Genomic DNA, 288,358 nt, shown 5'->3' on the forward strand with positions numbered 1-288,358 from the left:
TGAGGCTATGGAGTGAGAATGGATACTGGGCTTGGGTAATGTATTGGGTAGGGTCCTGTAATTGGATGATGATGGGGGAATGGTGTCTAGTAAAAGGAGTTCTGGGTGTCCCAGACTTGGGGGTCCACCTGGGAGGCTAGCAGAGGAAATGATATGTGGGAACCAGTAGGGTGGGTGGCTCGGAGGAGGAGAGGGGCTGCTGGAGACTATGGGGGAGCAAAAGAAATAGAAGCTCCCACTTTGACTAAAAGATCCCTTGCCAGTTATGGTGCAGGACAAGTTGGCACAACCAAAAATGAATGGGTGAGAGGAATGCTCCTGAAAATGCAATTGAGTGGTGGGGTCCGGTGAGGTGGGTAAAGCTGTCCTCCTACCCTGATAATAGGGAGAAGAGGAGAGGTGTGTCCCTAAAACTCCCTCAGGATTGAGTAAGTGGCCCCAGTGTCCAAGAGGAAGGAGATGGACTGCTGTGATACCGTGATGACTACCCGGCGCTCCCTGTCAGAGATGACAGTGGTCAGGTCAAGGGAGCCCAGATCCCTTCAGTTGTCCATAGCCAAGCCTAAAAGGTTTGCTTGAGGGTGGTCTGCGTCTGATGTCACCATGCCACGGGGGGTGTGGGGGCAGTCAACAGCCCAATGTCCCTTCTGGTGGCACTTTGGACATCACCTGGCTGGCTTGCAGGGATTAGGTGAAGCCTGGGTCCAGTGACCCTCCTGACTACATTTGAAGCAGGGACCCAGTGGTCCTCAAGCCCCAGGGGCAAGGGAGCCCTGGAAGTTGCCAAGGCCAGTAGGATGGCCTTGACCAGCATCTGGTATTTCTGTTTATAGGCTTTTTCATCTCTCCTGTGCTGCACCTTAAAGGCCAGTGCTAAGACTTCTGCCCGTGGGGTTAGGGGTCCTCTCTCCAGATGCTTAAGCTTGTCCCTAATGTCAGGGAAGCTCAGGGAAAAGAAATAGGTCATAAGGGGTTGTCTACACTCTGGGTTTTTGGGGTCTAGTTTAGTCTACTGTAAGAGGGCCTTTGTGAGGCGTTCTACAAACTGAGACGGGTTTTCCTGTTTGTCCTGGATGATTTCTTGGAGTTTTTCATAGTTAACTGGTTTAAGGGCAGCCTCATGAACCAGCTAGGAGTCAGATTGTAAACTGATCCCTAGCTAGAATGCCCCCTGGGGTATTATAGTCCCATCAGTGATCCTGGTCGGGAACCACCTCAGCCAGGTGTGCTGTGTTAGTTTGGTAAATTTCTTTTCCATGTGCTCTAGCCTGCCCCCAAACTCACCTGCATTCCTCAGGAAGTAGGCTGTTAGAATCATATATATATATGTGTGTGTGTGTGTGTGTGTGTGTGTGTGTGTGTGTGTGTGTGTGTATCATGGAAGGTGAGACTATAGGACTGGGTGATATATTTAAATTCTTTAATGAAAGAGGTAGAGTTAGACGTATCAGACCCTGTTTTTTTTTTCCATTTGAGAGAGTTCACTTAATAAGAAGGGGAAATGTACCTTAACCAGTCCGCCCACCCCGGCAACCTCTTGCAAATGGAGAACTGTGGCCGAGTTGGGTTGCATGGTGGTGTGCGAGTGAGTAACAGGAGTGAAAGCAGGTGAGAGAGCTGGACAATTAGAACAGCTGGAGAGGAGAAAGAGGCTAGAGGAACTGAAGGGGCAGTTGTGTGGTGAGGTAGAAAGAGTGGGGGTTCCTTAGCAAGGTCCAGAGTAGTGAAGGGTTCCTCTAGCTCAGACTGCATAGCTAGGAGGATGTGAGTGGGTGAACAGGAAGAACAGAGAGAAGGTTTGGAACTAAGGTAAGAAAAGGCTTGAACATAGGGTACCTCCTTCCACTTACCCGACTGCTGGCAGAAATTGGACTCCTATAATATGTAGTCTAAGCTGCTGTTAGGCAGTCATTTTGACTGGTTATCTAAGGGGTATTTGGGCCAGGTCTGACTGCAAAGGTGGATATATTTAGAGGCCCTTAAGTTGGGCACTAAGTGTTGAGGTTTGAGGTTTTCTAAAAGGCATCCCAGAGGGGAGATTGGGCTTATGCTGCTAGGCACAGTTCCCATGAGTGAGGCAGATAAAACAAGATCCAAAGGCCTGGAATTTCTAGCTTTCCAGAAATTCAGGGTGGATCGATTTTAGGAGGCACAGGCTGGTCAGTGGGTCCTCGCCCAAAGGACAGGGGCTGAGTGGCTCTGAGCTCTGAGAGAGAACAAGTGGTTGCCTTGTACTAGGGCTTGTCCGGTCAAGGGATAAAGCCTCACTCGTGGGGAATGGCCAGAGGTGATTGTCAGTGAAGGGGGCCAGCCGTAGCCTTGAAGGCCATGCCTTGGGATTTCCCAACCTCCAAGGGTGCGAGACACTCAAAGGTCAGTCCCACAGGTACAGGGAGCGTTTAAGTTGACTGGGATAAGGGGAACTGACCAATCTTGCTGATGTTGGATGGAGGGCCCAGTGGTCGCCTAATTGGAACTGTGAGGCTGTCACAGGTGGACTAGGTCCAGGGTCCCAGCATGCCTCAGACTGCTGTGGGCAGGAGAAGTACCAGAAGGGCCTGCTGAGTCTCGTGACACAAAATGCTTTGGTTTCGTGGTGGTGAGAAGGAATCACACCAAACCACAAACTCACATGAGAGGTTTATTGGGAAGAGGGAAGAGAGAGGTGCAGAGGCCTTTGGGGAGATGTGGTGGGAAAGAGAGAGACGGGAGCTAATGTGCCCAAGGACTACGTGGCAACCTGGCGGTTGTAAGACCCTGAGCGGCCAGTGTACCTGCCTAGATGTTAGCAAGCACATGCATGCAGGGGGTGCTCTTACTTGTGGCTGCAAGTGAGGACATAGTGCCTGAATGCTAACATCCACACTCCTAAATTCATTTAATCACAGTTACTCTCTTATGAAAGTAATCAATTTTAGAGTCTTGTTTTGTTTTGTTTTGTTTTTTGAGACAGGGTTTCTCTGTGTAGTTTTGGTGCCTTTCCTGGATCTCGCTCTGTAGACCAGACTGGCCTTGAACTCACTGATATCTGCCTGGCTCTGCCTCCTGAGTGCTGGGATAAAAGGCTCGTGCCACTATTGCCTGGCTAAGATCTATAACATCTTTAAATGAATAATATAATGAAAAGCTCTTCAGCTCTAATTATATTTTCCAAATGGATGGGGGCCACTGTCTATATGTCACACTTTTCTTTGTTCACATAAACATGGGACCATACTATATGTATTTTTCTATTTTTTTTACTTATAATGAAATTCCTTTTTATTACTAGATATCTTCCATACCAATAAACAAAAGCCCCAAATTCTAAAGTTTCACAGTATTCTTTTGTAACAGTTATACTAATCGAATAGTTCTTAGTATAAGATATATAACTAGCTTTTTTGTTTTTTGTTTTTCGAGACAGAGTTTCTCTGTGTAGCTTTGCGCCTTTCCTGGATCTCACTCTGTAGACCAGGCTGGCCTCGAACTCACAAAGATCTGCCTGGCTCTGCCTCCCGAGTGCTGGGATTAAAGGCGTGTGCCACCACTGCCCGGCTTATAACTGTTTTTTTTTTTTTATTTTAGACAGTGTTACAAAATTTCTTTATGCATATTTTCTTTTTGTACATTTTTATTGGCTTAATAATTTTTCATGCAATGCATTTTGAGCATATTCCCTCATTCCAAATCCTCCAAGATCCTCCTCTCCTTCTTACCCATCTTACGTTCTTTTCTCTCTCCCCCCTGAAAAAAGCCCCCAAAATGAAATAAACAAGAGACTAAAATGGCCGAATAGAACAAACAAAAACAAATAAAAACATTTAATCATAGTATAAATGGTTTAAAACATAAACACACAAAATTAGGAATTTGTTTGGCTACAGACTCCTGAGTGTGGAGTGTATTTGATATACTCAATGTCAGTACATTAGAGAAAACGGATGTTCCCTTTCCGGCAGGTATCAACTGCAAAACCCTTCTAGGTTAAGTACCCACTTCTGCATCTCTGGGCTGGGGTTTCTGTTTAGCTTGTGGAGGCTTTTGTGTTTGCCGTCACAGTCTCTGTGACTGCACATGTGCATCAGCCTTGTTGTGTCTGGAAGACACTGTTTCCTTGGAGTCATTTATTACCTCCGGCTTTTATAATGTTTCTACTTTCTTTTCGACATAGATCCCTGAGCCTTGAGGGGATGGGTTAAAACAGACATTGCATTTAGGAACGAGCACTCCAAAGTCCTTTACCCTCTCTAGATATGGCTCTCTGTGTTAATCATCACATACTGCAAGAAGTTGTTTCTCTGGTGAGGGTGGTGCAATTCTCAGCTCACCGATATATGGGATATAGAAATATGTTATAAGAGTAGTTTTATTACTATTTTATTTAGCAGAATAATAATAGTAGTTTTTTCCCCTTAGGGCCAATGACCCATCGAGTCTCAGGCCCTTAACCACTTTAGCAGTGTCAGGAATGGGTTCCATCTTATGGGGTGAGCCTTAAATTCAATTTTTAAAAAAGTGGTTGGTTACTCCCATAACATTTGTGCCTTGGTTGCACCAGTATATCTTACAGGCAGGTGGCAAGTGTAGGTCACAGGGTTCCTATCTTGGTAATAGTGATGAATAGTTTTCTCTTCTGCTAGTGGGCGTAGTAATGATAGTCAGTAGGGGGCTTTTGGTTGATCACCAGCTCAAATTCTTCATATTTAATGACATAATCAGGCTTACTGTTAGGTTATGAAGAGTAAGCAATAACATTGGCAATAGCCTGTAATGTTTGGGGGGATGTCTATGGGACCCCTTTAGCTAATGACTCAACAAGATGTAACCAATACCTAATTTCCATAGTGACTGTACCCACACTGGCAGTATGTAAGTATTCCCTTTCTCAGCACACTCTCCAGCATCTGCTGTCATTTGTTTTATTAATCTTGGCCATTCTGACTGGTTTCATATGAAATCTCAAAGTAGCTTTAATTTGCATTTCCCTGATGGCTAAGGATGTTGAACATTTTAAATGTGTTTCTGTTGAGAACTCTCTGTTTAGTTCCATAATCTATATTTTGATGGGGTTATTGTTTTCTTGTTGTTCAGCTTTTTAGTTCTTCAAGTATTATAGGTAAAAACACTTTCCCTTTCTGTAGGATGCTACTTTGCTTGAATGATAGAACCCTTGGTGGTAGAGGTTTTTATCTTCATAGATCCCATTTATGAATAGTTGGTCTTTGCTGGGTGGTGACAGCACTCGGGAGGCAGAGGCAGGCACTGGGAGGCAGAGGCAGGCGGATCTCTGTGAGTTTGAGGCCAGCCTGGGCTACAGAGTGAGATCCAGGAAAGGCGCAAAGCTACATAGAGAAATCCTGTCTCAAAAAAAAAAAAAAAAAAAAAAAAGAATAGTTGGTCTTAATACCTGGACAATTGGAGCCCTATTCAAATAATTCTCATTTGTGCCAATGAGGTTAGATGAATTTCCCACTTTCTCTTCTATCAGATTCCGAGTATCTTCTCTGATGTTGACCTATTTGGAGTTGGGTTTTGTGCAGGGTGATAGATATGGGCCTGTTTTCATTCCTTTACATGCAGCTATCCAGTTTGACCAGCAAAACATGTTGAAGATATTGTCTTTTCTCCAATATGTATTTTTGGCTTCTTTGTTAAAAAAAAAATCAGGCATCTGTGGGTGTGTGGGGTTATATTAAGGTCTTCAATTCTTTTTTTTTTTTTTAAAGAAAAAATAGTCTCTTTTATTTAAGTTTTTCTCAGGAAGTATCCTCCCCCCCGCCTGCATCTCCAATATGGCAGCCAGAAGCTAAAGAGCAGTCATGCCAAGACTTTATGACCAATGCTAACTACATTTTGGCCTCAATTTTCACTTCTGACATAATTTTCAATGACTCAAACCAAAGTCAAAATGAGTTCTCTTTTTCTTTTTTATATTATTATTAAGAGATTTTTCTATTCATTTTACATACCAACCACAGATTTCCCTGTCCTTCCTCCTCCTGCCCCCAAGCCTTCCTCCTCAACCCACCCCCATTCCCACCTCCTCCAAGGCAAGATCTCCCATGGGGAGTCAGCAGAGCCAGGCACATTCAGTTGAGGCAGATCCAAGCCCCTCCTCCCTGCACCAAGGCTGCTCAAAGTGACTCACCATAGGCACTAGGCTCCAAAAAGCCGACTCATGCACTAGGGACGGGTTCCGGTCCCTCTGCCTGGAGACCCCCTAAACAGTTTAAGCTAAACAACTGTCTCGCCTATCCAGAGGGCCTAGTCCAGTACCATGGGAGCTCCTCAGCTATTGGTCCACAGTTCATATGTTTCCATTAGTTTGGCTAGTTGTCTCTGTACTTTTCCCCATTATGGTTTCAATGTCCCTTGCTCATAGTATCCCTCCTCTCTCTTGTCTATTGGACTCTGGGAGCTTGGCCTGGCACCGGGCCGCAGATCTCTGAATCTGCTTCCATCAGTCACTGAATGAGTGCATTATGATGACGGGGTATTCAGCCATCTGATCACCAGTGTAGGCAAATTCAGGCACCCTCTCAACTATTGCTAGTAGTCTATGGTGGGGCCATCCTTGGGGATTCCTGGGAACTTCCGTAGCACTCTGTATCTCCCTATTCTCATGATGTCTTAATTTATCATGGTATCTCTTTCCTTGCTCTCCCACTCTGTCCCTGTTCCAGCTCAAACCTCCTGTTCCCCTATGTTCTCATCCCCCATCCCTGGCCCTCCATTACCCTTCACCCCCAGTTTGCTCATGTAGATCTCATCTATTTCTCCTTCACTGGGCAATCCATGTGTCCTTCCTAGGGTTCTCCCTGCTAGCTAGCCTCCCTGGAGCTGTGGGTTGCAGTCTGGTTATCCTTTGCTTTACATCTAGTATCCACTTGTGAGTGAGAATATACCATGTTTGTCCTTCTGAGTCTGGGTTACCTCACTCAGGATGATATTTTCTAGTTCCAACCATTTGCCTGCAAATTTCATGATGTCATTGTTTTTCTCTGCTGAGTAGTACTCCACTGTATGTATGTATGTATGTATGTGTATATATATATATATATATATATATATATATATATATATATATATATATCACATTTTCTTAATCCATTCTTTAGTTGAGGGGCATCTAGGTTGTTTCCAAGTTCTGGCTTGCCCCGGCCAGTGGGGTGTCAACGGGGGAGACCCACCTGTGGGAGAGAATGAAAGGGATGGGGAGACACGAGAGAAGACAGCAAGACAGTGTGTTCTGATCAAGCTGCAAATTTTATTCTCCTCAGCAAGGCTTATATAGCATGAGAGGGGGCAGGAAGGAGGGAAGGGGTGCACGACGTGCCGTACATGCAGGTGAAGGGGGATGTGCAGGTGAAGGACTACGTGCAAGTCGTGAGGCTGCTAGGTGGTAAGGTCACTGGTCAGGGCCCATTGTTCTGTTGCTATGCTACCTGACCTGCCTGACCTGTTCTTTATCTTTGGGGGCATCTGGTTTAGGGTAGAGGCTTATTCTCTGGCCTAGCTAGTACTTTTCCATGGTCCATGTTTGGTCTCTGACATGGCTATTATGAATATAATGCTGCTATGAATATAGTTGAGCATGTATCTTTGTGGTATGATTGAGCATTCCTTGGGTATATGCCCAAGAGTGGTATGACTGGTTCTTGAGGAAGATTGATTCCCAGTTTTCTGAGAAACTGCCATATTGATTTTCACAGTGGTTGTACAAGTTTGCACTCCCACCAACAGTGGAGGAGTGTTCCCCTTGCTCCACATCCTCTCCAACATAAGCTGTCTTCAGTGCTTTTGATCTTAGCCATTCTGACAGGTGTAAGATGGTGTCTCAGAGTCGTTTTGATTTGCATTTCCCTGATGACTAAGGATGTTGAGCATTTCCTTAAATGTCTTTCAGCAATTTGAGATTCTTCTGTTGAGAAGTCTCTGTTTAGCTCTGTAGCCCATTTTTTAATTGAATTGTTAGGTATTTTGATGTCTAGTTTCTTGAGTTCTTTATATATTCTGGAGATCAACCCTCTGTCAGATGTGAGTTTGGTGAAGATATTTTCTTATTCTGTAGGCTGTCATTTTGTCTTACTCTCTGTGTCCTTTGCCTTACAAAAGCTTCTCAGTTTCAAGAGGTCCCATTGGTTGATTGTTGCTCTCAGTGTCTGTGCTATTGGTGTTATATTTAGGAAGTGATCTCCAGTGCCAATGCGTTCAAGACTACTTCCTACTTTCTTTTCCATCAGGTTCAGTGTAACAGGATTTATGTTGAGGTCCTTGATCCACTTGCACTTGAGTTTTGTGCATGGTGACAGATATGGATCAATTTACAGGCTTCTACATGATGACATCCAGTTAGGCCAGCACCATTTGTTGAAGATGTTTTCTGTTTTCCATGGTACATTTTTGGCTTCTTTGTCAAAAAGATCAGGTGTTCATAGGTGTGTGGATTAATGTCAGGGTCTTCAGTTCGATTCCATTGGTCCATATGTTGGTTCTTATGCCAGTATCAAGCTGTTTTTATTACTGTAGCTCTATAGTAGAACTTGAAGTCAGTGATGATGATGCCTCCAGAGGTGGCTTTGTTGTACAGGTTTCTTTTAGCTATCCTTGTTTTTCGATTTTTCCATATGAAGTTGAGTATTGTTCTTTCCAGGTCTGTGAAAAATTGTGTTGGGATTTTGATGGGCATTGCATTGAATCTGTAGATTGCTTTTGGTAAGATTGACATTTTGCTATGTTAATCCTACTTATCTATGAGCATGGGAGATCTTTCCATTTTCTGATACCTTCTTCAATTTCTTTCTTCAGAGACTTAAAGTTCTTGTCATACAGGTCCTTAACTTGCTTAGTTAGAGTTACCCCAAGGTATTTTATATTATTGTGGCTATTGTAAAGTGTGATGTTTCTCTGATTTCTTTCTCAGCCCTTTTATCATTTGTATATAGAAGGGCTACTAATTTTTTTGAGTTAATCTTGTATCCTTCCACCTTACTGAGTTTATCATCTGTAGAAGTTCTCTGGTAGAATTTTGGGGGTCACTTATGTACACTATCATATTGTCTGTAAATAGTGAAAGTTTGACTTCTTCCTTTCCAATTTCTATTGCTTTGATCTCCTTTTGTTGTCTTGCTCTATCTAGAAATTCAAGTACTATATTGAATAAATATTGGGAGAGTGGACAGCCTTGTCTTGTTCCTGATTTTAGTGGAATCACTTTGAGTTTCTCTCCATTTACTTTGATGTTTGCTGTTGGCTTGCTGTAAATTGCCTTTATTATGTTTAGGTATGTACCTTGTATTCTTGATCTCTCTAGGACCTTTATCATGAAGGGGTGTTGAATTGTGTCAAAGGCTTTTTCAGCATCTAATGAGATGATCATGTGTTTTTTTTCTTTTAGTTTGTTTATATGTTGTATTACATTGACAGATTTTCATATGTTGAACCATCCTTGCATCCCTGGGATGAAGCCTACATGATCATGGTGGATAATTTTTTTTGATGTGTGCTTGGATTCATTCGGTTTGCCAATATTTTATTGAGTATTTTTGCATCAATGTTCATGAGGGAGATTGGTCTGTAATTCTCTTTCTTTGTTGTATCTTTGTGTGGTTTGGGTATCAGGGTAACTGTAGCCTCATAAAAGGAGTTTGGTAATGTTCCTTCTGTTTCTATTGTGTGGAACAACTTGAAGAGTATTGAAATTAGGTGTTCTTTGAAAATCTGGTAGAATTCTGCACTCAAACAATCTGGACCTGGGCTTTTTTTGGTTGGGAGACTTTTAATGTCTGTTTCTATTTCTTTAGGGGTTATTGGTCTACTTAAATAGTTTATCTCATCTTTATTTAACTTTGGTATGTGGTACCTATTTAGAAAATGTCCATTTCCTTAATATTTTCCAATTTTGTGGAGTATAGGTTTTTGAAGTATGACTTGATGATTCTCTGGATTTCCTCATTGTCTGTTGTTATGCCTCCCTTTTCATTTCTGATTTTGGTGATTTGGATGCTCTCTCTCTGCCTTTTGGTTAATTTGGATAAAGGCTTGTCTATCTTGTTGATTTTTTCAAAGAACCAACTCTTTGTTTCATTGATTCTTTGTATTGTTCTCTTTGTTTCTATTTCATTGATTTCAGCCCTCAATTTGGTTATTTCCTGGCGTCGATTTGTCCTGGGTGAATTTGCTTCTTTTTGTTCTAGAGCTTTCAGGTGTGCTGTTAAGTCACTAGTGTGAGATTTCTCCATCTTCTTTATGTGGGCATTTAGTGCTAGGAATTTTCCTCTTAGCACTGCTTTCATAGTGTCCCTTAAGTTTGGATATGTTGCACTTTCATTTTCATTGAATTCTAAGAAATCTTTAATTTCTTTCTTTATTTCTTCCTTGACCCATTGGTGATTCATTTGGGCATTATTCAGATTCCATGAGATTGTAGGCTTTCTGTAATTTTTGTGGCTATTGAAATGTAACTTTAAGCCATGGTAGTCTGATAGAATACAGGAGGTTATTCTAATTTTTTTTTTATCTATTGAGATTTGCTTTATGACTGAGCATGTGGTCAATTTTAGAGAAGGTTCCATGGGGTGCGGAGAAGAAGGTACATTTTTTTTGTTAGGGTAAAATATTCTGTAGATATCTATTAAGTCCATTTGATTCATAGCTTCTGTTCGGTACCTTATTTCTCTGTTAAGTTTCAGTCTGGCAAATTTATCCAGTGCTGAGAGTGGGGTGTTGAAATCTCCTACTACTAGTGTGTGGGGTTTGATGTGCAATTTAAGCTTTAGTAATGTTTCTTTTACAAATGTGGGTGCCCTTGTATTTGGAGCATAAATGTTCAGAATTGAGATTACATCTTGGTGGATTTTCCCTGTGATAATTATGTAATGTCCTTTCCAATCTCTTTCAATTGATTTTAGTTTGAAATCTGTTTTACTAGATATTAGCATAGCTACACCAGCCTGCTTCTTAAGTCCATTTGACTGGGAAGTCTTTTCCCTGCCTTTTATTCTGAGTTAGTGTCTGTCTTTGAAGTTGAGGTATGTTTCTTGTATGCAGCAGAAGGATGGATCCTGTTTTTGTATGCATTGTGTTAGCCTTGTCGTTTTATAGGCAATTTGAGACCATTGATATTAATGAATATTAATGACCAGTGATTGTTAATTCCTGTTATTTTTTTGTTGGTAGTGTTGTGTTTCCCTTCTTTGGTATTTGTTGGTGTGGGATTATCTATTGCCTGTGTTTTCATGGGTGTATCTAGCTTCCTTAGGTTGGATTTTTCCTTCTAGTGCTTTCTGTAGGGCTGGATTTGTGGAAAGATATTGTTTAAATCTGGTTTTATCATGGAATATTCTGTTTACTCCATCAATGACAGTTCAGAGTTTTGCTGGATATAATAGTCTGGGTTGTCATCCATGGTCTGTCCAGGACCTTCTGATTTTCAGAGTCTCCATTGAGAAGTCAGGTGCTCTTCTGATGGTTCTGCCTTTATATATCACTTGGCCTTTTTCCTTTGCAGCTCTTAATATTTTTTCTTTATTCTGTATGTTTAGTAGTTTGATTATTATGTGGCAAGGGGACATTTTTTTGGATCCAGTCTATTTGGTGTTCTGTAACCTTCTTGTATCTTTATAGGCATTTCCTTCTTTAAGTTGTGAAAGTTTTCTTCTATGACTTTGTTGAATACATTTTCTGTGCCTTTGAGTTGGTATTCTTCTCCTTCTTCTATCCCTATTATTCTTAGGCTTGGTCTTTTCATGGTGTCCCAAATTTCCTGGATGTTTTGTGTTATGACTTTTTTGGCTTTAGCGTTTTCTTTGACCGATGAATCTATTTCCCCTATTGTATCTTCAACACCAGAGATTATCTCTTCCATCTCTTGCATTCTGTTGGTTATGCTTGCATCTGTAGTTCCTGTTCCTTTATTCAGATTTTCTGTCTCCAGCATTTCCTCAGTTTGTTTTTCTTTATTGCCTCTATTTCAGTTTTCAAATCTAGGACTGTTTCATTCACCTGTTTAATTGCTTTTTCTTGGCTTTCTTTAAAGGATTTATTGATTTCTTCCAATTTTTTGTCTTTTCTGCGAATTTTTTATGGGAAATTTTCATTTCCTCTTTAAAGGCCTGTATCATCTTCTTAAAGTCATTTTAAAGGTCAATTTCTTCTGCTTCTTCTGCTTTGGGATGTTCAGGTCTTGCTGGTGTAGCACCACTAGGTTCTGATGGTACCATGTTGGTCTTTATGTTGTTGACTGTATTTTTACACTGGCATCTACCCATCTCTTCCTCCACTCTGTGCAAGTGGTGTCTGTGTCTGAAGGAGCCTTTTTTGGTCCAGTTGATATTCTAGGTCTAATAGGAGCTCTTGGTCTAATCTGGGCTCTTGGTCCAATTGGTGCTGGTGGATTCTATGTCTCAGGGAGCAGATTTTAGTCCAATGGGCACTAGTGGGCTCTGTCTCAGGGAGCAGCTATTCCTAATCCATGTAGGGTGGGACCTGTTTTCTTAGCAAAGGAGCAAGGTAAGAGGCAGCTGGCTGGTTCCTGGGGCTCCAATGGCTTGGGGGAGGGGCACGGAATGTGTCCCTGGGCCTAGGGGCTAGGGACCTGGTCTGCTCAGTCCAGAGATGGGGCCTTACCTGTTTCCAGGTGGTGCAGGCTGGGCTTATGACTCTGGTTTTTATTGGTGTCTCAGGAAGCTGTTTTCTTGGCGAGGGAGTGAGGGAAGAGGCAGCTGGAGGGTCCCTGGGGCTCCAATGGCTTTGGGGGAGGGGCACAGAATGTGCCCCCAGGGCCAAGGGGTAGGCTTATGACTCTGCTGGTCACTGGTATCAGAGGGGGCTGTTTTCTTGATGAGGGGGCAGGGGGGGAAGGCCTTCAATTCTATTCCATTAATTAACTTGTCTGTTTTTTTTCTTTTTGCCAAAACAATGTTTTTTTTAAAAAATTACTATTGGTCTGTAATATAACTTGAAATCTGGGATAGTAATATATCTAGCTGTTATTTTATAGTTTTAGCTATCCTGCCTTTTTGTGTATGTGTGTTTTCATATTAAGATTTTTTTCAATTTATGTAAAGAATTGTGTTGTAATTTTGATGAGGATTGCATTGAATCTGTAAATTGCTTTTGGTAGGATGACCATTTTTACCATATTAATCCTACTGACTCCTAAGCATGGGAGATCTTTCCATCTTCTAATGTTTTCTTCAGTGTCTTAATATATAATATAATTATATAATCTTGCACTTGTTTGGGTTGAGTTATTCCAAGAGGAATATATATATACACATACATATTCCTTGTGTCATCTTGAGTGTAACTAACTTTCTCTTCAGAGTGAGGTCTTCCTATTAGTGCCTTCTGTAGAGATGGATTGATGGACAGAAATTTACATTTGTTTTTTTTATTACAAAATGTTTTTCCTTCTTTGTTGATTCTGATAGACAGTTTTGCTTTGTATATGTTTTGGGCTGGCATCTGTGGTCTTTCAGAGATTGTAAAACATCCACTAGGCCCTTCTGGCTTTAAAAATCTCTATTGAAAAGCCAGGTGTTATTCTAATGGACCTACTTTTATACGTGATTTGGTCTTTTCCCCTTGCAGATCTTACTATTCTTTGTTCAGTACACTTAGTGTTTTGATTATTATGTTATGGAGAATTTTTTTGGTCCTGTTTATTTGGTGTTCTGTATGCCTCTTGAACCTTAGTAGGCATCTCTTCCTTTAGAGAGGATTCTTCTATAATTGTGTTAAAAATATTTTCTGTGCTTTTGACTTGATTTTCTTCTTCATCTACACCTGTCATCCATAGGTTTTTTTGTTTGTTTTTGTTTTTATTAGTGTCTAAGAATTCCTAGATGCTTTTACCTGGGTTTTATTTTTAGATTTATTATTTTCTTTGACCAAGCTATCCATTTCTTCTACCTTATCTTCAATACTTTTAAGATTCTCTTCCATGCCTCTTAACTTGTTGGTGAGGCTTATTTATGAGACTTTTGTTTGACTTCTGAGTTGTTCAAGTGTTATTCCACTTTGGCTTTTTTTTTTCTATTTCTTTGTTAAGTTCTGCTTTCATATCTGAGTTATTTTCCTTATTTCATTCAACTGTTTGTGCTTCCACAGTCTTCATTGAGGTGTTTAAATCCTCTTTAAGGCCTTTGAACATATTCATAATTGTTATTTTGGAGTCCCTGTTTTATACTTCAGCCAAATTGCTTTTCTTAGGACATCTTAAAATAGGGTTACTTATTTCTGGGGGAATCACATTGCCATAGTTGTCCCTTTTTTTGTGCAGGAATCTAAACATCTGGAGTTTTAGCATTTTTGATGTTTGTTGGAGTAGATGTCTGGTCTTGCCTTTGTTGGGTGGGAGCTTGGTCCTTGGTTGCTGTTGCCCTAATCTGACAGGTTGTGGATCAGAAGAATAACACTCAGTTTTCCTTCTTGGAGTCACTCTCTATCCCGGTTTCAGACTCCAGCTCATCTCAGATCTGAATTAGAATTTTCTTAAACAGGACTTGGAGTCTGGCTCCACAAAGGGCAGCAGAGGCAGAACCAGGGTTACCCAGGCTCTAGCCACAGATGACAGAGAGTGCAAAGAGGTTGGAGGTAGGTTAGGAGGAGAGACTGAGGTGATCAGGCAGTGTCATTCTAAGAGTGCTCTGCGGAGTCCAGAATAGTAGATGAAAAGGGCACAGGCAACCTGCCCGACAGTCAAGTGTGGCAGCTGTTGGATCTCCATTAGAGAGGGGTTCTGTGGGTCAGTGGGGATTCACTATGGCATAAAGATGGGATGAGTGGAATGGCTGAGGAGGTCTGTGTGGAAGAACTAGAGGTTCCCTGAGTCTCCACTCTGAGACTAAGTCCAAAGGGGAAGGAGTGGACTGGGAGGAGTTTCCCAGGGTTGTGCAGGAGGTGTGGGGCATAGCAGGTTTATGAGTACTCTGGAGAATTCAGAATGAAGGAGAGGAAGGAGAGCACAGTGAGACTCCCTGAAATCCAAGTGGGGTCCCTGGTGGAGAATGGTTCTGTGGATCTTTAGGGAGACACAAAGGAATGGAGATGAGGAGAAGGAATGGCTGAAGGGTTGGTGAAGAAAGGAAGAACTAGCAGGATGCTAGAATAAGTTCCTACAAGTAGAACTGTGAAGCCAAAGGTAGGATTCTTTAAAATATGAGTACTCTTTCTAAATTGCCACCACAAACAAAGAGCATTTTATATACTATAGTAAGCATGGCAGGAATGTTCTCTGTCATAACTCCCTGGGGGGTATCACTTTTTTCCATGCTGAGGATTAGAGTTAGGACATCTTATATTAAACTGTAGGAAATACTTGACTACTGATCTATTCCGCAATGAATATTTTAAGTTTTATTAACTAGAAGCCTATACTAACTATAACTTATAAGTCATAAGCTATAACACAGTGGCATGAACCTATTGTTTTAGCCTCAGCTACTTGGGAGGCTGACATATGAGAATTACTTGAAGCCAGGTGTTAGGAGCAACATAGAGAAATCAGAGTTCTTCTTAAAAATTTTTTTTAAAAAGCAGATTTGAAAAACAATTTTAAATGAAAAAAATCTATTTTCAATGAAAATAAAGAAAATCAATTTTAAAAAGTAATGATTGTTTATTTGTATAGTACATTATTTGTATGTTTTTAATATATTTCAATATTTCTTCTCCTATTAGTTATCCTATATAGAGTCTTTCCCAATTTTCCCATTACACAAGTTGTTTATTATTTATGTATTTTGCTGTGCAGCAGATGACCAGATGCTTCTACATGGTAGACAGTCAGTCCCTTTATCAGAGCTACATTCCTACTATGTGATGATATTTTAAGATGTTCACTTTGTATGTATCTGGTGCCCAAGCACATAATTTGAAAGCTGGTGGGGCCAAACTGAAGTCAACTTCAAGCCCCTGGAAGCAGCATGTCCATGCTTCACCTTGAGTTCCGACACCTTGCTTCCTTATTCCTAGACTTCTGTGACTTTGGCTTCTGTGACTCAAGGCTGCTGTCCTGCTCACCTCCAGATGCCGGAAAAGCTACTTTCCTGGCTTTGCTTTCACCCACTTTGCTACATGTACAATACAGACTTCATATCTCATTTTCCAAATCTCATGATAAAAACATTAGCATGTTTACAATTCAATTACTAAAGACCTAAATGATAATATGTCATCAAGCATCAAGATAAGAGCTTTTCTGAAACTTGTTAAATCTTTTCTTTCTTAACCTTAAAGGAAGGGTAAGAATTAGTTAAAAGTTGTAATGAGCCGGGCGGTGGTGGCACACGCCTTTAATCCCAGCACTCGGGAGGCAGAGGCAGGCGGATCTCTGTGAGTTCGAGGCCAGCCTGGGCTACCAAGTGAGTCCCAGGAAAGGCGCAAAACTACACAGAGAAACCCTGTCTCGAAAAACAAAAACAAAAACAAAACAAAAAAAAAAAGTTGTAATGAACTCTCTCTCTCTCTCTCTCTCTCTCTCTCTCTCTCTCTCTCTCTCTCTGGTTTGTTGAGACAGGGTTTCTCTGTGTAACAGCCTTGGCTATCCTGGATGGAACTTATGTTGTAGACCAGGCTGGCCTCAAACTCACAGAGATCTGCCTGCCTCTGCCTCCCAAGTGCTGGAATTAAAGGAATGCATTACCATCGCCCAGTGACACCTGAACTCTTATTGGGAATTTCAAATATGCATGTAGTGTTTTGAATAAATCCAACCTTCCTTATTGCCTTACCACCACTTTCTCCTCACAAGTGTATGTTGTTTTAAACACTCTGAGTGCACTTAGAGCTGCCAGCATGTGCGTGGATGTAGCACCACCCATCAGAAGATGTGTAGCCTAGCAGGGGTTGCAACCCTGAAGAAAATGAACACTTTCCCTCCCCTAGCAGCCATTAATTGCCAATAGCTTCTCAGCTAGTGGTGAGACTTCATGACCTTCTTCCCCTACCCATGCTGGGATTGTGACTGGTTTTATCTTGTACAAGTTCTGTATATACATGGCTGCTGTGAGCTCATGCATGCAATAACCATGTCAAGAAAATAGTTCCATATATACAGTCATGGCTGCTGTGAGGCTCCTGTGTGCAATGACCCCTTCATGTAAAGAAAACACTGTTTTACAGCTGTCTTCCACAAGGTTGTTTTTAAGGCTTGTTTCATAAGATGAAACTCATCCCCAGTACTGTAAACTGGGCAAGAACATGAGGTGGGTAGGTAATAGGCCCAAGGGCAGAACCTACTGCTGTTATTCTATTAAATAGTATTAAACTGTCTCCTAAGCACTTACTTTTATACCCAGAGATTGGTGCCTGTTTCAGCCCTCATCAGAGAAGGTGGTGATTACTATAGAGTCAGAATCAGTCACTGTGCAGAGAATGAGGAACTGTAGAGAGAGTAACAGTAGACTGTGATAAAGAAGTAGTGGGGACATTTTTTAAGTCCTTATATATTCTGAACATTATTCTCTCATCAGGTGAATATTTGGCAAAGACTTTGTTCCCTTTTAGGTTGCCTAATCATTCCAATGTTCTCGTCTGTGTAGAGGGTTATAGACAGCATACAATTCCACTTGTCATTTCTTGCTACTGGAGTGTTATTCAGAAAATCCCCAATTATCTTGAAATATTTTCCCACATAAGGAATTTTTAAGCCACTGCTATCCAGAGCCTAACCCAAGAGCTTAGGAATTTGAAGGTGGATCAAAGGCATTAGCCTGTTTAAATGGTGTCTAGGTGATCATATCATACTGTCACACAGGTCTGCAAACTTTTGCCTTAACTAAATGATTTCTAATGTTAGCAATGAGGAGCCAGTACCTCATATGGAGCAGGTAATACATTTGTGTCATCTATGGCACACCATTCTTCAAGAAAGAGTTTATGCTGGGCGGTGGTGGCGCACGCCTTTAATCCCAGCACTCGGGAGGCAGAGGCAGATGGATCTCTGTGAGTTCGAGGCCAGCCTGGGCTACAGAGTGAGTTCCAGGACAGGAGAAAAACGACACAGAGAAACCCTGTCTCAAAAAACCAAAAAAAAAAAAAAAAAAAAAAGACTTTATCTCTGAAGTCACAACAATAAATGACACAACCAGGGGTTTCCAGTTAGCTCTCCCTGACGAAGCCTTTCCTACTCTTGATATTCTTCTGAGGAGCAGCAGCCTGATCAAGGACAGTTAAGACTGTGCTGTGGGCCTGCTAAGTCACATTCTTCATTTTAACACTATGCCCTGAACAAAGTTTGAGAAGCCCTTAATTATCACACACTGGTGCTCTCTACATATTCCACCCAGAAAAACCATGAATCCAAACAAGTAATGTTGAAGAGCCAAGAGCAGTGTTCATTGTAAGCAATCCTTTAGCTGAGGCCAATTGCTTTTATATAGTGTTTGGTAAATTGTAAATTAGTTCTTTATCGCCTAAAAAAGCTGATAAACTTATAAAAAATGTGATCTCTGGAAAGTTTTACTTGTGACATCACATTTGAAAGTTTCTTAGGATTTTCTTTAGGGTTTTTGATGACTAGAATCTAGAAGTATCAATATCCTGTTGGAATAACCTTTTATCTGATCAGAAAATCAAAATCATGAATACTGAATACACATAGTCCTAGTCCAGAACCAATTTAAGGATCTTTATTTACAAGATACAAATGTTTCATATTTAACAAGAATTGAAGGGTTTAATTTTACAATGTTTTCAATTACCTGACTTTATGATCAAATATACAGATGTTACACTATATATACACTATGTCCAAGTATTTTACATTCATACCACTGGAAAATTGGGTGTTTATTTTTTCACATTAGAGTCAACTATAATATTCTGATATGCCCTTTCAAACTCAGTCAACATGTCAAAAGAAAAATCAAGATAATACTTATTTTTAAATAACAGTTAATTGTCTCTTAAAAGATGAAATACCAGTTTGGTTTTATATGTGAATGATTATATGCTAATGGTACCTATGATACATTTGAGTTTTCATAAACCATAATACACAATGCAATTCTGTCATCACAATGGGCTCTATGGCCTGTTTGTCCCCAAACATGTCTTTACTTTGTATTTAGCATTCACTTATTAAAATATATTAAAATATGACTTAATATTTTATTAAATTGACCAAAATGAATTTCAGGACAAAGGAAAACCTTCTTGCAACTTTCAGGGATGCTCCCCCAACAAATTAACTGTCTTGTAGAAGCCATGTTTTATTTTATCTTGAAATACATAAAAGACACAGCATTTGGCCATGCCCTTAGCTTAGAGAGTTGAATTTAGAGCCAAAACCAGCAGAAAATCATTTATAGAATGAAATTATTTTTTAAAAGCTTAAAGGAAAAAGAAAGTAATAATAAGATAGTGTCATCTACAATTTAGAGGCTAAGGCCAAAGCCTGGGTACAAGGATTCCATCAACAACCAAGTACATGGATAGCTTCTACTTGATTTCCAGTGCGCAGCTCAGTGTTTTGCTGTGTTGCTCTTCCCTGGAGACCAGCAGCCCGTTTACCCATATCTATTCATTTCTGTTGTTTCTGCTGCTAACCACATTCTTCTCTCTACACCTGCAACAAAAGCAACATTGTCTCTTCCTGTAACCTGGGAAGATTGAAGGGCATGTGTAAAGAAGAATTATAACATTGAATACCTGTGAATAATTTTTGTTAAAACACTTAAATTAAAATTTACATAACATTTTGTTCCTTTGGTGAGAATTGAAGAGTAATATTTTTTACATTTATACATATAAAGTCACAGATAGGTCTTTTAGATAGATCAAGTGGTCTAATACTCATTTTTTTTTAAATCTAGGGAACCTATAGCTTAGTAGTTATATTAAAATAAAAAGTAATTTGATTCTAATGGAACTAAGAGTGAAGAAGTTACAGAATCCACTATCGATATCAACATAATTCTAACAAGAGGAACTCTTTAGCCATAGTTCATACATTCATACACTTGAAGAACACAACATTAAAGAAAATACAAAGATTTTCTTGTTTTTCAGATTTTAGATTATAAATACCATGTGCTTATCTTCGATCTATTAACAGGAATATCATGTGATGTAAGAAAGTAAAGTTACTTTCTACTCTGTATAAACACCAGAGATAACTGCCGGAACAAGACCTGTGTTTCCTAGACAGTTATTTGCTCTTATTTCTGCCCATTTGCTATGACAACACCTGCAGAGAGCTCCTGATTAACAATGCATTGCAGACAAAAAGCTCTGAATAACTTAAGGCTTTGGAGATAAACAAATGATAATTGAAAATAATTGAAGGAGAAAAACCATTTCTATCTCAACAAGGAGGAGAAGGAAAAACAGAATCATGAACCCCAGAAGTATTTTTGGGAAAAGGCTTTTAGAAGGATCAATGACTCTTCAATAACCCTGAAGTACCGCAGAATTTACAGTTTTTTTTTAAACAGTTGTGACTGCAACAAATACTCTGTTTAGAAAATTCCACAGGAAACATTTACAAGGTTAATTTTTATAATTAAAAATAATTGGTGTAGTTTACCCAATGAAAATAGTACATATTCTTTGCAAAACTAAGACACAGTTGATAGTATCTGAAACCATGGAACAATGGCTTCCGCTCCCTTCTTTCCCCGTGCTCAGCAATTTCAATTACCATGTCACTGCTAGGAAGCTGATTCTCTATATGCTGTGGCTTAGGGCCTTACACTTTCAGCATAAACTCATACCTGGAGAGTTTTATTGCTTGCCATTATTACAAAAGTGGCTAGTGGTATTTTTCATTATTGAATTCCATTAAAAAAAACTCAAGATAAAGTATGCACCACATCTCACTTTTACCAAATGGTAGACTTCCAACAAAAGCAGTGTTTAAGTTAAAAAGTGGAATGCTTTGAATGAGTAATGGTTTTACTAAATAAATACTTTCTTAAGTTTGCAAGGACACTTCTCTTGAAGATGACTTTTGAAAGCATTGAATTAGAAAAAACAACAAATTAAGAACCACATAGAACATTTATTTGAATAGGAAAGTAACTTACATTTTCAGGTTCAATTTATCATGAAACCTCAGTTATCTCAGAAGAGGTTAACTATTCTAATTACCTCTTGGATTAGAGTTTATTTAAATTAATTTTTGAATATGTGTATAAGCACACGTTATCCATGCATATGTTCACATATACTTAGGTAGTTGAGCATATGTGTAGAGATCTGAGTTTCATGTCAAGTGACTTCCTTGGTACCTCTCTACCTCACTGAGGCAAGGTGACTTGCTGCACCTGTACTCGCTGCTTTGGCTCATCTGGCTAGCGAACCTGCACCAGGGTCTCCTGTCCTTGCCTCTGCTGTGCTGAGCCATGCTCATCTGGCCTTTGTGTGGGTTCTGGAGATCTGACTGAACTCTGTTTCTCATCCTTGCATAGAAGTCTCCTTAGCCCCAGAGCTGAGTTTTTAATAAGTAACTAATATTACTATTCTATTACTTTTCTTAATTCTCCTACTGAAAATATTAGTGATTCTTTTGAGAGTGAGATGGGGACAGCTGCTCACTGTGCTTGGCTAAGAGTATGGTGAGGGTGGTAAAGGTGGCAACCGGAATGGCCACAGATCCTCTTCTGGCACTAACATTCCTTATTTAATGAACAATAAGAGCATGCTAACATCCTTTTTATGAGTATTCTTTCAATAATCTAAGTTAAACAACACTGAATATCTATCCACATTACTTCTATTCAAGAATTTGCTGGTAGGCAAACATGTAGTCTTCTTGCTGATCAAATATTTTTTAATAATCTGACATAAATCTTCTAAGTGGAATATCTCATTCATTATTCTATTTATATTTACAAAATATTTATCTTTATTTTGATAGTCATTCTACATTTTACTGCTTCTCTTTTCTTGAGATATGAAAAGTAAAGTAACAAGTCTAGCTACTGTTTAATTTTGTCCACAGGTACCCTGCACACCTATCTCTCCCACCCAAACGCAGCATCAATGCAGACAACTAGAAAAGAAAAACAATGTACAATTTCTTTCTTTTTTCTTTTTTTTCGGCCCTCATTTAGTAGGGAATAAGACGTTGGCTTTTTGTTTCTCCCACTGGTGGCTCTGAGTAGATGATTTAATGTTAGTGATCATGTCTGGGATTTCATGGACAAAGGGAACCTGGTTGGTTCCTTTGCTCCTTTGAAGTAGGAAAAACAAGAGACATTACTTATGCAGCATGAGCTGTATAAACAAACGTGTGGTGGTCTCAAATTCTGAGTAACCATACTTACATCTCAAGTGTAGCCCTTAAAGACTGTGTGTAGTGGAGACATTCTTATCGATTCCTAGTAAACAGTACCGTAAAAGTGGTAATGCTTGGAGTATGGGAAAGTGAGAAAAAACCCTCTGAGAAAAGTATTAAAAGTTAAATAGTCAATTCAACATGACATTTTAGTTACAAACTAATGAAGAGCAGACTTTATATTTATAATAGACAGCCATAGTTCATCTGAGATTCCATGTGGGATAAAAAAAGGAGAATAATTCTGTACTTTCTTCAATGTTTTGCATCTCCTGGAAACCTGCCATTATTGATTCTGCAATACTGATTTCGGCTTTCTTTTCTAGTGCATGATTAAGCATAAATTTCCTCTACTATATATCTAGTAACTCCTTTTCCCAAGTAAGTTGGAACATGTATAAGCTTTTGTAGCTGATAAAAGGAAAGCTCACACAGTTATCTTAAGTGTTCATTATTACCATTCACAATAGTCTTATGGAAAGGAAAACATTAAACATTAAACAAATGTTTCCCACATATCCCAGGTCTGTATAAAGTTAGATGTCTTATATAGTTCAAGTTTTAGTGAAAGTTTTTGTATACACTGACATTAAATTACTAAGACAATTATGTTATTGTAAAATGTAAAATAATCCATACAATTTTTTATCTCAGTGACCAAAGTGCACTTAAGTTGAGAATAATCAGAGTAGGTAAAATAATAATGTTTAGTTAACATTAACTAAACCCTCATCTTTTATCTAAATAAGTATTAATAGCACCTTCTAAGAGAGGCACTGTTTTAAATAGGTATAGAACAAAAAAAAAATAGCACTCTAAAAATACTGTTGGAATTCAAACTATATCCTACACCACATAAATTACTGCTTTTTTTACTATAAAAATATGAATACATTTAGATTCCAATCAGTTAAACATAAATTACCCAAAATTTTTATTAAGTTTAGAACAGTGCTGAGTTCAGAGATAAAATAGGTTTTATATTTAAAAAATGAACCAGAGTAAAAACAAAACTAAAGCTGAAGAGAGAAGCTCACATGTTCATACTTATTTCAATACTATATACAAGTACATTGATTGATATTTTAGATATTTTATTATTAGGAGTAATTCTACAAAAACAAGTATTATCTTAAGTCGAAAAGTATGAACACCAGCAACCTATATTTCTTTGTGTTGTACAAGAACAGAAACCATGAATGTAGTATGAGACTAGACAAGTTCAGACAATACTCTCTAAACTGTCCCTGTACTTTTTTTTTTAATCATAGATCTATTTTGGTTACATGGAGGTATATCTTTCACACTGTTACAAGTGAACAAGACATTGAAGGATTTCTTAAATGAAAGGCCCATTATAACCAGGTAGTGATACAATCAATTGACATGGTTACCCACCCCGTCAAGGCCAACGTACATAGTTAAGGAATAGCTTATCAAAAATGTTTCACTTTCCACATTATTTCAGAACTTCAACAGAAGAATGGCTCTGCACATTGATTTTACTAAGAGTATAAAACATATTTAAAAAGTCCCCAAAAGATGTATTTATGAAACCATATTTCTCAATGTAAAGTGCTAAGAGACGAGGAAGGAGAGTTGGGGATGTCTTGAGCTATTGGTCTTACTTGAGACTCCACACTGGCAGCTGCTGCAGTTTAGCATTCTGACTTTTTCTTGGGTCCAGGGAGATTGTTCAAGCTGGCTAGATGCTCCCTTGGGCCATCTGGCGTCTCACCTGTGACAGCTAGAAGGATGATTTTCAGCCATTTCTGTTTCAGTTCCTCGTTGTCTGCAGCAAAGCTGTGCACAGACTTGGACTGGGTCAGTTTGAAACTGTGTGGCAGATCTGCACTCTTTGGCATGTCATCCACAATGTAGCCCAGGAGTGGTATGGTCGCCTGGGCTTTGACATCCTAAGCAAAGGACATTGTGCATATGAGTGTAAGACATACTGTTACAGAGTTACATGTGGCCCTTGCCACTGCAAAACTCTCTTCTGACTACTGTCCCCCAGATCCTCACTCTAAGAACTCTCTTTGGACAGAGAGTAGATTTTAGTGTCTATGGGGTCAATGATAATGTTGACAAGATAAAATGAATAAAGTAGAGCTGACAGCCAGAGGAGCTAGGAAGGCAGCTCCCGGAGAAAGCAGCTCCCATGGGGAGCTCATTCAGAGCCTGTGCAGTTCTCCACTTAGAAGATGAAGAGGGAAGATGGAGGTAAATAACAGCGTCTTAATGTTTAAAGCCAGCACACATTACTAAGAATTAATAATGATATTATCTTTAATGATTCATTCAAGTTATCTATAGACAGGAAAAACAGAAAAGGAGAATAAAATCTAAACCTTGGCATTTTTAGGGACTTTCTAAAAAGAGAAATTTACTAGTTCTTGCTGTAGGATGAAGCTAAAATCTAATAAATTTAATTTTTTATGTTTTTAAAGTGAATGAATGTATAATTGCTTTATGTGTTGTTCACTTTCAAAGGAAAATAATCTACCAGGTTCTGTCTTGTGCTGGAAGCTAACCTGGCATTTGAGTTGACCCTAGGTGTCCAGCTTAGCTGTACACGATTCACAAAAACTTGTTACTGAGTTTAGTATTAATTTAATATTAACACACGATTTATGTAAACTCCCTCCCCCTTTCAAACTACTTTGTCCTTAGGTCTCTATCACTATCAACAAATAAAACCAACCACAGACCGTCTCCCGTTTCCTGTCATTACAAACAGCTTCCTCCCTTTCTTTATTTCCCTTTGCTTCATTTCCTGCTTACTCACTCCCATGTCCCTTAATCAGCTGACCTTTTCTCACACCTACTAAATAAGAGATGAAAAGGGACTAATGATTTATCAAGTGAATAATAAGCAACTATGAAAAGAACTGTCAGTTTAAATCAATAAAATTGATTTTACTTTTCATTATTTTTAAAATTGATGGGACACAGTGATATGCTGAGCTCTTTTGTTTTCCTGAGGATCAGTGTCCACATGCCTCCCTCTGTCCTGGCCATGCCATTCAAACATGCATGGCGTAGTTACCTGAGGAGCGCCATACATGTACAGCACAAGGGGGTCTTGCTTGGGGATCACACACCATATTTTCTGCCAAGGTTTTGACTTCTCCATGTACTGGAGAAAACTGCACACCTCACTATTTCCTGATACTTCTGCAGATTCAATCTAGAAAACACAATGGAAAGAATAAACATAATAAATCAGATAGGGATGAAACATGCCTTAAGGAAATATTTATAAAGCACAGTGCATTTATATAACACATCTTGAGTCGCCCTCCAAAAAGATGTATTTGCATTTACTAGTTTTTCTCTATTGTAAGATGAAAACCTATTGAGGTCATCTTTAACTCTGTATAGCTTAGTAGACTTTGTACTTAGTCAACATTTACTGATCATTTACTATAGACTTTCTTTTTGCTTGAGATGTGTATTATTCACACCAACACTGAGAAGTTAAGTGCTTTCACTGTTTCTAAAGCTCAGAGTTTTTAATCAGATTCCCCAGGAATTACAAATTTAGAATTTGGTGTGCTCAAATTTGAGCTCAGTCAGCCTGAATCAAGACATTAAGCCTATGGCCCTAATGTTCCAATAAGGCAAGAATATAAAGTAAAAAAGACAAGATATGACCAACAACCCTCTGTCCTCACAGGTTGTAATTAGAAGCGATGACTGATAATTCTCTGCCCTCACAGGTTGTAATTAGAAGCTATGACTGATAATCCTCTGCCCTCACAGGTTGTAATTAGAAGCGATGACCAACAACCCTCTGTCCTCACGAGAAGCATCTCACTAAAACAAACCTGTGAAAAGCAACTTAGCTTTCTGCTTTGCTTACTAGTAGATTAAGTACTAGATAAATGGGAAACACAAATATTTAACTAAAATGCTTTATTAGAAGTAAACTATTTTGCTTCTATTCCTATGCAAAAACCTTAGGGTAGTGCTACTCAATTTTGTTCAGAGGACACAATGATGTAAGAGGGATAAGGGCGTGCACATATACAGGTAAATGTACTGTGGAGCCTTACTTGTGCCAACTAATACGTGCTCAGAACAGTAGTCAGTAAACTTTTCTATGAAAGGTCAGAGTTCAAATCAAGACTATAACATAGGTACTTACACAAAGAAAGCAAACAAACAAACAAACAAAAAAAACAACCAAACAGCTGCCCCCCAACCCCCACCAAAAAGAAAGCAAACAAATCCCCACTGTTTTATTTATAAAATTAAAAATAGTTTTTCATATGTAGCCTCTTATATAATATGGGTCTAGCAATAAAAGTGTAAGTCATCAAAAAACAAAACAAAACAAAAACAAAACAAAACAAAACAAAAAGTTTTGGGGAAATGTAACATTTTTCTTCTCAAGCTCTTCAAACTACAACACACAAACCAGGCATGGTGCTGCATGCTTATATCCCAGTACTTGGGAGGTAGAGGGAAAAGGATCAGAGGTTCAAGGTCACTCTTGGCTAAAATGAAGGCCAGCTTAGGCTTTGTGAGACACTGTCTCAAAACAGCAACAAAACAACAAAGGAAAAGCTATTGGTTTTTTGAGGGTACTTGTGGTAGTTAATCTTGACTGTAAACCCATGTGGACCTGGTATTAATTAACTAAGACACAAGGTCTGCTTGGGCACTTCCAGGAATGACCAGACAGAGAAGACCCTTCTCAGATGGGAAGCAGCTCAGACACTGCAAGGCCAGAGGAAAGGAGTGCTGCCCGGCTGCCTCCTTCCTGTGGGTGAAGGCATGTCTCCCATGGTTGCAGTTGTCACTTTTTGCTGACTTTGGAATCTATCTTCTTGGTTTCCAACCTGAGCTCAAGGTCAGCACCTTTCTAAGAACTGCCCAGGCCTTCAATGCCAAACCGGAACTGTCAAGGTCATGAACTGTATAGCTATCAGGTTCTCTCAGCCTCTTCATTAATGTGTCATAGACATTCATTTTACTAGTTCTGTTCCTCTAGAGCAGTGGTTCTCAACTTGTGGGTTGTAATCCCCTTGGGGGTTGAAGAATCCTTTCCTAGGGGTCACCTAAGACCATTGGAAAACACAGATATTTTCATTATGATTCATAACAGTAGCAAAATTACAGTTATGAAGTAGCAACAAAAATAACTTTATGGCTGGAGGTCATCACAACATGTGGAACTGTATTAAAGGGTCACCACATTAGGAAGGCTGAGAACCACTGCAATAGAGAACTCTGATTGAGAGTGCATGATTATTGATTTTCATGGATAAGTGATGATTTGGGATATACTCAAGGTGTGGCCTTAGGTAGTTTAAGAAGCATCAACCAAATAACAATCTGCAAGTCAGCTCTAGTCTACCACTGTGCTTTGTATGTCCCATAAGCCAATAATTTAACAGATGAATATTTATAACCAACTTGATGGAAACACCATCCAACCTCAAAAAGGTTATAAATCCAGATTATAAAAATTCATATACTAAACAATATATTTTGGAATGTTTCTTTTTTTTCCTAAAAAAATCTGAACAATGGTGTAGCAGTTTGAAAGGACAGAAAGAAGCTTACAGGGTTGGGGAGATGGCTCAGCAGGTGACTACCCTGCAAGTGTGAGGACAGGAGTCCTGGCCCCAGAAACCCACATAAATGCAGGTGACATGGTGATCTGCCTGTGCTCCAGCCTTGGAAGGCAGAGACAGGGGACTCCCAGGAGCAGGCCGGTTAGCAAGACTAGCCACATCATACTTGTGAGCTCTGGGTTTGTTTGAGAGGCCCTGTCCCCAGTGAGTAAGGTGGAAGAGCAATTGAGGATAATTCCTGATGTCATCCTTGGGCCTACAATACGCACGAACACACATGTGCACATATACCTCAAAACATGTGTCTACACACATGCAAGAACATACAGACACACAAACACAAAAGAAACATACAAAAAGTGGAAAAAGAATTTACAAATATATGGAGTTAAATATCTTAAGTTTTGTCAATAAAAAATTGTTTTCTTCCTTAAAATACCTCTGTAAATCCCTGTTTTGGCCTCTTGGCCTATAAAAAATGTTTCCTCTGAACTGCTTACAAAAAGCTTAACTATTGTTCTAGAGTATATAGTATATTAGCTGGCGCAGGATAAGGGCTCAGACATGCTCTATGTGTGCATGGGCATGCTTATTTTCTACTTCCAGACATTTTTTTGTTTGATTACATGAATTAATCCAATTGATGATTTCTCCCCAAGCATAAGATTTTCTAAAAAGCCAAAGATTTTTTATTTTATAGAAGCAACCAAAATCTTTTCTCTAAAAAACACAGTATCAGGTTCACTATACTTTGTCACACTAGTCAGTTATTCCTATTAAAGCCTTAAGGTTGTAGTCCTGTGATCCAATGAAGAATATCCTCTCCATTCCTCCTGCCCATGAAAGCCTCATCTTTATGCAATACCAGTAATAGCTATATCCTAAGAGAATTTAGAACTACAATTGTAGCTTGTGGGCTTACAATATAACCTCAAATGGACAATGAAGTTTAAGATCCTTTCTCAGCTAACAAATGACTTTTGTATATTTTCTTGTAAATGCTCAGTACATAATTACTGACTTTTCAACATTATTAAGAAACTAAGTGCCGGGCGGTGGTGGCGCACGCCTTTAATCCCAGCACTCGGGAGGCAGAGTCAGGCGGATCTCTGTGAGTTCGAGGCCAGCCTGGGCTACCAAGTGAGTTCCAGGAAAGGCGCAAAGCTACACAGAGAAACCCTGTCTCGAAAAACCAAAAAAAAAAAAAAAAAAAAGAAAAAGAAACTAAGTATATTTATGGCTTTGGATGAAAAGAAGTTTAATCCTACCTTTAGGTGATCCTGACCTTCCACCGTAAGATCTCATTATACAAATTACCCTTATTTTGCCAACACATCTTACCATGTAAACCCACTTCAGATACAGGGTACTTTAGTCTGAATTAACTCTAAAATGTGAGTCATATTTACTGGAGATGGGCTTTGACAGTGATGTAGTCATGAAACTGTTGCCCCTGGCTATTAAATCACCACAAAGAACTGGTATTTAACACAGCAAGCTGAAGGAGTGTTTTAGGTAATAAAACAGTACTTTATCCAAATTTGAAAATTTTCATGCAGTGGTTTTCAACATTAATATATGATGAAACTGAAAGCTTCCCACAAAGAAGACATACACACATCTGTCCATCTTACTTTCTATAATTAGGCAGGAGTCCAAGGCCAACAAACTAAGTAAAATCATGACTCTTGCCCACTGTTAGCCTGGGTGCTAATGCAACAAGAATAAATAAGCACATTGTCTGTGCTCCTTATGACCAGGAGAGTGTTATCTAAAGATACAAAGAATTGACTAAGTTTACCTCCAAAATCCCTTTTCTTTTCTTCTCTTCACTGTCTGTGAATCCACTTATTATTTGGTAACAGTCTTTGCAGACTTTGTTCAATCTTCCACCATCATACTCAAGCTGAGCTTTGTAGTCAGAACATTTCCAACAAACCACCTTTAATTATAAAAAAGTATATTCAAAATGAATAATTATACTTAAGACAATTAGGAAATATTCATACATACATGATAAAGTTAAATATAAAAGTTACATTTTTATTAGCCTAAGAACATTTCAAAACATGTTAAAATATTGATGTATTTTAATAATGTGTGTGGCAGAATCTGAACATCACTTTGGCCTCTAAAGTTCCCTTGCCATGGATGTACCATCCATCCATCTCCTCTCATAGTCCCACGTCTCACAGGAAACAGCACAGCCATCTAACAACCTTCAGAACATTTCCAATGACTACTCACCTATCTTCACAGATGCATCATATTGTATCCCACTGACTTTAACTTCTAAAGGTATTTCTTCAGTCTGTTTTCGAAGTACAAGTTACTAGCACTCACATTCGGACTCTTCTAGTCTGACTGGTCCTCACCACATCCTTAGGCTCCATCCTAACAGTCTACGAGAATCTGTTTTCCAAATAGTGGCTAGAAGGCTCTCTTTAGGTAGAGTTTGATACATTCCTCTTACATTGAAAAATCTTTCAGTCTAAAACCATGTATGGTGGTGCATGTTTTAAGTGCCAGCACACAAGAGGTAGAGGTAGAGGCAGGAGGATCTCTGTGAGTTCAAGACCAGCCTCGTCTACATAGAGTAGCATTCTAGGACAGTGAGAGCTAGACAATAGGCTTTGTCTTAAAAACAACAACAAAAAAAAAACAAAACAAAACAAAAAAAACCTTCAGTTTTTCCTTTGTTTCTGGTTAAAGAAAAATTATTATAATCTATGGTGTCCTGTGTGATCAGTCTGTCTTTAATGACACTGGCTCTCATATCCCCAAAGCACTATGCTCCCTTCCTCCTCCTTCTCCTACAGCCCAGAGCACCATGCCCCCTTTGTCTTCCATCTCCTACAGTCTTGGAAGTCTCAATTTCCTTCTCCCTCCTTCTGGAAGACGATTCCTTCAGTGTTTAGAACAGAGCCTGACTTGTCACTGCCACTAAAGTTCCCTTTCATTTACAGCACTGAATAGTTTTTAACTATAGATCTGTATGACTGTTTGTCCATTTCCTATAAACTCTACAGGAGATTGTTATGGGTTACTTTGCTCACCACACACAACAGTTGCAGAATGTCAATGAGTAGATTACAATAATGCAAATGCATGTGAGTGAATCAATGCTGCTTTTCAAATTATTTTAATCGTCTAAAAATTTTCTAGGTTTAAGTAATTGTTTTTTTTGTTTAGGAAATTCCCTAAACATTTCCCTCATACTTATAGTAGATAAAATCTATTTAAAAATGCATGATCTTATAAGTAAAAAATATGGAGTAGATTCATAGCAGTTGAAATATACCCAAAAATGGTCAAGGGCTAAGGGTGTGGCTCAATGGTAGAATACAGACTTAGTATTCAAAGTCTCAGGTTCAATTTCTACCCAACCTTGATAAATACCACAGTTTTTTTCATAATTATAACAAACTTACTTAGAATGTTTTGTGCTAGACATACATGTATCTGTAAACTCAATTCAAACTCAATTTTATATTCAAATCATATCATCATATTTGATAATCCAAATGCAAGCTATTTTTATCTGTTGACCAAAGTTCAAGTATGCCAGTACCGGAAATCATTTTAAGCAAACTTGAAGATCAATAGTTTATTCTGAGATAGATGTTTGCCACTGATTTAGTTTTGATTACAATCTGCCTCAATATTTTTTTTTTTTTTTTTTTTTTTTTTTTGGTTTTTCGAGACAGGGTTTCTCTGTGTAGCTTTGCGCCTTTCCTGGGACTCACTTGGTAGTCCAGGCTGGCCTCGAACTCACAGAGATCCGCCTGGCTCTGCCTCCCGAGTGCTGGGATTAAAGGCGTGCGCCACCACCGCCCGGCAATATTTTTAATATAAGTGTCAGGAAAAGAGATGAAAGAAATTTTTAGCATAAAGGAGAATAAGCTAAGAGTTATCTATCAAAATTGTTGTGTTTAACATACAAATAACATTAGATCATAACATGTTTACTCAATCTTAAGAAAAAGAGTGCAGTGCTCAACTTGGTTTATAAGGGCCCCTCTAAAGCTACTACTCTCCCCTACCCTGTTAACTTCATTTCACACATATTCCAAATGAAATTCAGTTCAGTGCTTGGCCAAATTATGCTCTAATTATGTAACATTACATAATTACAAATATACAAATACATATTTGTTTTTATATGTTAACAATGTAATTATTAAGTTACAATCAGAAACACCTCTTAGATAAATGCCTTACTCAGAAAAAAGATATGTTTATACTGCTACTACTGATAGACCATATAAAAGTCATAGATGGAGTAAATGCCATTACTAAGCATACTTTCATTCTTGCTTTTCTCTACCAGACAGACTTCATAGCTAGTTCTCTGAGAAGCTTTCTGCCATAGTAGAACTAGATTATGGATACAAAGCAAATGCAGTTTTAATGGTTCAGTTTTTTTGAATTAAAAATGGCTCTTCAAGGTACAAAAAATGAAACAGAGCTATTCAGTAAATAAATAAATTAGAGAAAAAACAGTGAATTGAAACTGTAATGTTATGCTAAAAAGGAAAACCCAGTCGGGCGGTGGTGGCGCACGCCTTTAATCCCAGCACTCGGGAGGCAGAGCCAGGCGGATCTCTGTGAGTTCGAGGCCAGCCTGGGCTACCAAGTGAGTCCCAGGAAAGGTGCAAAGCTACACAGAGAAACCCTGTCTCGAAAAACCAAAAAAAAAAAAAAAAAAAAAAAAAGGAAAACCCACATTTAATAGGTGGAGAAAGTCCTTGGAGCTTGACTGACATAGGAGAGGGGAATCTGAGACTTAGTCATTATTCTAGAATGTGCGAAAGAAGCATAATGAAGCACCAACCAAATGCTGGCATGCAGTTACAGGAGAGCTACATCGAAATGAAGCAACCAAAGCAAACAAACCAACAAAAACACCAGAAAGCACAATTGGAAACCACTGGCAAGAGGTTTCTCCTAGTCAATGCTTCTTCAGACACTGGTATTACTGAATACACGTTCTAAAATACATATTCCAAAACAAGAAATGTTTGAGCAAAACAAACTGTTAACTAACAAAAACTACTGGGTAGATTGAGAAGAAAACACAATTTAGAAATAAAAATTATTCAAAGAATAAATAAAGCAAACAAGCTACAGCTGAGGAGAATGAAGGAAAGAGCAGTGAGACACACCTCTGTTTTCCTACCACTTGTGTCACTTCTGGTTCCTTACACATCCAGTCACCAGACCCTCACGTTGAGAGCTACCCTTGGGTACTCCTTATCCTCCCCACTACTTAAACCAGTGTTTTCCCTATACTTCATGCACGTCACTTAGGTTTGCTCTTGACCTGGTCTCCAACTACCTTTCTAGCCCCAGCTCTTGCCAGTCTCCTTTCTAGTGTTTACTCCAAGGCCAAGTAATTCATGTCCACCTCAGCAAGCAACCTGTCACACTCAGTATGCTGACTGACAGGCAGCCATGCCACCAAAGGAAGTAGCTGGTACCACAGTACTAGGTTTGCTTACCCATTCTCATCTCAGAGACAAACAGAATTAACTCCATTGTGCCTCAGTTTCTGCTTAATTTCTCAGCCTCACCTCTGTAAATACTGCTCTGTTTATAGAATATACTAAGAAAGTCTCTTATTTTCTCTCTGCTTCTTAAAGTGTGAAACCATCATTCTAGGATCAAACTCTTCTTTACCTTCAAGTAGAGGGTGATTTCCTATTAGCTCACCAATTACTTCTGTGGACTTCAGCATTGAGACCTGGGCCTTTCAATCTTTGGCTCTTTTCTTGTTTTCAAAAGCCCATAGCACTTTTGAGGCTTGCCATTGGCTCTACCCATCTCTCACACTCAGCTATTATCTCATGATCTATCTAGCTCAGTCATTTGTAAATTTGTTGCCAATGTGTTATAACTTATAGGAAAGGGCAGATTCATAGAAAAGAAGCCGAGATGAAAATGTCCTTCCAAAGAGCTTGATTAGAAGAATTAAAACATCATGGCCATAGGCAGCCATGAGAGACTGAAGTAGGAGAGCACAGGGACAGTTGTAATACCATGTATAGCACAATAGGGGTCTCCAATCCCAAAGAACAAAATTGTGTGTCTTGCTCTTACAGGTTTTCTTTCATCAGGGGCAATAGGAGTAAGAGTAGGTGAGTGAGGGGAGAGGGCATGTAAGTTCCACACCATGTGATTTAACCTACATGCTGGAAGTCGCAATGCACTAATAAAATTAAATTTAGAATTCAACTTTGTCTTAGAACTCTTAGGGAGAGGACTCAACTCTTGAGAATTGCAATAGTAGCTCTCAGCAGTGAACCAAGGGGCGGGGGGAGCGCTAGAGGATCTGTGATCTAATGTGATAGAAAATACCATTATTTTACTCCACTGCCTGGTGTTTTTAGCATTCATGTGACACCTTATTGACTCAGGCTTTTTAGGTGTCTGCAGCCAGTGCCAGTTTCAGGCCGTCTACTCTAGCCTTTTGTTCTTGGGCCCCTCCACTGAACAACTGTATGTATCATCACCAGGGACTTCAGTGCCAACTTCAAACATCTGTCCTTTCTTCGCCAACGTGTCTAATATTTCTAACTTGCTCACAGCTGTTCACTACCATGTAGCTTTGAACAACATAAATCTTACTTTCCATGCACTAGCTCTCTTGTTTCTAACATTTAGTCATGACTGCCCTTATTTACCTACGGCAGACACCTACAATTCTTCCTTACTTTTTTCATTAAACTTATTCTCTGTGAACCTTGTTCTCTGCCTTCTCTGGCCTGCATTGCTAGATTCTGTTGTTAAAAAGAAAAACCAACCAACTAAACAAATACAAAAACCATTGCTGTTAAGCTGACTAGTATCTGTTTGGATTTCTAACTAGAAATTTTCAGAGGATAATGAATCCACGCGTGTCTCTGTCAGATAAGACTATTTTATACTTAATCCTCTTTCTTGACTCTCACAGACATCCTCGTCTCTTTACTTTCAGTTGATCATTCTGTCCAAGTCAATAAAAATGTAATACGGACCTCAGACGCCCTCATTTCTCACTCTAACAGGCCCCAAACAGCGAACCCACCCAGTTCGCTTCCCCCCGGACTTGCTCCTGGGTTCCTCTCTTCTGGTAAAAGAGAGGGCTTTGCCCTACACTGCAACTTTCACTTGTACTGCGGCTTTCATCACGTGCCTTTTCAACCATATTGCTTTCTTTGATTATTATCACTTTAACTACATCTGTGCCATTTTTTTTTCTTAAATTGTACCCAGCTACAGGCTTTCCTTAGCAACTTCAGGGCTGTCCTACTGCAGAGATGTAGGTACAGCTCCTTGTGTGCAAAGCACCTCTTGCTTCCGCTTTAGGATGAAGACATTCTCCCCTTTTAGGCATCTAAGCAAATATCAGTCTCTCAGCTAGGCCCTCTTTTGTCTAATTAGATCTGGTCTGAAATCTTCCATTACTAATACTTTCCAATTCAACTTTCTGGTTGCTTTCTTATACCATTCATACTAATTTGAATTCTTATCTATTTTCTTCTTCACAATGTAATCTCCATGAAGCCAGGACATTTTTGCTCACCATATTCTTTTTCTTCATGGGACAGCACAGTACTTTGCACACAATTAGCTCCAAAACAGGCTTACTGAATGATTGCTAATGATTTCTTTGTTTCACGCTGATGATTTTACTTCAGCTATATAGTCACCAGCAACCGTAAGGACCAAGAACCGCACTCACATGTCCACACGCCCGGCAGTGATGTCGTCTTCTTGTTAGTGCATTGAAGGACTCCTTGCACTTCATGCACATTGTCACTTCATTATCACGTATCCATCTTGGGGCTCTCTTTCCTAGCTCAGCAGTCTAAATGAGAGAGACAGGTTCACTTCTAATAGAAAAAAATACTATTCCTTTTAAATAGCATGTTACCAATGCTGTTCAAACCATGTTCTGATACTCAATATCTAGGAAAGGAAGTGAAACTTTCAAAGCACTTCAAGACACTTACCACTATATCCAGCTAAGAGAGAATGATATAATTTCTAAATCACCAATTCTGGTATTGCAAGGGAGAGGGTTTGTTAATAGAATGACTAGACAGTGTTTTTGAGAATACAGAGATAGAGGATCTTAAAGTTAAGAACTTACAGACACTTCTAGGTGCATGTCATTATCCTTTGCAATTGCATTTCTGAAGGTTTCATGCCTTTGTTGAAAAGCATCAATAGTCTCTTGAAGGGCCTAAAATGTAAATTAAATAAAACATACATTATAATATTGTATACACATTAATTAACATGCTTTGTCACATAAATAACTGTAATGAGAATCATCTTTAAAGTTAAATGAACTTGTTCTTATAGTATGTAATAAAAAAACCTAACTATGGCCAGGCGGTGGTTGTGCATGCCTTTAATCCCAGCACTCAGGATGCAGAGCCAGGCAGATCTCTGTGAGTTCGAGGCCAGCCTGGTCTACAAAGCGAGTTCCAGGAAAGGTACAAAGCTACACAGAGAAACCCTGTCTCGAAAAACCAAAAAATCAAAACCAAAACCAAAACCAAAAACTTAACTATGTGTATTTTTCTTTTTTAAAATTTATTCTATGGGTGTTTTGCCTGATGTATGTATTTTGTGCCACATGTATGCTTGGTGTCCACAGAGGTGAGGAGACACATTGCATCCTTGGAACTGGAGTTTGGGATGGTTGTGAGCCACCATATAAATCCTGGGAACTAAATCCATTTTCTGCAAGAGTAACAAGTGACCTTAACCACATGATATTTCTCCAGGCCCTGATGTGTACATTTCTTATGCAGAGAGGTCCAAAAAATGAAAATGAGAGTAAAAGAGTTACCTTGATCCATTCTTCTTTGTCTTGTTCAGAACTAAAAGAGAAACAAAGGAAAAAAAATGAGTGAAGAGAACATTAAGAATTACAACTTGTGAATGAAAGTATGTTTTAATGTTACTCTGGATTCCTATAAGACACAGGAATGCTTTGGAAATAATTAAAGAGACTCTAGTTTTTCTTAATACAGGACCAGACTGCGGTCTACCTTTGGTACCCACTCACTTTGATAGCAAACCATGGCATTAACAACCATGTCTAGCTGGACCTACCAGACAATTCTGTATGCTTGACATACTAGAAAATCAAAGATAATATTATAATTTTAAGAAAATATGACAACTAAAAACCACTAACATCTCAGGAAACATTATGATTATTGTTATAATCCTAAAAATGACCTGAATCTAGACCCAGATGGATTCACAGCAGAATTCTACCAGACTTTCAAAGAAGAACTACAACCAAAACTTGTTAAATTATTAAAGCAAAAAAATATCAAAATCAGGTAAACACACAAAAAAGAGAAAACTAGAGGCCAATACAGATGTAAATGAATACAGATGTAAAAATTCTCTCTTGTAAATAAAATACAGTTATATATCAAAAAGACTGCCCATCCTGATCTAGTTGGCTTCGTCTCAGAGATTTAGGTTTAGATCAATATACATGGTCAATAATGTAGTAAATCATATAAATGGACTTAAAGACAAAAATCATACGTTCAATAGACACAGAAAAAGCCTTTGACAAAATTTAACATGTCTTCATGATAAAAGTCCTAGAGAGACTAGGACTGGAGGGGACATATCTCAGTACAATATAACACTACAAACCCACTGCCCACATCCTAAGTGGAAAAAAACTCAGTGCAGGGATGAGCCTAGCTCTAGCAGAGAACCAGGTCTGTTCACTTTGCCTAGTAAGTTTCTTCTTCCTGTCCCATCCTTCACCACACCAGTCGCCATATCCACCCATAGCCTCACTGCATATCTATGGAACCCATTGTGTCCATGAATAACCTTTGACTGGTGAGACGCTGCTTTCCTCTTCCTTCTTTCCATCAACCTGCTGCCATCATTACACCACTGCCCGGCACCAGACCCATGGTTTGGGAGCCATCTTTGCTTGGTCAAGTAAACAGCTTATCCACCACCTTTATCTGGGCTAGCTCTTGTCATATAGCTCATGCACTGGCATAATCTAAGGAAGGCCAGATTCTCACATCAGACATGGAGTCCACATGTCCAGATCAAATTGCAGAAACAAACAAACAAACAAAAAATATGAATGGCCAAGGTAGCATGTCTCCTACCAAATCACTAGTCCCATAGAAGTGTTCTCTAATAAGAACTACCTAGATGAGTCCCCGGACATAGAATTTAAAGAAGATACTCCTTTGAACTCTAAGAGGATAACAATAAATACCTGTGTCATGTCCAAGGTAAACATACACACTAGAGAATAACAATACTTACCTGTGTCATGGAGTAATGCTAAATGGACTCAGGTTGTTTGTATATTTGTTCATGCACACTTGTGCTTGCACACACAAATATATTCACATATTTACATATACATATGCATCAAAGAAGAGTCCATGGTGAATTTGAGAGTATGGGACATGGGAGTAGTTTGAAAGTGGAGGGAACAGTGGGAGTGATGTAGATACAGTGCTCATGTATGAAGTTATAAAAAATAAAAACCCAAAATCTTTTGTTATTTATGATTAAATTAAAAAAAATAAAAGAAATCAAAAGATCTTTGCAAGGTCTTGAGGGAACCACTTGGCATTTCCTTTGCTAAACAATTCTGTTTGCCTCTTCCTTAAAGGCTCATGCAATGCCATACCTAACCTTACAAATGAAGGAGAGCATCAAACACTGTCAATCACGCAGGAAGGGGTTTCCCAGACTCACAGGCTAGAGAGTCTAACAATTTTCCTTGGGGGGTAAGTTTACTTCAACTTCCTTTTTGCATACTAAGGAAAAACTGCATTTCCTCTCCCTGTAGAAAGCTTATATCAAACTTGGAAAATCTCTTTGAGTGGACTCTGAATTAAGTCAGAACTTTAAACTGAGGGATTTTGAAGGATGTCAACATGTATGCACAATACTGGCAGGACGCAAAGACAGGGAATGTTAAAGTGACATGGCAGGAAAGCAAGCTTCTGACTCCAGAGACTGGTTGAAATGTTTTGCCAGCAGAGAAGCAAGGACTCCAGCAACATCAGCTGGTGAAGATCCTTTTCTCTTCCCACCTGTAAACCTACAATATTCTAAGAATCACCAGTTATAGGGAAATGTCATGTACCAAATCCCTTGTGCAGCCTAGGTGCCTGGGACTTGACTTCATCAGATTATAATTCCATTAAGGTATGTTTGAAGCCACCCTACATGTCACTTATTAGAAAACAAAGAAAGAAAAGAATAAAAGGCTTCTTACCACTTTCAAATGGCATAGAGAGTTAATGTTATGACACTCAGTTGGAAGTCTTGCTTGGGAAGCCCACACTTACATTTGGTTATGTTTTACTTTCTGTGACTTTTTTGAGAAACCCATGCCCATGCTCCTGTGTGTGTCTCCATTATTTTATCTCCATTACTTTTTAATAAAACCCAGCTCTGCTTTGTTCTGGTTAGTCTTGAATCTCTTCTGGTTGAAGCCATGAGTCCCAGTTTGGTATGAGCTGAGGTCCCTCAAACATTAGGAGGATTCCTTAGGCTACTGAGAGTGACAGTATGGGCCTGTGGCCCTGTCTTCTTATAGCTGATAGTCATCTTTCCAGCATTTATTTTTATTGAGCAGTATGACATTGCAGAAAAGGCTGGTGGGACCTCTGCCGACCAACATGGCAGACTCCACGTTATCTCCCATGGGGAGGCTTCAGTCAGCCTTGCTGTGTTTCCCAATTCCGCTGTTCTGGAAGTAAAATTATTTATCAGTCTTTAAAATGCAGACAAAGACTTTAGTGGTTTTTTTTTTTTTTTTTTTAAAGTCAGGAAAGATTTATTTACTCTTTTGCTTAATTTACTTGTTACTATATTTAAATTTTCTATTTAGCAACCAAAAATCATTGTCTAAAACCAAATGAAATAGAAACTGTCTAAAAACTAAAAAAAAAATACTTTTTATCCTTTTTGTTTGTTTATAGCTATAAGATATTACAAAGCATTAAATTAATAGATGAAGAATGCATATTCACTTTGGCTCAGTAAAGTCAATTAATTCCAGCAAGTAGTTCATTTGAAAATCCATCTCACTAAGTCTGTACTTCCCATTTCTTAGATTGGTAGGATATTTTACTACAATCAAGCTCATTTACTGTACCTTCAGTGTGCAAGCATCCTTCTTATTTACAAATATTTTGAGCCAGTTTTCATCAGTATAAAAACTCTGACTTCGCATCTCCATTGTAAAGAGAGATTTTGATTTTAATGTTTAATTCACTTGAAGTGACCATCACATGTATGACTAGTGTTTGTTTGAAGTCTATTTTGTTTGAAATTAGAACAGCTGTGCTGCTTGTCTCCTGCCTCCACTGCTTGAAACACCCCTTTCCATCCCTTTCTGAGGTCGTGTCTATCTTTGATGTGAGATATGTTTCTTAGTGGCAGCAAAAAGTTGCATCTAGCGTTTTCTAATCTATTCTGCTAGTCTGTACATATTAGGGGGAAATAGAACATTAATATTCAGAGTTATTATAGTGCATATTAGTTCTGGTTATTTTGTGCTTTATATTTTATTTGCTTAACTCTTCTAGAATTGTTTATTTTTCTCCAGTGGCATTTTAGAGGTGTTCATCCTCTTCAGTCTCAGGTGTTACTTTTAGCACATTGGGTTAAGGTCATAAATTATATTTGCCTTTTTTAAAAATATAGAACTTTTTTCATTTTATTGGAAATAGATTCTATTTTTTTTCTATTTGCCTTCTTTTAACATGGAAACTTTTTTCTTTTTCCTTCAATACATCAGACAGAGTCGGGCTTAGCAGCTGTTGTCTTTCAGAACTTGAAATACGTATTTTTAAGCCTTTTTCCTTTTAAAAATTTCTGTTGAATAATCAGCTATTGGCCTTTCTGTAAATGTGACTCCTCTTCTTTCTCTTGCAGCTTTTGTATTCCTTTCTCTGTCCTGCATATTTGGTCATCTGACTGAATATGATGTGGGGGTATCTGCAGGGGGCCATGGGAATGTACAAGTCAGTTATGTCTGGTGCCTGATACAGGTTTTTGTAGAAAATAATCAAGGAACCTGTGTAGGGGGAAGAGAGGCAGGTTTCTCTGGAGTTGTCCAGAGTGTGGCAATTTCCCTGGGGATTGTACATAAGAGAGAATCCTGTAATGGTCTCCACAAAGAGGTTCTCACTCATCTGGAGCTGCAGTCTGACCAGAGACTGTCAGAGAAATAAGGGTGAGTAATCATAGTTTTTTTTTAGAGAGGTAGTTATTATAGAGAGAGTTGTCTAGAATATGACAATTTCCCTGGGGATTGTACATAAGAAGAGACAATCCTCTAATCATAGTATTTTAGTTTCCTTATGCTCTTTCCCTCAGAATGAGTCAAACAGAGTTTAAAACAGTGCTGGTATACAGAAACAGGAAGAAAACACATGTCTCTTACAACATTTCCAGAAAGGAAAGAGTTAACTTGCAAACTGCTTGCTGCTTGGAATTCAGCTTGCAGCAGCAAGAGATATCAAGCAGCTTGGCTATCTGCCTGCATCCTAGCAAAAATCGTTATGCCAATTGGAAATTCAAAAAGAAGATTTCCTCATTTCACTTCTATCTCAACCCTCGACACCAGTTCCTGAGAAATTAGATAGAAAAAAGACAAGGAAGACATAAAAATAGGAAGGTTTAAGTAAGTCGTGAAGGTTTGAGATGTGATTTTAAGATGTAAAAATATGAAGGCTTAAGTCAGTCACGAAAGTGCTATTTTGGGTCTGGGGAAGTAGTCTGAGATATAAAAATGTGGAAATTTAAAGTTTAAGTAAGTTGTGAGGGTTTGAGTATGGGCAAAGTGAGGTCTAAGATGTAAAGATTTTAGGTATAGGGATATAAAAAGAAAGTTTTAGGAAGAAAGAAAGTAACTTAAGATACATGAAATGCAAGTTATTGGGATGTGTAAAAGCAAGTTATGAAGGTCTGGGGATGAAAAGGCTATTCTGCTGTTACATTGAGACTCCAAAGGTTGATAGTTTTAACATTAATTAATAAAATCCTTATAAACTACCAATCTGGCTCTGACAAATACCATCACTATTATAATAACCACAAACAATAATAATGCTAATTTATCTGGAATTTTTGTTTCTTCTAGAAAGTTCTCATAAACTTCAGGAGCTCTAAACCCACGGATACCTACAGATATCTGATACCTGAGATAAACTTGAGAAAAGTACTATCAAGCTATAGTTTGTTTCCCCACCAGCCTATTTCCTTAAAGGAACATTCTCTCTCTCTCTCTGAATTTTTTGGAACTCCCCTTTCTCATCTGCCAGTACCTTGCACTTAAAAATTCCGTATGTACACCTAAGAAAAAAGTTTCCCCTCTAAAATTCCGTAACTTCATGTTCTGCCATTAATATATATTTGTTCCAGCAGATTCCTAATCAATGAAAGATTACAGACATGCTCCAGGCCCCAGATTGTCCCACAGAGCCTGGACAACAAATGAAACAGCCCGCTCTTCCCAGGTTTCCACTGCATTCCAGCCTTCAGGACCCCCAGCTTCACTCCCATATCAGCAGGAAGCAACCATGAGTGATTTCTACACCCCTTTGTCACTTACCCCTCTTTCTATACTGAACTCTCCAGCCTAGGGTCTAGACTGCCCTTAAAAAATGTTCTACTATTGATTGTGTAAATTCTGTCCATGACCCTGACATGCATATTTTGTCATATAGTCTTGATATGTACTTCTAACAATTGTTCTGTTATGGAAATCTTACTATGTATGTACTGAGAGAGATTGGTACTGCCCCCTCATAGCCAAACTGGTTTATTAACTGCTTTGATTAAAAGTTTTAAGATACTTGTCAGCTTCAGCCACAGGCTTGATTCAGCAAATACACACCATTATTCAGGTAAACTCTTTATCTAAAAATATTTCATTGCCTTTAGACACTCAAAAAGAAACTGATCCAAGATAAACAGATAAAGTTAATGTTCTAGAAAAAAACTATTCTTCTATGATACTCAGATTCAAAATATTTAGACACACTCACAACATGATGTCATATTAACTTGTCCCCAGTTTGCCATCAATATAGATTACAGATTACAAATATTGATTATTGATTAGAACTATAGACTATTGAGTATAGATTATTGGTTATAAATATTGATTAAATATCAATGTAGATTATTGATTCTTATTAATTTCAAAATAATTACAATAATTGCTTGTCAGTCTTCCAATCATCTTCAGACTTTTAATTATTCATATTACTTACTACTCTAAGAGAGATTTACATGCTTCTTTTTTTAAATCAAACAGAAAAGATGGAGTATGCAGGGGTCTGTGGGGATGTACAACAGGGACAACTAGTGTTTAACAAGCCGACCAGACGCATGATTCCCTGTTGGGGGGCACTTGGCAAAGCTGCGGGGCTATTGACTGTGAATGATTGGTTGTTTTCTGTCCATAACTTTCTCAGGTGCCACTGCTATGCCTCCCTAGCCTCCCTATTAAGAATAGCTGTGGGGTTCTTTCCATAGCCCTTTGATGGTGTGCTTTATACTTGTTGGGTATACATATAGCTGTGAATGGTCAGGAAGATGATTTCTGCCTATATTTTACATTACTTAGACTGACATAGGATTCTCAGTCACAAAGGCAGCTTTTTACACAGTTAATTTTGGACTTCAGAGCAGATTCAAAGCAGGCTGGTTGCCCTGGAGACAAATATCTGGTTGTCCCTAGAGACAAATACATGCGGTCAATTTCCCAGGTGTTGTTTGTTGCTGTTTCAAGGTCAGGATAGAAACAACTTTATTAGACATAACTTTACTGGTAATTGACTTTTTGCATGTAGTCACAGTCTCAGGCTCAAGGTTCAGCCAATTGTTTACTGTCTGAGATCCTTCATCAACTTAGAGCTACGTGTATGGGTCAACGTGACATTATTAGCCTAAGAGAAACTATGTGACTTATCTTGTGTTATGAGAATTAGTAGGGCCCTGAAAATGTAACTTATAATTGTCCAGAGTTTAGTTGTGATCTGTGTAGAGCTATGTGAGAGAAGTATGTGTGTGTGCTGAGTGAGAGATGAAGAAGCATGAGAGAAGTGTGTGTGTGTGTGTGTGTGTGTGTGTGTGTGTGTGTGTGTGTGTGTGTGCTGAGTGAGAGATGAAGAAGCATGAGAAGTGTGAGGGAGTGAGTGGGTGAAAGGGTGAGTAAAGAGTGAATGAATAATCTAGAAGAAGTAAGTGTGTGTGAGAGAGCGTTGTGTGAAAGAGCCGCTGCTACATAGAGGAGCTGTGCCTAGGATCTGTGTAAAGTGCTCTATAGTGAGAGAGCTATGGAAATGAGATGTTCAGCTGTGGCTGTGTGGAGATTTGTAACTGTGTGGAGACAAGGAAGATGGAGCTGTATAAAAAAAGAGATGCAGAAGAGAAATGTATGCACAGCCATGTGAAAAGATGTATTCACATAAAGAATGTAGCTGTGTGAAAATAGAGATTGCCGAGAGAGAGAGATAAAGTTGAAGCAAAAGAGAAGGTTACCATCAGGAAAGCATGTGCTTGTTCCTTTTTCTTAGGTTACCAGTAGAAATTGTGTGTGTTTCCTTATTTTTTCCCCTCAGATAGAAAAAAGTCTAGCTCTCAGATAAGAATTTTTCCTAAGCCCTAACTGCCTTCACGGATTTTTTTTTTTTTTTTTTTTGCATACCCTGGTGGTAGCTGGAGGCTGACCCCTCAAGCTACTGATAGGTATCTTTTGGTCATTTGACTATGATGTGGGAGTATCTTTGGTCATCTGACTGTAATAGGATGTGGGGTATCTTTGGTTATCTGACTGTAATAGGATGTGGGGTACCTTTTGTCATCTGACTCTAATATGATGTGGGGTATCTTGGTCATCTGACTGTAATAGGATGTGGGGTATCTTTGGTCATCTGACTGTAATAGGATGTGGGGTATCTTTGGTCATCTGACTGTAATAGGATGTGGGGTATCTTTGGTCATTTGACTATGATGTGGGGTATCTTTGATCATCTGACTGTAATAGGATGTGGGGTATCTTTGGTCATCTGACTGTAATAGGATGTGGGGTATCTTTGGTCATCTGACTGTAATAGGATGTGGGGTACCTTTTGTCCTCTGACTCTAATATGATGTGGGGTATCTTGGTCATCTGACTGTAATAGGATGTGGGGGTATCTTTGATCATCTGACTGTAATAGGATGTGGGGTATCTTTGATCATCTGACTGTAATAGGATGTGGGGTATCTTTGATCATCTGACTGTAATAGGATGTGGGGTATCTTTGGTCATCTGACTGTAATAGGATGTGGGGTATCTTTGGTCATCTGACTCTAATATGATGTGGGGTATCTTGGTCATCTGACTGTAATATGATGTGGGGTATCTTGGTCATCTGACTGTAATAGGATGTGGGGTATCTTGATCATCTGACTAATAGGATGTGGGGTATCTTGGTCATCTGACTGTAATAGGATGTGGGGTATCTTTGGTTATCTGACTGTAATAGGATGTGGGGTATCTTTGGTCATCTGACTGTAATATGATGTGGGGTATCTTTGATCATCTGACTGTAATAGGATGTGGGGTATCTTTGGTCATCTGACTGTAATAGGATGTGGGGGTATCTTTGGTCATCTGACTGTAATAGGATGTGGGGTATCTTTGGTCATCTGACTGTAATAGGATGTGGGGTATCTTGGTCATCTGACTGTAATAGGATGTGGAGTATCTTTGATCATCTGACTGTAATAGGATGTGGGGGTATCTTGGTCATCTGACTGTAATAGGATGTGGGGGTATCTTTGATCATCTGACTGTAATAGGATGTGGGGTATCTTTGGTCATCTGACTAATAGGATGTGGGGTATCTTGGTCATCTGACTGTAATAGGATGTGGGGTATCTTTTGTCATCTGACTGTAATAGGATGTGGGGGTATCTTTGGTCATCTGACTGTAATAGGATGTGGGGTATCTTTGGTCATTTGACTATGATGTGGGGTATCTTGGTCATCTGACTGTAATAGGATGTGGAGTATCTTTGATCATCTGACTGTAATAGGATGTGGGGGTATCTTGGTCATCTGACTGTAATAGGATGTGGGGGTATCTTTGATCATCTGACTGTAATAGGATGTGGGGTATCTTTGGTCATCTGACTAATAGGATGTGGGGTATCTTGGTCATCTGACTGTAATAGGATGTGGGGTATCTTTTGTCATCTGACTGTAATAGGATGTGGGGGTATCTTTGGTCATCTGACTGTAATAGGATGTGGGGTATCTTTGGTCATCTGACTGTAATAGGATGTGGGGTATCTTGGTCATCTGACTGTAATAGGATGTGGAGTATCTTTGGTCATTTGACTATGATGTGGGGGTATCTTGGTCATCTGACTCTAATAGGATGTGGGGTATCTTTGATCATCTGACTGTAATAGGATGTGGGGTATCTTTGATCATCTGACTGTAATAGGATGTGGGGGTATCTTTGGTCATCTGACTGTAATAGGATGTGGGGTATCTTGATCATCTGACTGTAATAGGATGTGGGGGTATCTTTGATCATCTGACTGTAATAGGATGTGGGGTATCTTTTGTCATCTGACTGTAATAGGATGTGGGGTATCTTTGGTCATCTGACTGTAATAGGATGTGGGGTATCTTGGTCATCTGACTGTAATAGGATGTGGGGTATCTTGGTCATCTGACTAATAGGATGTGGGGTATCTTGATCATCTGACTGTAATAGGATGTGGGGTATCTTTGGTCATCTGACTGTAATAGGATGTGGGGTATCTTGGTCATCTGACTAATATGATGTGGGGTATCTTTGGTCATCTGACTGTAATAGGATGTGGGGTATCTTGGTCATCTGACTGTAATAGGATGTGGGGTATCTTTGGTCATCTGACTAATAGGATGTGGGGTATCTTTGGTCATCTGACTGTAATAGGATGTGGGGTATCTTGGTCATCTGACTGTAATAGGATGTGGGGTATCTTTGGTCATCTGACTGTAATAGGATGTGGGGTATCTTTGGTCATCTGACTGTAATAGGATGTGGGGGTATCTCTGTCTGTTGGTGTTTTCTATGTCTCTTGCATCTGCACTAGTTTCTCTTCCCAAGAGTTGCCTTTTCTTTATGATTTTATTGGGATCTTTTCTGTTTCAGGCATATACTTCTCTGACCATACTTCATAGAATTTTTTTTTATCTTTCATAGTGTCCCAAAGATCCAATCCTTTTCCTCGTCTTCAAGCCATGATGTGTTCTCTGCATGATCCATTCTGCTTGTTAGGTTCTCCACTGAACTTTTTTTTCTATTTGAGTTAGTGATTTTTTTTTTTTTATTTGCAGAATAAGTTTGGCTTTCCTTCAACATTTCTATCCTTGAATTCTATTTGCATATCTTGAATTGACTTCCTTATTTAATTAAACTGTTTATGTTTTCTTAGAGTATATTCATACCCTCTTTGAGCTCTTTGCTCATGCTCAATCCTCTGTCTGATGAGCTTCCATCTCAGATTGACATTCATTTGCAAAGGAAATAATAGTTTTTCTCCAGTCTCACTGGGGATATTAACCAACTTAAGGACAGACCCCATGCCCAGCAGAAGACAGCCAACACAAAGTGAACACATGGTAACTTTTACAGACCTTTTCATCTCTTATCACTTTGGGCATTTATTGTCTTTTGTATACTATAGTTTCCAATTTTGTGGGTTTTATGTGTGTGTGTGTGTGTGTGTGTGTGTGTGTGTGTGTGTGTGTGTGTGTTATCTCTGTGTGTTTCTTGTGCTTTCTCTTTTTTAGTTTTTTAATTTCTGGTTTGTTTGCCTGTTTGTTTTCTGGGGGCAGGGGAAGGAGAATGGAGTTGGTTAGGTGATGAGGCCAGAAGGATCAGAGAGGCATTGCAGTAGGGGGAACTGTGATAAGAACATATTGTATAAAAAAATTACTTAAAAAAAATTCTTTGTCTGGAAGCCATTCCAAATTGCTTTCATTATTGGTCTTTACTATAGGATTGCTAGTTTTTGGAGGAGACATGTAGGAGTTGGCTGAATTTTTATTTTATAAGTTAAAAATATTTATTTATTATTTTATGCACATGTATATGTGCCTGAATATATAAGTGATGCATCATGTGTGTGCAGGGCCAGCAGAGGCCAGTTTTGAGACTAGGATGCTAGGAGCCAAACCTAGGTCCTGGGAACCAAACTCCTCTGAAAGAGCAGCAAGTAAGTGCTCCTAGCCTTGAGCCGCCTGGCTGCTCCCTTTGTGTTTTAAATTCTGGTCCCTTTCTTCTCCCAGTGCAGTGTGGCTCAGCTTTTCCCCTGGTGGTCTGCTGCGTCTCCTCCTGCTCATGGCTTGTCTCCGCATCAGTTTATTATCAGGGCGGAGAATTTCAGCATGGGATAATAACCACTAAAAGATGCTGTGGGAGGAGGAGGTGCAGGAAAGAGTCTTTCTCTACAGGTCTCAAGACTCAGTTGCAGCAGCGCCTTGACTTAAGTGCCTTGTCACTCTGCAGTCACCCAACTGATGCCTACTGTATACACACCTCTGTCCTAGGCAATACAGGGATCAGAGGAAAGACATGATGTCTGTCTCAGTAAACCTCAATTTCCACCTACAGCTAGTCAAGATTTCCAGAGGACATCCGCTGTAGGAAAAACCCAAATGACAACAACCATCACCTCAGGGTCACTTATGACGTTTGATGTTCTCAGGAAGCCGTGGTGGGAAAGGCTCTCCTACCTGGCTTGCAGCTCCAGTGTTCTCTCTTTCCCAGACACCTGGAAAGTGTGTGGATATTCTTCATTGTGAGTCTCCACAATTTTCATTCCATCAATGCCAACTCTGGTTCGAACTGTAAATTTTGAACCTACCAAGCTGAATCTGGGCACACAATATAGTAACATGTTGTTGAACTGCAAAGAGACAGAATACAAATTAATAAACAGGAAGATAAAGAAATTAAATATGAGTAATGTAACTCTGGACAGAAATGCCACTGACTATTTTTTAGAGTATATAACTTTCCTCTCTTTCTCTCCATTGTCTTGCTATGTAACCAGGATAGGTCTTGAACTACCAATCCTGTCTTAGAGTCCCAAGTGCTGGGGACATAGGCATATATTACCACACTTGAATGTTTTCTTAGAATTCAATTAAATATTCATTGAACAAATACATAATAAATGACTAAAGAGTGACTGAACTGTGAGACAAAATAAACAACTTCAAATATTCAGATCCGTCACACAAAAAATAAACTCATTTAGCATTTTTTAATAAAGTGGAACTTAAACCAAAGGATAAATGTAAGTAACCACTAGGCTGCAGGAATCATACAAAGTATATCACATATCTGAATACTTTCTTTCTCCATATAATGTACTTTACATTTTTCCTTCTTCCCAAATGATACATGAGAACTTAAGACTTCCCATGAGCTCCATTTTCATAGTATACTTTCCATTGCGATTCAAACTATCAGGAAAAAAAGGAGCATCAACAAATGCTATCGCCGCTGCTCTTGGTTGCACATTAGAACTTATGTGGTGAGATCCTGTTGCTGAATACACCACATATTCTAGATGCAAGGTGTAGAGAAGTTGAACACTTATCTGGAAGCTTCCTCCTCAACGGCTAGCTTCTATAGTACTGGAAGGTGCTATGTGTGCTGCTGAGGACAGAAATCATCAATGCCTCATCCCCATGTGGACCATGTGAGCTACAACACCGACCTGTTAGATAAGATGTGCCTACTACGTCAACAGTGGCAGGACTGATATGGGGGTAATCAAATGCTTCCTGATTGGATTTGGATTCTATAAGAGGAAAATCTGTCAAAAAATCCATGCGGAACTTACTACTGTTGTGTTGTTAACTGGATATGTTGTAAAGGTGCTTGGTAATTATTTATGTTTATAGACATAAACAAAGGCTACTTTCAGCCCTGATTAGAGATGCTTCTCTTTGCAGTAAATGCAGAGATTCATGCTCATTCAAGGTATTGAAAACAAGTGACTGTTGAGAGGTCAAATGTAAAGAGACATCTGCATCTATCTCTTACGTCAAGGCCCTGAGAATTCAACAAAAGAGGGAGAAAAGTATATGTAAGAGACAGAGGACCGAAGAGTGTGTAAGTTCTGTAAAACCCCGTCTTCTGGACACGACCTGCCATACTCGAACTCATAGAAGCTCTGGATACCTGCATAAGACCTGCACAAAGATGGTACCTGCTAAAAACCTCATTGTCCCTGGGGAAAGGGGAGTCATTTTCTTCAGTTGTATAGTATTCTATACTCAGGTATACAACTCCCTACTCATTCATACTTATCTAAGCAATCCTAATCAAAGTCATTAGGTCACAAAAAAGAAAAAAAATGAGAGAGTGAGAATGTTGCTGAGAAGGAGGGGTTCATTTTAATAGGAGCATGTTAAGAGAGGGTAATAGGGATTGAATGCAATCAAAATATACTATCTATGTGCATGAAATATTAAGAAGCTTTTTTAAAAACCAGAAACCACTCTATTTGTTCCTGAGCTATCTTTCTGCATTCTATATTAGTGACTCTTTGGAGGACAGAAGAAAAGACAGCATATTTTCTGAAGTGTTAGTCACAGTCCCATAGGTCACACTGACCCTGGGGATAATCTTCTTTAAACTGAAGTCAGTAGTGTGGTTGGGAGTGTGGTGTGTGTAGTAGTAACCCCTCTTTTACACAAAGTAGGAGAGCTTATGTTAAAAATCACTAGGAAATATAAATTGCAGTGCTGATGGAATCCAACAGAAGTGTTAAGAAGTACAGGAGACTTGTTTTAATAACTATTCAGCATAATGTTTAAGGACATAATACAATTTTATATTATACACATTTTTAAAGTTACAAACTCAGTAAAGAACTTGGAGTTGCTTACTCCATCAGTAAATTGAAAATGAAAACTTTAAATTTGTCAGTGTACAGGATTCTGAAGTGGATCTTGAACTCAGAATGAGCTATCAGGTTTCAAGGAAAGTCACATAACTGGCCAGATTGGCTAACTGTTGCTTGCTGGGGACTGGTGGAGCTGGGGTAGGTTCTGATAGGGGAATAACCTGGTAAAGAAAACCTCCAGGGTCCTTGTCTAGCTTTATAGGCAGAACCATGGTGGAGTAGTTTGCTGTCCTTGCTCTAAGGTACCTTTTATAGCATCCTCTACTGAGAAGAGACCAGGAACACGTCAACATTCAAAATAGTCTCAAAAAATTAGGAATAAACCTAATTAAAAAGACAAAAGAAACACATACACACACACACCCCGAAACAAAACAAAACCCCTTTAATCTCTAAAGAAAGAGATTGAGAAAATACTAGAAAATGGAAAGACCTCCCATGCTCATGGACTGGTAGAATTTTGAAAATGACCGTTCACCCAAAAACAATCCACAGATTCCCCATGTCATTCTTCACAGAAACAGAAACTAAATTCTAAAATTCATATGGGACCACAAAAGACCTCATATAGCTTGAAATCCCAATTTCAAGATATGTTACAGAGCTATAGTAATAAAACCAATATAGTACTGGTAGGAAACAGGCATATAGACAAAATGAACAAAATAGAACACCCAAATTTGAGTATATATATCTACAGTCATTGGACAAAGATGTCAGAAACTCAGTGAAGAAAAGATAGCATCTTCAACAAGGGATACTGGAAAAAGTAGATGTTGACACAGAAGAATGCAATCAGACCCATACCTATCACCCTGCATAAAAATCGAAAGACCTCAATGTGAACCCGAGTCAGTGAGACTGCAGAAGAAAACAAAGACAGTCTGCACAGGACTTCTTTAGTTCAGGAATTAAGGCCAAGAGTTGACAAATGGGACCTCATCAAGCTTATAAACTTCTGTGCAGCAAAGGGCACAGTTGAGTTAAAAGGAAGCCCATAGAATGGAAGAGACTCTTTGCCAGCTACACATCTGATAAACAATTGGTATTCATACTACAGAAAGAACTCAACAATGAAGAGTAAAGAAAACAAGTGACCCAACTTAAAAATGGTTTATGGTTTTAAACAGAGCCCTGAAAAGAAGAAATACCTTAAACAGTGTTTTACTCCTTAGAATTAGGGACTCCACCTTACTCCAGGCAATATCAAGAAAACAAGTGCTGGTAAGCACGTACAGAGAGGGACCCTCCTTCATTACTGTTGGGACTACAACCTGTGCAGCCGCTATGGGTTGAAAGTCTTTTCAGTGTGAAAAGACTGACCACAGGCCCTGGCTCTCCGCTCTTTGTCATATGTCCAAAAGAATCAACATTTTATTCCATAGATAAGTTTTACTCTATCCACAATAGCTAAGCAACAACCTATCTGTCCTCCAGATGATGAAGGGATGATGAGAATATGGTACATATACATAGTGGAATTCTATTCAGCTGTAAAGAGAAAATGAAATAAAGAAATCTGCAGGTAATGAATGGAAATAGAATATATTATACTGGGTTAAGTGGCCTAGATCCAGCAAGACAGATGTCACGTTTTAACACTTGTGTGGATTCTAGATCTGAATCTTCAGATGTGAGTATATAACCTGGGGTATCCACAGAAACCAAGAAAGTAAAAGGGGCCAAGGTGGGAGGAAGGACTAAGATCCACAATCAACATGTACAGGCAGGCAGACGCTGATGCTGAGAATTCTGTCCAGCATAAGCAGTTCTTTCTGTTCCATATATTTGATGATTTGACATCTTCACACCTTACTGACACTAAAGAATCACTCAGTCCACTGCTAAATGTGAACCTGCCTTCCCATTTAGCCTACTAGACCAGAGGCAAGTTTCAAATACTGTTTATTTACCTGCGCTATCATCCCTTATCTTCATCACCCAAGGGCCAGGTACTGGACAGTGAACCCTGTGCTTCAGATCCCACTGAAATTGCTCAAACCAGAGATTCTAAGCTGTTTACTGGGTCCTTCTTCTTTCCCTTGTGAACTACTAGGGCTCTTGCCCACTTTTGATGCTTGTCCTCTCTGCCTCTTCACTGGTTCTAGGAGCTTCGCCATTGCTTCTCTCCATGGTACATGGTTCCTCCTCTTGGGATCAGTGTTTTCAATGGCAATCATATTCTCACCTGAATAATAATGAAACCTACATTTTGTAATGGACTTCTAAATAGAACTTGGAACCCTGGTATGCTTTTTTTCCCTATTTTGCTACATATAAAACTATAACCTAGGAAAAACAAAGTACTTCTGCTTAACAGAAATGAGTTTTTATAGTGAATTTGGACAATATCTAAAATTATTATTGAGTGACTGGCCCAGAAAAATATCTCCAATACTGTAATAGTGGTATTTTTATCTTGGAGGAGCCAACAACTGTCTAACTGGACTCAAGACCCACTTGATAGGAGAGAATTTATACTTGGAACTGTGAACCTAGCCAACTACTTGTAACTGGAGAGGTCATAGCCCCTAGAAGACTCTACTACTGTCATTTTCCTAAACAATATAATTTCTAAGTGCATACTAAACAATTAGCTTTATACCCACAAATAAATGTGGCTCTTGCCCCTCATCAAAGAAGTTTCTTCTTTTCAACAGATGTTGTCTATTACAGAGATCCACAACTCTTCAAAATATAGAGAATAAGGGCCTGTGGGGTGCTCAAGGCCAACGGATACATTTACACCATCACCTCTCACCCAAGCCGCAGAGAACATTGTGGAAGAGATGCAGGAAAGATTGTAAGAGGCAAAGGACCAGGAGGCCTGCTATTAGATATTATCCTTACAGGGAAGCTACACCCATGAAGTCTCAACAATATGGTTACTTAAATAAGACTTGCATAATGACAGTCAGTTTATGTGCCAATGTGGATAGGAGAAATTTTACAAGGTTCCACCCCTTGATGAAGAGCTCCTGACCATCAACGACTGCTGAGAGACAGAAAATCAGTTTTCTTTAGGGACAAGCTCCCTGATGGGTTAGCCAATCCCCAAAGGTCAATCCTAAACACATGTACATACAAGCAACCCTAAATAGATGCAATAGGTTAATTAAAGAAGTCATGAATTTATCCTTTGTTGACAGAACCATTTCATTGCTTAGAATATACCATACTTTGTGTGGATATCTGTTTTTTTAAGTTTTTGAGCTAACAATCTTAGAATACAAATAGTTGGGTGGTATGGTAACAAAATGTTCTTAAAAAAAAGAGAAAAACAAAAGCTGTGAGTCTGCTGAGATGGTTCAGCAGGTAAAGAAGCCGGACACCCTGAGCTTCAGCCCAGAACCCCCAGGGTAGAAGGAGAGAACTACTCCTGTACGCTTTCCTCTAACCTTTGCACATACCATGGTGTGGGTACACACACACAGACATGTGTGCACACTCACCCCACCCCCCTTCACCCCTACACTCACCCACATACTCACTCACCCACTCACCCCACACACTCACACACTAAGCCCCACACATTCACCCCACACAGTCACTCACCCACTCATGCCCACACACTCACTCCACACATAATCACTCACTCACCCTCATACACACTCATCCAGTTGGCCTACACACACACCCCCCATACACACCCACTCACTCCACACTCACTCACACACTCACCCCCTCTACTCTCACACTCCCACACTCACCTCCTACACACTCATCTAGACACTCAATCACTCACACACACTCACCACACACACTCACTCAGACACTCAAACACGCACACATTCACACATACTGACACACAAATATTCCTACACAAATAAATATATATATATAATAAAACATTAAAAACACTGTGGGATATTAAAAGTTCCTCCTATGAAAATTAATCCCTATAATTTTTTTTCAAAGAAAGATGGAAATAATCTAGAATTTCTCAGGTCTTGAAGACAACTCATTATACATGCTAAAATGATGCTTGGCAGCAAGAAAATGAGGCACTAGACAGGCTCATTACAAACTTATCTCAACAATAATCATAATATATAACATTTGTTGAGTTATTATTCAATGTTAGTTTATTATCTGTTAGCCATTTTTATGGTGTTTCATCTTTTTAGGTATAGAGAGAAACAGAGTTCATCTTAGTAACAAAGAATAAAGGTAATGTGGACAGAAACTGAACAAGATAATTTGTCATTGTATCTCCCCATTTGAGTAAGTCCTAGATGAACTATCCTTCTCAGAATGCTAAGGAAGGGACAGAAGCTGACTGTGCCAAGGACAGGAGCACATTCACTTCCTTCTCCAGATAGTTTAGACTGGTGACTGGAGGGTTAGGGGGACAATTATCACAGGAAATAGTTTGGCAACAAAATGGTTAAACATGATATAATAATACCCATCAGCCTATAAGAACAAAAGGAAAGATAAAACCAAAATCAAGCAAAGGAGGATTTCAGAAATGGAATCATGCCCATGTGTGCACTATGGGCTACAGTCATGGGAAGGCTACCTTGTCTCCAGTATGCATTACCTGCAGTTGATCAACTCACAAGTATAAGAGAAATACTCATCACAGTTCTTAAGATACTCTCACGGAAAATCCCACCAATGTGGACTAAAGCAGGTGTGACGTAATCACTGTGGAACTAAGCAACTATGTCACTTCACGTACAGGAATTTCAGGGAACTGTTGGTGTGCAACTGGCTGACACTATCGCACTTACTAAGAAGAGGTAGCGTTCTTGTGCTGATGTGTTCCGAGCCGCGAGTTTGAGGATTTGTCCTTCTTTTATTAGTTCATTTGAGGGATTTACAATGTCTTCTTCTTCTCCCAACATCTCATAAATCTCTAAGAGTTTCTTCAGGTTCTCCTGGGAAATTAAAACAAAACACAGCAAGGTCAAATATAAGGTAATTTAAATTTAACTAAAATCTATGTAATTTAATAGATATTGAGAGTAAGTTTACATTTTGGTATAAAATGTATTAATAAGGTGAATCCTAAAAAAAAGAGGGGAATGGATTAGAAAGTTGGTAAACATTCTTTTCTGCTCACCTTTAATCTGTTCATTTTGGTCAAAAATCTGTAACAGTCAGAGTTTGTATTGCTGACTGCTGTGTAACCAGAAGGTCCCAGGTCCTCTGAAAGCCACTTACCATTTTCCTTATTGCACTATTAGAATGGCTTGCTGCTGTAGATATAATTTCAAGTGATTCTAAATGGGAAAAAGAAAAGTAAATAAATGTTTTGTCCATCCTACTACAGAAACACAGAGATCAAAGATGATGAAACTCTCTAGTATGCGGTTTCCACAAGTTATTTGTTAGCAGTTTATCTCCAATTACAGGATATTTACTTCCAAAATGATATATGTAATTTAGTATATAATAGGCCTTAGAAATGAACTTGCATTTACAGTGTGCACGACCAGGTTCGAAGCACTTTGCCAGGAGTAATTTCATATAAACAGCAGTCCCACACCATCAATCCATTTGTTGTGGCTCAAAAATAGCAAATAGAAATTTCTAGTAAAAAAAAATTCCCAAGTTTAAATTTTATATAGCACACAGTTAAAATTATTCTATTTTATTATATAGTATTAATTTCTAATTTAAAAATTAAACTGTATCATAGATATATGTAGGAAACAATATTGCTGTATGTAAAGTTTGGTACTAGTAACAATTAAAGGAATACACAGAACATTTTGGAAAGTAGCTCCTGAGGAACTTGTCTACTAGTTGGTGAGTTCTTTCATTTCCTTTTGCCACATGATAGAAATAAGGAAGTGATGTGACTTGGTTCTAGATCATATGACTCAAACTTCTGATACTACAGTTTGCCTACTAAACATAAACAGCTTTCTTTGGAAAGCACAACAGTCTGATTTGGTTAGAGTCTGAGGGCTTTACAGCCTGACAGTGCTGGGAGGGAAAGGAAAGGGTGGAGTGTGGTGTGCCCAGGAGCACAAACCATGCCCCCATATCCCTACCATTGCAGCCCCAGTTGCAGGCCAACAGGCAAGACTCCTGCAGGCAGGCCAGAGACTACCACCCCCCCCCCCCCCCCACTGGACCCTGTAACCTACAAGCCCTACTCCACCCTGCAAGCCCAACCATTCCCTGAGACCACAGCTGCTTTCTGAGACACAGATTCCACCAGGTCCAATAAGACCAAGAGCACCAATTAGATTAAGAGCTCCCATTGGACCAAGAGTGCTGATTGGACCAAAAAAGACTCCCTCAGACAAGACATCATTTGCATGGAGTGGAAAAAGAAATAGGTAGACCAGTGCAAAAAAAAACATTCAACAACATAAAGAGCAATATGGCACCACCAGAACCTAGTGGTTCTACATCTGTAAGACCTGAACATCCCAACGCAGAAGAAACTGACTTTAAAAATGACTTTAAGAAGATGATAGAGGCCTTTAAAGGGGAAATGAAAAATTCCCCTAAAGAAATCAAGGAAAAAATAAACAAAAAATTGGAAGAAATCAATAAATCCTTTAAAGAAAGCCAAGAAAACTAAGAAAAAGCAATCAAACAAGTGAAGGAAACAATCTAAGACTTGAAAACTGAAATAGAGGCAATGAAGAAGACACAAACAGAGGGAATGCTGGAAATGAAAAATATGAGTAAATGAACAGAAACTACAAATGCAAGCATAACCAACAGAATGAAAGAGATGGAAGAGAGAATCTCTAGTGCAGAGGATACAATAGAGGAAATAGATTCATTTCAAAGAAAGTCATAAGAAAGTCAAAGAAAACATTAAAGCCAAAAAAGTCATAACACAAAATGTCCAGGAAATTTGGGACGCCATGAAAAGACCAAATCTAAGAATAATAGGGATAGAAGAAGAAGAAGAAGAAGAAGAAGAAGAAGAAGAAGAAGAAGAAGAAGAATATCTCAAAGACACAGAGAATATATTCAACAAAGTCATAGAAGAAAACTTTCTCAACCTAAAGACGAAAATGCCTATGAAGATACAAGAAGTTTACAGAACACCAAATAGAATGGACCCCCCCCAAAAGTCCCCTTGCCACATAATAATCAAACCACTAAACATATAGAACAAAGAAAAAATATTAAGAGCTGCAAAGGAAAAAGGCCACGTAACATATAAAGGCAGATCTATAAGAATAGCACCTGACTTCTCTATGGAGACTCTGAAAGCCAGAAGGTCCTAGACAGACTTTATGCAGACACTAAGAGACCATAGATGCCAACCTACACTATTATACCCAGCAAAACTCTCAACTGCCATAGATGGAGTAAACAAAATATTTCATGATAGAACGAGATTTTAAAAATACCTATCCACAAATCCAGCCCCACAGAAAGCACTAGAAGGAAAATTCCAACCTAAGGAAGTTAGATACACCAATGAAAACACAGGCAATAGATAATCCCACAGCACTACCACCAAAAACAACAGGAATTAACACTCACTGGCCATTAATATCCATTAATATCAATGTGTGGTGATATTGTGTTCCCCAATATATTGTGCACCCTAATAAACTTATCTGGGGTCAGAGACAGAACAGCCACTAGATATAGAAACAAAGTCTGCCAGGCTGGCCATAGCGTGGCTGCCCTGGAGTGAGTCTTCACTGAGGTAACCTGGTTGCAAGCGACATGCCACTACCAAGCTATGTTCCCCACTTTCCCCAGTATTTCTGTAACAATATTCTCTAACAATATCTTAGGGAGGGATAATGCCAGTATTTCAAAGGTGGAGAGTTAACAATTTTGTTTTCATTTTAAAGTGTCCCCAGCCTGTGCGGCTAGTGCTGTAAATACAGCTTCCAATCCCTTTGTGGCTTTGCTGTGTCGAGTCCTGCACTTAAAGGTAAGGAGGAGTGAGGGAGGCAATGTCCTTATGGCAGGATCTGACTTGAGGGGTTTGTCTGCATCCTGATGCTCTGAGCAGGTGATGTGTTCCATATACTGTGACCTGGCTGATTTATAGGTTGGGCTCTGAAGATCCCCTTGTCTTTCTAAATGTGATTCTTCGTAAGGCAGGGAAAGAGGATATGGTCACTTAAAAAGAAAAAGAACATTTTTACATGTTTCAGGACCATGTGAGTACAGGCAGTTCTATGTGTGACATACAAAATCCAGGATGGAGTAAAACAAAATGGCAAAGGCTGGGGCAACTGCCAAGAGAAGTGAAGGAAGAGCTGTAAGACGTACTTCCAGTTCACCAGAAGCTCGGCACTAACACCCAGCACTCATGGGGGAAAACAAGAGCGTGGCCCCGTAAGTATCAGGCCAGGAACTATCACAAGTCAAACTATACAAACTTCAGAAGGAGCAAAGAGTGAGAGATGTTTCTGTGGTCACTAAGTCATAGTGGGAAAACACACTAGAGATGGCCTGTGCTCTAGATGGGACTTGGATCCTCACCTCAGAATAACATTGGCTTAAGAAAAAAGTCAAAAACATGCAGGAGGAGCATGTTTTAAAGACTATACTGTATTATTAGCACTGGCCAAATATTGAACCATGACTATTTCTTAATTTTTACTCATTCCTTTAATTTTTTAGAGGTTTAAAAAAACCATACTAGAGGGGAGGTAAAACATGGCTTTTTGTCTGTTTGTTTGGTTTAGTTAGACAGGGCCTCATTATTTAGCCCTGGCTGGCCTGGAACTCACAGATCCACCTGCCTCTGCCTCTGCAGCACTGAGATTTAAAGCCACTACATATGGTGCACCATGTACATATGAGAATGTGATATGCAAATCTCTGAGCTCAATCTCTAATATCACAAAAATTTAAAACTGCATGAGAAGCTAAAGAATTAATGAAACTCACTAATTAGTCTTAAAAATTCTTCATTCTAATCTAGTGAAATAATTAAGATGACCAACACAATTGGAATAAAGGTTTTTTGGAGGAAAATGTTACTAGACAATAAAGCACCTCACGTCCTGTGTGTCTCAGGGAGTAAGGCTAACAGTTATATTTACACAGTAATTGTCTTCTTTGCTTTCTTGGTAGGTACCAGCAGCACCTATGAGAAGGTAACTACATCACTACTCCAAACACCTCTAAGCCTATGGTTTTAGATCTCACAGTTAGCGATTGACATGCATCCAGAATGGGAAGCACGATTGCATTTCTCTAAGCCATTGTGATCCTGACTTAGTGGCTTTCCAATGTGATGATGTAAGACACTTCATTGGAACCAAAGGGCTGTTTGGCTACATCATTCTGCTGCTGTTGACAGAGAATAAAACCATTTACTTTTCGCATCATTCCAGTCTGGGGAGTCAGGGGACAGCTTCTTCAGGTAGTCCTTAAGGAGCATCTCATAGCGAGGGATCCGCTGAATAGGCTCCAGCATGTGATGCTGCAGGGTTAAGTTTCCACAGATCTTCTGTTTCTGTAATCAGCAAGATTTTTATTTTTAAATATTTTAATTACATTTATTCATTTTTATTTATTGTATGTGCATGTGAGTATGAAGGTCAGAGGACAACCTGCAGTTCTCTCTTTGTACCACATGGGTCTGGGGAACAAAGTCAGGCCATCAGGCTTGGTGGCAAGTCACTCACTGAGCCCTATAATCAAGGCTTTTAAAGGAATATTTAAAAATTAGGTTAACCAATATAAAATCACAATGTAATAAAGAACTTTCATCAAGGGCAGTATTTTCTATCAAATATAGTACATTACACTTCTGGGGTGCTTGGGAAAGTGCAGGTTTCTGAGTGCCCACCCCCACCCCAGTCTATGAAATCCAATGCTGGGAGAAGCCAGAGACTATGCATTTAAGATATCCCATCATATCGCTGCCAATAGGACACAGAGATACCGAGCTTCCCTTCAACGTCACCTTCCATTCTGACTACTCAAAGGTTGTTTGCCAAGGACAATGACCTCTTCCTGCCCCTTTGTCTCTCTTTGGGACTAACCAGAACCTTAAGCCTGGGACCCTTTAGCCTGCCCACTTGGCACAGAGACACAGGTAGGCTACCTGCACTCAGGTTCACAGCCCCGCTCCAGTCTGATAGGCCCAGGACTGCCTGCCAGAGCTCTCATCTCCTCTGGCCTGTCTCTCTCCCTTTGGGACTTATATGTTCTCAGCCTGCTCTCCACATGGGACTCTGTAGCCAGTATATATGGCTACAAGACCCAGGCTACTTCCTCCTTTCTGCCAGCTGCCTGACTGGAACCTTCCAGTTGCCATATCCAGTCTTGAGACCCAGGAACAGTCTATATTACCAGGGGAACTTGTTACAGGATCCTTGTTCCCAAACCACTTAAGGGGCCAGACTATACCTGATAAACAGAGACCTGGGATAGAAGGATGTAGCCCTAACTACTAGACAAATAGAAGAAATTGACACCTCAACTCCGCCATAAACATTATAAATATCCCCAATGAAAGAAGAAAGGTGATTTGAACAAAAAGAAAAAAAAACTCAACCAACAAACTAACTCCAGATGTACAAATCTCAACACATAAATAAAAATAATAACCCCCCCCCCAACCAAAAAAAATCAAAAAACAAAATAAAACATCTCCTTCCCCAAATATAAATCCCATAATAATGACCCTGTTACAAAGTATGGAAGAACTCTCAAAGAATTCAAAAGAATGATTACAATTATGACCAACGACTCAAAAAAGATAAGGACAAAGAGATGAATGTAATAAAAAAGTAAATCCAAAATATGAAAGTAGTTTGAATTTTTAAAGAAAACTGAACTGAAATGATACTGAAAATGAAAAACTCTTAGAGTTTATTTTGGCTTGATTTCAGAAGTTTAAGAGCCCATCACAGCAAGGAGGCGTGGTGGCCAGAAATGAAAGTAACCAAAAGCCTGAAGCAGAGGGGACTAACTGGAAGCATGGTGAAACTACACCTCTTGTGACATACTTCTTCCAGTAAGGCTAGACCACCTAGACCATCCCCAAACAGAGCCACCAACTGGGAACCCAGTGTTGAAATACATGAAATCTGGGAGACACTCTTCATTCTAACTATCACAAACATTGAAATACTGAATGAAGAAAAGACATTGAAAGGTGGAAGAGAGAAAGATGAAGTCACTTATAAGAACAGGCGTATGAGAACAAACCTGATTATCTGGCAGAAATCTTTGAATCCAGAACACATCTGGAAAGACGTATTCCAAGTCCTAAAAGACCACAACTGCCAACTGTGGTTGTCAAAATTTAGATGAAGTGAAAACTTTCCATGATGAAAACAGATTAAAAGAACTTATGACTAGTAATATAGTAATACAGAGGCTACTAGAAGGAATATTATGACTAGTAAGAACATACTACAGAGGCCACTAGAAGGAATATATCAATCTGAAAGAAGTATGAACATGTCCAAGGGAACATGTCAGGTCAAGCAATCAAAAGAGATCCATGAAAACATTACTAAGTCAATAAAACAACAGGAATTAATACATACTATTCAACAATTACTTTGAATATTAATGGTCCAAATTCCTCAATAAAAAGACCCAGACTAAAAGATTGGATCAGAAAATGGTCCATTCTATTGCTACTTCTCAGACACATAACTCATTGTCAATGATAAGACACAACCTTAGGGTAAAGGATGGAAAAACATATATCCCAGCAGATTACACTAAGAAACAGCAGGCATAGATATTATAATATCAACAAAATAAACTTCAAAGCAAAACCAGTCAGAAGGGAGAGGGAAGAACACTTCATACTCCTAAAAAAAATACATCAGTAAGATATTACAGTGGTAAATATATACTCACCCAACACAGGGGCACCTGATTTCAAAAAGAAACACTGTTAAAATGAAAACCACAGACTGACACAACACAGTGACAGTCGTTGACTTCAACACTCCACTCTCAACAATACAACCAACATCTTGCTAAATGGAGAAAAACTCAAAGCGTTTCCACTAAAATCAGGAACAAGAAAAAGATGTCCCTTCTCCCCATCCTGTTCAATACAGTACTTGAAGTCTTAGCTAGACCAACAATACAAGTGAAGGAGATCCATTTGGAAAGGGATAAGTTAAAATATCACTATTTGCAGATGATATGATTCTATATACAAAGACCCTAAAGACTCCATCAGAAAACTCCAAACATCTGATAAACACACTCAGCAGCAGGACACAAAATCAACACACAGAAATCAGTAGCCTTCCTAAAAACAAATAATATCTTAAGGCACTGAACAAGAAACTGAAGATACCAGAAGATATAAAGACCTCCCAAGCTCATGAATTGGTAAGATTCATATTGTGAAAATGGATATCCTAAAAAGTAATCTAAAGATTGAGTATAATCAAAATTCCAAACAACTAGTTACAGAAAATGAAAAAAAAAACAATCTTGTGTTTCATATGGAAATACAAATGATAAGCCCAGTCAAAACAATCCTGAAAAATAAAATAAAATCTGCTGGAGGTATCACCATTCTAGATTTCAAGTTATACTTCAGAACTATAGTAATAAAAGGATCATGGTGTTGGCATAAAAACAAAATCATTGATCAATGGGATAGCTTGTGGACCCACAGATAAGCCCACATTCCTTCAGCCATCTGAATTTTGACAAAGAGACATAGAAGAAAAAACAGCATCTTCAAAGACTGATGTTCTTTAAAATGGCTACAGGAGACCCTCAATCTGCACAAAACTCAGCTCCATATGGATCAAAGACATCAGCATAAGACCTGAAACCTGAAAGGAGAAAATAGGGATTATGCTTGAACTCATTGGCACAGGAAAGGGCCTTCTGAACAGGTCCCGGACAGCATAGACATTAAGACCAACAATTAATAAATGGAATCTCATGAAACTAAAAGGCTTCTGTACAGCAGAGGATACAATCATTCAATTGAAGAGGCAGCCTATAGAATGGCAGAAAGCTAGATATACAAAGCTAGACTATACAAAGAACTAAAAAAAACCTAAACAACCCAACTAAAAATGGGACATGAAACTAAACAGAGATTTCTCAAAAGATGAAATACAAATGGCTGTTAGATTAATAAACAATCAAAAAGTTCTACATTCTTAGCCAATCAGAGAAATGAAAACCAAAGCTACCTTGAGATTTCCTCTTATTTTAGTCTAAATGGCTAAGATTCAAAAATAGATGATGAAATTCAAAAATACATCGTGACAAATGGTTTGCATGATGAGAGGAAAGTGGAACACTACCACTGCTGGAAGGGTGCAAACGCTGCGGTCACCATGGAAACCAGTGCGGAGGTAACCAAAGACCCAGAAACAGACCAACACATGATCCAGTATATCACTCTTGGGCATTAACCCAAAGGATTCTTATAACAGAGATAGCTGCTCATTACAGCAGACATGTCCATCAACTGATGAATAAATAGGAAAAGAGTGGTATGTTTATACAATGCAATACTATTCACCTGTTCAAGATCAAATTTACAAAACTTGTAGGTAAATGAATCTATCTATCATTCTGAGTAAGGTAATTCAAACCCAGAAAGGCAAATGATGCATGTTTTCTCTCATTTCTGGGTGTTAGCTGTGAACATTTAGCTCTCTCTCTCTCTCTGGCTTGAAAGTGTGTAGCCCTGTGAATGTTACCACAGTCCCTTTGAGCTCATATGTCAGTCCTATTGTGTCTCAGAGACACTGTTTTCTTCATGTTATCCATCCCCTCTGAATCTTACAATCTTCCTCCTCTTCTTCCACATAGGTCCCTGAACGCTGAGGGAAGAGGTGTGATGAAGACATCCCGCTTAGTACTGAGATCTCTCACTTTCTGCACACTGTCCAGTTTTGGGTCTCTGTGTTAGTTCCCATCTACAGCAAGAGGAAGTTTCTCTGGTGTTGGCTGAACAAGGCAACAATATATGTCATTAGGAGTCATTTTATTACTATGTTCCCTTAGCATAAGAATAGTATTTGGTTTTCTCCTAGGCCCATGGCCTATCTAGTCCCAGGTTCTTGGCCAGCCAATCAGTATAAGGCAGGGTTTGCATCTCATGGAGTGGGCCTTAAATCCAATCAGAGAGTTATAGTTGCTCCCACGACGTTTGTCCCACCACTGCACCAGAGTAACATGTAGGTAGGTCACGGTTATAAATTGCAGGGTTTGGAGCTGGGCTGTTGTTTACCTTTCTCTTCTGGTAGCATGCAGTGTAACTTATAGAACCATGAACAGTAGTTTGTAGGGGTGGAGGCTCTAGTTATGTACCAGCTAAACTTCTTTGTGCTCAATGAGATATATATGTACAATAGCCTGATTGTTTAAGGGTTTCCCTGGGAACCCTTTGACCAAGAACTAAACTATATGTAACCCATTTCTGGCACTAGAGGTCCCACTTGATGGTAAAAGAGCTGGACAGAGGGAGGGATTTTACTCTCCCTCCTCCATTACCATCTCTCTGGGATCACCAACAGCACTGTAACAACACGCTTGCAGCTGTCCCTCCTCCCAATCAACTCCATGCACTGGAGACCCCAACTCTTGTCTCAGACCTAGAGTCCTAAAGCCTTTTGTCCCTGTCTCTCCAGATTATTCTTTGTCCTACTGCAGCCTACTTCCAGGTACTCTTCCTCTCACCACACTTCCAACTTTCTGGGGACCCTGCCTCTTGGTGTGGATCCCCTCAACCCCTCAGTCTTCTCTCTTAGACCATCCCTATTCCTCTCTGCCACACACTGACCTGTAGAAGTACTGTCTACCAGGCAACACACAGCCACCATACTTTTCTAAGATCCAGAAAGGGGAACAGAAACCAAGGAATTGAACACCCACCCAACAAAGACAAGAGCACCCAGAATCACTGCAGTCACCTTAATCTCCAATGCCTAGACACCAGCATAAAAGCACAATCCAGGACAATATGCTTTCACCAGCAGAAATTAATGGCTTAATGATGCAACTCCAAAAGTTGGTAAAAACAAGAACAAACTAAATCCAAACCAAGTCCATGGTAAAAAAATAATAAAATCAGAACAGAAATCAATTAAGTGGAAACAATGAAAAGAATACAAAGAATCAATAAACATAAGAGCTCACTCTTTGAGAAATATACAGAAAATTGACAGATCCTTCACCCAAGTAACCAGAAACGAAAAACAAAAACAAAAACAAAACAAAACATCAAGCTCCACAATTTCATAATAGCTGTTCTAAATGTACTGAAGTTTACTGAGATTTATAGACTTTGGGTTTGGTTAATTTTGATGTATGACACTTATTTTATTTAAAAGTATTTTTCATAATAAAGCTTATAAAATTAAATAAATACTATATGTATTTATAGTCTTTATATTATCTCTTTTTTTTAAAGATGTATTTATTTATTATGTATACAGTGTTCCACCTGCATGTATGCCTGCAGGCCAGAAGGGGGCACCAGATCTCATTATAGATGGTTGTGAGCCAACATGTGGTTGCTGGGAATTGAACTCAGGACCTCTGAAGGAACAGCCAGTGCTCTTAACCTCTGAGCCACCTCTCCAGCCCCTATTATCTCTTAACTTAAAAAAATATGGGACACTGTAAAAAATAATTATAGCCTTGTAGTATTGGGTTATAATTAAAAAATACATAAAATTATAGTTTTAGAGATTGTGCCGGTTGTTTTTTTGGTCAACTTGACACAAGTTAGAGATATCTGAGAAGAGGGAACCATAACCAAGAAAATGCCCCCAGCAGATCTGTCTATAAGGCATTTTCTTCATTAATGATTGATGTGGGAGGGCTTGGAGGGCTCAGGCCACTGTGGGTGGTGCCACCCCTGGGTAGTTGGTCCTGAGATCTGTAAGAAAGCAGGCAGCGTGACATGGAGAACAAGTTAGTAAACAGGGTTCCTCCATGGCTTCTGCTTCAGTTCCTGTCTTCATGTTCTTCCTTTCTTGAGTTCCTGTCCTGACTCCTCAGTGATAGGAAGGCACCTGAGAGCTGTAAGATGAAATAAACCCTTTCCTTCCTTAGCTGCTTATGGTCATGGTGTTTTATCACAGCAATACAAAGCCTCACCAAGACAAATATAAATGAAGAGAGCAGAACATAGATGTGGTGATAGTTTATGTGTGCTGAAATGTGGTAATATTTTATTTGTATGTTAATAAATAAAGCATGCCTGGAGATCAAGGAGGAAAAGGCCAGCTATTTTTAAGTAAATATAGAAGTCAGGCAGTGGTAGCACACACCCTTAATCTGATCACGTGGCAGGCAGGGTCTCTGTGTTCAAGGACACACTAGGGAACAGCCAAGCTTGGTGACACACACCTTTAATCCCAGTACGAACCATTGAGACCTGGAGGTCTGTATAGACAGGCAGTGACAAGGATGTGAGGTAGCTGGGCTAAGAGCCAATGAGAGGGCAGAACAGCAAGGCAATAAAGGCGTGGGCAGACAGGAAGTAAGTCACCCTTTTGATAGCTGCAGAGCTGGAGAGGTAAGGTTGGTGGCTCTCACTATTTCCCTGATCTCTACGGCTTTCACCCCTATATTTGGCCCTGTGTTCTTTATTTAATAAGACCATTTAGAAATTCATCTACACACAGAGTAGGGAGGAAAGTTTTACAGAAATCATATATTTCACTAAGATTAATGTCAGCATAACCTGAAACTGGCTAGAACAAATTAAGGTGCATGTTATTATCCTAAGAGTTATTAATAAAAAAGTTCAAAATTATTTAAAAATAAAAGGAATAAAAATAGTACTGTAAAATCTATTCATGTAACATAAAAGACAGAAGAGTCACAGAATTCCATAGAATTCTAGCCACAAAAGCAATATGTGATGTGTAGAATTCTATTTCACATATTGAAACAGTAATCTACAAGTTTGAATACCCACTACAGAATTAACAGAAATGATTATGGCATTATTAAAATTTATTATATAGGCTTGGTGAAATGGAGGCAAACCTGTATGCAGATATACAGTGACTAAAAAAAAATTAGGCTTCATTGCAATGTATCCATTTTCTCTTTGGATTTCAGCCACTGAAAGAAGGGGGAATAAGAAGAAACTTGGAACTCATTTTGTGAATAACTATTCATCTACTAATTTATTGAGACTCCTTCTTATTAGGTAGTCAAGACTGGCTTCAAACTTGCCATCCTGCTTCCTCAGCCTCCTATGTGATAGAATTACATGCATAGGCCTACCACATGTGATAAACTTATGTAGACTTATGTCTTAGTTATTATTCTATTGCTGTAAAGGGACACCATGACCAAGGCAACTCTTATGAAAGAAAGCATTTAAGTGGAGGCTTGCTTACAGTTTCAGAGGCTTAGTCCATTGTCATCATGGCAGAGAGCATGGCAGTGGGCATGGCAGGTATGGTGCTGGAGAAGAAGTTGAGAGCTACACCCTGATCTGCAGGCAGGGACAAAGAGAGAGGGAGAGGGACAGAGAGAGAGAGAGAGAGAGAGAGAGAGAGAGAGAGAGAGAGAGAGAGAGAGAGAGACAGAGAGAGAGACAGAGAGAGAGAGAGACAGAGAGAGACAGAAACAGAGAGAGACAGAAACAGACAGAGACAGAGAGAGAGACAGAGAGACAGAGAGAGAGACAGAGAGAGAGAGACAGAGAGAGACAGAAACAGACAGAGACAGAGAGAGAGACAGAGAGACAGAGAGAAACAGAGAGACAGAGAGAGAGAGATACTGGGCTTGGCATGAGCTTTTGAAACCTCAAAGCCCACCCCCATTAATACACTTCCTCCAACAAGGCCACACCTCCTAATCTAACTTCTTCTCCAGCACCATACCTGCCATGCCCACTGCCATGCTCTCTGCCATGATGACAATGGACTAAGCCTCTGAAACTGTAAGCAAGCCTCCACTTAAATGCTTTCTTTCATAAGAGTTGCCTTGGTTATGGAGTCTCTTCACAGCCAAAGGACAGTGACTAAGACAGACTCTAAAAGGCTAACCTTTGCTAGTTTCAAAAGCAAATTAAGTCCTATTCAGAATGTCATTTTTACACCTATACCTTCTAGGGTACTACCCATGTTTCTTTTAGAGTATCAGAAAAATGCTTCACACTGAGGTCTCTGGTTCATTTGAAGTTGATGATTTTTGTGCAATAAACTGGAGTCCTAATTGCATTCTTATATATGTGGATATCCAGTTTTCCCAGCACCATTTGTTGAAGATGTTGTATTTCCTCCAGTATCTTTTTTTGGGGGGAGGGGGACCATCTTTTTTAAATATTAAATTGTTATAAATATGTATCCTTATTTTTGGGTCTTCTATTTTATTCAGTATGTCTGTTTTTGCCAGTACCATACTGTTTTTGTTACTACAGCTCTGTAATGTATCTTATAATCTGGAATGGTAATTCCTCCTGAACTGTTCTTTTCTTCAGGATTGCTTCAGCTATATGGGGTCTTTTGTAGTTTCACATGAATTTTAGAATTTAGTTTGTGTTTTTGTGAAAAAATGTTTTGAGGATTGTACTGAATCTGTAAATTGCTTTTGGTAGGATGGTCATTTTCAAAATATTAATTCTCCCTCCCATAAGAATGGAAGGTCTTTCTGTTATCTGGTGTGTTTCTCAATCTCTTTCTTCAGAGATTTGAAGTTTTAGTTGTGGAGGTCTTTTGCCTCCTTGCTTAAGCTTATTTCTCGGTTAATTTTTTTGGAGGGTATTGTGAATGGGAGCATGTTCATGATCTCCTTCTCAGCATATTGTTTTTGTTGTATGGAAAGGCTACTAATATTTGTAAGTTGATTTTGATTTCTACCACTTTGTTGAGATTGTTGGTTGATTCTATATGTTTTCTAGTGGAATTTTTGGAATTTCCTACACATAATAATAGCAAATCATCTATAAGCAGGGATAATCTGATTTCTTTTTCTATTTCCTTTTCTTGTCTTATTCCTCCAGCCAATGCTTTGAGCAGTACATTGAAAATGAGCAGGGAGAATGGAGAGCTGTGTCTGGTCCCCAATTTTTATGGGATTGCGTCAAGTGTTTTTTCAATTTAGGAGGATGTTGGCTATGAGCTTGTTACAATTAGCCTTCATTATTTTATGACCTGTTCCCCCTAGTCCTAATCTAGCTAAGACTTTTATTATGAAAGTATGTTGAATTTTGCAAAGGCCTTTAATACATCTAAGAGATGATCATGTGATTTTTGTCTTGAAGTCCATTTATACAGTTTACTAAATTTATTGATGTATGTTGAAACATTCCTATATCTCTGAGATAAAACCAACTTGATCACAGTGAATACTCTTTTTGATATATACCTAAATTCACTTATAATTATTTTATTGAGTTTTTTTTCTATTTATGTTTATCATGGATTAAGGCCAACCACTGACAAATGGGACCTTCATAAAATTAAAAAACTTTTGTGCAACTAAGGAAACAATACAACAACAAGGGAGCCCATGGAGTGGTAGATAATCTTTGTTATGTATACATCAGATAGAGGATTAATATTCAGATTATATAATGAACTGTGAAAACAAGAAAACAATTGACTCATTCAATAACAGGCCTGGGATATGAGCAGCATTCTCAAAAAAGAAATAAAGACAGCAAAAAAAAAAATCTCAAAAAAATTTTCATCATCCCTAGCAATTATGGAACTGGGCAGGCAGAATGTTTCAGATCAATAGAATAATGAACCACAAAGACTAGAGAAGATGTAGGGAAATGGGCACCTTAATCACTATTGGTGGGACTGTACACTGCTGCCACCACTCTCAAAATCACTGTGGCGAATTCTCAGAAAGCTAAAATCTACCCATGATCCAGCTATACCACTCCTTGGCATATGCCCAAAGGACTCAACATCCTATCCCACAGATTCTTGCTCAGCTGTAGTCATTGCCATTCTATTCACAATAGCAAGGAAACAGAAACAATTAAATGTTCTTCAACTGATGAATGGATAATGAGAATGTGGTACATCTACACCATTCAGCTATAAAGAAAAGTGAAATTTTTAGGTAAATGGTTGGAAGTAGAGAACATTATATTGAGGGATATAGCCCAGACCAGGAGAGACCCAACACACCACATGTGCTCTCTCACTCGTGGTTCTTAATTCCACATCTTCAGATGTGAGCAAATAACCTGGGATAACTGAAGGAATCAGGACGTAAAACGGGACCACTGAGTCGGGAGAGCAGCACTGGAGAGGGAATAGCAGGATAGAGCTGATATGAGGGAGAAATGGGAAAATGGGGGGGGGGCTTTAATTGGAGAGAGTGGAAGGATACCAATAGAAAAGGAGAAGAGAGACAAATAATACTAAGGATGTTTTGAAAACTCATAAGAAATGATATCATTTTGTATTTTTCTAAAATTATATGTAATATATATACATGCATACATATATGTATATAGTTTTAATGAAGTTATGACATAGAGTGATAATGCTCCTTGCAAGAGCCACACACTACTTAACAATGCCTCCAGTATCAGGCATGAGAAACCTCCTTTTGAGTTGTAGGTTGGATGAGTCCAAGAGACTCCCAAACTTTATATGGACTATTGCTGTTGCTGTTGCTTACTTTCTAGATTTTGAGAATAGGTCCTTATTGCTGAATATACCACACTTCAGACATAGGACTCAGGGGAGTCAAGATGGATTTGACCTAATGACCTCCCCACTGTGGACTAGCCTTCATGGTACTACACTGGTACTACATGTAGTACCTACTGGTACTACACTGTGGAGTAGCCTACATGCTTTGCAATCTGGTGGGGGCGGGGTAGCACTCAATCATCCTTTCCAGGTGTAATACCTATGGACCACAAAAATGACCAGCATGGTAGGATGTCCTTAGAAGTCCAACAGAGGTGACCATATCTTAAAGGTAACCAATAGGTATCTAATTGGACCTGAGGCTATTAGCAGGAGGAAATGTAGGCAAGTACTCATGGCTAGTGCTGTCATGAATGTCTTGGAGGAGAACTTACTATTGCCACTTATTAAAGCAGCCCAAATCTTAACAGAATTCTGAATACCTGTCCTTATAACCATACATAAGTGTAGCTCTCAGCCATGATCAAGGAAGCTTCTCTTTGTAGCAGATGGAAACCATCACAGAACCGGCTGTATGGGCCCCAGCCCCAGTGGATATATCCACAGTACAATCTCTTAGCTACGGCTAAGGGAACATCACTAAGAGGGAGTGGAATAACTGTATGGGCCAGAGGGTCACAAAGTCTTCTGGAAGACTAAGTCTCATAGAAATGTCAGGGATGCTTCATCTGTGAAACCTCAACAATATGCCTGCCTAAACAAGACTTGAACAATAGGTAGTGTACGTGCATGTGTACATGTGTGTGATGTGTGTGTATGCATTTATATATATGTAATAATAACAAAGAAGTGGCAATGGATTTGAGAGGGAGTAAAGAGGGACATAGAAGGGGATGGAGGGACATACAAGGAGAGGGGAAATGCTGTAAGCATATTTTAAATAAAACGTTTAAAAGCAATGCACACTGAGCATTTTCTCCCACTTACTAGGTGGCATGGGCTCAGTAACTAACTGTTTTAATTGTGCAGATACTATTTTTGCAGAATTTAGAGGAGAATGAATTTTGGCTAAGTTTCTTAGAAAAATACTTTCATCTCAATTTTAGATCTTAAAGGCCATATAATTATAATAATAATTCTGAAAAATTTAACTGTGACCAGGAAGGAAAGTGACCTCTTACCTGAATCTCTTCAGTCACTGATTTGAACTGGGGAACACGCTCTGTCATGTTTTTAACTAGTTCCACCGCATTATCAAATCCTTTCACATATTCTCCGTACATCTTAAGGAATGGCGCCAACTTTTGCAGGATATCTCCAATTCTGGGAGTAGTTTCCCTGTATTAAATATAAAAACATCATTCAAGTTTCTTATAGAATGAGGAAATCAATAGGCCTGCAGAGAGAATAGTCACTCCATATGATCTGCTTTACATACTCACTTTGCTCTAACACTAACAAGAAACAGCTTTCAGAAGGGAGCTTAGGAATTGCAGAAAGAGGCTATGGAGCTCTTGGAGCTGCCAATCACACCAGTCCTGTCTTCACTAGTCAGAACACCATTTAGAGAACAGACGCCAAAGACTATTCCCAAAATCCTGAGAATAGAGTCCAGCATCTACCAGTCATTTTTATGTAAAGATCTGGTACTATACTAATTGTAGCAGTGTGTGGTGCATCTGCTCTACTTTAAAAGCTGAAAAGCAGCATCCTACATGCATGTCTTAGGCACAGTAGCCCTGCGTCTCCATCTTACCATTCTTGCATTCGCTTCTCCAGCTCTGGTAATAGAAATTTACTGTGGAAGGCATTTATTGATGAAATGTTAGAAAAGATTTTATTCACCATCTCTGCAGGAAATGAGCCTCGGTTTGCTTCTTCTAATAGTTTGCAATAAAATACCTGAGTAAAAGAATAAAGCAAATATTACTTTAGATATGTTGGTTAATCGATTTTCACTGTGGTAGGCCTGCACTGGGCAAAACAACACACCTTGTTGAATAAATGGGGAAGCTTGTGGCTTAAAAAATCAATCACTTGAAATGTAGGAGGAAATATGTTTTGATTTTTGAAGAATTTTAAATGTAAATTAGGAAGATTTGTTTATAACTAAAACTATGCCCCTACCTATATGGTATTTATTTAACTTCTACAGGATGTTAAGGTACATAGCTAATAGAGCTTTTCTGTGCCAGAGAATTTCCAACTGACATGGATTTACACTTCTCATCTATGGCTATAATTAAGGGACGTGAAAAGATTTTATTACGTGTACAGTGTGATAGTTTTCACTTACTATGTCTGAATGACGTCTATAGCAATTATACATTGTCCTTACTGTGTGTATTGGTTAGTGTTAATTGTCAACTTGTCACGGGGCTCCGAACATGTTTGTGGGCAATCATCTTGATTGCAGTAACTGAGAGAGGCAACATGCCCACAGGGGTAGTAGCATTTTCTGGCTGGGATCTTGGAATCAGTGGGGAGGGGTGCTGAGCAGCACTGCACACCAGCGCTCTCTGCTTCCTGACTCTGGTACAGTGTGACTAGTTTCATCAAGCTCCGGTCCTCTTGACCTGCCCAGCACTGCAGCTGTGCCCTTGCCTTGAACTGTGAGTCAAAACAACCCTTCCCTCCTTAGTTTGTTTCTGTCAGGGTTTGTATCCTAGCAACAAAAAGGTAATAGGGTGCAGGGGCTGGCCGACAGCTCTCACTTCCTGTTATACTCTGTATCTTGAAAGGTCCCATAGGAGAACAGCTCAACATCTGGACCATGAGAGAACAACAGCAAAGCAACAAAAACAAGATCCTTTTTGTTCTCAGATTTCAATTTGTTTTTAAATAAATAATAATCCATGATAACTTGAACACTTCTCTGTGTGTTCAGGGATCTTCTGTACATTGTAAATGTACTGCAAAGATAGCTGGCAAAACAAAACATCTTGAACTTGCCTAGAAGAAAAGACTTCTACCCACCATGGGAGCACTTACTCATTCCAAGACTGTATTTCCCATATGGAAGAAAAGCTATCTTAAAGGCTCAAATTCCACAGGGATTGATTCTGTCTCATTGTAAAGTTTCTAGACACCGATAACCTGAACTACAACTTCACTGTTTCACAAAATACTATTTTAAAGTGGTTTCACAAAATCCATACAACTAGTATATGGCTGACCTTGAGAACCAAAGATAAGGTGTGTCAAGGACCATGTGTTTCAGGAGGCCATGTTAACGACTAAAATTTAAATAGGTTATTGTGGCTACTTCAGTGACATATTAAGACAGATGAGTCACTGAAGTAACCACCAATAACCTATTTAAATTTTAGTCATTAACATGGCCTCCTAAAACATGATAAATGGTCAAGAAAGAAGAACAAGGTATGACATTATGGAACACAGTCATTCTGTGACTTATATATATAAAAACCTATACTCTCACGACTTGCAAACACTTTGTATTCAGCAAATTTACCAATGAGGCTGTGAACACTTCCTTAAAGCAAGTAACTTTCACCATCCAAAGCAGTCAGGCCCGCACTGCAGTTCCTGAGATGCTTCGGTTCCTAGGGTAGAGCGAGGGCTAACCACAAACTGATACCTGATCTAAGAGGTCGAGCCGGCTGACATACGCTCTTTCGGTGAGCAAAAGTTCACTGGCTATTTTGTGAAGTTTCTGTTCATTAGTCTCCTAAAAAAAAATCAAACAGATATTTGCATATAAGAAAAGGAAACCAGACATTTTCCTTCAGGGACAAACACCTAATGAGAAAGCTCATTCAAAGCAGTTTTCCCCAATGTTTCAAGAATATCCAAGCAAAGTAGTGATCTGTTGTGAAGGGAACCGCTGTGACGTCTGTGCCTGGCAACACTGCTGTTACCCTTTTTCTCAGAACATCGTCTTTCTCGGTGCCCAGTACCATACTTTCTTCACTCTTACCTACTTCTTTTTTTTTTTTTTTTTTTTTTTTTTAGTTTTTCGAGACAGGGTTTCTCTGTGTAGCTTTGCGCCTTTCCTGGAACTCACTTGGTAGCCCAGGCTGGCCTCGAACTCACAGCGATCCGCCTGGCTCTGCCTCCCGAGTGCTGGGATTAAAGGCGTGCGCCACCACCGCCCGGCTCACTCTTACCTACTTCTTACATATGGTACCACATTGTCTTATTATCAACTCTATGTAAGTAACAATTTGCATTTAAAATATATTGTATGAAATATGTGATCATAAATATTAATAGAGAAAACAGTAAAATGCATTACCATGTGTCCAAAGCTAAGGTACAACTATCAATTTATCTCGGTCTTGTTTCAGTTATGCCTCCTCTCACTTCTCTCATACTATTTTTTTTCCTTTTTTCATTGTGTAGTTCTGGCTGGCCTAGAACTACCTTTGTAGATCACGCTGATCATGAACTCACAGAGATCTTCCTGTTTCTACTTCCCAAGTGCTGGGACTAAAGGTATGCACCACTACATCCAGCTCTCATACTATCTTTAATTAAATCTAATTTTTACTGCTTCCTCCTTAAATAAATATTTTTATTTAACCTTTAAATTTATTTGTATAATCTTGCTAGTTTCGTGATGATAGGAATGTTTTTTTCTTGTTAGGTCTTGAACTCCTTTAATTAACTATAGTGCTTCACTGGAAATTCCAGCACTCAGTAAAATATTACAGATCGAATGAGTAGTTAGCTTATGTATAACTACTATTTTGCATTTATTATGACTTTGACAAGATGTCAGAGTTGTGTTTTCAAGAGCCTCTGCCTGATGGTCAAACTATAAACTCTCCTACTCTGGCACCACCCCTTCTCAGCTAACTGGCTGTGGTCCATGAGATTTGGACAACCAAGTCCTAAGAACGGTCATACCTGAAAACATACATACACTAAAAGGCATGAACAAGTCATACTTAGGAATGTATATTTACATACCTACACATACATGCATGCAATAACAATTAGTGAACAAAGACCATGAATTTGAAGGGAAGTGGGGAGGGGTATAGAGGGGGCTTAGAGGGAGGCGAAAAGGGAAGAAACAATGTAATTTTATTAGAATCTCAAATATAAAACAAAACACATGAAGTTATAAACATTAATCCTTTAAGTTTTCCTCACTGCCACCATGTTCTGCAACTCTCATGTCAAGCTCAGCCAATCCTCGGAGTCCAGCGTCTTTTGTTTGTAACTTATTTATTGCTGTGTGAGGAATATCTCTAAAATTTTGTTTTTACACATATAAAGACACTTCAGAGGAAGAAACAGAAACACATTATCCTTTCTATCCACAAGAAATGCTGGCCAGTATTAACACAAGACTTTAAGTCAGACCCACTGAGGCCCGATCTTCTGACAGTAAAGTGCACCCTTTGTGGAGTTTGGAGAAATTCATATCAGCATGTAAACACCGCCACACTCACGGCACAGGATATTCCCATTATGACTAATTCTACTTTGCACCTGCTGTTAAAACTCTTCTCCACTTCTGGACTCTTCATCCAGCTTGGAGACCACGGATCTACAGTCTTCCAGAACATCAGAGGAAGTGGAGTCATCCTAACTTTGATATTCTGCTGGCCACTTAGCTAGATGCTTTTGTGACAAATCCATGTTCCTTCTCCTGTCAGTTTTTTTTTTCATTTTTATCTCTTAGTGGTAATGTACCTTTTTGACTTAAATTCTTTGATACGGTTTACATCTAGATCTGGCAATATTTTTTACGTATGTGGTATGTAGTATGTATGTACAAGTGTATAAACTTGTGTGTGAAGGCCTGAGCTTGATGTTGGGAATTGTTCTCAGTCCACCTCCCAATCAGACCTAGAGTATATAGATAGGGCTGGCCTCCCCATCCAGCTTGCTTTGGGGACCGTATCTGTATCTGTCTCCCTGAGTCTGGGATTACAGGTGGTCACTACATCCACTTGTGTTCTGGGGATCTCAAGTCTACTCTCCTGCTTGCTCAGCAAGTGTTTTAACCACCGAGTCATTTCTCCAGGCCCCTGACATTATTTTAAAAATAATTCAGCAGATTTATTTTGTTATAATAAAGCATTTCTCATTGGCCATAAAATATGCTGACAGATTACACTGTTTATTATTGACACGGAGTGAGGTCACAGATCTGTAGGGTCTTGAATAGGATGATTAGAAGAAACAATGTTTTGCTGACTGCAAAGTGCCTGAGCTGAACCTGGCCAAGTACGAACATGTGTCATACTCTGCAGAACCCAAGGGGTGGCAGCAGTACTCTGCAAAGGCTTGGCTCACCTCGCGCAGACCTCACTCTGTATGTAGCTGTCCTGAACTTGCCATGTAGACCAAGTTGGCAGTGAACTCACACAGATCTGCCTGCCTCTGACTTCAGAGTGCTGGAATTAAGGTGTGTGTTAGCATGCCTAGTCTTTGACTCAGTTTTTTTTAGCTATAAAACATGTGCAATTTCTATTCTTGCTTTGCAGGCCATGTACACACAACAAAAATACTGAGCTGAAGATGGCTGGGTTGCACAGTTACAAAGTTGGCACAGCCATATCTGAATGGAATGGCAGAAGTCATAGAGCCAGCACAGCTGCTCGACAAAGATCCAGCAGAGCTGAGCCACATGATGGCTGCCATGTCACCTTTGGTTTTCATCTCCACCTGTTACATACTTGGGGCACTTTTAATATTTGTGCAATTTGAGGATGTTGGATTGATGGAAAATTCCTTATGAATCATTTATGCCTTCTCCAAGGAATGCTGCTTCTAAGCTTACCCAGGAAAGTCCTGAACATACTATTCCCCCCTCCCCCTCCCCACACACTTTGAGGGAGATATCCTTATCTACTTGAAGGTCTTCCTTATGCCTTGGAGGTTGTGACACATAAAGAAGAAGCCAGAGGTCTCTTCATGAGGCTATGAGACATTCTTGAAACATCTCTCCCTGCACTTACACTGGAATAAGATAGTCAAAACAAAGTAAATTTAAAAAGGTCAACAAAATTCAGTGGGCTAGAGGAATTGTCCACAGTTCAGATTATAAGCCTCTTCCCACTGTACACTCAGAAAATTACGTGACATACAACTCTGCCCTATATAGAGACATACTGATGAGCAAAGTATGGAGTGGAAAGATGATAAAAGTATGAGATGTTAGGACCTCCCTCTCTTAGAAGTTAGCTCATGTAGAGCCACTATAATGTCATATGACCAAGGAACAGCAGAATGCCAGGATTAGATATATAGACAAATTCTATAAAGATATAAATGCAAACATTGATTGTATTATGCCAAAATTTGAATAATAACTGCAGCAGCTTTAGCCTGAGGATTTTTCCTGGGTACTCTGACCACTAGGAGTTAATAATACATTGCTTGAGACATGGCAAAATGCCCAGGATGGTTGAAGATTTTTGTTTTGGTCTAGTGTCCTTGAAGCAACCAAAACAACCAGCCTGAGCACAGGCTGTCATATGCCTCTAGATTCTCAAAAATTGGGTTATGGGGTTTATGAGTAAGAATGATAACTCTGTTTATTAATGATGTCAAAACTTGAGGGAAAATGATTGGAAATGATAACTCTGTTCTGTCATAGTTTATTAATGATGACTAAAAGATGAGCAAAAGGAAGTGAAACACATGTTCCAAACCAAAAATGATATGATCTATGTTTTGGAACATCATGAATGTATCCTTTCTAACTAAGTTCTGCATAAATAAAGAAACACTCTGGCTGCTAGTCAGTCAGGCTGCAAGATTCTCCTGACTACCATGGCCTGGCTTACTTCCTTCTCCGCTGACTCCATACATCCTCTGCAGGACCCATCCACTGCCAGGGATTGCTCTTGGCACAAAGTCACTACATCAGTTCCAGTCATAAAGAATTTTAAGTAACTATTTATTATATAGTTTAAATAGTTTCCTCTTATCATTCTATGCAACAAAAAATAAGACTTTGATATAAGCAAAGAATACAGATACATATTGTCTACTAACAAAACTTGCTTTAACACAGAATGTTATAGCTATAGTGCATTTTAATATATATTTTATTTTTCCCAAAGAAATTCCAGTAGACACAGGCTTTTAAAGAGCATTTTAATAATCATCAGGTGTATAAAATCTATATATTTTAGTGGAAAAATAGCTTCCAATTTAAGAGATTATTTTCTAAAACATATGTATTCATAGATTTATGAAGAAATGTCATATCTATCCAGGTGGGGCTCTGTGATATTTACCATATATTATGATATGTTAAAAAATTTCCTATGTGTTTTCAAGGCAGACCAGATAAACGAACAAACAAAATATTCTAAGGCAGATTACAAACAAGCCTCCTCCACACCTCTGACCTGGAGCTGACCATAAAGAAATTCTTACTTATCTTTGCCCAACAGTAGATCACAATGAGTCTCTTCATTTAGAAGGTATCCTGTGCTGTCTATACCAGCAAAGAAAGAATACCAACAATAATTTCAAGTGATAGGAAAAACTGAACTTCCCAACCAGTCTATTAGCAACCATGACTACTCAATCATGGTACCTCCTGACAAGCCAGAAGAACCAAACTTGGAGAATTTCTGGGTAGCTGAACACAGGCTTTCTGCAAGCCAAGGCCTGCCAAAGAGGGCAAGCTTGACCTCCTCCTGCAAGCCAAAGCAGTTGGTCAGATGCACAATTTGAATTTATGGTTTGCAATTTAAGTGAAATAACAGGGTCTTGTAGACTGAGCCCTCAACCTGAAGACTAGAGCTAGTATCTGAAATAACTAAATTCAAAGACACTGGCATGTCTCCATGCGGCTGACTGCTGCTCCCTGGTTGGAAGAAATCCTCACATTGAGGATTACAGAAGTGACCTGTGTTCTGTGAGTATGGGAGAAACTGTAGTTAATCTAGTTGATGTTTCCTTTTATGTCACCGAGCTTAATTAAATTTATGCATAAATAAGGAAGTGGCTATATGTTGTTTTACATTTTTGTGGTGCTTGTGATGGACCCCTCAAATATACTGGGCAAGTAATCTCCTTACTGAGCCACATCTCTAGACTGAAGTAGGTTTAGAAGTTTCATTGGCATATTGGGTCTAGTCTGATTTTTTTTTTGAACATAAGATATTTAAATAAGCAGCTACAGTTTGTTAACATTTGCAAATTCAGAATTATCCAAGCTCTGCCTTGTCCTTAGCATTTCACTGAGAAACCCTCTGTACTGTGAGCCTTTGGAAACAGTAACAGCTATCTAACACTGATTCAACAAACAGTCCAATTTCCTTCTAGAGAATTCTAACAGTCTTGCCATTTCAAGGTAACTAACAAATAATTATGAGTTTAAATAATTTTAAAATGTAGTAAATAATATGAAGAAGCACCCTATATTACCCCCTCCTTAAGGTAAAAGGATTTTTAAAAAAGATTTCTTTATGTAATTGTGAGTATATGTGCATTTGTTTATGATTAGATACATGTGCCTGTGCATACTAACACAGAAGTCACACAAGAGTACCAAGTGTCCTCTCCCATTCTCCACCTATACAGTTGAGGCAGGGTCTTTTCCTGAACCCAGGACTCTTATTTTCTCAGTTAGGCTGAAAGCCAGCAAGAGCCATTGATCTCCCTGTCTCTGCTCCCCTTAGAGCTGGAGTTACAGCCTTGCACAGGGAGCCAGGCCTTTTTTGTGGGTGCTGGGATCTGAACTCTGGTTCATGGTTGCACAGCAGATACTCTACACTGCTGGGCTATCTCTCTAGTCCATCTGACTCCTTAAAAAAAACAAAATCCTTTACAGCTTAGTGTGGAGGCTCCTGACTGCTGTCCCAGCATAGCAGGCTGAGATGGGAAGATCACTGAATTTCCAGGCAGTCCAGGCTAGTGTGAGCCTCTGTTTGGGAAACCCAGCCTCCCCACAGCAGCACAGCCATCACAACAAACCAGAACAAAACCCAAGAATTGAGTGACTACACTCATATACTGAAAGTTGATTCTCAGGATAATGTCTAAAAATATATTTCAATGAAACCACCAGAATAAAAAAAGTATACCCTGTGCAGCAATAGACTATATATGAAAATTTCTTTCTGCCTACAATGCTGCTGTAAAGGGGCATGGATCCAGCTGCTGTAAAGGGGCATGGATCCAGCTGCTGTAAAGGGGGATAGATCCAGCTGCTGTAAAGGGGCATGGATCCAGCTGCTGTAAAGGGGGATGGATCCATCTGTTGTAAAGGGGGGGTGGATCCAGCTGCTGTAAAGGGGGGTGGATCCAGCTGCTGTAAAGGGGGGTGGATCCAGCTGCTGTAAAGGGGGTGGATCCAGCTGCTGTAAAGGGGGATCCCTTCATGTACTTCTCTTTCCATGGTTAGTTCTCCCAATTGTTAGTTGTTGCTACAGCTTTGCTTTTGCCAAAATGGATGAGCTATTGAAATTATGCTCCTTAACTTTTTAGTATATGAGCTCTTGTGTGATTTCATTTTAAGCAGGAAAAAATTATTTTAAATAGTTACTCACAAATTATAAATTAATTGCAGTTTTTCCATCTCCCATATCCTTATTTGGGCTTACTTAACATGTGTATGTAAAAGATTTGTGTGAATCATCAGGCTGTTATGGGAATGAGCAAAATGACTCTCTGTTCTGGAGAATTTCTACCTACATTTGCTGTTCATGACTTACATTCTTCCACATCAAAAGAGGGGGTGGCTTTGTATAGATACATCTCAGAATTTGAGTCCCGTTCTCTCATAAAAACTGGCATCGACTTTGGAAACAAACATTGTGTTCTCTAATTCAAGAGGTGAATCGCTGTTTAGATACATCATTTTAGTGCCTTTCCCAGAAAGCAAAATATTTAATGTGGCTCCGGGGTAATTTTAAGTTAAATCATAATGATATTTTGACATTATATTTGGTCTGTATTCTGAAAATCTGGCCTGTGTGGGATATCTTATTATAAAATATCCCAAAATCTAAAGACTAAAAAACTAAGAAGAAAGAAAATCAAGAAGAGTTAATACAAATGACAGCCTGTGACCACACTGGCCTAAAAGTTCACTACATAGCAGAGGATGACCTTGAACTTCTGACCTTCCTCCTTTCCTGCCTCCTGAGTCCCAGGATCAAAGGCACATACCATCACACCCATCTTATGCAGCACAGGGGTCAAAACCAGGGCCCAGTACATGCTAGTTCTAGCATTCTACTAACTGAGCTATTTCCCCAGCTCATTCCCACTGTTGATTTACAATTTACATACACAATAAAATAAAATAAAAGAGCTCATTCTATAGGGTGAGTGCCTCAGAACAAAAGAGATGTGGAAGTGACATTTCAGATCTTGAGTCTATTCCTTTGACCCACACATGAAGAAACAGGGATTTGTGTACATTTAGCAAGTACATAACTCTGAAAATGCACCAAAACATTTTTTAGTAGTTTACTCCTAGTAAGAGATTCATACCCACAACATTATGAGGTAGATATATAATCTCCCTTTAAGATGAGGTACTAAGATCCTATGTGTTGGTCCAGTCTGGTAAAGATAGAACTAGAACATATAGTGACTGTGATAACCTAGACACAGAAAGAAGAACATCCTATGCTCTTTCTTTCTTGTGGGTCCTAGCTCCAAATCTTTACAGATGCAAGTGTATAACCTGAGTTAACACAGAAACCAGGGAAACTAAACAAGATAATGGGGTAGAGGAAGGGGCAGGTCTAGAGATCAGGGCAGTGGGACACAGCTGCTGTAAAGGGGGATGGGGAGGATGGGGTGGGGGTGGGGGATGGATACAGCTGCTGTAAAGGGGGATGGGGAGGATGGGGTGGGGTGGGGGATGGATACAGCTGCTGTAAAGGGGGATGGGGAGGATGGGGTGGGGGATGGATACAGCTGCTGTAAAGGGGGATGGGAGGATGGGGTGGGGGTGGGGGATAGATACAGCTGCTGTAAAGGGGGATGAGGAGGATGGGGTGGGGGATGGATACATCAGCTATAAAGGGGGATGGGGAGGATGGGGTGTGGGTGGGGGACGAATACAGCTGCTGTAAAGGGGGATGGGGAGGATGGGGTGTGGGTGGGGGACGAATACAGCTGCTGTAAAGGGGGATGGGGAGGATGGGGTGGGGGATGGATACAGCTGCTGTAAAGGGGGATGGGGAGGATGGGGTGGGGGTGGGGGATGGATACAGCTGCTGTAAAGGGGGATGGGGAGGATGGGGTGGGGGTGGGGGATGGATACAGCTGCTGTAAAGGGGGATGGGGAGGATGGGGTGGGGGATGGATACAGCTGCTGTAAAGGGGGATGGGGAGGATGGGGTGGGGGATGGATACAGCTGCTGTAAAGGGGGATGGGGAAGATGGGGTGGGGGATGGATACAGCTGCTGTAAAGGGGGATGGGAGGATGGGGTGGGGGATGGATACAGCTGCTGTAAAGGGGGATGGGGAGGATGGGGTGGGGGATGGATACAGCTGCTGTAAAGGGGGATGAGAAGGATGGGGTGGGGGATGGATACAGCTGCTGTAAAGGGGGATGGGAGGATGGGGTGGGGGATGGATACAGCTGCTGTAAAGGGGGATGGGGAGGATGGGGTGGGGGTGGGGGATGGATACAGCTGCTGTAAAGGGGGATGGGAGGATGGGGTGGGGTGGGGGATGGACACAGCTGTTGTAAAGGGGGATGGGAGGATGGGGTGGGGTGGGGGATGGATACAGCTGCTGTAAAGGGGGATGAGGAGGATGGGGTGGGGGTGGGGGATGGATACAGCTGCTGTAAAGGGGGATGGGAGGATGGGGTGGGGGTGGGGGATGGATACAGCTGCTGTAAAGGGGGATGGGGAAGATGGGGGGTGTCTTTAGAGGGCAATACAGAGGAAGAGGGAGGACATATAAACAATACTAGGAAGCTTGGAAAGGCAAAAGAGAAACATATTATTTTATAAACTTAAAAATATATGTGATCTAGAAGCTTGGAGAGATGGCTCAGTGCTTAAGAGCATTTGCTGCTCTTGCAGAAGACAAAAGTTTGGTTTCCAACACCTACATGTCAGCTTTGTAACTCAGTTCCAGAGTATCAAATAACCTCTTCTGGCCTCCATGGGCACTACAACATGTGGTGCACAGATATACAAGCAGGGGAATCACCCATGCACATAAAATAAACAAAACCTTAAAAATATAATATTAATGTATGTATATATGCATACATCCACATACACTTTTTAAAGGAGGTCCATGAAACGGAGGGACAATGCTCCCACAAGAGCCATGGACTTGTGGTTATCTAACAATAACCTCAGCACCAGGCTTCTCACACCTTGATTTGAGTTGTTGGTTTGAAGAAAACAAGTCTCCCAAAACAATATGGGCTACTGCTGTTTCCCTTGTTTGCCTTCTAGAGTCTGAAAGTAAGTCCCAACTACTGAGGACACTGCACTTTGGACACAGGACTTGGAGGCGATGAGCTGGAACTGACCTGGAAGCCTCCTGAGGAGTAGCTCTCATAGTATCTGAAGGTGCCATGCAAACTGCCAAGGGAGAAAAGACAGTAATAGTCTTACACAACTATAAAGCCTATGAACCACAACAGCTGGACCAGTAAGATATCCACAATGGTATAATAGCAGCACCTTCATGGTGGAGTAACTGATAGTCTTCTAATTGGACTTAAGGGCCACTAAATAGGAGAGAATTCATGGCTAGTACTGTAAACAGGCTGACTAGCCCTGGTTAGTGAAACCATCGACCCGAGAGAACTTATTACTGCCATTTTCCTAAACAAACACCGGTTCTAACTGAATTCTGAATATGTATCTTACCTACATATATGTATAAACCTTACCCATCATCAAAGAGGCTTCATTTGGCAACAAAGATCCACATCTAGCCAAAACGCAGAGAATAAGGGACTGTAGGATGTCCAACCCCAACTGATGTGTCTGCAGTGAAACTCCTACACCTAATGTCCAGGGGAAACTGTTAAAGAGTGGGTGGAAAGATTACAAAAGCCAGAGGCCCAGGACAGCTGCTGTTAGATAGAGTCCCCTAGGCAAAACAGAAAATATTCCTATGAAATCTCAACAATATGGTTACCTGAACAAGACCAGCATAATGCAATAGCAGTTGATATGCCAACATGGACAGGGGAAATTCCACATGGTCTTACCCTTAGCTGAAGACCTATAGGTTGTCAATGTCTGCTAAGAGAGGGAGAATTAGTTTCATCTTGGGAGGAGCTCCCATAGAGGTTGTACATCCTTAGTGGAAAGCCTCTAGACACATGCACATAAGAGAAAAGCCCAACAGCTCAGTAGGTTGTACATACATGTATGCATATAAGTACACATGCATAGATATTAGTGACAATAACATTCAAAGAAGAGACCATGGATTTGGGAGGTGACGACATGGGAAGGGATTGGGAGGAGAGATGGTAGGAATCATATACAAAATTCTTTAAAAAAAATAAAAATTTATTTCTATTTGTAATCTACCCCCTCCCAAAAGTGAAGTATTCACTTTCCATAGAGGTATTCGTACCTAGAAAATACCTCTTGAGTCATGGTACAGGTCTTCTCCCTGTTCTCTAAGACACATACACCTGATGTTTTCAAGACCCCATCTTTCTCTTTCCTGCACAAATTGGATCTTCTAGCACACCATGACCTCCAGAGGTCCTTCTGAATTTCTGCCTTATTTCAATGGTCAGCTGAGCCTGCGTCTGTCTCTGCTCTCCCTGGCTCCTGCACTGCTGAGCTGTGGATCCTGATCAGTTCTAGTCTGCTTTTGTTTCCCAAGTCTCAGGCCACTCAGCAAGGTTGGGAGACCACTGAAAGACTCTGCTATCTGGGCTCAAATCTTCAGAAGCATGCTCACAAGTTGCCATAACAGCTGACAATTTATTCACTGACCTTTAGCTCCTCTTCAGCATGTCCCATTGGCCCTTATGGGACACATTTCACCTCAATAAAGGAAGGCCCAACCTTAGAGCCAGCCACTTTTACACTATGGTCCATCAGTTACATCGTTTGTCACAGACTTCTGCTAATAGTACTGAATTCACCCTCACTTATTGACTTAGTCACTGTTCTGTTGCTGTGAGGAGACAACCTGACCACGGCAACTCATAAAAGAAAGCATTTAATTGGGGGCTTGCTTACAGTTTTATAGGGTTAGTCCATGACCATCATAACAGGAAATAGACAGGCATGGTGGTAGAGTGGTAGCTGAGAGCTTTACATCCTGATTAGCAAGCAGCAGGTAAAGAGATGTTGGGCCTGGCATGGGCTTTTGAAACCTTAATCCCCACCCCCAGTGACACATATCCTGAACAAGGCCTCATCTCCTAATCCTTCACAAATAATTCTACTCTCTGGCAACTAAGCATTCAAATATGTATTTTCAAATAAATTCAGGCCTATGGGGCCATTCTTATTCAAACCACCATAGTTTGTGTTCTAAATCTCAGTCACATCTTTGCCTTTCCCTTTCTTCAGCTCATAAGACGTGTGAGGCAGACTGCGTGTCCTTGGATACTAGGTAAATATGACAGCATTGCTAAACACTAACAAAATTTGTTATGATCAGTCTAGGAAGACAGCTCAATGGATAAAATGCTTACCATACAAGTTGAGAACCAATGTTCAGATCCTTACCCCAGAAACCCCATAAAGCCATGGAAGTTAGTGTGTCTATGCAATTCCAGGGGACTCTGTGAGTTGGTGGGCAGAGGCAGAGCTCAGAAACTTCTGGGCCTGCTAGTGTAGCATATACAACAATCAACAAGAGACTCTGCCTTAAACAAGAAGGGTGAAAGGTGTAGACCAACCTCTACATGTACACAACACACACACACACACACACACACACACACACACACACACACACACACACACAAACTGCACACTAGTCCACGGCACATTAGCCCACTGCACACCAGCCCACAACAATCTGTCTTCAGCTTTCCTCATAAGTTAAGGCCTCAGTTGATCATGGGTCCATAAGCCTGAACTACCAGCTCCTTGGAAGGATGAGGTTTAATTAAAGGCCAGGAGTACAATGACCCCAGGCAATCCAGTGAGATTACAACTCAGAAACAAGTCTAGCCCATTTCTCTCATACTAATTTCTCTACCCTTTCTGGCCTCATTATGAGGCCAACGTGATTGGAATTAAAAATCTTAGTTGAAGTCCATGCTCATCAATATGAGATATTTCCTTAAATATTGAATCTTGCCTTTGCTCATTAACTATATCTCCTATCCCATCCCACTTCATCCTTGACCACCCAGCCAATTTCAAGTCTACTTCACCTGCTTCTTAGCAGCCTGTCCATCACTTTGTATTCTTGGAGCACACATGTTTCATTTGTGTTTCTAAATTAATCAATTTAAAAATTACAACTACAACATCTAGGGGAGAGGAAAAATGTGATCAGAACATACTGTATGAAAAAAATCAATTAAAAAATAATTACAACCAAACAGTAATTGAAAATGGAGAAAAAATAACTTAGATTACAACACTTGTTTGTAACTGAACACAAGGTTTCACAAATAATAGGAATTTGTCAATCACTGAGCTACATCCTTTGTCCATTAATTTTCATGTTAGCATGTGTAACAGTTAGATATTCTGAAGGCTTATCAGCCCTGAGACTAATTTTTCCTTCACCAATCAGTCCCAGATTAATCCCTCCTCCCTGGAATCCCCCTAACTCTACTTAAAAGGAGCTTGCGACTGGCTCCCTTAGGGGTCGCCATTGGCCACCTCACCATGGTGGAAATAATAGACGCTCTTCTATTGCATATGTGACTGACGCTCTTTCTCGGGGGCGTCTCTCGGACCCTAACAGATATCACAGGGGACAGTACCCTAATTCCTGTCTGCAGTGAAGTTTAGTTTTCATAAGTGCTTAAACTAATAAAGCATACTCTGCAATGAGAAAAAAATTTTTGTTTAGCATGCTTTAGAAGGAATTTAATTAAAAATGATTGCCATTTCTTAAGTACACACACTTTAACGGATAAGTGTCTACAAAGTCGTGTAAATGAAAATCTCCCCATAGTTTCACATGCACAAGGTAAACTTTACAGGGTAGATTTTCCCTCAAATATATTGTGTTTGTCTTTTCTCAAAGTTATTCAGAGTGTTTCTTTCTTCAAAGTATCACCTAGTGACTAAAGGTATAACAAAATGCTTATGATTTGAACTTCTTTTATTTGTCAGTTTTGATGTTTAAAAGATACTTTGAGGTGTATAGCTATATTGCAGATTACTAGCATTTATTTAAGTTGAATATAGTGTTACATGCTTGTAATTCCAACACACAGGATGCTGAGGTAGGCAGGAGGGTTGGGAGTTTGAGGCTTCCCTGGACAACCTAAGGAGTTCAAGAACAGACTGAGCTACGTAGAAGATCCTGCCTCAGAAAACTGAAGTTTCATTGTTGGAAGAGTGTAGTGCTCTCAGAGTAGTATGTCAGTTAGTCATCCTCTAGCTTTTACATGGCAAAAATTAAAATATTTTACAGTTGTCATTGTTTGTTCAAAATATATCCCCATATCAATAAACAGCTTGTAATCAGAGAGACTCTTTAAAGTCAGCTCTCACTTATTAATAATGATGACTAATGGTATATTTTAATAAAATTAAACTTCCAAACTATTATACCTTTCCATTTATACTTTGCATTTAACTGTACCAGGCTTTTTCTTTTGGCCTGCCACCCAGCCAGCTCCCAAATCATTACACAGAGACTTACTATTAGTTATGAATGCTCGGCCTGGCTAGCTCTTTTAACTTAAATTAACCTGTTTCTCTTTATCTACCTTTTGCTTGGGGATTTTTACTTTTCTTTCCTTCTGTATTTCACTGCTTCTCATGTCTGGTTGGCGGCTGCCTGGCTTCTTGCCCCAGGCATATCCCTCCTTCTCTCCTCCTTCTCTTATTCTTCTTCCTTTTTGAGCTTAGATTTCTCCTTCTGTTTATTCTTTCTGTCCACCAGCTGCACCTATCCTTTCTCTGCCCAGCTAATGACCATTCAGCTCTTTATTAGACCAATCAGGTGCCTTAGGCAGGCAAGGTGAAACAGATACAACACATCTTTACATCATTAAACAAATGCAGCATAAACAAAAGTAACACACCTTTACACAGTTAAAGTAATATTCTGTAGCATAAACAAAAGCAACACATCTTTGCCCAGTTAAAATAACACTCCACAACATTTGCCATTGTTTTTCATCTTCCCACTGCTGGTGGGCATTTGGGAAACATCTATTAAGGGCAGGAGGGTAGTCTGGCTATCACCCTCAGGGGTAATCTGGTTAACCTGGCTGGCTAGCCAGGCATTCCTTCCCACCCTCACTGTGCCACGGGCATCTTGAAGCCTTCTACTCAGTTCAAGAGGACTACCTTTCTGGACAGAGAAGGGGTGTTCCTTCATCAATGGCACACAGGGAGTTGTGCTGCTCACTAGAGCTTCCTTCCAAACCTGCTCTCAAGAAAACGGCCACTAGGTTGAATATTTGTTTAAATGAGATTTATCTGAAACTCTCCTTATGTAAGTCTCTTTATCCACTTACATAAAGACAGAGTAATTATTTTTCAGTTGTGTGCATGATAAATTTCAAAATATTGTATCTTAAAAGTTCATCACATTAGAAAGTTTAAGAAGCACCAAGGGTATTTATCACACATAACTACATAGAATTACTACATTATCATGGAAAAGAGCTCTGTCATCATGAAGCTTATATCCCTTAACTACACAGGAGTTTTACTGACTTGTCCAATCATAGGCCAGAAGGAGCACCATCAGTTCCTTGTCCCAACTACTTACTACACAGTATTCTACTAAAAATTTTAAAAAGAGTTCTCTTTTATTCCTAATTATGCTAAAATACAGTTAACAAAATATACCGTCCCTTACCATTAACATATTGCATTTGGAGACAAGGAAACAAAGTGGCAAGCCTCAGAGAAGGACAGGGTGACGAACTAACACCATGATGGCACTGGGTGGTGTTTGGATCAATAGCTCAACCCACGCAGCATGTGCCACCCACTAGGTATCAGGGAAAGACCCTGTATTACACTCTGCTTCATTAGCTTAATAATAAAAAAGGTTTGTTTTGTCCTGTTCTGCTGTATTTGTTCTTATGTTATTTTTAGATGTCCATTTGTATTCTAATGAGAAAGAGAAAGAAAGGGTGTGAATTTGGCTGGGTGGGGAAAAAGGGATGATCTGGGAGAAATGGGAAGGGAAAGAATAATTAGAATATATTGTATGAAAAATATCTATTTTCAAGAAAGAAAAAGGAAATTGTATTACATCTCTCAAGTCAAGTAAAATTCATCTAAGAATATGCAGCTACAACAAACAACACAAAGTAGAAAGAGGACGGCCAGGGACCAACCACAGGAGCCACACAAACCTCCTTCATAGGAGCGGCACTTGGGCGTCACAGGTGATCCTGAGGGCATCATCCTGCCAACTGAGAAAGACAACATGCTTCTGGCTGCCTCTTCCTGCCAACTGAGAAAGACAACGTGCTTCTGGCTGCCTCTTCCTGTCACCATTGCTCAACTGTGAAAACACCCAATTTTATCCCGCTGACTCACATGGAGAATCCCTTTGCTGTGCTGTGTTTCTTCGCTTTTTCAGACAATGTTATGAAGCATGAGTCACTTTCTCTCACCCATTTGCTTACAATTATAATCCTCGTTGATTACACTTCAGTTAAAGTTCTAAATACAACCACCATACAATGTGTCTGCCTATGCTAGGGCGTAAAACCATAAGTATCATAAGTAGATTTAAGATTTGGATTTTCCATTTGATGTTCCTACAATTGCCAAAGTTTTAATTTTATTTAATATATTCAACGAGAAATACCGAGCAAGAGAAATTTCTAGCTTGTTTTCAGAAGCTACTAACTGCACGTTAAAGACTAGGAAATTTACCATGAAACTTACATGACACGTTTGCTACAAGAAATCCAAAGTACGCCATGAATGTCATGTTATTAAAATCCCAAAGTAAGATACTGATATCAACAAGACCAAAACAATCTGTGGTCAGAGTCACATACAAAAACACCTGTGAGTTAATGGATGTGCCAGAAGCAGGATCAAGATTTTTCTGGTTCTGTTTGGTCAATCATATTGTACTTTTTCATTTTTTTAAAAGATTTTCTTAAAAGTATGATAAAATACAGCTAGCAAAACTTCCTATTTTATGTGAACTGTATCGCTCTGACACCTGGGCTGCTGATGGCACCCAGGCCGGTGCTTAGCCCTGAGCGATCAGGTCTCAGGTCACTCTCATCTCATGGTGCTGGTTCAGTTCCCTCCAGCTCCACCCTCGTCTAGTGTAACACCCCTGGCTGTGGAAGCTGGTATTTCCTGCGTGTTCCTATTTAGGTTTGCAGTTTGTTACACCAGGGAAACAATACTGCTCTATAGCACCAACATCTAGAGAACAACAAAGAACATCTGCCTCCCAAGTGGAAACAACATGGTTGCTGTGGTTTTCCTACAACACAACCATGCCTCTAGAAATCACAACAGAATGATCAAAAGAAGGTACACAAGAAGAAAAAGGGAAACACCTTTGAGAGGGGGTAGCACCCAGTAGCTCCCAGAGCTTGCAAAGGGTTTATCTGCTAGTGTGTGTAACCTGAGCCATGCATTTCACAGGTGTTATGAAACCGTCTGGAACAGTAACACACTAGGCAATGCTTCCCCTGGAATGAGACAGTTTATGCTTTACCTTCATTTCATGGTGCTGGTCCAGCTTATCCAGTTCCATGGTGCTCACTCCATTTTCCTTCTCTTGTAGCTCAGTTTCCATTCCCGGCCCTCCTCCTTTGGAGCGCAGCCCTAAGTCAGCTCCTGGAGCCCTGCAGCTGCTGTCAGAAGCATTTTCGTCATGGCTATCGGTTATAGATGATGCAGAATCTGTGGTAGTTTCATTTCTTTCTCCATTCACCAAGTGTGTATCAAGAGAGGCCACAGCAGTTTGAACAGGGGTCTCTGGGCTACACGTTGTCTCTTTCTCATCTTCACATTCCATCTGGTTTTGTGCTGCCACCACACCGTTGGCCGAACAACTATGTTGGCCCTGAGTCTGATCTGCATCATTTTCCTGCTTCTGTGGAGAGTGCTGCGTTAGGAATTTCTGTCGAGGTGTGGAGGTCAATCCATGCTGTCCTGGAGTCTGAGGAATATTTAGGTTCACTGTAGAATCTTTTTGCAAATCAATGTAACTTGACAAAACACTGTAAGATAAAATACAAAAAGAAACATCAGTATGAAAAGTTTTAGAATGAAAACAAGTCAATTCTAGGTGAAAAGAAACATATCTATTCATGATGGTTTTGGGAACACAGATTCTTTGGACATGAGTCACATTTAAACAAGCAGTTAGTTAGAAAGGAGGGAAGGCTGGAGATGGGTCACCTGTCAATGGCTAGGCTCACAACCAAAAGCAGACGCGATGAACCTGAACATTTCTTGGTTGGAGCATCCCATGAGCTGTTTACTAATACAACTTATTCAGTAAGAATAGAGATGAAAGAATATTTGTTTAACGAGATTGCCTTTTCCCAAGATCTTTATTTCTTAATCATTTCTTCAAACAAGCATAGGCATTCCTTGTTTATGAACTGGATATAAAACCAAGTTAGTTTGATTTGGAAAGTAGAAACATTTGAAAAACTTTATTAAACATAATAAGTAGTGGTAGCTGCCAACTAATCCCCAATGGTTCTCTTTAATTTTGCTTTTGATCTCTTCAACCTGGTCCTCACAAATCAGATCTTTATACATGCATGAGTTCACTTGCAAGACTCATGCATGACATCTGCAAGACTCTTGCCTTCTCCAGCTCCTGCATCTCCCATCTCCTGGGACTGCCTTTCCCCTTACTGTGGCCTTGCCACACTTCTGTAGTTCTCCATTTGTGCACATCTTAGGGTCAGCAGCCCTGCTCTTGTAGGCACAGCAAATCTTCCCCAGGGCACTGGTAGAGGGCACTCCTCTGTCCCTGTCACTCAGGCCTTTTGAGAAGCTTTTCTTGGCTGTTCTATGTACACAGCACACTCTACCACTTTCTCTAATCTTCTTTTAATCATCTTTAAAGCTCTTATTACTGTTGATAGTCTATGTAATCTTGATAGTATTAAGGACAATAGGAACTCCTCCCAATATATAATCATGTTCCTATGGAAATATTTGTACAGCATTTTAACCTATAATTTAAGGTTGAGGGAGAGAACATAAACTCAAAGCTATAAATTTCTGATAAATTTCTGTGACATAAATAAAAAGAAATTAAAACAGATTAAGAGTCTATGAGCGTGAAGATAGTGTTTTCTTGTTCCCAGATTTATTCCTACAACTTAGCTTGTTGTGTGAAGAGTTCAACAAATGTCTAAGAGATTGTAGATGACTGTGGTGATCCTGTGGCAATGACACAACAGCAGACAACATTTACAAAGTATCCACCAAGGGTCTCAAACCATGCTAAGTCTTCTACACCGGTTGTGGGGTTTTAGCCTTACCTGATTCCTAAAGCAGGACCATAAACAGAGGAATCTATACATGGGAAGATTCTGTCCTATGGCCAATGTCACCTGGCTAGCAAGTGGCAAAACCAGAACTCAAGCTGTGAAGTCCAGCTCTGACTCTCATCGCCTCTGCCCCATATATAAGGAAACCTTTCAGAGGGACTGAGGAGCAGGTGAACAGCTACCAACAAAAAGCAGGGACAGAATCTAAGACTGATCACCATCTTTAGTACAGGTGGGACTCTGGGGAGCTATGGCAAGGCACTTTAGAAAGTACTGAGATGTGCTGTCACCTTCATCCTTCATCCTAACCCACCCTTACCCCGAAGAACAGAAAAATCGAACAGCAACAAAGAAAGGAAGAAAAAAATGTATGGTCCAAGTTCAACCCCAGGGCCACAGTAGTAAGGGAAGGGAAAAAATTTCAGAAGGAGAAATGTTTATATATAAAAAGAAGGAAGTAGCCAGTATAAGTAAGTGTGACACATTCTACTTTGTTATTTGTCTTCTATACATAGTGTATATTGAGCCTGGATAATCTGTCAAAAAATCCTCAGAGATGAACCAAGCTGTCCACTTTCTATAGTCTTCAAAAGGAATGCACTGGAAAATAGCTAACAACTTCCTTTAGCAGCTGACATCAGAAGCACATTTGCACCAGGAGCAAGAGCTGGGGACGGGGAAAAGCAGGAGTTGAACCAGTTCTCAGGAGACCCTGTAGCCTGTAGAAGCCAAGCAAGTGTGTGTGTGTGTGTGTGTGTGTGTGTGTGTGTGTGTGTGTGTGTGTGTGTGTGTGTGTTAGAGTTAGCCATGCAATATGCTTGGGAAAGCTGAGCACTTGTCTGTGGGAAGGCGTTATTTTTAAAATCGTGAAGTTTTTCTAAGCTAAAAAAGAGTATTTTTTTTCTTATTCCAGGAGAAAGAAAAACATGAGAAAAAGGAAGCTACAGTAAAAAATAAAATAAAATCTACTCACGCCAAATCATTCTAAGAATGGTATGACTTTCATCCAAGTGAAACTATGACACTCAGCTGGTCCTTTAAAAAGTATTTATTATTGGTGTGTGTGTGTGTGTGTGTGTGTGTGTGTGTGTGTGTGTGTGTGAGAGAGAGAGAGAGAGAGAGAGAGAGAGAGAGAGAGAGAGAGAGAGAGAGGGGAGAGAGAACATGCATGAGAGAGAGAGAGAGAGAGAGAGAGAGAGAGAGAGAGAGAGAGAGAGAGAGAGGAGAGGGAGAGAGAACATGCATGAGCTATGGAGCACCGTGGAGGTCAGGAGTCAGGTCTCCTTCTCCCCTGAGTTTTAGGAGTGCGGGGCAGGCACTCCTCTTGCTGAGCCGCCTCACTGGTCTTCACGTACAAACAGCAGTGATACGTGGCCCTCCAAGGTCCTTCTGGCTTATTTCTGTGGTTATTGAGAACCCAGTGGCTTCCTACTTGTAAAACAAAGTAGTAGGCTGTTACCATAGGGATCAAAACTGAAACCCAGACTGCAGGCTTGTGGACACTGTCCAACAGTAAAGTCAATGCAGTATTAACCCACTTTGCAGACCATTTAGAACCGGCTGTCCTGGTGTGGAGACATGACAGCCAGCCCTAACCTGATGGCACTGTGTTTTTGCCTGCCCAGAAATGAACTCCTCCATCCTAGTCATTAGAGTGCTCAGACCTGAATAAATTTACGCAGGTACCCTGTGATGACTGGAGACACTTAATATGGAGCGGGGTGTATGGGCTGTTGACCTTTGGTTCTGGACTGCCTGAGAGACCCTTGTGGCCTGCAAGCGAGATAAGACTAGGATAATGGCACACCTTTAACCCCAGCACTCGGGAGGCAGAGGCAGGCACAGCTCTGTGAGTTCAAGGCCAGCCTGGCCTACAGAGTGAGTTTTAGGACAGGCAGGACTACACCGAGAAACCCTGACTCAAAAAGAAATAATAGGATAATGGGCTGTGAGTATTAACAGCTGCTTTTGCTTGTGTAGAACTCACTATCACTATGAGAAAGTGAGGAAATTATTACTATATTATTATTACTATATAGTGGGAAAGAAAGAAAAACTAAGGGAAGCAAAACAATTTTCCTGTCCAGCTGTGGAGTCCACGGATGGTTGTAACACACACCTTTCTGATGTCCACCTTAAAACCTCACCTTCATCCCCTTCTGAATGGTACGCTGTTTGGCTTTAAGGCTGCCGTCCTTCTGCTAGCAGTAAGAATAAATTCATTTACTCTAAGTTGGAATGGAATCTAAGTCTTTAGTGGATTCGCACACCACAACACTGGCACTGCCTATATGACACCAGACCAATGCCGATGCTACTTGCAATGGAGTCCACCACAAGTCGAACCCTGCAAAGCCTTGCCCAAACATGAACATTGTACCTTACATATGCTTAGAACCATGAATTACAGCACATCCTTCCTTACATATAGTACAAAAATTGTACCCATTTTACCTGGAGAGATAAATTCAAATAATGCAAAGAATGGGTCACAGAACTGATGGCAGCAGAAACATCAGCCTTTGGAATATTGGCTCCTTTGAGGTCCCCCAAGCCCTGATGAAAGCACTCATACAGGCTCAGGCTCCAGCCCTCCTTACATTCTGCAGTCACTGTAGTGACTGTAGAATCTGTGAACTGGAAGGATCTCTTTTGAATCAATTCACTCTGAGAAGAAAAAAAACTGAATGGAATTTAATCATTCCTTTAAATATTGCTATAATTTTAGCTATCAAAAGCATTACAAATTCCCTTCAGAGGTATTTGAAGATTTACAGGAGATATCACAACTGGTCAGGAATGAAACATGAAGACAGGCTTTTAATCATTTTTCTCCAGAAGTTGTAACTATTATAGTAAGCATAATATTTTGTAAATGCATTACATTTTATTTTCTTGTTTTGTTTTTGAGAGAGTCTTGCAGTGGGGGCCAGGCTCTCCTCAAACTCTCGATCCCCCTGCTTCAGCCCTGTGAGTGCTGTGATTATAGGCCTGTGCCCCCAGCTGGCTTATACTTACATTTTGAATTTTGAATGAAAGACATTGTAGTTCTGTGCTTGCTCATGCTTTCCAGGACATCCCCCAAATATTCCTGAGCTATAACGTCGCTATATATATATATGTATCATACTTTTAAGTATCAAATATATATATGACACTTAAAAGTTCATGTAATATGAACAGCCTGGATATGAGTTGGGGTAGTGAAAGGCGAGGGTCGAGGGAAAGAGAGCTTGGGGGAGCGGGAGATCCCAGCTGGATCAACAACAGAGAGGGAGAACAAGGAATAGGAGACCATGGTAAATGAAGACCACATGAGAATAGGAAGATGCAAAGTGCTAGAGAGGCCCACAGAAATCCACAAAGATACCCCCACAACAGACTGCTGGCAATGGTCGAGAGACAGCCCGAACTGACCTACTCTGGTGATGGGATGGCCAAACACCCTAATTGTCGTGCTAGAAACCCCATCCAACTACTGAGGGATCTGGATGCAGAGATCCATGGCTAGGCCCCAAGTGGATCTCTGGGAGTCCAATTAGCGAGAAAGAGGAGGGTTTATATGAGCAAGAATTGTTGAGACCAAGGTTGGATAAAGCACAGGGACAAATAGCCAAATGAATGGAAACACATGAACTATGAACCAATGGCTGAGGGGCCCCCAACTGGATCAGGCCGTCTGAATGGGTGAGACAGTTGATTGGCTTGATCTGTTTGGGAGGCATCCAGGCAGTGGGACCGGGTCCTGTGCTCATTGCATGAGTCGGCTGTTTGAAACCTGGGGCCTATGCAGGATCGCTTGGCTCGGCCTGGGAGGAGGGGACTGGACCTACCTGGACTGAGTCTACCAAGTTGATCTCAGTCCGCGGGGAAGGCTTTGCCCTGGAGGAGGTGGGAATGGGGGATGGGCTGGGGGGAAGGTGAGGGGGGCAGGAGGGGGGAGAACAAGGGAATCCGTGGCTGATATGTAGAACTGAATTGTATTGCAAAAAAAAAAAAAAGTTCATGTAATAGTACACATGAAACATCCATACATATAAAATAGTAAAATAAATTTTAAAAAAATGATTCACGTAATGGGAAATTATCTCTCAATATTACACCTAAATGAGTGAAAATATTTGGCTTTATGGGTGTAAGTGAAATGATATACATTCTGTTCAGATTTCTAATGACATAAACAATTCTAAGATGAAACAATTTACGTTGTACAAGCAGAAAAGCAACTTGTATAAATTTGGTTTTTATTTTTACATGGAAAACCACATTTTGTTCATACATTGGAACTAAAGAATATAAAATTCTCTTGCTTAGAATGAAATGGGTATTCAGCATGAGTTTTGTGTTTATCTCTCTGAAACACCATGAGGTAACAACAGGAAGAGGGAAGCAGGCTGAATTGGTACAGCAGCCTCTCATTAAATGAAATGAGTCGGAAGACTGGAGAGGACCCAGGAAGGCAAGAATCCGCAGGAGTCAGGTCCTCAGAGAGAGTGAGGACAATAGAGGCTAAGATGACATGGTGGCCTTTCTACCAAGAGTGGACAGCAGCGTGGCCACAGAAGTGACCCAGAATGACACACAGATACAGGAAATGAGAAACAGTTTGTCCTTATGTAGTGAATGTTAACACCTACCAGGGCAAGATCATGAAATTGATTTTTGAAATGCACTTGTTAAAGGCAGGAAACTTAGTAAGATACTGTGATTTTCAAAGGCCATCTTTTCCTCCCCGCCTTCTCCTATTACATGGTAACTCTTACCTGCCTCCTTCAAAGTGACTGATGAGATCTGACACCTTACTGGGTTTTCCTTTTGAGGCACATGAAGTAGGGGCTGGATTAGCTTCCTCCATCCTTGGTTTTGTACTCGGTAAAGCTTTATGCCTGGGGACTTGGGGTGTATGGGATGAAGGTAAATTCTGCAGGTGTAATGGCTTTGGAGGCACTGTAGAAAAAGAAGAACATTTAATAGTTCACTGTTTTGCTCTGTAACAGCAAAGATTCTGGTATCCTGGGTGGGTGCAAAAATCTTCAGCATTAGTAAGCTATTGTAAAGGAGTTTGTCATACTGGGACTGACCTAAACAAGGAGAACTTTATTTAGTCTGTGATTTTTCTCCAGTATCACTGGAATCATATAATTACATATGTATAATTATAAATATACAATATATGCTCTGGTAATGCCTGGAAATCTATATAAGACTACAGAATTCTAAACTCTGTGGAAGACTGAAGATTAGTTATTTGTCCAAACAAAGAAAAGGTGATAAATTAAAAATTAAGTGCTAGAAATACGTCGTTTTAGAATTTATTGTTTGGCGCATTGTAGAAATACATGCAGATTTTCTAATAACACAGTGACTGCAGTTATCCCACACACAGAGCTACAAAGTTAAACATCACAAAAGCCTATGGAACAGCAAAACAGAAGGAATTTCTACTTTTAAACTTTTTATTTTTATTTTCTTTTACTTATTTATTGTATTCCCCCCATGTAGCATCTTATATATCAAAAGCCTTTCCTTCATTTGCTCTTAGATAAGTTTTACACACTAAACTCCATAGTCTGAGGCCAGTGCCATTTTTACCTCTTCCATCTATGGAAGCAGAAGGCTAGGTGATACCCAGGATAACACAGCCTATCTGATCTCACAGCTGGCATCCAGACTCTTACCATCCTTCACAATTAACCCAGCAAATGAAGTAGTGAAATCGGGAAATCTACTGCTGCTGTTTGATGTATCAGACAGTTGTCTTGAATTGACATATCACCAATCACTTACTTCATTTAAATTCAGAAATAGAAACAGGTCATTACATAAAATACTAACATTTACAGAATTCCTTAGAAAATTATACATAAAAAGATACAATACGCTAAGCTTTCATCATTTCTGTTCCAGTAATCAATTTATTACAGGGAACAAAAATGGATCACAATGAGCTCTGTAAGAAGAACAATCAATCTGACTAATTCTCTGAACATAAAGAGATCTGAATAAAAGAAACTAGCATGCTTTCTATAAAGACAATATTTTCAAAAATATATCCAGGGGAATGGTGCAATATCCACAGGATAGAAACAGTTTATAAAAGTGTGGTAGCTGGAGTGGAGAGATGGCTAAGTGGTTAACAGCACTGGTCTTACAGAGCAACTGGGCTTGGTTCCTGACACCCACACTGGGACTCACAATGCCCTGTAACCTCTGAGGTCACTGACCTTAGGTTTTATTCAACATTCACTTTACATGAATTGTCAATGTATGATGAACTATGTGTGAAATAATGCCATGGGCATGTGAATATCAACATTGCACTCATAGACATACAACCCAGTAGGGCAGTGGTTCTCAACTGTCCTAACGCTGAGACCCTTTAATATAATTCCTCATGTTGTGGTGACCCCAACCATAAAATCATTTTTGTTCCTATTTCATAACTGTAATTTTGCTACTGTTATGAGTTGTAATATAATGTAAATATCTGATATGGAGAATATCTAATATGTGACACCTGTGAAAAGTCTCGGCCAAAAGAGTGAAGACCCACAGTTTAAGACCTGCTGCACTAGGGGAAACTCTTTCATTCTAACAATACTCTCCTTTATAAAATCATTTATGCTTCCAAACTATATGTCCAAGACTCCCTTTCTTGCCCACATTCACTACTCTAAGGTTCTTTATTATTTTTCATATTCATAGCTTTCATGTTTTCATTCAAAACTCTTGAGGCAAAAGAAGCAATACAAACAAAAGGCTCCGGGTACACGGGTGTGTAGTGGAGCTACCAAATATTCCATAAGCAACTTTTATCATCAGTCACATTTGCTAACTATAATAACTCCAATTAATTGTTACTATATTAAAAATTTGAGGTAACCCAAGAAAGTAGAATCAATTGAAAGTAGAATCAATTGGCAACGTCTGCCTTGAATGCAAAATGGAAAAATAGCTCTTGGTATGGACCCAGAGTCCAGGGTACCTTTGGTTCTTCTGCTCTGCCCCTTTCAACCATTCCTTCTACCCCATCTCTATTCCTTGATGATTCTCCACAAACCCACAGAACAGCTCTCTACTAGGGACCTACAGCTGTTAAACTTAGCTGGGGCTTAGGAAAATGACGTTTATTCACCTCCCCACCCTCAATTCCAGACTCTCCAGACTTACTCTTAGACCTGCTGCTGCCCAAACACCTGAGTCACTCCTCTCAGTCCATTTTCATCCTCTTGGGATTTAGCCTCTTGGTACAGACACAGAGAGAGACATGGGCTCCTTCAGTTCTTTCCCTTTACCCCACTTACCATTCATTTGTGGCTCTCACTCTATCAAGGACCCCATTGCTGTCACATTTGGCTAGGGCCCCAAATGTGTAGCCAGAAGGCTTCTCTGGTCCTGCCAAGCCCCCACAGTCCCATGGCCTGCTTATAGAATAATCACTCAGAAGCTTATATTAATTAAAACTGCTCGGCCATTAGCTGAGGCTTACTCCTGACTAGCTCTTACACTTAAACTCAGCCCATTTCTGTTAATCTATATGTTGCCACATTTTCCATGGCTTTACCTCTGTGCCATTACATGCTGCTCCCTGGACATCAGGCTGGCATTTCCTGACTCAGCCTTTCTCTTCCCAGAATTCTCCTTGTCTGCTTATCCCACGCCTTTAATCCCAGCACTCAGGAGGCAGAGCCAGGCAGATCTCTGTGAGTTCAGGGCCAGCCTGGTCTACAGAGCAAGATCCAGGACAGGCACCAAAACTACACAGAGAAACCCTGTCTCGAAAAAACAAAACAAAAAAACCAAAACCAAAAACAAAAATCCAGGCACAAAACATCCAGGAAATCTAGGATACTATAAAAAGAACAAACATAAATAATCGGAATAGAAGAAAGAGAAGAAACCCAGGTCAAAGGCACAGAAAATACTTTTAACAAAATCATTGAAGAAAATTTCCCCAATCTAGAGAAAGAGATGCCTATAAAAGTACAAGAGACATACAGAACACCAAATAGACAGAACCATAAAAGAAATTCCCCAAGGCACACAACATTGAAAACACTAAATCAACAGAAAAGAAGTACATTAAAAGCTGCAACAAACACAAACAAAAACAGTGTAGCTAAAACATTCCTGAATAATAAAAGATTTTTCAGAGGTATCACCATCTCAGATCTCAAGCTGTAAAACTGAACTATAGTAATAAAAACAGCATGGCATTGGCATAAAAACAGGCCGGGCGGTGGTGGCACACGCCTTTAATCCCAGCACTCGGGAGGCAGAGCCAGGCGGATCTCTGTGAGTTCGAGGCCAGCCTGGGCTACCAAGTGAGTCCCAGGAAAGGTGCAAAGCTACACAGAGAAACCCTGTCTCAAAAACAAAAAAAAAGAAAAAAAAAAAACAGACACATTGACAAACAGAATTGAAGACAAATTTAATTTCACACAGCTGATTTTTTACAAGGAAGCAAAACATATACACTGGAGAAACGACAGAATCTTCAACAAATGACGCTGGTCAAACTAGATAGCTTTATGCAGAAGAACGAAAACCAATGTATACCTATAACCCTGCATAAAATCAACTCCAAACAAATTACCAACCTCAATGTAAGACCAGCTATCCCAAATTTAAGAGATGAAAATACAGGGAATAGTCTTTAAATCATCAGAATATGAAAGGACTTTCTGAACAGGATATTGATTACATAGGCATTAAAACCAACAATTAATAAATGGACCTCATAAAGTTAAAACCCTACTCTACAGCAAAGAATGCCATCAGTGAAGCAAAGCAGCAGTCTACAGAATGCGGAAAATCTTTACCAATAATACATATGATAGAGGATTATCATCAACTGATAACTGGATAATAAAATGTGGTACATTTAGACAATCAAATATTATTCAGCTCTTTAGAAAAATAAAATTCTGAATGGTAAATGGATGGGACTAGAAACAACCATCCTGAGTGAGATAAACCCGAATAAATAGACAAATATTGCATGTTTTCTTTTATATGTTGATGTTATCTTTTAAGCTTTGGGTACGTATGTTTCAATCAGAATAACCACAGAGCATCAGACAACTAATAAGGAACCAGTGGGGAGAAAGGATCGGACAGGGAAGGGGAAGCAGAATATATTGTTATAAAGTGGAGATAAAGTGGAAACTAGAATCGGAGGATTAAATGGGGGCAGGGAATAGTAGGGCAGGGTAAAGAAGGGGTACAGGGAGCTGGGAAGGAACAATCAGTACTAATGGGCTTTTGAAAAGTCATATAGAAACCATATATATATGAATTGTAATGTTTAACACACACACACACACTTTTTAAAAATGGAGTGAGTCACCATATAATGGAGGAGACAATGCCCCAACTAGACATCTTATGCCATCGAGTCAAACCTCCAGTGCCAAGAATGGGTTACATCTTGCTGTGTTACTGATCAAGGGATCCCACAGACCCCCAAACATCATAGGCTATTTCCAGGGCTATTGACTGTTGGTTATTCTTCATGGCCTGAAGGTAAGGCCATATTGCTGCAGACATCACTTACTTATGTCACTGAACATGGAGATTTGAGTGGTGCCCAACTAGATGCTTCACTTCTACTGACTAGTGTTCATGGTGCTCAAAGGTACTTTACACGCTGCTGGGGAAGACAGAAATCACCACGATATGCTCAAGCAATAGTAGAACGATATTATGGGAGTAACAAGCCACTTTTTTTCAAAATGAATTTTTTTTCCATACAATAAATTCTGATCATGCCTTTCCCCTTCCCCAACCATTTATTGGTTGGATTTAAGGCCTATTTCATTAGATGGAACCCACAGCTGAAACTGCTAAAGTGTCCAAGAACCCAAGATTAGATAGTTCATGAGCCTAGGGGAAAAAACCAAATGCTATTGATCTGCTAAAGGAAAATAGCAATAAAATGATTCCTAATGACATTGCTATACCATAGATCAGTGTCTCTCTCAGCCATCATTAAAGAAGTTTCTTCTAAGAGTAATACCACAGAGACCCACAAGCAGACACTACAGTGTAGACTGAGAGCCTTTGGAACACTCAGCCTTAAATGGGACATCATTATCAAACACACTCCTTCAATGCTCAGGGATCTATGTAGAAGAAGGGGTACAAAGTTCATGAGACGGAGACAGTAGATGACTCCAAGGAAACAGCATCTTCCAAACATGACAGAACTGCAGACACAGAGACTGTGGTGATAAAATTCCAGTACGGAGAAGAGGAAGTGGACACAAAGTCCCCCTCTTAATCAAGAAGGTGTCTGCAATTGATACCTGCTGGAAAAGGGAAATCAGTTTTCTCCAGTGGAGCAACACTGGGTATATCAACCACACTCTACAACAGGCCCCATATCCAGGAATAGCTATCCAATACAAAACGGATTTCATGTTTTTGTGTATGTGTGTGCTTGTTTTGTTTCAGGATTTATTTGTCTTAGTGGATTTGTATGTTGTTTTGGCTTTTCTGTTTGTTTGTTTGGTTTGTTTTGCTTTTTTAAGACAGGGTTTCTCTGTGTAGCCCTGGCTGTCCTGGAACTCCCTGTGTAGACAAGGCTGGCCTCAAACTCACCGAGCCTCCCAAGTGCTGGGATTAAAGGCGTGTGCTACCACTGCATGGTCAACATTCATTTTGTTTGTTTGTTTTTATTTGTTTGTTTTGTTTTGCTTTTTTAAGACAGGGTTTCTTTGTGTAGCCCTGGCTGTCCTGGAACTCACTCTGTAGACCAGGCTGGCCTCGAACTCAGAGATCTGTCTCCCCAGTGCTGGGATTAAAGGTGTGCACCAGCACACTTTCTTTTGTTTTGTTTATGAGAAAGAAGAGGAAGTTGGATGGGCAGGGAAATGGCAAAGATACAGGAGTAGTTTGGGGAGGGAAAATACCATAAAATATATTGTATAAAATTTTTTCAATAAAAATAGGGAAATATTTACTATTATTATTTCAAAATTATTGTAATAGCAGCAATTTCATATGATGTGCCCTGGTAGTATATGAAGTAGAATATTCTTGCCAAATAATGCCCACTTTGTCATAAGGATTATTTTGAGCAAAGGCATTAGAGAAATATCTTGACCTGTCCCTTTCTCCTGTGGGGATTGTCTTTCTTACACAAGAAGAAAAGTAACATTCTTATCATCATTAATGAGAGGCTAAAGGCTGAGAAAGTCTATGTTAACAAATTTTGTTAACAAATTTTGTTTCTAGTTTCCTCCAATATCCTGTGGAAAAGTCCTTTGGTGGTCTTATGTTTACATAATTTATTTCTCTTTATCTAATTTAGTATGTAAAAATTCAGATCAAACAGCTTTTTGAGGCCTTCTTTTCTTGTGGTGATTCTAATACACACATTGTTGGAAGACAGACCAATCCAGGCTGTCTCAGGGCCCTGATGAAAGGACAAAGGGAATGCTAGTTCTGTGTCCTTTCCCAGGGACAGACTTGGCAAGGTCTAGGCTGGGGCTAGGGCCAGGGCCTCAAGTTAAGGTTTTGGTTCCTGGCAAAACAGCTTTCCCTTCCAAGGGCAGCAGTCATCAGTCTCAAGGCATCTGTGTCTGAGGTATCCTGTATTCTCTTGCCAACATTGTCTGACTCAGCTTTCTGCTGACCATGGGCTTTTCCCCTTGCAAATAGTATAGAAGATGCTGTACTTCTTAATGAACTGTCTTGGCATAAATCATCAGCTAGTGCAAGACCTTCTGATCCCAGCTACCAGTCTTCTGTATTTAATGATCCTGGGCCCTCCTCCTCAGCACCTTGACATTCAGGACCCTCATTTCTGCGAGTCTGGGCCACATATAAAAATGAAATGAAAATGTGTGTGATTTTCTTCTGTCAAGCTTATACTATGTCAACACAGACTTTGAAAGGACAGAGAAGAGGCATTCACTCCCCTAAATGTGTAGGATGAGTTAGAAACTAGTACTAAGTAATCATTCTTTCTTATATACAAACATTCTGAAGATTAAGAATGAATAATATGCTGGTTGTAGTGGCACACAACCTGTAATCCCAGAATGAGAGGCAGAGGCAGTTTGAGTACAAATCTATAATACAACGAAAAAGAATCCTAGAATCTAGATAAGAAACCATAATTTTATAAAACCAGATAAAGTCTGTCAAAAATTGAAGGCAAGAGGCTTTGGCCACAGTTTTTGACACACACTCTTTATTGGTGTCTTAGGGTTCCTATTACTGTGATAAAACACTGACAAAAAACAACTTGTGGAAGAGAGGGTTATTTCATCTTACAGCTTTTGCATCTGTCACTGCAGGAGGCCAATGTGGGAGCCCACAAAGATCCCAACTTGTGGTTTGACTCAAGGTCAGAGTCAGGGTTTATGTTGCTCTCAAAGGCATGGTTACCAGGTGTCTTATACTTCAAGGCCTAATCACAGGATGCTTTGCCATGGGGCTTATCAGGTGTTTTGAAGGGTCTACACTGGGTTGTACATGTGCTTTGATCTTAAAAGGGGAAGGTCTTTTGTCTCTCCCCTTACTAGTGTATAAAAATCCCATTAGAAATTAACTTGAGGCTGCTGGGTATCGACCCAGGGCCCTCCTGAAGCTATCCTGTGTCTTTTTTTTCTTCATCTATATTTCTATCTGGCATTTCTCAATTTCTTACTCCCCCAGGCAAGGCATTATCCAAAATGGGCTGGGCCCTCCCTGTCATTGCCAATGAAGAAAATGTCCTGCAGACTTGTACTTGACTACAGGCTTGTACTGTGGAGGCAATTTCTCACTTAAGATTCTTCCCAGATGACCCCCACCTTGTATTAAGTTGATACAAAAACTTGCGAGCATGACTGGTATTAGAGACCATGAACACGGAGAACTCTAACACTACAATTTCTTCTTTTACTACTTTGTGTCTGTGGACTTTGGATGATGTATTAGTTCTAGAAATAAAGACATAAATTCATTTCTAGATTTTGTTTTGCACTGACTGAGTTTAGAATGTAACTGCAGTCCTTCCCTACTTCACTGTTAAACTTTGTACAGCATCAAGATGCTCAGGTAAAAGCCATTCTAAATCCAAACTATCTACAACAGTTTTTCAAATGAAGAATATTTAAGTAGCCAAGCCAGACAATGCAAATATCCTAAGACCTTGGAGGCAGAGATAGGACGATGGTGAATTTTGGAATGGCTTGGGCCACACAGTAAGATCCATCAACAAAATATAACAAACAAAACCACAAAATAATATCTAAGCATGTCCTGACAGGGCATAAACAATTTCAGAATTGTGTTAGCAAGAATCTTGTGATATGTCTAAATTAAAATAAAAACATATTAGAAAGACATACAACATAGGTTATTTTCTTTTGAACAAGACATCATAGGAATTTTCTTATACCTGTTGCAGTTCTACAACCTTATCTGTGCAGCCTACATTCTCTTTACACTATGTTAATAGGGTTATTTTCTTGGCCTTCAGGCTTTTATAACACCCAGAATGTCCTTCAAAATCTTGTAGTCTACTTGACAAACTCCCGTACTTTCTCCATTGTATATCTCAGTCATCACTCTAAGAGCATTCTGCTCTATTCCACCACTAACAGACCCTTGACATCCTCATGCCCCACCTTAAAAACATCTAGCACAGAACTGAAGAGATGGTTCAGTGTTTAAGAGCACTGACAGCTCTTCAATTCCCAGCACCCACATGGAGGCTCACAACTGTATGTAACTTCAGTTCCAGGGGTTCAATGCCATCTTCTGGCATCCATGGGCCCTACACAGACAAACATTCAGGCAAATACTCATACACATAAAATACAAAAATAAATAAAATCTCAAAAAAAGTTTAAAAATGTTTCTATAAAAACAGACAGGTGGATCATGGAACAGAATAAAGAACCTGGAAATAAACCCACACAGCTATGGATGCCTAATTTTGGACAAAAGTGTAAAAAACAATGTAGTGAGAAAAGGAAAGCATATTGAACAAATAGTGCTGTGTCCTCTTGGAGAAGAATGAAATCAGATCTGAATCTTTCACTTTGAACAACAAAAATCCAAGAAAGGTGAATCAAAGGCCTAAATTTGAAAGCTGAAATTGCTAGAGCAAAGTATAGGGAAATATTGCTGCCTGGGAGACCAGCTCCAAAGCTGCAGACAGGGCTCAAAGAGAAAGTCACTCATAGTGAAACTTAGGACTTTTTATCTGAAGGCTTTTTTTAGAAATGGAATAAACTCACACACATCCTGATGGTTTCTCTATTTTCTCATGTTGAATTCTCTTTATTCTCTCATATTGGCTCCTTCTGCAGCTCTTTATTCATATATATATATATATACTCAACAGAATCTTTCATGTTGAATATAGGAGTTACATTTGAAGGTCACATTTCATTTCTTAAGTAAATAATGAACAGAGTCATCCCAACAACACAGATGCAATAAATCTCAACTTCCTAATTGATGGGCTGTCACTGCAGCTACAAAGAAAGAACCAGTCATTTTATCTAACTAGTGAGATAGTCTTATAAAGGACTTTAAAGGAGCTATAACACTAAACTATTGAGGAATCTAAGAAACATAAGAAAATCGTGAACTACATCCTATATTTCTGAGTGTAGTAACATTTTCAACTAACATTTGTGATTAATCATAAATGCCAGGCTCTCTCAGACTGGGAGTGTTTATAGAGATAGCTGTGTCTTAAATGCTTTGGTTGGAACTCAGTTTACCATAGTTCTCTTAATATGAGCTCACTTTGGCACTCTCCAAGGCACAGTGACACTAACAGGGCTATCAATCTTAAAATATGTTTTTCTGTCCTGTGGGTAACTTTAGAACATAAAGAAAGGAAACTTGCAACTCTTTCTTGGGGCTATGAAGTGAGATTATTCTCTGTAGCCCTGGCCAGTTGGAAAAAAGTTAGTTGGCTAAACTTAGTCTTCAGGTTAGATGCCCATATCATAAAACTGTGATTAGGAATTTGTGCAGAGTTAACCACTGCCCTATGTTATCAGCCAGACCTAGCAAGAGAAACTGGCATAGGAATTAGGTTGCTTTGCACCTTTGACCTTGGTTCAGCACATCAGACATCTGGCTGTATGTCCTTGTAAATTGGACTGCTTTTCCTGGAACAGTTTATCTTAAAAACCATTAGCAAGGCACCTGGTCTAAATCAACTAATGGTATACAGTTGTCTTGGTAGCTGGGAAATACCACTATTTTCCTATATCAGTCTGAGCTGTAATCTAAAACAGTTCCTCCCTGAATTGTGCAGCATTCCTTTGTATTCATTTTTATTTATCAGAACTCTGTATACACTAAAATTATTGATATCAAATGGACAATACAGCTTAAGGAGAAGTCATCTTCACAGATAAAGATCCTAATAGATCAGGATGCAAATATGAGGAAAACACACTACCATAGAAGCAGTAAGTGATTCCCCATAGCCATTTAGAGAAAAATTACAATAGCACATGTGAAAATTACAGAGAGAAGCAAACAATATTCTGGAGTCTGTAACCCCGTGGCCATGCCTAATGAGGTTTCCCATCAGAATATTATTCTTCTAATGGGCTGACATTTTGAATATTAATTGCCATCTGCTGTTCTATGCCACGGCTCTTCACAGGGAACACACTCACTGATACAGGTATAGGCAAAAAACTTTCTGAAAGAATTCAATAGCACAGGGAATAGCCTCAAGAACAAACAAATGGGACTAACCTGCCTATCAATAAATGAACTAATAAAATGAAGATAGTTCTCAAATAGGTGACAGAAATGACAAGTAAATATTTAAAATGGTGCTCAACAGCCTTAGATATCCAGGAAATGAAGGTTAAAACTACTTTGAGATACCATCTCATCCCAGTCAGATGGCCATCCTCCAGGAAGTGAATAAACGCTGGTGAGGAAAACTGCTGGCAAGAATGCAAACTAGTTCAACCACTATGGAAATCAGTATGGAGGTTTCTAAAATGATCAGAAGTAGAACTACCATATGACCCAGCTATATCACACTCGAGACTTCTCAAAACACTGACATAGAAATACTTGCACAGCCATGTTTATTGCTATCCTATTCACAATTGCAAAGAAAAGGAACCAACTTAGATGTTAATCAACAGATAGATAATAGAAATATATGAAGAGATAATGGAATTTTATCTAAGTTAAATAAAAATGAAGTTACAAAATTTACAGGAAAATAGATGGGTCTGGAAAGTACAGTATCTTAAATAATATTCTTAATTTATTCTTTGAAATTTTCATATAGGTAAACAATGTATTTCAAGCATATCCACCCCCATTCTTCTCCAACTCAACCAATCACAAGACATTGTACTCCCAAATTTAACTGAATATCTGTTTGTTTTTTGTTTTAATAACCTTGTATGTGTATGGGTATGGACAGAGAGCCCAATTCACCTGATCCAAGGTGTGGGCAATCTACTTGTGGCTACAAACCTAAAAGAAAAGTGACTGTCCCTGCCTGAGCAGCTACCACCTACCAATACCTCCTCAGGTAAGGGTGAAGCCTCACAAGCCTCTCCCTAACCTATGCTATAATCTGACTGGCTTGACACATGCAGGAAACCACAGCTACTGTGACATCATGTACACAACAGCCATGTCATATAAGAAGACCATCATATAAGACCATCGCACATGATGCCTCTCCGTTCTCTTTCTCTTACATTCTTTTTGCTCTCTTTTCAAGATGTTTCATGTTTCAAGAGGGTGGCGTGGGTCGATGTGGAGCGAATGAAGTCCTAAGTGAATGTGGGCTGCTTACATGGGCATGGCCATATCAAGGACTCCAATGCCTCAGCTACACAGAGTGGCAAAGCCTTCTCCAAGTGAGGCAGAGGGCAAAGCCTTAATTGGGGCTCCAAGTGTAAATGTTGACAGTGTGTGCAGAAAAATGTCCATCATAGCTTCTCCTTGAATGTTTATGACCTGAAGACCGCTCCACCTGTAGAGACTGTTCCTATGGATGGAGATTATCTAAACCTGCTTCATTGATTCATCTGTATGCAATAACCCTACATCCCTTGTAGCTAGAGTTTTCCTGCCTGGCCCACAGTCAGGACAATCTCTGTCACCCGCCAGTCCCACAGCCGCTCAGACCCAATCAAGTAAACGCAGAGACTTATATTGGTTACAAACTGTATGGCTGTGGCAGGCTACTTGCTAACTGTTCTTATAGCTTAAATTAATCCATTTCCATAAATCTATACCTTGCCACATGGCTTGTGGCTTACCGGCATCTTCACATGCTGTTTGTCATGGTGGTGGCTGGCAGTGTCTCCCTCACTCAGCCTTCCACTTCCCAGAATTCTCCTTTCTCCTTGTCCTGCCTACTTCCTGCCTGGCCACTGGCCAATCAGTGTTTTATTTATTGACCAATCAGAGCAATTTAACATATAGACCATCCCACAGCAATCCCTGCTCAATTGTACATAATAAACATGTTGAGCTTTGAGAAGCCTTTAGTTTCTCCATCAGAGCCCAGTCCACCTGATCCAAGCTTTTCTATGTGTCTGTCTGTCTGTCTTTTCTTCATTCCCTTGACATCCCTGGTCAAGTCAAGTTCCTAAGGCCATGCAAATACTCAGAATAGAGAGGCTGATACAGATGTTCTACCTGAGGCTGAGCACTCAGTCACATATTCCCAACATTTTGACTAGTTATGAGTCTCTGCACTAACTACTGCCCACTACAAAAAGAAGCTCTCTGACCAAGGTTAAGAAATCTTGTAACCCAGGTCTATGGGTACAAACACAAATATTTAAAAGGCAGTTTGACAACATGACTATTTAGTAAATCAATAGTAGCCAAGTCCCACCATAGGGGCTATGATCTCCCTAACCATGAGCTTTTAAATAAAAAGTATCATGTTGGGCTGGAGAGATGGCTTAGAGGTTAAGAGCACCGACTGCTCTTCCAGAGGTCCTGAGTTCAATTCCCAGCACCCACATGGTGGCTCACAACCATCTGTAATGAGATCTGGCGCCCTGTTCTGTATACATAATAAATAAATAAATCTTAAAAAAAAAAAAAAAAGTATCATGCATGAATCCCCTCCTGGGGTGCAAGTCTTGAATTAAATTTGAAAAGCAGTTGGTTATCTCATAACAGTCATGCTACTATTGCACATCTGGCCTGGCTAGTGAGACCACTGATGTCTTCCTTAGCAGCCTGCATGGCAACTTCTGGTAGAATGAAAGCTAGCCAGCTGGAAGGAAGATTCCTGGTCAGTTTAATTGACTTCTCTATGCCCTTCAGTCAAAGAATATGGTGCTTTCAGCAACAGCCTTCGACAAGAGCCTATGACCTCTGCAGCCTTGACCAGGTTTACATTACCAGGTTTAAATTGCCTCCTGTGAAACAGGCCTCAAATTCAATCAGAAGATAGTTATGCTCTAACAGTCATGCCAGTATTGTACCAATTGGCACATCTTGCCCTGGTCAGTATTGTAGCATGCAGAGTCCATCACTGGGTAAGACCACTGATGTCTTTCTCCCCTAGAAGCCTGCACAGCACCTTCAACACTATGGAAGTTAGCCAGCAGGGAGAGTTTCATGGTCAGTTACAACTTGATTTCTCTATGTCCTACAGTGTGTGGTATCTCCAGCAATAGTCTTAACATCTAGTTAAGGTGGGCAACCAAGAACGGTGGCAATAGTCTATGTTGTTTTGGGGAATCTCTAGGGCCTCATTGACCAAAAACTAATAAGGAGACATCGGGTGTCTAGGATTCAGATTTTCTTTTAAGAACCATGGTCTTCTGTGCAGCATGGCCCATACATGTAGGGTACCTCTGTTCCTCATTATATTTTTATTAGTTTAAAAAAGAATGGGTTTCCATACAGTTTCTTCATAAATCCTTAGTTTTGGCTATTCCATACTACCATCTCCTTCCATCTTATCTTCATTCCATTTAAATCTTTAATCTTCAACATTCTTTTTCTCTTTCATATGATGTATTCTACTATACCTTCTAATTATATTTTTTTAACAGAGTTGCAAGATTGTGTCATTTCATGTGACTTTTTAACACAGCCTTCATTTTGGTTAACCATTCTCCTACCCCCTAATTTCTTCATGCCCTTCATCTCCCTCCCTTAACCCTTTCTATGTCCAGTCTTTTCCTTTCAATTTTCATTTTACCTACGTTCTACTACCATTCCCAGTTGATGGACATTTATAGGTTGCTTTTATCTCATAGCTGTTGTGAATACAGCAACAATAAGCAAGTATGTGTGCAACAGGATATAAAGTCCTTCTGGCACATTTGCAGGGGTGGTGTAGCTATAGTTCTATTTCTGGTTTTTATACAGACTGATTTAAAAAGTGGTTGTAATGGTTTACACAGTGTATGAGGGTTTGCCTTTCTCCACATCTACAGCAGATTCCTATTTGATCTATTTATAGTATTATTTAATTCTAATGTTTCTTTGTTTAGTTTTTGTCTTGATAATCTGTCTATTGAAAAAAAATGGGATGGGGTATTGATGTCACCCATTATCACCATGTTGGGGTCAATCTGTGACTTTTCATCTAGTAAACTTTGTTTTGAGAAAATGAGTTATATATGTTTAGAATTAAAGTATCTTCTTGGTGGACTATTCCCTTAACAAGTATTCTCTACTTGCTTGGAATATCTACATCAATCCTTTTACCCTAAGTTAGTGCCTATCACTGATGGTGAGGTGTGTTTCTCAGAGGCAGCAAAAAGATGGATCCTGTTTTCTAATCTCTTAATCCTTGTCTTTTTATTGGGTTGAGACATTAGTACTGACAGGTATCATTAAAAGATTACTTTCTGTTATTTTATTTTTCTATAAGTTTCAATACTTTTACTAGACACAATAGTCTATGCTGTAGTATTTCAGAATTAGGAAGGTATCTTTCCAGGTCCTTCTGGATTTAGAGGTTTCTATGGAATAATCAATCATTATTGATTGGCTTTCACATAGCTTTGTCTCTTGCTGTTTTCAATACACTTTCTTTAGTCTGCATTTTTAGTGCTTTTAACTACAATATGTCAGTGAGATGTCTCTTTTCTGGTAGTGTCTATTTGTTTTTCTGTAGGCTTCTTCCTCCCTCCCCGCCCTGTCCCTTTTAATTACAATAGGTTCTTTTCTTATACACTATATTCTGATTACAGTTTCCCCCTTCTACTCCTCTCAGTTCTTCCACACATCTCCCTTTCATCCAGATCCACTCTTTCTGTTTCTCATTAGAAAAAGCTTCTAAGAGATAGCAACCAAACATGACAAATGAACTATAAAACAAAACCATCCCACCTTAGTTGGACAAAGCAACCCATTCTGTGTTCTTCTTGTACCTGGGTGGGTATCTCCTTTTCTAGGTTTGGAAATTTTCTCTGTGATTGTTTTGAAAATATTTTCTGTATCTATTTTCCTTTTTCTATGCCCATAATTTGAAAGTTAAGACTTTTCATGGTGTCTCAAAGCTACCACATGCTCCATTCATATTTTTTTGTCATTGATCTTTACTAAATGATATGATTCTTTTACCTTTTGTCCAAGATCCAGTACTGTTTTTCACATGCTATACATTCTATTAGTGAGGCTTTTTCACTGAGGTTTTTATCTGCCTTAATGAATTTTCCACTTTCAGAATCACTTTAATTTGGCTTTTCTTTAGGAATTCTATCTCATTCTTACTACAAAGTAATGGTATATGTTTATAACTATTAGGGGAGGGGCACTAGGCTAGTGTTTATGAATGGGATTAAGGCACCTTAGAAGACATCCCAGAGAGACCACTATCTCTGCCTACTATTTCAAAGGGATCAGAAAGCAGGCTCTCAGCACTGAGTACTTTGATCTAGGATCTCCAGTCACCAGAACTTCAAGAACAGAAGTGCTATTCAATTTTTTATGGAAGGCCAGAGAGACAAAGACAGAGGGGAGTAAAAAGAGTCACTCAGTGTAAAGGGTGGGCTAGAACTATAGCCATGAGCACCAGGGAAGGGCCAATGAACAAGGATGAGTGCTCCACAAAAGCATCTACTTTGTGATTTGTTTAGTACCTGTAGTTATAGAAAGCTGCACATAACTAGTAAGTAAGTATTAAAGTAACAATATATTGACTTAACCATTAAACTATAAAACAACAAAAATAAGGCCATTGCTACCTCACTATTTAACAGGTTTGTTTTGGTGTGTGGCCATGAGATCACTGCCTTGGTTTTCTCAGGGTTCTGACTAGAAAACATTGTAGTGAAGCAATGCATCTTCCAAAAACAAGCAAGCCACAAAGGCCTTTTGAATATCAAACTTTTTTAAAATCTGGCTAAAAACATAAACCAGAATTACATTAATTTCAGTTTACTCTCATTTTTTATCTTTCAACTCAGGTCCACTGAGCAAAGTGTTGTTTTGTGTTTTGCACATAAAATAGCATAAATCATGATTAAAAACTTTCTATGCTTATGTCCACTTTATTGTTATGGAAGGTGATATGGCCAGAACTAAAGGTGATAAACTCACAATTGAGTTTGTTATGTAAGTCATCAATTATTTGACTTTGCTTGACAGCCATACTTCATACCACTATTGCTACAAGATGCAGAAATATGAAGTAAGAACTCAGCTGACTATGGCAAAGCTATTACCTGGAAGAGTCAAGGACTGTTCCAGAGGAAGCCAAGACTCAAGGAGTACTGGTGTTATTTGGCTTTTGAATATATCAGCTGTCTTCTGCTATGAATTTCACATGTGCTATCATAGCTTCCCCAACTGATTCTTTTTCCTAAGAACTAACAGTATGGATTGATCATTCTTTGGGCATAGGTTTTCCCTATACAATTAAGGTATTTGGATAATAGTTACACAAGCAAGGCTTCCTTGTTTTTCCAGGCTTTTTGTTTCTCCTTTTTAACATTAGAATCAGATATCTACTTTAGCTAGCATCTAAGGCCAAGGTCAGCTCCAGACAAAAGCATTTTATCTGGGTACCTCTCAAACATTCAAGGACAAAAGGCAGACAGAATAAGAATTCCAGACCACCTGCTAGTCTCCTGAATTAAGGTAAATATGCATACAGAGACACTGCCTAGGCCAGGCAGATGTTAGGTACACAGCTTTGTTTCTTGTGCAAATTAAGCTCAGATCCTCCTTTTTTCTTTTCATTAAGGAATTTTTTTATTCATTTTAGATACCAATCACAGATCCCCCTCTCTTTCCTCCTCCTGCCCGCCAGCCTTCTCCTCAACCCACCCGCCATTCTCTCATTCAACAAGGTAAGGCCTCCAATGGGGAGTCAGCAGAGCCTGGTCCATTCAGTAGAGGCAGGTCCAAGCCCCTCCTTGTGGCATCAAAGCTGTGCAAGGTGTTTGACCATAGGTAGTGGGATCCAAAAAGCCAGCTCATGCACTAGGGATGCATCATTAACTCTTTACCAGGGGGCTCCTCAAGCAGATCAAACTACACAACTGTCTTGCTTATGCAGAGGGCCTAGCCCAATCCCAAGGAGGCGCCACAGCTGTCGAGCCAAAATTCATGAGTTCTCACTAGTTTGGTTTGGTTGTCTCTGTAGGTTTCCCCATCATGATCATTGTAAGTAAGATTATTGCAACTCTGTGAGTTTGGTCCCAGATTTTGGCACCAAAATGTGAGTTTTGCAACTCTGGTATCCTAACCACTTGGGGAGTCAGGTGATGGCTGGAACTGTGATGAGACAGCAGCCCTGGAGAGTGAGGTATCCCGGATACCTCAAGCTGCTTAGGACAGCTCTGTCCTGGAGGGGAAGTTATTCTGACTGCTTCGGAGAGTCAGGCCTAGAACTGCCAGGACAGTAAAGCAGGGAAGGGTATCCTGACAATTCAGGAGAGGCAGACCTGGAGCTGCTAGGACAGTAAAGCGAGGAAGGGTATCCTGACTATTTGGGACAGTCAAGCTTGGAGCTGCTGGACAGCTAAGCAAGGAAGAGTATCCCGACTGGTCAGGAATCAGGCTATACCTGGTGTGGTGGGGGATGGTCTCCCCGCAGGATATAGCAATCCTGCTCCTCTCCTGGATAGCTGTTACAGCTGAGCTTTGCTCAGCCTCCACTTAAGGGGACTTCCTAGCAGAGCTCTACTTCTCTGGCCTAAGATGTTTCTTCTTTTGCTTCACTTTGCAAAAGGGGAAAACCTGCAGAAATGTAGCAATCTCCTACAGCTCTGGGGAAAAGTGTTACTTTTTCAGCTCCCCCTTGCTCTGTCCACTGAGAGACAACTCAGGAAGGTGTTTCTGTTGAGCTCCTCCTTGCTCTGTCCACTATGGGATGGCTCAGCAAGGTTCTTCTCTGTGTCAGTGAATGAAGATCTTTATACCCAAGAGATCTATATACTCTTTTGAGAAAGAGATTTATTTGGGAAGGAGGAATCCAGGACAGTAGCTGCCTCTACCAGGGTAAGAGAAAGGCCACAACTGAACAGGCAGGGTGGTTTATATAGGATCTCTTAGGGGTGGAGTCAAACAAGGATTGGGTAGTTTTTTCCTGCCCAGGGACTGGTCAATTTTGTTGTCTAGGGGCAGAGATGGCCCTGATTTAAGAGAAAAACTGTGTTTCTTTCACTGGTCTTTCTTGGCTTTTTGACACTAATTCTAAGGCCAGGGCACATTTCTTTCACTGACTCTGATTCAGGGACCAAGAGTGTTTCTTTGGTACTAGTTTCAAAATCAGGGCATGTTTCCTTGGTTCTGAATTTGGGGAGAAAGTGTTCATTTTTCTGGCTCAGGTCCCAGACCCAGACTGTATTTCTTTCCCTGGTTCTGGGCTCCAGGGCCAGGGTGCTGTTTTCCTGCTCTCTAATTGGTTGATTTCACAGGTCAGTTGGCCAGGGGCAGAGAGGACTCTGATCTGAGCCAAATTGTGTTTCTTTCTGCCCTGATCTGAGCCACGTTTCCCTAGTTCTGGGCAACAGGGTCAGGGTGGGTTTCTTTAGCCAGCCCTTTTCCCCTACAATCTTGATGCCTCTTGCTCACAGAATCCCTCTTCCCTCTCTTCAACTGGACTCCTGGAGCTTGGCCTGATGCCTGGCTATGGATCTCTGCATCTGCTTCTATCAGTTACTGGAAGAAGGCTCAATGACTACAGTTAGGGTATTCACCGATCTGATTACTGGGGCAGGCTAGTTCAGGCACCCTCTCCACTATTGTTAGTAGTCTAAAGTAGTCATCCTTGTGGATTCCTGGGAACTTCTCTAGCACCAGGTTTTTAGCCATACCCATGATGTCTCCCTCTATCATGGTATCTCTTTCATTGCTCTCCCACTCTATGCCTGTTCCAGCTTGACTGTCCCATTCCCTTATGTTCTTATCCCCCACCCCCTACCTTCCATTGCCCCCCCATACCCAGTTTACTCATGGAGATATAATTTATTTCCCCTTCCCAGGGTGATCCATGCGTCCTTCTTTGGGTCCTCCTTGTCAGCTAGCTTCTCTGGAGCTGTGGGTTGTAGTCTAGTTATCCTTTGCTTTACATCTAGTATCCACTTATGAGTGAGTACATACCATGTTTGTCCTTCTGCATCTGGGTTACTTCACTCAGTGTGATATTTTCTAGTTCTATCCATTTGCCTGCAAATTTCATGATGTCATTGCTTTTAACTGCTGAGTAGTACTCCATTGTACATATGTATCACATTTTCTTTATTCATTCTTTGGTTGAGGGGCATCTACATTATTTCTAGGTTCTGGCTATCATGAATAATGCTGCAATGAACAGAGTTGAGCAAGTGTCCTTGTGGTATGATTGAGCATTCCTTGGGTATATGCCCAAGAGTGGTATAGCTAGGTCTTGAAGTAGACTGATTTACAATTTTCTTAGAAACCACCATACTGATTTCCAAAGTGGCTATAAAAGTTTGCATTTCCATCAACAGTGGAGGAGTATTCCCCTTGTTCCACATCCTCTCCAACATAAGCTGTCATCAGCGTTTTTGATCTTAGCCATTCTGACAGGTATAAGATGGTATCTCAGATTTGTTTTGATTTGCATTTCCCTGATGGCTAAGGATGCTGAGCAATTCCTTAAATGTCTTTTGGCCATTTGAGATTCTTCTGTTGAGAATTCTCCGTTTAGCACTGTACCCCATTTTTTAAATGGATTGTTTGTTATTTTGATGTTTGATACAGCTAACTTTCTCAGGACTTGACAATTAACTCAAAAATTTTCTTTCAGAATCCCTTAAAGATGATGTCACCTCAGAAAACAGGAAGTAATTTTAAGAATAGGATGCCCACATTCCCAAGAGGTAGAGTTGGTGGTTTTTGATTATTCAATGGGTTGTGGATAACTGTCATTGTTTAGGATGGTTGGTTACAAGTTTTTAATTGATAGTAGTCAGGAAAAATGCTAAAAGAAGATTAGATTTAGCGTTCTTCTTTGTAAAAAAAAAAAGAGGATATAGATATGATAAGATAAAAGGTAGATTATTGAATCTACTCTAAAAAACAAAGATATAGAAATGATGAATAAAGGGTAGATTATTGAATCTACTCTGAAAAAAAAAAGAAATAGAAATGATGAATAAAGGGTAGAGTATTAAATCAAACCTGAAAAGAAAAAAGAGAGGATATAGATATGTTTTTTAAAACATCTACTTTTAAAAGGCAACTACCAATTTTCAATATTTTACATTGGATTTTTTTACTGTATACAAATTATGTATATTGATACAGATTTGAGATTGATTTTGTTAGAAAATACTGTACATATATTTCTAATTTTGTTCAAGGTATTGTACCTATATAGTTCATTTAGCAGTGTAATGCAATTTTCTAGTCCTTGAAAGTTATTACCAACTACTTAGATAATAAAGAAATGCAGGTTAGTAGTTAGTCATTACAATCTAATTTGTAGTCTTATTAGGTATATTTTCAAGGTCAAGCAGAAATATATTTTAGATAGACATGTCATCTTCAAACACTTCAGAGATCTACAGAATATGGCATTTAAGATGTTTTAATAACAGAATTTTTCATATTTTTATGACTATGAGACATGTCTGCTCCTGTCAGCACCAATATACTTCAGAGAAGATGATGGGCATTGGAGAAACTCCATATGGAATTTACTTTCTTGGTGGCAAAAGTTAGCCACTGGGCAAGAAAGTCCCCTTGCTTCAACTGCTGACAGTATGCTGTCCAAAATGGACAAGCAGGACACAAAAGAAAGAACTGCCAATCCTTGCCAAGACAAGGTAGGAAGGTTTTTTAGAAAACCTTGCTTCACAGAAGAGTTTTTCAGATATGCTAGGACTGTAGGCTGAAGATGGATGCCCCAACATTGTAGAGAAACCTCGGGTGACTGTCCAGGCAGTCAGCTGTTTCTGTCATTCCTTACATTTTTTGGAAGTTGCTTGTTTGCACTTCCTATTTAACTAGGTAATATTATTTCCTTCTTGAGTCTCTGAGTGAGTTGAAGATTAGATAGTTATAGTTTTCCTTGTTAACAAATTCAGAAAAGAAACTTATGAAAGAGGTGTAAAGGGTATAAGTTTGAAAGACGTCAAAACATAGTTTTTGTTTGGTTGGTAACACAAGTTAGGACAGAAAGTGTATCAGGTGCATTTTGCACTCACCAAAATAGGATAGATAATGGAATTTGCTGAATTTGTCAAATCCAAATGGACTAGACAATGTTGATGTAATTATTGCCTGTACATAGTGTATATAGTTATTATACTTATTGTATATAGTTTTTCTTGTATTAGTTATAATTTTTTTTAATTTTAGATAAAAAAGGGGAAATGTGGATATATTTTATTTGTGCTCTAACAAATAAAGCTTGCCTGGGGATCGGAGGAAAAAGCCAGCCACTATATTAAACATAGAGGTCAGGCAGTGGTAGCACACACCTTTAATCCTAGCATTTGGGAGGCAGAGATTCATCTGGATCTCTGTGAGTTCAAGGCCACACTGGGAACAGAGCCAGGAGTGGTGGCACATTCCTTTAATCCCAGCACTGGTTAACCATAGAGGTCTGGAGGTCTGCACAGACAGACAGGAAGTGATAGAGCTGGGCGGAAATAGGAAGTGATATAGCTGGGTAGAGAAAGGAAGTAAGATGGAAGAGCACAGAAAGGTATATAAGATGTGGGTATACAGGAAGTAGCTCTTTCTTGGGCTGAGGATTTCCTAGTGGTAAGAACTTGTGGCTGGCTTGTTTTATCCTTCTGATCTTTCAGCTTTCATCCCAATATCTGGCTCCAGGTTTTTATGAATAAGACCTTTTAAGATTTGTGTTACAGATTCCTAGTTGCTTGAATTCTTTATATATTCTAGAGATCAGCCTTCTGTCAGATGTTGGTTTGGTGAAGATCTTTCCCCATTCTGTAAGCTGCCATTTTGTCTTATTTACCATGTCCTTTGTCTTACAAAAGCTTCTCAGTTTCAGGAGGTCCCATTTATTAATTGTTGCTCTCAGTGTCTGTGCTACTGGTATTATATTTAGGAAGTAGTCTCCTGTGCCAATGTGTTCAAGGCTACTTCCTACTTTCTCTTCTATCAGGTTCAGTGTAACTGGATTTATGTTGAGGTCTTTGATCCACTTGGACCTGAGTTTTGTGCTTGGTGATAGATATGGATCTATTTGCAATCTTATACACGTTGACATCCAGTTATGCCAGCAAAATTTGTTGAAGATGCTTTCTTTTTTCCATTGTGCAGCAGACCCTCCTTTCTTACACAGCCTTAGTAGTATCTCTAGACTTCACTTTTGACATTTAACTTAGAACAAAAGGGCTTTTTGCATACCAAGTACATCAAGCTGTGACACAGCTCCCTAGATACCCCCGCCCTGCCAGAAAATGGCACAGGCGAGTTATACTGAGACAGTTAAAGCCCTAAAGACATATAGGCACTTTTACTTTACTCATAATTTATATTAACATTGTAGACTCCTAACATTTTTTCCTAGCCACTCCTAAGATTATAGTTTGGGAACATAAATATCCTTTTCAATATCTCTCAACCAATTTCAGGCCTTTGTTGACCCCACCTTCTTTTATCACCCCTTTGTATTGTAATATGACTGCTATTTGGATGCATCCATTCACCTCTTCCTTTGACCCCTGGAAGCTGGACTTGGGATGGAAAGAGACTTACTGCTTGTGTTTATATACCAGTGCTCCTGGAGCATAGGTGACAAAGAACAAATCAATGGACTAAAGAGCTTTGTGTACGTAGATTCATTTGAGTATCCCTCAGATTAATTCCTACTGCTGGTAGCATCTCTTCTAGAACCCTGGGAAAAGGTTATTTAGGGGCTGGACCCCAATATCTTTTGATACACTATGAACACAGCAGTAGCCAGAATTCCATAATCTAGTGGGTTACATGTTACATTCATTTTAAAGATTTTTTTTGGAAAGCTTAGCAATGAAATTTTAAAGCAACCCAGTAACATGCAAAGCATCATAATAAAGAATGTATATCTTGTTTTAGGAGCAGAGAGCAAATACTGCTCTTCACTTGAGCAGGCATACTGATACTTCAAATTATCTTTATTCATTCTTCTCTGCAGATTCTTAAAACTGACCAATCACAGAGCCCCAGACTACAAACCTTGTGGCTTTGGACTTGCAGCTGAGTGTTTTGCTGGTGTCCTCCCATTTATTCCCTGAGCCTCTGTGGTTGTGTTGCTTGTCGTACGAGGTGGACTGACCTTTGGACAGGTATTGATGCCTAGAGTTTAAAGGGAAAGAAAAGGTAAATACAGAGACACAGCACAACTTTTGTTTAGTAAGTTAATGTTCTTCTGACCACCTAAAAACATTGTTGCAAGACCCTAGAAACACTTGTCACATATGTCCTGTCCTTGACAGCTTTTCCTGGGGAAGACCTCATTCTGTGTGCTTCAGAAAGCCTCATATTCACATAGAAGCAAGACTTCTATATAAAGAACTCTCTCTGTCTGCAGAAAGGACAGAATGTAGCTGCTATGTGATATTCTAGTGTCCAGTCAGTGACCAATTTACTCAAAAGAACCATAGGAAAATATAACTGTGAGAGTGACATGGAGACTACAGAGAATGTCTTGGAGCGAAATGAACCAATGTGCTCCTTTTCTCCAATGCATTAGTTTCCACACAACATCCACAACATCTGCTAGGAGTAGTGCATGCTTGCAGCAATGCTGAGGTTACACGTATACTGTCACATGTATTTTAGACCCAAAACCCTGAGATGCAACATGAAATGCAGAAAGGGAGAAACATGGTCCTCTATTCAGCTTTTGATACAAGTTATATGCTGAATTTCAGACTTTTAGAAAGTCATATGCCAATATTTTCTCTTTATAAATAGAGTCAATTGGGGGCATGTGACATGGCAATATTAACACTAAAAGAAACTCCAAATGGGAGAAAATAAAATTTCTATCAGAAATTCATTATAGCTGGAACAAAACATGGATATTTAAGGAGCCATTGTTATGAAAGGAAGTTTCATTTTTGCATGATCCAAATATCTAAAGTGAAAACTATTCAAGGTCTTTAAAAACCTTAAAATGATTCAGAAGAAATTTAAATCTGAAAAGTCCAACGAACAGCCACTGAGTCCTCAGATTCCCACTCAACACAAGAGATGAAACAATATATATTAAACCATGACTCCTTTGTTTTCTGTGCTCCCTTTGAAATTTAGTCATTAAGCAGATTTTAGAAAACAAGAAGTTTCAAGTATAATCTGAGAAGTTATTAGACAGCCCATGGATAAAACAGAAATTAACGTGACTTTCCACAGACACCTTTAGGTGTAACTCTGATATGGATTGAGCATTATTTAGCAAAACAAGTATTATTGAAAATTTTGATAGAATGCTATTAAAATCCCTATTTGTTTGTTTGTTTTGAGACAGCATATCATTATGTAATCCTGGCTGGCCTGCTTTCTATTTTGACAAGGCCAGTCTTAAACTCAGAGACACCCCCTACACACACTTCTGTTTCCTAAATGCTGGAATTGCATGTGAGCCACCACCATGCTCAGCTAAAAGTTCAAATCATTAGATGGATAAGCATTTACATATTTTTAGAAAAACCAAGGAGGCAGCAAAGTCTGTACTTCAAATACATAGCAAGCCAAGCTTTAAGGGGATTTGGGTATTTAAGACAATAGAACTGTGGAACAGTCTAAAGATGTCTATTTTGGTCTCAGTTAAGGATAGCTTGGGGGCAGAATCAGTGAAAAAACACAGCTCAATGTAAAACAGAGGGAGACACTTTAACATAGGCTTAAACTTCAACTCTGGTGCAGGAAGACTGAAGCTTTAGCCTTGAATTATAAAAGCTAAAAGTGGGCTGTGATGGCTAATCTCAGTTGTCAAATTCATTATATCTAGAATCAACTAAAACCTAAGCAGCTTGCAGGCATGTGTGAGATTTTAACTGGATCCTTTGAGGTGGGAAGATGTACCCTAAACCTGGGCCACACCTCTGGCGGCAGCCCACATGAAGGACAGGGATGAAGGAAGCTTTTGCTTTTGCCTGCTTGCCCTCACTCTTACCGGCAAGTTCATCCAGCCGACTGCTGGGACATTCCTTCGCTGGTATTAGAACTTCTTTCTTCAGAATTCTAACACTGACTAAAGTCTCATCAGCTGAGGCATCCAGCATCAAGGACTGAACAACTACGAGATTTTTAGCCTTTCTGTCAGCCATTGTTGGACTAAGTGGACTGACTACACTATAAGCAACTTTAATAAATCTCTTCCCTTCTCCTCTTTCTCTTTTTCTTTCTCTCTCTCCCTCCCTCCCTCCCTCCCTCCCTCCCTCCCTCCCTCTCTCTCTCTCCCTCTGACACTCACACTTTCATTTTATCAGTTGGAAAAACAAAAACAGAAGTCTTTAACAGACCACTACAGTCACATAATTAAAAAGAAACAATTTGCGTATTTAGCAACAAGCTGTATCTTACAAAATTAGGTGCATATTTTTAGATAATAAGCTTATCCAGTATGACAGGTTTCACAAATGCTCTATTTCTACAGACTACCTATTATGGATGCACCCAAAATTTTATAATAAGAGGTCAATTTTCTTATCAATTCATTGTTACAGATCAGCCATGGCTAGAAACTTCATCCGACTAGTGTTCCCAACCTTCAGCCACAATCGCAAAACACGGATGCAAAGAGAAAGGGACAGAGAACACTGTTTTTAAAGTTATTTAAAACAAAAGTAGTAACAAAGCACACTAGCGATGAATCCTCCCCAGTTGCACAGCAGAGAGGCTCCTCTGGAGGTAGGCTAGCCTGGCACAGGCTTCCTGAGCAGCCACATATCCACATATACCATGGTGAAGAAAGCTTGCAGAACTTGCAACATTTCATGAGTTACTTTGTTTTGATTCTTGGAGAGTAACAATAAAATGAAGCCTTTCTTTTTTGTGACTGCCTCAGCCTTTTCACATTGGGAGATAGTTTTTATTTGTGCGCTTAGGAGATAACAGGTAACAAAAACTCAATGGTCCTCATATCCAGAAATATTCCACATTAACTACAGGTATCTTATATTCCAACATGACCTATAATAAAGAACTGGCTCTGACAGACACAGCAGCGGCCTGTGAAGTAGCATAGGGGTGCATCTCACTTAAACACTCTGTCACTCTGAGGACCAGTATTTAGCCTTAGTAATAGTCTGGGTTGTTTGGGAGTTCCTTGGGGGCCACTTTGGCCAACAACTAGAAGTATCTCATTCCTGGAACTGGAAACTTTATTTGGTGACGAGTGCAATTCAGTTGGAGTCCGTCTCTCCATTATTTGGGGATTGCATTTAGGTTACCTTTGTATATCTATATATTTTAGGAAGCTACAGCTGTATTAGGTTTGCATAGGACCCCACAAATGGCCTTTAGTCTTAGCTGTCCTTTGACCCTGTCTTCCCTTATCCTCAATATTGGATTCTTTGTTTCCATTTCCACCCACCTCACTCCTTCCCCCATCCACCCATAACTATCTATTCTATTTCCCACACCTAGAGAGATTCAATACATACCCAATAGCCATTACTCTATACCTAACCTCTGTGGTGATATGGATTATAGACTGCTTATTAACTAACTGTTAACAGCTAACATCCATATATATATGAATACATACCATATTTCTTTTTTGGGGGTCTGGGTTATCTCACTTAGGATGAATTTTTTTTCTAGATCCATTCATTAAACTGAAAATTTCATGACTTCATTTTTTTAAACAGCTGAAAACATTACATTGTGTAAATGTACCTCATTTTATTTATCCATTTATCCACTGATGGAAATCTAAACTGTTACCAATTTCTGATAATTATAACTAGAGTAGAAATTAACATGGTTGAGTAAGTGTCTCTATATTAGGATGCAGAGTACTATGGGTATCTGCCCAAAAGTGGTACAGCTGGATCTTGCAGTAGATCTATTCCCAGCTTCCTGAGGAACTGCTACACAGATTTCCATATGGCTATACAAGTCTACACTCCCACCAGCAATGGATGAGTGTTCCCCTAACCCCACATCCTCGCCAACACGGACTGTCACTTTTTTTTTATTGACCTTGGCCATTCTTACTGTTGTAGGATAAAATCCCAAAGTAATTTTGATTTGTATTTTCCTGATGACAGAAGATGTTGAACAGTTCTTTAAGTGTTTCTCGGCCAGTTGTGTTTCACCTTCTGAGAACCCTCTATTTAGTCCTGCAACCCATTTTTAACTGGACTTTTCTTGATGTCTAGTTTTTTTTTTTTAATTTTTATGTGGCTGAGATAATAGCTCTCTATTGGATGTGTAATTGACAAAAGTCTCTTCCGATTCTGTAAGGCTGCTGCTTTGTCCAAATGATGGTGTCCTTTGCCACACAGAAGCTTTTCAGCTTCATGAGGTCCCATTTATTGATTGTTGATCTTAGTGCCTATGCTAATGGTGTCCTGTTCAGAAAGTCTTTTCCTATGCCAATGAGTTCATGACTATTCTACACGTTCTCTTCTACCAGATTCAGTGTATGTGGCCTTATGTTGATGTCTTTGATCCATTGGAGTTGAGTTTTGTGTAGGGTGGTAAAGTGTGGACTTATTTGCATTCTTCCACATGCAGCCATCCAGTTTGACCAGCACCATATGCTGAAGATGCTGTCCTTATCCCAGTGTGTATTTCTGGCTTATCAAAAATCAGGTGTGCACAAATGTGTGGATTTATGTCTGAGTCTCCAATTTGATTCTACTGATCAATGTGTCTGTTTTTATGCCAGTACAAATGCTGTTTTTATACTTATAGCTCTGTAGTTCAAGTTGAGATGATACTTCCAGCAGTTCTTTTATTATTTAGGATTGTATTTGCTATCCTGGGATTTTTGTGCTTCCATATGAAACTGAAATTGCCCTTTCAAAATCTGTGAAGAATTGTTTTGGAATTTTTATGGGAATTGCATTGAATCTGTAGATTGTTTTTGGTAAGCATCTTTCTATACTAATCCTACCCAACCATGAGCATGAGAGATCTTTCCATCTTCTGGTATATTTTTATATTTCTTTCCTCAATGCCTTAAAGTTTTTATTATACAAGTTTTTCACTTGCTTACATAGAGTTACCCCAAGATATATTATTTGAGAGTATTATAAAATATATTGTTTTCCCAAATTCTTTTTCCATCTGTTTGTCATTTGCATATAAGAAGGCTATTTTTGTGTGGTAATTCTGTGTCCAGCTACTTTGCTGAAAGTGTTTATCAGCTATAGGAATTTCCTGGTGGAATTTTTAGGTCTCTTATGTACACTACCATATCATGTGCAAATAAAGATACTTTGACTTCTTCCTTTCCAATTTTTATCCCTTGATCTCCTTCAGTTGTTTTATTGCTTCAGCAAAGACTTAAAGTACAATATTAAATAGGTATGGAGAGAGTGGACAGTCTTGTCTTGTTCCTGATTTTAGTGGGGTTGCTTTGAGTTTCTTTCCATTTAAATTGATGTTGACTATGGGCTTGCTGTAAACTATCTTTATTATATTGAGGTATGTCCCTGCATCCATAATCTCTTGAGGACTTTTATCATGAAGAGATGTTGGATTTCTGTCAGCGGTTTTTCTGCATCTAATGACATGATCATGTAGTTTTGGTTTTTTTTCAATTTGTTTATATGGTGGATTATATTGACTGATTTTCGTACATTGAACCATCCCTGATGAAGCCCACTTGATCACAGTGGATGATCTTTTTGATGTGTTCTTGGATACAATTTACAAGAATTTTATTATTTTTGTATTTATGTTCATAAGGGGAAATGATCTGTAATTTTCTTTGTTGAATCTTTATGCAGTTGAACTATCAGTGTAACTGGTCTCATAAAGCAAATTGGACAATGTTCTTTCTTTTTACATTTTGTGAAATAATTTGAGGAGTATTGGTGTTAATCCTTTTCTAAAAGTCTGGCAAGATTCTGCTCTAAAACTATCTCACCCTGGGCTTTTTTGGTTGGGAGATTTTTAACTACTGCTTCTATTTCAGTAGGAGCTTATAAGTCGATTTAAACAGCTTATCTGATCTTGATTCAACTTGTAGGTCATATATATCAAGAAAAGTGCCCCCATTTCTTTTAGCTCTTCCAATTTGGTGCAGCACAGGTTTTTAAAGTATGTCTTATGATTCTCTGGATTTCCTCTCTGTTTGTTGTTATGTTCTTCTTTTTGTCTCTAATTTTTTCAATTTGAATCTTCTCTCTCAGGCTTATGGTTAATTTGGATATGTGTACTGATATAATGTATACCCTGATAAAGCTTGCCTGAGGATCTAGAGCTAGTCATTAGATCAGACATAGAGGTCAGACAATGGTGGCAGATACCCTTATTCCTATCATTCAGGAGGGAGAGATCCCTCTGGATCTCTGTGAGTTCAAGGCAACACTGGAAACAGAGCCAGGCAGTGGTGGCACACACCTTTAATCCCAGTACTGGGAAGGACACACACACATTCAATACCAGGAAGTAATGCCTGGGCAGAGAAAGGTATACAAGGTGTGAGGAAACAGGAACTTACTCTCTTTAGGCTGAGGATTTTGTAGAGGTAAGAACTAGTGGCTGACTGCTCTGCTTCTCTGATCTTTCAGCTTTCACCTTGATACCTGGCTCTGGGTTTTTTGTTAAAAGACCATCTAAGATTCGAACAACATCTCCAAGGCCCTATAGCACAACGTAATGATGAGATTGATAAACTATTGATAGAAAATGTACTGGAGGCATCAGAATTTACTAAAAAAAGAAATCATGTCAATAGTAAGAGTTTCAAAAAGGATTTTTCCATAGCCTGGCAACAAGGAAATTATCAGGAAATGTCCTACTTGTTCTTTATATAATCAAGCCCCACTACCAGCAGGATGTTACCCAAAGGGTACTCAGAGAAATGAAATCTGGTAGATGGATGTTTCATTTTGTAGAATTTGGAAAATTGAAATATGTACACCACACCATTGATACCTATTCAGGATTTCAATGGACAACTGCATCAAAAAGGATGATTCTGTAATCATGCATTTGCTAGAAGTTTTGGCCATCAGGGGTATACCTGTACAAATTAAAACTGACAATGCTCCAGCATATGTCTCTGGTAAAATGAAACAGTTTTTTGCTTATTGCAATATAAAGCATAGTACAGGTATATCACACAATCCCACAGGCCAAGCAGTCATAGAAAGATCAAATCGAACTCTAAAGGATATGCTAAATAAACAGAAAGGGGTAATAAAACTCCCCAGGAATAGATTACATAATGCTTTATTAACTTTAAATTTTCTCAATGCTAATAAGAAAGGAACAACAGCTGCAGAGAGACACTGGATAAAGAAAAACACTACAGAATTAAATCAGCCTATGTACTTTAAACATGCACTGACCTCAGAATGGAAACCAGGATATATATTGTAGGGAAAAGGGGCTGGCTAAAGAAACCCACCCCGACCCTGGGTCCCAGAACCAGTGAAAGAAACACAACCTGGATCTGGAACCTAAGCCAGAGGGAAAAAAAAAACCCACTTTATCCCCAAACCCAGAACCAAGAAAATATGCCCTGACTCTGAAACCAGTATCAACGAAACACTCTTGGTCCCTAGAATCAGAGCCAGTGAAAGAAATGTGCCCTGGCCTTAGAAATAGAGTCAAAAAGCCAAGAAAGGTCAGTGAAAGAAACAGTTTGGCTCTGAGATCAGAACCATCTCTGCCCCTAGCCAACTGACCAGTGAAACCAACCAATCACAGAACAGGAAAGTAAGCTCCCTGACCCTGGAACTCAGAACTAGGGAAAGAAATACAGCCTGGATCTGGGACCAGAGCCAGAGAAATGAACACTTTATCCCCAAACTCAGAACCAAGGAAACATGCCTTGACTCTGAAACCAGTGCCAAAGAAACACTCTTGGTCCCTAGAATCAGAGCCAGTGAAAGAAATGTGCCCTGGCCTTAGAGGTATAGTCAAAAAGCCAAGAAAGGCCAGTGAAAGAAACAGTTTGGTTCAGAAATCAGGGCCATCTCTGCCCCTAACCCACAAAACTAACCAATCCTTGAGCAGAAAAAACTAATCAATCCCTAGTTGACTCCACCCCCAAGAGATCCTATTTATAAACCACCCTGCCTGTTCAGTTGTGGGCTGTTTTCTCCACACTCATAGAGGCAGCCTCTCTTCTGGACTCCTCCTTCCCAAATAAATTTCTTTCTCAAAAGAGGTTTGGGTGTGAAGATCTTCATTTGCCGGTGCAAAGAAGATTGTTAAGACATCCCATAGTGGACTGGGCAGAAAAAACCTTGTTGAGATGTCCCTCAGAGGACTGAGCAAGAGAGAGCTGAACAGAAGAACCTTGCTGAGATATTCTTCAGGGGGCTGAGCAAGGGGGAGCTGAAAACGTAACAACTTTTCGCCAGGCGATCACTACATTTCTGCAGGGGTTTTCCCCTTTTGCAGAGTGAAGCAAAAGAAGTAACATCTTAGGCCAGAGAAGAAGCAGAGCTCTGCTAGGAAGCCCCCTTAAGTGGGGGTTGAGCAAAGCTCAGCTGTAGCAGCTCTCTGCAAGAGAAGCAGGATTGCTATATTCTGTGGGGAGACCATGCCCCATCACACCAGGTATAGCCTGACTCCTGAACAGTCAAGATACCCTTCCATACTGAGCTGTCCTAGCAACTGTAGGCCTGACTCTCCTGAGCAGTCAGAATACCTTCCCTTCCAGGCCTGAGCTGTCTCTTTGCAGCTCCAGCTGTCAGAGCTGTCCTAGTAGCTCAAGGTATCCAGGACACCTCCAGGGATGACCTGTCTTAGCAGCTCGAGGTATCCAGGATACCTTGCTCTCCAGGGCTGAGCTGTCTCATTGCAGCTCCAGCTGTCAGAGCTGTCCGAGCAGCTCAAGGTGTCACCTGACTCCCCAAATAGTTAGGATACCCTTCCCCCAGAGTTGTAAAACTCCCATTTTGGTGTTGAAACCCGGGACCAAACCCACAGAGTTGCAAAACTTACTTACACGTATTACATTGGGGGACAAGGTTTTGCTTTTCTTTCTACAGGAGAAGAAAAGCTATGGTTACCATCAAAATTGATAAAGGTTTGATTTGAACAAGAGAGGCTTCTTAATTAGAAGAGGTGATAGTTCATCAACCAGCATTGTATAAATTAACTTATACAACTAACAAATGGTCAGATATAACTTGCCAAAAGGTAACGTCCCCAAAGTTAGGGTTGAAGCAGGGTTTTGTTTTTGTCTTTCAGTTGAATGAAGGATACAAAATCTGAAGAACACTGGACAAGTGAGACATCTGAAGAAAATGCACAAATCATCCAGAAAAAATGTTCCATGAAAAAGATTTTCTGCAATGAACCATGACCACGCCTAACAGTGACCTTTGAAGTCTTCAAAAAGATGATGGAACCCCAGAACAATGTTTCCATCAGAATGATGATAATACCACTAAGTTGACAAACACCACCCAAAGATCAGATTTAAATTACAAACTGCTCAGGACAATTTTGAGATGGCTAGCTGAGATGATACAGCCTCACAGACTATTCCAGTCACGACTTGACCATAATCCTAAATTTTTTGTGTCCCCATGAGACTACCAGCACCCCCAATCAGCAGGAAGTAGCCTAGAAAACTATGCCCACATTTCCAAAAAATGGATTATGGATGTTTGTCTTTGTTTAGAAGTTGGTTAAAAATTGTTATTGGTCATATTCAATCTCTTTCTAAAAGAAGAAAGGGGGATGTGATATAGAAATGTATTATATAGAAATGATAGGATAAAAGAGTAGATTATTGAATCTACTCTGAAAAGAAAAATGGAAGAATATGGATATAAGATAAAAATGTAGATTATTGAATCTACTCTGAAAAGAAAAAGGAGAGGATATGGATATGATAAGACAAAAAGGTAGATTATTGACTCTGCTTTTAAAAGGCAACTACCAGTTTTCAATATTTTACATTGGATTGGATTTTTGTATAATATATATAAAGTATGTATACTGATAAAAATTTGAGATTGATTTTCTTAAAAAATACTGTACATATATTTCTAATCTTGTTCAAGGTATTGTACCTATACAGCTCATTTGACAATGTAATGCAAATTGCTAGTCCTTGAAAGTTATTGTTACTAACTAATTGAGATATAAGAAATGCAAGTTAAAAGTCATTACAATCAAACTTTAGGTTATCAAACATATTGGGTATGTTTTCAAGGGTAACAGAAATATATTTAGATTAACAGGTCATCTTCCAACACTTCAGAGATCTACAGAATATGGCATTTAAGACATTTTAATAACACAGATTTTTTTCTTTTTCTTCTTTTTTTTTAATGACTTTGAGACATGTTTGCTCCTGGCAGCACTAATCCAATTCAGAGAAGATGATGGGCATTGGAGAAACTCCTTATGTAGTTTACTTTCTTGGTGGCAAAAGTTAGCTACTGGGCTAGAAAGTGCCCTTGCCTCGACTGCTGACAGTACGCTGTCCAAAATGGACAAACAGGACACAAAAGAAAGGACTGTTGATCCTTGCCAAGACAAGGTAGGAAGGCTCTTTAGAAAACCTTGCTTCACAGATGAGTTTATCAGATATGCTAGGACTGTAGGCCTAAGATGGATGCCCCAATGTTGCAGAGAAACCTTGGGTGACTGTCCAGGCAGCCAGCTGTTTCTGTCACTTCTCACACTTTTTGGAAGTAGCTTTTTTGCACTTCCTGCTTTATCAGTTAACATTATTTCCTTCTCGGGTCTCTGAGGGAGTTAAAGATTAGATAGTTATAGTTTTCCTTGCTAACAAATTCAGAAAAGAACTCATTAAAGAGGTGTAAAGTGTGTAAGTTTGAAAGACATCAAAAGACAGTTTTGTATTGATAATACAAGTTAGGACAGAAAGTGAATTAGGTACATTTTGGACTCACCAAAATAGGATAAATAATGGAGTATTTTCTCTGAATCTGTCAAGCGCTAATTGACTGGTCATTGTTAATGTAACTCTTGATTGTATATATTGTATATTGTTATTGTACTTATTATATATAATTTTTCTTATATTAGTTGTAACCTTCTTTTATTATTTTAGGCAAAAAAAGGGAAAATGTGGTGATAGATTGTGCATGCTAATAAAGCTTGCCTGAGGATCAGAGACAGAGCCAGCCACTAGATTAGGCATAGAGGCTAGACAGTGGTGGCCTATACCTTTAATCCTATCATTCAGGAGGCAGAGATCTGTTTGGATCTCTGTGAGTTCAAGGCCACACTGGAAACAGAGCCAGGCAGTGGTGGCACACACCTTTAATTTCAGTACCGGGAAGCGTACACACCTTTAAGCCCAGGAAGTGATATCTGGGCAGAGAAAGGTATATAAGGCACAAGGAAACAGGAATTTACTCTCTTTAGTTTGAGGATTTCATAGAGGTTAGAACTAGTGGCTGGCTGTTCTGCTTCTCTGATCTTTCAGCTTTTACCCTGATATCTGGCTCTGGGTTTTTTATTAAAAGATAATCTAAGATTCAAACATGAGATATGGGCTTGACAATCTTACTGGTTTTCTTAAAGAACCAACTCTTTGTTTTATTGATTCTTTGTATTGTTTTTGTTTCTATTTTAATTATTTCAGCCCTGAGTTTGATTATTTCTTGCTGTCGCCTCCTTTTGTGAGACATCTCTTTTTCTTCTAGAGCTTTTAGGTGTGTTGTTAAGTTAGTAATATGAGATCTTTATTTAATTAATGTAAGCACTTGGTGATATGAACTTGCCTCCTAGAACTACCTTCATTGTGTCTCATAAGTTTGAATATGCTTGTATATTCATTTCCATCCAATTCTAGAAAGTCTTTCATTTCCTTCTTAACTTCTGTCTTGACCTATTTTTCATCCAGTAGAGAGTTCAGTCTTCATGAGCTTGTCAGCTTTCTGTTGTTTCTGGTGTTGATGATATGCAGCTTTAATCTGTGGTGATCAGATAGGATTCAGGGTGTTACTTCAATTTTCTTATATCTGTTGAGACTTGACTTATGACTGAATATGTGGTCAGTTTTGGAGAAAGTTCCATGAGGTGCTGAGAAGGTATATTCTTTTTGTGTTTGGGTGAAATGTTATATAAATATCTGTTGGGTCCATTAGGTTTATAATGTCACTTAGCTTCAAGATTTCTCTGTTTTGCTTTTGTCTGGATTATGTGTGTATTGACAAGAGTGGGGTATTAAAGTCACCCACTATCACTGTGTGAAAAGGTCAATATGCAATTTAAGCTGTAGTAGTCTTTTATGAACTTGGGTGCCCTTGTGTTTGGTACATAGATGTTAAGAATTTCAATTTTTTTGGTGGATTTTTCCTTTGATGAGTATATAGTGTCATTTCCTATCTCTTCTGCTTAGTTTTTAACTAAAGTCTATTTTGTCAGATAGTAAAATGGCTAACACTATCTTGCTTCTTAGGTCTATTTGCATTTTCATTCTTTTACCCTGAGATGATATCTATCTTTGATGGTGAGATATATTTCTTGGATGTATCAGAAAGAGAGGTACTGTTTTCTAATTCAATCTGTTAGTTGGTCTTTTAATTAGGGATTAAGACAATTGGTGCTGAATTGTCAATGAGCATTGTTTTTTGATTCCCAGTATTTTGTTGTGGTGTGGGATTTTCACTCCCACTTTTGATTTGTTCTCCTGAGATGATTTACTCCTTGTGTTTTCTTAGTATGGTTAGCCTCTTTAAGTTGATGTAGGGCTGGATTTGTAGACAGACATTGTTTAAATATGGTTTTCTCATGGAAAGCTCTTTCTTCTTCATCTATTGCGATTCAAGTTTTTCTAGGTATAGTAGTCTGGGCTGGTATCTCTGGTTTCTCAGAGTTTGTAGAACATCTGGGTTTTAGAGTCTCTAGTGAAAACCAGGAGTTATTTTAACAGGTCTGACTTTATATATTGCTTTACCTCATTTCCTTGCAGCTTTTAGTATTCTTTGTTTTTATCTGTACATTTAGTGCTTTGATTATTATGTGTTGTAGGAAATTTTAAATGTACTTAAGAGAACAGAAGAAGTTTCTTATAGCAATTTTAGTGGAAGCTCAGAAGTACATAGACAGTAAAAAAAACAAACATAAAACCCCATTTAAAAAAAGTTAAATGAACAAAGGAGTTGTGCATAGATTCTCATCTAAAATGACTTATCAATAAAATATTTAATATTTCATATAATGTGGTACATTTCTTGAAAACTTTCCTATAACACTAAATGTTAGCTCTTATTTAGACTCCACTAATTTTCTACGTACATCTTTTTTTTTCTCTCACAAACTTCAGTCCAGATATCACAGTGCTGTAGTGATCACTGTCTCTGATACATACCAATCTGTGAGCAATACTTCAACTCCACTGGTTTTGCATGGCTTCAGCCCTTTTGAAGAATATTGTTGGGCATTTTGTAGAGTATGTCCTTCAGAAAGTTCTTCATGGTATGTTCTCACTGTCATGTCATCACATCACTCTATTGTTTTAGCACGATTAATATGTGATATGTGACATTTACCTTGGTCACTTGGGAAGTGGGGGGTGTTTGCCAGTTGTTTTCAGCATAAGGCATTTTCAGTGTTGTCTCTGTGTGAGGGAATGAGCTCACATGTGCAGGCACATGCAGAGAACTTAAGTAGCTATGTTGTCAGGTTTGTGCAGCAATCTCCTTTACCTGCTGAGTCATCTTGCCAGTCCATTTACCTTCCTCTTTGAAGCAGCATCTCTCACTCAATCTGGAACTCACTGCATCTAGACTGACTAGATATGCAGCCTCCAGTACTTGCCTGTCTCCTCCAGCAATGATGGGAGGTCCATCCATCATGTTCTTTGAGAAAAGGTCTCTCATTGAGTCTGGAAGTTATTATTTCAGCTAGACTGAACAGCCAGAGAACCTTCAGGACTTGCCTGTTTCCTCCCACCAGTGCTGGTGTACACCACCATGCCTAGAGTTTTATGTAGGTGCTGGGGATCTGAACTTGAATTCATAAGCTTTGCTACTGAGCTATAAACCCAGCCCTGATCAGACTTCTCCTATGACCCTTTAAATTTGTTTTCATTTCTCTGACAGATTGTAGAAAAGCACTGTATCTCATGTGTTAGCTAAAAGGCCTTGGCTAAGAAATTAAGAACATTTTAAAGTGATAATAATAATGTCATTAAGGTTATAAAACTCAGTTTACAAATTCTTACTACAGAGAAAAAAATCTGGTGTTAGAAATTTATTTCAGAGGATGTCAAACTATGTTCTAAATGTTTATAACTGCATTTGTGATAGTCTAATATGCTGTAAAAGCCATATTAGAAATAAGATGCAACAGATACATGTGTTGAATATATTCTAAATGTTTGAAATGTTCCAGTTGTGGAAAGTCTACACAGCTTTCTTGGCTGAGTATCTGTATCCTGAACATCTGAAATGCTCCAGAATCCAAGAGGCATTTTTATAACATCTACTTTTGTTTAATTGACTCCTTCTAAGATATCTAAGACATAATGGACCCAAATTCCATTAGAAGATGATTTAATACATAAAAAATGTTGTATGTACAATGGAATGTTATTCTGTCTTTAAAAGAAAAGTTTTATATAGGCTACTATGTTTATGATTCTGAAGGACATTATGCTAAGTAAAAGAAATCAGCCTCAAAAAGACAACTATCATATAGCTTTATTTATATTAAAGACTTAAAATAGTCAAATCAATAAAGATCAAAAGTAGAACGGAAGTTGCCAAGAACTGAGGAGGAGAGGTAGAAATGGCAAGTTATTGCAGAGGTTCTCAACCTGTGGGTCGAAACCTCAAAAGATCATCAGAAAACACAGATATTTATATTAAGACTCATAACAGTAGCAAAATTACAGTTATGAAGAAGCAATAAAATAATTTTATGGTTGGGGGTCACAGCTTTAAGGAAGGCTGAGTTACTGTTTAAACAATACGGAGCTTCACATTTGTAAGATGTCAGATTTTGGTAGATGAAGGGTACAGAGTAGCATAATAAAGGGAGATATTTTAAAATTATGTTGCATATATTTTGTTATGTTCATACACAATTAAAATATAAAATTAAATGTCTATATGTTATGTAACAGCCTCCTTCTAGATAAAACCTTTCATCTTGGAGGAAACTATCAAGACATGGAAAATTCCAAATGGAGGTTCAATATTCCGTCAAACAGGGGAGCTGTGGAGCTCAGGAGGTAGAACCCAGGATCTCTGGAGGACCCTAAACTGAGGAGACAAAACAGACTCCTCCCTTCTCAAGCACACTAAACTACAAGGACTGCCAAGAGACACTCTCAGTAAAGCTGAGCTTGTGCCTCCTGGGAGAAGCAGACCAGTAGATCTGCCTGGAAGATGGCCAGACCACCTGAGCCACCTGGAAAGGGCACTCTTCGAACTGTGGGGCTGCCTGCAATGAGCTCCAGGTTCCCAGCTTTTCTGAGCTGTCACCATGCAGGAGTCAGCTTTGGTGATGCAGCTGTCTTTGAATCAGTTCTGCTCTTGTGTTCATCAAGCCCAACTTTGGAAGTATCCGTACTTTGGTCTGTTGTCATTCCTCTATCTGGGGCTGACAGACTTCATTCTTGTGTCCCCAGGAACAGTGTCACACAACATTATGCAATGAAGAAAAGCCCACATCCTAAGTTCCTGTCATCTCTAACAGCAAATAATCGTGCTACCACCTCCCGAGTGTGCAGTTTCTCCCAGGCTGTGCTCTGGCTTCCACGATGAGTGCGGGCTTCCCAGTACTGAGATTGCTACTCTTCCGACTCTGAAGGAACACATCATCTGTACCCTTGCATTGCTACTAGTATAAGACTTATCTCACTGTCAGCATTCCCCATCTGAACACCTCATCTCACAGCTGCTTCCCAAGACTGCCTTTATGACTTTCTCTACCTCAAATAATGCAGCTCCATCCATGCTAAGTCAAAACCCATGGAAGCAACTGGAATCCTTTCTTATGTCATCAAGTATAATCTGCCTATCAGAAAATTCTGTTGGCTCTGTTAGGATAAAACACACACACACACACACACACACACACACACACACACACACACACACAGACAGACAGACAGAGAGAGAGAGAGAGAGAGAGAGAGAGAGAGAGAGAGAGAAGTATTCCTAGATTTTTCATGTCTACCACTACCTTTATTGTCACTCTGCTACCATTAAATATCATCATCTTAAATTAGATCAAAGTAAGCCCCTTCACAGTCTCCATACTCCTTCTCCGACTCCCAATACATTCAACACTTTGAAACTAGGTCAAGAGAAATCCTGTGCTTCAACTTCCCCAGCGGCTGTACATTTTACCAGGAATAAAGCCTCGAGTTCTTTTCAGTGATTTGTAGTCACTGTACAACCTAGCCTTGGCTCCATTATCAGGAGTCTCATCATTTACTATTGCTCTGTTCACACCACTCCATTCACACTGCTCCTTTGTTGTACAACAGGTCAAACACCTCTTATGACCTTTAGTCTAGCTGTTCCATGCTGGGATGCTTCTCCAGATAATTGCTGGCTACCTGTTTATTTTTTCCAAATCTTGGCTCAAACTGCATATTCTCAATTTAGATGATCCCAACACACTACTTTCTGCAGCTGGTCTTCCTACAATCTTTTCAAATCATTTTCCTGCAGCTCTTGTACTGTATAATAAATGGTACACTGTCTGCTTTCGCTGCTCATGAGCTAAGCTGTAGAACTCAGTCACCCTGGTTTGGAGAGATTTCTGGGCCACCCCCATCACACAGTAGATGCATGATAAACATGTTGAACAAATAAATTCTAGAGACCCTAGGGGCAAGCATTTCTTTTCTTGCCTAGATTCTTAGTTTCATGCAAAACACTTAAAAAAATTCTAACAATAGCAAAATATATAACTGTATTATAACTCAAAGTATTTTTTCCACACACTTCCATTTCTATCTAAAATTTGAAACATTGAACATTATTTCTATTCAAGTTCCCAGTTTTCAGAAGAGGGGGTAAAAGGAAAAAAGTTTAGACTCAAGAATGTTCTTCACATTCCAGAAACAAATTTGAAAATATCTGGAGTTGTGAAACTAACCAGATGTTCATCTTAATAACAATTGCAGATGTCAGCTTTCACTGGTACAATGTGCATTAAAAGGGCAAGGGTGCATATTATGTGCAGGCATACACAGGCACTGTTCTTTGAGCCCCAGAGCATGGCATTTGGCTGTCTATACAGCAAGTGCCTGAGTATAACTAGATGCTCAGTGTATTTCTATAGTTGTTTGTTATATTTTTGTGGTTTTGTTTATATTTATTTGACTAAGTAAAATATGCCGATATTTGATTCATCATCTAATACGACGTGAAATTAAAGATTGCTATGCTTGACCATGTAACATCAAAAGAAATAAAAAGTAAGACAAGTCATCTGATGTCATTAAAGAGTTCAAAACACTGTGAAGTGAGGAGAGGTAACTGAATATTCAAACATACTCAATACTTTATTCAGTCCTGTGGTAGAAGAAACACAATAAAAGCAACCTTTATCATTGTGTCTTAAGCCATAACAAAAATGTGTGCATACAATTGAAGCTATACAAATGTACAGCATCTGAAAGTTTTAAAAACAGCAGGCAAGCCAGGACAATGGACTGTGTCTATATTGACCCTAAAAGAAAGCCTATCCTCCCAGGGAAATTCAAAGTCATTTTCAGATTAGAAAATTTTTTTCTTCCCAAAACATACCCCATAATTAATGATTTCCTTTTTGTAAACCCAAAGGGACGAAAAGAACAACAGTTAAAATCTTACATTATTGGTTGTGATCTCTTAACATTATTATTTTTTAAGTCAATCTGAAAGAGTCAAAATCTCTATTTTATCACTTTCTGGGAGACCAGCAGCAGGTATGCCTTGCAGAACATTAGAAGTACGCAATTCATGTTGCCTTCTCCCCTGGGACTGAGACTGGCAAACTTGGTGATGCACTTTGTGGGTAGGAATTTCTTAGGTGGAAGCAGACCTGTGAACCACAGGAAGGACATTCAAGGAGGTTTTCCCATCCCCAAGCAGGCATGAACAGATCTTATACTTTTGTCTATTTACCTAAGAACGTTGGTTAATGTTACAGTTCACACGTACAAAGCATGACAGTTACTCGGTCTGCAGACAGGTCTACAGTGGAAGGTAGGAGTAAAGAAAAACCACAATGAATCACTGGTGTGGGATGTCTTTCTGTACACTGTGAATACATGCTGTTCCCATTGGTTGGTAAATAAATCTGCATTGGCCTTTGGCAGGGCAGGATGGAGCCAGGCAGGAAAATCCAAGAGAGATAATGAGAGGAGAAAGGAGAATGGAGGGAGACACGGAACTGCCGTCCAAGAAGCAACATGTAATGGGATGCAGGTAAAGCCACGGTCATATGGCAAAAACATAGATTAATAGAAATGGGTTAATTTAAAAGGAAAGAGCTAGCTAGCAAGAAGCCTGCCATAAGCCATACAGTTGGTAATTAATATAAGCCTCTGGGTGATTATTTGATAAGTGGCTGCTGCACCGTGGGGCCAGGCAGGACCAGAGAAACACTGGACCGCAGAGCCAGATGGGACTGGGGAGCCAAGTGGGACCAGAGAAACTTCCTACCACAAATCATATATGTTCCCTCCTTGCAAAGGACAATCCTAGTTGACACCATCTTGGGCCAGAGCTGCTCTGCTTTGGGTGACACCTATTTCTTGGTCTTTTCTTTTTTTTTTTTTTTTTCAAGACAGGGTTTCTCTGTGTAGCTTTGGAGCCTGTCCTGGAACTCACTTTATATACCAGGCTGGCCTTAAACTCATAGAGATCCTCCTGCCTCTGCCTCCCGGTGCCGGGATTAAAGGCGTTCGCCACCACTGCCCAGCACTTGGTCCTTTCTTGGTGATGAGAAATGGACCCCAAAGCTGCTCATTTGTACAATGAGATTAACATGTTTGACACAGTCATGCTTTTGGCCAGGGTCTAAAATTCCTAACCAGTTTGAGCTTTGATGGTACTATCAGGAAGAACTCAAAGCATGTTCTTGTATAGATGAGCCTGGGGACTAATGTCAGCTTTCACTGATATACTGTGCATTCAAAAAGCAATATGGATATTATGTGCAGCATAACCAGGCAGCTTTCTTTGAGCCACAGAGCATGGCATTCAGCTGTCTGTACACCAACTGTAACGGGGACTGTATGTACTCCTATAACAATCTAAGCATTCTTTAGGCCGTTACTGCTACAAAAATGTTGCTTCCTACACTCAAATTCTGGCTTCGGCATTTATCACTTAGCTCAATATGATGGGTGACTGACTTAATTTCTCTATAGTTCAATTTCTTTATATGTAAATGGGAATTGATAATATTTGTTATAATATTATCAACAGGAAGGGGTTGAGGACAACAGTATCTGGCTCATGGCACATGATTTTACATAACTGCTTCTATCATTATTTGTGTAGCTACTCAAGGATGCCCATTCCCCTTCTGCCTCCCATTCCTGCCATGTCTGTTATGGATAACCTCTCTGCTTGCTTGGATGCGCTTTCTCACCATCTAGCACCCTGCTCCCTCCTTAGCATACGACACTCTGTCTCATTGCCCTGGCCTCTGCTGTCCTCTGAGTTTACTGAGACATCATTTTGGATAATTCCTGGTAAAATCATAACTCTTGCAAATTAATACAAAAATTAATTATTTTAAATGGACAGGCTTGGAAAAGCATATATCTAATTCAATAAAGATGATATCATAATTTTTAATGGTGAAATGATGTCTAGCAATTGACAAGTGAATTTTTACAGACAATGTGAAGCTTCATTACTAACCAGTATTTTTATAATATTGCATTACTGTAAATGTACAGCCTAGATTCCATAAACTTTTAAAATATTACCTTTATTTGAATTTTTTCATTTGTTATTATCATGATTGTTAGTTTTTGTTAAAATGATTTACTAAAAAAGCACATTTAAGTGGTTATGACCACTTAAAAAAAAAACTCAGGGCTTAATGGATTTTATCTTTGAGACTATCCAATGATCATCTGTAGTACAAAATCTATCAAGTTTCAGTTTACTCTATTCCCCGCTACCCCCATTTCTCCTAAGCTACCAAATGAAAACCCCCTAACTAAAAGTGCCCTATTTTAACCTAATTCTTGGGATCAAAAAATACCTTCAAGTAATTTATGGTCAAGTAGCAAGGAGAGATAGATAATTCCATAAGGATGTACGCTATCCCCTAACTCCTTGCTGACCAGTTATGGAGCAATATTACTTAGCTAGCATAAGACATTAAGAGTTTGAAATTAGTGCAGTGGCTGGGGAGCATAAGAGAGGACTGGCTATGGAGTGACCAAGGAGAAAATCAGAGACTCCTGAGAAGAGGTGGGGCAAAGAGGAGGAAAGCAATGAGCTTCCTTTGGCCCCAAGTTGGCATGACAGGGAAACAGTGCCTTCCATTTTAGGACCACAAGAAAATTTAGACATTTCTGATTTATCCCTTCTATTTGTGTGACTATGTGGCTTGAAAATTAATTTTAAGAGCTCTTTATTTTCAAGCCATCCTTTCCAGGTAAGCTGCTGCCTCCCTTTGTTGTTCCCTCCCTCATCAGATTACATCCAGACCCACAGCTTTCAACTCTCTTTGTCCAAGAGCCACCTTTGCTGGGCAAGTCACTTCTTCCCTTTCCCATCACACTCACCCTGGCCACTATCCTCCTAGTTGGTGGCCAACGCCATACCCACAAGCCTACCTCAATACTCCATAAACCAGGCTTGTTCACAAGCCACCTCCGCTTGGGAATTTTCTAGCCCTAAGTGCCTACATTAAATAAATAAATAAAGAACACAAATAAATGACTTAGTGATACAACTAAAGAATTTGGAAAAACAAGAACAAACCAAACCCAAGCCCAGGAGACTCTAAGTGTGGTGATTAGAGTGAGTCTTCAGCATTTGAATACTTGGTCACTGACTGGGGGCTGTTTGGGGAGGAGCAGGAGATGTGGCCTTGCTGGAGGAAGTATGTCACTGGCGGAGGGGTGCACAGTGATATTTCAGAGGACTCACACTCTTGAATTAGTATGTTGTGCTCTCACTTAGGTATTGTGATGTGAGGTCTCTACTGCTGCTCCATTGGCCTACCACCATACCTTCACTCCATCACAGACTCTGACCCTCTGGAACCATAAGCCAAATTGAACTTTCATACGTTGTCTTAGTCATGATGTTTTATTACAGCAACAGAAAAGTAACGAACACAGTAAGAAATAATTAAGAATCAAAGTAGAAATTAGTGAAATAGAAACAAAGAAAACAATACAAAGGCTCAATGACTCTAAGAACAGGTTCTTTGAGAAGATAAACAAGATCCTCAGTCCAAGCAACCAAAAGAAAGAACAAGATGATGCAAATTAACAGAATAAAAAGAAACAGGGAAACATTACAACAGACACTAAAGAAATATGCAGCATAATAAGGGAATATTTTAAAAACCTGTACCACATTAAGTTGCAAAATCTAACAAAAATGGATATATTTCTTGATTCAACAAAACTACCAGAGTTAAACTAAGCAGAGATCAAGATCTGAACAGATGCACAACAAAGAAGACTGTAATAGTAATAAAACAAACAAACAAACAACCTTATGATTAAAAAGAAATCCAAAACCCAGAGGAACTCACAGCATATAACCAACTTTCAAGGAACTATAACCTATACATTTTAAATTATTTAAAAAGCAAAATAAAAACAGGAGAACTACCAAACTTGCTCTATAAATCCAGTATTACTAATACCCAAACCTGTTAAAACACAACAAAAAACAAAACTACAGACCAATATCCCTGATGTGAAGATTCCAGACAAAATAATTAAGCAAAGGAAGGAAATTAAATAGAAATATTAAAAGTAGTCAAAGTCATTTCTATTTGCAAATGATAACATGTTATACATAGGAGATCCAAAATATTCCACAAGAAATCTTCTAGAAACAAGCATCAATTTCAGCAAAGTCACAGGATTTAAAAAAAAAATCAACTTACAAAATCCAGTAGCCTTTCTACACACCAACAACAAACACTGAGAAAGAGATCATGGACACATTCTCATGTACAACAGCAGAATTAAAAGTGGCCGAGAAATACTTCAAAAAATGTTCGTCATCCTTAGCAATGCAAATTAAAACACCTTTGAGATTTCATCTCACCCTAGTCAGAATGGCTAAGATCAACATAACTGACAACAAATGCGGATGAGGTTGTGGGAGAAGGGGAACCCTTAGTCATTGTTAATGAGATTGAAAACTGGTGCAGCCACTCTGGAAATCAGTATGGAGAATGCTCAAAAATTGAAAAATAAGTCTACCATATGACCCAGCTACACCACCCCTTGGCATTTACTCAGAGGAGTCGACATCCTACGCCACATATGCTCAGTAGAGTTCATTTCATTACCAACCTATTCACAATAGCTAGGAAATGGAAACAATCCTAACGTCTTTTGACAGGTGAGTGGATAATGAAAAGGATAATAACATAAACACAGCTGCAAAGGAAAATGAAATCGTGATATTTGCAGGTAAATGAATGGAGCTAATTACAGAGCCAAGAAAAATTTATGTCTAGTGAGGTAACCCAGTCCCAGTGTTCTCTCTTATCTGTGGTTCCTGGCTCCAAATCTTCAGATGTGAGAATATTACATAGAGTAACTGCAGAAATCTGGAAAGTAGAACCACAGCAGTAGCGGGAGGTTGTGGGTTGGAAGAGTAGTAAGACACAGGTGATAAGGAACAGGCAACAGAAAAACTGAGAGGGAGGAGGGTTTCATCTGAGAAGAGGGAGGGAGGTCAAAACAGGAGAATGAGGGAAGAGGGGCAAATAGCATCAACGGTGTTTGATAAAGCCTCAAGGAATCATATTATTTTACATTTACCTAAAATTATATGATACATTTGATATCTATCTATCTATCTATCTATCTATCTATCTACCTACCTACCTACCTACCTACCTACCTACCTATCATCTAAATGAAGTTATGCCACTTCGGCTGTCAATGTTCCCAACAAAAAACATACACTAGCCCAGCACCAGGCACAAGAAACATCTTTTCTAGTAATTGTTCAGGGTAAACAATATGACTCCCAAAACAAAGTGAGTTCAAGACCAGCCTGGTCTACAGGGTTCCAGGACAGCCAAGGCTACACAGAGAAACCATGTCTTGAAAAAAATGGGGGAAAAAAAGAATGGGAGAATACATCTGACAGAATTGATATCTTGACATCTAGAATATCAATAACTAAAAACAAACAAACAAATAAAAAGGCCTACAGAACAAGAAAGCAAATAACCAAATCAATCAATAGACCAATGAAATGAATAGACAATTCTCGAAAAAGAAATATAAATGTCAATAAACATGATAACAATGTTCAACTTCATTAGTCATCAGAGAATTGCAAAGTAAAACTACATTGATACTGAGACCCTGTTTGCCCCACTCAGAAAGGCAGTTGTTAAGGAAACCAAAAACACATGCTGGCCAGGACAAGGGAACCTCATACATTGCTAGTGGTATGTAAACTAGTCTAGCTACTATGGAAATCAGGATGGATGCTTCTCAAAAACTACACATAGATCTACCATGTGACCCAGCTATATCACTTCATGTCAATATTTCACGGATACTTACTCATCGATGCTTATTGTAGCACTGTTCACAATACTTAAATTACAGAGCCAAGCTAAGTATCCATCAATAGAAGAATGAGTAAAGAAAATACGGTACATGTGCACAATGGAAAATTTTCAGCCACAGAGAAGTCATGTGGTTTTCAGGAAAATGGATGCAACTGGAGATACTCATGTCAAGAAAATTAAGTCACTTTCAGAAAGACAAATATATGTTTTCTCATTTGTGGTTGCTAGGTCTTAATACAGATATATAAAATGATGTATGCGTGTATATATGATATGAAAGTAGAAAGTAGAGTCTGTCTAGGAGAACAAAGGTAGTAGGAAAGAGGGGGAAGTAGAGGACTGGAGAATGGAATAGTATACGCTTGAAGCACAATATCAACATGTACCTAAAGTTGTCTTTCTGTAAGCCAGGACCACACACAATGAATATACATGAATGAAAATTGTGTGTGTGTGTGTGTGTGTGTGTGTGTGTGTGAGTCACTTTTCTATTACTATGATAAAATACCACGACCAAGAAAGACAGCTTATTTGGAGTTTATTGTTCCCGAAGGCTAGGAGTTCATTAGCATCATGGGGGTGGGGGGCAGCAGCGCCAGGCATGGCTACAGGAACAGCTGAGAGCTCATATTTGAGCCACAAGCAGGAACACAATGGGCAAAGCAAATGAGTTTTGAGAACTCAAAGCCTTCCCCCAGTGACACACCTCCTCCAATAAGCCCACACCTCCTAATCCTTCCCAAACAGTTCCACCAACTGGAGACCAAGTATTCAAATCTATGAGTCTGTGGAGGACATTCTCATTCAAACATTATAATGTGTACATGTGTGTGTATATGTTTAGTGACAGGGGTTAACTATGTAGTCCAGGCTCGCCTCAAACTCACTGCAATCTTCCTGCCTCTGTCTCTAGACTCCTGGGATTCGAGGTATGCACCACCATATCCAGCTGATATACATAGACATATTCTAAAATATGAAATGTACACTCCAGAATGAGAGGAGCTTGAAATAGAAATTACAGTCAGGAAGGGAAGAAGGCAGGGGAGTTTGCTGGTGAGATTTACGGCCAACTGTATTCAGGGTCAGAGCCTCTCATCGATTTTGCTTGTTTTCTGCTTTTGCTCTCAGTAACTATGGGTTAAATCATTTGTCCTTCCTCTAAGGATTGATTTCCTTAACTTTGTTGACAGCAGTCACAAATACCAGTATGGTGGGAAGAAAGAGCGTGGGGTGAGAGCTCAAAAACTTCCTGCATGTTTCCCAATTTCCTCAAGGAACTTGTGGTTCCTTAGCTGTATACATTTGAAAACATATCACAAAACTTGTGACAATCATAACTTAGAGCCATAGTTCTTAACTTTCCTAATGCTGTGACCTGTAATATAGTTCCTCATGCTGTGATGACCCCAACCATAAATTATTTGTTGCTACTTCATAACTGTAATTTTGCTGTTATGAGTCATAATGTAAACATTTTTGGAGACAGAGGTTTGCCAAAGGGGTTGTGACCCACAGATTGAGAACCACTGACTTGGAGCTTCACACAATTTTAACATATATACCAATGTTTTAACAATTACATAGTCTGTAACAAAGATTCTTGCTTTTGATACCACTAAAATTCTTGCTACAATTAAATTATGAGAGTAACAGTGTCTAATGAAACTGAATGCTCATTTCTGAATCAAGCTTGAAGTTTGCAAAGCACATTTTATGCTTTATTTCATCCCCCCTACCCAGAAACCTATGGGGTGATATAAACAAGACATTTAAGTCCACTATAGAAATCTAACAGAGGGATTAAGTGGATAGGCTGATGTCAGATTCCATAACCATGTTTAATTTGTAGGCATACCTGGAATCCAGCTTATAAACCCTTGGGTTTTACTCAGAAACTCAAGTGATTACATTGATTACATCTCTGCTTCCTATGACCTCAATTTCAGCCCAGATGATGCAGACAGGAGCTTCAAAAGACCAAGTATCCCAGACAACGAATTTAAAACTCCAATACGCATGCTAAGAGCAGTCCAACCTCAATTTGGGATAATCAACTGATGGAAGCAGAATACAAGTTACCTGCTCTGTTTACCACCTTTGAGACAATTTTCTCGCCTGCTTTTGGGGTCCTCAGAACTTTGGCACCCTTCCAGATCTTTCTACCTCTGACGTACACTTGATTCTCAATTCTGAAGCTGACAAAATGCCCCTACTACCAAATCTCATGAATTCTCTCTAGAATCCAGGAACACATTAAGGCAGGTTCCCCTTGATAGTTAGGTCTGTACTACATAGCTGCCGTTTCTGAAAAGCTGATTTCACTCCCAGCTTATTGTTGTGGAATATTATTTTTTTTTTTTTTTTTTTTTTTTTTTTTTTGGTTTTTCGAGACAGGGTTTCTCTGTGTAGCTTTGCGCCTTTCCTGGAACTCACTTGGTAGCCCAGGCTGGCCTCGAACTCACAGAGATCCGCCTGGCTCTGCCTCCCGAGTGCTGGGATTAAAGGCGTGCGCCACCACCGCCCGGCCTGGAATATTATTTTAAGCTGTGTTACTTTACTGTTGTCCTTTTAAAAATTGTTGCTGCCCTTTAAGCCACAGCTGTTGGAATCAGCAAATGCAACTCCCCAGCTGAAAGCAGCGGTTAAGCCACAAGGGCTGTAGCCGGAGGGAATTCTGTTCCCTCTTTCTCCAACTCTCGCAAAGCTCTGAAGGGAACTTAACTAAATCTCTGTCCCTCTAAAGAACTCAAGATTCAAAGGTTAAGGTGGAATTCTGCTCTTCAGAGGCTGAATAGCAAGCAGCTCACCTCCTGTCCTTGCTCCCATCCTCTAAAAAGCCCTCATGCTTCTCCTCACCCTCCTCATAAACCCTTTCTCACCTGGCTCCTCCCCACAACTTCCTGTCAGGTAGCTGCTGACTCAGCCTCCTGACTGCAGGTGAATTTTATTTAATCAAACACATCTTTGCATCATTAAACGTTCCAGAGCGATTTTAATCTAAGTGAATTGAAAAATAGTTTTAGACAAAAGCATCAATCACAGAAAATCATTAGAAACACTCTATTGTATTATAAAGCCGAGTTTAAGAAATAATTTCAGATTTTTTTTTTTTTTTTTTTTGTTTTGTTTTTCGAGACAGGGTTTCTCTGTGTAGCTTTGCGCCTTTCCTGGAACTCACTTGGTAGCCCAGGCTGGCCTCGAACTCACAGAGATCCGCCTGGCTCTGCCTCCCGAGTGCTGGGATTAAAGGCGTGCACCACCACTGCCCGGCCATAATTTCAGATTTTAAATGGAATTTTAGATTTGTTTTTAAAACTTTTAAAAATGAATGTTCACAGGGTGAATTTAGACTTCAAATTCATTTTAAGAATTCTGCCCAAATCTAGTGCCACAGAATTCAAGGCATTTTTTTTTGCCATACATGGAATATGTGCCAATTTCTTCTCATACCAAAGGGTAAGAAGTATCAGAGAAAAGGTTAGGAGTTACTTATCTCCACTAGGTTAGTACTGGAAACAGTTTATCAGGGACAGACACCAGGGGTGATCTGCAAGATCATTACCCTGACAAGGTAATAACTCTGCAATAGGTGGAGTCACAGACCAAGTCTTGCTAGTCACCTATTTTGCCAATAACTGGAGGACAGTTATATTCATGCATGCATGCATGTATTGTTCTTCACTATATTAACAACAGAGTACTTATAATCTGACCTTTTACATAAAAGTTTACATACAGTTCCTGACCTAAACAGTAAAAACAACGAACTATCAACCCATGTTGCAATTCTGTAACCTTGGTTCTTCCTAACTCATCCTCTGACCTTGGGCAAGTAAAAGTCTCCATTTTTAACGGAACTCATTAGCAGCATCATAACTCATTTGATCAGCTTACAACCAACTCCAGGATATATTCAGTAGACTTGCAGTGCTACATTTATTCTCAGACTGTCCTAAACCTTTGTATGCCTTGATTGCTCCAGTATCAACTGCCTTCCAACTACGGTTAGCAAAAAGTATCTTCCTGAGATATGTACTGCATGGGAAAACTAAGTGTTTGGGGTTTTCAGCAATAACTACCATTAGAATCACTTGTGGAACCTTAAAAAAGGAAACCACCACCCTTTGCCTGCGCCCCAAGTTGTTTCATCAGACTCTCCAGTGGGGTGGGCTCCCAGCGTCAGAGGTTTTAAACTTTCTACTAGACGCACACAGTCAAGCTGAGAATCACTGCTCTTGGCTTAAATCAAATAGTATTCACTATGGAAGCTCTGTGAAACGAATCCTATGATTTTGATCAACTACACTAAAGTTTCACCCAAATGAGAACAGGGGTACCATGAAGAGTTGCTAATGTTTTACAAGAAATTATTTAGGCTCACAGCAACATGTTTAAGTCATGGCCAATATTTATATGCCAAGCATGGATCCCTCTTCACATGTAGTTGGGGAAAGTAAGATTAGTTGATTTTAGAATCTATTTGTGCCACAGAAATATATGGTATTTAATTCTTGTTTCTGGATTCTGGCAAAAGTATCTCCTAAACCAAGTGGAAATTCCTAAGAAATAGCAGTGTGATGTTCCCAACTGGGTTTTCTAAAAATCCTTGGGGTTTCCTGGATGACAGGAGCCTCTTGTGTTCTAATAATGTGAGATCCTGGATATTGTCATGTGGGACTCCTTAGCAGAAAGATCAAGACTAATTGACAACTTTCAAACTCCTGTTCTTCACAATTTCTGGAAAGAAAGAAAAGCTGGAGACTGAGTTAATATAATCAGTCATGTCCACGTGACCAAACCTCTCAATGACACTTCCCCAGAGCTTTCAGGTGGGAATGCATGCCTACCTGTCAGAAGGTGGGGCATCCTGACACATTTCATCTGTACCCTGTACCATAAATTTGACAGTACAGAGCTTTCCTGAGTTCTGTGAGCACTTCTAGCAAGCCGTTGACCTTACAGGGTAAGAGAACATCTAGGCAACTGGCATACTCCTTAGGGGAGTAATAGAACTTCCCATACAGAGCTAACTGGTCAGAAGTGGAAGCAGTCTGGTGGGACTGTATATTCAAACTCTGAGTTCTGAGGTGAACTCCCAGGGCTGTTAGTATCAAAATTAAACTATGGGACACCCGATTGGTAAATACCAAAGGGAAAGCTGGAGAATTAAAGTTGGTGTTGGGAAAAAATTCACATTTGGTATCAGAAGTGTTCTATGCATCTAAAGACATCACAGTACTTCTGAATAAGAAAAAACAAACCCTAGGATGTTACCTGCTTTACAAAAAGCCATTTATTAGGAGCTCTGACAATTCCAAGAGAAGATTAAGATGGACCTATCATGAAAGGAGACAATGAAGGAAAATTTATTCACTTCGCATGCATAAACAAAACAAAAACTCAGGGGGAAAGTCATTTGAAGGGCAAAGTTAGTTTTTGTTTATTTTTTATTGTAAGAGTTACAGCCAATTCATTTACACAAGAGGGCTGGTTTATATATTAAGTTGAAATCTTGGATTTTGTTCTTCCTTTGGGGCACTTCCAAACTATTTTCCACTAGGTCACAAAAAATATATATGGCAAGAAAGAAAAACAAAATCAAACTAGCCAATGTTTCATATATTTGGATTAGCATGCTATTAATACCAATTACTATTGTTTTAATTCCCTCAACCAAAGTAGATGTAACATTACTGCTTCTTTGCAAAAAGGAAAAATAGATCCTTTTTATGAGCAAATCTTTCCACACTCTGTAGATTTTCATTCATTTTGTATTTGATCCTCTGGTTAGTTTTTCTGAGAGTCAGGTTTCTGCAAATACGATTTACAGAGGCTAACATCCTAGCCTACCAGATTCTGTGAAACAAGCTTCAATAATGTCTTGCTGGCCTCCACTTCTCAACCTATGTTCTTCTTGCACTTTTTTGTCTTTCCTCAAGCACTTCTCAAAATCCAAATGTGCTGCATGGCAGTAAGTGATACACATGTCCATGCATGTGTGCTTGCAGGCATGCATGCACTTACACATGTGTGCACACATACACACAAATAAATATGATAAATATAATTTAAACAAAAGTAAATAAAGCATATGGTGCTACCTACAAGCAGTAATAAATTTAACCTTACACCTACTTACATTACAATTTAAGGTATGCATAGGTTTAGGTGTATTAAACAAAAGCCAGGGCCAGCAGATGGCTCAAGGGGTAAAAGTACTTGAGGCATGTCCCATTTTGCTTCTGTGTTGCTGTGGTAAACATAGATCAGAACCAACTTGGAGGAAGAAAGGATTTATTTGACTTAAGGTTATAGTTGGTCACTGAGAGAAGCCAGGCTAGGTGCTTGAGGCAGGAACTAAAGCAAGAGATTATGGAGGAAGGTTGCTTAGCGGCTTGCTCCCTCTCTCACATTCAGCTGCTTTTTAAGTACAACTCGGGTTCATATGCCTAGGGCTGGTGCTGCTCACAGTGGGCTGGGCACTTATATCAGTCATCAAGACCATTCCCCACAGACGTGCCCACAGGCCAGTCTGGTGCAGGCAATTCCCTAATTGGAGTTCCCTCTTCCCAGATGTGTCTAGTTGGCAACAAAGATTAGCCATGACACAGTACAAGCTTGACAATCTGAGTTCCATTCCAGAAAACCAACTCTTAAAAGTCGTCCACTGACTCCATGTGTTCGTCATGACATCTGCTACCCAAACCTACTCATAGACACACATCACACATATAGACACACAACAATACTACAGAAAATAAATGAAGAAAATTAACCCCTAAAAGACTAAAAGAAATGAAGACTTAGTTACCACTCTTTAACAGGACTGCACAATACTACTGACTCCTTCAGCATATTCTGTTCCATTTTGCCTTTTATGTGAAAAAACTTTCTTACAGTTGTAAGCTTTAAAAGAGAAAAGCTTTTGAAAGTCATTTAAAAAGATATAATGGGCTCGGGAGATGGCTCAGTGGTTAAGAGCACTGGCTGCTCTTCCAGAGGACCAGGTTCGATACCCAGCACCCACACTGTGTAACTCTAAACTCAGGGATCTGACACCTTCTTCTGGCTTCCGCAGGCGCCAGGCTTGCAAGCGGCATTCAGATACACACACAGGCAAAGCACCATACACATCAAATAAATTACACAGATAAACGAAGCCCAGCATTGCCAGCGCACTCCTGCAATCTCACCAAAGGCAGGAGATCTCTCCAAATTTGAGGCCATCCTGGTCTACATACTCAATTCCAAGCTAGCCAGAGCTATTTGAGACCTTGTCTCAAAGTACCAAACAGCAGCAAAAACCAAACCAACCAACCAAACAAACAAACCAGGAAAAAAAATCCCAAAGACATATTATAAAAGGTACAAGTGACATGTATACTAAGTATATATATACACATATTTAACTTACATGACTTAACAGAAATAAAATTACCCACTAATGTGTGAGGAAGTGCTACTGTCTTCTCAGTTGTTTCTCTCTTCTGAAAGGCACTCATGAAGGCCACACTGCCCAGTGCTCTGTCTCCAGAGTGCTGTCCATTCACTCTGGGGCCAGTCTCAGCTCTAACATTGGTCCCTTTGCCCGGAACCACCTTCCCAGGGGGAATGCAGATTTGCTCTAGTCTTACCAAACTTCTTGGAGGCAGAAGCTATTTCAAGAAAAACAGAACTTAGCCAATGGAGTGAGAGAATGCTTACTTCCCTTTTGCTGCATTTCTTCTTTTAAAATGTCTCAAGCAGAGTGTCCATGGCAACCTGTGAGACCTTACAGGAACCCTGAATGCCACATAGAAAAGTGGAAGCCCTGAACAGGAATCTGGTTTCTGCCTAGGAGGGAGAGAAGCAGGGCCTGGCAAGTGTCCTTCAGGGGAGTTCTGCTGCAGGAGTGGAATCAGCCCCACCCTGGACTTCTACATAGTGTGTCCGCTGACCTGGAAGGAAGGAGAGAGTTGCCGCAAGGAAAAGAATTTCGGCAACTTGGAGGATGGTCAGTTCTGTTTCACCTCATCTGGCATTTTTAAGGCTATAACTCCACACTGTAACAGTAAGAAATAGCTGAAGAAAGGAGCCCATATCAGTCATTCTTTTAAAGCTGTCTCTATGGGTGCGTGTGTGTTTGAGTTTGTGTGTGTTTGTGTGCGCGTGTGCGTGTATGTGTATGCTATGTGTGTGCAGGTGCCTGTGGAGGCCAGATGCAGGTTTTGGATCCTTAGAGCTGGAGTTACAAGCAACTGCTAAATGCTTGACCTGGGTGTTGGAAACTAAACGTGGGTCCTCTGGGGGAGCGTCCAGTGCCAAGTCATCTCTTCAGTTCCCTTAGTTCCACTTCTCAGATTTTTGAAACATTGTATCATCTAACACAAGCTGGCCTTGAACTTCTGACCGTCACACCCTTGCTTCGAAAGTGCTGGGGTTAAAGCTTTGCCTAATCACCCCTTGGTCAGATTCACAAATTTTGGTAGGGTTTTGTGGGGAGTCCCGGGTGGGGTGAGTTGGGGGTGCTGTTGATATAGGCTTTCACTATGTAGCTTGCTGGGAACCTGTGGCAACCCTCCCATTCAGCCATCAGACCCAGTTTCCCATTTCAGTTTAAAACAATATTTTAGGAGCTACTTCCTGTCATGTGATTACAATTTTACAACACAGTGAAAAAAGACTTAATTTCTCATGAATTCGATCTCTAGAATATTCAAGGAAACCACAGTGACGTAATACCACCATTAACAATTTTTCTTTAAAACAAAGCCTACTTGTCTCTGCAGTATTATCTTACACACATAACCAAGGACTATGCAAATCCCCCCGAATTCCCCCAAATCCCTTCCCGAAAGGAGACCCAGACTGCAGGAATTTGTGTTGTTCACAGGGCAGCGCTGACACCTGCTATCAGAAGCAAACATTCCTTACCTTGGTCACACCGGAAGCAGAAGAAAGAGGAGGAACTAGCTTTTTCCCTTTTTCATCCCCTCTCTTGTCAGCTGAAGGACAAGATTTTTAGTTGGCGCCTGTTTTTTATTAACCAAACAAATTTGTATTTTGTTAAGGGATAGAAAGCTTCCTTAAAAAGACAAAAGCTGTGAGGAACAGCTATTTTAATCCTGAAGGTGAAAAACAACGTGAGGCTTATTTTTAACTTTAAATAAGACCAAACTCTGGCCCTGGCACATGGATTCTATAGTAATCCAAACTCTAAAAATAACATGAAAGGTACACTAGAAAATGAAGCGACGACGACATACCTTGATTGGTGGTCATGATTTCACACAAACAGTCTACTCTGGTTTAGTAAGGAAATATTTGGCTTTCCTCTGTTGTGTGTTAAAATCTCTGGGCTTTCACGCTCCGGGCTGGCTGCTCAGGAGTCCCAGCCAGTGCACTACGGACTTTGGTGCATTCTTAGACCTCACTGCATAAGGACAGCCCTCCCAGGAGGCTGGGCTGCTGCTGTGCTGCTCCAGGGATAGAGCAGATGAGAATGGAGAGACATCTACTTCTTATAGTAAAACAAACAATGGAGCGGCACAGAAACTTCAAATGCAATTGAGAGCAGAACAGTTTATAAACAGACCAGTGCCTGACCTAGCAACAACCCTCTGGAGACCTACATGAACATGGCTGATACTGTTCTGCCCTGGACAAAGGTGCCACAGATTCACAATCTGGGAACTAGCATTAATGTCTTAATGTGAGTGACCTCAAATCTATTTTGCTACTGTAACTTTCTTTTTTACTACAGCTCACTGATTTTGGAGAATAAAAACATAAGTTTTGTTATTTCAGAACAGAACTGGTAAAAATAAATAAACAAGTAAATAAAATAAATCAAACCTGTCTGAATTAAAGTATTTATGAGATCACAGGGGGATGACAGATTAACAGACCCTTTTCCAATGTATATAATGGTATATAAGCGCCTGCGCGCGTGCGCGCGCGCACACACACACACACACACACACACACACACACACACACACACACACATTGGTGTGCAGTGGGGCCATAATTTCTTTTCTTTTTTTTTTCCTTTGGAGACAGGGGCTTATCTGAAGTTCAGCTGGCCTCATCAGCAGCCTTCCTAGAGCTGGGATTACAGGTGTTCACCACCACACCCAGCCCATGATTTACAGTTCTAACTCCCAAATAACCCCGCAGTCATTACAAGTTCTCAGTGCTTAGCTGTCCACCCAACTGCACACCGCCGCCCGGACAGCCCGCAGGCATACAACTGAGCCCCCCCCCCCCAAAAAAAAAAAAAAACAGCCCGCAGGAACACAACTGCATGCCACCCAACAGCCCGCAGGAACAGAACATCAGGCACGAGGTTCTGGGATTTTGTCCCCTTTCAGGGGACTCATTCTCAAGGGGATTCATTCTCAAGAGACTCTTAGGAACTGGGCTTGCTTGACAGGAACTGCACAGCAATCATTTTAATATGAGCTATAATTACTTATAGGTATGTTTTCCATGGTGGAGATGTGGCTAGAGGGTACAATGTATGTTTAGCACGTTACAGCCCTGGATTCAACTGTCGGCAACACACACACACACACACACACACACACACACACACACACACACACACACACACAGGTTGTTTGTATTTAAGGAGTAAGTTTTATTTTCTGCAGATGGCAAATTTTTAATATATTGTTTAAATTCATTTTCTTTTTCATTAAAATATAACCACATCATTTCCTTCTCCCTCTCTTCCCTCCAGCCCATTCCACATGCCTCAGATCCCCCTTTTTATCAATATTGTATGTATAATAGACAATGCCTAGGTATATAAATGCAACCTGCTGCATCCTTTTAGTGTTGCTTGCATGTATATAATTTTATAACGAATAAAAGAAGCCAAAGAGAAGTCTGAACTGTCCTTATTTCCAGTGCAGACTCTACTCATGTGTATTGAAACAGGGAACCATTTAGGTATGATTCTAAGACCACTTAGCCTGGTCAAGTTTCATCACTGTAAAAGCCAAATGGTACATATACACAATGGAATACTACTCAGCAGAGAAAAACAATGGCATCATGAGGTTTGCAGACAAATGGATGGATCTAGAAAAAATCATCCTGAGTGAGGTAACCCAGACTCAGAAAGACAAACATGGTATGTACTCACTCATAGCAGGATACTAGACATGAAACAAGGATGACTTGTCTGCTACTCACATCACCAGGGAGGCTACCTGGAAAACAGGACCCCAAGAAAGACACAGGGATCACCCAATGACAGAGAAATGGAATGAGATCTACATGAACAGCCTGGACATGAGTGGGGGTAATGAAAGGCGAGGGTCGAGGGAAAGAGAGCTTGGGGGAGCGGGAGATCCCAGCTGGATCAACAACAGAGAGGGAGAACAAGGAATAGGAGACCATGGTAAATAAAGACCACATGAGAATAGGAAGAAGCAAAGTGCTAGAGAGGCCCACAGAAATCCACAAAGATACCCACACAACAGACTGCTGGCAGTGGTCGAGAGACAGCCCGGACTGACCTACTCTGGTGATGGGATGGCCAAACACCCTAATTGTTGTGCTAGAAACCTCATCCAACTACTGAGGGATCTGGATGCAGAGATCCATGACTAGGCCCCGGGTGGATCTCTGGGAGTCCAATTAGCGAGAATGAGGAGGGTTTATATGAGCGAGAATTGTTGAGACCAAGGTTGGATAAAGCACAGGGACAAAATAGCCAAATGAATGGAAACACATGAACTATGAACCAATGGCTGAGGGGTCCCCACTGGATCAGGCCCTCTGAACGGATGAGACAGTTGATTGGCTTGATCTGTTTGGGAGGCACCCAGGCAGTGGGACCAGATCTTGTGCTCATTGCATGAGTTGGCTGTTTGAAACCTGGGGCCTATGCAGGATTGTTTGGCTCGGCCTGGGAGGAGGGGACTAGACCTACCTGGACTGAGTCTACCAGGTTGACCTCAGTCTGTGGGGAAGGCTTTGCCCTGGAGGAGATGGGAATGGGGGGGGGGGGGTTGGGGGGAAGGTGAGGGGGACGGGAGGGGGGGAGAACAAGGGAATCCGTGGCTGATATGTAGAACTGAATTGTATTGCAAAATAAATTAATAAAAAAAAAAAAATTCCAAAGACAATATAAAAAAAACAAACAAACAAACAAACAAAAAAAAGCCAAATGTTTCAATGTCTCCCAAATGTCCTAACATCTACACCTCCTAAGCCTCCACAGCAATATTTAAGTTATAGCCTCAGGTTTTCTTTTCAAACACATCCTTTTCTTTTTTGTGAATAGCTAATATTTGCTTTGTACCAGGTGCTGTCTTACGCTCTCTCCATGGGACAGTTCATGGAACCCTTACTATAAGGTAAGCATTTATCACTGTTTTACTGACAACAGAATGGGGGTTTAAAAAAGTTTGGCTATTCACACAAATAAAATGGCAAGCTTTAAGAAGTTAATTTAAGCCGGGTGGCGGTGGCACATGCCTTTTGTCCCAGCACTCTGGAGGCAGAGGCTGGAAGATCTCTGAGTTCAAGGCTAGCATGGTCTACAGAGCAAATTCCAGGACAGCCAGGGCTACAGAGAGAAACCCTGTCTCAAAAAACAAAAACAAAACAAGTTAATTTAACAGGTAAGAAATAACTGAATTCACTTTTTCCTTTATAGACAAAAGCCAGAAAACCAAAATATTGTTTTCAGGGAAGTGACAGCTGAACTAAGGCAAACTTGGGCTGAGGCCTTTACCTCCCTGGCAGAGTGTAGGCTTCGAAAGCTTGAGACCCTGGCTTTAACTCCCACATCAAACTAACTGAATAAACAAATGGAAATTCACATGTCCACAAATAGATGATGCGCATATATAAACAAACATAAAAGTAAATTTCAGGCTTTTCAATACTAGCCATGCAAGTTGGTTGTCCAGTTAGCTATGCACTCACACTCACATTATAACCTAGCAACATCAACTTCTAGGTAGTCACTAAAGTGAATGAGTACTGACCTACACAGAATGGATGTTAACTGAGGCGTTATTCATAAATACCAAAAACCAGGAACACTCACCAAGTTTTCAACTAGTAAGTGGACAGACACTGCTCTGTGTTGTAGCTGTGTGATGGTGTTGTAGCTGTGTGATGTTCAGCAAGAACACGGAGCAAACCAGAAACACTCACATGCACACTAGAGAGCAGCAATGAAAAGGCAAAGCATGTATTATTCCATATGACATCTGAAAATGCAAAACTTATAGGAAGATTGATCACAGAGAGTCATGGCAGCATCCTGAAAGACAAGGACACTTACACAGTGATGTGTATGGTCAGTATTCACAATTATACCATAAAAGGTTATCTTAATGTTTGAAATCCATCTTAAAAATCACAAAATAAAAGCAATTTATTCTTGAAGACATTCAGTGATGAGGATGAGACAGGAGAATCATGAATTTCAGGCCATCTGGGCTGCCTAGTAAGACCTCATTTCCAACAACAACAAAACTGAGCAAACAAAAAAAATGAAAGGAAAAAAAAGAAGAGCAAGATAAAATTTGCAAAACAACCAAAAAGAGGAGCAAACAAAACACAGGAGGCTGATTGTTTTTGACAGCAGAAACTCAATGTCTGGCACATTCATGGTCCTTCTCATCTTCAACAACAGAGATGAACAATGGTGATGTATGTTTTCTGAGATTTTAAAAATTGGAACAAATTGTAAAATGTGAACTAGTTATCTCTTTACATAAACCCCTTCTGCACACTGGAGTGATGACAGCACAAGATGAATCCTTCTACATAAACAGGATCTAAAGAACACCTACAATCCACACTAACTAAATACAGTTGTTCACAGAACTCTCCTCGGAAGCCTTAGCAATGGGACACCTGGCCCTTCATCCCTCACTGTGGAGATATTATTTCTGCACACATTCTATTGAGTAGGAACTTTAAAAGTTAACTAAGTTGTCTGCTTAACATAAACTAGCACATCATACAATTGGAAACTTCATGTAATAATGACAAGACCAGCTTCAATAATTTACCTTTACATATTAAAATTTAAAGCTGACTTTGGAGTTGGAGAATGGCTCTCTCCTTCTTTAAACTCAAGCATGTTGTTAAAAGGAAAATGCAAACTCCCTGTATCATGCCAGAGGAAAAGAGCCATCTTCTGCTATGGGACAGGAGAAAAGCCAAATTAATTAAGGGACTATTCTATTACGAATCTCAACTCTTTGATTCTATTCTGATTCTTTAAACTTTTCTTAAAGTATGAATTTTATATCAAAATTTACAAGATCAATATATATAGATATATATACATTTTAAACTTTGTTAAGATATAAATGGTCATATAGAGTACTAACTAATTCTAAAAAGTCGCATATATAGTCTTTGTGTTCGAGTCTCTTATCAGTTTTTTGCAGGAAATCACGGTTAGGCCTAACATCAACTGAAGTCTCCAGGAAGAAGATGGGGCCCCACAACAACAACAATTCCATGTGGACAATAATAACATCACTAAGCTGACAAACATCATATACAGATCAGCTTTGAACTACAAAGTGCTCAGAGCAATTTTGAGAAGAGCTAGCTGAGATGATCCAGTCTCAAAGACTACTTGAATAAGGATTTGAGATAAACCCTGAATTTTGGCATTATACACAGACTGGATAATGAAGGATATATTTACCTTTCCTAGAATTTGACAATTAACCTAAAATTTTTCTTTCAGGATAAAGATACCTTCGCCCATACCCAGCAGGAAGCAATTTCAAGAATACGACGCCCACATTCCCAAAGAGGTGGTGTGGGGCGGTTGGTTTTTTTTGGTCTTTTAATGGGTTTTGGGTCTGGGATAATTTTCATTGATTAGGGGGGGTTGGTTACAAGTTGTTGTCAAGGGTTAGGAAAAAGGCTAAGCAAAGGAGATTAGATTTAAGGTTCTTATTAAAAAAAAAAAAGAAAGAAAGAAAAGAAAAATGTAAATACTTTACATTGGATTGGATTGTTTTATATTGTATACAAATTATATATATTGAAATTGATATTGTTAGAAAATGTTATATATATTTTTCTAATTGTACCATTCATCTAACAATGTAATGCAATTTTCTGATCCTTGATGTTATTACCAACTATTAGGATATAAAGAAATGAAAGTTAGTAGTTAGATATTATAATAGAATTTGTAGTTATATTAGGTATGTTTTCAAGATTGAGTAGATATATTTTAGATAGACAGGTTATCTTCAAACCCTTCAGAGATCTACAGAATATGGCATTTAAAATGTTTTAATAACTTAGAAAATTTTTCTTTTTTGTTATGACTATGAGACATGTCGGCTCCTGGCAGTACCAATCTACTTCAGAGAAAATATGGGCATTGAAGAAACTGCATATGGAGTTAACTTTCATTGTGGCAAAAGTTAGCCACTGGACAACAAAGTATCCTCGAATCAACAGGACAAAATGGACAGACAGGACATAAAACAAAGGATTACTGATTCTTGCCAAAACAAGTGTGGTTATGGCTTTATCAAAAGGCATCTTCAGAGGCCAGGACAATATGGCACCATCCCTGAAGTGGCCTTCGCATTTGAAAAAGGTACAGTGCCCTTTTCTTCGAAGGCAGCTGAACAGGCAGTGGGCCGATGGCCTCTGATGTGCAATGGAACAGCAGCTGAAACAGTTATTCTTGAAGAGTAACTAAGCTCACGCCTCTCAATAGTAGACTGGCATTTGATAGAGGGATATGGAGAAGAATGGGATGCTGAGATGAAGCCATATATACGCAGCCAAGAAGAATGGACAGCTGAATTAAAAAACCATCAACAATTTCCAGAATTTAAAATCCTGAATCATGACATGACACTAGTGGAATTCAGGTATTTCTGGTACATGGACTATTCTCACTCAATGTGAGGTTGAACTGTTGACCTTGTGTACATCCTACTTCACAAATGAGTCTGTCAGATATGCTAAGCCTACAGGCTGAAGATGATGCCCCAGCACTTCGGAGAAACCTCAGGTGACTGTCCAGACAGCTGTCTGTTTCTGTCAACTCACAAATTTTTTGGAAGTTGCTTATGTGCACTTCCTGTTTTTATTTTTGTTAGCTAATATTATTTCCTTCTTGGGTCTCTGAGGGAGTTGAAGATTAGTTAGTTATAGTTGAAGGTTAGTTAGTTATAGTTGAAGATTAATTAGGATACATTTTGGACTTACCAAAATAGGATAGATAATTAAATTATTTTCTCTGAATTTGTCAAATACAAATGGACTAGACATTGTTTAGGTATTTATTACTTGTATATATTGTATATAGTTATTGTCCTTTTGTATATAGTTTTTCTTATATTAGTTATAAGCTTTTTCTTTTTTTTTCCTTTTTATTAAAATAGAAAAGGGGAAATATGGTGATATTTTATTTGTATTAAAATGTTATTTGTATGTTAATAAATAAAGTTGCCCGGGGGTCAGAGCTATTAGCAAGCCATAGGAAAGCAGGGCAGTGGTAGCGTACGCTTGTAATTCCAGCACTTGGTAGGCAGAGCTGGGTAAGTCTCTGTGTGTTCAGGGATACAGCCATTATTGGATACACATGCCTTTAATCTTAATACCAATCATGGAAAACCTGGAGGCCTATACAGACAGGCTGTGAGGAGGCGGTCATGTGGTTGGGTTTACAACCAATGAGAAGGCAGGACAGGAACTCTATATAAAGACTTTAACACAGGGGTAGCTCTGGTTCGGAGAGGTAGGACCACCGCAGGAGGAAGGGTAAGGTTTTAGCTCTTAGCTCTGACCTCTTGGCTTTCTTCTTTGCATTGGTTCTGTGCTTATTATTTAATAAGAAGGTTGGATACATCTACAATTTACCTCTTAATAAACACATCTTGGCATAAAGGAAAATTATACCACATGGATGTTGGTATTTAGCCTTGTTCAGATAAAAATGGCAGTAGGAAACAGTGAGAGACTTGATTTTCACTTGAGAAGTAAAATTCTTATTTTCAAATGTTGTCTAGTGGGGAGAAATCCCCATTTCCATAGAATGACTATGATTTTACTCAGTCTATTTTGTATTTATTAGTATTTGTATAACAATATAATGACACCAAATAGCTTGGTATTAAAACAATTCTCTCAGTAGCTAAAAATAACACAATTAAAAAGTGCAAAATTCAATTGATATAATAGTCTCCATTTTTCATGTCGTTGAAACTTAATAAAATGAGGCCTGGAAATATTTACACATAAGCCAGGTAAATATGCTTTATTTGCTTATTTTTGTACTAAATTGTTTTGTATACATCTTTAAAAAGAACTTACCCTTGAATTTCTATTCTTTTATTTTAAATGGGTAATAAAAACATAGTTTATTGCCTCTTTAGTTTGTATGTTCAGTTAAAACTGCAGCCATGCTGCCAGCCAGGGAAGCGGGTGAGCTAACAGCAGACACACTGACCAGGGAGGCAGATAGGCTAACTGAAGATCTTCTATTCCATCCTTCTCCAAATCCAATCTCCAGTCTCACCCCTAACTCTGCAGCAGACCACCTGCTGAGGCCCCACTCCCCAACCCCCATCTCCAATGATCACACAGATCCTCCTCTCCTACCTTCCCTCCCCCCAATTCACTGGTTTATCCCAGCCCCTAACTGCAGCAGGCACTTCCTGGGAACCCATTATAAATAAATTTGAGCATTAAGTCTGCTCTACAGAAGGCACAAGAAGGAAAAGCTTCAACCTGAAGAGGCTAACCACACTCAAGAAGAAATAAGGAACAAATAACCCACACCAGAATATCAAGAAGGGGGAAAATAAAGCTATACCTCAACAACAAAAATAACAAGAATTCATAAATAATGCTCATTGATAACTCTCAACATCAATGGATTCAATTCCCCAATAAAAAGACACAGACTGACAGGTTGGATTAGGAAACAGGATCCATCCATCACCCTGCTGCATCCAAGAAACATTCCTTACCATCACATCAGGGTAAAAGGACAGAAAAACAATATTCCAAGTGGATGGATAGAAGAAGCAGCAGGTGTATTATTTTAATGTCTAGAAAATAGAGTTCAAACCAAAACTAATCATAACAGATAGGGAAGGGCATTATATACATGTCAAAAGAAAAATTCATCAAGAGGATAATGCAATTCTACACATCTATGCACCAAACACTATGACATCCAAGTTTATAACACAACTACACCTAAAATCACATTGACCCTCACACAGTGATAGTGGATGGACAGGTCATCCAGACAAAACAATGAACAGATAAATGCTGGAGTTAAATAACATCATAAAACAAATGGAACTGGCAGATATTTACAGAACATTTCACAGAAAGAAAGAGAGAGAGAGAGAGAGAGAGAGAGAGAGAGAGAGGGAGGGAGGGAGGGAGGGAGGGAGGGAGGGAGGAAGGAAGGAAGGAAGGAAGGAAGGAAAGAAGGAAGAAAGAAAGAAAGATACCTTCTTATCAGCAGTTCACAAAACGTTCTCCAAAACTGACCACATACTTGGACACAAAGGGAGTCTCAATTGACATGAGAACATTAAAATAACTCCTGCATCCTATCTGACCACCACAGATTAAGGCTGAATATTAATGACAACAGAAAAGAGAGAGTATACAAACTCGTGGAAACTGAGTAACTCACTACTGAATTAAAAATGGGTCAAGACAGCACGAAACAGAACATATATCCAAACCGACAGGACACAGGAAGGTGGTTCTAAGTGCAAGGTCAGAGCACCCAGTGCCTGCACTAAAATCTCGGGAAGACTTCATATTGGCAACTTAATAGCACACCTGAAAGACCCAGATAAAAAAGAAAAAAAGAAACAGAAGAAATAACACCGAAAAGTAGAAGGCTAGAAATAATCTAACTCAGGGCTGAAATCATTAAAATAGAAAAAACAATAACAAACAAAAAATACAGAGAATTAATGAGACAAAGAGCTGGTTTGTTGAGAAAAAACAAATAAAACTGATAAACCTTGGCCACATTTTCTAAAAAACAAAGATCCAAATTAATAAAATTAGAGACAAAAAAGGGACATCAAAACAGACGCTGAGGAAATCAGAGAATCATAAGGCCATACTATAAAATCTGTACCTTACCAAACTGGAAAACCTAAAAGAAATGCATAAATTTCTTAATATATACATCATACTAAAGTTAAAACAAAATCAAATAAACAATTTAAAAAGGCGCATAACCCCTACTGAAACAGAAGCACTAATTAAATTCTCCCCACCAAAAAAAGCCCACGGACAGATGGATTCAGAATTTTACCAGACCTTCAAAGAATTAACGACAATACTCTAATTATGCAACAAAATACAAGCAGAAGGAATATTGCCCAATTGTTTTAATGAGGCCCCAGTTATCCTGATACCTAAACCAAAAAAGATCCAACAAAGACAAAAAGTACAGACCAATTTCCCTTGTTAAGATATATACAAAAATATTCTCAAGGAAAACCCCCCAAAACAAAAAAACAAAAACCCCCAAACTTGCAAACCAAATACAAGACCACATCAAAAAGGTCATCCACCATGATCAAGTAGGCTTTTTCCTAGAGATGCAGGGATCTTTCAGCACATGTAAATTGATAAATATCATTTATAACATAAATAGACCAAAGACAAAAACCACATGATCATCTCATTAGATAGAGCAAAGACCTTTGACAAAATCCAACACCCCTTTCTGATAAGGCTTGGAGAGACTAGACATGCAAGGGACACACCTTGCAGGCAATTCACAGTAAGCCCACAGCCAGCATCATTTTAAAGGGAGAAAAACTCAAACCATTTCCATTAAAATCAGAAACAAGATAGGATGTCTACATTCACTGTACTTATTAAATACAGTACTTAAGTCTTAGCTAGAGCAGTAAGACAACTGAAGGAGATCAAGCGGATACAAATAGGAAGAGGAGAAGTCAAAATATCTTCATCTGCAGATATGATTTTGTATGTAAATGACCCTAAAATTATACCAGAAAAGTCTACAGCTGATAAACACCTCTGCCAAAGTGGCAGGACACAAAATTAACACACAAAAATCAGTAGCTTTCCTGTATACAACATAATGAGCAAAATCAGGGAAGCACAAACAAAAATATTATCTTGGGATAATTTTAACCAAGCAAGTGAAAGACTTGTACAACAAAATATTTAAGACACCAGAGAAGGAAATTGAAGAAAATATCAGAAGATGGAAAGATCTCCCTTTCACATGGATCGGTAGCATTAATATAGTAAAAATGGCCATCCTACCAAAAGCAATCTGCAGATTCAATGCAATTCCCATCAGATTACCAATACAATTCTTCATAGCTCTTAAAAGAACAATTTCCAACTTCATATGTAAACATACACGAAAACCAGGATAGCTAAAATAATCCTGAATAATAAAAGAACTGCTGGAGGTGTCACCATCCCAGACCTCAAATTCCACTACAGAGCTATAGTAATAAAAACAGCATAGTATTAGTATAAAAACAGGCACATTGATCACTGGAGTTTAGTTGAAGACCCAGACATAAGTCCACATATCTATAGATGTGATTTTTGACAAAGAAGCTAGAAATTCACAGTTGGAGGGAAAAAAAAAGACAGCACCGTCTACAAATGGTGCTGGTCAAACTGAATGACAGCATGCAGAAGAATCCAACAGATCCATATTCATCACCCTGCACAAAAAAATTACAAATGGATTAAGGACCTCAACATAAGGCCAGAGTCACTGAATCCAACAGAAAAGAAAGTGGGGAATAGTCTTGAATTCATTGTCACAGGAAAAGACTTTCTAAAGGACACCAAATGCACAGGCACTAAGAACAACAATTAATAAACGGGACCTCATGAAACTGAAAAGTTTCTGTGTATCATCATTCAAACAAAGTGACAGACTACAGAATGGAAAAAGATCTTACCAATTACACACTCAATAGGGGGTTAATATCTAAAATATATAAAGAATTAACAAAAAAAACTGGACATCAAGAAATCAACAGAGTTAAAAAGGGGGCTACAGGACTAACTAGAGAGTTTTCAAAAGATTAAACACAACTGGCTAAAACCACTTAAGGAAATGTTCAACATCCCTAGTCATCAGGAAAACACAAACCAAACTGCTCTGAGGTTTCATCTTACATCAGTAAGAATGACCAAGATGAATAAAACAAATGACAGCTTATGCTTGTGAGGATGGAGGGTAAAGGGAACATGCATTCACTGCTGGTGGGAGTGCAAGCTTGTACAGCCACTATGGAAAGTCAATGTGGCAGTTCCTCAGAAAGCTGGAAAGAGATCTCATTCAAGAACCACCTATACCACTCTTGGGCATATATCCAAAGTTCACTTCATCCTACTCCAGAGATATTTGCTTATCCATGTTCATGGGTGCTCTATTTTTAATAGCCAGAAATCGGGGGGGAAAAAAAGCCTAGATGTCCAAGAGAATGAACGAATAAAGAAAATGTAGTACATTAACACAAAGGAGTATTACTCAGCTGTTAAAAAGAATCATGAAATTCCTAAATAAATAGCTGGAACTAGAAAAAATCGTTGTGAGTGTGGTAATCCAGACCCAAAAAGACAAATATGGTAAGTATTCACTTATATGTGGCTGCTAGCTATTAAGTCTTTGATAGGCACACTACTATCCACAGAACTACAGAGGTTAGGTATAGTGTGAAGGACTAGTGGGGCAGGTACTAAGGTCAGAAAAATAGAATATATAGTTTAAGGGAAGATGAGGGGGATGGAACGGGAAGATTAAATGGAGGTGAGATGAGAAAGAGGGAGGGAATTCAGGAAAGGATAGTTAACACTAAGGGGGCATTTGAGGAGTTACATGGAAACTTACTGCAGTAGAAGCTTCTTAAAATATATCCATATATGAAAGAAATCTAAATGGAATAAAAAAATAAGAGAGGAGACAAAGCCCCAACTAGATCTCTCCAACCACCAAATGAAACCTACAGTGTCAGGAATGGATTCCATCTAATTGAGTTGTTGGCCAAAGGGGTCCCATGGAAACCCCCCCCCCCAAACAACTCAGGCTATTGCCAAGACTACTGGTGGCTCTCCACCAGCTGATGATAAGGCTCTGTTGCTAAAGACAACACCTATATAACTCACTGAACATAGATAAGTGAAGCCGGGACCTACCTAGAGCCTTCACCCCTACTGACTACTGTTCATGGTACTTGAAGGTACGATATACACTATCTGAGGAGAAATGTAAGCACCAACCCAGCTACAAACTCTGAAATCTACAATAGTGACCTGCCTGCATGATATACTAGTGCCAACAGAGGCAGTAACCAACCACTATCTGATTGGATTCAAGGTCCACTCCATGACATTGAACCCATGCCTATCATTGCTGAGATAGGTCATGTGCCGAGGGGAAAACTAACTACTGGTCTGCTAAAGAAAAAAAAAATCAATAAATGACTCCTACAGACATTCTGCTATACCCATAGATAAGTACCTCCTCAGCCATCATCAGAGAAGCTTCCTCCTGCAGTAGATGGGAACTAACACAGAGACCCACAAGTGTACACGTGCAGAGAGTAAGAGACCTTGGAACACTCAATCCTACATGGGATGTCTCTATTAAATCCCTCCCTTCATGGCTCAGGGAAAAATGTGGAAGAAGAGGCTGAAAGATTATGAGAGCCAGAGGGACTAGGAGCAATCAAGGAAACTATCTTTCAGACACAGCAGGACCGACACACATAGGAACTCAGACTGGCAGCACTCACAGATCCAATCCAAAAGGAGTCCCAGTGCTGAATGAGGAAGTGGACACAACTGCCATCTTAACCCAGAACCTACGCCCATTGACAACTGCTTACAAAGAAAAGGTCTCCTTTTGTATATACTTAAGGGAGGTCCCATATCCAGCAGTAGACAGTCAACACAAAAACTGAATTCAATGCTATTTTTGGAGATGTTTATCTCATAATGCTTTTGTTTATTTATTATGGTTTCTGATTTTGTGCCTCTCCTCTCTCATTCTCTCTCTCTCTCTCTCTCTCTCTCTCTCTCTCTCTCTCTCTCTCTCTGTCTATATGTATATGTGTTTCTCATGCATTTTGTTTTTGTTTTTTCTCTTCTCTGTCTGTTTGCTTTGTTTTATTCTGGTTTGTTTGCTCTTTTATTGACTTACCTGGTTTCTAAAGAGAAAGAGAAAGAATGTGTGGAGTTGGATGAGTGGAGATGAAAGGAAAATCATGATCAGAATATACTATATGAAAAAAATATTTTCAATAAAAAAGTAAAGTAAAAGGTTTAAAGTGGAATTATCACAACAAAACCATTAAGTTATAGTATTATCATAACAAAATTATTAAAATGTAAAAGGTTTAAATGGGGTCATCACAATAAAAAAATTATAACTAGAATCTAGTCTGCCATCTATTTAGGCTTCTCATTCTGAACTTTAGCCAGCCAGCCTGCCTGCTTCCTAAATCCTATGTGCTTAGTTTGATCAAAAATCCCACTGTTCGTGCTATTTCTCTAAAAAGTGGTTGGATTTTTTTTGTCCCCTCTTTGGACAGCTCACAGGTGTGGGGACTGTAGACAGTCACTCCACAATGACGTATATTCCAAACCTTCATTTCTCCTTCTTGCTTTTGTTCCCAAATGTCTGGCTAATGGACCGCCACTTAAGTTTGAGGAGTGTCTGGGAGAATACAGAGTTTCATCAGGCAGCAAAAGAAGAGAAATTTTAGGCCTTATAGTGAGGGACTCCATCAGGTTTGCACATCTCCATGGTTCAGGCTGCCACTGTGCCTCAACACACAGCGGCCAGACCCTCTGGCCAATCAGGACACGTGAACCCACACTCTACAGGAGATTGTAGGCTCAGTCCTGTTTACCTTTCCACTCCTATCTCGTGCCCTTCTGTACCACAAATATGTTCCCAACAGTCACTTTGGTTTTGCAAAGGAAAAAAAATGTTTATCTGCAGAAATTTCCACAGGAACCTATTTTTTAATCCAACTCTGAAATAAGGACACAGGTCCCAGAAAAGCCTCCTCTAGGGCTTTAAGAAAATAAAATGTAGGTTTTGCCCTTGACAGGTGAAACAAAGGTTAAATTACTGCCAATTGTACTAATTTGGAACAGGAATGAGAAGGTTTTCATTTCTCTGGGTTTTATTGGCCAAAATTGCTCCAAATGTCTCCTAAATATTCTCTCCCTTACCCAGGAGCCTAATGCTCAGCCAGCTGGGTTAACAGCAGCCACTAAGGTCTTTTGTACTGGCCACCAAAAACACTTTTACATTTATTTAGTGTGAGTGTGTGTGTGTGTGTGTGTGTGTGTGTGTGTGTGTGTGTGTGTGTGTCTGTGTGTGTGCTGATTGTCTTCTTCCATCATGTGAGTCCCAGAGACAGGTCCTAGGGCTTGTATGAAAGTGCTTTTCCCTGCTAATCTACCTCAGTGGCTCATGCTAAAAAATTCTTAAAGGCTTCAGTAAGAAGGTGAAAGAAAATAAATCCAAAATGTAACTTATTTCTCCAGTCCCTTCTGAGATAATGGTATTGTTAATCATAGTTTCTCTTGGCTTATCAGTACTATGGTACAGTAATAAATTTCCAAAGGAAGAAAATTAGTAAAACCACATTCAGTAAACATCTAGATAACATTTTCCAAGTTACCATCTTTGTAGGGGAAATATGTCAAGGATAAAAAGAAGCCAACTTTGAACAACACACCCAGCACATTTCTATCAACTGAGGCTCACTGGATAGATGGCTACAGGATAAATTATAAAAATACCTGAAATTTCCCTATTATCATCCTGTCAATTTCTCTATATATATTTCTACCCATAACAGCAATGCTTAAATAAAGGTTTGTTTTCCATAGCTGGTAGTATGCTTAGGATTATACAACTCATATAGTACTGACATGCAACCTTTTTGATTGCACATTAATCATTGCTTAAAACCAGAACAGTCTCATATAAGTAAGCAAGTTCACTGCTACTGAAATATAACTCATTGCTGTCCTCAACATGGGATAGTATACAGGTGGCTAAGACGAACGTTAAAAGTTTGTTTGTTTTCCAATATGTATAAGTGATTGCCTGCATGCATTCATGTGAGCCGTAAGTGTGTCTGGCATCCATGGAGCCAGAGAAGAGTGTGAGATCCACTGGAACTGGAGTTACAGACAGTCGTGAGCAGCCATGTGGGTGCTGGGAACCACATCTGAACCCTACAAAACAGCAGCAAATTCTCTCAACCACTGAGTGCTCTCTCGAGCCCCAAGACTCAGGTTTAGAACACTAGAAATTTAGAGTTACCAGCAGCAAAATGGAATTTTTTTAAATGAATTTGAAAATTAAATTCAAAATCCTTCTAATATGGCTGTCAAATCACTAGAACTCAACATAGTATATGTGGCTCATACTGTAGCCCCTGCTCATTTCTTTCCTAGGTTCACAGTTCCTTCAGCTATACCATCTATATCAGTCTTGAGAACCATAAGGGATCAAACATGACTAGGTGTCCTGGCCCTTGTGGATTACTTTCAACGTATTTTTTAAAAGTATATAGCTGAATGTCCTCGTGATGTTCTTTAGTACTTTTTCCCAAAGCTTCAGAGAACATGGTGAATGCCCGTTCATTATTAGGATCAATATGCACCTTCTGCAAACACTGCATATAATTTTATTAAACTGTCTCTACTGAATAGCAAAAAGGAAAGCTGCTTAGGAAATGGTGATTGACAAGTTTGGTTGGAGTCCTTTCTGCTGCAGGTGCACAGAGGATCTAGGAAGGTTGTCTAGAACAGTGTCCTCCAAACTTTTTTTTGTTTTATTTTTCTGAAACAGGGTTTCTCCGTGTAGCTTTTGGAGCCTGTCCTGGAACTCATTCTGCAGACCAGGCTAGCCTCGAACTCACAGAGATCTGCCTGTCTCTGCCGGCCAAGTGCTGTGATTAAAGGTGTGCACCACCACTGCCCGGCCCTCCAAACTTCTTAATGGAATATCCCTTTGAGTATAAAATTTAACATAAATATCTAATGTATCAATGGACTAATATTCACATTATAAAATAAAAATAAAACCCAAGATGGGGGCTAGAGAGATGGCCCAATGGTTAAGAGCACTGGCTGCTCTTCCAAAGAATCTGGGTTCGGGTCTCAGCCCTATATGGTGACTCACAGCCCTCTGTAACTCCAGTTTGAGTAGATTTGACACCCTCTTCTAACCTCTACAGGAACCATTCATATAGTGCACATATATTCATGCCGGGAAAAACACTTATAAACATAAAATAAATAAATCTAAAAGAAAACAACTTAGGATGAAATAAAGGCTAAAACATGAATAAACATGTTCCTATTGTTTTAAAAATCTTGCTTACATAGTTCAGACTATAGCAATCTGAAGGAGTTTCTTTCCATCTACGGTACGGACAGCTACTCTAGCAGAGGGTCCACTGCTACATTTTCTAACCCAAGGTATAGATCCATGAATCCCATCTGCCAACTATACAAAGGTTTCTTTAAAATTCTAGCAAATTTCTATCTGTATTTCAGATTACAAGGAGTTGCTTTATTTACCTTTTTTTTTTTTTATATATATATATTTTTTCGAGACAGGGTTTCTCTGTGTAGCTTTGCGCCTTTCCTGGAACTCACTTGGTAGTCCAGGCTGGCCTCGAACTCACAGAGATCCGCCTGGCTCTGCCTCCCGAGTGCTGGGATTAAAGGCGTGCGCCACCACCGCCCGGCTTTATTTACCTTTTTAAAGCTTGGTGTAAAGTCTACTAAAACCACCACTTCAATGATTTATACAAAGTTAAAAGAATCTTATTGCAATAAGGCTATATAGACAGAAGTCAATTTTTGAAAAGAAATAAACAATACACATAACACCTAATCTAATGGAGATCTTTCCAGGCAATCATTTAAAAATCTTTTCTCTAGTACATTTTTCCAACACTCTAGATTGAAAGTACTTTCTCATGCAAATGCCACTTTGACCTCAAAGGGAAAGACTGTAATCCACTAGGAAAACTTCTAAACACTGCATGGGGGGTTGTCAAACAAGAACATGCAGACCTTTTGTACAGCACTTGTTTAAGTCCTATGTCCACTGTGGAGCCTGTGATGTTTACGGTCAAGTAGCACCAAGTACTACAAGAATTCCACTGTCTGAGATAATGACAGTATCAGTCAACATAACTGGCAGATTGAAAAATGGCAGGCATGAAGGGCACAGTGAGCTTGCATGTTCACCATCTAAACTTCTGCCAGAATTCCTCAGATATATCAGAAAACTGCAAGTCACCTTCCTCTGACACCTTAATCAAGTTCTTCTAAAGAAAAAGCTATCTACATAAAGATAAATAAGAGAATGAATCCATCAGACTAACAACAACATTTTAAAGACATTTTATGTTGTTCAGGCTGACCTTGAACTCTTGGGTTCAGCAATTTTCCTTTCTTAGCCTCTGAATTAAGTAGAACTATATATTTTGTTACCATACCCAGTCAAATTTAGGTTTCATAACTATATTCTTTCCTCAAGAAAAGAACAGTTTAAAGCATACAGAAGGTACACAAGTATTTGATTTGAAAATGTGTTAATAAGTAAGTTTTTCTAAGAATCTGGGAACTTTTTGAGTACTCACAAAGAACATGTTCAACCTGATATTGTCCAGTGAAATTATGGTCATTTTCAGAATTTGTATTGTATTAGTCAACAATATTCCCTATAGTATGTCACAGATGTATTCATCAGATAAAGTTACAACTTTAAAACAAGAATCCAGTCACCCCAACACACACTCTTCATTTGAGTAATGAGGTGGGTTCATGGAACACTCATAGACCAGAAGCATTTTATTTAAAAATAATGTGTACTCTGAATAGAACTGCCTAATGTTTTTGGGTTTAGAACGAGTGTTTTTATTCTACTACAGCAAACTTAATTCTATTTTAAATAAAAGTTTGTCTATCCCATCACCCAGGAGACAAAGACAGGCATATCTTTGAGTATGAGGCCAGTCTGGTCTATATAGCAAGTTCCAGGATGGCCAGGGCCACACAGAGAGACAAACACACACAAAAACAAAGTTTGTCTAAAAATGCCATATTCTAACTTGTATCCTTTGCAGTTTATTAAGCATCAATGTAAGAATTTATATTCAGTATTAATGACCCTTATCAATGTCAACATAAAATAATGAACCAGGGTGGTGTTCACAGGATCATGGTACTAAGGATAAAGTAGGCATGGTAATCATATTAACCAGCTTCAAGGGGGAAATTAGTTCCAGTTTGCAGCTTAATCCCATCTTTTCAGAGCATTTTTAGGTATTTTTTTTCTGCTTACTAATGCTATTATTTTTTTAATTGCTTCTGGGAATAGTTTCAGTTCTGCTTTGGGCAAATTTAGTTATTTATATGAACACACTGACTTGTGATTAACAGTAAGCTATATAGTAAGGTGAGGTTTTTCAGCGGGGTCAGCAGGTGTAGCTCAGTGGTAGAACACAAGCCTATCATGCTCGAGGCTGTGAGTTTAATCCCCACTTACAAAACTTACTAAATAAAAGTGAAAAATAAGAAGTTGGTTAAGATAGCTTTCTGTCCTTGCAGAGGACCTGATATGAGTTCTACATCAAGTACTGCCTATAACTCTATCTCTACAGAATCCACACCTTTTCCTAGCCTCCATGGACACTCAGACACACAGACATACATTTATACCCATAACTAAAAATAAAATAAGTCTTTTTTTAAGGAAAAAATAAAATCAATAACACACTGAAGTAACTATTAGCCCTTGTGGCTGACGACTGTTATTGCAAATATCTCGATTAAGGGCTTTGCTGGCCAGCAGAGGTAGCTAAGCAGTAAAAGTGCTTGCTCCCTAGCCTGAAGACCCGAGTTCAAGCCCTAGAGCCCACAGAGTGGAAGATAAGAACTGACTCCTGAAGCTGTCCTCTAACCCCCACACACATGACCCCCACCAATGGGGGAAAAAGAGCCCATTTGCCTTCAGCTTCAAAAGGAATAAATGTTCCTTTTAATAATAAATACATTCAAAATCAGGGTTGTTGTTTTTTTTTTTTTTTTTTTTAATTCAAATCTGCCTTCTTCTATGGTATTTTTCCTCTGCGGATTTTTGGTTTCATTTCTGTATTCAAAAGACACAACTACTCACAAGTATCTGCAAAAATACAGTTCTGTCTGCCTGCCCTGCTTTCGAGACTGTCAGAAGGAGCTGGGTTTTAAGTAATTCAGGAAGAAACAAGTAAGTTACGTGCAATGTTGAATCCAGCAGATACTCCGAAAAGAATAGTAGGGATTGTGTTCTTTGGTTGTTTTTGTTTGTTTGTTTCTTTGTTTCCTTTTTGTCAAATTGATACAAGCTTGAGTCATCTAGGAACAGGGAACCTGAATTGAGAAAATGACTCCATAAAATTGGCCTGTAGGCAAGCCTGGGCATTTTCTTGATTAGTGACTGACCCAGGACAGCCGAGTCCATGGCGGGTGGGGCCATCCCTGTACAAGGGGTCCTGGGTTGTCTAAGAAGGCAAACAGAGCAGGCCATAGGGAAGCCAGTAAACAGCAGCTCTCTGGGGTTGCTGCTGCAGTGTTCTTCCAGGGCCCTGCTCTGCTTCAGTCCCTACCTTGGCTTCTCTCAGTGATGAATCATGATCAGGATATGTAAGGCAAATGAAACTTTCCTCCAAGGTTGGTTTTTTTTTTTTTTTTTTTCTTTTTTTGGTTTTTCGAGACAGGGTTTCTCCATGTAGCTTTGCGCCTTTCCTGGAACTCACTTGGTAGCCCAGGCTGGCCTCGAACTCACAGAGATCCGCCTGGCTCTGCCTCCCGAGTGCTGGGATTAAAGGCGTGCGCCACCACCACCCGGCAAAGATTTATTTATTTATCATGTATACAGCATGTATGACTGCAGGCCAGAAGAGGGCACCAGACCTCATTACAGATGGTTGTGAGCCACCATGTGGTTGCTGGGAATTGAACTCAGGACCTCTGGAAGAGCAGTCAGTGCTCTTAACCTCTAAGCCATCTCTCCAGCCCCCAAGGTTGGTTTTTGGTCAGTGATTTTTTCACAGCAACAGAAGGCAAAGAAGACAGGTAGAAAAGGCAAAACAAATACCTACAGACTCATTCAGGAAGAGGCAATTAGCATATCTACCAATGAAGCAGCGACTCCTTAGTTACTCTCCAGCACTTTAAGGAGGTCTGAGCAGGTCTCACTCTTTGCAGTAAGTCGTTTCTCTACAATTTCTATCCACGTGGCTTTAGGCAAGCACTCATGAACACACAGATAATCACAGCAAATTCTACCACCTCCTACTATATTACCTTATCAGGGAGAACTGAGTGGGAATAGACTGAGGCCTCACAGATATCTGGAAAAACGAATTTTCTCTGATAAGCTAAACGGAGAGACCCTGGAGCAGTGTGGGAGTCACTGACTTAGGCTTGTAGTATCTTAGACTAAATCTGTATATAATTGACATCAGTAAGCTAAAGACTGTTTTCTTTATATAGTTTATGTATTTGTGAGATACCACATGTTTTCCTTTCTTTTGATAGTTCTAGGCTATGTTGTTTGTCTTCAAACATCTTCGAAGAGTCACAAATCTAAACATAAAACAAAATAATGACTAAAAGTAGACCTGGCCAGCCTTACATGCACTACTTCAAGGGTCAACTGAGCATGGTAATGATAGACAAAACGTTAGAGAAAGAATGCAAAAATTAAGAAAAAGTGGTAATTTATTAAATATTTAAGGGGTTTAGTTAATGACAATGTTCCCTCCTATCATTTCACAACAACAAAAACTAAAATCTTTGCCATTTTTGTCCTCAGCATTCACACAGCTTCAGTATCTTACAACTGAGGTATGTAGGGTAAGTTGTTCGCTCATTAGGGTCAGACTTTCCATGAATGTATGTGTAGTAGATTTACACTGTGGATTCAGAAGGCTGTTTTCTGCCTTTGCCTTCAGCAAGAGTTCAGTCACCTGCAGGCAGCAACTTTAAACAGTCGTCCATGTGAGAAATCACGGTATGAGTAGGAAGGAAACTAAAAACCTTCAAGTCTCTCGCTCTCCTTTCCGGTCACCTTTGCTGTTCTGCCAATGGGACTCTGGGAAAGGCTGGCAGCATGTTGAGAATTCGGGGCTTACATGGGACTTGAGGGACAGCAGAATGGAAGGAAGAATTGCCAAAGCACACTTTGTTAAAAAATGTCACAATGATATCTAACATCTAATATGCTAATTTAAAAGCAATATGGATGTAGGAAAGGAACTTATGGGAAGGGGAGTGACAGGACCTAGGGTATGAGGGAGATAAAGGTGTGATGGTAACAGTATTCAGAACACACTATATGAGATTGTCAAAGAAGAAATTTAATTAAATACCAGTCAGAGCCAGTTAGACATTCGATGAGAAATAAATGAAATTTCTGAGTCAAATATGGGATTCAATGCTACCTCCTCTTTGTGTCACCAGTATTAGCTAATGATATGTCATCTACCCACATTCAAGCTGTTCTCAACACTTCTTAATCTTCCAGCAGCATTGATATATCCAATTAATTGCTGTCCTAATAATTCTACTCATTGAAAGTTCTGTCCCTTCTGTGCCCTTTTGCCAGCTCCTAACTCCAATGACCTGTTGTCCCACTGCTCCTTGGGAAATGCCAAGGTCCTGCACTCCCACAGAACTGCCAAGGTCACAGCTCCAGAATATGCACAGAACCACAATGCTCACCAGCTTAAAATCTCAGTGAGCTCACGGCACAAGCTCGCCACAGCAACAAAAGTTGTGCTCTTTACCTTACAGTTCCTAACTACTGTACTCCCACACCCAATCCTACATTTTTTTTTTTTTTTTTTTTTTTTTGGTTTTTCGAGACAGGGTTTCTCTGTGTAGCTTTGCGCCTTTCCTGGAACTCGCTTTGGAGACCAGGCTGGCCTCGAACTCACAGAGATCCGCCTGGCTCTGCCTCCCGAGTGCTGGGATTAAAGGTGTGCGCCACCACCGCCCGGCCAATCCTACATTCTTATATTGCAAACCTATATTATTCTTTTATAGTATTTGACTTTTTATGTATGTTCCTCTGATATTAGTCTTTAACCACCTGGAAAATCTCATATTACTCTCAAGAGTCACTGCACAGCTGTCTCAAAAGTGACATTGTCCTGCTGTTAGACAGGACATGAAGCCTTCTTCTCTTTGTGCAGCCACAGCACCTTGCCACACCACTGACGGTTATTTAAGAGCCTTGTGTTAATACATTCCAGTGACTAAAGTGAGGTTATTGAGGGCAAGACTGCCTTTACTTCTCTGTCACAGCAATAGCCTTCTAACTTTGATGTGGAGAGATTCCATCTGATCTGCTCAATACTAGAAGTTTTATACAAATACCATGCTCTTCAGTTACGTAAAGGAGAAAAGTCAGCTTCATAGAAAACAGTCTGATGCTGAGATCAGCTGACTCTTCATGGAGTTTGGCTATTTCCAAGTGAAGGGAAAGAATGTTTCGTGCAACTTCACATTAGCACTGACTATGTTGGGGCACACACCTTTTCCCACATTATAGATCTTTGGTTGTATAGGGTAATGTAATGTCTGAAGGTTAAACAAGCAGGCTGATTTTACAGAACAGCTTGTCAATGCATTACTGCCAGAGTTTAACATAACCACTGCTGTGATTTAAATATGAAATGCACCCATAGGGCTCATGTGTTTGAACACATGGCCCCAGGCTGGTGGCCATCTTTGCTGGAGGAAGTATGACACTAGGGGAAAGCTTTCAAGTTTCACAGCTTGGTCCCACTTCCTATTTTCCCAGTGCCTCTGGCTGCCAAGCTGGCTTCATGCTCTGCTGCCATGCCTTCCTCTCCATGATGGGTTCCATCTCTCTGAAGCCAAAATAAGCCCTTTCTCCCTTAAACTGCTTTGGTCATAGCAACAAAAGAGAAAATAAGACAACCACAGAACGTAAAAAAACACAGTTTTGCAGCCGGGCAGTGGTGGCGCACGCCTTTAATCCCAGCACTCGGGAGGCAGAGCCAGGCGGATCTCTGTGAGTTCGAGGCCAGCCTGGGCTACCAAGTGAGTTCCAGGAAAGGCGCAAAACTACACAGAGAAACCCTGTCTCGAAAAACCAAAAAAAAAAAAAACCAAAAAAAAAAAAAACCACAGCTTTGCACCCTACAATTTTCTCCCAGAATACATTATCTGCCTTCTCAGTATGTCTCAGCACTGCCTGCTGCTCAACCCCACATTCTGAAGACATTTGCATATTGGACTTCCTCCTGTAAGAGTTCCATGGTTTGTATCACATGATCTCCCTTCAACATTCAAGCCCCTTAATCTGGGCAGAGTACGAGCTATTTCCCTAACACAGCATTGGGACAGTGAAGGGCTTTACAGTCATTCAGTTCCACATTCACTATTTGGGTCCTCTCTGTAATGCCTTTTACCAATATTTGTGCAATTTTTATCTGAGTACAACTGGTAATAATAAAGTTGTTGTTGAACAAATCACCCCGCTTTAAAAACAGCACTATTATTAGGAAGTTTATCCTTAAAGTTTTTACTGCTATATACTCTCTAATGTAAACATAAAATTGTCTGTTGTAACCATTACCTGAAACAGGCTTGTCTTCTCTATCACATTTTAATTTACCTTTAACTTCTATATTTATCATAACATTTCTGTAAAACCATTATTAACAATTTAAAATCTGTAAGAAGCTGTAAAGAAGCAAATGTCCTAGGCAATGATGACAAACTCCCTTCTACTCAACTTTAAAGTTACTCAAATGGAACTATAAATGCTTTGTAGAAAGAGAAGGTAGCATGTGTGAGAGCGAGCATGCTCAGAGGTGCAGCACTTTCACACTGTGCCCTGTGGGTGGTCAGAGTGCAAAGCAGTGCAGGGAGGAGGGAGATTTCCAAGGTGCTGCCTTGATTTCTGGTCATTGTGAGTCCAAAGATGAGCCCTCAGCACACACTCCTTAACTCAAGCAAAATAATCATTTTAGCCCCTGTGGAGAAGGATCCTCACTCACCGTGTTGACAAGATTAATTTCCACAGCTATGCCTTCCTAAGACTTTCTCAAGGATACTCTGACTACACAAGTTTCACTTTGTGTGTTGACCTTAAATATATATATATATATATATATATATATAAAATATATATTTATACCAAGAATAAGACACGACCAACTCACAGCAATCCTCCTGCCTTAGCTTCTGAGTGTTGGTATGTTGGTATTACAAGTGTGAGCCACGATGTCTAGCTTTGTGCTAGACTTTTAAATGCTGACTGTTCATCCCTACTGTCCTGAAATGTCTTCTCAAGTTATATCTATGTCTATTAACATCTTGGTTTAAAAACAGCACATACTAGCATTAAGTTGTGAAAGAAAATGTATCTGTAGTGCCCATCCCTAGCATAAGAGGCCAAAGACTTTTTTTTTTTTTAAATCTGTGTTTGAGAGGAAGGGAATGCATGCAGATAAAAGAACACCCAGAGGAAGCCGGTCCCCTTCTCCTATCAGGTGAATATCCCAGGGATGGAACTTAGGTCCTCGCGCTTGCAGCAAGCATCTTTACCACTGAGCCATTTTCTCACTAGCCTTTTAACAAGATTTTTGTATAATCCTATTGATGCACCCTCCATCTTCTCCCCCATAAAGTGAAGACAACACTCCCACGGAACTGGATCACACATGATTGTTTTATGATGTAATGTATCCCATTTAAATGAGACTTTTTTTATATAAAACAATTCCTGATTACCTAATCTAAAGCCTACTGTTCCCAACCCCTCAATACTTATCTATCTTTAGAAAATGGACACTGCTTAAAAGTTCAATTTTTTTTAACTTTTATTATGACTTATCCCACTTTCATGAAAATTTCACCAGTAACCTTGTACCCTAGCACCAAATCCTAGCACCTAGCACAAAGTCAATGTTCAATAACTATTTTATGAAGAAATGAAAAGTTAACACTAATGATAGTAACATCTTCAAAGAAAGAATGTCTTGATAAGTATGAAGGGGGGTCCTAGGAAAGGTGAACATGTAATCGGTGAAGGAACAGAGGTAGTGGAAATTACATAAGCCACCCAGGCGGAGCACTGACGTCCAAAGAAGAGCCCCACTGAGCCACAACAGGAACAGGTATCTAGGTGACAGATGTGTACCACAGAGTAGACTATCCCTGTCCTTTGGACTGTCTCTCCTTAGTGTTTACCCCACTCCATTCCATCTACCTCAGAGTCTCCCAGCAGGATTCTAGTTGTCATTTAACTTCCACGTACAGACACAGCCTGAGGGAGACAACATACAAACTGAGCACCCAGGTATCCACCTGGTTTGACAGGTATGTTTTTAAAACATAAATGTGTTTTATAATAAGAAACCTATGTTTCCTGTGAATTTGATGGTTGAAAAAATTATGTTAGACCTATGCTCTCAATACTCCCTGAAAATTCCACCAGTGGGATTTTAGGGAGACCTCCCTCGGTATTTGCTACTCACCGGAGGAGTAAAGTCAGTAGATCTTGCTCTCGCCTTTGCATTTAAACTGCCATAAACAATATGAGAACTTCACAGCTTTTGTGACCTGGGATAACTGTTTTGTCTTCATAGGCCTGAAGTTCTTCTCTAAAATTGGGTTAAAAACTAGATGATTCTGTTTCTATTAGGATCTTTGCAGAAACGTGTAAATACAGATATATAATAGGGATTTAAAAAATACTACCAATTAGCCTGACTATCTTTGTGAATATACTAGGCTGTTTCATTAATCTGAGTCTAAGACTAGGAAATCAGTAAACCCAAACAAACAAACAAATAAATAAATGAAATCAGAAAAGGCTGAGACAGAGGAGGAGGGAAAGGAAGGACACACGGTTACAAAAGAGCAAAGCACTACAGTGTGGCTACTCGTACCAGACAAAACTCTTCTAAGAATAAGGCTCTTTAGAAGATAAGTGACCTGAACTGCGGGAGAAAAAGAAAAATACTGCTGTCCATAAAGCTGCTCCTTGTGGCTTAAAGAGCCTCCTTGCAACATTAAGGGAACCTTGCCTTTGCATAGCAGAGCAGCTTGGGAGTCACTAGGAGACATAAGAGGACCCCTCAGCAGCCAGGACTGGAATCTAAGGCAAACTGAAAAGCCCCTCCCCAAATGCAGCTTCTACATGATTTTACACTTTTCAGATGCATGTGTTACAGGCTTTGCATCTAACACAACACAAAATTTTGGTGATGTATATAATTATCTCATTCTAAGTATTATTTGAAATTATTTGCAGAATGTCTACTAAAACAAAATAAACAAAAACAATAAAAACTAACAGGCAGCTCCAAGTGTCTCTGAGCTGAGCAGCATTTGCTAGCAATGACAGGATACAGATTTTCTAATCTAAATCCCTATTTCTACTCTATCATCCTAGCTCAAGGACAAAGCAGGTCACAGGGGCCTCAAATAGTGAACTTGAAAACAATCTATGCTCTAAAGAGACAGAAGGATTTAATTCAGAAGTTAGAATAAAATTAAAAAAAAAACCAGGAAGAAAGTTATTCAAAATTAACCTCTAGTATTAGCTCTATGACCTATTTACCAGGCAGCATTTCAGCATTATGTGTCAAATAATATGAACTCACAGTACAATGATTTGCTGTCTGCCTTGACAGTGAATGATCAAGTTTATTTAGTTTTCTATTTAATGCTTTTATAAGAAACAACACTGAATAGTTCATTTTACATATTTATCAACATAAAATACACATGGTTCCTAAATTTCATTGAAGACCTGAAAAAATCTTAGCATTGAAAGAGTTAGCAAAAAGCTCAAAACCCACTGAAATCTAGCAGCCCACACACATAGAAAGATGGGGACAATCAAAGCCGGTGCTCTCAGCAGACCCAAGAATCCATGCACTCTCAATCCTCATGAAAGAGGCCAGCACCAGGGCTGGGTACCAATCTGGCAACACTAGAAGTAGTCATCTTACAAGGTCTAAACCCACATGAAGTGAGGAGCAGTCACCTGGCTCTGCACACTGGACTTTGAGTATCTGGACCAGGACAACCAGTGCTCTGTACGGACTGGCCCTGTGGCCTGCTCTCCACTCATCTCAGTTGGGATCACCCTCCAGAGCTGCCAAATTTGTCAGTGGTTGATATAATAAAGACTTTGAACCTTTATTCTTTCAAAGTAATATATCTTAAATGCATCCAGATAAAAATACTTCTTAATTGCAGAAAAGGGAAATATTCATCATGTTGTTATTCACATAAGACAAAATAAAAATCCCATTCTAAAGTCATAGGTGAGTGACTGCTCATTTAATCCTTCAAAGAGGAGATTCCCTTTTTTCCACTCGTGCATATCTGCCTTGGACTTCCATGAGAGTTTTATGCTCTGGTAGGTAAGACAGCTGGGCACTGAGACTGTTTTACATCAAGTCTTTTTCCCTTTCAATGTGAATATTCTTCTAAAAAATTTTGATCACACTTTATCAAGTTTATTGTTTGTTATGCTAGAAACCTGAACAAACAAGATCTTAAGAAATATGCTTTCAAGTGTACTTGCCAAAGCCTACAACACCATGACAGACATCCACCTTGCTAACTGAAGTTGGTAACTGGAAAACAGTAGCACATCACAAATGGTCAACTGGTGGAGTGCATATTTGTACTGCTCACTTAGTGGCCTGAGTAACTAGAGCCAAGGCACATGGTAAGTACACTGCACTCCAATATGTTTCAGGTTTCTAAAGACACAGGGTAATTAAAGCAACAATAGTTAAAGCAACAATAGTACCATAAATACACGATTTGACTTTATACACCTTCAATTATTTATTGATTTTGATTAGTCATTTTTTTTCTGAGTAACACAAGATTAGCTGAAAACATTGTATAGTTATTAAGGAAGTTTTCAGGTACACATATCTAGTATTGTTGAGAGATGTTTCTTAAAGATAGTATGTACCTAGATTAATTTGCATATTTAAACATTTACTATATGTGCAGAATACTAAAGTCAATTATAGTTAATACCAAGAATCTACAAAAAACAGTTAGGCTTGAAAACTATTAATGAAATGCAAACATGAGTCCTTGACTAGTACCAGGTTAACTAATTTCATACTGCTTTAAAAAAAAAAAAAAGCATAGTGCCTGTGACCAGGAACTGTTTCTAGCTCTCCAAGAGGACAACATGGTTCAAGTTTGACTGAACTGCACATGCAACGCCTCCAATTGCAGCCTTCCCTACAGAAGATAAAATGGCAGACCAGCTAAACTCAGAGTGCTAGGGTGCTGGAGCTGGGGTTTCAAGGACAGAAACACTGACACAAAAGAAGTCTCCAGAGCATACAGCTGTTTTTGTTTTACACTTTTATATTTTAGGGCAGTTTGGGGGAAGGAGATACAATGCTGCTTTACAAAGGACATAGTAGTCCCTTGTTTGAGCTACCAACCTCGGAGCCACAAGGAAAAATGTCAGTCATCCATTTGTTAAAACTAAAATTTCCTTCTGCGGCTGACAATATGTAACACACATTCTAAGTAGCTGTGGACAAAAGGAAATAACAGTAACAAAGGAAGCTCTTGAGAAGTCAGCCATGGTTCCCCCTCCCTTATCTCAGAGCCTCATCTATCGCTACATCGCTGTCACATTGTTTCCACATGCTCCGGCCCTTGAGACCTGCACAGACACACTTCAAACATGTGGTCTACTATAAACCTTAATTTGAGCATAATCTACAAATGCCACTGATGGGCGTCATTTCTCAAATAAGAACAGACATTGAACCCACTGTGGCCATGGTGTATTTCAGTGAGAACACTGTAGAAGCCATTACAAGATGACTGTATTTGCTACATTCAAGGATCACAGTACACTTTCACAAGCAGGAAATACTTTCAAACATTACAGGATAATTCCAACGTATAGTTGTACAAGCTGTCTAAAATCAATAAAAGACAAGTGTGCAAGCTTTCTTTTTTTTGGGGGGGGGGGCAGGTTCTTACCAAAGAGCTTAGGGTTTCCTTTCCTTGACCACAGAAAGATGATATTCACACCAAATGCCGTACAAAGTGGATATGCAGTACCAGGTTACTTACCCTAGAAAAGCTGATTTATTCCTTGTGGTTACAAGTCACAAATGGCTGCAGCACAATTCCCCTCATTTGTTCTTGCAGTAAGCCAAATGGAGTCTCCCAATAGCCCAGTGCACCGCAGATAATCTCACACTACACAGACTCCCTTGCTAACGCCACGTTCCCAGCCCAGCAAGGATAATCACATTCCGGCAGCGGGGAGTGAACAGATGGTGGATTCCATGGTAACCAGCTCTCCTAAGGCGATTGGTAGAAGTATGTGACTCAGGCTTATTGGGTAACAATCGTGGTCTTTGTGTTCCAGCTCTGCAAAGCGTAAGTGAGGAAGCCAGCACAACCACTCACAGGGCTTGCTCAGCAGGTGTCGGCTATTTAAACCAGGCAGCACAGACCAGCTAAGCTCTCTGCAAACTGACCCTTGCCAGGACAAAGTCCAGATTCTCAGATAGGCTGTGCTGCTCATTCAGGAAGAAAGGTCACAGAAACTTAACTGCACAAACAAAAAAACTTTAAAGCTTACTTGCAAAATCAAGATAGCACATTATAGAAAACTATGTTATATCAGCAAGTCATTTTCTGATCTATAATCCCCCTCAGAACTGAAAACTGATTTTATATTTTTAAGGATTTTTAAAACAAATATATTTAAATATATCTTATTTTGGAAATAAAGTTGTTTTCAAAATCAATTCTTTTAGAAGGAAATCACATTTTACTTTTTGTTCTTTATTGAATGGGAGGAAAGGCAGCGGAGACTTTAATTGGTAAATATATGTAGTCTTATTCATGCTAAGTTAGCAATGTCTCTGTTTTGCTCTGGGTGGCTTTAGTTTGTTTCTGCAGTCATGAAGATTAAATGCTGACTCAGCAGGAAAACTGCCGTGTGTGTGTGTGTGTGTGTGTGTGTGTGTGTGTGTGTGTGTGTGTGTGTGTTTCATTAACAAGTGAGAATAATCCTGGGAAGATCATAATGGCTGAAAAATCAAACATACCACACCAAAAACACACACTGGGATAATTCATGCCCATAGGCACTCAAAATAGCATAAGAAGTAAACTTTTTTTTTTCTTTTTGATACAGAGTTTCTCTGTGTAGTTTTGGTGCCTGTCCTGGATCTCACTCTGTAGACCAGGCTGGCCTCGAACTCACAGAGATCCGCTTGGCTCTGCCTCCCGAGTGCTGGGATTAAAGGCATGCATCACCACTGGCTAAGAAGTAAACTTTTGAAAGGACAAGGTAAAAAGAAAAATTAGGGTAAGCCTAAGAAGAAAATGAATGAAGCCCATATACTATACAATACTGTGGGTTAACTGTCTCCTTTATCATGATTCTGTACCAGAAATTCCACTTCTTTTCTTGGCATAAAAAAAGAAATATTATAAGCCAGGCAGTGGTGGCGCACACCTTTAATCCCAGCACTCGGGAGGTAGAGCCAGGCAGATCTCTGTGAGATCGAGGCCACCTGGGCTACAGAGTGAGTTCCAGGAAAGGTGCAAAGCTACACAGAGAAACCCTGTCTCGAAAAAAACCAAAAAAATAAAAAATAAAATAAAATAAATAAAAAAGAAAGAAAAGAAAAAGTATACAAATATTAAAAGAAAAAAATATAAGCACTACTTGTGGCTGTAATAAATTTATCCCTGTAAAAAAATAATCAAGTAGGGTGTTGTTCAAAGTATCAGAAGTTTAGTTTCAGAAGAAAAAAACCCAATTATTAATACATTTTGAAAAGCAAAATCCATCAGAATTTCAGTAAGACTTGGTTTACGATGACTATGAAAAGGGTAGAAACGTGGCAAAAAAATTGTCAAGAAATGTGTATGAACTATTCCGGCAAAAACAGTGTAAAAACTTACTTACTATAAGAAACTGTTCCAAGGAATACAAGATGTCAAAAGGTACATAGATCCACACCAAAGATCCCAAGCAAAACAAACGGTCGTTTAGTAAAGCTTCAATACCCTCATAAAAAGTTTATGTTTTAAATGTATTTATTCTTTCAACTTCATGTATAATGCATTTGATCATATTGCCCCCATTGTCTGCTCTTATATCCCCCTCCTTATTTGAAATTTTTTTTTAAAAAGATGGGAATATCAAGGAAAATTTTATGCGAGAGAATTATAGTATAATGGTTAAAATGACTGACCATTCCAAGCTTTTAAAACTCATTATGAATAAACACACTCATGATTCCCAAACTTACTCATCTGAGACAAAGCCTGAGAACTGCAGACTCTTCCATCTCCTCACCCTACTGACTCTCTTCTACATGTGTAACAAGCAGAGGAACCTTCTGTGGTTATGGAAATGGCGACTGTCCCTTCTCTCACTCACGCTAAACCCTCGGGAACTCTCTTCTCTCTTGGTCACTTTTCTCACTATTGTGACAAACACCTCAAGGAGGGGGATTTGTTTCCTGTCCCAGTTTGACAGTGAAGTCCCCACGGTGGAGAGAGGGGGATGGGGCAGTGGTGAGGGCAGCTGCCATGCTGCATCTGCATCAGGAAGCAGAGGGGAAGGCCATGCTCAGCTACTTCTTGCCCTTTTGTTCCTTTTGGAAACCTTTTGGAAACCATGGAATGGTGCCACAAATACTTAGGGCAGTTCTTCCACCTCAACTGACTCAGTCTAGAAACTGCCTCCCAGATATACGCAGATGTTTGCTTCCTGGAGTCCAGACTCCTCCACACGACAGTCACTGTTAACCAACACAGGAAACTAGCCTTGCCTCATCCCTGAGAACTCACACCCAACCCATTTGCTCAAGTGCTGTAGTTCTTCAAATCTAGCCATTTGTTACCATTTCCACATCTTCTACCAGGAAAAGGCACACCAACTCCCCTCTGGATTCCTTAAGGAGTTCCTAACTGGACTCTGCCTCCATCTTTTAGAGCCCCTATATAACCAGCTCCAGGAACTTCTGTTACCTCATCTCCTACATGCTCTTCTGTCTTCTCCAAGATTCCAGACAGACTTACATTGTGCCTCTCACTGAAGTTCCTCAGTAACTTGGATGCAGGTGATGTTTACACCTGGCCAGAGTTATCTGTACACATCTTTCCTTCACCTGGGGGCCTTCATGTCAGGGGCTATGCTATTTGAGAGTCTCGGTTCCCAGTGTTAAAGGCCTTATATAAGGAACACTAAACAAGTATGTTGCATGAATAAGAAAAAAATGACCTATATGAATTTCCAATCTATTGCAAACCTAGAGGTTAACCTATGAATCCATCATTAGATTAAGTTATACAAATAATAATGTCCATACCCTATACAGACTATTATACTGCTTTGGGTTACAGTGATAACACATGAAAAAACAAAAAAAAAAAACCTGTAGGGCCTGTTTTGAAACAGAAAATCAAGGTAAAGCCCATGTAGTGAATCAAGGCTGTTTCCTGCAATGGCAGCTGGGAAAAGGCAAAGAGGGAGAGAGGAGAGAACTGGGGGAGTCAGAGGAAAGAGAAACAGTCAATCAGGGACCCAAAAAACCTTAAGTAACATTCACATAGCCAATGACCTACTTCCTCCAACTAGTCCTGACTTTCCAATATTCCATGCAGGTTAGTATCCTTAAAATCAGTCAGTACTCAAGGTCCCATCTGAACATTATGACCTTCAACACATGCACTCTGGGGGAACACTTCATAACAAGTCTTAACAATAATCATGTATCACAAAAACCATGTGGCTATGGTGTATTATTAGTAATGGTGCACTATTTATTCACTTCTTAGTATGTGTTATATGCTGTAATAAATACTTCACAACTGTGTAAACCTCAGGTAAGATATTATTCTTATCCTCTTATTTTCAAGTATAGAGACTGAGACACAGATTTTTAAGTACTTTGTTCTATGTGAACTTTTTTTTTTTTTTAGAACAAAGCTTGGATATAAGTCATTATGCTCTACCAGCTTATATATGTTTGGGAAAGTCCTCACTGAATCACGCATTTTTAATGAAGAGGATGGCTTACTTAGGTGTCTTGGTTAGCTTTTCTATTGCTGTGAAAAAACATCATGACTCTGGTGGTTTGAATGGGAATGGCCCCCATAGGCTCATATATGTGAATGCTTAGTCATCAGGGAGTGACACTATTTGAAAAGATTAGAAGGATTAGGAGGTGTGGCCTTGTTAGAGGAAGTGTGTCATTGGGGGGTGAGCTTTGAGGTTTCAAAAGCTTGTGCCAGGCCCATATATTCTCATTCATTCATATTCTCTCTCTCTCTCTCTCTCTGCTTGGGGATCAGGATGCAGCTCTCAGCTACTTCTCCAGTACCTGCTACCATGCTGTCTGCAATGATAATAGACTAAACCTCTGAAACTATAAGCAAGCCCCCCCAGTTAAATGCTTTCTTTTATAAGAGTTGCCTTGATTATGGTGTCTCTTTATGGAAATAGAGCAGTGACTAAGACAATGACCAAAAGTAACTTTGGGCAGAGATGGTTTACTTCATCTTATAGCTTATAGTTAGTCCATTATCCAGGCAAGTCAGAGCAGGAACCTGGATACAAGAACTGATGCAGAGTTCATTGAGGAGTGCTGCTTATGGGCTTGCTCTTCATGGCTTGTTCAGCCTGCTTTCTTATACCATTCTGGACCACCTGCCAGGACTCATGCCACTTCATGGCCCTCCCACATCAACCATCAATGAACCATGGGCCACTCCAGTGGGGGGAATGTTCTCAGTTGAGGTTCTCTCTCCCAAAATGATACTAGCCTGTACTAAGTTGACATAAAAAAAATAGCACAATTGCTCCTTGTCAACTTGAAATACTGTTAACATTACTATTAAATCATAACCTTTCCATTCTTGTTCATCCCCTATGATCTCACATTAATACTGATATCAAATATAAAACATTTCAACTTTTGAAAGCCTGGAAATGGAAAGTGTTTAAATTTCCAGAACTTTTAAAGTTCAGGCCTTTTGTTAAGTATCAAAATAAAAAACAAGTTGAATACTTTCTTATTCCAAGAGGGAAGAACATTCAAATTCTAGTAAAAGTCCATCAGCGTACAGCTCATTTGTCAGCTTTCTGTGACTGGTGATCTTCTCAGCTCCAAAGGGCTTGCACAGCATACACTATCTCATAGGCTCAGGCTGGCTCCATTCCGTGGCTGCTGCTGTCCTTGCTGTTCATCCATGTTATAGGCATCTCCAAAGTTCTAGGGTCTCTGCAACTGGGCCATAACCTCCACCTACAGCTTCTCCTGGGCTCTCTTGAGGGACTCTGTCCCTGCCACATTGTGCCAACTTTTCTCCATGACACTTTCAATCCTGGGACTTCTACTGCAACTGAGGCTGCAGTTTCCATAATGGCCTCTCCTGGTCTCTCTTCAGGGACTCCAGCCCTACCACACAGTGCCAAACCTCAGCTGCTCTCCTTGACTCCTTCATGACTTCAAAGCACCACCTGGGTGATTCTACAGGTTACTTGCCAGCATGAGATACAGTCTCTGGACTACAACTTCTGTATCCTGACCCTGAGGAAATATTTCCAGATTTACGATCTTCAATGATGCAGGTCTCTTCTTAATCACCACTAATTTCTCAGCTACATCTGACCAGTGTCAATTGTACCATTAAGCAAAGGTTTCACTTTAGTGGTTCTTCATTCAAAATATCACACAAATGACACAGATAGAGAGTGTCTGCTTCCCTCTAAAACTTCACAAGCAATGCAGCAATGCAGCAATGCAGCAATGCCTCCATTGTCTGCATTTCTTTCACCTTTTTTTATCCTCCAAGCACCCACAGAACAGTCCACTGAGCTCTGAACACTCAGTAGCTTTTCCAGCCTAAGGTTCCAATGCCACCACAGTGCTCCAAAAAACCAAGGTCAGGAGTGTCAGAACAATCCCCTTTGACATGGTACCAATTTCTTACTTGGTTTCTCTATTGCTGTGATAAAACATCCTGACCAAAAGCAACTAGGGGAAGAACAGTTTTATTTCATTATGGCTTGTAGTTCATCATCAAGGTAAGTCAGGGCAGGAACTCGGGACAGGAACCCGGAGGTAGGAACTGACAAAGGTCATGGAGGAGTTTGCTGACTTGCTCAGACCGCTCTCTCACACAATCCAGGACCACCCACACGATGACTTGACCGAGTTACAAGCATGTGCCAACATGCTGTGTTTGTGAGGTTCTAAGGATTGATCTCAGGGCTTGAGGTATGAAAGGCAAGTCCTCTGCCAACTGACCTGCATCCCCACACCTCTGATCTGGTGTTTGAACAGAGGGCAATGTTTGAGAGAGAGGACACCCTTTTGCACACATATAAACATATACACATATAAACATATATAGATACTCCATTCTTCTTTCTGCTCCAAGACCAAAAACTACATTGCTATTGCTAAAAATAGCATCATCTTGGTTTAATTCTTACCATAGGTTAAAGCAGCATGTCCAGAAACAGCATAACAGTGCTTACACCCAGCCTGATTTATGTGTTCACCCAGAAAACCCCAACGCACACTTATTCATATGTAATTTCACAAACACAAAAACCGAAGCTCTCTCACATTAGTAAGGACACACATTTTCTGAAGTAAGTTAGAGAGAATATCAAATGTTCCTAATTATAGAAAGAATAAGTTAATTATTAGTTTTTTTTCCCCCAAGGAGAATACTCCTAGTTTGTACCACGTCACTTAATCAATTATGGAGGACAAGCATTGACCAAGAGTGCTATGCTAACTTGCTCACAGACCACAGCCTGACAGGCTCTCAAATGTGGTCTGTCAGCATCATGGCAGAGGATGCTAGGAGACCTTTAGAGCACAAATTAAATTTGTTTAGCAGACTTAGTGCAGCGTGAACATTCTGTGCTTCTGTATTGCTTTCCTAAGTATGTATGTCCTACAGGTCCATTGCAGAGAGCAAATCCAGGACCTGTTCATGCTAAAAGCGCTCTACTCCACCCTACCTTATATCCCCAGCCCGATGTATATCTCTCGGAGCACCTTGTGTATTTCATATATGTTGCAGAGTTCATTAACATAAAGTCTCTTACAACTGAGTAGAATCCAAGCAACAGTATTGTTTCTTCTCTTTTCTAATGCCTGGATAGGGAACTGTCAATTTTATTAAGCTTTTCCGAGAGATTATCTTTTGTTTCTTTTATTTTCTCTATTGTGTAGTTTTAATTTTCATGTTTACCACTGTTTTCTTTCTATGTAGAGTTATTTGGTTTCTCTAAGTTTATAATGTAGATTCTTGTACTTTAGACTTTTCCAACATATTTTCTAATATAGCTATACTAGCTTATAGGGCTTGCAAAAAACTGTAGAATATGCTTTTGAAATCATTTTCATTTTGAAATATAAAAATTTTATTGCCATTGTGTTTGTATATACACATTTGTGTACATACACATCATGGCATAGGTGTGGTGGTCAGAGGACAACTTGTAGGAGTCTATTTTCTCCTTCCACTTGGGTCCCAGGGATGAAACATGGGTACTTGGGCTTAATGGCAAGTGCCTTTATCTGCCTAGTCCTTTAACTGGGCCCATTATTTTTGCTTGATTTTTATTTTTTAACAACAAGAGAGTTTTCCAACATTTATTACTCCATCATGGTCAGAACCACATCATTTCAATGAACCTGCTTGTCTTAAAAGATTAAATTAGTTACTGAAAAAAACGAATGAAAATTTTTAAATGAAAAGACAAATGACTCTTGCCGTATATAGCTTATGTACAGAAACACATCAAACAGTACAGTAAAGAACTGTTTTGATGGACAGCCTCATTGATACTTCCTGTTAGTCCAGTTGGAGGGACCATACCCTACAACCACATAATCTTTCACTGAAGATATTTACAGGAATATTCTCATTTAGAAAGAACACAATTTGCTTCTATTCAGCAATACGAAGCCATTTTGTCTTCATTCTCATACAGAAAGCTAAAACACAACAAAGGCCCACTTATTTAGCAAAGACGACCACTCCGAATGACTGACCAATTCTCACGTGCCTGTGCTGTCCTGAGAGCCCTATACTAGGTAAAATCTATGAAATAGAAAACACAGTCTGTGTTTGAAGTAATTTAAGTAAAATCACAAAAAGAATCTGAATCTAAATTGATTCTGGTAATGTCAAATGACAGAACTCGCAGTCAAACAGCAGGGTCAAGAGACAGCATTTTTAATAAATGGCTACAGTCTAGAGGACAAGAGGCTTTCTTTTATTAAAACTGAATTATTGAGAGGTGCCCAAGTCATTACTAACCTAGTAAACAAAGAAAACCTTTAGTCAAAGCTTCCTGGATTTGTGTACTTAGCGGCCCCAGTGTTTTCACAACTGTGCTAAGTTTACCTTATACAACGGATCTAGTTTTCCATTCACAAAGACATAGAAAGCAGGAGAATCAGCCTGGGTTATAGTCCTTATTCAATTTTCCTCAAAGGTCCTGTCTGCAAATGCTCCCTCTGCATTTCACTCTGTTTTTCACACAGGCTAGTGGAACAAGAGGAAGTAACAGTCCAAGAAAAAGTAAGATCCACAACTTCAAATGTTTAAAATCTGAAATACAGTATCTGTTCTGAAAAATCTAAGGTCAGCTACTATTATTATCCAAAAACCAAGAATTTAAGTGTGATGGGGTTCTGCCCTAAGGTACCTGGCATGGTAGTCTTACACACCAGTGTTCTTTTCAAAGTTATTCATAAGCCAAAATCGAGATACAGAACGTGTGACAAATCAAGGTATTGCCCTGGGACACAACAACATAAAGCAACTGAAACCGAAATTTCCAGAGAAACTTTAGTAGCTTAAAAAATAATATAATATTATGTGGCGGGAGTAAGAAATATCACACAAAATACACACACTGTAGTCCTGGCTTTGCAGAACAGTAGCAACACAGAAGAGTCTCAGAGCTTGACTGGCAGGTAACGCCAGACAGGCCTGCAGGCATACTCTGCTCTCTCCTTCTTGCTCAGAAAAAAATGTATCTTTTAAAAAATGTTTTTTTTCTGAACAAATACATTCACCTAAGTTGGTTTTGTTCTGTGTGTTCAGTTAGTTGGTTAAATATAAGAGAATATAAGATTACTGGTCGAATGAACTAGACTTCAGATTCTGATAAACCATATGTGATTTCCCAAAAGCTTTGAAGAAGGAGAATATAATAATAATAATAATAATAATAATAATAATAATAATAATAATAAAATAATAAAACAACTCTGGTCTTTTTAACTCACTTCTTTTACTATTGGGAACAGAGTTGTATTATGAACCACAGAGAAAATGGCTGCTCCTTCACTTACATCTTGGGTCATGAAAACAAGAAATAACACACACACACACACAAAGAAAAAGAAAGAAAATAACTAGTAGCATAGAACCTTCTGATGAAGATTCACAATAACTTTCAATCACAGTAGAAATGTTCATGATAAATTAACAACAAATGAAGCCACATACCAGCAACTTAGTTTATATACCCAAAAAAATTCTGTTGTATCCTGAGATCGTTTCTAAAACTGTGGTCATAGAATGGCAGTACTCACCACACCCCATAAAAGATTCCTTTCAAATAGCAGTCAGCAGCACCTGTTTCTCTTCCAATCAATTTTTTCCTTGCCTCTTGAGGAAAGGGAATTGTATTGGTCATTTGGAGGCAAAATTTCTATCAGTCTGTAGTCAGATAGCAGGCATGCATCTTATGTTGGACATGACAAATAACATAAATAACAGGAACTACGGAGTTGTTTCATAACTGTCCTAGTTGTGAGAGTTGTGAGGACACCCCAAAGAAGGACACAATGTATTTCAAAACCCCATGAAAGTATTTCAACATGTGGTCAGAGGGAGAGAATACCGTGGGTGGGATAGGAAGGTGACGTTGGCCAGCTGCATGTGATTTAACTATAGCAAGCCATTAGGTTTAATAACAAGCTATCCTTTAAAAACAGGCCTTAGGCTGGGGGTGCAGATCTGTGGTACATACAGAGCTTGCTTAGAATAACAAGGTCCTAGGTTTGATTTAGCAACACACACACACACACACACACACACACACACACACACACACACACACACACAGACTCACACGAAAAACGAAGTCTTCAAAGAACATTAGGATCTTTGCACAGCCACTGGAAAGAGCTAAGAAATGGAATAACTAATTCTGAGCAATGTGACTGTGTTCCCCAAAGAAAAAGGACCTTTCAGGTCTTTCTCAGAAACAAGTACGCAGATCACACTGCAACACAAGTAACTTCTTTGCTGAGACACATAGGACTTTAACTAAAGATGCTACTCCTGTTCTGTGTAAAGATAAGATTATTGGTCAAAATGAATGCTTTGGTTACTTATGACACAGGCTTCTTAGAACACTCATAGACACTCAAAGAGTAATCAGTCACATGTCTACTCAACTTTTACATAATAATCTAATTCCCTTTCTTTGTAATATTTTGATGTTACAGTCAGACTCAAAGTAGAATATCTAGACTCAGTTCAGTGTCATAAGCCTTTCAACAAATTACTGCATTTCTGAAAGGAAATCGAGATTAAAAATTATGCACTACCTTCAAATGCTTGAGGAATTGTGATGAGTACAGCAAAACAAACACTTAAAATAACTTACAAACCATCCAGTGGAAGCATTGAGGAACCCGGCTGGAGAAACGCATATGAAAATCAGTTGTGTTAAGGTACAGTAGACACTACACATTAACATCAGGGAATGAGCTCTATGCACTTCAAGGTTCTCATACATTTTCTCACTGCAACTGTCAGTGACACATGTGAACAGAGAGTTTGAAGAGATGTATTTACTGTTACTGTGTGTATGTATTGATGTAGGGGGGGTATGGGTGTGCACATGCCACTGGGCATGTGTAGAAGTCAGAGGACAACTTTGTGAAGCTGGTTCTATGCTTCTGTCTTCACTGGGCTACAGGAATAGTCAGGCTGGTAGGCTCCTGTCATGCCACTTGGCCACCTTTCATAAGCGTCCTCTCATCTGGTGTAATACTTCCAAGAGGTGGTGATTTTGAGAGCCGGTAATGATGATCATGTGAACATTGTTAAAATTATAAGCTTTACACGTTGATCTCTGTGAAGTGAATGGTTTTACAGAAAGTTCATATAATATGTCCACCTCAGGGCCTGATGCTTTCCAAACTTCACTCACTCAAGCCCCCAAGCTCATCCAGGTTAAATGATTGCTGGGGTACAGGAGGTATTGGCAATGTGCTCAGGCATATATGTATGAAGTATCAGCATTTTTTAATCCCTCTCTGTAGCTCTGAGGCATGTGGCAAGAAACTTTAAAATGACTACATGCCAGTGTGTCACGGCTAAACTGAAACTGTCTTGCTTTGTTGTTATGTTTCATGGTGGAGGATCTTAATGAGTATGCTGGCCTTTGGTTGGTTGGTTGGTTGGTTGGTTGGTTGGTTGGTAGGTTGGTTGAAGATAGGGTTGCACTTTGTAACCCTGGCTAGCCTGGACTTGGCTGGCCTTGAACTAACAGAATTCTGCCTATCTCAGCCTCTGGAGTGCTGGGATTAAAGGCATGTGTCACCATGGCCCGTTTTTCTACCGCCTTTTCAATGTTTCAAACAAAAACAAAAACAAAAAAGGATGAATAAAAATTTATTTGAAATATCTCATAATGGTTTAAAGTGTCAAATTTTATATGAATAAATTCCTACATTGTAGCCAAGTGGTAGTGGCACACACCTTTAATCCCAGCACTCAGGAGGCAGAGGCAGGGGATCTCTGTGAATTTGAGGCCAGCCTGGTCTACATAGTGAGATCCAGGGTAGCCAGGTCTACAAAGAGAAACCCTGTCTCAAAAAAAAAAAAAAAATCCTACACTGTAGATATTTCAAAAATCTTTACCACTGACTGGGCCTTTTCGTTATCCAGGTACTATGTGAGTATAGCTGTGGGAAAATGTCACCCTAGGTAAAATCCCTCATGAACGTGTGCTGAGTTCCATGTTCATGGCTTATAGCTTGCCATATTAGACTACATAAAACCAGATATAACTCTAAGCAAAGTTATTTTGACAAATCTAATCATATATGTTTAAATTTCACAGTGATTTTAGGACTCAAAATTTCAATCAATTTGTTCCAGTGCTACAATTAGTAACCCCCAAACTTAGGAAACTAAATACCAAACTTCATGGAAGGAGAAACTGAAGCAGCATCATAGTCCACGTCCTCACACGATGAACACTGTCATCAGTCACAGCTACAGAACTTGACTGTTGGATCCCCAAGTAAGAACTCTGACCACCAGGCTTTATCAGTGAAGGACACAGCCCACCCACAGACAGCTCCTGGCCAGAAACTCACAGTTACATTTACAAACTTTCTATTTAGGCCTGACAAACTGCTTTCTACATCATGTGGTCCTCTTTGTAACTCAATTTCTCAACACTTCCTATTTAATCTACTGTAAATTTTAAGTTTCACATCCAACCAGGGAACAGGAGCATGTTATAGCATCTTGAAACCAGGTGTCCACCCAGGGATCTTGTCTTGATCTTAATTAGCTGGTTTGCTGTGAGGAAAATGAGAAGAGAACTGTCATGTCACTTCCTCAAAGTCATTTGACTCAGGAATAGCTTTAGGGCTTAAGGTCTGCTTGCACTTCCTCTGTGGGGGTTAACTGCGCCTGGAAGGTCACTCACTAGCAGCAAGCACCACACAGCCCAGGGTATTTAAAGCACTCCAAATTGATTTCCTCTTCCCCTAACATCTACCTCCACCTTTTACCTATCTCCTATATATGTTATATTGTGATTTGGAGAAAAACTGCAACTGTTTTGGTAAATAAATAAAAACTTTTTTTTTTCTAGACATGAAGCAAGTATTTCAATTCCTTATTAAAATACAGAACAGTCTCAAAATTGCAATAGCTATAAATACTCTAATTTTTGACAATTTCATATAAGCAAAAAGTATCTTGTGAACCCATCCCTCTCCGTCCTCTTCCACTTAGCCCTTTCCTACTTACACGTCTTAGTTTTGTGTGTGTGCGCATCTTGTGTTCATGATTGCATCAGCTCCATCTTATCAAGACAGTGTTTCATAGGATGCTGTCCCCATCCTCAAACTCCAAAAAATCCCTGAATCTTAGAGGGGATGATATGGATGTTCTATTAGGGATAAGATTCAACACCCATTCATTCTCAACATTTTGACCAGTTATGAGTCTCTATATTAACTGTTACCCATTTAAAAAAAGCAATACTTTTAAAAATACATGGTAAGTACACCTATTTTCTTTAATTTTACTGGAAAAGACCATTATTTCTTGGCTTACAAATTCTAGGCAGTTTATTTAAATCTGTGCGAGTACCAACACATGTGTTACATGTCATTATAAAGAAGACACCTCACAGAGTAAATAACTGCACTTTCTCTGGTAACTGGACTGTTCTGCCTCTGAGAGATATAATAAGGAACACTTGAAATATGGGCCATGTGACTAAAGAACTGAAGTAAATATTACTTTATTTAACTGAGATTTAATATTTTGAATTAAGTATCAGCTGGGTGGTGACAGTGCACGCCTTTAATCCCAGCACTCAGAAAGCAGAGGCATAAAGACTAAGCACTTTGCCTTGTATCGAGGCTGGGCAAGATGACCTGGTGTGAGGAACAGGGTCCCAAATGCCAGTAAAAGAGCTCCTGCTCCCACTGTTAGGAGTCCCACAAAAAGACCAAGCTATACAATGTAACACATATGCAGAGGGCCTAGGTCAGTCCCATGCAGGTTCCCTGGTTGTTGGATCAGTCTCTATGAGCTCCTATGGGCCCAGGTTAGTTTATTCTGTGGGTTTTCTAAATCCACACACCTATGGATACCTGATTTTCAAAAAGAAGCCAAAATTACACAATGGAAAAAAAGAAAGCATCTTCAACAAATAGTGCTGGTATAACTGGATGTCGGCATGTAGAAGAATGCAAATAGATCCATATCCTTCACCCTGCACAAAACTCAATTCCAACTGGATAAAAGACCTCAACATAAATCCAGTCACGCTAAAGCTGATAGAAGAGAAAGCGAGGAATAGCTTGGAGTGCACTGGCACAGGAGACAACTTCCTGAACTGAAAACCAAGAGTGCAGACACTATGGTAAACAATTAATAACTGGGACCTCCTGAAACTGAAAAGCTTCTGTAAGACAAAGGACACCTTTAATAAGACAAAATGGCAGCCTATAGTAGGCAAAAAGATCTTCACCAACTCCACATCTGATGAGAGCTTATTTCCAAAATATATAAAGAACTCAAGAAACTAGACATCAAAAAAAAAAAAAAAACCCAAATAATCCAATTAAAAAATGGGGTACAGAACTAAACAGAGAATTCTCAACAGAATAATCTCAAATGCCTGAGAAACATTTAAAGAAATGTTCAACATCCTTAGCTACCAGGGAAAAGGAAATCAAAATTGCTTTGAGATTCTACCTTATACCTGTCAAAATGACTAAAATAAAAAACTCAAGTGAAAGCTCATCCTAGAGAGGATGTGGAGCAAGGGGGACACTCCTCTACTGCTTGTGGGAATGCAAACTTGTACAGCAATTTTGGAAATCAATATGGTGGTTTCTCAGAGAATTGGGAATCGATCTACCTCAAGACCCAGCTATACCATTCCTGGGTATATGCCCAAAGGATGCTCAATCATGCCACAAAGATACTTGCTCAACTATGTTCATAGCAACTTTATTCATAATAACCAGAACCTGGAAACAAACTAGATGTCCCTCAACTGAAGAATGGATAAAGAAAATGTGGTACAGTTATACAATGGAGTATTACTCAGCTGTTAAAAACAATGACATCATGAAATCTGCAGGCAAATGGATGGAACTAGAAAAAATCATCCCGAGTGAAGTAACCCAGACCCAGAAAGACAAACATGGTATGTACTCACTAATAAGTGGATATTAGCTGTATAGTCAAGGATAATCACAGACCCAGAGAGGCTAGGTAACAAGGAGACTCAAGGAAGGCACTAGAATCTCTCTAGGAAAGGGAAATAGAAGAGATTTGGTGTGTGGACAGGGGGAAGGTGGGGATGGGAATATGAGGGATCAGGTGGGGGTTGGTGGAAGGGAGAGTACGGAAAGAGACTACTGGAAAGGGTGTCATTTCAGGGTTAGAAACCTGGTGCAAGGGAAATTCCCAGAATCTGCAAGGATGACCCCAGCTAAGGCTCCTAGCAATATCAGATATGTAACCTGAACTGGCCATCTCCTTTGACAAGGCAAGACTTCCAGTGGAGGAATAACCTTGAACCTATGGTCTGCCCTGCCTATGGGATGTGCTGGGATTAGAATGGCACAGAGATAGTGAGAGTGTCCAACCAATGACTGGTCCAGCCTGAGACCCATGCCACAAGAGGGAGCCCACCCCTGACACTGCCTAGAGTGCCAGCACCCACAGGATGGGTGTCCCAGAGAAATAGGATAGAACCAAACATGACTGGAGGGAAAAAAAAAATGTCAATGTGATGATATCTAACGACGATATTCTGCTATATTCATAGATTGGTGCCTAGCTCAGTTGTCATCAGAGATGCTTCATCCAGCAACTGATGGAAACAGATGCAGACCTATAGCCAAACATTAGGCTGAGCTGGGAGAATCCTGCAGAAGAGGGGGAGGAAGGATTACAGGAGCCATAGGGATCAAGATTGTGGTTTTTTTGTTTGTTTGTTTGTTTTGTTTTGTTTTGGGTTTTTTTTTGTTTTTGTTTTTTGTTTTTCGAGACAGGGTTTCTCTGTGTAGCTTTGTGCCTTTCCTGGAACTCACTTGGTAGTCCAGGCTGGCTTCGAAGTCACAGAGATCTGCCTGCCTCTGCCTCCCGAGTGCTGAGATTAAAGGCGTGCGCCACCACTGCCTGGCCTGATTGTGTTGTTCTTAATTGTGAACTTTTTAGATGGCAATATTGTGTCACCAGGTCAAAAGGTTACACACACACCTACAAAGTTTATGTTGAGTGGATTGATTTCTTCCTCCCTTCCCCCTTCCCTCCCCCACTTCATTCTTTCCTTCCATGGCCCATGGGTATCCAGTGGGAAACAGTCTGTGGAACGGATCATCTTTCCTTGATTTTAATATTTTTGCAATTTTTCAGGTGGTAATTTTTTTCTATTTCCTTTATTTGTCTATCCCTCTTCCAAATACTAGTTTTGAACTACATAAAAATTTTAGAATTTAATACAGTGATTCCTCATACACTATTCTTTTTCAGGATCGTTATGTAGTATCTGCACCAGGAGTCCAGCCAGAATATGGGAGGGCTCTAGGGCCCCATGAAAAGATCCAACATTCAGATTACAGACACAGAACAAGAACAATCATGCAGTAAAGGCAGATAAAATATCTTCAAGAAGATTAGAGAATATTTCCCAAATCTAGAGAAAGAAATGTTTATCCGGTGCAAGAGGTCTATAGAACACCAACTAGACAGGACCAGAAAAGAAACTCCCCACAACATATGCCAGTTAATAGATAAAAAATACAGAACAAAGAAAGGGTAGTAAATGCTGCAAGAAAAAAAAAGGCCAAGTCCTTTATAAATGTAGGCCAGTGAGAACAATCCCTGATTATTTGACAGAAACTTTTAAAGCCAGAAGCCAGTTCAAAAAGATCACAACTCTCCACCCACACTACTGTGTTCAGTAAGGACTGGATGGGTTGGCTCAGTGGTTAAGAGCACTTGCTGCTCTAGTTCTTAGCACCAACACGGTGACTCAAAACCATCTACAAACCCAGCTCAATCAATGTCCTCTTCTGACCTAAGCAGGCAGCAGGCATGCATGTGGTACACATATACACATGCAGGCAAAACACTCATACAAATAAAATAAATCTAAAGAAACTTGTTTTTAAAAGATGAAATGCATTAGAAGTAACATCAGACTCTTAAAACAATAAATAAAATTAAAGGAGAAAAAAATCTTTCCATGATAAAAACAGATTAAAGGAATTTGTGACTGCTAAGCCAGCACTAAAGATAGTCTTTGAGAGAAAGATAAGTACGCTCAAACGGTCACAGAGAATACATTAAAGATGTCAGAACAGTTCATCTAAAGAAGCCGAGGAAGCTCCTAACCCACTGCCATCTACAAAACCACAAGCCTAGTTCCAGACTCAAGGCTGTGGACCCCCTTCATTTGTGAACACACTTTGCCTGACCTACCTCTGGACTGGATGTTTGGGAGCCATCTTTTCCTGGTTTAATTAAACCAGGAAAATTTCAGTACAGGAGATGCATGAGCTCATGCATGTCCTGTACTAAAATGATTTAAGGCCAAATTGTCACATTAGACACACAAAGAAAGAAGTCCATTTGCCCAGGTCAAATGGTAAAAGCAAAAGCAGCATGAACAGCCAAAACAGCATGCCTCCCATAAACACACTAGACCTACAGAAGCATTTTCTAATGAGAACTACCTAGTGAGAGGGCCAGGCAAATATCATGACAGCCTGCCCTAATAACTCAGTTAAGAACTAGGCCTCGGTCCCTGCTTTTTGGAACGGAGCAAGCAGTTTCTGAGGAAGAGACACAAACAAAGGACAATCAATATCCAACACCCTGGACAGCAAGGATGAGGAGGCCTGGCGGCCTAAACCATAAACAGCTCAAGACTATAACCAAACAAGGACAAAGCCTGGGACTTGTCCAGGCCTGCCCCAAAATGGAAAACTGTAGCCCCGATCAGTCTCTGACTAGCCCCAGCCAATTAGAACATAGTAATATGATTGCCACTTGGTTGAGCCAATCATATCTAGGATGACCTAACTGCTCTAGGACTTCCACTTTGCTATGCTTAAAAGGAGCCCACATGTCCCTCTTGGGATCTTCGCCATCTTGCCTTTGTGTCGGATGGCAGGCCCCAGCATGCTCGAATAATAAACAATCTTGCTGATTGCATAGGTGGATGGTGGTCTTTTGTGGGACTTCTCCAGGACCCTAACACCTAGAGAACCCCAGGAAAAACAATTTAAAGGCACTATCTTAAATTTTATCAAACAAAGATTTAAAAACATGAAAACACACTTCATTGAACAACAATGAACACAGGAGTGATAGCCAAGAAAATACAAATAACGCACTTAAATAAAAAAGCAAAGAAAGCTGGGTGTGGTGGTACATTCCTTTAATCCCAGCACTTGGAAGGCAGAAGCAGGTGGATTTCTGTGAGTTCAAGGTCAGCCTGTTCTACACAGTGAGTTCCCGGACAGCAAGGACTGTTACACAGAGAAACTCTGTCTAGGAAAACCAGAAAGAGAAAAAAAAATAGCAAAAAGAATTTAAGTTTTAAAAATACTGAAGAGAACAAAGCTGAAATGAAGATGGAATTGAAAAACTCAATATCCCAGTCAGAAAACTCAGTACATGTAAAGTCAAGCAGAGACAGCATGCCTGGGTTCAAAGACACAGTAGAGGGTATAGACAAAATACGCCAAAGAAAATGAAAAGAACTTTAAAGCACAGGATAGAAGTGTACAAGAAATATGGAAGATCCAGGTTAATGGCATAGATCAGCTCTTTTAGGAAGTCAGAGAAGAAAATGACCCCTAAACTAAAGAAAGACACACCAATACAGGTACAAGCACACAGAACCCCAGCTAGACAAGATCAAAGAAGAAGCAAGTAACACCAGATCATGGTTTAAACACCAAATATACACAGCTGAAATGCTGAGAGTTTGACAAGAAAAAAACACAAGTCACATACAAGGGAAAACTCATCAGAATAATACCTTATTTCTCAGTAGAAATTCTAAAAGCCAGAAGAGCCAGGAGCAATATACTCCAAGTCCACAACTACCAACCTAGACTACTGCACCCAGAAAAACCACCTGCCATAGTTAAAGAGAAAGAAAAACTTTCCATGATCTAAACAGTCTAAACAAAATCATATCCAACAACCACAGCAACAAACAAACAAACAAAAACACAAGCAAAAAAATCGCTAAACAGCACACTGAAGCAATACTTCCAACTGAAGAGAAGAGTACGCACAGCCACGACACTCTAGACAGGAAACAAATGAAGCCATAATTAAAAAAAAACAACCCACAATTAAGGACACAAATATATATAACTTCAGAAGTAAATGGCATCTTATATTAAATGGACCTAAGAGATATTTACAGACTATTCTACCCAAACATCAAAGAATACACATTCTAGTTAGCAATACATGGACACGTCTCTAAAATACACCACATCCTGTGTCACAAAGCAAAACTTAACAGAGAAAAAAATTAAATAATTCCACATATATATTACTTTCATGCAATAAAGCTTAAAACTGACAGAAAACAAAACTCTAGTGTGTACACTTGCTCCTGGACATCAAAGAACTCACTAATGCATAAGGAATGTGTCAAAGGAGAAATCAAAGTATTCCTGGAACTAAACAAAGATAAAAATATAACATAACAAACTTCTGATGCACATAGTAAGCAGTTGTAAGAGGGAAACCCATGGCTCCAATTGCTACATTTAAAAATAATGATAAACAGAAAGAGTACAAACAAGTGACTTTAGTGATGCGAAACAAGAATTTGGCAAAAGAACAAACCAAACCTAAACACAGAAGATGGCAAAAATTAATAAAAATCAAGGCAGAAATTAATGCAATAGAAACAAAGAAAACAATACAAAGAATCAATGATCTAATCATTTGTTCTCTGAGAAGATGAACAAGATCAACAGATCCTTGGCCCAACTAACCAAAAGAGATAAAGAGAAGATCCAAATTAAGAGAACCAGAAATGACCAGGAAAACAATAGACACTGAGAAATACAGAATATTATAAGGGAATACTATTAAAATCTGTATTTCATTAAGTTGGGAAATCTAAAAGAAATAGATGAATTCCTTGATTGATCCAAACTGCCAAAGTTAAATCAAGATTCCTACAATCTAAACAGAGCCATAGCACAGAAGGAGATTGAAACAGTAATAAAAAGCCTGCCAACTTAAAAAAAAAAAAATTCAGCCGGGCGGTGGTGGCGCACGCCTTTAATCCCAGCACTCGGGAGGCAGAGGCCGGCGGATCTCTGTGAGTTCGAGGCCAGCCTGGGCTACCAAGTGAGTTCCAGGAAAGGCACAAAGCTACACAGAGAAACCCTGTCTCGAAAAAACCAAAAAAAAAAAAAAAAAAAAAAAAAATTCAGGTCTAGATGGATTTCCAGCAAAAAATTAGCACACTTTGAAAACAATCCTTCTAAAACTCTTAAAAAAGAAAGGGGGGGGGGGGGAGCGCGGGGGAGAAGAAGGGAAGAACGGAGGTGGGTTGGTACACTCTAGACATTAAGACCCGGTAGCAGTTCCCCAGTGAGAACAGCTTGTCTAGCACTGGACAATTAATCCTTGGAGTCCTGTTGGGATCTATGTTTTATCAACATTCAGTACAGGGCTGCTGCAAGCCTTACAGTGTTAGTTCCCTGCCCAGCAGCAGAAGGCCCACACAAAAGGTACTTAAAGGTATTTTGGAGAATTTTTTTTCTTATATTGCTTTATTAGGACTTTTTTTCTTATCCCACTGGTCTTTTGCTTGTACATTATTGTCTAAGTAATACAAATTAAGGAAATTTCATAGATATAAGAATTACAGAATATTAGTTTGAAATTTCCCGACAAAACAAGAGTTAAATACTCAGCAGAAACATGAGCTTTGAGCCACAAAACCTACATTGCACTTTCTTCTGTCCTCTCTCTCTTCTGTCATAGCCATGGCCTCATGGACCAGCTGGTGGAACGTCAAAGCCTTAACTCCAACCTTACAGCCTAACTACACATGGAGCAGCTAGTGGAACATCACAGCCTTTACTCCAACCTTACATATTTCAAGATGTGAAGCCCCCTTCTTTTGACTTTGGCCTTGCATATTTCCACCCTGAAAGGTCTCCAGGAAAGAAATAAAAATGAACTGAGGATGCCAGTGGCACATGCCTTTAATCCCAGCACTCAGGAGGCAAAGGTAGGTGGATCTCTGAGTTCGAGGCCAGCCTGGAGTACAGACCAAGTTCCAGGACAGCCAGAACTACACAGAGAAACCCTGTCTCAAAAGAACCAAACAAGATAAAAATAAAAATGAAAAAAAAAGGCAATTAATTTTTCAAACTATGGTTTCATTCCACTAATGGGCTTGATAGAGAACAACAACAAAAAATTAAGAGTGTTTATGTACACAGAATAGATATATTTACTCCAGATACATAAATACACAGAATAGATACATTTACTGCAGATACATAAATACACAGGATACATTCATTGCAGACACAAACATACACAACTTCCTATTAGGCTATGGGTATAAAGTGTCAAAGCCACTGTTCTAAATCACAGGAACCGTCTGCTGTGAAACCAAATGGAAAAGCATTGTATATTCAGTTTCTATAGTTATACTTTTTGCATAAAAGCCTACTGCCATGACAAACAAAAGGAAGATAAATTAAAAAGCTGGACTATATAAAGTTTTTCCTCTTGTTTTGGTTGTATAGTAAACAGATCACTAAAATACTCTTAAGAAAAAAGTAAATACAGGTATAAGGAAGAGTCACTACAGAAAGTGCAGGTAGGTGCAAGAAGAAAAGCATCTACGCATTCCACCCACAGCTTCCTTATTTAATCCACAGAACCCAGTGCAACAGCTCCTATGGCAATGAATGGTGCCATAATATTGTACTGTCTGTGTAGACGAATTTCTAAATGGTCTTATTAAATAATAAACACGGAGCCAACTATAGGAGTGAAAGCATTAGAGAGATCAGGGAAACAGGGAAAGCCACCAGCAAACCTTACCTCACCAACTCTGCAGCTTCCAAAATGCAAGTTACTTCCTGTCTACCTACACCTTTATTGCCTTGCTGTTCTGCCTTCTCACTGGCTCTCTCAGCCCAGCTACCTCACTTCCTCTTCCTATATAGCTCTGTCACTTTCTGTCTGTCTGTACAGACTTCCAGGCCTCTATGATTGGTACTAGGATTAAAGGCATGTGTCACCACACTTGGTTCTGTTCCCCAGTGTGGCCTTGAACACACAGAGATCTTGCCTGCTAAGTGATAGGATTAAGGGTGTGTGCTACTGGTGTCTGAATTCTTTGTTTACTTAAAATGGCTTACTATTTCCTCTGATCTCCAGGCAAACTTTATTTATTAAAGCACAAATAAAATATCACCACAAATCAGCACAAATAAAATATCATATTTCCCCTTTTTTGTCTAATAAAATACAATAAAAAAGTTATAAGAAAAACTATATACAATAAGTACAATAACTATATACAATATATACAAGCAATAAATACATCAACAATGTCTAGTCCATTTGCATTTGACAAATTCAGAGAAAATATTCTATTATCTATCCTATTTTGGTGAGTCCAAAATGTACCTAATTCACTTTCTATCCTAACTTACATTACCAACAGAAAACTATCTTATGATATCTTTCAAACTTATACACTTAACACCTCTTAGTGAGTTTCTTCTCCGAATTTCTTAACAAGAAAAACTGTTACTACAACTATCAAATTTTCAACTCCTTCAGAGACCCAAGAAGGAAATAATATTACCTAGTAAAACAGGAAGTGCAAACAAGTGATTTCTAAAAAATGAGTTATGATAGAAACAGCCAACTGCCTGGACAGTCACCTGAGGTTTCTCTGCAACTTTGGGGCATCATCTTCGGCCTACAGGCTTAGCATATCTGACAGACTCATTTGTGAAGCAGGATGTACACAAGGCCTACAGCTCGATCCCACATTCAGTGTGAGTATCAAATGTACCAGATAAACTTGCATTCTGCCACTGTCCTGTCATGATTCAGGATTTTAAATTCTGGAAATTGCTGGTGTTTTTGGAATTTAGCTGCCCATTCTTCTCGGCTTGTGGATGGCTTCATCTCCTTTATTAAATGCCTGTCTACCATTGAGAGATTAGATTCTGTCAGTCTAGTTATTCCTTCAAGAATGACTGTTTCAGCTACTGTTCCACTGCACACCAGAAGCCATTGGTCCACTGCCTGTTCAGCTGCCTTCAAAGAAAGGGGCATTGTACCTTTCCAGATTGCAAAGCCACTTCAGCAATGGTGCCATACTGTCCTGGCCTCGGAGGACACCTGTTGCCAAAGCTGCAACCACACTTGTCTTGGCAAGGATTGGTAGTCCTTTGTTTTGTGTCCTGTTTGTCCATTTTGGATAGCATACTGTCAGCAGTTGATGCAAAGGCACTTTATTGCCCAGTGGCTAACTTCTGCCACAATGAAAGTTAACTCCATATGCATTTTCTTCAATGTTCATATTTTCTCTGAAGTAGATTGGTGCTGCCAGGAGCCGACATGTCTCATAGTCATAAAAAAAGGGAAAAAAAAACTATGTTTTTAAACATTTTAAATTCCATATTCTATAAATCTCTGAAAGGTTTGAAGATGACCTGTCTATCTAAAATATATCGGCTCAACCTTGAAAACGTACCTAATATGACTACAAGTTCGATTTTAATATCTAACTACTAACTTTCATTTCTTTATATCGTAATAGCTGGTAATAGTAACTTTCAAGGATAAGCAAATTGCATTATATTGTTAAATGAACTGTATAAGTACAATATCCTGAATAAGATTAAAAATATATATAGCATTTTCTAACAATATCAATCTCAATATATATAATTTGTATTATAAAGAGGCAGAATCCAATCAGCTCTCTTTATAAGTTGAATTATATCACTCTTGGGATATTTGCTGTTAATCTCTCCCAAAAAATTACTGCAAGCTCTTTGCCAAGTTTCACTTTCTGCCCATAATTTGGCAATTTCATCCTTAGTTAAAGGTACTGCAATTTCTGCTGGGTCTATTCCTGCTAATTGACGAAGTCTTAATTTTCCTTTTAAAATCAAGTCAGAGATCTTTTCCACATAAGTTTTTAATTTTTCACTCTGTTTACTTGGTAGAAATATCCATTCCAATATAATATCTTCCCTCTGTATTAAATTCCTGTGGGAGAATGCTTAGAGGGTAAAATAACCAAAATGCAATAAAGCTTTTGATCCACATGATCCACAAGTCCTTCCTGTACTTTCTTTTCCACCAAGGCCAATTCTCTCTCAGCTTCAGCTGATAATTCTCTTGGAATATTTAAATCCTTGTCACCTTCTAAGGTTTTGAACAAATTACTCCATTCATCATTTTTTTACCCCAACAACAGTTCATAGATGGGAAATGTTTTAGAATAATCTTTGAAAGTCATTAAGAGTCTATAATCGATCTCTCCTAATTTGCACCTTTTGGGGTCTAATTTTTTTGTAGACCTATTTTATATCCTAAATAATTAATAGAATCTCCTCTTTGTATCTCTTCAGGAGCAGTTTGTAATCCCTAACAAGGCAAAATTTTCTTTACTTCTTCAAACATTCTTTCTAAAGTATCTGCATTTGAGTCAGCTAGTAAAATATCATCCATGTAATGATAAATTATAGATTTAGAAAATTGTTTACATATCACTTCTAACCACTGTTGTACAAAATATTGGCACAGGATTGGGCTATTTAACATTCCCTGTGGGAGAACCCTCCATTGAAATCTCTTGACCGGTTGAGAATTATTATAAGTAGGCACCGTGAAGGCAAATCTTTCTCAGTCTTTTTCTTGTAAGGGTATTGAGAAGAAACAGTCTTTTAAATCAATAACTATAAGAAGCCATCCTTTAGGTAATAAAGTAGGCAAAGGAATTCCAGATTGTAGAGAGCCCATTGATTGAATTACTTTGTTAATTGCTCTTAGGTCTGTTACCATTCTCCATTTACCAGATTTCTTTTTAATAACAAATACAGGAGAATTCCAAAGGCTGGTTGCTTCTTCAAAATACTGAACATTTAACTGCCCTTGTAGCAGCTCTTCCAAGGCCTGTAGTTTCTCTGTTGCTGAACCCATACAGGCTTGTCTATTAACCATTTTAAAGGTAGAGCTGTTGGTGCCTTTGAAAGATCAGCAGTTGTTGTGCCCTGTTCTTGTACAATCTGGATGGCTGGTGACCGCTCTTTATAATAATATCTTCTAATATTTCTCTCAGAAACATGTGTTAGTTTATGGTTTGTTTCTGAGGTCGGAGGAATGTTAATCTGGGTATTCCATTGCTATAATAGATCATGACCCCATAAGTTCATAGCTATATTAGCTACATCTGGCTTTAATTTTCCTCTCTGTCCTTCTGGACCTATCCATTCAAGCCATCTTGTGCTCTCTTTCACTTGAGATAATGTTCCAATCCCAAACAGCTGAACATTTATCAGTTTGGATGTGAAAATTCTTGTGCAATTATTGTAACATTCACACCTGTGTTTTTTAAATCTTCCAAGAGAATGCCATTTATTTGTATTTTTAATTTTGGTCTTTGTTCATTTATAGAAGTTTGCCAAAAAATTTGCTTTATGGTTTCTCCTGAATTTCCTGTTCTCTCTGCTACAGCTGTTCTATCACGCCAGCAGCCTGATTTATTCCAATAGGCATTTGGTTATTTAATTGCTCTGAGTAGGGGTTTCTTCTACAATGGCAGGAAAAGTCTAAACTGAATTTGCGATGGGGTCCTGCATGAGGCCCCTCTGGGAGTTTCCCAATGGCAGAGACAAAGGATTACCTTGTCTGTCACTTGTTGATCTGCATTTGTTGGTCCAATTTTTACCCTTACCCGACCTTCTGCATAATCTAGAAGGGAGGAGCATTCTGTTGCCATTGTTCCTTGAATAAACATTCTTTCTAGGAAAGCCCTGTTTACACTCCCTTTTCAAATGACCTTGTTTCCCCACAACTAAAACATCTGACATTATTTTTCCTCAAAGCTTTTGATATTACTTCTCCTATCCACATACCATGGTCATGAGACTCAGTATTAATTGTGTCCCTGATCTGATCCTCCAAGGGTGCTGGTCTGGTCTTTAACGGCCTGATTATTCTTTTGCATGCTGCATTCACATTCTCAAAGGCCAAAGATTCAATTATTATCTGTCTGGCTTCTGAATTTGGTATCATTCTATTTACTGCTGAAGACAGCCTTTGTAAGAAATCTGTGAAGGATTTTTTTAGGCCTTGTATAACTTTCATAAATGATTCAATTTTCTTCCCTGCTTCCTCAGTTCTGTCCCATGCATTCATGGCTGCCATGTGGCATAGAATTAAGGTTTGGTTATCATATAAATATTGTCGTTGTATTTGAGCATATTGGCCTTCTCCAAGAAGTTGATCCTGGGAATTTTCCACACCTGTAGTCCTACATTGTTGTTCTATTGTTTTAGCTTCCTCTTTAAACTAAGTTCTCCACGGTAATTGTGCCCTGGCCTCTAGGACAGCTGTAATTAATTCTTTCCAGTACTGAGGGATTGTTAAACTTGACCACAAGTTTAACATCTGCTTTACAAATGGAGAATGCATGCCATATGATACTATAGCTTCTTTAAATCTAACATTTCCACTGGAGTCCAATTAGCTTGTACAGGCCCTGGAGGAGGTAGTTCCTGTAAGGTTACCAAATAGATTAAGTTTGGTTGTTTGAAAACAGGCTGTCTCTCTGTAGGCATATAATTTAATCATGAAATAATTTCACCTTTAAATTCTTCTGTCTGGGTCTGAATTTCTCTATGATTCATTTTAACAGGTTTTTCTAAAGCTTTTATCTTGGCACTTAAATGGATCAACCTTTTTAATGCAAAAAAAAATGATTAAACAAATAATACTCATAATTGATGTTATGTACATCCCATCAACATTAATTATCCTCTCATTTAATTGTTCCATTTTCAGACTGCCTAATATGTTATCAAACAGAGACCAAATTCTTTCCATGGTAAAAATGTTTCCCATTTTTTTTATTTTTTTTTTTTTTTATTTATTTTTTTTTTTTGGTTTTTCGAGACAGGGTTTCTCTGTGTAGCTTTGCGCCTTTCCTGGAACTCGCTTTGGAGACCAGGCTGGCCTCGAACTCACAGAGATCCGCCTGGCTCTGCCTCCCGAGTGCTGGGATTAAAGGCGTGCGCCACCACCGCCCGGCTCCCATTTTTTTTAATGTGGGAAAAAATTCTCTTTTAACTAATTGCACCCTTTAAGATATCTTAATTGGCTGGCCAAGTCTGTTGACTGTGTAGAACACTAGAAGTCCGAGAGAATTTCAAAGCAGCTACCTAGTGTGGTGGCAGTCTGAGATGGATTCCAGAGAGAGAGAGAGAGAGAGAGAGAGAGAGAGAGAGAGAGAGAGAGAGACCCACCACCCACCAGGAGAAAGAAAGCAAAAAAGACTCTGGCTACATGCTCCGGCCTGAGCCATGCAACCGGCCTGAGCCCGGGGCCCTGTAAGTCCACAAGCAATTTTTTAATGAATTCTTGCCATGTGGGTGCCAATTGTAGATGAATTTCTAAATGGCCTTATTAAATAAAAAACACAGAGCCAAATATAGGGGTGAAAGCTTTAGAAAGATCAGAGAAACAGGGAAAGCCACCAACAAACCTTACCTCACCAACTCTGCAGCTTCCAAAATGCAAGTTACTTCCTGTCTGCCCACACCTTTATTGCCTTGCTGTTCTGCCTTCTCATTGGTTCTCTCAGCCCAGCTACCTCACTTCCTCTTCCTATATAGCTCTGTCACTTTCTGTCTGTCTGTACAGACTTCCAGGCCTCTATGGTTGGTACTAGGATTAAAGGCATGTGTCACCACACTTGGTTCTGTTCCCCAGTGTGGCTTTGAACACACAGAGATCTTGCCTGCTAAGTGATAGGATTAAGGGTGTGTGCTACTGGTGTCTGAATTCTTTGTTTACTTAAAATGGCTTACTATTTCCTCTGATCTCCAGGGAAACTTTATTAAAGCACAAATAAAATATCACCACATGTCTGACATGAGGACTGGGGAGTATAGTCATCAACACATGTTGATCTGTTGATCTGACGTGAACCATATAGACTCTATATTGAGGATTACAAGCAATCAGAAGATAGAATCTAGAACATCTGCTAGTTGCTAAGCCCTCTCCCCAAAGATTACAGCTAATGCAACAGCATGAAAATTGCTACTGACATGAACTAGGATCCAGGGAACAAGATCGATTAGCAGTTAGTCATAAGTTCCTAGAAAGGATAATGTGTGTGTGTGTGTGTGTGTGTTGGGGGGGGGGGGGTACTGCAGGTGCAGATGAAGGTCTATGGATGTACAGGTACATGTGGAATGCAGAGGACAACTTCAGGTATCATCCATCAATTATTTTCCACCATTTTTGTTCATTGTATATGTTGAGAAAAGATTTCTCCTTGATCTGCAGTTCAGCCAGGAGGCTAAGTTGGATGATCAGCAAGCACCAGGGATCTGACAGTGTCTAATACATGGCCTTCTTTCTTTTCTTCCTTCCTTTCTTCCTTCCTTTTTTTTTTTTTATAACATTGAGCTAGCTTATTATTTTAAAAAAGGGCTCCAGAAATTGAACTCAGGTCCTCATGCTTGCTAGGCAAGCACTCTCCTGACTGAGCCATCTTCCCTGCCCTGAGGACCCCTTGAGTAGCTACACAATGGGGGTTGCAAGGTCTTGTTTCCTTTGCATTTACAAAGTTTCCATAGCTAAGATTTTATGATTCCTGCTTTTAAGTGACAAGTCCTAAGTAACACATTTCTCCAGGAGAGGTAGTATAGCAATAAGTGGCACAGTAATACTAAGGCATATACTCTTGCCCTGAGGGTCTGTGACTAGCCACCCTCTAGCTCTTGGGCCCAGATACCACTGACAAGCTTCCTTAACCTGCAGGTCAGCCTAAAATATTTGCCTCTCCACTGCCTCCTGGTGGCAGCTGGATTCACAGGGTTGAAGATCAAATACTGCCTTCTAGTGTCAACAGATACCTTCAACTTTTCATTCCAGAGCAGAGGAGGACAGAGCCCAAACATAAGGACGTGCTTGCTCTTCATGCTTCCAAAGCTTGTCTTCATGAAAACAAATTTCATTTCTAGATAATCCTCCAAATCAGAAGCATCCCTTTAAAAAAGTGGTATAATAATTTGCACATAGGATTTTAAAGAAACTAAAAGAACCATGAAAGCAGAAAGTTGCTTTATCCATCAGTAGACTCAAGGCTACTGTGGTGAACAGTTCTGAGGAGGGATAAGTGGGTATGTGAATTAACACGAGCTGTGCAGTAGAGTAACTGGGTCATGCTCAGAGTCCCTGACAATATTCATCACTACTTCATGTGTCTCTGAGGTCACTGTTCAAAACATTTCAGAACTTTCCTTTCATGCCATCTTAGCATAAGGCATCTCCTAGCTTTAGATAAAGATCCAGAAAATACTTAATAAAATCTTTAATCTGTTTTTTAAATGTGTTTGTGGTTTTGTGCATTCACATGGTATGCAGGTGAACATGCTTGTGTGCATGCTCAAGGGCCCTGCTCTATCATTCTCTATGTTATTTCCTTGAGACAGGGTCTCTCACTAAAAATGGAGCTGGCAGGCAGCCAGGAAACTACAGTGGCCCTCCATGCCCAGTTTTTTATGTGGGTGCTAGGGATTCTAACTCAGGTCCTTACACTTGCACAACAGGTACTCTTACTGGCTGAGTCACCTCCACAGCCTCTATTTTAAAGTCATTCAAACTTCTAATAGTCCTTGTCAATAAATTTCAAGTTAACTATAGTGTCTTTTTTTTTTGAGAATTTCATATGTGAGTACTGTATTTACATGATTTCCCCTCCCTTCAATTCCTCCCACTCCCCCACACCCTTGCTCAAATCCATGGCCTCCTATCTTTAATTATTATTGTGACATATATATATATATATATATATATATATATATATATAAACTTATAAATACAACTTCCTGAGTTCATTTAGTGTTGCTCATATGTGTATGTGTTTAGGTCTGCTCACTTGGAATTGAATCACCTATCAGGGGTTCATCCTTGGAGAAGATTGACTGTCACTCTCAACAAGTCATTAGTTGCCCAGAGGGATGGGGGCCTTGTGAGATTTTCCCCAATACATATATTGGCATATCAACTGGTATTGCCATTTACGGGTGTTATTTAGGCAACCAAATTGTTGAGATTTCATGAGTGCAGCTTCCTCACTATAAAACTAGTACTCATGGAGGAGGCTTTCAAGTCATTTCCAACTCAATTCTTCCAAGTCCTCTGTCCAAAATGGGTGACGTCTTCAACAAGAAGGTCTTACCTTCAATTTCTAGAAAGGCAACTGAGGGCCATGGCAATAGACCATATTGTTTCGGAGCCTCTTGCACTCAACTGAATTCAAAAGGAAGTTTCCTCCTCCCCTGGTAAACCTCTCCACCCCTCCTCCCCTGGTGAACCTCTCCACCCCTCCTCCCCTGGTGAACCTCTCCACCCCTCCTCCCCTGGTGAACCTCTCCACCCCTCCTCCCCTGGTGAACCTCTCCACCCCTCCTCCCCTGGTGAACCTCTCCATCCCCTCCTCCCCTGGTGAACCTCTCCATCCCCTCCTCCCCTGGTGAACCTCTCCATCCCCTCCTCCCCTGGTGAACCTCTCCACCCCCTCCTCCCCTGGTGAGCCTCTCCACCCCCTCCTCCCCTGGTGAACCTCTCCACCCCTCCTCCCCTGGTGAACCTCTCCACCCCTCCTCCCCTGGTGAACCTCTCCATCCCCTCCTCCCCTGGTGAACCTCTCCACCCCTCCTCCCCTGGTGAACCTCTCCACCCCTCCTCCCCTGGTGAACCTCTCCATCCCCTCCTCCCCTGGTAAGCCTCTCCACCCCCTCCTCCCCTGGTAAGCCTCTCCACCCCCCTCTATTTCACAGCACCTGTGTCCTGCTCTAGAGTGCCTTCTCTCCCTGCCCCACAGTCCCTTTTTTCTTTCCTGGTATCTGTAGTTACTCTAGGAGATATACACATACCTAAAAGTTTGGAGCTAGGATCCAAATAAGAGTGAACATGGGCTGTGTGTCTTTTTAGGTTACCATCATTCCATTCAGTAAAATATTTTCTGGTTCTATATATTTCCCTGAACATTTTTTATTTCATTTTTATGTCCAGCCAAATGCTATTCTATAGTTTCTTACATCTTTCTCTTAGCTTCCACTTATACTCAAAATGGAAGAGCTCTCTGAGTGTTCCCTTCTAGTTAGACAAAAGGGAGGCAAAAAACATAACAACTCACTTGAAGTTGTTTCTTCTCCCAAGGATAAGAAACACTGCAATAGTTTGTAGTTTTTAACTGACTGACTTATTGGGAGGCAGAAAAGCTGGGAAAAAAAAAAACAGATTAAAAACTTTCTGTTTATTGAACATCAACTCTACTAGACACTGAAGGAAGCTGGGCTTTGTTTGTTTTTGCTTTTCTTAAACATACAAGTTATCTTGTTGAAGAAAACTTAGAGCACTCATAACTAATGATAATATGGTAGGCATCCTGCTGAGATAATGATAAGGTATTGCCTCCATATCAGTCATCTGTGGATAACTCTGGAGAGCCCCTGAAGACGTGAAGATAACACAATCCACTGTTACTAAACAGGAAAGTGCTGTTTGGACATGTTGGCAGCACCTTACTGTCACCAGTTCTTACCAAAATTGGGGTGGGGCAGAAGACCAAAGTAGGACCCCAAACATTTTTGCACTTACATTGTCTAGAATTTTATCTGTTTTTAAGAAGCACCTGGAAATTTAGATTAAAAAAAAAAAAAAACAAATGTTTCTGTTTTATTTTGTTTTTAGGCCTGAAACTTGTTATATAGTCCAGCCTGGCCTCAAACTCATAGAAATCCTCCTGCCTATTTCCCAGAGTGCTGGGATTAAAGGAGTATATAGCCATGTCTGGCTCGAGTTTAATTTTAAGTAAAAGAATATATTGCTCCCTCCTGATGAAAGACAAATAGGGGAAAGCAGATGCTAGTGCACAGTGGTGTGTAAAGTAGTGTGTAAATGGCTATGACACAAAGGGCTCGCAAACCTCAGTGATTGTATGACTGTGTTACAATCATACAATTGAGACAAAATGAGAGCTAGCTACCTGAAAAAACGAGGATGTTAGTATTCTTAAGAGTGGGTGGCTGTATTCAAAGACAGGGTTTTTTCTTATTTTCATATCAAAATTTTCGTTAATGCAAAATAACTTTATTTATGTTACTAAGTATAAAGATGACTCTACACATTACAGGCATTTGTTGTTTAGGATGGACACCCAGACAAACATACAGTAATATTAGAATAAAGAATTTGTAAAAGTAGAAAAGAACAGTAACTTTACCGTACATTAGACAATGGGTTAAGAGATCTTGATGCATCTGTAGTTGACGTCACCCGAGGGTACACCTTGGTATAAGCATTCATGGCTTCTAAGGTGTCACACTTTGCTACCACAATTACTTAATACTTCACTGTTAACTTTGTATAAATTATTGATGTGCAGAGACCAAAATAAATCCACAATTTAGAAGGTTACAGTTAAAACTTTACAAAGATGAAAGTAATAATTACAAAGCATAGTTTATAACCTGTGAATACACATCCACTTTTTTAAATACACAGTGCTCTTAAATTCCTTTCACAAAGTTTCCTTTATTGTTCTATAGAATCTGTCCATGCGCTGTAAAAATTCACAGACTCATAATCCACTTCTGCGAAAAATCACAACAGATAAAAACCACCTGGTAAAAGCTGTTAGAAGAAATAGAGACATACTGTGGCATTTTTTTCCCCACTTGTAAGAGTCTAAAACTAAAGAAACCATTTGAAAGGCCTGTTATAAGATCTGAACTCTTATGAATCATAAAGAGACATGAAACCCTTTTAAAAAGAGGGACAAATCAGTAAACTTCATATTTATGTAAGTTATTTTCTTGTTATGCATTTATGAAACAAAATGTATCTCAATCAGTTTTACTTCCAACTCATAATCCTCCTCTCTCAGGTTTCTAAGAGCTGAGGTTAACAGGCATGCTTCATCATAATGGACAGCCATGTTAACTACTGAGAGCTGAAGCTACTGACATGCTCCATCACATGGACAGCCATCTTAATTACTTGAATATTTGTAGGTTTTCCTACATGCCTTTGATTCAAAAATACCTTCCCCAAAGTACTCTTTTTCTATTAACATTATATTATATTATATATTATATTAACATACAAATATTAATATCTTGAATATGATGAATAACTTATAAACTTCAGACACAGGAACAAATAACACATACCAGTGAATGCATCATTCTTGTGTAGAATTAATATAATCTTACATTAAAAACTCAATAGTAATGATTATGATAAAAATTCGATAGTGATTCTATTAGGAAAAATCAGTCATTTTCTTTACCTTAGCTATCAGCATTTTCAAATACCATTATTAATATATCATAAGAAAGAGCTAACATACAAGACTTTGCAATATATTCTAATCTTGGACAGTGTGATGAGTAATTCTAATAATATTACCTAAAACTAGCAAAAAAGACAAGTCTCTAGGCCCACTTGTGAGCAAGTATCTACTTTAGATTAAATAGACCTTAAGAGGCACTTGCTTTTTAGTTTGTTTGTTTTGGGGGGGTTGGTATTTTTGGGGTTTTTTTGAGACAGGGTTTCTTTGTGTAGTTTTGGTGCCTGCCCTGGATCTCGCTCTGTAGACCAGGCTGGCCTCGAATTCACAGAGATCCACCGGGCTCTGCCTCCCAGGTGCTGGGATTAAAGGCGTGCGCCACCGGCGCCCAGCTGAGGCACTGTCTTATAGGAGCTATATTATTATGTTTTAATAATATAATACAATATATTAAGATTTAGGGGAAAACCCCCCTACATGTGAGCTGTATTTGGGGCACAGGGTGCAAAGAGATAGCCCACATATAGGGAAGACTCTTTGCCTGCTTGCCTTCCTGTCTCATTGGTGAGTTCACCTACCCTGACCTTGAGTTCATCCATGCTCTTGCTGGCACTGCTACAGCTGCTGCAGCTGATCCTGGAACCAAACTTCTTGGGCCATTGTCTCAGTCACTGCTCTATTGCTGTGAAGAGACACCATGACCAAGGCACTCTTATAAAAGAAAGCATTTAATTGGAAGCTTGCCAATAGTTTGAGAGTGTTAATTCATGATCATCACGGCAGAAAGCACACAGGCATGGTGCTGGAGCAGTAGCTGAGCGATTACACCCTGATCTGCAGGCAGCAAGCAGAGAGAGAGATATTGGGCCTGATGAGGGCTTTTGAAATTACAAATCCCACCCCCAGTGACACACTTCCTCTAACAAGGCCACACATCCTAACTCTTTTAATACTTCTCAAATAGTTCTACTCCCTAGTGACTAAGCATTCAAATATATGAGCATATGGGGCCATTCTCATTCAAAGTGCTACAGCGATCCAAAGTGGACTGAAGAACAGTAGCCCTCCAGTACTGTTCCTCCAAGCTGTCAGCATCAGACTGGGACTCCTGAGATATGGTTCATGGACTAAGCAGATACCAGGTTCTCAGCCTCTTCGGTATAAACACAGCCAATATTAGGCAATCCAGCCAGTATCATGCAAGACAATTGAATAAATCTTTAATATACATTCATTCTATTCTTTCTCTTCTAGAAAACCACAAGTCTACAAACTAGCATCACAGAAGTGGTTCTAGAGAAATAGAACTGTTAAGATGAATTTCTCTCATGGGATTAGTGGTCCCTGGAGCTAGCTCTCCACCTCAGTGAAGTATTTATTTATTTGATACTCCTGATTCACTCTTTGTGGGATCAAGGAATCTAGTGATGCTATATATAAAGTTTTGAACATTTTGTGAGAAAGTAAGAAATACGATACCAATTGGCTGTCAACTTGACTACATCTGAAATTAATTAAAGCAAAAGCAATTGGGCACAGCTGTGAGGGATTTTTCTTGATTGGATTACTTGAGGTAGGAATGCCACCCTAAAGCACAGCCACAACTTCTGATGGTAGCTTCTATAAAGGACATGGAAAAAGAAAGCTTTTGCTTTTTGCCTTCTTGCTCTCACTTTCACTGTCAAATTTATCCCTTCGCTAACATTAGAGCCTACTTCTTTGGGATTCTGACATATATTGAAAATCAGCTGAGACATCCAGCCTCATATACTAGGTAACTATTGGATTCTTGGACTTTCTGTCAGGAAACAAACATTATTGGACTACCCAGACTATAGCCTGTAGTAAATCTTATATAGAGAAAGATTAGATAGATACATATAGACAGACAAATACACACACACACACACACACACACACACACACACACACACACAGATTCATTCTATCACTTCTGTTTCTCTAGAAAACTGACTAATACAGACTTTGGTGCCAGAAGTGGGGCCCTTACTTGAGCAGATTAACACATGTCCTGTACACAGTATGCAGCTATTGATCTAGCAAATGGTTTTTTCTCCATACCTGTCCACAAGGACCACCAAAAGCAATCTACTTTCAATTGGTAAGTCCAGCAGCATACCTTTACAGTTTTACCTCAAGAATATATTAACTCTCTAACCCTGTGTCATAACTTAGTTCAAAAGGATCTTGATCATCTGTCCCTTCCACAAAGTATCACATTGCTCCTCTATATTGATGGCATTATGCTGATTGAACCAAGTGAGGAGGACGTAGCAAACACTTTGGACTCATTGATAACACATTCACAAATCAGAGGATAGGAAATAAATCCAACCAAAATTCAAGGGCTTCAGTGAAATTTTTAGGAGTTTTAGGAGTTCAGTGGTGTAGAGAATGTAGAGATAGTCTTTCTAAGATGAAGGCTATGATATTGCACTCAGCACCTCTCACACCAGACAGAAGTACAACCTTTAGTGAGCCTATTTGGATTCTGGACATTCCTCACTTGGGTGTATCACTCTGGCCCATATACCAAGTGACTGGGAAAGCTGTTAGTCTGAGTAGAGCCTGGAATAGGAGAAGTCTCTTCAGCAGGTCCAGGCTACTCTACCATTGGACAATATAATCCTGCAGAACTGATGATACTTGAGGTGTCAGTGGCAGATAGGGATATTGTTTGGAGATACTGGCAGGTCACCATAGGTAATCAGAGAAGAGACCTTAGGAATTTTGGAGTATGGCTCTACCACCACCTGCAGCAAACTAGTTTCCATTTAAGAAACAGCTCTTGGCTTGCTATTGAGCCTTAGTAGAAACTAAACATTGACAATGGGCCACCAAGTTACCATGTGACCTGAGCTACCCATCGTGAGCTGGGTGTTATTTGACCCACCAAATCATGAAGTAGGGCATGCACAACAGTGATCTGTTATAAAATGGAAGTGGTATAAATGTGATCAGGCCAGAGCAGGTCCTGAAGGCACAAGCAAGTTACATGAAGAAGTTGCCCAACCTGAAAGATGCCAGCAAAGGGAAATCTTCACAGGGGGCAGAACTTGGGGCACTACACATGGTCATACATTTTGTTTGGAAGGAGAAATGACAAGGTGTGTGATTGTTCACTGATTCATGGTCTGTGGCCAGTGGATTGGTTGAATGGCCAGGGACTTGGAAAAAGCATGACTGGAAAATTGGTGAAAACATTATCTACAGAAGAAGTATATAGATCAATCTCTCCATATGGGTGAAGAAGGTAAGGATACTTTTGTCCCATGTGAATGCTCATCAAAAAGTGACTCAGATAAGGAGTTGTTCAATAATCAAGTAGAGTGAATGACTCATTCTGTGGACAGTCAGTCTCTTTCCCAGTCATCCCTGTAACTGCCCAAAGGGCCTATAAACAAAGTGGCCATCATGGCAGAGAAGGGAGTTATGCATGGGCTCAACAACATGGACTTCCATTTACCAAGGCTGACCTGGCTACAGCTGCTGCTGAGTGCCAGACCTGCCAACAGCAGAGACCAACACTGAGCTCCCAGTATGGCACCATTCTCCAGGGTGACCAGCTAGTGATCCAATGGCAGATTGACTACATTAAACCACTTTCTTTGTGGACAGGACAATGCTTTGCCCTTACTGGAGTAGATACTTATTCTGGTTATAGATTTGCCTTTCTACATAATGCTTCTCCCAAAATTACTATCTGTGGACTTATCCATTGTCATGGTATTCCACACAGCATTGCTTCTGACCAAGGAACACTTCACAACCAAACAAGGGTGACAGAGGGCCAATGTTCATGGAATCCACTGGTCTTAACATGTTCCCCAAGATCCTGAAGCAGCTGTCCTGATAGAATGATGGAATGGCCTTTTAAAGACACAGTTATAGTGCCAATTAGTAGCAGTCATTTGGAGGGCTGAGGCAGAGTTCTCCAGAATTATATGGTTTAAACCAGTGTCCAGCTGGAGAGATGGCTCAGAGGTTAAGCGCACTGGCTGCTCTTCCAGAGGTCCTGGGTTCAATTCCCAGCAACTACATGGTGACACAACCATCTATAATTTGATCTGGTGCCCTCTTCTGGCATGTAGGCAAAATACTGTATACATAATAAATAAATAAATCTTTATAAATAAATAAATAAATAAATAAATAAATAAATAAATAAATAAATAAATAAAAACCAGTGTCCAATATATAGTATGGTTTCTCCCATAGCCAGGATTTACATGTCCAGGAATCAAGGGGTGGAAAGGGAATAGTTCCACTCACTATCACCCTTAGTGATCTCCTAGGAAAATTTTTGCCTCCTGTTCCCACAACCTTAAGTTCAGCTAGCCTAGAAGTTTTGGTTCCAGAGGTGGTGTGATGGTTTGCATATGAATGGGCTCCATAGGCTCATATATTTGGATGCTTTAGTCATCAGGGGAGTTGCACTACTTGAGAAGGATTAGGAGGTGTGGCCTTATTGGAGTAAGTGTACCACTGGGGGTGGGCTTTGAAGTTTCAAAAGCCCAAGCCAGACCCAGTGGCTCTCTCTTTCTGTTGCCTGTGGATCCAGATGTAGAACTCTCAGCTCCATCTCCAGCAACATGTCTTTCTGCATCCTGCCATGTTCCCTGCCATGATGATAATGAACTAAACCTCTGAAATTGTAAGCAAGTGCCAGTGAACTGATTTCCTTTATAAGAGTTGCCCTGGTCATAGTGTCTCTTCACGGCAATAGAACACTGACTAAGACAGGACTCTTCCAGGATAGGTGGGCTCTGGAGCAGTAGAAAGGAAAATAACAGGGTACAAGTTATCTGATAGGGGATATTTGAAAGGGGGAACTCTTTGGGGAGGGGTAAGAAAGGTAAATAGAGAACAAGGAGGGAGGAAAGTAAAATTACAATAACTATTTACCTAAAAAAAAAAACCTATAATACATCTAAGTCTACCGATAAATAACATTAGTTTTAATGAATATTTCTCATCTGGGCTAACAATTTTCTCTTTAAAGGCCAAAGGTCACCTAACAAAAACTAGACATAAGAAGCCTTCTTTTGAGGCCAGGGCTGTCCGAGAGACTTCCAAAACCTACAGCCTACGGTTATTGCCTCCAGAGGTAGAAGGTAAGTTCTTATTGCTAAAGATATCTTGCACTTCAGAAAGAAGGCACCATGTAAGCTTCCAAAGGAGGGAGGCAGGCAACAGCCCCACCTAGGTGAGACCCTGTGAACCACAGCAGTGATGAGCATGGCATGATAACCCTAAGTATGCAGTCCTTGTCCATATAAAAGCCCATTGTCCTAGAGGTAATCTGGCAACCTACTCATTCCTAAGCAGTGCAATAAAGAGTAGCATTTATGTAGAACAAGTCAAATTTGTTCAAAACCTGTTTTTATACTACAAATATATAGCAAAAATAAAAGTGGGAAATCTCAATATAGGCTTTCATAAACACTAAGCTCATAAAAACTTGTTTTTAAAGAGCCATATTATGAGTACTACATTCATCTGAGGTACTTCCTTTAAGGAAGGGATGGAGTCTTCATTAAATACTTTAGTTGGCATTTATTACCCATCAAAGTGATCATAGTCCCTCAAGTGCAGGGTTTCCTGCTTCTCTAAGGACCTTTAAACTCCCTTCACGCTCCATGTGTTCCATACTCTTTCATGTCCAGTTCATGAACGAACACACCCAAACATCTCCAGCTGGTGGATGTTACAGGAAGGTCATATTCCTGTGGGAACCTACTAATCAATGATCTTTGCTCCTTTGTTTCTATTTCCTAAGCTTCTACAGAAGATATTCCAGTACACCAAACACATAACTGACTGAAACACCATTTCAACCTTATCTGTTACACAACTTGGTAGAAAACACTTACATTTTTATAATAATTTTTACTTTTATCTAATATAACAAGACAATCCAAGCCAGGTGCGGTGGCACACACCTTTAATCCCAGTAGGTAAACATGCAGGCAAAACACCCAGACACATGAAATAGTAAAACTCTCTTTTAAAAAAATTAAACAATGGCTCTACAATCATTAAAATCCTCCTTCGATGACAAAGGTCTACCTGGCATCTTTCAGTCTGTTAATTCTGAATGCCTCTCAAGACACTACCTAGGGAAGTTATAACACAGTCCTAGGCCAGACATATTCGAGTTTGAGTCCTGGCCCACAAATCACCAGTTAATTACTCCTTCAACTTAGTGAAGCTCTTTGTGCCTCAACTTCTTCACCTATAAACAGGCATCATATTCTCTTCCTAATACGATTTTTTTGTGGAATAAATTTTGTGCATGTGTATTTATGTGTATCACAACAAATTTCTTAATTGGAAAAAAAGGCATTCAATAGATAACAGCTACTATAACATGTAGGAGGACAGTCGTTCGTTAACTCAATAGCTATTAAAGAATTTCTTAGTGCCAGATTTTGGGGGATGTAGAGATGAATAAACGGGTCCCTGTTATAATTCTATCTAGCATGTTTGCTTTGTTCCAGACAACTAATGTGTATAACCTTACTTTAACCATTCAATCACCAAGTATCACTACTTCCACTGTCCAGATCAAGAATTTCACACCTAGTGATAAAAACTGGATTAATAATGAGTGCTACATGACTCCCAAATTTCTGTCCTAAATACTTCTCTGCTTTACCAGATAAGGACTTAACATTAAGGCATATGCAAAGGTAGAGTTTATAGACTTTGTTATTATTATTATTATTATTATTATTATTTTGGTTTTTTGAGACAGGGTTTCTCTGTGTAGCTTTGGAGCCTGTCCTGGAACTTGCTCTGTAGACCAGGCTGGCCTTGAACTCACAGAGATCTGGCCTGCCTCTGCCTTCCAAAGAGTGCTGGGATTAAAGGCATGTGCCACCACTGCCTGGCTATTTTTAGTATTTTGACACAAAATAAGAGTACTCCAGGACTAGTGTTTCATAGCCACAGACTCCGGCAAAAACACTGATAAAGTGAGTTCTCTTTTCGTCCATTTGGTTCAGGTGTTGTTCTGTGGTTGTTGCCTCGTTGGCTCGCCTTGTTTTTGAGCTGAAATCTCAGTCTGCAGCCTATGGTCCCTGTAAATCACAGCAGTCCTCAGAGATTGGTCTTCCAAATCCTGGAACCACAAGTGTTTCCCACCATTCTCGCTTAGCCTCTGCTATGTCCTTGTCTCCTCGACGTTGTTCCTTTTTAAGAAAAGGAACGTTTCTGTGGAGAACTGTCCACTCTGATTCACCTCAATTGTGTAGCTTTCACATATAATTGTTTTTCAAGAGTTACAGAATGTATGGGCACTTCCCAAGAATTAACTTGGTTGACTTTTTTTTTTTTTTTTTTTTTTTTTGGTTTTTCGAGACAGGGTTTCTCTGTGTAGCTTTGCGCCTTTCCTGGAACTCACTTGGTAGCCCAGGCTGGCCTCGAACTCACAGAGATCCGCCTGGCTCTGCCTCCCGAGTGCTGGGATTAAAGGCGTGCGCCACCACCGCCCGGCTTTTGGTTTACTTTTTTTTTTTTTTTTTTTTTTTTTTTGGTTTACTTTTTGATGGACACACTTATTTAATCATGAACAGTTTGATGATTAAGGAAGCCACATTTGATTCAAAGGAAGCACTCTATACATGTTTTCTCAGTGCTGACCAGCTTGTTCAGAGTGTTTACATAGTGAACAAGGTGAGGTGGCCATCCAGTGTTTTTAGAAAACTATATATTTCTCCTTATGTTTCTACAGATACCGTTATGTGAAGGGAACAGCTACACCTATTCAGATAAAAGTAATTACTTCCCAGGTTGAAAATAACAACAGAAAAGGCCGAGTTCCAGGAAGGAAGCAGCACAAAGACAATGTAACAAAACTAGAAAGGTAGCCCACAAGCTGTTTCCTTCCTTTAAAACTACACTTCTTGACTGTCTGGGGGAGGGGGGTTCTCCTTCCATTATGTGGGTACCAGGGATGGAACTAAGGTCCTAGGTTTGGCAGCAAGTGCCTAATTGACCGGCTGAGCCTTCTCTACCATCCATAATTACTCTATTTCTTAAAGTGCTAAAGATGAGATTTTCTTTGAATTTAAAACTTAAAAAAAGAAGAAAAGATAACTAGGGCATACTGAGTGGTAGCCTGCTTACCCATGGTGCCCTGAGTTCCATCCTCAGCACTGAAAACAAACAAATAAATAAATAAATAAATAGAGCAGACAGAACTCCTATAAGCACAGCTGATTTACAGAAATAATTTATAGACTATACCGAGTCCTTGCACTCTTGATCACCTCTTAAAAGCATTTGAAAAGAAATCAAGTGGTATCACTTCAACAATGCTGTAAGGAATCAGCCCAGTATCTGCACTGAAAAACACTGATGAACAAAATGTGATGACTAAACACCTCCTTCCAAACAAAACATTTTCACTTAATAAGAAAACATTTTTATTCAGTTTGGTGCCAAACTGGAAGAGATCTCAGGAATACTTCATCAGTCTCCTACTTTTGCAGGAAATGGGTGTGGAGGAATATCAGTGATCCAGTTCCTTGTTCACGAATCTTCTCGCAGCACGACCTTATCTAACGTGAGCACGCACTTAGAGCATACCATCCATCACGATTTTCTGCCGTACAGCTTTCACTTACCATATTTAAATAATCAAAGCTGCGTGCTCAATCATTACACAATCCGCGAAGGTAAATGGTGAGAAGATTTCTTTTTAAGACTCAGAATTCAGAAATGTAAATACTTATTACTTTGCCCTCAAGAAAGTAAGAAGCCTCTTCTGAGAAGAAAACACCAGGGAACTAAGGTTAACTGAACGAAGGAATTTAGTGAAGGTTAAATAACAATATATAGAAAATTATGAGCTGTATAATTCCTAATAAAACTTTTTGTAAAGACACACCTTTACTTTTGAAGAACTAGTTGGTCATATTCTTGCTGAAGAAGTTTTGGGAGAAAGAACAAACTAACAAGAAAGAGCGTGCGTCCTGAGGGTGACTAACCCCGGCTTCCTTTCACTTCAGGAGGGCGCGCCATCCACGCGGCTGGCCGCTGGCCCAGCAGCCCCCTCCTACCCGCCTACGGCACGCCCACCTACCCACGGCACGCCCACCCACGCACGGCATGCCCCACCCACCCACGGCACGCCCCTTGCCCCCGCCAGCCCACCCACGGCACGCTCCCCCATCGCTCGCCCACTCACCCCCCCACCCGGTACCTGCGGGCTGGGCCGGGCCAGCGACGCAGTCAACCCGCGGCGAGTGCGGCAAGGGCCTGCTCCAGGGCCGCGGGACCCCGGGCGGCAGGTAGGAGCCTGACTTCCGCCGGATCGCCACCCGCCTGAATGTGTAGTCGCCCTGGCTGCTCATGGTGGCCTGCGGTCACTCCCCGGAAGCCTCAGCCCACGTCCAGGCCCAGCGGCTCCCCGCACCCAGCGCAGCCCCCAGGCCTCGCTTCCCGGGCCGCTGCGCTCCTGCTCCGTCGGACCCACGGGCGGCGGCCCAGGCCGCCTCCACGGCACAGCCAATTGCCGGAGCGCAGTGCGGTCCCGCCCGGGAGGCTGGGGGACCCGCGTCGCCCATTGGCCCAGGGGCAGGCCGCGGGCACCTGCCAGGCTCACCTGGACCGCAGAAGCGCCTCGCCCGCTCACCTAGCGGCCACGCCCCGGGATGCCGGAAGAACAGTCTCGGTGAACCACGCTCCAAGGGCCAAAAGTCTCTGGGCTGCGAACTTGAAGTGAGGAAACCAAGCTTTGAAAACTGAGGAGAGCTAGCACTGCCGAGCTGGAATTCCAACCGAGTCTGCACCTCCGCTCTTTTAGGAAGAACCGAATCGTCTTGCCAGGAGCACTCTTGGAAGAATAAGGAAGCACAGCTCTCATTTTAAAGGGAGTGACCATGGCCCCAGGAACACAGATTTAAGTTACCCCAAATTCCTTGTTCCAACGTGGAAGCAGTCTTATAGTTTCACAGAACAAATAAAATTAAATCAAAATCAAGGGAAGTATAAAATACATCGATAGGTATATCAGAGGGGCTTTTTATTTCTTTTTTCTTTCTTTCTTTTTTTTTTCCTATAAGCCTTAAGATACTCTCTCGTGACATTCTTAGTTTTGGGGTTGCTAGAAGTCAGTGGGTCTGCTAAGTCGATAGATCCCAAGATGTTAGTTTTGACACAGGGGATAGCAAGAAATGGCTGTTCCCCTGGACTAAAGTTAGTCCAAGACAAGGTCATTAGCCTCTGGCCTGCAACAATCCAGTCTTTCCACAGTACTGAGATTCTAATCAGCCTGTCAGAGTAAGCCAGAAGTGGAGCAAACATCCACGGTTTCCAGAACAGCGCAAGACCCACTTATCATGACCACAGTTAAAAATATCGTAGTAATAAGTTCAAAAGATTTGTGCAAACAAAGCAGTTTTTTTAGTGTGTAATTCTGCAGAAAAGGGACATAAGCGCAGAGAAGAGGCAAGAGTAGCTGGGGTGGTGATCTGGCACAAGGCAATGGCTTTTTTTTTTTTTTTTTTTTTGGCTTTTCCAGACAGGGTTTCTCTGTGTAGCTTTGCACCTTTCCTGGAACTTGCTTTGTAGACCAGGCTGGCCTCAAACTCACAGAGGCCCACCTGGCTCTGCCTCCTCAGGGCTGGGATTAAAGGCGTGCGCCACCACCACCCAGCGGCAATGACTTTTTGAAGTTCCTTAATTACAATAAATGTTTGTCCTCTCTTACCATAGACCAGGACTTGCTCTCCTTCCAAATTCCCCATCTTATTAGTTTAGGATAGTTTATTTAGTAACTAATTTGGGACTCCACACCGTCTCCCTTCTTTGATCTGGGCTGTCACATAGCAGACTGGCTGCGCTTTTCCAGCTCTCAGGAGCTGTGAGGTAAGCTGACTTCAGCCTCCAGCTAGGAGAGAGCAAAGCCTCGGAATATCTGCTTATCCGCAGCCCATGAACTGTAGCACACTTCACGCTGAAAATGAACCGTAACAACTCATTTCTTACACCACTTTCAGGAATTTAGTGATAATGCACAAAAGCACTTTAATTCTTTAATTTGTCAAGCATACACATATAGATGCATATGTGCAAATCTCTCTCTATAGATATAGATATACACGTATATATGGAAGATACAAGAGAATGCAAATGTGTTTGTTTGCAATGGTGACACCCTGTAGGCTTTGTTGCTGGGGAAGCTGGAGCAGGAGGATCACTTGAATCTAGGAGGCTGAAGTCAACCTGGGCAGTGTAGTGAGACCTTGAATGTGTGTGTGTGTGTGTGTGTGTGTGTGTGTGTGTGTGTGTGTGTGTGTGTGTGTGTAATCCCTGTCCTGCCTAATAAGAGATTGTGTTCCTGAACCACGGAGACAGAAAAAGGCACATTCAAGTTCTCCAGCTCAAGCAGTTTCACGACTGCTACATTAATTTTGGAAGCCTCCCCCAAATTGCTTCAATTAATCCTACACCCAGCTGGTAGAATGTAGCCCTATAATCCAGCTCTTTTCAGCTCAACTTTTTCAGTTTTCTTGGCTTGTAGTCCAATAAACATGCCCTTAAAAGAAGTAACTATTTTCCCAATGTATTATTATCATTGTGGAGTGTGTGTATGTGTGTGTGTGCATCTGTGTTGCTGAGGTTCAAACCTAGGATTTTCCATATCCTAGATAAGCATTGTACCCCCATACTATCTCCATAGCTCTCTATTGTTAATGTATCTCTTCAGATCTTGTTTAAAGGGGCATTTGCTCCCTTAGGGTTTATTTTCCATTATCACAGTGCTACAGCTAATTACTGTTGTGGTGATATTGTGTCCCCCAATATATTGTGCACCCTAATAAACTTACCTAGGGTCAGAGAACAGAACAGCCACTAGACAGACATAGAAGCCAGAAAATGGTGGCACACACACCTTTAATCCTATCACTTGGGAGGCAGAGATCCACCCGGATCTCTGTGAGTTCAAGGCTACACTGGAAACACCAGGCATGGTGACTCACACCTTTAATCTCAGGAAGTGATGGCAGGAAGCAGAAAGGTACATAAGGCATGAGTACCAGGAACTAAGCTTTTTAAACTTTTAGCTTTTAGCAGCAGTTCAGCTGAGATCCATTCAGATGAGGATGCAGAGGCTTTCAGTCTGAGGAAACAAGATCAGCTGAGAAGTTGGCAAAGTGAGGTTGAATGTGGTTTGTTCTGTTTCTCTGATCTGTCAGAATTCACCCCAACACTTGGCTCCGGGTTTGTTTTTATTAATAAGACCTTTTACGATCTGTCCTACACACTGTCTCTTTCTGGGCAATTGCAGTTTAATCTGCTGTGCCATGAACAAGTGACTTTATAAATGTACCCATTACTGGGCCTCTTGGGGCAGACCTATATGTAATGTCTGCTGCTTGGAAGGCTAAGGCAGGATGGTCACAGCTCAGGTCTGCCTGGACTGCAGAGTGTAGTCACGGCCAGCTTGGTCACTTACCAAGATTCTGTTTCCAGAAAAGAATATTTTTTTAGGGCTGGAGATATTGCTCAGTGGTGGAATTCTTGCCTAGTATGCTTGAGACTCTGAGTACCGTCTCTAGCACAACAAAATAAAGTAATGCACAAAGAGCTTTTGCCTTTTGTGAGGTAAATTAACTATAACTCAAATGCAAAGTTGTCATATGTCACTATATTCAATTAAAAGGTATTGTTGCATTTAATAATAGTGCATTAGCAGTGTAGTTTGTTTTCAAGTGAGAAGAGGCTGGCAGGCTTCTCTTTAGAAATGAATTATCAAACAAAAGTTTTTCTTAGAAGATATTCCTCTTTCTGTAATAAATGTAAAGCTGAAACCAAAAGGATGACTCACAGGTTAATGGAAAACTGAAACCAAGAATACACCTTGTAGGTTAAGAGTTCTGTTTATAGTCAAAACAATTCCTGTCTGTTCCTAGCTAAGAGATATGTCCTATGTCAAGTCCCTGCTAATAAAGACTTCTATCTGTAACCAAGAATAAGTTCCTGCTCTGAAGTACACTGCTGGCAACCCCTGCTCACTTCATGTGTATTCTGGCTTTTGATGTGTATCTTTGCCTTTGTTCTTCCCCTTTTATTGTATGGGCTGCAGAGATGGCTCAGCCGTTAAAGACTAGGCTCACAACCAAAAAATTTTAGTATCCTTTTAACAATAGGTAGCTGCTGTGGAACAATCCTTTTCTACACTATGACTATGCATTACTCTCATTTGCTAGTAAAAAGCTGACTGGCTGATAGCTGGGCAGGAAGAGATTGAGCGTGAGAGCCAGACTAGGAGAATTCTGGCAAGAGGAAAGGTAGAGTCAGAGAGTCGCCGGCAAACACAGAGAAGCAAGATGAGAATGTCCTACTGAGAAAAGGTACCAAGCCATTTGGCTGAACATAGATAAGAATTATGAGTTAATTTAAGTGTAAGAGCTAGTGACTAATAAGCATGACCTATCAGCCTAGCATTTATAATTAATATAAGCCTCTGTGTGGTAATTTGGGAAGTGGCTGCTGGGTATTTGGGGACAGGTGTCAGTTAGGACAGGAAATGTACAATTACAGATTGTACAAATTGTACAATTACAATTAGCCGCCAGCCCCTTTATCCCCGCTGTGAACACCTTATCTCTCCTATAAAAGGGACTTCAAGAGGCCAATAGGGGCTGCTCTCAGAACCCCAACTTAGGAGGAGACAGGTGACCAGCGTCTGGTAGACCCAAATAGAGCTTACTTTAATTTGGACAATTGTGGACTTAGTCCTTTCTTTCTCGAAAATTTTGGGATTAACAGTAAATACACCTGTATGAGGCAAAGAGGAATTTTAATATAAGTATTTGGAATAGTGATTTCAAGCTGCCTCATTTGAAGATTTTCTTTTCTTTTTCTTTTTGGTTTTTGAAGACAGGGTTTCTCGTATAGCCTTGGCTGTCCTGGAACTAACTCTGCAGATGAGGCTGGTCTTGAACTCAGAGATCTGCCTGCCTCTGCCTCCTGAGTGCTGGGACTAAAGATGTGTGCCATCATTGTCCAGCTCATTTGAAGACTTTCAAACACTTATTTTATATGTATTTCTGATTCTTGATCTGTTCCTCCAGTCATGATGATAATGGACCAAACTTCTGAAATGGTAAACAAGTCACCCAATTAAATGTTTTCTTTGTAAGAGTTGCATTGGTCATGATGTCTTTTCAGAGAAATAAAAAATCCTACCTAACTAAGACAGAATGTTTTACAACTTTCACTAGGAATTGACCTAACACAAACTCCATGTATCATAATACAAAATAATGTGCTGCTGAGTATTATTTTTTATCTAAATCATATTTTTATGACAAGATCTTTCTATAGAGGCCAGTCTGGCTTTTAATTCACTATGTAGTTCAGGGTGGCCTGAAATTTGTAACAATCCTCCTGCCTGTGTTTCTCTAATGCTGGAATTAAAGAAGTACTCACCATGTCTAACAGAAACCATTTCTAAAAGACCTTGTTTTGGTGACTATATTTTACCACATTAAATGAATGGAATCAACAGGATTTTATTTTATTTCAAGTTATATTTGGCTAAGGTAGAAAAAAACACTAGATATTATCTTGGATATGTAGTTTTAACATAACATTTTGTTTGTTAATATAGCTAATAGGAAAATTTGCACTAACTCATCAATACTTATTGAATGAGAAATGTATTGGGGTACCAAAATGAATGAAAAGCACAATAAATGGGTGTTGAGACCCTATTCTGTGACTGAGACAATTCTTAATACTAACCAAACTCTTTATAATTTCCCTTGGGCAAACAGATACAATTTAGACTGCACTTGTAGAAGTGGGGATGTATTTCAGGGAAAGAAACCTAGACTGGCCAGCTGTTGTGGCTCCTGCCTACCATTCCTCAGTTACAAGGCTGAAGCAGAATGATTGTGAATTTAATGCCAGACTGCGGTTAAGTTTAATACAGAGACACTGTTCACAAAAGGAAAGGAAGAAATAGAGAGGAGGAAGGTGAGGTGGCTTACAGCATGTGAAGCCCTGAGCTACTGTGTGAAAGTCTACCTTTCCTTCTAGCTGCCACTTAGATTGCCAAAGGATTCCAACATTGCAGATCATGATGAAGTCATCCACTTCCTTGGGAATTAACATAATGCCAAACTAGGGGTATTTTTAAAAGGCTTTGAACTGATCTTCTATATTTTCTAATGTACAAAAATTATATGTTGGAAGCCAGGTGTGGTAGCACAGACCTTTAATCCCAACACTCTTAAGGCATAGGCAGGCACATCTCTGTGGGTTTGAGGTCAGCCTGGTCTATATAGTGAGTTCCATGACAGCCAGGGCTACATAGATAGACACTTTCTTGTGTGTGTGTGTGTGTGTGTGTGTGTGTGTGTGTGTGTGTGTGTGTGTGTGTGTGTGTGTGTGTGTTGAGGCTGGAGAGAGGCTGAGTAGTTAGAGGCACTTATTGCTCTTGCAGAGGACCCAGTTTCAGGTCCAAAGCACCTACATGATGGTTTACAGCTCTCTGAAACTCCAGTTCCAGGAGATCCAACACTCTTCTAGCCTCTATAGGTACTACACATACGTGACGCACTTACATATGTGCAGTCAAAATACCCATACACATAAAATAAAAATAAGTAAAGGTCTTTAAAACAACTTTATAATGGACTAGACATTGTTAATGTAATTCTTGACTGTAACCTTCTTTTAGTACTTTAGACAAAAAAGAGGAAATGTGGTGATATATTGTGTCACCTATTCTGGGGTCAGAGGACAGAACAGCCACTAGATAGACATAGAGGCCTGAAAATGGTGGCGCACACACCTTTAATCCTATCACTTGGGAGGCAGAGATCCATCCGGATCTTTGTGAGTTCAAGCCACACTGGAGACAGCCAGGCATGGTGACTCATGCCTTTAATCCCAGGAAGTAATGACAGAATGCAGAAAGGTGTATAAGGCATAAAAACCAGGAACTAGAGCTGGTTAAGCTTTTAGGCTTTTAGCAGCAGTTCAGCTGAGATCCATTTGGATAAGGACTCAAAGTCTTCCAGTCTGAGGAAACAGGATCACCTGAGGAATTGGCAAGGTGAGGTGGCTGTGGCTTGTTCAGCTTATCTGATCTTCCAGCATTCACCCCAATACCTGGCTTCAGGTTTGATTTTATTAATAAGACCGTTTAAGATTCATGCTACAACTTTACTTGTGTTCTGGACTTAGAGACTGGGATGTCTAAAGTAATGGGTTTCATTAAGAAAATCCCATGCATATGGGTCATTAACACATTGTTGTAATCTTCCAGTCATTCCAGTCTCTGGCAGATTCCCCTTCTTTTGCCAAGAAAGCTCCTGTTCTCCTTTCATGTCCCCACCAAAAGTGTGTAAAGACACTTTGTTCTCCATATATTCACTGACATTTGTTCTTTCTTTTCTTGATGATGACCATTCTGACTGGGATAAAATAGAATCTAAAGGCTATTTTAGTTTGTGTTTCCCTGGTGGCTGATGTCTGAAATTGCTTTCTATTGTTTTGATAAACATCATGACCAAAAACAACCTGGGGAGGAGAAAGTTTACATGTTCCAATCACAGTCTATCATTGAGGGAAGTCAGGACACAAACTCAGAGCAGGAGCAGAGGCAGAAACCATGAAGGAATGCTACTTACTGGCTTGTTCCTCATGGCTTGTTCAATTTGTATTTTTGTATAACCCACGACCACATGTACAAGGGTGGCACCACCCACAGTAGGCTGGGCCCTACCTGGGTCCTCACCATCAATCCTTAATCAACAAAATTCCCCATAGACATGCCCACAGGCCACTCTGGTGGAGGCAGTTCTTCAGCCAAGGTTCCCCCTTCCCAGATGACCCTAGTTTCAATTAAGTTTGCAAAAACTAGTCAACACAACTAAGAATGTTGGACACTTTTTCAAATACCTATTGGCCATTTGTATTTCCTGTTTTATTTATTTATTTTTGTATGTGGGTGTTATGTCTGTATGCATGTCTGAATAACATGAGCATGCTTAGTGCCTACAGAGACCAATAGAGGGTGTGGAATCCCCTGGGACTGGAGTAACAAAGGGTTATGAGCTACATTGTGGGTGCTAGGAATTGAATACAGATTCTTTGGAAGAGCAACCAGTGCTCTTAACTACTGAGCCAGTCCCTGTATTTCTTGTTTTGAGAATTATATAGTCATTTTATTTGCCCACCTTTTTGGTTTATATTTTGTTTTTTAAATAGGGTAGGTTGTGTTTCTTGAAGGGTGCAGGCCCTAGTGAGTAGAAAACTTCTGTACAATAAAGGAAACCAGTTCTACTTATAAGTAAGTATCAATTGCCAATAGATCTTTCACTAGAAGTGGAACTTTGTATTCATGTCCCTTCTCCATATTGGAATTTTGTCTGCCCTGAGCTTGCACAGGTCTTGTGAATCCTATCTCAACTTCTGTGAAATCATATGTGTAACTTACCCATTGTGTCCAGAAAATACTTTTCTTGTATTCATTCTCAACCTCTGGCTCCTATAATCTTTCTACTCCCTTCTGCAATGATCACTGAGTGTTGGGAGGATAAGGTGTGGTATAGGCATGTTATTAAGAACTGAAAACTATGGTGATATTTTATTTGTACTGAAATGTGATTTTATTTGTATGTTAATAAATAAAGTTGCCTGGGGGTCAGAGCTAATAGCAAGCCATAGCAGAGCTGGGTGTTTGTGGCGCACACCTTTAATCCCAGCACTTGGTAGGCAGAGCTAGGTAGATCTCTGTGTGGTCAAGGATACAGCCAGCATTGGAGACACACGCCTTTAATCTCAATACCAACCATAGAAGATTTGGAGGTCTGTACAAACAGGCAGTGACGAGGCAGTCATGTGGTTGGGTTTACAACCAATGAGAAGGCAGAACAGAAAGTCTATATAAAGACATACAGTCAGGAAGTAGGTCTCTCTCTTGGCTGAAGAGGCTAGCTGCAGCAGGAGGGTAAGGCTCTTAGCTCTGATCTCTTGGCTTTCTTCTTTGCATTGGTTCTGTGTTTCTTATTTAATAAGATGGTTGTTTACATCTACATTTGGCACCCATGTGACAAGAATCCATTAAAAACCACTTGACTTGGCTTAGCAGCAGGTCCAGTTTCCTGCCTGGGTGACCAGCTCCCTAGCCCGGGCTCAGGTCAGCTTGGCCTCAGGCCAGACTGACCGTAGCCCCAAGCGGTTAGCTGCAGCTGGAGCTACTTGCTTAAAGCCAGTGCTACAAACAACTCAGGCCTGCCCTGCCAAACAGGGCCCCTACCTGTAAAGCCAACACACATGGTTGGAGGTTAAGGAAGCCAGAGCCAACTGGATTTAAGCTTTAGTCAGAACTTCTGTCTATGCTTTCTTGCGTTCTCTCTCTCTCTCTCTCTCTCTCTCTCTCTCTCTCTCTCTCTCTCTCTCTCTGGATTCAAACCTCGGACACTAGGTGGTTGTTTAGAAATTCCCTCAGATTTCTACTGTTCTACGCAGACTTGGTAAGTCACTTAACATATTAGATATTTTAAAGGAAACTATATAAAAGAGAAATTTTTCCACATTAAAAAAAATGGGTTTTAGGTGTACATTGGAAGAAAATTGGGCTTTGTTTGAAATTTTAGGCAGTCTGACAATGGAACAACTATATGAAAAGATTAATGTTGATCAAATTATGCAGTTTATTACTATGCTTATCCTCATTTTACTATTTAAAAAGAGTCAATTTAAGTGCTAGGATAACAGTTTTAGAAAAACTTGTTAAACCTGTAAAAATGAATCATAGAGAAATTCAAATTCAGACAGAAGAAATTAACAGTGAAGTTGTTTCAGGATTGGACCTTAAGGTTACAGAAAGAAAGCCTGTTTTCACATAGTCACCCTTAATTTATCCAGTAACCATACAGCAGTTGCCTAATCAAATGAGTACACAAAATATTTGGGCTCCAATTGAAATGTTGGATTTACAAAGGTTTGAGGAGGCAATAGTATCTTATGGCATGCATTCCCCATATGTAAAGCAAATGTTAAACTCTTGGTCAACATATAATAGGATTATACCACAGTACTGGTGGGAGCTGGCACAGGCTGTTCTTGAACCCAGTCAAAGGTTCCAGTGGCAAATCTGGTTCAGGGATGAGGCTAAAAACATAGAAAAACAATGGAGGGATAAAGGAATACAAGTCTGCCAGGATCAGCTTATTGGAGAAGGCCAATATGCTTCAGTACAAACACAATGTTTATATGATGTCCAAACCCTAATTCTATGTCGAACGGCAACCTTGAATGCATGGGACAGAGTTGAGGAACCAGGAAAAAAAACTGAGTCATTTACAAAGGTTATACAAGGCCCAAAAGAATCTTTCACAGATTTTTTTTTACAAAGACTGGCTTCAGCAGTAAAGAGAATGGTCCCGGATTCAGAAGCTAGTCAGATAATAATTGAATCTTTGGCCTTTGAGAATGAGAATGCAGCATGCAAAAGAATAATCAGGCTGTTAAAGGCAAGATCTGCACCTTTGGAAGATTGGATTAGAGACACAGTTAATGTTGAGACTCATGACCATGATGATATGTGGGTAGGAGAAACAATTTCAAAAGGTTTGAGGAATGTTAGATGTTTTGAATGTGGAAAGCAAGGATATTTGAAAGGGACTGTAAACAGGTCATTCCTAGAAACAATGTTTCTTCAAGGAGCAATGGCAACAGAATGCCCCTTCCTTCTGGAGTATGCAGAAGGTGTGGTAAGGGGAAAAAATGGGCCAACAAATGTAGATCAACAAGGGACAGGCAAGGTAATCCTTTGCCTCAGTCTTCAGGAAACTCCCAGAGGGGCCTCATGCAGGCCCTCATAGCAAATCCAGTTCAAACCTTTCCTGCAGTCATAGAGGAAACCCCTACTCAGAGCAATTAAATAACCAAATGCCTATTGGAATAAATCATGCTGGTCGGGATGATGAAACAGAGAGAATAGAAAATTCAGGAGAAAACATAAAGAAAATTTTTTGACAAACTTCTACTAATGAACAAAGACCAAAATTAACCATAAAAATAAATGGTGTTTTGTTGTCTGGTCTGGTAGACACAGGGCACAACAACTGATGATCTCCCAAAGACACCAACAGCTCTACCTTTAAAATGATTAACAGACAAGCCTGTATGGGTTCAGCAATGGCCTTTAACAACAGAGAAACTCCAGGCTTTAGAAGAGCTGGTAGAACAGTTAAATGCTCAGCATATTGAAGAATCAACCAGCCCTTGGAATTCTCCTGTATTTGTTATTAAAAAGAAATCTGGTAAATGGAGAATGGTAACAGACCTTAGAGCAATTAACAAAGTAATTCAGCCAATGGGCTCTCTACAATCTGGAATTCCTTCGCCTACTCTGTTAGCAAAAGGATGGCCTCTCATAGTTATTGATTTAAAAGACTGTTTCTTCTCAATACCCTTACAAGAAAAAGACAGAGAAAGATTTGCTTTCACAGTGTCTACTTAAAATAATTCTCAATCGGTTAAAAGATTTCAATGGAGGGTCCTCCCACAAGGAATGTTGAATAGCCCAACTCTGTGCCAATATTTTGTACAACAGCCATTGGAAATGATATGTTAAAAATTTCCTAAATCTATAATTTATCATTATATGGATGATATTTTACTAGCTGACTCAAATGCAGATACTTTAGAAAGAATGTTTGAAGAAGTAAAGAAAATTTTGCCTTGCTGGGGATTACTAATTGCTCCTGAAAAGATACAAAGAGGAGATTCTATTAATCATTTAGGATATAAAATAGAGCTATAAAAAATTAGACCCCAAAAGGTGCAAATTAGGAGAGATAGACTACAGACTCTTAATGACTTTCAAAGATTATTTGGAGATATTTCTCATCTACAAACTATTGTTGGGGTAAAAAAATGGTGAACTGAATAATTTGTTCAAAACCTTAGAAGGTGGCAAGGACTTAAATAGTCCAAGGGAATTAGCACCTGAAGCTGAGAAAGAATTGGTCTTGGTAGAAAAGAAAGTACATGAAGGGCACGTGGATCATATTGATCCAAAGCTGGATTGCATTTTGGTTATTTTACCTTCTAAGCATTCTCCTACAGGAATATTAATGCAGAGGGAAGATAATATATATTGGAATGGATATTTTTACCAAATAAACCAAATAAAAAATTAAAAACTTATATGGAAAAAAATCTCTGACTTGATTTGGAAAGGAAAATTGAGACTTCATCAATTAGCAGGAATAGACCCAGCAGAAATTGTCATACCTTTAACTAAGGAGGACATTGAAAAATTATGGACAGAAAGTGAACCTTGGCAAAGAGCTTGCAGTAATTATTTGGGAGAAATTAACAGCAAATATCCCAAAAGCGATAGAATTGATCTTATACAAAGAGCTGATTGGATCTTGCCTTGAATTGTATGGGAAAAGCCCATATCTGGAGTTCGTACATTTTATACAGATGCCAACAAACAATGAAAGGCAGGTTACAAATCAGAAAATTTAAGTAAAGTGGTTCAAAGTCCTTATAATTCAGTTCAAAAATCAGAATTGTATGCTATTCTGTTGGTATTAATGGATTTTTCAGAACCTCTCAACATAGTAACTGGCTCTCAGTATGCTGAAAGAGTAGTATTACATATTGAGACTGCAGAATTTATCCCTGATGCTTCAGAATTAACTTCACTATTTATTCAATTACAAGGTACAATCCGATCCCATACTGGTCTGCCAGGCCCTCTAGCACAAGGCAATGATGAGATTGATAATTATTGATAGGAAATGTGCTGGAGGCCTCAGAATTTCATAAAAAAACATCATGTCAATAGTAAAGGTTTAAAAAAGGATTTTTCCATAACCTTGGCAACAAGCCAATAGTAAAGAACTGTCCTACTTGTTCCTTCTACAATCAAATGCCATTACCAGCAGGATGTAACCCAAAGGGTACTCAGAGGAATGAAATCTGGCAGATGGACGTGTTTCACTTTGCAGAATTTGGAAAATTGAAGTATGTACACCACACAATTGATACTTATTCAGGATTTCAATGGGCAACTGCTTTGAGTTCTGAAAAAGCTGATTCTGTAATCACTCATTTGCTAGAAGTTATGGCCATCATGGTATATCTGCACAAATTAAAACTGACAATGCTCCAGCATATGTCTCTGTTAAAATGAAACACTTTTTTGCTTATTACAATATAAAGCATATTACAGGCATACCACATAATCCTACAGGTCAAGCAGTTATAGAAAGATCAAACAGAACTCTAAAGGATATGCTAAATAAACAGAAAGGGGTAACAAAAATCCCCAGAAATAGACTGCATAATGCTCTATTAACTTTGAATTTTCTTTTTTTTTTTTTTTTCTTTTTTTTTTGGTTTTTCGAGACAGGGTTTCTCTGTGTAGCTTTGTGCCTTTCCTGGAACTCGCTTTGGAGACCAGGCTGGCCTCGAACTCACAGAGATCCGCCTGGCTCTGCCTCCCGAGTGCTGGGATTAAAGGCGTGCGCCACCACCGCCCGGCAACTTTGAATTTTCTTAATGCCAATGAGAAAGGAAAAACAGCTGCAGAGAGACATTGGATAATAGAAAAAACTACAGAATTAAATCAGCCTATATACTTTAAGGATGTGCTGACCTCAGAATGGAAACCAGGATATGTGTTATGTTGGGACGAGGTTTTGCTTTTGTTTCTACAGGAGAAGATAAGCTGTGGGTACCATCAAAATTGATAAAGGTTTGATTTGAACAAACTCCCAGAGAGACCTCTTAATTAGAGGAGGTGATAGTTCATCAACCAGCATGAACATCCAATTTAAACTAACTTATACCAGTAACACATGCCTTTTCATTTAATCAGATAATAACTTGCCAAAAATGAACATCCCCAAAATTAGTCTTGGGGAAAGGTTTTTGTTTTTGTCTTTTAGGAGAATGAAGGTTAAGGAATCTGAAGAACACTGGACAAATGAGACAACTGAAGAAAAGGGACAAATCATCTATCCCAGGAAACAGAGTGAAATGGCATATGGGTATATCATCTAAAAAATTTTATGTCTTCCTAAATGTTTGTTTCTGTTCTTCTCTAAAGTTCTAACACTATTGGTCTTCTAATAGTCCCAGTTCAATTAAAATTTAAAGCTGATTTTGGAGTTGGAGAATGGATCTCTCCTTCTTTAAACTCAAGCATGTTGTTAAAAGGAAAATGCAAACCCCCTGTATCATGCCAGAAGAAAAGAGCCATCTTCTGCTATGGGACAGGAGAAAAGCCAAATTAATTAAGGGACTATTCTATTACTAATCTCAACTCTTTGATTCTATTCTGATTCTTTAAACTTTTCTTAAAGTATGAATTTTATATCAAAATTTACAAGATTTATATATATATATATATATATACATTTTAAACTTTGTTAAGATATGAATGGTCATATAGAGTACTAACTAATTCTAGAAAGAAAAAAGGCTTCAATTAGCTGCATATGTATGTCTTTGTGTTTGAGTCTCTTATCAGTTTTCTGCAGGAAATCATGGCCAGGCCTGACATCAACTGAAGTCTCCAGGAAGAAGATGGGGCCCCACAACAACAACAATTCCACATGGACAATAATAATATCACTAAGCTGACAAACATCTACAGATCAGCTTTGAACTACAAAGTGCTCAGAGCAATTTTGAGAGGGCTAGCTGAGATGATCCAGTCTCAAAGACTGCTTGAATAAGGACTTGAGATAAACCCTGAACTTTGGCATTATACACAGACTGGATAACGAAGGATATAGTTACCTTTCCTAGAATTTGACAATTAACCTAAAATTTTTCTTTCAGGATAAAGATAGCTTCGTCCATACCCAGCAGGAAGCAATTTTAAGAATACGATGCCCACATTCCCAAAGAGTTTTTGTGGGCCGGGTGGTTTTTTGGTCTTTTTAATGGATTTTGGGTCTGGGATAATTTTCATTGTTTAGGGGGGTTGGTTACAAGTTGTTGTCAAGGATTAGGAAAAAGGCTAAGGAAAGGAGATTAGATTTAAGGTTCTTGTTAAAAAAAGAAAAGAAAAGAAAAGAAAAAGACAATTACTAGTTTTAAATACTTTACATTGGATTGGATTGTTTTATATTGTATACAAAGTACATATATTGAAATTGATATTGTTAGAAAATGTTATATGTATATTTCTAATTGTACTTATACCATTCATTTAACAATGTAATGCAATTTTCTGATCCTTGAATGTTGTTGTTACCAACTATTAGGATATAAAGAAATGAAAGTTAGTAGTTAGACATTACAATAGAACTTGTTGTCATATTAGATATGTTTTAAAAATTGAGCAGATATATTTTAGATAGACAGGTCATCTTCAAACCCTTCAGAGATCTACAGAATATGGCATTTAAAATGTTTTAATAACTTAGAAAATTTTTCTTTTTGTTGTGACTATGAGACATGTCAGCTACTTCAGAGAAAATATGGGCATTGAAGAAACTGCATATGGAGTTAACTTTCATTGTGGCAAAAGTTAGCCACTGGACAACAAAGTATCCTCAAATCAACAGCACAAAATGGACAGACAGGACATGAAACAAAGGACTACCGATTCTTGCCAAAACAAGTGTGGTTATGGCTTTATCAAAAGGCATCTTCTGAGGCCAGGACAATATGGCACCATCCCTGAAGTGGCCTTCGCAATCCGGAAAAGGTACAGTGCCCTTTTCTTTGAAGGCAGCTGAACAGGCAGTGGGCCGATGGCTTCTGATGTTCAATGGAACAGCAGCTGAAACAGTTATTCTTGAAGAGTAACTAAGCTCATGCCTCTCAATAGTAGACTGGCATTTAATAGAGGGATGTGGAGAACAAAGGGATGCTGAGATGAAGCCATATATATACAGCCAAGAAGAATGGACAGCTAAATTCAAAAATCATCAACAATTTCCAGAATTTAAAATCCTGAATCATGACATGACACTAGTGGAATTCAGGTGTTTCTGGTACATGGACTGCTCTCACCCAATGTGAGGTTGAACTGTTGACCTTGTGTACATCCTACTTCAAAAATGAGTCTGTCAGATATGCTAAGCCTATAGGCTGAAGATGATGCCCCAACACTGTGGAGAAACCTTGGTTACTGTCCAGGCAGCTGGCTGTTTCTGTTAACTCACAAATTTTTTGGAAGTTGCTTGCATGCACTTCCTGTTTTTATTTTTGTTAAGTAATATTATTTCCTTCTTGGTTCTCTGAGGGTGTTGAAGTTTAGTTAGTTATAGTTGAAGACTAGTTAGGATAGAAAGTGAATTAGATACATTTTTGACTTACCAAAATAGGATAGATAATGGAATTATTTTCTCTGAATTTGTCAAATACAAATGGACTAGACAGGGCTGGAGAGATGGCTCAGAGGTCAAGAGCACCGACTGCTCTTCCAGAGGTCCTGAGTTCAATTCCCAGCACCCACATGGTGGCTCACAACCATATGTAACGAGATCTGGCACCCTCTTCTGTATACATAATAAATAAATATTTTAAAAAAAACAAAAAAAAACACAAATGGACTAGACATTGTTTAGGTGTTTATTACTTGTATATATTGTATATAGTTAATGTACTTTTGTATATAGTTTTTCTTATGTTAGTTATAACCTTTTTTCTTTTTATTAAAATAGAAAAGGGGAAATATGGTGATATTTTATTTGTACTGAAATGTGATTTTATTTGTATGTTAATAAATAAAGTTGCCTGGGAGTCAGAGCTAATAGTAAGCCATAGCAGAGCTGGGTGTTTGTGGCGCACACCTTTAATCCCAGCACTTGGTAGGCAGAGCTAGGTAGATCTCTGTGTGGTCAAGGATACAGCCAGCATTGGAGACACACGCCTTTAATCTCAATACCAACCATAGAAGATTTGGAGGTCTGTACAAACAGGCAGTGACGAGGCAGTCATGTGGTTGGGTTTACAACCAATGAGAAGGCAGAACAGAAAGTCTATATAAAGACATACAGTCAGGAAGTAGGTCTCTCTCTTGGCTGAAGAGGCTAGCTGCAGCAGGAGGGTAAGGCTCTTAGCTCTGATCTCTTGGCTTTCTTCTTTGCATTGGTTCTGTGTTTCTTATTTAATAAGACGGTTGGTTACATCTACAGAAAACTGCACAGTCTTTACTCTCTGTACCTTGACCAGTTGTGGATCTCTGTGTTAATTGCCCTCTACTTCAAAAGGAAGTGTCTGTGATAAGCACCAAGAGATGCACTAAGTTACAAGCATAACTGTAAGTCTGTAGGGATCAGTTTAACACTGCATCCATTTTGCAAAGTCGTAGAAGGAGTTTCTACCCGGGGCTTATAACCAGTCTAGGCACAAATTCTTCATCCCAATAATGGTGCCAAATATGGGTTTTAAATAAGAAAGTGTTTGGTTACTTGCATCACATCTGTGCCATCACTGCGCTAATTGGCATGTCTTACCAGGCCATTCATTGCTGTGGTTTTCAGGCTTCAGAGCTAAGTAAGATTGATGTTCTCCTTCTCCTCTAGTGGCATACATACCACCTTCCAGCACTATGAGAGCTAGCTAGAGATTATGAAGTTTATAGCTAAGTACAAGTTTGATTCCTCTGTTCTTCTCTGTCACTCAGAGTCCAGGGTCATCAGCAATAGCGTCTTACTGTCAAGCTCTGGAGGGTAACCAAGAGCAATGACAATAGTTTATAATATTTTGAGATCTATAGTGTAGTAGGACAGGCTCATAAGGTCAAGGAAATTGGCTCAGACCAGTTGCCAAGGCATGCACATAACATACTTCCTTATGAGTCAACCTAGAGTCTGCCTGAGGGTCTAGCAACAGGCACTGTCAGAGCTCCTGATTGTGCCCAGCCAATGAGGGATGACCACGCAATGCCACCAGATTTGGACACAGTTTGGGTGCTGGGAGGAAGGTATATAAGACTTTCCCCATTATTGAATAAATGAGCTTATTGTTTGTCTTCAACTGACTCCCAGTGTCTGTGCTGTTGACGCTACACTTTCTCATCCCCTCCTGCAAGGGAGCCATTAGGATCCACCAACATCTGGTGCCTGACCATGGGGCTTCTGTTACTTTCTCTTTACTAGTGCAGGTTTTGATTGTCTCCCTCCCTTCACTCATGATGCTTGACAGCACCCTCAAGACAGTGTGTTTTGGTGAGAAGGCTCCTCAGTGTTGGGTTCTTTCAGTCCCTTTGGCAGGTAAGCATTGGGACCCCCCATTTCTTTCCTTCTTTTGTGTTGTCTGTCATGTTTGTGCCCATCCCATTAGGAAGGCACATTTTTTTTCTGTCTCAGTTTGCCTGGTGCCTCCACATAAGGATTGGCACCCCAGGAGGTGAAACCAAGGCTCAGCTCCTGAGTGCCATCTCTCATCTGGAGACACCATGTGGGCATATGGCTGTAGCCTAAAAAAACCACAAAAGTCCCCCACTAAGCACAAGACATAAGGTTCCAATACAAATTTTCACCCCTGTTGACTGTCATCTTCTCTCTGATTGTTGTTTGCTTGCTGTTTCCCTCTAAAAGATGGATAATCTTTTTATCACCTCTACCACTTCCATGTCCAATATCTCTACAATATCTGATGATGAGGAGACAGACAGTTTGGGCCCCACAAAATCTGTCAAGGAGAATGCAGCTGTCAGTTTGGGCCCCAAGATATATGTCAAGGAGCATGCAGCTGTCAGTTTGGGCCCTATGAAATCTGTCAAGGAGAATGTAGCTGTCACTTTGGGCCCCAAGGTCTCTGGAAAGAAGAATGCAGCTGTCAGTAAGTCACGTGCTGCTCCCCCCTCTGCTCCACCACCAATGCAGCTGACTATACCTCAACTGCAATATCCTTGGGATGATCTACCCCAGTACCCACCTGCCTCAGGAGATGGCTACTCTCCTGCGGTGCCAGGCATCTTACAACCCTCACAGCCTGTGCTGCTGTCAGTCCATAGGCCCATAGAAGCCTTCCCAGTCAATGTGGGCCCAAATACTGATGCCCAGCCCAGGGTTCCCACCCCCATAACTGATCTCTTCCTCATTCAGAAGGCAGCCAATGAGTCAGGCCCAGGTTCCCCCTACTTTTAGCAGGTTCTTACTCAATGGTCCATGCAGTTACAAACTTATTTTGGTTGGTACCATTTGTTTAAAACTGTATTGGAGCCTACAATCTTTCTCAGTTGGAGATTGGCTGATGATGATCAGGCAGAATCCCAGGCCCAGACCAACATCTTACTTAATATCCCAGTGACCTATGATATGCTCACAGGGAGCTGAAAATATGTCCATCCTGTGAACCAGGCACAGATTGGCTTGAATACCTATTTTCAACAGGTCTTGGACCTTGCCCTCAAGGCCCTACAAGGGGCTCAACCCAGCCTACAAGCATTGGACATCTCTGCCAAGAAACACACCTCTGCCCCTGGTGAGATGGAGAAATCCTATCTCCCTCCAATGGCAGCCTCCAGTCCCACTGCTAACCCATGGGAGAGGGTATGCTTGTGTTTTTCCTCAGAGTATCACTGCACCAATATGGGTTCCAGCAAGAGATATGTGCCTGGCCACAGATCAGCCTGCTTCCACCAAGGAGGAAATAACCCAGGATGGGTAATGTATATACTCCCTTTTCTTGCTCTCATTTCCCCTCTAAGGGCTGAAGATTTGTGGATATTTTCTTTTCCTCATTTTGTATGTTTTTTTTTTTTTTTTTTTTTTTTTTGGTTTTTCGAGACAGGGTTTCTCTGTGTAGCTTTGCGCCTTTCCTGGAACTCACTTGGTAGTCCAGGCTGGCCTCGAACTCTCAAAGATCCACCTGGTTCTGCCTCCCGAGTGCTGGGATTAAAGGCGTGCGCCACCACTGCCCGGCTTGTATGATGTTTTTTGAGATGAGGAACATTAGTTTAGCAGGCCAGGAGCTAGATAAATATATTAAGGGCCTATGGTCAGCTAAGTTTCTATATTATCCATTACAGCTAACACAGGAAATTTTCCAATTAAATAGGACAAGGGCAGAGGTTATGGCCTTTGATTCTTTATTTTTTTAAAAGGTTTGGCATGATATAAAGAGGCTGTTTGATCCCTTTTGGATTTTCACTTATATTTTGATTGGCAGGGTGGTGCTTTTAATCTTTCTCCTTTTTAAGTGTCTCTTACAGTACATCTGGCAATAACGGGTGGCCATCAAGGTGACTCTATAGGTGCTAATGGCTCTTAGACATCCAATTCATAGCCTTTCACAGGAGGTTATGCATGCCTAGCTTTCTGAAATTCAAATGGCTACTGCCTGACCCTCCCCACCTAGGGTGACTCCCCAGGGATGGACACTCTTTGAGGGCTGATAGTCAATGACAGGTAAGAGCTTATTTGTCAAGCCAATCTAAGACAGGTACAGTCCAGTTGCTTAGCCCCTCTGAGGTGGGGTCAACAAGGCCAGAGCAAAGAACTCTAACTCCCACTGAGCACCCACATAATAAAAGGTGGATATGTAGTAGGACAGGCCCATAGGATCAAGGAAATTGGCTCAGACCAGTTGCCAAGGCATGCACATAACATACTTCCTTATGAGCCAACCTGGAGTCTGCCTGAGGGCCTAGCAACAGGTAACAGGTGCTGTCAGAGATCTTGATTGTGCCCAGCAAATGAGGGATGACCATGCAATGCCACCAGATCGGGACACAGTTTGCGTGCTTGGAGGAGGGTATATAAGGCCTTCCCTGTTACTAAATAAACGAGTTTGTTGTTTGCCTTCAGCTGACTCCCAGTGTCTGTGTCGTTGATGCCACGCCTTCTCATCCCCTCCCCTGAGGGAGCCGTTAGGATCCAGCAACACTATGAGGCTTCATTTTTCAATGACTCCAAAAGGTATAACCCATTCCTGGCACTAGGATTTTTAGTTTTCATCTTGTGGTATCTAGTACAAACATTGTAGGCCAGCTGTAAGGTAACTTCACTTATTTTTATGTGTTGTATGCATATATTTTAGGGACCTTCTACAGTAGTAGTTTCCATATGATTTTTTTGGAATGTCTTTAGTGTTATCCTTCCCTGTGTCCACTCCTCCATGCCTACCCTCCCATCCCTCTCTCCAGTTTACCTTTCCTTCTTCCTTTATACTCTGTGTTCTATCTTCTCTCCCTTGGAATCTACTCCTCTTAATAATTACCTGACCTCTATGGGTATTCCAAATTGAACACATACATATGAAGATTTAAATATAACATCCACAAATAAGTATGTGGCATTTGTCTATCTGGGTTTGGGTTACCTCACTTAGAATGATTGTTTCCATCCATTTACCTGAGATTTTCAAATTTTCATTTTTAAACAGATGAATAATATTCCATTATTTAAATGTACTACATCTATTGTTCATTCATCACTGGTGGACATCTAGATCAAATTTCCAATGAAATTCTTCACAGAAATTGAAAGCTAATTTTAAATTTCATATGTAAACACAAAAGACCCAGCACAGTTAAATGATCCTGAACAATAAAAGAATAGCTGGAAATGTCACCACTCAAGATTTCAAGTTATACTACAGTAATAAAATCAGCATGGTAGTAGAATAAAAACTATAGCTGAAGTTTTCCTGTGTCCACCCGGCTCCTGCAGCCACTCAGATCCAAGTAAACATACAGAGACTTATATTACTTATAAACTTATGACCGTGGCAGGTTTCTTGCTATCTAGTTCTTATATTTTAAATTAACTCATTTCTATTAATCTATAAGTTGCCACATGGCTTGTGGCTTACCAGTACTTTTACATCTTGCTTTCTCTGTGTCTGGCTGGTGACTCCTGACTCAGCCTTCCTGTTACCACAATTTTCCTCTCTCTTTGTCCCACCTATACTTCCTTTCTGGCTACTGGCCAGTCAGCACTTTATTTATTGCCAATCAGAGCAACACATTCACAGCATACAGAGCAATATCCACAGCACTTTCCCTTTTCTTTTTTTTAAAGGAAGGTTTTAACTTTAACATTGTAAAATTACATATAACAAAACAATTATCAAGCAAAAAAAAGCAGTCATTTCATAGTTACTATTGCTGTGATGAATTACCATGACCAAAGCAAATTGGGGAGGAAAGGGTTTATTCAGAGTATTCTTCCACATCACAGTTCATCATGAAAGGAAATCAGGACAGGAACTCAAGCAGGGAAGAAACCTGGAGGTAGCCACTAAAGCAGAGGCCATGGAGGGATGCTGCTTACTGGATTACTCTAGCATGGCTTGCTCAGCCTAGTTTCTTATAGAATCCAGGACCACCAACCCAGGGATGGCACCACCCACAATGGGCTGGGCCTGCCCTCATCAATCACTAATTAAGAAAATGCCCTATAGACTTGCATACAGCCTGATTTTATGGAGGCATTTTCTCAATTGAACCTCCCTCCTTTCAGATAACTCTAGATTGTGTGTCATGTTGACATAAGACTAGCCAGAGTAGAGTTCTCAAAAGACAAAACAAAAATGCCCCAAAACCACATTTTTAAATGTTCAGCAACTCTTGCTTTCAGGGAAATGCAAATTAAAATGATTGAGATTTTATCTTATCCCATTCAAAATAGCTAAACTCTGACAAATGTGGATAAATACCGGCAATGATGTGGGGAAACACACATTGGGCTGGCTAGTTTTATGTTAACTTTACACAAGCCTTGGTTATTTGGGGAAGAGAGAACCTTAAACTGAGAAAAAATATCTCCACCAGATTAGCCTGTGGGCAAGGATATGGTGCATTTTCTTAGTGATTGATGGGGAAGGGCCCAGCTCAGAGTTGATGGTGCCATTGTGGGGGGGGGGGGGGGGGCGCGAAACAGCTTGGCCACGCAGCTGCCATGACAGGCTTAGAGGCCCAGACACAGCTTCTGGCAGACTCCACCCACTGGGGCCTGAAGGGGAAATACCTGAGGCCCAGACACAGCTTCTGGCAGGTAACACCTGGACCTAGGAAGAGCCCTAAGCTGACTTTACCCAATAGGGCCTGCATCTAAGAGAAAATACCTGACATTCCAAACATTCCCCATACCCCTAGACAAATGTCAGCCAACCAGGGTCCTGAACCCTGGAAATCCCCTCACCCCAACCTCTGCTAGGATAAAAATCCCACCCTGCCTGGGCTCTGGGCTCACTGCTCTTGCCACTGCATCAGATAGACAGAGACCAAGCCCTGGAGCTTGAAGATAATAAAGGCTCTTTGCTTTTATATATGGGATTTGGCCTCCATGGTGGTCTTTTTGGGAGTCTCAGCAATAGGGTGAGTGGCAGTTGGACCAAGTAGCTGGGTGCTGGGGTGGTCCATGAGCACTGCAGGGCTGGACACAATGGGTTTGAGGTCAGGCCCCTGAGCAGGGGAGCCTCAGGGTGGAGACTTTGTGGAATAGTGCAGGCAGGAGCCAGCAGGGGGCCTTAAGGAGCTTAGAGTATGCCTGAGCCACGCAGGGGCTGATGAAGAACTGTCCCTCCAGGGTCACAGCTGAGGAGTGGCCTACAAGTCCGGGGGTCCAGCTGGGGCATGGAGTCACTTTCAGTCTGCTGCTCTCCTGTACTTGAGAATCTGGGGTTAATGACAATCTTTTGTCCCCATGCTGCATGTTGTCCCCTTCCTGTCTCATGCTAATGGGTGGGGCTCCCACGGCCTGCCCTGGGGATTGCTGATCAAACCTGAGGGATGATTGGCTCCTAGGGTGGAGTGGAACATCACTGCCTATGGTTGCTAAGCTATGGTGGCTGTGTTATAATGCTATAGCCTGGGCTACCTTGATCCTAAGATCCAATAGTTTCTTCATGTTGGTAGTGCTGATGCAAATTTAGAGTTGTTCTTGTTTTGGTATATTTATGTATTTCTGTTCTTGTTTAAAATATTGTAACTTTACAATATATTCTAGACTACTGAGGGGAATCACAAGAAAGACTTTGGTAAGAGTTTCTATTTTTACAAAATAAGAAAAGGAAAGGAAAAGTGGAATTTGTCTAAAGTAAATGTCTGAGAAATCAAAGGAATGGACTGAGGGTATGTAGAAAGTTGTAGAAAGTCAGAGGGGATGTGAGGGGATGTGAACTATGTTGTGTTTTTTTATACATGCAAATACTGAATTTAAAAGTTAATTCTAGTTGGTTTTCATTTTAAAATTAGCTGATGATTCTGCAAACGGTTTATGTTAGAAATGGGGATATAATGTATATATATATTATATGTATATATAATGTATATATATATGGACACATGTATGACTTGTGTCATAACTATATGTATGAATGTAAGCTAGCTTTAACTGTATATATGTGTATATAACTTGGATGCAACTGTGTGTATGTGTGCAAGTAATTATTGTTTAGAAAAACATGTTTTAAAAAGCAACCACATGGCGTTCCTCCATCTTGACTGGTGACCTCATCGTGATGTAGACAGCCACAAGGCTGGCAGCCATCTTTTACTAAGGTTATAATGATCTATTGAGATTAACAAAAGTTAACTTAGAGATTTACACCTAAGTACTTGTGTCTTTACCAAGTATTTAACAGCAAGCTTCTAGAGAATTTAAATGGATGACTACATATGTTTAATAAATAAGGTATTTGATAATATTAAAGCTGCACCTCAATGCTTTTATACACAAGAATGTACCTTGCTCTGGCAACTATACTTTATAATTTAAGAGCCATCCAGGTGAAAGTCACCAGAAGCACCAGCCACAATGAAATGGAGCAGGCTAAGATCTAGAAGGCAGGCTATGTATATGCTGCCAAGGGTAGGGCCAAAGAAATGACCCAAGCCTCTAAGTCAAAGAACCAAAAGGATTATGAATGAATCCCAGATATTGAACTTTGGGATTGTTTGCTCTTTGGAGCTTGGTTTTGCTTTATACAGATTGGGGTTATGCCATGTTTTCTCCCTCTTAAAATAAAAGAAGGTACTTTATTTTTGATATTGCAGAAAGACATTTGAGAGATCTTAACCTTTTTTAAAAAGTTTTTCAAATATTTAAATTTATAAGGCTATGGGACATTTTAGGTTTACAAAATGTTCTATATTGTTAATATTTGGACTTAAAATAAAAGACTAAAAATTAGGGTCATAGCCATAAGCACCAAATACTAACCAGAAACTGGGATGTTCATTTCTTGTGATGCAGTAAGATAATGACCTAAGCAGTCTGGCAAAGGACTTAGAACAGCTTCTGACTCCATGAGTCTTGAGCCTTTGGGGGTTGAAAAAAATCTTTTGACAGGGTAGCCTAGGACCACCTGTATGTCAGATGTTTGCACTGAGATTCATAACAATGGCAAAACTGCAGTTATGAAATAGCATTGAGAAAGTTGAGAATGAGTGAGGCTTATGAATGTATGCCTAGCCTCCTTGCCTTTGCTAAATTTGTTAAGCTTAAGCTATTTGGATAAACTGAATCATACATATGTTTTATATTGATATTTTGTTTTGGTTTCTTTCCTGAACCCGTATTTGATACTAGAAGAGCTTCAATTTAAAATCACTATTTTTAAGGATACTTATTGTAGACTATTAGAGAACATAAGTAAATAGTCATAAATAATCAAGTTTTTTAATTGTAGTCATGCTAAGTACTGATGTAATTAATTACATGGATAAGCTTTACTCAGTCCCTTGCATATGTTTTTAGGGTTGAGTTTAAAACAAGTAACTAGAAACAAAGTTTGTCTATTTTGATAAACCTAGACAGCCCTCATACTTCAGAGATCTGCAGAATATGGCATTTAAAATGTTGATTTAAAAGCTTATTATATCAAACAGACTCCCAGATCCTAGCAGTGACCCAAAGTATCCAAAGAAGATTACGTATGGAGCACCAAAATGTCTCTGACTGGATTATGGCAATGCTGACCACAGGGCAAGATGCTCCCAGTGCAACACCTGCTGCCAGGACCTGGCCCAGACTGTGAACAAGCAATAGGACATCAAGGAATTGATTGCACCCCTTTTTGCTTAGATAAAGTAAGGCTAGTCTTCCCGAATGTGTCCCTCTTACACAGGAAAAACTCTGCCTTATCAGCCTGGTGGCCAAATAAGATGATGCTTTTTCAATACTTGTGCCTCCAACACTATGGAGATGTGGGTGTGGACTGGTCCTTGTCATTTATAGAATTGGAAGCCGATTGGTCTGCACTCAGATATAATTTATCCTTCTCAGATCTCTGATAGTACTGATGGCTAAGCTAGCTATAACTTTGTCAGGTTGGCAGCATCAGACAACCAGATCCTTCTGCAAGACTATAGCCAGCTTGTTAGCTCATTTTTAAGAAAGTGTTCTAAGTTATAAAAGTTTAAACAAGTCATAAAGGTTTAAATATGGGTCTAAGAAAGGTCTGAGGATATGAAAGCTTATAAGCTTTGAGGATCTCAGAGAATGATTTAAGATATAAATGAAAATTGTAAAAATATAAATAGATGATTTAGATTATGAGAAATGTTTGCGGTTTCTCTCCCATTCTATGATATAACAGTTTAGAGCTTAATATTTAATAGAGTTCTGATAAGCTGGTGGAGCAATGACTGCTTATTATTCAGCCACAAGCTCAACATTTTAGATTTATTTTATTTGTCTAAATATATGTAAATTTAAACCTAGAAATGCCTCTCATCAGGCCAAAATCTCTGTCTGATTTATGCCTGGCTCTCTAGACAGAAGGAAAATGCACATACTTTTAACCAAAATCTGTAGTTCTTGTTGGGACTCAAAGGTATGTGTCAACTCCTGCTGTTTTACAGATACCCATCACCTGCTTTGTCTATGATATGGATTTCAGTACATATTGGTAATATTAATGTATCTAAAACATTTATATCCTTTTGTAAGATAGTTTGTGTAGGTCTCAGAGAATTAAAAGAGTTATAAAACTTGGATCCACTTCACAGAGGTCAGAAGGACCCCACATAAGTACAGCTTATTCATAAGGATGGTATTTTTTTCTCTTTCCTGGTCTGGGGACTCCTGTTCTTACCAATTAATGAGGATATGGGCCTAAGTGTTCCAAATAAGTTCATAAATTTTAACTTCTGTTCCTAGTTTAAGTTTGTCTCAACCAATTTCCACTTGGCTGGAAGACATCTCCAAGCTTCAGTTGCTGACTACACTGCTCCAGGTGACTTGCTAAAAGCTGACATGGACCAGCCCAGCCAATGTGATTGTTCCCTGTATCTACAGGGTCAGATAGCCACATGCTTCTGACAGATGCCCCATTGCCCAGCCTTTGACTCGCCGTTCAGCCTTAGATTAGCCTTTCAGCATTTTTGGGGACCTGACAACAGTGCCAGCTCAAAGCAGTTCCAGAAGAGAGTATTTCATCCTATGTTCCCCATCCAGAAAAGGCTGAAATGCTGGGCCAAAAGGAAACTTTCTGGCATGGAGGCAAGATGGCTAATTATAATCCCTATTGACGTACCAGGAAAATAGGCTCAGAATTGTCAATTGATAAATATATTAACTGAAATGGTTCCACAATAAGATGAGATGCTTGGTCTTCTTTGTCCAGAACAAAAGAGGTGCTGTATAAGATCATAATTTGGCTGTACACAAAGATCAGACCTACAGGGCCATACAGATGTCACTGCCCTAGAAAAATCTGTTAGCTAATGTTTCTTAGGTACCAATACCCTTAAACCTCTGGAGAGGTAGGACTCATGATTGAGTCCTATCATTGGTACTTGTGAAGGGGGGAATGTGCAAGGCCCCAGAACAGCTTGACCACAAAGCTACCATGACAGGCTTAGAGGCCCAGACACAGCTTCTGGCAGGCAACACCCAGACCCAGGAAGATCCATAAGCTGACTTTACCCAATGGGGCCTGCATCTAAGAGAAAATACCTGACATTCCAAACATTCCCCATACCCCTAGACAAATATCAGCCAACCAGGGTCCTGAACCCTGGAAATCCCCTCACCCCAACTTCTGCTACGATTGAAAAAAAAAATCCCACCCTGCCTGGGCTCTGGGCTCACTTCTCTCACTACTGCGTCAGACAGAGAGACAAAGCCCTGGAGCTTGAAGATAATAAAGACTCTTTGCTTTTACATATGGGATTTGGTCTCCATGGTGGTCTTTTGGGGGGCCCTGTGATCTGGGCATAACATCATCCCTGGGCTATAAGAAAGCAGGCTGATCAAACCACAAGGAGCAAGCCAGTAAGCAGCATTCCTCCATGGCTTATTCTTCATTTCCTGCCTCTAGGTTTGTGACTTGAGTTCCTATCCTGACTTCCCATGGTGATGGACTGTTATCTGAAAGTGAAGGTGAAATAAACTCTTTCTTCCTCAAGTTGATTTTGGTCATGGTGTTTTGACACAGCTATAAAAAATAGTAACTATGACACTTATTTACTACTGATCGGAGTGAAAACTAGTACAGCCACTGTGGAAATCAATGTGGAGATTCCTCAGAAAACCTAGAAATAGACCTACCACCTGATCCAGCTAGAGCACTGAGCACATAGCCAAAGGAATGTATTATATAGGAATAAACACCTAGTCATGTTTATTTCTGCTGTGTTCAAAATAGCTAGGAGATACAATGTTTGTGCTTGACACCTTCACCAGAGACTACACGGCTGTAACTCTGTGGTTTGTTCTCCCTTCGTCTGCTTGTCTCTCTTTGTGACTATGACTCTGTGATGACCTGAGATCATGTACTGTTATGTCCCCTCCTATGGCCTTTTCCAGTTAAGACTGCTCTTAGCTCCTTTTATGCTTCCATATAAATTGAAAATTTCCCCACCCCCTAGTGTTTTGAGGAATGTTATAGGAATTTTTAATGGAATTTTTATCCATAAATAACTTTTTATATATACACATTTTTACTATATTAATTCTGCCAATCTAGGAGTTTGAGAAGCCATTCTGTCCTCTACTGTGGGGATCTGAGAAAGACTTGAATTAATATGGAAAGAGCAGATGAAATCCTGAGTGGTTGTACATTGTTGGCATGGGCACAGCCATGTCATGCACCAATGCTTCTGATCCATTGGGAATTGGCTAGGCCCCTCCCCCTCCCCTGAGATGGGGCTCAGAGGAATGACAAAACCTTTCTCTGGTCATAATGTGAATGTTGGCAGTATATGCAAAAACTAACAACCACAGCTTCCCCCTCCCAGATGTTTACAGCCTGAAACTGCTCATCTACAGACACCTCCTACTGGTTTTCCAACTGCCACTCCATTACAGTACATAGAGCCCACCTGACCCCAGCTTTTGTGTATGTGTGTCTGTGTGTCTGTCCTTTCTTTATTCCCTCATTATCTCTTCTCAGGTTTCCAGGACATGGCACTTGGTCTTTTTCTATTTCTCTCTTTAGTGGTCAAATTCATACAGTCTAACTTCAGAAGTACTTGTAGTCTTTAACAATTTTAGTGCTGCTTAAAAGTCCAAAGAAAAGGAAGAAGAGCAGAAAATCATCTAAAATCAAAGTCTCATCTGAGACTCAGCACAATTTCTTAACTGTGAACATCCATGAAATCAGAATCAAGTGACATAATTCCAATATACAGAATACAGATTTCCATTCCAAAGAGAAAGAATAGGGGTACAGCAAAGACTGATTGGACCAAAGTAAAACTAAAATCTAATTAGTCAAGCACCAACTCTTGCAGATATTTGTGTGGCATCTGGACCGAATGATGGAATCACCTGGCCTCCAAAGGGCTTGGATAGCCACATTCCTCCACCTATGCCCCCTTCAGTATATGTAGCCACTCTCTTAAACCAGCTTCACTCACTATGCCTGCATATTTCCTCAGTGCCCATCCCATGGTACTGGGATCTCCAACTTTCTGGAGTTGTCGTTAAAACTTAGGCTTTATCTTTATGACTTCGTGCAGTGGCCTCTTGGAAGCTCCATGCATATGACTCTGGCCCTGACACATATTGCTTAACTTTACAGGCTCTATGAAACCATGGCTTTCAATACCATGTCTTATAGGCGGGACAAGGAGGAGAATAGAGCTGGGAAGTGGAAGGCTGAGTGAGAGAGACACTGCCAGCTGCCATGATGAGAAAGAGCATGTGAAGATGCTGGTAAGCCAGGAGCCATGTGGCAAGGTATAGATTAATGGAAATGGATTAACTTAAGCTGTAAGAACAGTTAGCAAGAAGCCTGCCATGGCCATACAGTTTGTAACCAATATAAGTCTCTGTGTTTACTTGGTTGGGTCTGAGTGGCTGTGGGACTGGCGGGTGTCAGAGATTTGTCCTGACTGTGGGCCAGTCAGGAAAACTCAAGCTACAATGTCTTTCATGACTACAAAATGAGTATTATGTAGACATTAAATTGCTGCCTGGTTCTGCTATCTGATAGAGATAGAACTTGTCCCCCTTAGACTAAACTTATACTGGCATTTGTTTGTGGGCCATGGGGAAACACTTTCCTAGGTGGTTATTTTTGAGTAAGGAAACCATCAGTGTCATTCCAATTTAGAATCTCTTCTTTAAATTAATTTGCATTTTCACAAAATGGAGTCTTAGGAAGCTTTCCTGTTGTCCAAGTGCAGTGCTTAGGTTCTCTCTTCAGTTGTGCTATTATATCTAATAATTATGGATGCAATTTCAGCATCTCTTTCTGTATATACTCATCAGTGAAAGACCCCCAACCCATGCTTCTAGCTCCATCCACTCCCACCAAAGTTTCTTTCCCCATCTCTAGCCAGAGAACATAGACTCTCCCCAAATCAGCTCCACCCACTCCCAGTACACACACCTGATCCCTTCTCTGATCAAACACCAGACTGGCACAGCCAACTACACCTACCCTGCTGATCTGAGGACCTGCCCTCTTTAGAAATAGGGAGCACTAGACCCATACCAGTAACTCTACCCACTCCTATGACTTGACTTAAGAAACACATGTTTACTTGCCTTTCTGTGTCCCTTTCCACATACACCTGTCAGAGAGCCCCAACCTGAACTGATATCTCATCTACCCATGCCCCAGTCTCCTTCCCTTATCCCTAGACAGGAAGACTAGATAGACTCCCTCTTGAACTCAACTTCACACACCCTCACCTACTCTACCCATCCAAGCTTCACATATCCAGTCCCTTCTCTGGTAAACACTAGACTCAGAACATCAACTACATCTACTTCTTAAACTTGAGGACTGCCTCTTTCCAGGGAAGAGTACTACACCCACATTAAGAACTCCATCCACCCCCACAATTCATCTGAGGACCACACATCCCACACCTGCCTTCTGATTACACTTCCTGGTCCTTTTCTTTAGGTAGGGAATCTCAGAACTACCCATACCCTTTTCTGAACACCCCCCGCAACACACACACCACCAGACTTCTAAAGATTGGCTGTGAGAATCTACTAACTCTACAAAGGTTCTGAACTGGGTTTACTTCTGAAATCCCATTCACACATCAACACTGAATTGAACCGTAGGCCATACATTTGACCAAGCAATGAGCAAGTTGAAATAACAGGAAACAAAACTTCAAACACCCATTCAACAAATGAGAGTAAAAAATTCTAGCTACCAAAAAACAACAACAACAAAAAAACACCCCACTACCTATGACCTTACTTCAAACGCCAAGTCATACCATAAATACACAAACATGAATCATAAAAACCAAGTCTCCATCAAGAATTTGTGCTCCCATAGTAATGTTCCCTAAGAAAAGAGACTTATTTGATATTAAGACAATGATTTCAAAACAACAATAACAAACATGATGAAAGAACTGAAAGAGAAATGGGTAAGTGCTGAAATGAAAACAATCAATTGATGAAAAGTGAAAAAACAATTCAAGATATGAAAACAAAATTTAATAAATCTATAGAATTTTTAAAATAAAGCAAAAAGGAAATAAAACTTTCAGGTGTTCATACAAAAAATTCAGAGGAAAGCATCTCCAATAGATTGGACATAAGTGGAAGAAAGAATACTAGGTCTTAATGACAAGGTAGAGGAATTTGGATCACTCAGTCAAAGAAAAATGTCAAATTCAAAATACCCCAAGAACAGAACATGCAGAACTCTGAGACACTATAAAAAACAAAAGCATAAACAATAAAAACTATAAATAATAGATATAGAAGATGGAGAAGAGACCAAGGTCAAAGGTGCAGAAAATATTTCAACAAAATCATAGAAGAAAACTTCCCTAATCTAACAAAAGAGATGCCTATTGAGATTCAAGAGACACATAAAACACCAATTAGATAAGACCAGAAAAGAAATTCACTGTGTCGTGTAATAGTCAAAAGAATGAATGTACATAGGTTATTGAAAGCAGCAAGAGAGAATGATCAGTTACATACAAAGGAAGCCCATCAGAATCACCATAGAAGAGATTGCACTAGTGTTCCACAAGTTATGAAAGACTGCAAGTGCCAGTCCAGACTACTATACCCAGAAAAACTATCAGTCATATTTGAAGAAGAAAGAAAAATGTCCACAATTAAAACAGATTTGCAGTGTTTATGACCCCTAAGGCAGCTCTACAGAAGATACTGGAGGGTTACTGAGGTTTTCACCAAGAAGGTGAAAGAACAAATGAACAATCCCAGAACACCAAATCAAAAGAAATCTAACAGAAAACCATAAAAATAACAAAATGGCACACATTAATGCCCATTGTACAATAACAACTCTAAATATTAATGCTCTCAACTCCCTGATAAAGAGACATAGACTAACACATTGGATCAGATAACAAGATCCATCATTTCACACCTCCAAAAATAACCATTAGGCAATGAAAGACACCATCTTAGGATAAAGGAGTGAAAAAAATTATTTCAAGGAAATGGAACCAGCAATAGGTATAGCTATTCTATTTGACAAAATCAACCTCAAACCACAACTTATCAGAAGAGATAAGGAGGGACACTTTCTCCTTGTTAAAGGAGAAACCAAACAAGATATAACAATCCTAAACATGTATACACAAAGCATAGGAGTGCACATCTTCATAACAGAAACACTTAGAATTAAAACTACAGATCTGTACCAACACAATGATAGAGGTGATTTCAGTCAAGCAGGGAAATGAAGCCAAATAGAAAAACTCTGGAGTTAAATAATGTTCATGAACCAAATGAACCTAACAGATATTTATTTACAGAACATTCCACTCAAACACTAAAGAACATATATTTTTAGAAGTGCTTGGAATTTTCTCCAAAATATCACATATTAGGACACAAAGCAAACCTCAAAAATATTGGAAAATTGAAATAACACCATGCATTCTATATGACCACCATTCATTAAAGATAATCAACAACAAAAGATAGATAATATGTAAATATTAGAAACTAAAGAAAACTCTAGATCAAAATTGGGTGAAGAAAACAAGTCAAGAAGGAAATTTAAATTTTCTAGAATTGAATAAAAATGAAAATACAACATACAAAATTCTATGGAACAAAATTAAAGCAGTTTTAACATGAAAGTTTATAACACTATGTGCCTATGTCAAGAAATTTGAGCGATCCCAGATTAGTAATGATTCATCTGAAGTCCAAGAAAAAGTGGAATAATTAACATAAAAAAACAGGCAGGAAGAGATGTCCAAGACCAGAGCTGAAATTGATGAAACAGAAACATAAAAAGGAAAGAAAGGAAGAAAGAAAGAAAGAAGAAAGGAAGGAAGGAAACAATAAAAAATCCAACGAAATAAAGAGTTGGTACTTTGAAAATATTAAAATAATTGACAAACCTTTTGCCAAACTAACCAAAATAAATTGACAAACTATATACACTCATAAAATTAGAGATGCAAAGGAGGACATTACAACAGAGGAAATTCAGAAAATTATAAAAGATACTTTAAAAATCTATATTTGACTCTGGCCAAGAAAGCAGGTGGGCTAGCTGCAGATCTTCACATCTCTCTTATCTCCTTCAAGTCCAATGCCTCAGTCATATCCCCAGCCTAGTAGCAGACCGCCTGCTGCAGTCCCCTTCTTCTCTACCCCCATCTCCAGTGGCTCACACAGATCTTCCTGGGACTTTAACCTTCTTTCCCTCCACACAGCCCTTTATCCCAGCCCCCAACTCCAGCAGAAAGTCCCTGGGAACTCACAGGACACTCCCACAAGGAAAAGAGGCAACCTAACTGTGCATCTCCACCTCTGCCTCTTCTCCTCCAAATCCAATCCCCATATCTCACCCCCATCTCTGCAGCCAATCACCTGCTATGGCCGCTCCATTCTCTCAATCCCCTCTCCAGCTAATCATGCAGATCTTCTCCAACCTCCCTCTCATTCTATTATGCCAGCCACAAACTCCAACTGACACTCTGAGGAACCACCAGCCTGAGAAGCAGGCAGGCTAGTGAAACAGGTAGGCCAACATCAGATCTTCACTCACCCTCCATTCCTCCAAATCCAATCCCTTAGGCTCACCCTCAGCTCTGTAGCAGACCACGGGTTGTATCCTCTCCTTCCTCTCTGCCCCCATTCCCAGGGGACTAAACAGATCCTATTGGAACATCCTGCTTTCCTCCCTCCTGTGTATTCCCTAAGTACTCCCAAGACCATTCCCATTCTTTATTGTCAGCTCCCAATATCTAGAAACATATTTTACCCAGAACTCCCAGGGGCCACATCTAATGGAATCCCAGAATTTGCAAACAGGCAACACACAACCAATATGATCTCCAAATAATCAGAGAGAGCAACAGAAACAAAGGAACATAGCCCCCACCCAATAAAGACAAGACCAAATATCAGCACCTAGAATTTACAATCTTCTCAAACCCAGATTCCTAGAAACCAATGTAAAAACACAATCAATAACAGCCAGGACAATGTCTCCACTAGAGCCCAAGAACCCTATGCCATAATAAGGCCTGAGTATTGCAACATTCCTGAAGCACAAAACAAAGACCTAAAAATACCCTTTATGAATATGACAGAGGTCCTTAAAGAAGAAATTAATAAATCCCATAAAAAAGTATGAAAGCAAAAATGGGGGAAGGAAATGAATAAAAAGGTTCAGTGTTTGAAAATGGAGATAGAATCAATAAAGACAATCAAGACTGAGGGAAAATTGGAAATAAAAAAAATTAAGAACTCAAACAGGAACCACAGAGACAAGCCTCACAATCAGAATATAAGAAATGGAAGAGAATCTCAGGTATTGAAAACAAGGTAGAAGAAATAGATACCTTAGTCAAAGAAAAATGTTAAATCTAAAAACATGCTGGCACAAAACATCCAGGAAATCTGGATTCTATGAAAAGACTAAACCTAAAAATAATAGGAATAGAGACAAGAGAATCAAGTCAAAGGCACAGAAAATATTTTCAACAAAATCATAGAAGAAAATTTCTGTAACCTAAAGAATGAGATGCCTCTCAAGGTACAAGTAACATACAAAACACCAAATCAACTGGACCAGAGAAGAAATTTCCTTCAGCACATCATAATCAAAACATTAAATATACAGAACAAAGAAAAAATGTTAAAAGCTGCAAGGGGAAAAGAACAAGTAACATAAAAAGGCAGATATATTAGAATAACAACTGACTTCTTATTAGAGACTCTAAAATCCAGAAGGACCTCAACAGAAATCCTACAAACTCTAAGAGAGCACCAATGCCATCCCATAGTAAAATATCCATTAAAATTAAAACTTTCAATCACAGTAGATGGAGAAAATAATACATTCTAAAATAAAAAAAAATGAATTTAAGCCTTATCTATCTACACATCCAGCTCTACAAAAGTCGCTATCAGGAAAACTCAAATCTAAAGAAGTTTACCACACACAACAAAAAACAAGGAAGAAATAGTACCTGACTAGGAAATCAAAAGAGGAAAACACACACACCATACACACACATATACAACACACACACACACACACACACACACACACACACACACACACACACACACACACACACACCATGCCATACCACACATGCAAAATAACAGGAATCAACATTGTTCAATATTAAAATCACTATTGATATCTCTCAACATCAATGATTTCTATTCCCCCCCAAAAAGATACAGACTAACAAAATGGCTATAAAAACAGGATCTATCTTTTTGCTCTATCCAAGAAACATACCTTAAAATTAAGGATAAACATTATTTCAGGGTGAAAGGATGGAAGAAGATATTCCAAGCAAATGGACCCATGAAGCAATTTGCTGCAGGCATTTTACTATCTGACAAAATAGAATTCAATCCAAAATCAATCACAAGAGATGGGGAGGAGGACACTATATACTCATCAAAGGAAAAATTCACCAACATGACACGGCATTCATAAAATCTACACACCAAACACAAGAGAACCCAAGTTCATAAAAGAAACAATAATACAGCTTAAATCACATATTGACTCTCACACAGTGATAGTGGGGAACTTCTGTACCACACTGTCTTAGCTAGGGTTTATTTTATTGCTATGAAGAGATACCATGACAACTTATAAAAGAAAATATTTAGTTGGTTCTCACTTACAGTTTCAGAGTTTTAATCCATTATGTCATAGCAGAAAATATGGTGGCACATAGGCAGGTATGGTTCTGGGAAAGGATCTGAGGGTTGTACAACTTGTTCCATAGGAAGCAAGAAGTGAACTGACTTGAGCTTCTGAGACTTCAAACCCCACCCCCACAGTGACACATTTCCTCCATCAAGGCCACACCTCCTAACATTGTTCCTCCCTATGAGACAAGCATTCAAACACATAAGTCTCTGGGGGCTATTCCTATTGCTAATCCACTAATGCTAATACATAGGTCATCCAGACAAAAACTAAACAGAAATGCATGAGTTAACTGACATCATAAACTAAATGGAACTAAGAGATACTTACAGAATTTCTCTTATGAACATAGATGCAAAAATTCTTAATAAAATACAATAAACTGAATTCAAGAACACATCAAAAAGATCATCTGCCATGATCAGATAGGCTTCATCCAAGAGATTCAGGGGGGGTTCAACATACATGAATAAATAAATGTAACCTACCATAAACAAGCTGAAAAACAAAAAAATACAAGATCATCTCATTAGATACAGAAAAGGCCTTTGACAAAATCCAACATCCCTTCATGATAAAAGTCCTGTAGAGATTAGGGATGCAAGAGCTATAATAATAAATCATCATAGTAAAGGCAGTTTACAGCAAAGCTATGACCAACATCAAATTAAATGGAAAGAAACTCAAAACAATTCCACTAGAATTAGGAGTGTGACAAGGTTGTTCACCCTCTCCATCCTTATTCAATTGCATACTTGAAGTCTTAGAGAGAGCAATAAGGCAACTGAAAGACATCAAGGGGTTACAAGTTGGAAAGGAAGAAGTCAAAATATCATTATTTTCAGATGGTATGATAGTATACATAAGTGACCCTACAAATTCCACCTACAAACTCCTACAGCTGATATACACTCTGAGTGAAGTAGCTGGATACACAACTCACAAAAATCAGTAGCCCTCTGATATACAAATAACAAATGGGCTGAAAATGAAATCAGGGAACACCACCTTTCACAATAGCCTTACAGAATATAAAACTCCAATGAAGCAAGTGAAAGACTTGCATTATAAAAACTTCAAGCCTTTGAAGAAAGAAATTGAAGAAGATATCAGAAGATGAAAAAAATCTCTCATGCTCATTGATCAGTAGGATTAACATAGTAAAAATGGACATCCTACCAAAAGCAATCTACAGATTCAATGCAATCCCCATCAAAATTTCAACACAATTCTTCCCATATTATGAAAGGATAATTCTAAGCTTCATATGGAAACACAAAACCCCAGATAGCTAAAACACTTCTGAATAATAAAAGAACACTGGAGGTATCACCATCCCTGATTTCAAGTTGTACTATGAAGTTATACTAATAAAAACATGGTATTGATGCAAAAGCAGACACATTGATCAGTGAAACAGAATTAAAGACCCAGTCATAAATCCACAGATGCATGACCAACTGATTTTTTGGTAAAGAAGCCAAAAATACACATTGAGGAAAAAAAGACACCATCTTCAACAAATGATGCTGGTTAAAACTGAATGGTTGCCTGTAAAGATCCAAATAGATCCATACATACCACTCTGCTCAAAACTCAACTTTAAATGGATCAAAGACTTCAACATGGAACCAGAAAAACTGAACCTAATAAAGATAAAGGGGGGAATACCTTTGAACTCTGGGACAGTGAAAGACTTTCTGAACAGAACATCATTAGCACAGGCACTAAGATCAACAATTAATAAATGGGAACTCATGAAGCTTAAAAGCTTCTATATGGCAAAGGACACCATCATTCAGACAAAGAAGCAGCCTTACAGAAAGCAAAAACAAATTATTTTTACTAGCTATACATGCAAAAAAAGGCTAATATATAAAGAACTAAAAAATACCTAGGTATCAGCCAGGCGGTGGTGGCACATACCTTTAATCTCAGCACTTGGGAGGCAGAGCCAGGCAGATGTCTGTGAGTTCAAGGCCAGTTTGGTCTACAGAGTGAGATCCAGGACAGGCACCAAAACTATAAGGAGAAACCCTGTCTCAAAAAACCAAAAATAAACAAACAAAAACAGAAACAAAAAAAAAAAATCTAGGTATCAAGAAAACAGCCCATACATATCTATCTGAAGGGCATTTTCTTTATTAGTGATTGATGGGAGAGGACCTAGCACATTGTGGGTGGTGTTATCCCTAGTCTGATAGCCCTGGGTTGTATAAGAAAGTGGACTGAGCAAGGCATGTAAAGCAAGGCAGTAAACAGCACTTCTCCATGGCCTCTGCAAAGAGCTTTTCTTCTAGGCTCCATCTGACCCCAATCCACTGCTGCTGCTGTTCTTGGTAGTTGTAGTAGTTTGAATGTAATTGCCCCCATAAGCTCATAGAAAGTGGCACAATTAAAAGGTTTGGCTTGGTTGGAATATGTGTGGCCTTGTTGGAGGAAGTGTGTCACTGTGGAGATAGGCTTTGAAGTCTCATATATGCTCAAGCCATGCCCAGTGAGACAGTTCACTTCCTGTTGCCTACACAAGATGTGGAACTCTCAGCTACCTCTCCAGCACCATGTCTTTCCTGCATACCACCATGTTCCACCATGATGATAATCCACTGAAACTCTGAATTGTAAGCTGCCACCTCAATTAAATGTTTTTCCTTCATAAGAGTTGCCATGTTCACGGTATCTCTTCACAACAATAGAAACCCTACCTAAGATGGAAGTTGGTACCAGGGACTTGTGTATTGTTGTGATAGGCCTGAATATGTTTTTGTTTCAAGGAATATGGACCTTAGGACTGTGGATTAGAAAAGCAGTTGAATGTTTTCAGTGCTGCCTAATGGGCCATACTAGTAGGAGCATGGAAGACAGTGGTACTGAATGTGATTTGATGAATTGTGTGGGGCCTGGATCAAGAGGTTTCAGCAAAAAATGTCAGTATGTGATATTTTGGTGAAGAATGTGGCTGCTTTTTGCCCTTGTCTGAAGAGTCTGCCTGAGGATAAGGTGACTGTTGGATTAATTCCATGGCAGAGGAAATCTCAAAATAGCCTGGTATATACTCTGTCATACGGTTGTTAGTGTTAACTCTAATGAAGATTTATAATGAAAAACAGCAAACTGAGCATAGAAAAGTACAAATGTAAACTTTGAGGAGAAAAAGAACACCAGGAAGTGGAATGGAGCTAAAGTCTGTGTTCAAAGAGATAAACAGATTAAGAAATGTAATAAAGGGAGTGGTGACCTCAGGGCAAGATCTCATACAGCTAAGTTTCCAACTTGTGAAAATGAATTAAAGAAAAGCTTAAAACAGGATATGGTGGTACATGCCTTTAATCCTAGTACTTGGAAGGCAGGGGCAGGCAGGTCTCTGAGTTTGAGGCCAGCCTGGTCTACAATCCAGTTTCAGGACAGCCAAGCTTCAGCAGTGAAGGATATCATTGAAAACAGAAAGCAGTGAAGATATAATTGAATGAGGGGGCCATGTTCCATCCCCAGAACTTGGCATCTTTGGTCTCATGGTTCTGGAGTTAAGGAGAGAAGAAAGGGATTGTGTGGCACCCAAGAAAAGCCACTGAGGCTAGGCATGTGTCAGAGGTGTCCCTGAATAGAGGCTAGGGAGGCCATTTTGTAAAGCTGTGCAGTTGAAGCCTAGATTGCCTTGGAGAAACCAAGACGTTGGAGATGCAATCAACAAAGGTGAAAGGAGTTGAAAATCTGAAGAATGTTTTGATATCAGACACAGAGATGCAGAGTTAGGAGTTTTCCCAGCTGGTTTTCAGTCTTGTTTTGGTCCAGTATTTCTTCACTATGCTCCCTTTCCTATGTTTTGGAATGGTAATGTATATCCTATTCTGTATGATCTGTTTTTTTATTTTGATTTTACAGAGGTTTACAGTTAAGAGATTGTATGAAACTTAGAAGAGACTGTCAACTGCTGTGGATATCGTTCTGTATAAATAAAATACTGATTGGCCAGTGGCCAGGCAGGAAGTATAGGCAGGACAAGGAGAGAGGAGAATTCTGGGAAGTAGAAGGCTGAGTCAGGGAGAAACTGCCAGCTGCCGCCATGACAAGCAGCATGTGGAGATGCCAGTAAGCCATGAGCCATGTGGTAAGGTATAGATTTATAGAAATGGATTAATTTAAGAGTAAGAGCTAGACAATGATAGGCCTGAGCTAACGGCCAAGCAGTTTAAATAATGTAAGAGTCTGTGTGTTTATTTTATAAGTGGGTTCTGAAACTGGTGGGACTTGGAGGGAGCTGGAGAGAAATTCTCCAGCTACAAATGGCGCCCAATGTGGGGCAAGAGTTTCCACCTAAAACCTGAGAAAAAGATTCTAAAACGGAGCTAAAACCAGTTCCTATTGTTTCTCTCAAGTTAGTGGCAGCCTGCGTGTTTGAGCTACTATCTACTATGGTGGGTTCCTGGCATGCATGCTTGACCTGCAGTATGGCGGGAATGAGGCCTCTGCAAGTGGCACATTATGCTGTGTGGTAGATTTAGTCTTTACTAGTATAAAAAAAAGAGGTTTCTGGGCTACATGCTACTTTGATAAAAGCATAGACCCACTATTTCTGAGACTTGATGGCTCCCAGAGCTGGCAGAAAATGTACCACCGCCATGTTGGGAAGCTAAAGTGGGTGGAGCCAACAGCCACAGCACCATTTTAGTATTAAAAGGCCACAGTTTTAAGCAATAGGTTCACAAAATAAGACTGATTCAGATGAAATAGTTTCCAATGTATGTAAAAATGTACATAGGCTTCAAAGAGAGAGAAAAAGGAATATATACAGTTATATAAACAAATACATAGTTTTTAAAAATAAAGTCTTTAAAGAAACATTAAAGGCAATAAGCCACGTAAAGATGGCTATCACACAGAGAATCTGGATTATGTTGTCTTTGATATTCGTAACTGAAGAAAAACCTTTGATTGGAAAAGATGTTGAATTAAACCAATATGTATATTTTAAAGGTACCTTGACTTCAATTTGGATATAAGGATATGTTGCTTTGGAAAGGAGGCTCTGCTTTTGTTTCCACAGAAAGCCAGAGGCTATGGACTTGTTCCAGATTAAGATACATCAGGTTTGACCAGCCAAGGCCCCCTGAAAGGTCTCTGATGATACCAAGGCCCAGATGATCCAACATCCAGAACCATTTCAAGGCAACTGGCTCAGACAATACACCCTCATGGACTACTCCATTATTGGTGAAATTATTAAGGCCACTCCACGTAGTTAAAAGGAGATTTATTTAATGGCATAACTTACAAATTAAAGGGATAGGTAGGTCGCGGGGTCCGGGGAAGGTGTATCCACAGTCCAGCGGTGTTCTCTGGAGCTCTGCTTGGCCCACCTTCACCATCCAAGGTCCCAGAACAGAGTTGAGTGTGCAGCCCATCCAGATCTCAGGTCTTCAGGGGCCTCCCTTGGCCCTGCCTTGTAGGCGTGAGAGTTGCCAAAGTGTCAATGGGGGTTGGAACTTCCAGATCAAAGCTGGAATAGCTACCCACTACATCTCTCCCTTTTTGTCTAAATAAGAAGGTTCTAACCTAATACAAGACTATATACAAAGGAATGGTTATCAAATATTGTCCAGAAATAATGAGGGGTAATGACCTAGATAAGATGGAACTACAACCAATGCAAACAATATCAAGCAAGAAACATATACTAAAATCCAGAGAAGTATAGAGCATAGGTAAATGGCATGTTACAAAGATCATTCCACAAGGTGTCCTATCCTAAAGAACCTGAATCTAATACTTAATATGTTCTATCTACTAAGTTGTAACTATAACTGCTAGTCTTCAATCCCATCAAAGACCTGAGAAGGAATATAATGGTACCTGAGAAATGGTAGATGGATGCAAGCAACTTTCGGGAATCTTGCAAGAGTAGACCGAGACAGCTGGCAGCCTGGACAGTCACCTAATGTTTCTCAGTCACCTAATGTTGCCCGGCTAGCTCAGTCGGTAGAGCATGAAACTCTTAATCTCAGGGTCGTGGGTTCGTGCCCCATGCTGGGCGCCAGATATTGGTGAAATTATTAAGGCCACTCCACGTAGTTAAAAGGAGATTTATTTAATGGCATAACTTACAAATTAAGGGATAGGTAGGTCGCAGGGTCTGGGGAAGGTGTATCCGCAGTCCAGCGGTGTTCTCTGGAGCTCTGCTTGGTCCACCTTCACCATCCAAGGTCCCAGAACAGAGTGAGTGCGCAGCCCATCCAGATCTCAGGTCTCCAGGCACCTCCCTTGGCCCCGCCTTGTAGGCGTGACAGTTGCTGAAGTGTCAATGGGGGTTGGAACTTCCATATCAAAGGTGGAATAGCTACCCACTACACTCCATAATCCTAAAATTTTCTTTGTATCCCCATAAGATATAGCGCCCCCCGTCCAGCAGGAAGTAGTAAGAGAAGTTACGCCCAAATTCCCAAATTATATGTAATTTTACTGTTAAGGTTAAAACCTTCCTTTTTGAAAAAAAAGAAAAAGGGAAGTGCTGTGGATATCGTTCTGTATAAATAAAATACTGATTGGCCAGTGGCCAGGCAGGAAGCATAGGTGGGACAAGGAGAGAGGAGAATTCTGGGAAGTAGAAGGCTGAGTCAGGGAGAAACTGCCAGCTGCCGCCATGACAAGCAGCATGTGGAGATGCCAGTAAGCCATGAGCCATGTGGTAAGGTATAGATTTATAGAAATGGATTAATTTAAGATATAAAAACAGTTAGCAAGAAGCCTGCCATGGCCATACGGTTTGTAAGCATTATAAGTCTCTGTGTTTACTTGGTTGGGTCTGAGCAGCTATGGGACTGGCAGGTGACAGAAATTTGTCTTGACTGTGGGCCAGGCAGGAAAACTCTAGCTACAGTCAACTTTGGATTTTAAAACATTGTTGATACTGTGATAGACTATGGGAACTTTTGAAGTTGGACTAAATGCATTTTGCATTCTGATGTCGATACAAGCTTATGGAGACCAGGAAGTGAAATGGGTAGTTTTAATGTAACTGGCCCCCATAATCTTATAGGGAGTGGCATTATGAGGAAGTATGACCTTGTTAGAGTAGATAGGTCTTTGTTCAAAGAAACGTGTTACTGTGGAAGAGGACTTTGAGGTCTCATATATGCTCAAGCCACACCCAGAAAAACAGTTAACTTCCTGTGTTCTTCAGGTCAAGATGCAGAATTCTCAGTTTTTTCCAGCACCATGTCTGCCTGCAAGCCACCATGTCCCGCCATGATGATAGCAGACTAAACCTCTGAACTGTGAGTGAGCCACCCAATTAAATGTTTTCTTTATAAGAGTTGCTGTCATCATGTTGTCTCTTCACAGCAATAGAAACCCTAACTAAGGCAATCTACTTTCATTATTCCTCAGGTAGATAGCCAGTTTGCCCCACTCCAAGTTTCTACAATGCATGTTTCAAAAACAATGGCTCTCATTGTGTGGTCCTATATCTGGTCCCTCTACTTTATTCTATTGACCAACATATCTATTTTTGTGCGAGGATCATGCTGTTATTATTACTATGACTCTATAGTAACACAAAATCAGGTATACAAATACTTCCAGCAGTATTCTTTTGGCTCAGGATTTCTTTAGCTATATGGATTTTTTTGTGCTTCTATGTGAATTTAAGATTACCTTTTGTAAAACATTTTTTAAAGCATGACACTGGAATTTTGAGTGCATTAAGTCTATAGATTGTCTTTCTTAGAAGATTATTTTTTTAAAATTACAATATTAAGCCGGGCGGTGGTGGCGCACGCCTTTAATCCCAGCACTCGGGAGGCAGAGCCAGGCGGATCTCTGTGAGTTCGAGGCCAGCCTGGTCTCCAAAGCGAGTTCCAGGAAAGGCGCAAAGCTACACAGAGAAACCCTGTCTCGAAAAAACCAAAAAAAAAAAAAAAAAAAAATTACAATATTAATTCCTCCAATTTCTGAGTATGGGAAGTCTTTCTACTTTCTAGTTTTTTTTTTTCAAATTCTTTCTTCATTGTTTTAAAGTGTTCATTGCTGGGCAGTGGTGGCACACGCCTTTAATCCCAGCACTTGGGAGGTAGAGGCAGGCAGATCTTTGTGAGTTCGAGGCCAGCTTGGTCTACAGAGTGAGATCCAGGAAAGGCACAAAGCTACCCAGAGAAACCCTATCTTAGAAAAAAAGTGTTCATTATAGCAGTCTTTTCATTTTCTTTGTTAACTTATCATAAGGTTAATCTGTGTTTCTCACTGTTATATAGGGAGGTCATAATTTTTGTATGTTTGTTTTTATTACCTCCACTTTGTTGGAAGTGTTTCTCAGTTCTAGTTTTCTTGTGGAGTCTGAAGATTCTCTTATGTGTACAATCATATTATCTGCAACAAACCTACTTTAATTTCTTCTTTTTTGTTTGCATTTGTTTTATATACTTATTCTTGTTTTATTGTTCTTGTGATAGCTAAAAAACTTTCATTTTATGCTAGACATCCATCTTGGTACCCACTAGCCATTTCTCTCTGAGTCCATTCCCTGGAATATAAATTCCCAGTACCCTGACTCAGTGACCCCCCCCCACCCAGAAATGTAGAGCTGTGACCATCTACTTGTTATAATATGACTAACTGCTTTTTTAGCTTCTGTAATTTCCTTACACAGATATCTCATGATTGTTTTGAATCTCTTCAGCCACTTAACTTGGCAGTGCAGACTAGTTTTCACTTGCTTGCATAGATATTAAAGGTCTTTTTGAGGTTTTCCCCTTAAAAAACCCTTCCCCCATACCCCTCCTTCACAATATGCCTCAAATTTGGCTTTAAGGCTGTTCCCTTGCCAGCAGCTAATCAGTAAATCTTTTAATTATATTTGGATTGAGTCTATTGTCTTTTCCCAGGGGTCACACACTCCATAACACTCTAGTTAATATTTCTGGTACTATATTGAATGCAAGTTGAGAAAATGAACATCCTTTTCTTATTCCTGATTTTAGCAGAAATGATTTGAGTTTTTCTCACATTTAATATAATGTTAGCTATAGATTTGTTGTGTATAGTCTTTATTTTTTCAAGATGCATTCTTTCTATTGAGTTTCCTCAGAATGTTTATCATGAAGGGGTGAACATTTTCTATTTGTTGAGATGACCATGTAATTCTGATTTTTTGTTTTGTTTTGTTTTGTTTTTTTTTGTTGTTGTTTTTTTGAGACAGGGTTTCTCTGTGTAGCTTTGTGCCTTTTCCTGGATCTTGCTCTGTAGACCAGGCTGGCCTCGAACTCACAGAGATCCGCCTGGCTCTGCCTTCCGAGTGCTGGGATTAAAGGCGTGCGCCACCACCGCCCGGCTGTAATTCTGTTTTTATTCACTTACTTACATATATCAAACCAACCTTCCATCTCTCTGTGTTATTTGACAAACTTCCTGAGGAGTACAACACACACACATCTACACACTCCAGACAGGGAGCCTACAACAGACCAAAGTACATATGCCACCAAAGTTCACTTTAGGAAACCAAGAAGTTTATTTGGGTTACAGGAATATGGGTGAGGTGTTTCTGACAGGAATATGGGTGAGGGGTTACTTATAGGAATATGGGTGAGGGTTTACTGACAGGACTATGGGTGAGAGGATACTTATTGTAATATGGGTGAGGGGTTCCTTAAAGTGAGAGACCCAGGCCTCAGCAGAATTGCAGCCATAGCAAAAAGACCTGAGTAGGATGCTCCACCCTGACTGCCCCAAACTTAGACCTAGTTATAGAGATAACCATGAACACTTTCCCCCACAGGAAAAGGCCAATCAGAAATGGACAGACAACTCCAGATGTCCTGCTGAGAGTAAAATGCTGCAACTCCCTAGACCCAAAATAGCTAATCAGTTCAGTCCACATACCCCTAGCCAGGGCTTGAGCCAATTCCAAGTTTGTAACTATGCAGTTTTGGAATCCCTTAAGCCACCCCCCCTTGTCTAGTCACTACAAAAGCCCTCACCCCATGCTGCTCAAGGTCTCTCCTGCTCTGCTGCTGTATCAGATGGACAGAGAGGCCTGAATGTGGGAGACCAGCTCCCACACTTGTTTACCCCAGAGATTCTTGAGGAGTGAGAAATAAGAGACTTAGATAGAATATAGAGGGGAGAGAAACAGATCGAAATGCAGGGTAGCCTCAGGTGGGCCTGGATCCTTATCCACCAGCCCAGAACTTTACTCAAATGGGCTTTTTATAACAATGCCAAGGAGAGGGGCAATAGACCTCCCCTTGCTAGATACAGCCAAGTGTAGAACCTTCCAAACACCTGGTACACAGGCCCATGGTCCATTCATCCACTCATGCAGTCCTGCTGGGTATAGCCACTAGCAAACCTAGGTGGGCTACAACAGGTGCCCCTTCTTAATATTTTGAAAGGGTTCCCCATTAAGAGCTCACAGCAATCTCCATAGCTATCACAACTCCCAGTGAAAGAGTAGAGGATAATAAAGATGGAATGTCCTTTTTGGAATTGGTGTAAGATGACTACAGAAGTCTTAGCTGCATCAAGCCCTTTAAATAAAAAACTATTGATGCAACCGCATCAAACAAATCAATGAACTTAATGCCACTACATCAAACTTAAAGAATCCCTTAGTTTCATCATTAACAGGTAAACATACTTTGAACAAAAATATTGCTATACACAATTACAATTCTCTCAAACTTACGTCTAATAGCAAACTCTTTTTTTTATAATTTAATTTAATTTTACATATCAGCCACGGATTCCCTTGTTCTCCCCACTCCTGCACCCCACCTCCCCCCAAGCCCACCCCACATTCCCATCTGCTCCAGGGCAAAGACTCTCCTGGGGATTGAGTTCAACCTGGTAGATTCAGTCCAGGCAAGTCCAGTCCCCTCCTCCCAGGCTGAGCCAAGTGTCCCTGTATAAGCCCCAGGTTCCAAACAGCCAACTCATGCACTGAGGACAGGTCCTGGTCCAAGTGCCTGGATGCCTCCCAAACAGATCAAGCTAATCAACTGTCTCACTTATCCAGAGGGCCTGATCCAGTTGGGGGCTCCTCAGCTATTGGTTCATAGTTCATGTGTTTCCATTCATTTGGCTATTTGTCCCTGTGCTTTTTCCAATCTTGGTCTCAACAATTCTTGCTCATACAAACCCTCCTCTTTCTCACCAATTGGACTCCTAGAGCTCCACCCGGGGCCTAGCCATGGATCTCTGCATCCGGTTCCCTCAGTCATTGGATGAAGTTTCTAGCATGACAATAAGGGTGTTTGGCCATCCTATCATCAGAGTAGGTCAGTTCGGGCTTTCTCTCGACCATTGCCAGTAGTCTATTGTGGAGGTATCTTTGTGGATTTCTGGGGACCTCTCTAGCACTTTGCTTCTTCCTATTCTCATGTGGTCTTCATTTATCATGGTCTCATTCCTTGTTCTCCTTCTCTGTTCTTGATCCAGCTGGGATCTCCCACTCTCCTAAGCTCTCTTTCCCTTGACCCTTGCCCTTCTTTTCCCCCACTCACGTCCAGGTTGTTCATGTAGATCTCATCCATTTCTCTGTCATTGGGTAATCCCTGTGTTTTTCTTGGGGTCCTGTTTTCTAGGTAGCCTCCCTAGAGTTGTGAGTAGCAGTCTAGTCATCTTTGTTTTACATCTAGTATCTCCTATGAGCGAGTACATATCATGTTTGTCTTTCTGAATCTGGGTTACCTCACTCAGGATGATTTTTTCTAGATCCATCCATTTGCCTGCAAACTTCATAATGTCATTGTTTTTCTCTGCTAAGTAGTATTCCATTGTGTATATGTACCACATTTTATTTATCCATTCTTCAGTTGAAGGGCATCTAGGTTGTTTCCAGGTTCTGGCTATTACAAACAATGCTGATATGAACATAGCTGAGCATGTGCCCTTGTGGTATGATTGAGCATTCCTTGTGTATATGCCCAAGAGTGGTATAGCTGGGTCTTGGGGGAGATTGATTCCCAGTTTCTAAGAAAGCACCATATTGATTTCCAAAGTGGTTGTACAAGTTTGTATTCCCACCAGCAGTGGAGGAGAGTTCCCCTTGCTCCACATCCTCTCCAGCAAAAGTTGTCTTCAGTTTTTGATCTTAGCCATTCTGACAGGTGTAAGGTGGTATCTCAGAGTCATTTTGATTTGCATTACCCTGATGATTAGGGATGTTGAGCAATTCCTTAAATGTCTTTCAGTCATTTGAACTTCCTCTGTTGAGAATTCTCTGTTTAGCTCTATAGCCCATTTCTTAATTGGACTGTTGGGCATTTTGATGTCTAATTTCTTGAGTTCTTTATATATTCTGGATATCAGCCCTCTGTCAGATGTGGGGTTGGTGAATATCTTTTCCCATTCTGTAGGCTGTCGCTTTGCCTTGTTGACCATGTCCTTTGCTCTACAAAAGCTTCTCAGTTTCAAGAGGTCCCATTGATTGATTGTTTCTCTCAGTGTCTGTGCTACTGGTGTTCTATTTAGGAAGTGATCTCCTATGCCAATGTGTTCAAGACTACTTCCTACTTTCTTTTCTATCAGGTTTAGAGTAACTGGATTTATGTTGAGGTCTTTGATCCACTTGGACTTAAGTTTTGTGCACAGTGACAGATATGGATCTATTTGCAGCCTTCTACATGTTGACATCCATTATGCCAGCACCATTTGTTGAAGATGCTTTCTTTTTTCCATTGTACAGTTTTGGCTTCTTTGTCAAAAATTATATGCTCATAGGTGTGCGGATTAATGTCAGGGTCTTCAATTCGATTCCATTGCTCCACATGTTGGTTTTTATGCCAGGACCAAGCTGTTTCTATTACTGTAGCTCTATAGTAGAGGTTGAGATCAGGGATCATGATGCCTCCAGAGGTTGTTTTATTGTACAGGATTCTTTTGGCTATCCTGGGTTTTTTGTTTTTCCATATGAAGTTGAGTATTGTTCTTTCCAGGTCTGTGAAGAATTGTGTTGGGATTTTGATGGGGATTGCTTTGAATGTGGAGATTGCTTTTGGTAAGATTGCCATTTTTACTATGTTAATCCTGCCTATCCATGAGCATGGGAGATCTTTCCATTTTCTGACATCTTCTTCAATTTCTTTTTTCAGGGACTTAAAGTTCTTGTCATATAGGTCCTTCACCTGCTTAGTTAGAGTTACCCCAAGGTATTTTATATCGTTTGTGGCTATTGTAAAGGGTGATGTATCTCTGATTTCCTTCTCAGCCTCTTTGTCAATTGTATATAGGAGGGCTACTGATTATTTTGAGTTAATCTTGTATCCTGCTATGTTGCTGAAGGTGTTTATAAGCTGTATGAGTTCCTTGGTTGAATTTTTGGGGTCACTCATGTATACTATCATGTCATCTGCAAATAGTGAAAGCTTGACTTCTTCCTTTCCAGTTTGTACCCCCCTGATCTCCTTATGTTGTCTTATTGCTCTGGATAGAACTTCAAGTACTATATTGAATAAGTATGGGGAGAGCAGACAGCCTTGCCTTGTTCCAGATTTTAGTGGTTCGCTTTGAGTTTCTCTCCATTTAATTTGATGTTGGCTGTTGGCTTGCTGTAAATTGCCTTTATTATGTTTAGGTATGTTCCCTGTATTCCTGATCTCTCCAAGACCTTTATCATGAAGGGGTGTTGGATTTTGTCAAATGCCTTTTCAGCATCTAGTGAGATGATCATGTGGTTTTTTTCTTTGAGTTTGTTTATATGGTGTATTACATTGAAGGACATTCATATGTTGAAACACCCTTGTATCCCTGAGATGAAGCCTACTTGATCATGGTGGATAATTGTTTTGATGTGTTCTTGGAGTCTGTTTGTCAGTATTTTATTGAGTATTTTTGCATCAATGTTCATGAGGGAGATCAGTCAGTAGTTCTCTTTCTTTGTTGCATCCTTGTTTGGTTTAGGAATCAGGGTAATTGTAGCCTCATAGAAGGAGTTTGGTAATGTTCCTTTTGTTTCTATTGTGTGGAACAATTTAGAGAGTATTGGTATTAACTTTTCTTTGAAGATCTGTTAGAATTCTGCACTGAAACCATCTGGTCCTGGGCTTTTTTTGGTTGGGAGACTTTTAATGACTGATTCTATTTCCTTAGGGGTTATTGGACTATTTAAATAGTTTATCTGGTCTTGATTTAACTTAAGTATGTGGTACCTATCCAGAAAATTACCCATTTCCTTTAGATTTTCCAGTTTTGTGGAGTAGAGGTTTTTGAAGTATGACCTGATGATTTTCTGGATTTCCTCAGTGTTAGTTTTTATGTCTCCCTTTTTTTTCTGATTTTGTTAATTTGGATGATCTCTCTCTGTCTTTTAGTTAGTTTGGATAAGGGCTTGTCTATCTTGTTGATTTTCTCAAAGAACCAACTTTTTGTTTTATTAATTTTTTGTATTGTTCTCTTTGTTTCTATTTTATTAATTTCAGCCCTCAATTTGATTATTTCCTGGCATCTATTCTTCCTTGGTGACTTTGCTTCTTCTTGTTCTAGAGCTTTCAGGTGTGCTGTTAAGTTACTAGTGTGAGAAGAAACCTTCTTCTTCTTCTTCTTCTTCTTCTTCTTCTTCTTCTTCTTCTTCTTCTTCTTTTGGTTTTTCGAGACAGGGTTTCTCTGTGTATCTTTGCGCCTTTTCTGGAACTCACTCTGTAGCCCAGGCTGGCCTTGAACTCACAGAGATCTGCCTGCCTCTTCCTCCTGAGTGCTGGGATTAAAGGCATGTGCCACCACCACCCGGCATAAGAAGTTTTTTTTTTTTGTTTGTTTGTTTTTTGTTTTTTCGAGACAGGGTTTCTCTGTTTAGCTTTGCGCCTTTCCTGGATCTTGCTCTATAGACCAGACTGGCCTTGAACTCACAAAGATCTGCCTGCCTCTGCCTCCTGAGTGCTGGAATTAAAGGCGTGTGCCACCACCGCCTGGCCTCTCCAACTTCTTTATGTGGGCATTTAGTGCTATGAATTTCCCTCTTAGCACTGCTTTCATAGTGTCCCATAAGTTTGGGTATGTGGTATATTCATTTTCATTGATCTCTAGGAAATCTTTAATTTCTTTCTTTATTTCTTCCTTAACCCATTGGTGATTCAGTTGCACATTATTCAGTTTCCATGAGATTATAGGCTTTCTGTAGTTTTTGTTGTTGTTGAAATCTAACTTTAAATCATGGTGGTCTGATAGAATGCAGGAGGTTATTCCAATTGTTTTGTATCTGTGGATATTTGCTTTGTGGCCAAGTATGTGGTCAATTTTAGAGAAGGTTCCATGGGGTGCTGAGAAGAAAGTATATTTTTTTTGTTAGGATGGAATGTTCTGTAGATATTGGTTAAGTCCATTTGAGTCATAACATCAGTTAAATCCTTTATTTCTCTGTTAAGTTTTGATTTGGGAGATTCATTTTCATGAATCTGTCCAGTGGTGAAAGTGGGGTGTTGAAGTCTCCCACTATTAATGTGTGGGGTTTTATATGTGATTTAAGCTTTAGTAATATTTCTTTTACATATGTGGGTGTCCTTGTATTGGGGCATAAATGTTCAGAATTGAAATTTCATCTTGGTGGATCTTTCCTGTGATGAGTATGTAATGCCCTTCTTGATATCTTTTGACTGATTTTAGTTTGAAGTCTATTTTCTTGGATATTACGATGGCTACACCTGCTTGCTTCTTAAGACCATTTGATTGGAAAGTCTTTTCCCAGCCTTTTATTCTTAGGTAGTGTCTATCTTTGAATTTGAGGTGTGTTTCTTGTATGCAGCAGAAAGATGGGTCCTGCTTTCCTATCCATTCGGTTAGCCTGTGTCTTTTTATAGGTGAATTAAGGAATATTAATTCATATATAATTAATATATTATTATATTAATGGTTATAATAACCATTAATATAATAATATATTACATATATTAATATATGTAATAATGTATTAATAATAATATATTACATATATTAATAACCAGTGATTGTTTATTCCTGTTATCTTTTGGTGGTAGTGTGTGTGTACTTGTCTTCTTTGGAGTTTACTGCTGTGGCATTATCTATTGCCTGTGTTTTTGAGGGTGTATCTGACTTCCTTAGGTTGGAATTTTCCTTCTAGTGCTTTCTGTAGGGCTGTGTTTGTGGATAAGCATTGTTTAAATCTGGCTTTGTCTTGGAATGTCTTGTTCACTATGTCTATGATGATTGAAAGTTTTGCTGAGTATATTAGTCTAGGCTGGCATCCATGATCTCTTAGTGTCTGCATTACATCTGTTCAGGTCCTTCTGGCTTTCAAAGTCTCCATTGAGAAATTGGGTGTTATTCTGATGGGTTTGCCTTTATAAGTCACTTGACCTTTTTCATTTGCTGCTCTTAATATCCTTTCTTTATTCTGTACATTTAGTTGTTTAATTATTATGTGGCATGGGGACACTTTTGAGGGGTCTAGTCTGTTTGGTGTTCTATAGGCTTCTTATTTCTTCATAGGCATTTCCTTCTTTAAGTTGGGAAAGTTTTCTTCTATGATCTTGTTGAATATATTTTATGTGCCTTTGAGTTGGTATTCTTCTCCTTCCTCTATCCCTATTACTCGTAGGTTTGGTCTTTTCATGGTGTCCCAGATTTCTTGGACATTTTGTGTTATAATTTTTTTGGCATTGGTATTTTCTTTGACTGATGAATCCATTTCCTCTATTGTATCCTCTACACCAGAGATCCTCTCTTCCATCTCTTGTATTCTGTTGGTTACACTTGCATCTGTGTTTCCTGTTCGTTTACTCAGATTTTCTATTTCCAGCATTCCCTCTGTTTGTGTCTTCTTCATTGTTTCTAGTTCCATTTTCAGGTCTTGGACTGTTTCCCTCATCTGTTTCATTGCTTTTTCATGGTTTTCTTTAAGGGATTTATTGTTTTCTTCTGCTTTATTTGTCTTTTCCTCTAGTTTTTTTATAGAGTTCTTCCCAATTTTTGGTTGACTTTTCATTTTCTTTATTGATTTCTTCCACTTGTTTGTCTTTTCCTCAATTTCATTTTTTATTTCCTTTTTAAAAGCCTCTAGCATCTTCATGATGTTATTCTTAAGGTTGCTTTCTTCTGCTTCTTCCATTTTGTGATGTTCAGGTCTTGCTGTTGGAGGAGGGCTTGGTTCTGGTGATGCTGTATTGCTCTTCATGTTGTTGTACGTACTTCTGCCTTGATGTCTGCCCATCTCCTTGTGGATTCATTCTTGGTCTTATCAGGGCTCTTGGTCCAGTCAGAGCTGACAGTTTGTGTTTCAGGAAGCCTATCTTGGGCCAATGAGAGGTGCTGGATTCTACTTCTCAGAAAGCCACTCTTGGTCTAATCAGGGCTGGCAGATTCCCTGTTTCCTGAGTTTACTCTTGGTCCAATGACAGCTCTTTGTCCAATGAGATCTCTTTCTTTCTCTGGGCTGGATGGGAGCTCTCTGGGCCAGATGGGAGCTCTGGGCCAGATGGGAGTTGGGGACTGGTCACTAAGTCTCAGGAAGTGGCGGGTGTCTTGGGTGGATGGGTTCGGGGGCAGGACGTGTAGATTGCAGTGTCTGCTGGGGGGTCTTGGAGAAGGGGAACCTTCCTGCAAGGGGGGAGGGCCTGCCCAATGGCCAGCAACTGGAGCCAAGTTGGGTGGGTCTTCCCCCAGAACTGCTGGTGCCCAGGAATGGAACCTAGGGGCAGGCCTCCCTGGGTATGACCCCAGACACTCACCTCTGGTCTGGATGGGAGCTGGCGGCTGGTCTACAATTCTCAGGAAGGGGGGTCTCAGACGGATGGGTGTGGAGGCAGAGAGCATATGGATCCTAGACCTTTGTGGTGGTCAATCCTGTGTTGCAGCTCTGTACAAGAAGCATAAGCAGCTGGAAATTGATTCTATTCCCTGTATTGTGGAGTTTGTAGGACTTGTGGGAACATACAAGTACAGATAGACCACTGGTTATTATTACCAATTTCCTGCCATGGTGAGCAGACTGAAGAAATAGGGAGGTTAGGTAGAAAAGGTGTATTGTGACTTGTGTGAAGATCTGGAATGTGAATTTGCTGGTTCTAAAAGGAACACAAGTGATCATGTCCTTTGCTGAGTAAACTCCACAAGAAAGATAAGTCTCGATGCCTTAGAGTTGTTGAAAGGGAAGTGGCCTGGCCTATTGGATGGTATCCTTAATGGATTCTGACATTTTGTCTCTCAGAAACACATTTCTTTCAAATTGCTTCTGGTTAGGCAGACTTTGCCTTGAGGGGAGATAGGCAGACATATGCCTCAGGTTCTCTGCTTCCAGAGTAATCACTCTGAATATCCTGGTCTCCAATGCTATTTAACCATGACAGGAAATAATTGATAATGAGGTGATGGTTGCTCAAAATTTGCCATTTCAACCATTTCAAGGCCTCATGAGGAAGGCTATGAAAATCTTTCATTGCTTACTTAGAAGATTTTTCCCACCCAAATAGCTCACTGAAAGAATACTCCCTAAACACCATGGTACCCTACACTGGGCTATGGCTTATGCTTACATTGACCTAGTATGTCTTGGATAATCAGGGGCTGGGAGACACTGACACTGACTGTCCCAAGTCTTTGAACCAGGTGACACAGGGGCCATGGAAGCTTGACTGGCTGCCACCATGGTCCAACTTCCATTGTCACATATGGGACCACTGGTAGTTTTGTGTGTTCTATTTCTCAATAAGAATTATGGGGTTTCTTTTTTATTTGCTCTTTTCCAGAGTCAGAGTCATTCTGACCTTGTGAGGTGATCATGAGATATCTACCCTGGGTGCAGGGAGCCAACATGGGGCCCCTGTGGAAGGAGAGCCCCCCATAAAGATTCTGAGGGAAAGAAATGGATCATAATAGTCTCTTCTCATATCTTCCTAAGATGTACATGAGGGACAAGGCTGTAAAACTTTGAGGATGCTTCCTGGAACATCTTCTCAGGAAGAATGATATGATTACACTTCTGCTCTCTGGAAATGCAATCAGAGCACAAGGGGGAATTTTACCAGACAGAACACAGTGTATTGTTACCCTAACAGACTTTGTGAAGTGTCTAGACAATTTGGGGTGTTATTTTGAATGAGAATGGACCCAATAGAAGCATGTGTTTGAATACTTAGTCCCCAGATTGTGAAACACTTTAGGAAGGATCAGGAGGTATGGCCTGGTTGGATGAGGTGTGTCAGTAGGGGGGTCACAAACCATTGAGGGTTCAAAAGCCAAAACCACTCCAAGTAAGTTCTCTCTATAAAAGTCTGTGTTTTTCTGTCTTTCTCCTCATCCTCCTTCCTCCTCTCTGTCTCTGTCTCTTTCTCCTCTTTATCTCTGTCTCTCTCTCTCTCATCCTATCTTTGAGAATCAGATGTAAATTATCAGTGATTGCTCTAAAGCAACACCAGCCTGCCTATTGCCACATTCCCTTTCCTAGGATGGTCATTTACTCTAACCTCTTAGAAATGTGGACCCTAAATAACATGCTTTCTCTTATAGGCTACCTTAATCATAGTGTTTTGTCATAGCCATAAAATAGAAAAAACAAACAAACAAACAAAAAATGGAGGATTAGGCCAATTGAGTAAGTGGATGCCAGAAGAGAAAATATTTTGTGTCTGTCTTCACCAAGTTCCTGTCTCATGGGCTCTAGAGAAACTGAGAAAGGTTTCAGGGGAAAAGATTTTCAAGAGTCAAGTCCTCCAGAAAGGGGGAAATGTTGTGTGATTTTTTTATTGTGTTCTGTAGATGTAACCAACCTTCTTATTAAATAAGAAACACAGAACCGCCGGGCGGTGGTGGCGCACGCCTTTAATCCCAGCACTCGGGAGGCAGAGCCAGGCGGATCTCTGTGAGTTCGAGGCCAGCCTGGACTACCAAGTGAGTTCCAGGAAAGGCGCAAAGCTACACAGAGAAACCCTGTCTCGAAAAACCAAAAAAAAAAAAAAAAAAAAAAAAAAAAAAAAAAAAAAAAAACACAGAACCAATGCAAAGAAGAAAGCCAAGAGGTCAGAGCTAAGAGCTAAAACCTTACCCTTCCTCCTGCAGTGGTCCTACCTCTCCGAACCAGAGCTACCCCTGTGTTAAAGTCTTTATATAGAGTTCCTGTCCTGCCTTCTCATTGGTTGTAAACCCAACCACATGACCGCCTCCTCACGGCCTGTCTGTATAGGCCTCCAGGTTTTCCATGATTGGTATTGAGATTAAAGGCATGTGTATCCAATAATGGCTGTATCCCTGAACACACAGAGACTTACCCAGCTCTGCCTATCAAGTGCTGGGATTACAAGCATATGCCACCACTGACCTGCTTTCCTATGGCTTGCTAATAGCTCTGACCCCTGGGCAACTTTATTTATTAACATACAAATAACATTTTAATACAAATAAAATATCACCATATTTCCCCTTTTCTATTTTAATAAAAAGGAAAAAAGAAAAAGCTTATAACTAATATAAGAAAAACTATATACAAAAGTACAATAACTACATACAATATATACAAGTAATAAATACCTAAACAATGTCTAGTTCATTTGTATTTGACAAATTCAGAGAAAATAATTCCATTATCTATCCTATTGTATCTAATTCACTTTCTATTCTAATTAATCTTTAGCTATAACTAACTAATCTTCAATTCCCTCAGAGACCCAAGAAGGAAATAATATTAGCTAACAAAAAAATAAAAACAGGAAGTATATGCAAGCAACTTCCAAAAAAATTGTGAGTTGACAGAAACAGCCAGCTGCTTCTGAGGTTTCTCCACAGTGTTGAGGCATCATCTTCAGCCTATAGGCTTAACGTATCTGACAGACTCATTTGTGAAGTAGGATGTACACAAGGTCAACAGTTCAACCTCACATTGGGTGAGAGCAGTCTATATACCAGAAACACCTGAATTCCACTAGTGTCATGTCATGATTCAGGATTTTAAATTCTGGAAATTGTTGATTTTTTTTAATTCAGCTGTCCATTCTTCTTGACTATGTGTGTATGTGGCTTCATTTCAGCATCCCGTTCTTCTCCACATCCCTCTATTAAATGTCATTCTACTGTTGAGAGGTGTGAGCTTAATTACTCTTCAAAAATAACTGTTTCAACTACCTTCCCATTGCACATCAGAAGCCATCGGCCCACTGCCTGTTCAGCTGCCTTCAAAGAAAAGGGCACTGTACCTTTCCCGGATTGCGAAGACCACTTCAGGGATGGTGCCATATTGTCCTGGACTCAGAAGATGCCTTTTGATAAAGCCATAACCACACTTGTTTTTACAAGAATCAGTAGTCCTTTGTTTCATGTCCTGTCTGTCCTGTTTGTCAGCAGTTGATTTGAGGATACTTTGTTGTCCAGTGGCTAACTTTTGCCACAATGAAAGTTAACTCCAATTGCAGTTTTTTCAATGCCCATATTTTCTCTGAAGTAGATTGGTACTGTCAGGAGCTGACATGTCTCATAGTCATAACAAAAAAGAAAAATTTTCTAAGTTATTAAAACATTTTAAATGCCATATTCTGTAGAACTCTGAAGGGTTTGAAGATAACCTGTCTATCTAAAATATATCTACTCAATCTTGAAAACCTACCTAATATAACTACAAGTTCTATTATAATGTCTAACTACTAACTTTCATTTCTTTATATCCTAATAGTTGGTAATAACATTCAAGGATCAGAAAATTGCATTACATTGTTAGATGAATGGTACAATTAGAAATATACATATAACATTTTCTAACAATATCAATTTCAATATATATATAATTTGTATAAAATATAAAACAATCCAATCCAATGTAAAGTATTTACATTTTTCTTTTCTTTTCTTTCTTTCTTTCTTTTTTTAATAAGAACCTTAAATCTAATCTCCTTTGCTTAGCCCTTTTCCTCACCCTTGACAACAACTTGTAACCAACGCCCCTAAACAATGAAAATTATCCCAGACCCAAAACCCATTAAAAGACCAAACAAACCAACCACCCCACACCACCTCTTTGGGAATGTGGGCATTGTATTCTTGAAATTGCTTCCTGTTGGGTATGGGCAAAGGTATCTTTATCCTGAAAGAAAAATTTTAGGTTAATTGTCAAATTCTAGGAAAGGTAACTATATCCTTCGTTATCCAGTCTGTGTATAATGACAAAGTTCAGGGTTTATCTCTAGTCCTTATTCAAGTAGTCTTTGAGACTGGATCATCTCAGCTAGCTCTCTCAAAATTGCTCTGAGCACATTGTAGATCAAAGCTGATCTGTAGATGATGTTTGTCAGCTTAGTGATGTTATTATTGTCCACGTGGAATTGTTGTTGTTGTGGGGCCCCATCTTCTTCCTGGAGACTTCAGTTGATGTTAGGCCTGACCATGATTTCCTGCAAAAAAATGATAAGAGACTCGAACACAAAGACTATATATGCGACTTTTTAGAATTAGTTAGTACTCTATATGACCATTTATATCTTAACAAAGTTTAAAATGTATATATATCTATATATATTAATCTTGTAAATTTTGATATAAAATTCATACTTTAAGAAAAGTTTAAAGAATCAGAATAGAATCAAAGAGTTGAGATTAGTAATAGAATAGTCCCTTAATTAATTTGGCTTTTCTCCTGTCCCATAGCAGAAGATGGCTCTTCTGGCATGATACAGGGAGTTTGCATTTTCCTTTTAACAACATGCTTGAGTTTAAAGAAGGAGAGATCCATTCTCCAACTCCAAAGTCAGCTTTAAATTTTAATTGAACTGGGACTATTAGAAGTTAAATAGTGTTATATCTTTAAAGAAAAGCAGAAACAAACATTTAGGAAGACATAAAATTTTTTTAGATAACATACCCATATGCCATTTCACTCTGTTTCTTGGGATAGATGATTTGTCCCTTTTCTTCAGTTGTCTCATTTGTCCAGTGTTCTTCAAATTCCGTAACCTTCATTCTCCTAAAAGACAAAAACAAAAACCTTTCCCCAAGGTTTTTTGGGGATGTTCCTTTTTGGCAAGTTATTATCTGATTAAATGAAAAGACATGTGTTACTGGTGTAAGTTAGTTTAAATTGGATTTCATGATAGTTGATGAACTATCACCTCCTCTAATTAAGAGGTCTCTCTTGTTCAAATCGAACCTTTATCAATTTTGATGGTACCCACAGCTTATCTTCTCCTGTAGAAATAAAAGCAAAACCTTGTCCCCAATGTAACACATATCCTGGTTTCCATTCTGAGGTCAGCACATCCTTAAAGTATATAGGTTGATTTAATTCTGTAGTTTTTTTCTATTATCCAATGTCTCTCTGCAGCTGTTGTTCCTTTCTCATTGGCATTGAGAAAATTCAAAGTTAATAGAGCATTATGTAGTCTATTTCTGGGGGTTTTTGTTACTCCTTTTTGTTTATTTAGCATATCCTTTAGAGTTCTGTTTGATCTTTCTATAACTGCTTGACCTGTAGGATTATGTGGTATGCCTGTAATATGGTTTATATTATAATAAGCAAAAAACTGTTTCATTTTAACAGAGACATATGATGGAGCATTATCAGTTTTGACTTGTGCAGGTATACCCATGATGGCCATAACTTCTAGCAAATGAGTGATTACAGAATTAGCTTTTTCAGAACTCAAAGCAGTTGCCCATTGAAATCCTTAATAAGTATCAATAGTGTGGTGTACATATTTCAATTTTCCAAATTCTGCAAAGTGAAACACGTCCATCTGCCAGATTTCATTCCTCTGAGTACCCTTTGGGTTACATCCTGCTGGTAATGGTGTTTGATTGTAGAAGGAACAAGTAGGACAGTTCTTTACTATTTCTTTGGCTTGTTGCCAGGTTATGGAAAAATCCTTTTTTAAACCTTTACTATTTACATGATGTTTTTTATGAAATTCTGAGGCCTCCAGCACATTTCCTATCAATAATTTATCAATCTCATCATTGCCTTGTGCTAGAGGGCCTGGCAGACCAGTATGGGATCGGATGTGAGTTATATATAAAGGATGACTCCTTTTTCTGATTGTATCTTGTAATTAAATAAATAATGAAGTTAATTCTGAAGCATCGTGGATAAATTCTGCAGTCTCAATATGTAATACTACTCTTTCAGCATACTGAGAGTCAGTTACTACATTGAGAGGTTCTGAAAAATCCATTAATACCAACAGAATAGCATACAATTCTGATTTTTGAACTGAATTATAAGGACTTTGAACCAC

At 39.6% G+C, this 288,358-nt stretch overlaps 1 protein-coding gene across 11 annotated transcripts; it reads right to left on the reverse strand.

Moving 5' to 3' along the window:
- Positions 1-18,595: 18,595 nt before the first annotated feature.
- On the reverse strand, positions 18,596-228,435 carry Fgd4 (FYVE, RhoGEF and PH domain containing 4). Of its 11 annotated transcripts, none has more exons than XM_052739970.1 (18): positions 227,905-228,244; positions 122,483-122,602; positions 98,653-98,836; positions 92,089-92,596; positions 74,938-75,027; positions 73,093-73,238; positions 72,518-72,674; positions 60,115-60,253; positions 56,014-56,072; positions 55,581-55,727; positions 48,659-48,831; positions 36,695-36,725; positions 35,987-36,079; positions 35,576-35,701; positions 29,654-29,794; positions 25,317-25,457; positions 24,006-24,183; positions 18,596-19,555 (listed from the first exon to the last, which is right to left on the reverse strand). In XM_052739970.1, the coding sequence occupies exons 1-18, from the start codon at positions 228,053-228,055 to the stop codon at positions 19,497-19,499; spliced, it is 2,643 nt and encodes an 880-aa protein (XP_052595930.1). In that variant the 5' UTR covers positions 228,056-228,244; the 3' UTR covers positions 18,596-19,496. The 11 variants fall into 11 exon arrangements, 10 of the variants coding, with proteins under 10 accessions (XP_052595930.1, XP_052595929.1, XP_052595937.1 ...); XM_052739969.1 differs by having other exon boundaries at positions 23,896-24,183; positions 227,905-228,242; XM_052739977.1 differs by lacking the exon at positions 227,905-228,244 and adding an exon at positions 228,307-228,435 and having other exon boundaries at positions 18,596-24,183.
- Positions 228,436-288,358: the final 59,923 nt, after the last annotated feature.

Source organism: Peromyscus californicus, unplaced genomic scaffold, assembly GCF_007827085.1.
Source record: "Peromyscus californicus insignis strain IS unplaced genomic scaffold, ASM782708v3 Scaffold_16__1_contigs__length_79575227, whole genome shotgun sequence".
Lineage (NCBI taxonomy): Eukaryota > Metazoa > Chordata > Mammalia > Rodentia > Cricetidae > Peromyscus > Peromyscus californicus.

Excerpts from the sequence above, each read along its gene's own strand:
- Fgd4 (XM_052739969.1), bottom strand. The coding sequence starts at position 228,055 with ATGAGCAGCCAGGGCGACTACACATTCAGGCGGGTGGCGATCCGGCGG. Across the intron at positions 36,726-48,658 it reads ACACTGGAGCTGCAAGCCAG|TTCTGAACAAGACAAAGAAG; the intron begins GTAGGAGAGCCT and ends TTTCTCTTTTAG. Across the intron at positions 36,080-36,694 it reads ACAAAGAAGAATGGATCAAG|GCCCTTCAAGAGACTATTGA; the intron begins GTAACTCTTTTA and ends TTTACATTTTAG.